The sequence below is a fragment of the Eumetopias jubatus genome, unplaced genomic scaffold, assembly GCF_037043125.1.
Source record: "Eumetopias jubatus isolate StellerSeaLion01/CBP00866 unplaced genomic scaffold, mEumJub1_p1.0 scaffold_3, whole genome shotgun sequence".
In the NCBI taxonomy this organism is placed as follows: Eukaryota; Metazoa; Chordata; class Mammalia; order Carnivora; family Otariidae; genus Eumetopias; species Eumetopias jubatus.
In genome coordinates this window covers 132952132-133171262 of record NW_028274809.1, presented here as the reverse complement: position 1 = coordinate 133171262, position 219131 = coordinate 132952132, and the positions used below count along the sequence as shown (strand labels likewise).

At 44.8% G+C, this 219131-nt stretch overlaps 4 protein-coding genes across 4 annotated transcripts; 2 read left to right on the top strand and 2 right to left on the bottom strand.

Annotated features, from left to right (window-relative positions):
• Positions 1 to 13511: 13511 nt before the first annotated feature.
• CCDC70 (coiled-coil domain containing 70) lies at positions 13512 to 14262 on the top strand. Its single transcript, XM_028103630.2, has one exon. It carries the CDS (start codon positions 13561 to 13563, stop codon positions 14260 to 14262), a length of 702 nt encoding a protein of 233 aa, XP_027959431.2. The 5' UTR covers positions 13512 to 13560.
• A 57938-nt stretch (positions 14263 to 72200) lies between these two features.
• Positions 72201 to 145596, bottom strand: ATP7B (ATPase copper transporting beta). The gene is made up of 22 exons (XM_028107860.2): positions 145330 to 145596; positions 144904 to 145008; positions 114366 to 115596; positions 107908 to 108165; positions 105645 to 105808; positions 101179 to 101340; positions 98844 to 98920; positions 97140 to 97314; positions 95795 to 96028; positions 94978 to 95069; positions 87870 to 87997; positions 87600 to 87754; positions 87241 to 87375; positions 84141 to 84335; positions 81849 to 82031; positions 80377 to 80545; positions 78853 to 78996; positions 77504 to 77646; positions 75884 to 76087; positions 75666 to 75783; positions 75062 to 75164; positions 72201 to 74543 (listed from the first exon to the last, which is right to left on the bottom strand). The coding sequence occupies exons 3-22, from the start codon at positions 115549 to 115551 to the stop codon at positions 74270 to 74272; spliced, it is 4299 nt and encodes a 1432-aa protein (XP_027963661.2). The 5' UTR covers positions 115552 to 115596; positions 144904 to 145008; positions 145330 to 145596; the 3' UTR covers positions 72201 to 74269.
• Positions 145597 to 145921: 325 nt separating this feature from the next.
• ALG11 (ALG11 alpha-1,2-mannosyltransferase) lies at positions 145922 to 161785 on the top strand. The gene is made up of 4 exons (XM_028107810.2): positions 145922 to 145995; positions 152393 to 152623; positions 155735 to 156666; positions 159083 to 161785. The coding sequence occupies exons 1-4, from the start codon at positions 145952 to 145954 to the stop codon at positions 159352 to 159354; spliced, it is 1479 nt and encodes a 492-aa protein (XP_027963611.1). The 5' UTR covers positions 145922 to 145951; the 3' UTR covers positions 159355 to 161785.
• A 3193-nt stretch (positions 161786 to 164978) lies between these two features.
• On the bottom strand, positions 164979 to 215162 carry NEK5 (NIMA related kinase 5). Its single transcript, XM_088021809.1, has 22 exons — positions 215046 to 215162; positions 208897 to 208993; positions 202034 to 202131; positions 200281 to 200364; positions 200121 to 200191; positions 198764 to 198850; positions 196661 to 196715; positions 194840 to 195040; positions 194679 to 194760; positions 193985 to 194118; positions 191367 to 191551; positions 190394 to 190460; positions 188827 to 188943; positions 187778 to 187864; positions 186145 to 186243; positions 183758 to 183838; positions 183461 to 183529; positions 181636 to 181762; positions 175853 to 175981; positions 174670 to 174807; positions 170048 to 170153; positions 164979 to 165246 (listed from the first exon to the last, which is right to left on the bottom strand). Exons 1-22 carry the CDS (start codon positions 215160 to 215162, stop codon positions 164979 to 164981), a joined length of 2499 nt encoding a protein of 832 aa, XP_087877935.1.
• Between the last annotated feature and the right edge of the window lie 3969 nt (positions 215163 to 219131).

Below are 219131 nucleotides of genomic sequence, written 5' to 3'. Positions count from 1 at the left end.
TCACTGGGCTTGGAGCTGGAGCAAGATGTCCACTCTCACTGGAAAGCTGGTAGCATGGCCCCAACACAACGGATGCTCAGCAGTCATGTAGCATCACCTTCTCTGTGCTCTGTTGGTTGAAGCAATCCAAAGGGCCACCCAGGTTCAAGGGGAGGGGAAAGACTGCCTCTTGATGGGGGATTGGGAGGTCACAGGGTAAGAAAAGTGTAAGGAATGAGAGATCTTGTTAAGGCCATCTTTGGAAAGCCCAATCTGCCGCAACCATCAAGAGCAAAGAGATCCGAAGGAATGCACAGGAGAAAATGTGACATTCAGAAAATCTCCGGAGGATAGGCTGGTGAGTAAAAGTCTTTCCTCCACCGGAAGAAGAGGATGGGAGGGGAAAACAAGAGGGTAACCTCTTCTGAGATTAAAAAAAAAAAAAAAATAGGAGGAGGAGCCAAAGAACAGAAACCACAGATAGAGGAAAGCTGGAAGTAGAGATCTTTTCTCCTGTTTTTATCTGACACTCTAGGAGTGGAACATTCATTCATTCATTCATTCATTCAAGAACTCTGTTTATTACGTGTCCGACACTGTTCTAAGTGCAGGAAGGAAGCAGTAAATGAAGCAAAAGCCCTCGCTGTATTCGTTTGCTAGGGCCGCTGTAAGCGACAGTCTGTAATCACAGACTAGGCGGCTTAAACAACAGAAATTTATTTTTCTCACAGTTCTGGGGGCTAGACGTTCAAGATGAAAGTATTGGCAGATTTGGTTTCTTCTAAGGCCTCTCTCCTTGGCTTGTAGACAGCCACCTTCTCCTGTGCCTGCACGTGGTCTCTCATCTGTGCATGTTTGTGGCCTGCTTTTCTCTTCGTACAAGAACACGGGTCCTACTGAATTCAGGCCTACCCCAGTGACCTCCTTCTAACTTCATTACCTCTTTAAGGACCCCATCTCTAAATACGGTCACACTCTGAGGTACTGTGATTAAAACTTCAACATAAGACATTCTGGGGGAACACAACTCGTCCTGTAACACCCACCTTCATGGAGACACGTTGTAGGACCTCACATGGTGCCCTTTGACCAACGTCATGTGGTGTAGCCACTAAGAGGTAAAGTCAAAGCCCTGTGCTCTAAAGTCACTTGAAATAAATCCTTCCTCTGTGCGGGCCTGGTAATAATGGATGTATGGTTATGTTCATGGGTTTATTTCCAATTTTAAGAATTTTTTTGTTTTAGACTTTATAACACACATTATTCAAAGACCAAAGCCTTCCTGAAAGATATGCACAGAAGAGTCTTATTTCTACTCCTGTCCCCTCCACTGTTTCCCTCATAAATAACCATTTTTATTAGCTTGGTATTTTTCTTCTATTACTTCTTTTTTTTTCTAAGATTTTATTTATTTGAGAGAGAGCAAGAGCGAGAGTGAGAGAGATCACAAAGGGAGAGGGAGAGGGAGAAGTAGGCTCCCCACAGAGCAGGGAGCCCGATGCGGGGCTCAATCCCAGGACCTTGAGATCATGACTTGAGCCGAAGGCAGACTCTTAACGACTGAGCCACCCAGGCGCCCCTTTCTTCTAATCTTTCTTTGTGCAACTATAAGCAATACATAGGTATGTATTCTTATTTTCTCCCTTACACAACATGTAGCAGTATTCTGCACCTTGTTGATGGTGGTTTTTTTACTTTGTATATCCCGGAGAGCTCTCCATATCAACACACGAAGAGTAGTACTCTGCTGGGTGGACAGGACATCGTTTATCTAAGTTGTCCCCTATTGCTGGAAAATTGGATCATTGCCAGTCTTTTGAAGTTACAGACAATACTCCAATGAATTGCATAACATTTATAACTGTCATTTTGTACTCGTAGCGGTGTACCTGTGGGATACACTTCCAGAAATGGAGTTGTGGAGTCAAAAGGTAACTGCATCTATAATTTTGCTAGATACTGACCAATTCACCTCTCTAGGGGTTGTAGCATTTAGCATTCCTACCAGCACGGTATAAAGAGGCCTATTTCCACGTAGTTTTGCTAACAGAGAGCACTGTCAAACTTTTGGATTTTTGCCAATCTGGTAGGTAGGAAATGCAATATTTATTTTCAATTTCATTTCTCTTTAAGTGTGGCTGGGAACTTTTTCCTAGAGTCATTTTTGTTTGTCTGCCATCAATTTATTCACAGTCTTTGGTCATTTATCTATCAGGTTGTTTATCTTTTTCTGCTTGATTTCAGAAGCTCTTTGTAAAATGGGCACTGTGAGTATGTCAGGAACAAAAAATATCTCTGCCCTCACAAGGCCAACTTCCCATGAATGATCCCTTTCTATGACTGGTGCTGCTAGAAACAATTCTTTTCTTTCAATGCAAAGACTGAAGCCATGGGCAGCAATGATTGATTATGTTGCCATTGTCTTCATCTGTGAGCAATTTTCCGGTTTGACCTACTCTTCCAGGAAAATAATGTATATTCCTAACAGAATAAATCAATTTCCAAAAAGAGGGGAATGTGCTCTCTTGCAGTTATTAAAAATCATGTTCTCAGAAATATTTAAAGAAATGGGGAAGTGCTTATGCTATATTATTACATAAAAAGGCAAGCCACAAAGCACTATGCACAGCATAAAACCAGTCACATAGAATATATCTAGCCATTAGCATAGGAAAAATAACGGAAGACTATACCACAAATGTGTACTGGGATTATGGATGATTTTAATTTTCTTCTGCATCCTTGCTCTATTTCCTAATATTTTTTACAATGAGCATGTATTGTTCTGAAAATTGGCAATAATGGCAATATTATTTTTTAAATAATAATATTGAACAAAATTTAAGCTAAACTTTCTGTCTTGAGGCAACAGGAGCTGTTGATTTGGAGCAAAGCAGGTGGTGCTAGGGAAAAGCTTATCCTTTTCAAACCTGTGAGCTCACTGATGCTCAGGATCAAGTTATTTTCAGTGCTCCATTCACATTCAGCAATAATAATTTCATTTGCTATTTCCCGCAGAGGCTGTAAGGTTTATTTAGAATAGCCAACAGTTTATGAATTGTGAATTACTGAGGTTCCCCAGGTTTCCTGTAACAATACTTCAACTCATCTAAATCAACTCCATCTCAACTTCAAATTTCTAATCAGTGCCTGGTCACTTTCCAGGCACTGAGGCCAGGCACCTTAGTCTTGCCCTTACTTCCTCCGTCTATATCCCATGCAACTCTTTTGATCACCTAATGAGTCTTTCTTTGAAATATTTCCTGTAACTATTGATTCCTCTCTGACTCCCCAGCTACAATACCCATCATGACTCAGACTACCTGTTGCCTCCATTATCACAGCAATCTTCTGCGTCAGAGAGGTATGTGTCCTGAACAAAACTGCCTAGGTTCAAATAGGGGCTCTACTCCTGTATGACTTTAGGCAAGTTTCTTAACTTCTCTATGTATTTCTTTCTTCATCTATAAAATGAAGGTAGCAATACTGTTTAATTTATTAATTTGTTGTGAGGAAATACATGTAAAAGCCCGTGGAACAGCAGCTGGGCACATAGTTAATGATCAATCAGTGCTAGCGATATCAATTATATAATTAATTTATTGGCATCTACTTTGGGCCTTTTGGCTAGGTCAACAATCTTGAGCTACATTTTGTCACTCCTTTGCTTATAAGCCCCCATATGAGTCTTGTACTGGGCAGTGGCTGACCAGGTTGTTTGAGACAGCATATCCTGCTGGGAAAAAGTAGAAGTACCAGACACCTCAGAAATATCTAGTCAGGGAGAATGTTTTAGACCAAGATCTGAATAAGGAATCAAGTCAGTAGAGGTGAGTGACATTTGAAGCTGATTCCAAAAGTAAAAGCAGTGAATGAAAAGCTGGAAAGTATGAACAGAGGTTTCATCAATATGAAAATGTTTAGAGGGATAAAATTAGAGTTAAGAACTTATGGGGGGGGGCACCTGGGTGGCTCAGTCTTTAAGGTCTGCCTTCGGCTCAGGTCATGATCCCAGTGTCCTGGGATTAAACCCCACGTCGGGGGGGGGGGGTCCTTGCTCGGCGGGGAGTCTGCTTCTCCCTCTCCCACTCCCCCTGCTTGTGTTCCCTCTCTCGCTGTATCTCTCTCTGCCAACTAAATAAATAAAATCTTAAGAAAAAAAAAAAAGAATCTATTCCCAGTACCTATTAGAGAGGTACTGGGAAACATCACAAACATATTTTTTGGAGAAAGGGTCAACCGGAGAAGCATGTCTCACAGGGATTAAGGCCTAGTTTTGGAATCATAGCAACACCTGATTGGATTCAGGTAATCAGCTTCTAGCCTCTCTGTCTACTAGAAGCAAAAAATAAGTACCTCTGGAAAAAGATAACATCAATAAAAGTAACCAGTCATATAAGAAAACAAGTTTTGACAGACAACCAAAAGGGAAAAACAGACAATAGAAAGAAATCCACAGAAGATCCAGATTTTTTAAATAATAAGACATACACTTTGAACTATTACAAATATATTCATGGACTTAAAAATCAAGATGGATAAACTTGGCACAAAACCCCCTGAAAACTATGCAAAATAATCACATGGATATTCCAGACCTGAATAATATCCAATAAATAAAAGAAAAGACTGAGTGGATAAGTAAACAGATTAGACACTGAAGACACAATAGTGATCTGGAATATAGGGCAGTAGAAAATGCACAAACTAAACCACAAAGACAAAAAAAAAATGGAGAATACAGTAAAGAGCATAAGAAATATAAGGAACCCAGTGAAAATGTTTAACATATATGTTATTGGAAATGGAAGAGAGAAGAAATTGAAAAGATATGGCCAAGAATGCCCCCAAAATGATAAAAATCATTAAGCCATAGAAACAGGATATGCTTCAAATTCCAAGCATGACAAATACAAAGGAAAGCATATTTAATTACACAAAATAAAGCTGTTGAAGATAAAAGGCAAAGTCTTAATAGCAGCTAAAAACAAAAAATAAGCATACTACTTTTCTAAAAAAGCAACAATTAAATTGATGCTGACTTCTCAACAGAACAGTAAAAGCCAGAATAACAACTAACCTAGAATTTTCTAACCAGTGGAAATATGCCTTGAAAATGAAGACAAATGGGATCATAAAGGATTGCATTTCAGAGTAAAAACCAAAGTTACTGATATTAGAATTTCAGTGTTGGGTAGCCCCAAAGTACATTTTCTTCCTTTCTATTAAAAACTTAGAACCAATGTCATGATAATACAATTTCATCAGAGACAAATGCTGATTCTGTCACCAGTATGTTTACAGAAATTAAAATTCATTTCTTACAATGTTTTGAAATCCTAATACCATGAAATACTCAATACTGTGAGGACCAAAAAAATGAAAGAATCATTTGTTTGCGTCGTAATAGAAACATGTTAAGTAAATTATTTTATAAATAAAATCTGTTGGATGGTATAAAAAGTGACAGCACAATAAAAGAATTTTCAACAAATAAGCACTGAGAGAAGTCATCACAAGACCCATAATAAAGGAAACCTAAAGCATATGATTTTGGGGGTCAAAAGAAAATGATCTCAAAGAGAGGCATAGAGATGCAGCAAAAAATGAAGAGAACCAGAAAGGATAAAAATATGTGTAATTATAAATAAACACTGACTTCTCAAAACAATAATAGTAAAGTCTTCTGGAGTCTTAAATACATGTAGAATTAAAATTAATGACAACAAAATGTAAAAGATGAGAAGGAGGGGTGTAAATGGAACTAAAATCTTCGAAGATTCTAGCATTATCAGTGATGTGATAAAGATAAAAATGTATATTATACTTTAATAGTCAAGGATGCCTATTTTAATCTCTAGGATAATTACTAAAAGAATATATAACTGATGAAATAAAGAAGGGAAATGGAATAATAAATTACTCTGAAAGAAAAAAGAAAAAAGTAACACTGAATAAGTGGGTCTAGAAAAAAATGCTAAGATGATAGAGCCAAATCAAAATATACATCAGTAATTATATTAAATGTGAATATAAAATAATACCCCAATGAGATGACAGATTTTTTCAGAGTGGAAAACACGAAACTCAGTTATATGCTAGTTACAAGAACCACACTTTAAATATAAGGTCACAGAAAAGTTGAAATGGAAAAATAGAAAAGATATACCACGCCAACATGAAAGAAAGGTGATGTGTCTATACTAACATCAAAGTAGACTTTAAGAAGCCTTATCAAAAATAAAGAGGAGCTTTTCATAAAAATAAAAGTTAATGTGCTAAGAAAATATAACAATTGTAAATATGTATGTACCTAATAACCTAGCCTCAAAGCATATAAAGCAAAAACTGACGGAACTGGAAAGAGAAATAGATCTGTAAGTATATCCTCTCAGTAACTGATAGAACAGACAGTCATAAAAATCGACAAAGATATAGAAGATTTGAACATAGTTAAAAACATAACCTAATTCATATAGAGAACATGGCATCAAACAACTGAAGAATGCCAATTATTTTTGAGTGAACATGGAACACTTATCAAAATTTAATATATGCAGGGCCATAAAGCAAGTCTTAACAAATTGAAATAATTGAAATGATACAAAGTATACAAACCATACACTTTGTGCAGACATAGATTATAGTAGAATTGAGCTAAAAATCAATTAACAAAAAGGTAATTGGAAAATCCCCACATATTTGGAAATTAAGTAACATACTTATACATAGCCAGTGGGCCAAAGAAGAAATTACACTGAATATCAGAGAATAGTTTAATTGAAGGATAGTTAAAATGTGACATCAAAACATGTGAGATCCAAGTAAGTGTATTTATAGGGAGACCGATAGTCTTCAGCATATATATTAGAAAAGAAAAATGATTAAAACCAATGATTGGGACCTCTAGAATGGCCAAGTAAGGGATCAGGTTGGGTGTGGAGCCCCGCAAAACCCCCATCTCCAAAGAATCATTACTCTTTGACTTGTCTGGCAGTTCACTGAAAAGCTCCGTCAAAAGGACTTGTCTTTATTTGACCTAAGTCAACGCTACTTTTGTGCAAATAGCCCTATCCTCAGGGCATTTGTCAAAAAACATAGTGGCAATTTTTTTAGTATCTCAGTTTCCTGAGGCAGCATTACCAGTTGGGGCAAATAAGAAGCTGAGTAATAACCTAAAGGGAAAAACTGGGGAATAACATGGAGACTATGAAAAATTCTAACATATTTATGGGAATCTAGAAGGTCACACATATGTGACTGTGTACACGCCCAGGAAAGACCTAAGGAGGTCATAATTCTTCACCTCTGACTGACCTTGAGGTCTTGCACAAGCAAGGAAGTGAAGGCTAAGGCAGAATTGTAAACTGCCTGCATAAGCACTGACAGATCAATTGAGATTATCCAGTCCAAGCAACAGAAAGAAAATGAATGAAGAAAATGGACAGAGCCTCAGAGACCTGTGGGACATCATCAAGCTATTAACTTACATATAAAATGAGTCCTAGAAGAAGAATAAAGAAAGCGGAAGAAAGAGTATTTGAAGAGATCATGACCAAAAACGTCTCAAATTTTGGGGAAAAACTGCATCAAATCTGCACCTCCAAGAAGCTCAACAAATTGCAGGTAGTATAAACTCAAAGAGATCCACGCCCGGGCACATCGAAGTCCAACTGACAAAAGCCAAAGACAGCATCTCCGGAGCAGCAAGAGAAATGATTCGTCACCTACAAACCCCCAACTGCAACGGGATTTTCCAGAAGCCTGCTCCTGGACACAATCCAGGTAGAATGTGAGGTAACAATCATTTGCGAGTCATCAACAGCCACCCTATTGGTGAAGTCAAAGATGGAAGATGGGCAAGTGTTTCTCTCTCCAAACCTTAAAGTCTCTAACCCAACCTGGCCCTCCCTACCCTGTGAGTCAGGCCTGAGAGGGGCAGAGGGGTCATTGCAAACAGCCTTAGGGGGTCTGTGATGTGACAATGATCGCCAGCCCTCTGAGGGCTACAGTACTTGCCCAGTTGGGAAACAGCTAAGCAGTAAGTAACTATTGGCTTTAGATTGGATAGCATCGGTTCAAAGCATAGAGTTATATATAATGGTTTCCTTAAAACTAGATTCCTGTCCTGAAGTACAATATTGAAGATTAGGCGTGTTTCTTTGATTCATGTTTTTATATCTCTGTAGTACACGTTTACAGTTTTATCTTATGCTTTATGTCTAAATACACATTTGATATTGTACTTAATTTACCTCTTCCTCAAAGATAATTTAAGTGATTGCGAGAAAAACTTGCAAATGAGTTTTTCTCTAACATACTAACCTGGAGACTCCCCTTCATTCAGCTACCATTTACTTAACATGTATTATGTACCTGTCGTGCTGGATGCCGGGCACAGAGATGTGAGACAAAGTGTTCCTGGTGGGACAAGAGGCGCATACTCTCAGTCTTAACTTGGTGGAGACAGGGGTGTCGGGAGAGGCTGCTAGAGGAGGTAGCCGTGTCCTGAAGGGTTAGCTAGGTGAAGTGAAGTGAGGTTAGGCAAGGCTATCCAGGGAGAGAGAACAGCATGGCGGGGAACTGAGGAAACCTTGGCATGTTTGAGGGATTGCGCATGGCCAGAGCCTAGGCATCAGGGAGGGTGGCTGAGAGATAAGGCAAAAATGGTTTTCTGTTTATTGAGCACTTGCTATGGGCCAGGTACTGGGCTGAGCACTCGACATACCCAATTTATTTCCTATAAGAGCTCCATGAGGTGGGTACTGCCTTCTGTGGATAAAGCACATTCCATCGGGAAAAGGGGTCCACAAACAGATGGAGAAAGAGCGGCCCGGGAGGTGGGACCGGAGCAGGATGGCCTGGTGTTATAGAAGCCAAGGGGAAAGAGATTCAAGAAGGACTAGAGTCAAATGCTGCCCAGAGGTCAGTGAGGACGAAGGACTGAACAACCAGCCAGTCACTCTTGATCTTAACAAATACAGTTTCGGTGGAGTAAGGAGGCAAAAGACAGATGGCTGGAGGATGAGGCGTACGTGCAATTCAGAAGTGGTGGAGAGCGGTTGGTGGCTGCTCTCTGAGAAGACTCTTCAAGGAGGAGAGGGCTCGCAAATGGGCACAGGAAGTTAGCGGATTCTGTGGTCGGGCACTTGGGTGGTGGCTTGAAGATGAGAGGGACTGGACTGTGTTTGTGTGTCCAGAGGCCAGAATGAGCAGAGAGAGAGAGACGGGGAAGGCCCAGGAGTGAGGAATCCCTGAGGAAATAAGGTCCCCACTGGGTTGTGAGGAGATGGGGGGAGGGTCCAGCTTTGCCCGGGAGCCCAGAGGAGGGCATTAACCCGGATGTGGGTGCCAAGAGGAGAGCTGGAAGCTGAAGAAATTTCAGCCCGGGGGCCTCTGTTTCTCCACACGTAGGAACCCAGCTCCTCTGGCAACAAGGGGCAGTCCCCGAACACTTATAATACAATACAAGGACAAGTTCCTTGTCAACAAGTGCCATAAGCGCATTTCTCCTGCTGTTGCCAAGCAGGCAGTCAGACTCAGGGGGAAAAGCAGGTAGAGTGAACACGTGGTGCTCACGGACCTACAATTTGTAGTTTTGTCCTATTCTCGAGTGACTCCGTGGACTGAGCCAGCCCCCAAGAACTGACTTTTCCACCCAGCTTTGTGCGGCTCTCTCCTCATGAATGCCCCCACTGTTTGTTTGTGGAGCTCAGCCCTCAGAGGAAGGCCCGCCAAGAGCAACAACTGGTGCTAGAGCAGCAGAATGTGTGCGGCCGCGGGAAGAGCCAGAGAAGAAGAGCTTGGAAGAAGCTGGACAGAGGGAAATGCGGAATTAGGCAACAGTTGGCATCTCTGGCCAAAAGGAAAAAGGAATTTATTAATCTGATTCCGTGCGTGCTCTGTTAGTGCGAAACTTTCCCAAGGAGTAAGAAATAAAGCTTTAGTGTAATTTGGAAGGTGGTTCCTTCTGGTGTTGGGATAGGTTCAGGAAACATTTCAGAAGAAAGTCAGAAGCCTGCACAAAAGTGGTTTTTGTTGTTGGTTGGTTGGTTTTTGTTTTGTTTTGTTGCAAATTGAGGACAGGTCTCACATACAAAAGTAGACTTTTGTGAGTCTTTTTGTTGTTGTTTGTTGAAAAATATAGTTATTTTCTTCAGTGGTAACGTTCCATGTTCTTTGATACGCCTTTTAGTGTGGGTATCGGCATATTTTCCTCCAGCAGTAGGATTGTATGAGGAGAAAAAAGATTCATTTAAAATTGGTGACCAAGTTGCTAAATGTTATCATTGTTATCATTAGGTCCAGGGCTTGATACAAATGCTGTCTCTCTCTTAAACACACACACACACACACACACACACACACACACACACACACACACACACACATCTTCCTAGTGAAAATATCAGCCCGATGGTGTTTACAAGCAGTATTGCTTGACCACATAATGCACTTCTAGCACTTAGTAGCAGAATCTTGACTCAACTACTTAATTGTTTGAACAGGTTTTTAACTTACTCAAGCCTGATTTGTATAACGAGGTTAATCAAGGCGCCTATCTCACAGTGTGGTTAAAAGGATTAAACAGGTAATGCCGGTGAAGTGCCCAGCATAAAAGGGCTGAATAAATGAGCAGGTAGTTGATGTTGTTCCTGACATTATTAATTAGAAAGCTGATTGTTGTTGACTGCTATCCTGGACTCTAGTTGACCCTGAGGCTTTGCTCATAGAGTTTCCTAATCCAGTTCAACAAGCACTTATTGAGGGCCTGCTTTGTGTTCTCATAAAGGAAAGAAATAAATGTAGGCCCTTGAAGAAGGAGGCACTTTCTCCCACCTTGAGATATCAACAGTTACATAAATAAGACAAATAACCATAATACAACATAGAAAATCAAAATTCCAAAATTCAGTGAAATTTAGCTCAAGTCAACCAACATTTTTATCAATTACCTCTTATACCCACAGCTTCATATTAGATACTGGGTTACAGGGACAGCAACAAGGCACGCCCACACCTAATTTCAACCAAGTGCGACAAGTAAATCAGGGGAGTGGGGAGACACAGTAGTATCGAGGAGGTGGTGGATGACTTCATATGGAGGGTCCCAGTAGCTTTTTTTTTTTTAAGATTTATTTATTTATTTGAGAGAGAGAGAGAAAGCATGGTGGGGAGGGGCAGCGAGAGAGGGAGAATCTCAAGCAAACTCCCTGCTGAGCACAGAGCCTGATGCAGGGCTCGATCTCACGACCCTGAGATCACAACCTGAGCTAAAACCAAGAGTTGGAGAGATGCTTAACTGCCTGCACCACCCAGGCGCCCCTGGAGGGTCCAAGTAGCTTTCAGAGGGGACAGCTGTGGACAGGAATTCAAGCCCACAATGGGAGAAAAAAAAAAATCTGTATAGAGGATGCAGCACATTCCTTGGCTTGGAGGCAAGAAACTGAGGGTCTCGTCCAGAGCACTGGATATAGCCCATTTTTCCTGAAACTTAGCTTTGGAGACAATGGGAACCTTATTAGGGTGTTTGGATTTGACTGTGGGGTCTTCAGGGTTTTGTGAGCAGGTGTGATGTGATATGTTTTAGAAACACCCCTGGGGCTACAGTAGGGGCGGATGGGAGGGTAAGCTCAATCCCCGAGAGACTGGTGGGACAGTCACAGGGGTCCTGGCCTAAGCCAGCTGCCGTCAGTGAGATGAAGCAGGGGGCATGGTTTCAAGAAACGTTAACTGGGAGGGTTGATGATGGATTCAAAGTCTGGTGAGGAAGAGGAGGGAGTCGGGGATAAGCTCCAGGTTTCTGGCTTGCGTGGCTGGGTGGATACGTTGGTGCCTCCAGCTGCCCGCAGTGGAGCCACCGTCCATCTCTTCACCATGAGCGTGCGCACACACGTAGCGCGGCTGCTCCCAAGTCAGAAAATGGACAAAAGGAGAAAGCCCAGAAATCTCCCAAAGGGATTCATGTTGCTCCATCGCGCGGTGCTTGGCGAGGCCCGCTGAGTGAAGCCGACCCCGGCAGCTGCTTCCAGAAGGCTCAAAATGGAAGTCAATGTCCTCACCAGGTGCATGCCCCCCCTTATCTTCCCTGCTTCTGCCCATTCTACAATGTCCAGACCTTCTCATCCCTCAACCCACCTTTGCAGTTACCGGAATTTCTGTGGATAGTTCTGAAAGTTCTGATATCTGATACCTGAGGTGTATGGCGATGTTTTCCTTTCTCTCTCTCTCTCTCTCTGTTCTGTTCTTTTCCTTTCTTCTTTCTTTCTCTTCCTTCCTTCCCTTCTCCCTAACTTATATTTTGTTGTGAAATATAATACATTTACTGGAGTACATAAAATATATACATACAGCTTAGCACATTTTTATAATGAACACACATGCAACCAGCATCCAAGTAAAGAAATAGAAGGCTGCTAGCCCCTCAGAAGCCCCCCTCACGTCCTCACCTAGTCACCACCCTTAGTATCACGCCTCCCCTCCCCATCCTCCCCCCTACAAGTAACCACTATCTTGAATTACGGGACTCACTTCCTTGCTGCGCCTTTTTGTGTTATCACCTATGTATATTTCCATAAACAACAGAGTTTGGTTTTGTCTGTTTGGGAATTTATTTTTTGAAATTCTTTGATCCTGCTTCTTTCGTTCAACATTATGTTTATAAGATTCACCCACATTATTGCACGTAGCTATGCTATCCGTTGCATGAATAGACTACCATTTTTAAATTCCATTCTATTGTGATCGTCATTGGATTGTTTGCAGTGTTGAGCTTTCCTGAACAAAGCTCCTCAGACATTCTTGTATGTGTATCCTGGTCACGATTCATAAGTTTCCTCGGGGTACATGTCTGGAAGCGGAGCTGCTGGGTCATCAAATGTCTTCCCTATTGTTCAGTGCTACTCCATATTGTCAGAGCTCCTCTTTTCCATATCCTTGCCAACATTTTGCATTGTCTCCTACCTTATTGTTTTGAGCCTCTGTTCCCCCGCCAAAGACTCTTCTACTAAAATAGTCCCCTCTATGTCAGTGGGTCTCACCCTCTGTTTTCCGGGTGACCTATAACAGCACATTCACATACGTGGCACCCTGCTGTGAGCTTGCCCATGTGAATGTTCTGAGCAATCCCCAAGTGAGAATGCCAAAACTTTAAATGAATTCTGGTTGGTTTAACAAAAGTAAATCATTTGGGGGTTACAGTACTTTATTATTTAAAAGCAAAAAATCCTGTGACACACACCTTAAGTGACCATGACATACTCATGTGTTCTGATACCCTAGTTGAGAACCCCTGTCCTTGTTGGCTGAGATTCTGTGATTTTAGCAGCCTTGAGCTTGAATATACTGACCGCCTCTTCAGCCCAAAGCCATGGCCCCTCAGAGTGTTTGTCTACCCAACCTCGGCTCTCACAAACACAGCCGATGGGACAAAGAGAGAAACGGTTAAATTTTTCCAAATCAAATGATACAGACCCAAGGGCTTGTTCTCTGGCATGTGATACTCATGAACATGTTTCTTGTGCTGCCCCCACAGGGTTCGACTAGCTGACCTGGACTTGGCCAACAGCCCTGTCCTCCATCATGACCACCCCACCATTCTGGCTGACTAAGAAGATGTTTCCCTTCAAGGTGAGCAAATGGATGGGGCTTGCTTGCTTCCGGTCAATGGTGGGCTCCTCACCCAACATTCGCCAGAAGAAACTAATCCATAAGCTGCAGGAAGAAAAGGCTTTTCGGGAAGAGATGAAAATTTTTCGCGAGAAAATAGAAAACTTCAGGGAAGAGATGTGGAATTTCCGAGGCAAGATCCGTGCTTTCCGGGGTCAGATCTTAGGTTTTTGGGAAGAGGAGAGACCTTTCTGGGAAGAGGAGAAAGCCTTCTGGAAAGAGGAAAAAACCTTCTGGGAAATAGAAAAATCTTTCCGAGAAGAAGAGAAAACCTTTTGGAAAAAGTACCGTACCTTTTGGAAGGAGGATAAGGCCTTTTGGAAAGAGGACAATGCCTTATGGGAAAGAGATCGGAACTTTCTTCAGGAGGACAAGGTCCTGTGGGAGGAAGAGAAAGCCCTGCGGGTAGAGGAAAGAGCTCTTCTTGAGGAGGAGAAGTCCCTGTGGGAGGATAAAAAGTCCCTCTGGCAGGAAGAGAATGCCCTCTGGGAGGAGGAGAAAGCATTCTGGGTAGAAGGTGGTGGCCATATTGCTGAGGAGCAGATACCTGAAGACAGGCACTATAACGTCGATGGAGGGCCGCAATCAGCAGCCTTCTCCCGAGGCAGAGCTTGAGCAGAGGAGATGAAGGGCCGTGGGGTCCAGACTCTGCTGGATTGGGATTCAAGTCCGGGGTGACCCCACGTGCAGGAGAAAATATGCACTTACTGGTCTCCTTGCTTCAAAAGATCTAATAAAGTCCTGAGGAGAGGTTTGAAAAAACAACTTCTTCAATAAGGCCAGCTTCATTTTTTCCAGTCTTTGTGAGTCTCCAAGGCCATATGCCCACGCTCCAGGCTGTACTGCTATCTGCATACAGCTTGGTTCTGGGCACTTCACCATGAGCCCCGCATGTGTGTGTGTTTGTGAACAGAGACCCTGTGGCTCTCTTTGAAGGTCAGAATGGGAGAGAAGAGAGGCTCAGACAACTCCGGCTAGAGACAGATAGGGACAGAGAGCAGCTGAGCCACCTACACCTCTGTCATGCTGTGGGACAATCATTTCTTTTCCACTCTGAATAGTCCTAGAGACCTGGAGTGGGCTAACAGCTTTTCAGAGAAGGCCACAGTGCTCTTAAACAACTCACCTGTGCTGCTTTCTCCCCTGCAGGCAGACCATTTAGAACACACAGGGGGAATCCCCTAATGGTGCTGGCTCCCACCAAACTTCTCAGCTGCCCCCCTCTCTGTGGCGGGAGGAAGGGGCATGGCATAAGGCCAAAGCTTTAAAGCTCCACCCACAAAAGCACTGCCCTTCCCTGATGATGAAGTCATGTGGACCATGTAGGACAATCTCCCTGCCCCGTGTGTTCCCATTCACACAGGCACCCCTGCATTATCAATATCTTTCTTCCTTTTTTTGTTTTTAAGATTTTATTTATTTGACAGAGAGAGACACAGCGAGAGAGGGAACACAAGCAGGGGGAGTGGGAGAGGGAGAAGCAGGCTTCCCGCCGAGCCGGGAGCCCGATGCGGGGCTCGATCCCAGGACGCCGGGATCATGACCTGAGCCAAAGGCAGACGCTTAACGACTGAGCCACCCAGGCGCCCCTGCATTATTAATTTCTTTAAGTGTCTCCCCTTTCATTCTGTTAAAATTAAAATGCCCCAGGGCGGTAATACATTAAATGAATGTACACTAATGTGGTAAGCAACTTACATGCCCAACTTCTCTTCTGGAACTAGATGGTCTATATGGGCATTGGTATGGAAATGACTGGAGAATGGACAGAAAGACATGTCGAGGCAAACTTCTACTTTCCACTTTCTGAGGGCTGGCCCTCATTGTTATTAATGCATGTACTTACCTTGCCTTTGTACATCCCTCCTTACTTGACAAGGACTTTCACACTCACCAACTCATGTTGCCATCACCACAACTCTGTGAGTTGACAGGGAAGGCACATAAACCCATTATACAGATGTGGAAACAGAGACCTAGAGAAACAAAGTGACTACATATGGCCAGGCAAGTAGCAAATGGAAGGGCCAGGACTAGAGCCAGCACTGTCTGCCTCTTGGTCCCATTCCTTTTCTAACAACAGTTCTAGGTCATGGAATGTGGCTTTAGAGTAGCTCAGCCAATAATGGCGTCAGGGCTTGGGTGAGCCTCACAGCACTGTGGAATTACACTGTGGTTTGCTGTGGCCATGGAGAAACTGGGAGAGGAGAGGACAGGGTGCTCCTAGGTGTGCTGAGCAGATGCTCCTGATAAAGAGAAGAACGGGCTCACCCCAGGAACAGCCAGGCCTCTGTGACTCTGTATCACTCTGGGAATGTTTGGGTTGTTGGCAAGACCTCTGATTCTCAGGAGTCAGGGCCAGAACAGTGGGAGCAGCATCCTCCTTTATTACACACCCTGCCTTCTATCCTCAGCCCCCAATGGGCCCCTGGACAAAGACTTTAGCAAGCTGTGGGAACAAGATGCCGGTGTGGAGAATCAGATTTCAGGGGGAGACAGCTGGGCAGCCCAACTCAAGAAGCCCTGCCTAGCAGATGGTGTGTGCGATGGTGGGAACCCCAATGCAGCAAGAGCCGCAGACTCAGTGGTCCCCAGTGATTCTGCTCCAAACAAAAGTGAATAGAATTGTTAATCTTAAGACCAAAAAAAAAAACACACATGAATCTGGTGGAGTAGAACTGGGGTGCAATGAATAGAAAGCCCCCTCCCCCCCTGCACTAACAGCACCCCATAGAAACCATTTGGAGACAGCTGCCAATTGAAGGACTGTAGGAGAGGCCCAGAGAGGACAGGTGTGGCCCTCCGTGATTCTATCCTCCCTCCAACAAATAGCTATGAACTTCCACAGTCCTGGGCTCTGTTCTCTTAGGTCTAGGTGGGGAGACGGGCAGGTAAAGAGGCCAGTGCATCTGTAGGTGATGAGAACAGTGAGAGACAGATCCAAGGAGTGCTCCTTTGATGTCTTTTAACTGACTCTGGCAGTGGCGGGGTAGGAGGGAAGGGGGGAGGGGAGGGAATCTGGAAAGGGGGAGGGGATGACTGTGTGAAGCCTAACAGTCCAGTGGGAATTAGCTAAGGGAGGGGGGCTGAGAGCTAGGGGGGCTACTGGGAGGCCAACAGAGTCCCCTGGCTGGGGATGAGTTGGATTTCATCAATGTGGGAGAGGCCAGTGTCAAGGATGATGCATAGGGTCCTGACTGGGACACGAGGTGGGGGTGACAATGCCCATCATTGAGAGAAGCCAAGGAAGAGCAGGATGGGGGGCTTTTCAGGATGGGGGAGGCGATGAAGAGTATAGTCTGGGACATGCAAGATGGCAGGACCTCTTGGAGAACTTGCCGTGCAGAGCAAGTTCTCCAAGCCTGGTTAGCACTTGGGTGATCTCAATCTTTCTCCTTGTTTACCATCCAACAAGAGGTTGTGCAGCCAGCATCCCTTTGTTACATAAGGTGTGCATTGGTCAGCTACTTCACCATCCATTTATTCATCCAACCGCCACTCTGCCTTGCTGGCACTGGGCTGTATCTGGAAATGTGTTGATTGCCGTCCACATGAAGCTTGCGGTCTAGGGGGAAGACAATCATCAAATCATCACAAGGTAATTATTTGTAAAGTTTGACAAATACCAGGAAGGAGGAGGGTATGTGGGGTTGCCTCTCTGAGAGCACGCCAACAGTGCATCCCACTTGAGTGTGTGAAACAGAGAGCAAGATCTCTAGAGATAGGAAATAAAACCCAGATTTAGACAAAAGAAAACATAAGGTTAAGTAAGCGGTGTTAAGCTAATAATGGAGAGTCATTAGACCTTCACATAGGTTCACAGATAAAAGAAAGGATGCAGATAATGTCCTGCTCTGTGTTATTATTCCTAGTGTTATCACAAACGTACGTAGACTTCTTCACAGAGCAATAGCCAAAGCTGGTTTCCTCGTTAAGGCAGCACCCAGGACAGCATCACTGAGCTCCTGAGGGGTTGCCTGGGTACTCCATGACTTGAGTCACAGGCAGAAATCTAAGGAGCCAGCATGGCTCCCCTTCTTTGTTCCTGTGGTAGGGAGCATGTCTTCTGTGCCATCTTGGGGTCCCGTTCATCTTCAGGGCCCCAGATTCAAAATCATCTTTATTCCAGAATCATAATGCAGACACTGGAAGATCCAGGAGTGCCAGAAACGGCATCTATTGCCATATCACCTCACCACTGAACTCACTCCGAGGAGCTTTCCTCCAAAGCCTGAGCTCACCCTGAAGCTCCTACCTGAACCTGCCAGAAGGGGAAGGATAGCATTTTTTAAAAAGATTTATTTATTTTATTATTTTTTTAAGGACTTTATTTATTTACTTACTTATTTGAAAGAGAGTGAGAAAGCACAAGCAGGGAGAGTGGCAGAGGGAGAAGGAGTAGCAGGCTCCCCACTGAGCAGGGAGCCCGACATGGGGCTTGATCCCAGGACCCTGGGATCATGACCTGAGCCGAAGGCAGGTGCTTAATCGACTGAGCCACCCAGGCGCCCCATAAAAGATTTATTTATTTTAGAGAGCGAGAGAGATGGGGGGGAGGGCAGAGGAAGAGGGAGAGAGAATCTTAATCAGACTCCCTGCTGAGCATGGAGCCCTCCAAGGAGCTCCATCCCATGACCCTGAGATCATGACCTGAGCCGAAATCATGAGTGGGTCCCTTAACCAACTGAGCCACCCAGATGCCCCAGAAGGATAGCATTTTTGAAGTGCGGTAGTTTCCTTCGGGCAACGTGATCTGTTCATGGGAGTTGTAAAGGCTGTGGACCACATCCATCAGACTCACCTGGGGTTGACTGCCAAAAACATGATTCCTGGGCGCCACCCCAGACTGGATCTCAATTTCTGGGGGCCAGGCCTTAAACCCTGTATTTTAAAACATGTTTTCCTGATGATTTTTATTTTATTTTTTTATTTTTATTTTTATTTTTTTTAAGATTTTATTTATTTATTTGACAGAGAGAGACACAGCGAGAGAGGGAACACAACAAGCAGGGGGAGTGGGAGAGGGAGAAGCAGGCTTCCCGCTGAGCAGGGAGCCCGATGCGGGGCTTGATCCCAGGACCCTGGGATCATGACCTGAGCCGAAGGCAGACGTTTAACGACTGAGCCACCCAGGCGCCCATCCAGATGATTTTTATGCAAACTAAATTCTAGAAAACACTTGCGTATAATTAAAAAAAAAAAAAAGCCCTGGGATAGAACTCAAAGGTCCCGATTCTATTTCCAGTTCTGCCACTCATGGCTAAGAGCTTGAGGGACAGAGGTGAGCCTCTGTTTCCTCAGCTGCAAAAGTAGTGACCTTTCTAACTGAAAAAGTCCCTGTTGGCAAGTGTTGCAAGGGAAAGGATTCACAGCATAGCCTCTTTATAAAGAAATCTTCCAAATTTCTCCCCAAATTTCCTACTCTTGACCCTTCAGCACCTTCAAGGTGGGTAAGAGTTTAAGAGTTATGTAAACAGTTTTTGGAAATTTTTTTGTTCACTTCTGTATATGTTTTAGCACCTCTTCCGGAATATGTTATCTATCATTTCCTGGCACTTCAGCCCAAATTTCCTTTGAATAGTTTGTTACATCTCTATAGAACCAAGTTAATTACTTACCTAATCAAGCTCTAGTACTCTGTGGATTAGTTACTGTATTTATAATTTCAAGCTCCATTGAAGGTATCTTCCTATGCAGTGTTTCTTAATGAGAGGGCCTTTGGCATTTGGGATAGGAAAATCTTCACTGTAAAGTATTTTCTAAAACTTTTATGATGTTTAGCATCCCTGGCCTCACAAATGCCTGCATTGCTGCCCAGTCTTTGATGACAACCATATATTACCCCACCATTTCCACACATTCCAAGAGAGGCAGTTCTGCTCTATTGAGAACACTAGTTTCTCAACCAGGACATGCTTAGCTAAGAGGTTGTAAGTTTTCATGATCAATCAATACAAATTACTTCTTTCCATAGGAAGAGTATGCCCTGTACGTCCCAGTGGAGCCTCAGCAATGAGATTTGGGGAGGGAGTGGGGTGGGCCCAATGTGAGAACACTCAACATGCTTGGGGCAAGAATACGATTTTACCACTTCGGTTACCTTCTTTTATCTGATACTTTTTTTACCGATGACCTTTGACTAGGAGGGTGATGCTTCTGTGGTTGGATAATATTTTGGAGTGTGTAATACTTTATTCTTTGTATGTGATCTTCTTCCTATTTAACCAGAGTCATCCATTTCCTAGAAAGGATTAAAATGTACATAGGAAGAACCTTTATTCAGTTTTGGCTTTCAAAACAGGTCCTTAAGATTCATTTCAGAAGCTTTATGAGAGATGGGAGAGGAAAAAAAAAAAGAAAAAAGAAAAATTTTCCCAAGGGCGAAACCCAGAAGAAGCAAGGATGAAAAGAGGAGGCAATGGCAATGAAAGATTATTAAAAAAAAGAGGCACGCACCAGTTTCTACTCCTTCCCTAAAGCCCAATCAAGAATGGTAAAGAGATTATTAGAAAGATACAAATCCATGGGAACAAAGAGAGTAAGAGAAAGGGAAGCAGAAAAGCAGATGGATGAGCAGAGCTGACTTAGCAGAAGCAGAGCTGAATTTTAAACTGGCAGTGGGAAAAGCCAAGAACCAACCCAATTTATGCCGTTGAGCCACCTCCCTCCCCAAAAGACTCAGGCATTAGCAGGCCAGATACTCCCTGAAGCATAGGTAAAGAGGGAGCTAATGACAGGAAGACTGGATGAAAATCTTTTTAAGAAGCAAACTCCTTGGGGCACCTGGGTGGCACAGTTGGTTAAGTGTCCGGCTCAGGTCCTGATCTTGGGGTCTTGAGATGGACCCCCCGGCCCCAGGGTTGGGCTCAGGGCAGAGTCTGCTTGAGACTCTTTCTTCCTCTCCCTCTGCCTCTCCTCCCTGTGCATGGACACTCTTGCTCTCTCTCTAAAATAAATAAATAAATCTTAAAAATAAAAAGATGCAAATTCCTAGACCTTCTCCCCCCCCCGCCCCAATCAGTGCAGCCAGGAAGCTGCTGTCCTCCATTTTACAGAGGATTGGAAATTTATTCTTTGGAGAGGACAAAACTCAGGGTTCTTGAACTGGAGACATTGAGTGTAGCTAAAGATGATGATTCCTTGCCAAAATTGGCTAGAAAGTCAAAATGTACATTAAAAGTGTTGAGATACTCCATCCCACCCCACCCTAGTGGTAGCCAACATCCAAGATGGTGCCAAGGGAGTCTTCCCCTATGCATGCCCTCAGGTAGTCCCCTCCCACATGGAATAGAACAGATCTGTGTAATCAGTAGGGTGAACAATGACAAAGGATGACTTCTGAGATTATGGCTTCTACCTTGCTCTCTCTTTGGTCACTCAATATGGGGGAGGGCAGCCGCAATGTCATGAGGACACATGGGGAGAAAATGAGGCCTGCTGCCAACAACTAGCATCCTTTGCTGGGTATGTAAGTGAGCCACTTTGGAAGCAGCACCTCCAGACCCAGGTAGAAGACTGTAGACCCACCTCTCACTGAATTTTCATGAGAGACCTGAGCCAGAACCACTCACCTAAACTGTCTTTGAATTTCTAATCCACATAATTCTTTTTTTTTTTTAAAGATTTTATTTATTTATTCGACAGAGAGCGACACAGCGAGAGAGGGAACACAAGCAGGGGGAGTGGGAGAGGGAGAGGCAGGCTTCCCGCCAAGCAGGGAGCCCGATGCGGGGCTCGATCCCAGGATCCTGGGATCATGACCTGAGCCGAAGGCAGACGCTTAACGACTGAGCCACCCAGGTGCCCCTCTAATCCACATAATTTTGTGAGATAGTATTTTTTTAAGTCATGAGGTTTTAGAGTAATCTGCTAATGCAGCGATAGATTAAGCACACACACACACACACACACACACACACACACATTTTTTTTTCCCCAGAAGAAAAATTATGTTCCCAGAATGCTGGCAGCCAAGCTTGTACCTTCTATGCACAAGACTGGAAGAGTTTTCTCAGGGCAAATTGACCATTCCAGAAGGACAGGCCTAAAAGTGTAGCCCTGGGGCCTCACCTGTGCACACAGAGCTCCCAGTCAACTCTATATTGGCACTTCCTTAAAGGTGAACAGATGTCCAAGGATCAGTGGGCACTTTAGGAAAGCCTCTAACATGACCTAAGCTAAAATTAACAGATAACTGTAACTTGGAGGAAATAGAGAATATGCAGGGAAAGATAAATTATCATTAATATCCTTAGAGAAATAAGAGAAGATATTAAATCTCTGAAACAAGGATAAATAAAATGGTAGGAATTTTTAGAAAATAAAAAAAAGAGTTACTGGCAATATGACGTGGCAGGAATAAAAAGTTCAAGAAGTGAGTTGGAAGATAAAACTGAAGAATTCTCTGAGAAAGATGAGCACAAAGACAAGAAAATAGGTCAGGGGAAGTTATAAATACATCCATCCATCCATCCATACATACATAAATGCCTCATCCAGGACTGCCATCCTCCAAATAATGAGACTCAAAAAGAAAAGGAGAAGAATGTAGAAGAAGAAATTATCCCAGAAATAATTCAAGACTATGTCCCAGAACACAAGTTTGCAGATTGAAGAGGCCATGAGTGCCCAGAACGGTGGATGAAAATAGCTCCGCCCAGGATATGGGATTTCAGAACCCCGAGGGCAAAGACAATATACTGAAAGCCAAGAGGGAGAGAGGAAGAGTGATGGGAGCGGGAGAGTAAAGCACAGAAGAGCAGAAATCAGAATAACTGCAGAGTTCTCCACGGTGGCACAGTGGAGGACCATGGAGCAGTGACGTCAACAGCTTGAGAGAAGTGACTTTCATCCCCGAGTTCTATACTCGGCCAAACTGTCCTTCTAGAACTGTGTTCTGGGCGATGGTCCTAGCTGTGCAGTCACCAACCCCAATTCTGTGGCTTTGGGGGGAAATCCTGTGAACACCCTAATATCCTTCAATAAATACCTTGTCTGATAAACTAGCTCAAGTGGGCTTTGTTCTTTTTGACTGACTAAGTACCAGAACAAGACAGAAAGTAACTGTCTTGCTTTAGGCTTTATTCTCAGTGCCTAGAGGATCTTGGGCACTTAGTGCTCAGTACATGTTTAATGATACAGGTGAGTGAATGAATGAATGAATGAGGGGAGAACAGTTCCCCTGAGGTCAGAGACTGGGACCCCTAGCCCCCCTGAGAGGAGTGTGGGAGCCCCATGGGTACTTCCAGTCCTGCCCCTTCTCAAGTTGGAGCCACGTATGCAGGTTGGCACCCAGGCCATGCAACTCCAGATCCAAATGGGGGTGAAGGAGAGACACCCCCTTGATCTATGAAGGATACCACTATGATAATCTCTTTAACTCCAGAGAAGGGCGAATCACATGGATGACTTCCTTAACTCCTGCAGGTGGGGGCAAGCCCCCAACACTCCTTGCTTATTTTTTTGCCCATTGTGAGCCCCTCCAGCCGGAAAGGCTGGTTTTACTCATGCGTCATGACCATACTACCGGCGCATTGCCTCCCTTCTCGTCCACAACGCAGAATGAGCTTTGAAATAATGTACAACAGTGCTTGGCAGCGGTCCGATGGGGGCTCGATTGCTGGGGGGCTGTGTCACTGCACACCACACTGCATTTTTGCAGAACTCAGAGCTGGTTGCTTAGCAACAAAATGAGATGCTGGTTTAACTAGTTCTAGATCCACATTTCCCTAATCAATGTGGAAGAAAGACCCCAGCAAAGCCTTGAGAAAAAGAGAATAATCGCTAATGCTGGTTGAGAGCTCACTCTTCTTCAAGCACTGTTCTCAGTGCTATGCACTGTTTTATACTCAGTGGATCCTCACAGCAACCCAATGAGGTGGCACTAGTATTAGCTTCCGTTACAAATGAGGAAACTGAGGCACAGGGCGCCCAAGGTGACACCTCCAGTAAGAGATGGAATGGGGATTTGGACCCAGGTCATTTCTGCTCCCCGCTCAGTAACCATTCTCAGATGCCTTTCCTTTAAAGCAGCTAAGATAGAAAGTTCTTCCAAGGGACAGGGTGTATACTTTGGCCCCATAAAACGTTAAACTAGGCTTCATAGACCCCATTGATGGCAAGTCCCTTACCACACATGACATATCACCAAGAAGATATTCTGATGACAATTGCCTTCACTCTCTCTACTCATCTCACTCCAAACTCAGTCGAATGTCAGCCACATTCGAATTTGAACCATGGGGTCATTTCTTGACCCTGACATCCCCAGGGCTAAACCTGGCTCAGGTGATGGAAATCTGTGGCTGGGCAAGGAACCTGGCTGGGAACAGAAAATTGGAAGGAAAGAATCTCTTTGCGGGAGGTGCTGACATGCGGGGGTGACCTCACCCCTCCCCAAGACCCAAATACAATCTCCTGATAAGCTGCAGCTGGTGCTCGCCTGTGGAAAACCACCCAGGACACATTTTACTGAAGCCCCTGGGCGTGAGATTTGTGTCAGCAGCTGTCTCTTCCTCCTAAGACTCAAAGATTTGTTCAGACCCAGGTTCCAAAACCAAAGCCTTTTACTTCTTCCCTGTCATCTTGGGTCTTCAGCCCCCAGCAACTCAATTCTAGCTACATTTTCTCTGTCTGCCTCTCGTCAGTTGAGCTGCTCCCTAACACAGATCTCTTTTTCTAAGCTGGGGCCTCTCTGACTAACCTCTTTTTTATCCTCAGCCCTGTACCCTCCCTCTAGTTCATTCTTTGCAGCTGTCCTGGGAGTGCTCCAGGAAAGAAGGGAGCCGGAGGGGCACCAGGAACCATTTGCCAAAGCATTGGCCTCTTGGCTTCTGGAACATTTCCCACATCCTTCCTAGACTCTAACTTGACCTCTTCCCAAATTATATTCCCTTTTAATAGCCCCAGTTGGATTTCCCCCCAAAGTATGGTCAGCTCCCCACTGTCAGCCCTGGTGGCCCTTCCAGAGGTCCTCAGGCAGGGGATTCAGGGAGTCATGAAGTCATTCCCTTAGCATTTCACCAGGTCGAAACTGAGCTTCATTGTGAGTACCAGAAATCCTGTTAGGTTCTTCCTCATCGTGACATATTGCAGGGGCCAAGGGCAGGCTGCCCCACAAATGTGCCACTTTGGCATATTGACAATATTAAATAAAAGTTACTTAAGAGCCAGCCTGTGCGGGGCGCTTGGGTGGCTCAGTCGTTAAGCCTCTGCCTTCGGCTCGGGTTGTGATCCCAGGGTCCTGGGATCAAGCCCCGCATCGGGCTCCCTGCTCCGCGGGAAGCCTGCTTCTCCCTCTCCCACTCCCCCTGCTTGTGTTCCCTCTCTCGCTGTGTCTCTCTCTGTCAGATAAATAAATAAAATCTTAATAAAAAGAGCCAGCCTGTGCAAGGAGGACACTCACACCCTCCTCCATCCCCCAGAAAAGCAGGAAATGAATCTCCCATGTGAGCTGTCCCCTCCCTGTACCAGGAGGTGAGAGACAGCCTTATCTCCAGAGATGGGAAATCCAGGGCTGTATAAACAACCCTTGTTACTTTCTACGAATTGACTCCACCAGCCCAAATTCTGCTCAGAACTCCTTACTAACTGAAGCTCCCAAATTAAGTTTTTCTTTGTCCTGTCAATTCCTCACAGATTTATTGTCTCCTTATCTAAAAAGCATAAAAACTGCCTGCCTTTGTCATCTCTGTAGGTCTCAATTTCATTATTGGGCCTCCGCGGGCAGGCAAAAAAACTGGTTTTTTTTTTCCTTCTGTTAATCTGCCTTATGTAAACTTAATTCTTAGTCCAGCTGGAAGACCTTCAGGGTAGAGAAGGGTTTTTTTTCCCCCTTCAGTGTATTCAGACCTACACATGCACCAGAGATTAACCCATGTCTTGGTTAATGCTCAGCCACCTAACTTCTTTTCACATCATTTGCATTTATGTTATCATTTACTGTTAACTTTTATTATTGTGAGGGCTTATAGCCTCATTTCTAAAACCGAACCATTGGCTCCAAAGTGGCTTATAAATGGAATGTGCTGGAATGGAGATGATGTTTTGGGGAGTAATGGGTGATGAGAAAGCAGGTATTGGACAGTCCGGGAAATCAGTTTTGAGAGTCTAAATTTATTATTAGGTTTTGAAGAACATTAAAGGTTTTTATTTGTTTGCTTGCTGTTGTATGTGAAAATTTCTTTTGCTATTTACCACCCCAACTAGCTCATGGAAGATGAGATTCTGTGAAACAGAGCATCATTTGTTGGCAGAAGACTCTGGTGAGTTTGAGACGCAAGCTGGAGGGCAGGGGCGGGGAGGGAGGAACTCCTCTGGATGCTAAAAGGAAAAGTCTTTGCAATTCTCAGCTGGTGGCCAGAATTTCTACCCTGCAGGGGGACTGGAGATTCAGATGGGACAGAGGCCTGAAGCTGAAGCACCTTCTTCCAGCCAAAACTTGACACCCGCCATTGTTCCCAGGAGTGATCTGAGGGACAGAAAATGAGCAGCAGAGATGGAAGAGAGAAAGGAACATGACAAAGTGCAGGTGGGCTCCGGACGAGTGGCCCCTTGGCCCCTCTCTGTTGGCTTCTTCCTGCCTGTCCCCAGTTTATCACTTTCATGCTATGTGGCTCAGGACCTCGGAAGAGTAAATGTGATCATCTACGTAAAATGCCAAATGCATAGTAGTTCCTCAATAAATTTCTACTCCTGGCCTTTACTCCCTGCTCCACCTCATAGAATATGTCCCATGACACTGTAAGGCAAGGCGGAGATTTTGTCTGGCCATCTTTGTATCTTCAGCTCCTTCAGCAGAACGTGGCTCGCAGTAGGTGCTCAATATATGTTTGTGTTTGTGAGAGAATGGACCATAATTAACTAAGCCCTTCTACCAGCACTGAACATTATGTTTGTTTCTAAATTTTCTTCATGATAAAAATCACCACAACAAATATATTTGTTTCTATTTTGGATCATTTCTTTTGTTTAGACTCAAGGAAGTAGAAAATAGTGAGCCAAGGGGTAAATTTCCCTAAATTATTTTCTGATGTGTCTATATTGATTAACCATTCTACCAGCTCTGTACAAACGTCGCTGGTTTAACTCCTGTGTCAGAGAAGCTCATTTTTCCACCTTCATGTCTCTTTTACTACTCACACCAAACACTTCACTTGTGATACTTCCAGTTACCCAATGTGACCAGGTTTCCCAAACACCAAGCAATTCTCTGCAACACCAGCAGGGTGACCCACAGTTTAGTTCACTGTGATACTGTTTACCTGGAGATGGCATCAGATCCCACAGGTTAAGGGCTCCGTCCCACAAACTGCCCCCCACTTCAGATGCCAATTGCAAAGAGTGGGTCCCAGGTTACCCACAGCTTGTGTCTGATTTGGCTGTAAATCAGAGGTTCCCACAACCCCCTCCTCAGGCTCGATAATTTGCTAGAGCAGTTCACAGAATTCAGGGAAGCACTTACTTCCATTTACCAGTTTCTTAAACGATATAATAAAGGATACAGATGAACAGCCAGATGAAGAGACACACAGAGCGAGATCTGGGAGGGACTGAGCACAGGAGTTTCTGTCCTCGTGGAGTCTGGGTATATCACCCTCCCTGTGTGGATGTGTGCATCAGCCTGGAAGCTCCCCCAAGACCCATGCTATTGGGATTCAGGCTCCCTGACCAAGGTATGCTCCACTCTTAATTCTTTCCAGCCCCACTCCCTCCCTGGAGAAGTTGGGGGCAGGAGGAGTGCCGATAATTCACACTTCCGGTTATGGCTTGGTTCTCCTGGAGATCAGCCACCAACCAGGAGCACACCCAGGGTCAGCTCAACGGAATGAAAGAGGTTCCTAGTACTCTTATCACTTAGGAAATCACAAAGGTCTTAGGAGCTTTGTGCCAGGAGTCGGGGGCAGAGACCCCAATAATTTTTATTTTTTATATCCCACAACTACCCACTCACTAACTTTGAGTATTGCCATTACAAAAAAAAAGGTGTAGATAGGTGAAAACGGGGTCTTATTTTGGATTTTAGATTTGCATTAATTTTACTTGTGAGACTACACATTTTCTAATGATTGTTTACTAATGTTATTTCCTCTTCTGTGTGGATCCTCAGCTTACTTCCTTTTTTTTTTTTTTAAACCACAGGGTCTTTAACATTTTTCCTACCAACATGTATGAAGTATTTACACACTAATGATATTATCTACTGTCTTCCTGCTGTAAATTCTTTTCCCTTCTGTTGTTTGTCGTGTTATTTAGGTTCTGCTGTATGATTTTATTTCAGTTATACTGTGGTCACTCTTAATGTTTAAAAAACCTGCAGACAGTTGTTTTTTTTTTTTCTGGAAAATTTATACTTAGAAAGTTCTCCTCCATACACAGACTTGATAAATATTCACTTCTATTTTCTTCTGGTTTTTCCCCGCTCATAGTTTATTTTTAAGCGATGTAACTCCTGAATGAGTATAGAATTACATTAATATTTAGTATTGGAGGGAGGTGAGGGCCAGAGATGTTTTGAACTGATAATTAGGAATTCCCTCACAATATATTAAATAACTCTTCCTTTCTGTTTGTTATATATTAAACTTATATGTGATTTGATATTTGTTTCTCTTACTTCTATTTAATGTTTTAGTGTGTTAGTCAGAATTTCCAAAAGGACATTGCATAAAAATTGGGCTTCCTAGTTTTGTTCTGGGTTCTAATAATGGACTGATTCACTCAGAGATTCAGGAACTGTAAGGCCTACAGCAGAACTTCTCTCAGCCGGGCAAGAGAGGCCCTGGCTGTGGGCCCCACAACTCACAAATACCAACAGGCAAAAACCAATGTTTGCTTTATTTCAATCTCAGTAGAAAGATTGTTGAGCTCTGTAGCAGCTTTGGTAAATGGAAATTACAGGAGAGGGAGCTGGGAGCAGAAGTGGGCCTGGGGGCCGGGGAGGGAAGGAGACGGGTAGCACCCAGCCTCGGTTTGAGGGAAGAGAGATGGGGTAAACTCAGGAGTTCTTGTCAAGGGGCATCTCCTGTTTACGTGGGCTGAGAAGCAGAGAAAACCAGTCTGCTGCAGGAAAAAAGAACAAAACACACTTAGGGAGGGAAGAGGAGTAATGGTCAGGGCCAGGGGACTCCTGGGCTCCTTGCAGCATATGGCCCTCTGGCCCCTGACCTTCCACAGCTAGGCTGTTCTGTGTGGTACTCCAGTGTCTTACAAGACTTTCTCTGTTGTACTAGCATTAGTTCAGGTGGGTTTCTATTTCCTAAACCTGAAAAAGTCTCAAGGAACAAGAAGTGCCATCATGCAAGACCAAAGATCTTGGGGTCTCCACCATGGACTAGATGAGCTGTCTACATATTGGCAGAAGCAGTCCATCAAACAAGGGATTGGGAATATGGCTGATGACTCTAAGGGGTTCCCAGGGTCATCTGAACCTGCCAACAGAGAATTTAGCAATCAAAAATTTCTAACATGCAGAGGAAGATTTGGAAGATGGGTTGACATTAAGACGGGTGGTGGCAGTATAAAGAAAATGTATCTTTCACCTTCACACCCCGCCCCCCAAGCCTATTTCCACCAGGAATTTCAGATCACCTGTTTTGTGCCATGCACTAAGGAGAGTGAGCCTTAAAATTTCTGCTGAATGTGGTAGGAGCTTAGTGAGTTTTACAGAGGGTGCTTTGGAGGGTGGAAAAGCATCAGTCAGCCCAACAACAGAGTCCAGGAAGGGCTTTCTAAAGAATAAAAGAGGAAGGGATAAAACAGGGCATGAAGTCATTATGGACGCCTTAAGCTGACCCCCTTACTGACAGCAACAGTCTCGTGCTCCAAATAGCCTCATGCCAACGGCTGGATTCCGTGCTCCTTCCCCTCTACTTGGCCCGATCCAGTGTGCTGTGGCGGGAGGGGGGGATTGCCGAAGCTGTGGCGTGTCTATCTTCAAGCTTAAATCTAATTTGAGAACATTAGTAATAGAACAACTATGGGTAATAAATAGTAGAGTCTGTAGTCTTCATGAGTATTTATTTCTGGAAGGTAGTGGGCGGTCACAGTAATTTTGAAGCTCCTAGATTGTTGATTTTTAAATTCAATTCCGTCTACCCCAAAGAAGTGAGACATCCAAGCTAAGTCGTGAACAAAGAAGAACTGGATGTTCCCCCCCTGGATGTTATCACCTGGAGGCATGGGACTGAAGTAGTAACATATTTAGACATAAGAATTTGTTGATTTTTTCACAACCGATTGGGATGTCCAAGAGATTAACTAATGATGATACACATGGACATCCTAACTTCCGATGCTTATCATTCAGACAAGCAGATTGTTCAGCCTGAAGAGAAGGATGCCAAAGGTGACCGAATAACAATCAAGTATTCTGGGCTGTGCCCAGGTGACCGGACAAGCCAGCAGGAAAGTAGCGAAGCTGCAGTAACGGGGATTTAGACCATACATGCCTGCGCCCCTGGAAAGAATGCAAAATTCCTTTTCTGGTCCTTCAGGACCAGGAGAGATTTTCATCCACCAGAAACAGCTACAACATTAAAAGCCTGAATGTATCTGGAGGACATGATGCTCCTCCATAGTTTATTACTCTCCTTTTTAATAATGACTTTTGTTTTTACACAAAGAATGGGAAAGGAAGAACAGGCTAGACAGGTGCGAGCAGAAATGGAGGAACTGGGATTCAATCGATCCTGATCTTATCGAGAGGAGGGAGAGAGGCGTTTGGGATAGGCAGCGACAGTTTCCAGGACTGGAGCAGAGTCAGGAGGGGGTAAAGGAGTGGGAAGCTCCAAAGAGCAGGGGTACAAGAGATTAAAGACAAGAAGAAAAGAGGATCTAAAGCATTATCAGGCGTGGTAAAAGTGGGCTATCACTAAATTGTTTTTCATCTGAATTATGTAAAATAAAATAATAAAGAAAAATTTATTGTGCATTATTTTATACTACTGAACTGTGTGTCTTTGGATGTGACATTGTTCTGGGACGGAACTACATGAGCCTCTGATTTCATTGGGTTACATAAGTAGCCAGTCATTTCCTCATCAAAGCCTCATTAAATAACTAATATGTGCTGAACATGGTGCCTGCAGTTCTGTGACTGTGTAATTTTGTCACCTTTGGGTGTGTTCAATAATTAATACACACATTGCCAAATGTATGCTTAGTGACATTTTTGGAATTGGACTGCTGAGTCTTTATGTTGCTGGTGCCTCTAGTCTTTGTTGAAAGAAAAGCTGGATACATTATCTCCAAATGTAAGATGAGTCTATTATTGTTGGTTCTTGAATAGTTTACAGAAGCATTAGCATCCTGGATGATTTTCCTTAAATTGCCTTTAACTCTGGTTTCGTAAGTTGCTAAAGCAAAAATTAACTTCCTAAGAATTAAAAATCAGACAGGTAGAAATACCAAAACATGGTCAGGATAGGTCACAACCCAGTTTCATTTTTGAACTAACTCAGCAGTTATAAAAATGTTGAAGGAACACAAGAGTGGTGGCGGGGGAGGGGGGCGGTTGGAGAACCATGAAGAAACTTCCACAAACACAAGAAAGTAGCTTCAGAAATGGTGAAACATGTGTGATGGTTCCATTTACTTTGTGAATGTGTAAATATTACAGACTTTTCCTCAAACAAGAAGAGAAAAAGCACAGGCAGCTGGGCGGGATGCTTCCATTGTGTCTTCATGTGGCCCACGTGACCTTGAGAGCTGCCCCCTCCACCCATGTGGGCTCTGCTTCCCTTGGTACATCCATTCCTTTGTCCTATCATCTATTCTACTCCTTTTCTTTGTAACGAAAATATTTGTCAATGATGTCAAAGTAAAAATCTGTGTTGTTGTTTTTCTAGGTGACAAGTGTGGCAGAAACATTAGCAGCCTGGAGCAATCAAGGGTTTAATCGCTATCAATTAGTGATACCAAATATTTAATCACTGTTGATTATTGACCAGTGTTTGTGTAGTACCAACAGAGACAATGACGAGGTCTCAGGCCAGAATTTTGCCACGGTTACCATTTGTCTATAGAAAAACCTACTCTCCCATTCCCCTACAATGTCCACAGTAAATAAGGGAAATGCCCATCACCTGTATTGAGTGATATACAAGATTAAGGATGGATCTCATGTTACCCGCAGATGGGGGATCAGAAGAGGGGAAGTTGGTCATGGGCAGGTCATGAGAGTTCTTGGAGTCACGGTTTGAGAGCAGCTTCTGCCCCTCAGCTCCGTGACTTTATTTACTCCCTCCCAGGCTTAGCTCTCTCTGCTGCGTGCAATACTGCACTCCACAGGGCCGACTTGATAATTGAACACCTGTGAAATGTGGTTTTGATAACCCTAAAGCACTGTACTGGCAAATGGTGGGAGGGAGCCAGGATGGACCGAACTTTTGGACACTGGAACCAGACCAGCCTGCCTGTGATTCCTGGCTCCTCCACCTGCCAGCTGTGTGACCTGAGCAGTGGGTGACCAAGTGCCCCGACACCAGAGCCAAACTTCCCGGGTTTGAATCTCGACTTTGGCCCTTGCTAGCTGTGGAAGCGTGACAAGTTTCCTCATCTACAATAAGAACTAACCACAGAACTTACCTGAAAATGTTATGGTGGAGATTAACTAAGTTGATACATGTAAAACATGAAGCATATCTCCTGGAGCACAGTAAATGCTCGATGATGATGATGACGATGATGACGATGATGATGAAATTTGCCAAGCCTCTGTCTCCTTGAGAATAAAATGGGGAAAATACTACCTAGCTCATAGGGCTGTTATGGGATGAAGTGAAATAATATTTCAGCACCTGGGCACCTGGGTGGCTCAGTTGGTTAAGCGACTGCCTTCAGCTCAGGTCAGGATCCTGGAGTCCCAGGATCGCGTCCCACATAGGGCTCCCTGCTTGGCAGGGAGTGTGCTTCTCCCTCTGACCCTCCCCCCACCTCATGCTCTCTCTCTCTCTCTCAAATAAATAAATAAATAAATAAATAAATAAATAAAATAATCTTTAAAAAAAGTAATATTTCAGCACCTAACACGATGTCTGGGGCACAACAGATGCTTGCAGGGGCCAGTGTGATTGGCTCCATGAATCCTGGTCTATGCTAGTGGGCGTCAATCATGGTAATTCTACCCCCTTGCCACTGACAGGTTTAGGAATGAGCACCTGACCCATTTCTGTCCAATAAGGTTTGAAGTCTGCGAGAGGCTGCTGTGGAATCTTTCATCTGTCTTAAGAGAGAGCCACAGGCAGAGATAATCTGTGATTGTAACACCATTACATATGTGGTTCTCACATAGACCACAATGAACGGACATGTTCAAAATTGGTGAATGGCAATAAATTACAGTCGAATAAGATTTCTTGTAGACCAAAACACTTGTAAAGAAGCTCGGGCATGGAGCTGGCTTTCATCTTCTTACAGAAGGAGACTTCCCCTGATGGATGCTTCCTTTTGGATGTTAACAGTCAGATGCTGGTCCTATGGAACTAGAAGTCTTAGAAACACATGCTTATTACCCAAACACAGGATCCCAGTTTTCAGTCTCTGTCCTACCTGAAATCAAGCCAAGCAAATAAATGTCCAATGAGAAAGACAAGTGTTTTTTTTTTTAAGATTTTATTTATTTATTTGAGAGAGAGAGAGAGAGAAAGAGTGAGAGTGAGAGAGAAGGAGCAGGGGCAGGGGCGGAGGAGAGGGAGAAGTAGACTCCTCGCTGAGCAGGGAGCCTGATGCAGGGCTCAATCCCAGAACCCCGAGATCATGACCTGAGCTGAAGGCAAACACTCAACCGACTGAGTTACCCAAGCACCCCGAGAATGACAAGTTTTTCAAACTATGGCAACGGGCATATAAGAAGCTTGTCTTATGCCCCAAACAAGAACCTGGAGAAGATGAGCTTACTTGAGTCACTCAGTTCCTATGGGAAGAGCCTTTTAATCTTCAGAAGGCTTTTCCTGAATGTTCAGCTTCCCCACCTGGTGTCTGGACCTTCAGTGGAAACTATCATTCTTCTTTCTTTGCTGTAAGGCTTTCAGCCTCAAGGTACTGGTTTGAGAGAGTGACATGAAGTAATACTATTTACATTTGTTGAACTGGCTTCATATACGCCAGGCAGTGTTCTAAAGGCTATGCATATATTAACTCACTTAATCCTCTAAATTCTTCAGGGATTTATATTATTCCCAGGTACTTATATTATTCCCATTTTACAGATGAGGAAAAGAAGACACAGAACTGTTAAGTGACTTACTCAAAGTATTTCTAGCAAATGGCAGAACTAAGATTTGAAAACAGTCTATCTGCAGGACTAATGCTCTTAACTTTGCCACCTTTGGCATCGTCAATAAATTAAGATCACTTTTTCTATAGATGTAAAGCTTTCTAAATTCTCTATATCATTCTTATTTCAAGTCATAGTGTATGGGGGACAGGGCCACAAAGGCTCCCCATATGGGCCACCAAATGCTGTGTCTCTCCCAACTGGAGGGAGGTCCCGCAATGGGGGATGGGATGGTGTGTGGATAGTGAAAGAATTCACCCAAGGTAGAAAAGAGATACACTGCAAGGGAGCATTGGGGAGGACAGCAAAGCAAAGGAGAGACTGTCTTCAACGGGCAGTGGTGAGGGGCCGCAGTTATAGGGCAGAATAAGGGAGTATGGGGAATTTTCCCTTTTTTGGTAATCTTAGGAACTGTGCCTGTTTGTAACTGGTCAGTCAGAATCTATGGCTATTTCAAGGTAGGTCGCCTAATGAGCTTGTTTGCATTGCCTGTTTGCACTCAGCTTGTGGTCACTGTGGGCCCTTTTGCTTTGGTCTACATGCCATTGCTCAAGCCCATTGCCTAAAAGTGGCCTCTACATAAAGTTACTACAATAGAATCTGTGACAAGCAAACAGTTTGGGCTGTATCTTGGAGTTTACTGCCATGAGACTCCATGTGTAATATGTGTCCGGTTACTGAAAATTTCAGGCTGGCTAATGATTAAGTGGTGACATCTGAAACCAACAGTTTCCCGTCCTTGCGTGAAATAATCCTGAGACCAAGCAAACATAACATAGCTACTTGCTCCAGGAAGTACGTGTTTCTGGAAGATAAGCTTATCAACCAACTAAAATAGCTAACTTATCAAGACTATTAGCTGGCCCCTCAAAACTAACTGCAAAATCCTCATTTACCATGCTCATCAATCCAAAGCTGTGATGTCAGGAATCCACCCAATTCCAACCAGGTCTCCACTTGTAAGACCTACCTTAAAGTCACTCAGCCCAGGACCTAAAACTCTACCCTACGGATCTTCCCCATAATTTCCCTTCTCAGACACCACTAAGTCTCTACAAGGTGGTGTACTTCCTCCTTTCAGTGGCTTTGCTTGACTTACAGCTTTGTCTGGTGATCTTTTGGGGAGCTTTACTTGACAGTGGAAATGCTTTCACCAACTGGTGGGTGGTTGGCCATACTCCCTTGAATTACTCAATAACCACCATTAACTACCTAACCTGGGCAACTATCAAGCAACTGCCTGAGCACAGCTTCCATTGTGAGATGTGCTTTGACTGCAAAGTCTGAAGAATGGAGCCCCAAGACTGGCAAAGCAGAATCGGGGTAAAGAGTGTGAATCACTAAAGCCTTCTCGGTTTTAGTTCTCTTGAAATGTTTTCTTTTCTTGAACAAGTGATGACAAAATCTTTGTGTTTCAAAATTAATTCCATCATTCTATAAAACCTGCTTTACTAGCTGAAAGCCCAACCAGGTCAGAGAGAACATTCCAGACAATGGATGTTTCTGTTACTGAAAGTCGCTGGCTTTGAGCTTGAGCTTTCCCCTTCACGTTAATCCAGTAATGCATAGCCTTATGCGGCTCATTTTCTAGCCTACTTAAAGTGAATTAGAGGTATCTGTTTCCATAACTAGACCGCAGCAGGAGGGAAAACGTGAGGCTTCTGGGACAGTGAATTCTTGATGACTCTCCATCATTGATTCTCTATCCCCTACTTTCTTCTCCCATTTTGGAAGCTCTCAGGCCCAGGGGCGCACAAAAAGCTGCTGAGTGGAAAGGTGAACTGGCCTGTTAGCTGATTGCTCTCCTCCCCAGCTAGCTCTTAACTCTGAAATGCCCAGCTATCCTAGCTGCCTGGGACAGATCTGAGTTTCTTTTCATTTCATCTTAAAAATATCTTTAAATGTATACACACCTATATAAATTTACATACATGATAAAATGTGATCATATTAGCTGCATTGTATTTTTACTCAATGCAACCTTTTTAAAATCTATTTTCTCCTTGACTGCTCCTACCTCTGCAACCTCTCCATTCCCCACCGTGTCCCATCAGTCCCTGTCCCCATCACCTTCCAGGCAGCCCCTGTTAACAACCCTTATAATCATACACCAGCAGAGATGCATATAAGACTTGTGTTATCATGGGGCGCCTGGGTGGCTCAGTCGGTTGGGCGTCTGCCTTGGGCTCAGGTCATGATCTCAGGGTCCTGGGATTGGGCCCCATATTAAGCTCCCTCCTCGGTGCGGAGCCTGCTTCTCCCTCTCTCTCTATCCCTCCCCCTGCTTGTGCTCTCTCACTCTCTCCTCTCTGTCAAATAAGTAAATAAAATCTTAAAAAAAGATTTCAATGGCATTAAAAAAAACCAACTTGTGTTATCCTTGTTTATAATCACCTTATGCATGCTTTCCTGCATCTTGCTCTTCTCACACAATAACATTTTATAGAAATCCCTCCAAGTAAATTGGGAGGGCTCCAATTCCTTCTTTTGCGTGGCTACACAGTCTCTGGTGATGGGCATCTCACCCTGATTTTTTAAACATTCTCCCACGGATGGCATTTATGTGTGTCCAGGTGTGGTGATTTGCCACTATGATGATGCTGCAGTAGCATACTTGAACATATGTCCTTTCTTTTCTTTTTTTTAAGGTTTTATTTATTTATTTTGAGAGAGAGAGCATTATCGGGGGTGAGGCAGAGGGAGAGGGAGAGTCTCAAGCAGACTCTGCACTGAGCACAGAGCCCGACAGAGGGCTCAGTCTTACAACCCTGAGATCATGACCTAAGATGAAATCAAGAGTCGGCGGATGCTCAACCAGCTGAGCCACCCAGGCGTCCCAGACGTGGGTCCTTTCTAGCTGCTTTCTAGATGGTTTTCTAGCTATGAGATATTTCTTAAGAATAAATTGCTGAGTAGAAGATGTAGAGGCCACTTTTAGGCAACAGGCTTAATAGATGGGACTATAGAGCAAGGCAAGGGCCCACAGCGACAACTGAGCCGAATGCAAACAGGTTTATTAAGTGACCCACCCTGAAACGGTGGCCCTAACTAACCGATGGGTTACTTACACCCAGGCACAGTTACCAAAAAAAGGGAAAATTCCATAAGCCCCCATACTTGGCCCTATAACTGTGACTTCCCACACCTCCTTGTCTTAGACTGTGTTTCCTCTGCTGTCCTGCCTGCCACTCCCTTGCGGTGCATTCAATAAACTTCTATCTCCTTTGTTCTGCCCTGGGTGAATTCTTTCTCCACCTGGGCCACTGGCCCCCACCCAATTGGGTTGCTTCACATGTGGGGGCCCACATCCAATTGGGAGAGACCCCATAGAAGAGTGTATTTTTTAAAACATAGACATTATCAAATTATTTTGCTAAAAGTCTATAGTATTCACACTTTTCCTCATATCCCCCTGTTATGGACTAAATTATGTCTTCCCCAAGTTCATATGTTGAAGCTTTAACCATAATGTGAATACATTTGGAGACAGGCCTTTAAAGAAGTAATGAAATTTAAATGAGGTCTTAAGAATGGGGCCCCAGCCCAGTATGACTGGTGACCTTATAGGAAGAGAAGGAAACCCCAGAGAGATGCCCATGTGAGGACACAGGAGAAGGTGACCATCTGCCAGTCATGGAGAGAAGCCTCCGGAGAAACCAACACCTTGATCTTGGACTTCTAGCCTCCAGACTGTGAGATAATTAATTTCTCTTGTTTGAGCCCCCCAGTCTGTGGTATTTTGTTATGATGGCCTTAGCAAGCCAATACACTCCTCTACCACGCTACGTCCTTCAGTAACATTTAGTCCTATGCACTCCTTGTTAAGTTTATTTTTAGTATTTTATAGGTTTTGTCACTATATGATCACTGGGGGGGGAAGCAAATTTGGAAAATTCATATTTTGCTAGGAAATCATTCTTTTTTTCCAGTTTTTCAAAACAATTTTTTACCATTGAGTTGCCCATGACATTCTTACAGCTGTTGGAAGATTTCCTGTATTTTTTTTTATTATAGTCCCTTTCTTATTCCTAATCTTATGTACTTTGGCTCTCTTTGATTGTTTTTTAATCTTAATATCACAATGGTTTCACTTTCATTGATTGGGCTTCTCAAATTACTAGTTTTAAAAATCAACCATGTTTTCTATTAGCTTTACTCTGCTGGTTCATAAATTTTGGTCTTAATCATGATCAATTCTCTATGAATAGCTATTTAACATTTCATTTGACATTTTAATAAGTGCAACAAAAAATAAAATAAGAAATGCGAAATGGAAACAATATCAAGCTATTTCCTTTTTTGCTGGTAATGTAATTATATACTTGGAAAACCCAGACTCTAGTTTGAAAAAAAATTTTAATTTAAGATGAGATTTAGAAAAGTGGCTGGTTAGAAGCTAAATATGCAAAATTGAATATTTTCTTTGTGTTAGCAGTAAGCAGCTAGAGATCTAAATGAGAAAGCTACTCCATTTCCTCTTTCTAGCTTATTTTAGTTTATCTTGTTCTTTTTATAACTTTTAAAGACCCTGTTGCCTCCTCGCCTCATCCACTTTTTTTTCCTAACCCCCTAATCCTGCCCTGGAATCGTCTTCATTATATTTGAACATAACCTGTTTCTTCCTTGACCTCTCATCCTGGCTCATGCACATCGTCTGTCCACCAGCCCTTCATTATCTCTCTCTTCCCCACAGTCAAAGCAAACTAAAATACATCTTGAAAAAGTAAACTCCTCTTCATTTATTTATTTTTTAAAGATTTTATTTCTTTATTTGACACAGAGAGAGAGCGCGCGAGAGCACAAGCAGGGGGAGAGGCAAGCTCCCTGCTGAGCAGGGGGTCTGGGGCTTGATCCCAGGACCCTGGGATCATGACCTGAGCCAAAGATGGATGCTTAACTGACTGAGCCACCCAGGCACCACAGTAAACTCCTCTTTAATTTCAATTTTATTGAGTCAAAAAATAGCTGATGTAGGTGGTATATATTTTTAATTAAATCTACTGTCAAATATAGAGACCTGGCTCCCAAATATTTACTGAGCCCCTATTATGTGCTGCCAACTGTGAGTGGTGCATGGCCTTCCCCTGGTTAAGCTTGTGGATGGTACAGTGGTTTTTCTGTGGTCTCACAGAAGGCCTGGGGGACATGGAGGGGTTGGGAGAGCGGGCGACCCCAGCCTTAGACTTCTACATTAACCTTGGCAGCTCTGCTTTGATTTCTGTAGACCAGGACACTATTCAAATATCATCCCATGTATTTTTCTTTTCCTTAATTCCTTTTTATTATATACCTTTTCTAACATAAATACTGAACCATGAATCTGAGTCTTCGGCTCCAGGGAAGAGAAAACCTAAGAGATTATGGCATGAACAAAAGGCTAAAAATTGTATTTTTTATTCTCACATAGGCTCCTGAAGTTCAAAGCTGAGGCAGGAGTCTTGAAGGCCAAAGTGTTTTTGATTTGGAAGCATCTTGAAAGAAACAAGTATGTTTAGGGGCGCCTGGGTGGCTCAGACGGTTAAGCGTCTGCCTTCAGCTCAGGTCATGATCCCAGGGTCCTGGGATTGAGCCCTGCATCGGGCTCCCTGCTTGGCGGGGAGCCTGCTTCTCCCTCTCCCTCTATTCTTCCCCCTGCTTGTGCTCTCTCGCTCTCTCTATCAAATAAATAAATAAAATCTTAAAAAAAAAAAAGAAAGAAAGAAACAAGTATGTTTAGACTCTGAAGGTCAGCAGAATATGCCACTCCAAAATCTGCCTCTATGGCACAAGGGTGCATTCCAGAAACTGTTTGAAGTTTATAAAAATTTGCCAATACCCTCATTGTCCAATTATTATCTTAAATTGTTTTCTGCTACAAAAATAATGAAATTTCCCTATAAAAAAAACTTTTATCAGATCTTTAACCATGGCTAGTTTTTAAAAGCCTTTTTGTCATTTACAGTTATCATTTTACTTTGATGCTTTTGGAAAAGTGCTCCATCTCTAGACAGATTCATGGAAAAGACCCCAATAAGTACCCCAGAATATAGACTGCTGGTACTTTTAAGATCAAACCACTGAACTGGACCACAGACTGGCCTTGGATCTCATTGGAAGGGACCACACGGGGTCCTCCTCATGCCGCAGACCACAAACTTGGTGGTCTCGAACTTTGGCTCCCTATCTCCAGACTCTCGGGACTGCACACCTGTGGGAGATCTAAAATTAAAATTGACGAGGGAGGTTCCTCCCCAGAAGCAGACAGCATGTGGTGGGCAGCCCTCCCAGGATCACCTCCAATATGAAATTTGTATTCCTTTTGTCTTTTCACTATTTGCTTTTCCTCTCTGTTAACGCATGGGGAAACAATGCTCCTTAACTCTGGCAATTATCACTGGATCTACCGGAAAGGCCAGAGTCACACACAACAGAAGTCCCTGGGCTTTCTTGCTAAGGTAGTTTTAGATAATAGAGTTGCTTTCGATTACTTATTCGCTGACCAAGGAGTCTGTGCCATAGCGAGCACTGCCTCTGTACCAGGATCAACACCTCTGGTATCCTAGCAAATGTGTGAAGTTAACAAACAAGCCCCTGGCGAGAACAGGCTATACCCTTCAGGGACATTCTTTGATTTATTTGGTACAAGCTGATTTGGCTTGAAGGGGCCCTTGCAAAGGAGCATATTTCAGCCTCATTGTATTCTCCCTGGTGTGCTATGTTCTCTCAAAGGTCTTGACTACGGGTTCAAAGCCATCGGTGGAATAGCAGATGGTCTCATGGCACCTGGAGAAACAAACGAGATGAACAGCAAAAACAGTTCTTCCGTGGACCTGACATGGTAACCCACATGTTTCACAACGAGACAAGAACAACTTAACCCTGATGGTGACTGAGAGTGGCGCTCATACCAAATTTTGGGTCAGTCTCTCAGGTATGAGAGGAAGACCAAAAAGGGGGAATTGTTAAATTGATGAAACAAGGAGGAGGTGGGCTGAGGTCGTTCTGACACTTGAGCAGCCAAGGTCAGCAGAGCAAAACCCAAGCCTGGAAATGCCTCAAGGTCACAAAATCAAAACCCAAGGACAACCAATTGAAATAGCCAGCTGCAGTTTTCCCAAAGAAGGCAATCAACTCCTTCAGCTAAAGTCAATCAAATAATTTCCTTGCTTTGATTCCGCCTGTCCTCTGTAAAAAGTCTTTCCTCAGCTTCTGTCTGTGGCACACTCCTAACCACTTCCGGCTTGGCCCTGTCTGATTCAAACTGATTTTTGTTTGCAGAACGTAAAATTTTCAATATGCCTCAGTTTATCTTTTAACTACATTAAAAACGTCTGTTTGTTTTTCTCTTGTAGATCTGTCTTTTATTACAGGGAGTCTTAGCCACGAGCTCAGAAGAGTAGAGAGAAAATGATTCTTCTTCTCCTACAATTCTTACTAGCCAGAACCTAAAGAACTTTAAATCTAGATTTTACATCATGATGCGAGAGCCACACAGAGAGGAGATTTAAAAACAAACACACACACAAACCACAAACCCTTCCTGGGTCAGAGGGAAGAGCTGCGAGGGAAGCCAGGAGGAACACCCTTGCTGGGGAGGTGTTCTTCCCCACTGCCCCTACCCGGGCCTTGCCCTCCACCCTGAGAAGGAGAAAGAATCTTACAACAGTGAACGTGAGCAGGTGAAGCCCCCCAGGAGAAGGCCTGCTTCCAGCAAGCTGCCAGAGGAAGGGTAGCAATGATGGAGGAGGAGGTGCAGGGGTCTCCCCAAGTCTGGGAGTGCTCAGCAAGAGCAGCTGTGAGCAGATATGAGTCATGCAAGCCCCCAGAGGTGAAGGCACACAGATTGCCTTCCAAGAATGTCGAGAATGTTGTGCACAAGTCTCTTGGGGTGGAGGTGAGGGCCCAGGGACGGTGGCACTGTAGCCACATCTCTTTCAGGAGGGGCTGTAATGCGGGAAGTAGCCGAGTTGCTGACCGGATGTGAACCCAAGTAATGGACTTGTGTACAGGTCCTACATAGAATGCGCCTCATCCATAACCCAGTGATAATTCAACAAGCTCAAACCAAGGGAAAAGACCCCCCGCCCCCGGCATTGTGAGGTTCTTTCATTCTCTTTCTCTTCAGTCTTGGACATTTCTATCAAGGAGGGAAAATTACCAAAGGAAAAACCTTGATAGCTGTTTAGAGCTCACAGTTAGCACACCACTTTCGAATTGATTATTTCATTTGAATCTTTCCTATAAAGTCTCATCCCTGTATAGGGATGACTTGCCTCAACTCTCAGACGCCTATTTGCCGAAGGGCACAGAGCAAGGAAAATTTAGCAATTTTTATGACAAGCCTAATTTAATGTTCTTTCTGTCCCCACGCAGATTTGCTAAGGAGTTTCTCTTCTTTTACTGATTGCACTGGAGCCAGAGTTTATAAACTCTGCTTGGCAAGGGCCTGGGGATTCTAAGAATGTGCCTGAGGGTCCCGGAGTGGGAGGGTCAGACCAGGACTGGGGAGAGGCAGCATGGAGCTTCTGTACCCAATTCCAGAAGACCAGCTTCACTTCCCCTGCTGTGTGTATTATTTTTCTCAGTGACAAGACATCTGTAGAAAGGATTCTGCAGGGGTGAGTTGGGGACAAGGGCCAACTCCCATTATAAGGAAGCAGACGGAGAAAGAGGCAGTTCCGTGCCCCATTCATTTTCGAATTCCCAGCTTCTAGTCCTTAGTAGACACTCAAGTACTGCTTTTGGAAAGAATATTTAGAGGTGGAGAGGGTGAACTCGATTGCTCCTGAGGAGTGGGGTAGGGGACAGGCAGCGGATTAGAACTGAAAGTCAAATAAAAGCTTTGTAAGGTCAACAATTTTTGAAAAATATTTGCAAAATTGGGTTAACCAAAACTCGGAAGATCAGGTGGATTAACACTGTGATGCAAAGTCATTTTGAGGGATTTTGCTTTCTCCCAGTGGCGATACACTTTGTTTTTCACTGATAAAGCCTTATTTTCAGGCCCAGAGGTAGAAGGGGTGGAAAAAATGTATGTCAGGGAGGGAATCTGAACGACTGTTTTTTTCCCTACATCATCTGAATCCCGGCAGCAGCGACTAGCTGGGGTGAAACTGAAGGAGAACAGGATTAGGCTGGGACTTTTGGGAGACTGGGATCGTTTTTTCCGGTAAGTCATCTACAGATATATTGGTTTGTGTTCACTGAAGCCTGGAAGCAAGAGCACCCACCCTCCAGGACACTGCCACCTCATCCTGACACTTTGACATCAGGGATACCTGCCAGGCCCCCAGGGACCCCAGCCTTGTGTGTCAGGGACATAGATGGCATAGGTGGGCAGGTCACCTGCCTACTTACTTTCAGATCCATCCCCCACTTTCCCTGTGCTGTTCAGCTTGCTGGGAGCTGATCCCTATGAATTAAATTCCTGTGCCCACTTGCTCTACGCTAGGTTGGGCTAGTGGGGGGCATGGGCAGAAGAAGAGGAGAACTTTCTATACACTGGCTCATCCTGCCTACCCATACTTTTAGCCTTGTGTTGGACAGTGGCTACATCTCTGGCATTGACCACTTTTGCTCCTTGGACCCAGGTCTGCCACCCAGCCCCTGCCCTCGTTCTCTGATTCTGCCCCCCTCCCCCACCATGGTCTTTTCCCCACAGCTGCAGCCAAAACCATGGGGCTTTTAGGCAGCCTCCGCTCCCCCCCCCCCCCCCCCCCCCCCCCCCCGCCCCGCGCCCCATGCAGCACCGACTTGATAGTTCTAGCTCCCATGCTTGGGGTCTGAGAGCTCAATCTCCTCCCCTTCTCCCTCCAGCCCTAGGAGTGGTAGTGGCTTCCTGCAATTGTTAATCGCTGAGTTTTCACACCCCCTCCTGGTTTCAGCTCTTATAACTCCCTGGTAACTAGCCTGCAGTATTCAATTCCTTCTACTAAACTCTCTGCCCTGGGATCTGCTTTCTTGGCTGCATCCAGACTGAAGCACAAGGGTTAACCCAGTTCTCGGCTAATTTGTTCACATCTCTTTCTACTCTCTGACAAACAGTATTTAAGTCCATCCTTCCTTCTCCTTAAATTGTAGGCACACACTCATGAAACACCCACCTGTCTTGCAGTAGTGACTTTGAAGTAAGCTTCCTTTCTCCAGAGTGTTCACCCAAGGGAAGGCACCAAGGAAGACCTTCTTGAGTGAAGATTAGCTTAATTTGCTTTCTTTGCATTTCTCAAATATTTGCTCAGGGGATCAGGAAGGTTTAAACTGTAGCTATTGTTTTGGCCATTCAGAAAGAATTTGCCTGTATTCAATGCATCAAAGCTCTGCCTCCCTCAGGAAGAAAGTAGAAGTAAAAAAGGATCCCCAATCAGAAAGTTTTGGCCTTCCTTAGACAGATCAGGAAGAGGTCCAAGTTTCAGCCAGGGGGTTGTTCCCACCCCTCACCCCCACCCCCATTCCAGACTCCCCTCCCTTCTTTTAGCTAAACCAGGGCCTGCTGCCTCATGATCACTTTGATCCTGCAACTAGTCAGAAAACAAGGAATGTGCGCTTTACTGGGGCTCTCCAAAGACAATTTTTATTTCAGAAAAGTTGTGTAAAAACCTCTTCCTCTAGCTTTTTCCATTTGTACCTCTGCTCAGAGACTCCACCCTAACACCCCAAGAATATAAACATTCAAATGATTGCCACCAGCCAAGGGCTTGATCACTGGGGAGTGTGATATTTCTGAGGAGGCAGTGGGTTCTGTGTTTCAGAAAAATTTTTCTTATTTCATTAATATTATTATACATTGGATATGTGTCCAGAATGAAGGTTAGCCTTGAGAGAGATGCTTTTAAAAAGCATCCCTAAGAAGTTTGCCATTTTGTTGTATAGGAAACATGTTAAATCTTCAATACAGAACTTTATATGACTTTTGTAATAATAATAATAATAATAATAAGTTGCAAAAACAGCAGTACTATAAATAGGGCGAGGAAGGAAGGACTCATTACACAGAACAGAACTTGAAGGATCCGGAGGCAGACCAGCAACATTCGCTTATTTTCAGAGATTAAGTGGATAGAGACATACCAACACCTGTATTGAGGAATCCCATGGGGAACAAATTTTTATTAATCACAACTTTAGAGATTAGAAGTGTCAGAAACCATTCCAATCAAACAGAGTGTCAGGAGACAGGAGAATCAGCACAGGCAACACCAGTTTTATGCCATCCCAAGATGCCGGAGAGAACCAGTAAGTGGAAATTCAGTAGAACTCTGATTGGCTGGGTTTGGGTGACGTCTTCATCCCTCAAGCCAATCGCTGTGTCTGAAGTGAAGGCGACGGTAATTAGCGGCGTGCGAGTCACGTGTCTGTATAATTCAAAGCCGTGCCCAGTTCCACTCAGCTGGTGGGGGCGGGCCATATTCTGGTAACCTCTGGTCCGAAAGCCATGAAAGGACTGAAAAATTGGCGAAAGGGCAAACCCAAATATGTGGTTGGAAATTACAATCACTCTGAGAAAAAGGAAGCAGGGTCAGCCTGGCTGAGATGCCTGTGGTGTTGGCGGTTTGTCAGGTGGGGCAGAGAACACAGAAGCAGCCGTGGGCTCTGATAGCATTGCCCCCTTCAGCTGCCACCTTGGGTGGGAAACTGTATCTGGAGGGGGCTTTCTGAATCCTTCCGCAGGTGGAGTGGTTACCCTGCAGATGCGGATTCACACCCTGCGGTGACTGCAGGAAAATGGGAGTCTCAAGACTAAGGATTCGAGTTAGATTCTGTAGGCTTTAGGGGGGAAATGAGTGGGAGGGGGCGGAGTGGAGTGTCTGCCATGGGATCCACTCAGGGACACTGACATGGAAACTTAACGGAACAGAGTTGCAGCTAGAACTGCCCAGGAGTAACAAATCCAGCATTTCTTCATCTCCACCCTCTTTCCCCCGCCCCCATCCCCTTCCAGCTAAAATGCTCGGGGGCAAGGCCACTGTCAGTGCCATCACTGCTCTCTGGGGACAGTTGTTCTCTGAGAAGTCACGGGTGCCCATTCCCTGCTGCCTCACCCAACCTGATGCCCTGAGAGGGGTATGAGGTGTTGTTATCAAGCAGAACCTGATCCTGTCAGAGAGGCCCGTCTTCTCCAATGGGACACGATTGCACCCACCTTCTCACTGTGCCACGTCTCTAGAACCCTGCTGGATCCTTCCAGCTGTGACCTGTTTCCTGTCAAAAGCTCGGCCAGCCGCCCAGGCATGCCTCCCTGACCACCAGGAAAACAGTGGTTCTCAGCTAAGAGTCTGCATCAGAACCATCCCTGGAATTCAACGAACACTCCAGATACACTGAATCTGCATGGCCCGAGTGGAGCCCAGCAGTATTTTTGAAGCCCTGCCCCAGGTGATTTTGATGAGCAGCTTGCCACAAGTTGGCCTCACAGTTCCATGGATGCCGGAGAAGACGTCATATATTTAAGAAGGCACTCGAATCTAGAATATATAGAGAAATCTTAAAAATCGACAATAAAAGGGCAAAATAACACAACTTAAAAATAGATAATTTGAAATAGATATTGCTCTCTGAAGATGATACACAAATGGTAAATAAGCATATGAAAAGATACTCAAAACTGTTAGTCATTTGGGAAGTATGCATCAAAACCACAATGAGATACAACTTCACACTCAGACTAAAATAAAAAAGACAATAATAAGTGTTGCCAAGGATATGGAAAAATTGGAAACTTCATACATTGCCGATGGGATTATAAAATGATGTAGTCCCTGTGTCAGTTCCTCAAAATGTTAAGAGTTACCATATCAGCCCACTCCTACATGTCTACCCAGCAAAATAAAGCATATGTCCCCACGAAGACTTGTTTGAAAATGCTTATAGCAGCGTTATTTGTAATAGCCAAAAAGTAGGAACCCAAATATCCATCAAGTGATGAATGGACAAACAAAATGCAGCATATCCTTAAAATGGAATAGCATCAGCAATAAAAAGGAATGGAGTACTGCTACACCATTCCATAACATGGATGAAATAAAACACGATGCTAAGTCAAAGAAGCCAGACACAAAAGTCCGTGTATCGTATGATCACACTTACAGGAAATATCCAGAATAGGTAAATCCATAATTGACAAAAAGTAGATTCATGGTTGCCACAGGAGAATAGGGTGTGGTTTCTAATAATACCAGGGTTTTGTTTTTTGGGGTTTTTTTGAAGGGGTAGGGCTGAAAATGCTCTAAAATTCAAAAGTGGTGATGGTTGCACAACTCTATAAATCTACCAAGCACCACTGAATTATAAACTTTAAATGGATGAATTTTATGGCACAGGAATTATATCTCAATAAAGTTGTTATAAAGAAAAGGGACAGCTCTCCTTCGAGAAAGGGACAGCTGCTGGGCGCCTGGGTGGCTCAGATGGTTAAGCGTCTGCCTTCGGCTCAGGTCATGATCCCAGGGTCCTGGGATCGAGTCCCGCATCAGGGAGCCCGCTTCTCCCTCTGCCTCTCTCTCTCTCTCTCTGTCTCATAAATAAATTAAAAAAAATAAAATCTTTAAAAAAAAAGAAAAAGAAAGGGACAGCTGCTGAGAGCCAACACTCACAGAAGGTGGGGGATGAGGGGCGTAAAGGGCACCAATTGCATCCACCGTGGGTATTGATTATAAATGAAGCAGGCTTTTGACAGCTCTGCGTGTGCACACACACGCTCACGAGTATGGAAGTACTCTACACGCCGTTTGTGGGTACCCTCTCCTCAGTTTGGGTCACCAAGAGGCACACAATCAGAATTGCATTCATGAAGAGTGTCAGCAGAAATGGAGCAGTGGGGAGCGGCAAGGTGATCTGGAGGCTCTTTATTTATTACTAACTAGGTCCTGTAAGGTGCTTGCAAATAAATAAAGTGCATACAGAGATGATCAATACTACCTAACTATAGTGCTTTCCTCTCGTTACTATTCAAGTCTTGCTTCCCGGTGTGACACTTGGTGAATCATTCCCAAGTGTGCTATGGGAGGTTGTGAGGGGAGGCCCAGGGAGGGAGGGGAGAGACTCCACATCGTGGCGGACAATGCCTCACTTGTCGTGTCAGGCTCTGGGTGCTCTCTCCACCGGACAGATCAGGAAGCTCACCAAGTAGAGGGCAAACTGCCTTCTAGCCATCCCACCCCTATGCCAGCACACTCTTCATCCCAATTCCCCGGTATGGAAGCAGGAGGCCCTGGGCATCTCACTGAGTCAAATGCTAAGTTAATACACCCGAAAGTCTCAATTTCTGGGGGACCAGAGGAGGAAGCAATGATCAAGCTCTACTACTGGTAACTGAAAAATGGAAAAGACAAAGCAGTGTGTGTCTGTGTGTCTGTGTGTAGAAAATAGGACCTGGTCACCAGAGGCTCAGATGCCAATAGCTCCTAATAAAATTGTGTTCACACTGGACAAAGTGAACTCCAGCCCAGGACGGAATGTCTGTGCTCTTGGCTGCTGGAAATTTAGGGGTGCTCTGAACAGCGGCTTCCCAGTCGCCACCTCCACCCATCATGGGCTTCAAGACTGCTACCTGGCTGGCTTGCAAAGGTAACAACAGCAATGGTGACAATGGGGATGATGGGGACAGTGATGTTGCGGAGCCCATGTACGGTTTTAGCACTGCCTACTTTACAGTTGAGAAATACAGGATGGCAGGAAGTGAATTCAGGTGGCGGCAGGCCCCAGGCAATTGACTGGTGACTGCTTGTGGGCTAGCTTATATGCAATATTTATGACAACTGTGAGGTCAGTGTTGTTGTCAGTGATGGTGAGGATGATGGAGAATAAGAGGGAGATCTGGGAAGATAGCACCTGGGCTTCAATAGCTAATGGACAGTAATGAATAGTGGTAATGGATAATTTTCCCCAGGCTTGATTAGGAATTGCTAATATGAGCATGGAAAAAAGGAGGCTGGAGATCAGAAGAGATAAAACAAGCATGGCCCACTTTCAAGGTATTGTGAAAAGTGCTGATGGATGGGGGATACCCTTGGACTTCATTTGCTAGGTGAAGGGCACCTCGTCACCATGAGGTTATGGGAGGGGAGGCTGAGGGAGCCTCTTAACCTCATCACCATGGACACCATGGACTGAATCATTTTTTTTTTAGGCTTTTCTTTTTTTTTTAAGTTTATTTATTTAAGCAATCTCTATACCTAATGTGGGGCTCGAACTCATGACCCCGAGATCAAGAGCTGCAGGCTCCTCTAACTGAGTCAGCCAGGCTCCCCTGGATAATTCTTTATTGTGGGGCCTTTCTGTGCACAGTAAGATGAGAAGCAGCATCCCAACCTTTATTCCCTTGATGCCAATAGCATCTCCAGCAGCTACAAGAAATGTCTCCAGACGCTGCCAAATGTCACCCGGGGCGGGGGGGGGTCAAAGTCACCGGTGGTTGAGAGCCCTCTGGAGAAAAACAGACACTGCAAAGCAGTGTTGGTCCCAGGCTGACTTTTGTAGGTGGCTTGTACAGGAAGGAAGAGACTGTCTTCTGGAGAAAAGAGCCATCAGCAGGAGCGGGCCCAGGAAGCAGGACTTCAGGAACAACAGCCGGGGAGGTGCATGATTTTGGAGCAGTCCCAGCACCTGTGGCCTGGACCGGCAGCCCACCCTGCCCCTCGTCAGGAAGATTCCCTTACATCTTAGGACCCTCTTGTTTGGACAGCATCTTTTTCAGAACGTTGTAAGGGAAACCCGGATGCCTCATTAGCAGCTCTCCAAAATCTTTTTCTGGCAGGTGAGTTACCTCTGTTCATAAAGGAAGCACCTCGAGAGCAGAGGCAAAGGGGCGAGTCCGAACAGCTGAGTCAGCCTCGGAGCAGGAAATGGAATCCTGACGTGTGGCCTCTGCTCTGGACTCCCCTGGGTCTCTCTAGGGATTGTAGAAGCCTCCGAGTTCCAGGAAACGCAGAAAGACTGCACTCCGGTTTCCAAAGAAACGGGATCTAACTCTGAGAGATTCTGCCTTCATTATCCTCCACGAATACCCGTGGGTGTCTGGGGAGAGTGGTCCATGGTGCTATGCTGGGTACTGACTCAGCAATGACTCAGTCTTCTTTACCTCAAGACAGATTGACAGGGGCAGCTTTTCTTGTTGGGGATTCTGAAACAAACAGGTGGGTGTCTAGCTCAGACTTTTAGAAGCAGAACAAATGACTCACTCACTGAATCCCATCACTGTGCTATGGAGGTGACCTGGGGGTCCGGAGTTGAGAGCCTGTTTGGCTGTCCACAGACTTGTTCTTAGGGACTGAGATCTGCTCCCAGCAAATGGCAGGCCCCGCTGGGGTCTTTGGAGCAAGATCTGGGTGGAGCAGGGGAAGGGCTGGGCTGTCTCTAGGGGTGTCCGAGCGGTACCCCCTGGCCACGGGTAACTCCTCACAGCACTAAGGGGACTGATTCAAAGGCAGAAATCATCTAATGAGAACAGCCGGAGAGAAGAGCTTTAACAGGAGGCAGAAGTCACTCCCTGAAGCACCCCTATGAATGAAGTGGGAGAGCATTTGCAGGGCTCCATTAGCTTCACCCATGAGTCCAGGGCACCTCCTGAGGCCCAAGCCAACGTAGACACCAGGGGAGTCCCTGAGACCACCGGAGCCACACGGTCCTCACTTGAAAAAGCAGGATGCGTCCTCCGTGGGGGGTTGTGAGAACACACAAGAGAACATATGAGAAAATGCTCCGTGGGCCTAACGTGTGAGATGAAATGTGGCTCTTACTGGCCCAGCCCCACATGCTTTACAAATAGCACGTTGACAATAAAGCATCTGAGCTCCTGTGGGGGAAGTCACGGGTGACTTTAACTCCTGATGGGAATATAATACGAGAGAGCCTGACCCTAAGGCCTTCAAACAGTCTGCAAACAGCCCTGGGCTCCACATCTTTCTGTCCTTCCTGCCGGAAGGCCTTAGCAGCATTCTAGAAGCACACCCGTGGCAGATTGTTTGGCAAGATGGCGACAACGGCTGTCCTACCTGGCACGGTAAGGGTTCCTCTCCTCTCAGCAAGAGCATGAATCTGGAGCAGCTCTGAGATTCTTTGACCAAGTAGAGGTGATGTTGCACACCTTCCAAGCTGAGGCCTGAAGAGGTCTTGGGGCTTCTCCTCCTCCCTTGAATGCCCTGGCCATCATTTCCGGAAGCCCACGCGAGAGCTCTTACTGAGAGACCGTGTGGAGAGAGGCCTGGAGACCTGTGGGAACCATGTCTTTTGTTTTCTGTGTTCTGCTGCGTTGACATCTGGGCTTGCTGACCCTGAGGGACTGCCCCTCCCAGGGCCAGCCAATTCCTAGAGACAGTAAGCAGCTTTCCCATGAACATGCTTTTCATACATAAAACAAACCAATCCAGGGCCCACACTCCAAGTATCTCTTTTATTGAGCTTTCAGGCTCTGGACCCCTATCCACCTGCCTGAAATGTGCCAAACTACGAGGGACAGCCCCTGCGCTCCAGAGCCTGCTGAAATTACTCCAACTTGCCAACCCTAAATCTGCTTGCCCTGCCTCACCTATTCCTTCCCGCGGAACCACAGTGAAGGTTCTTGCCCACATTTTCCCTTCACTTCCTCTGCCTCCTGCCTTGACCCTGGTGCTTCCCCATTGGCCCTGCGTGGCCTGGCATGCTTTCTCCTCCAGGGATTTGTAAGTATAATAAGCTCTCTTTTTGATGGCATCATCTCCTGATCTGGTGGCCTCCGCATGCTTGAGTAACAATAAAACCTACATTTTAGAATAGTACTGCCTGAGGGAGAAGGGCCCAGACGACACCACATCTCAGCTGCATCCATCCCCAGACGGAACCCCCTACCTGAACACAGCCACCTGAGTGAGCCCAGACAAGACTGGCAGGAGAACCTCCCAGCAAACAGAATCTTGAGGAATGATAAATCATTATTTTAAGTCAGTAAGTTTTGAGGTCATTTGTGAAGTAACAGTAGCTAACCAGAGCACCCACTACCTTATCACTTTGGTGTTCCGGTGTTTTGTGGTCTGAAACTATTGATTGGGATGCTTGACTGAGATTACTCTTCACGGCACATCCTGGTAGGTAGTTTCATAAATAAAGTTCAAATTTTCTCATTGACCTGTGCTTTATGGAAGCGCTGTTTACTTAGCCCCTCCCCAATGAGACAGACTATGCTTCCCAGACTCACCCCTCCGGGAAAGGGCAGAGTGGCTCACCTCTGTCTACCATGATCCTCAGCGATCCCAGGTGCAACTGAAACACACTAACCCAATCCCCAGAAGAAGCCCCAAGGCACTTAGGGGACTGCTGGCACACAGAGAGAACGTCTCTTACCTGGCCACCTGGGCTCACCTGCTTGGGTGCCATTTCTGAGACAGCACACCTCCCTGAATGTATACAGTGTAGCACCCTGCACTGAGTTGTCATCTCCCTGTGTGCCTATGTCCTCCCATCACCCAGGGGGCTCACTCCCTCAGGATAAGGACCAAATTGCCTAGCAAAATGTCTGCCATGTACGGAATGTTCTAGAAATATTTTTGTCTAATCAGTTTCTGTAGGCTCCTGACTTATTTTTTGCTAGGCACCAGTTCACAGCTCTGAAGATGAGCCCGCGCTGACCTGACAGTGGACAAGCTATTAAACATAAGTCACATCATGCTGCTTCTCTGGCCAGACCTCCACTGGCTCCTCACTTTGCTCAGACACGGAGCCCCCGAGGCACCCCACTGTCAGTGCCCCTCTCCTCCTCTCTCCTACCACACGCCCGCTCCAGGCCACCTTGCCTCTCCCTGAGCACCGCAAGCCCACTGCTCCCCGGGCTTCTGCACTTTACTATTTCCTCTGCCTGGGACCCGCTTGCTTTGGGGATCCACATGGTTTACTCCCATGACTGTTTGCTCAAATGTCACCTGCCACTGTGTCCCCCCCGTCCCCACTTCAGCCCTACACTGGCTCGTTTCCTTCGCCTTCCTCCGTCACCATCCGGCATACCCTAGATGTAACTGTCTGTTGATTGCTACCCTCTCCCCATATTACATAAAGGTCCAGAAGGGCATTGACCCAGTGGTGTTCACTGCTTGTTCTCCTAGCGCCTAGAACAGGGCATGTAACAAGTATTCGGTTAATAGGAAATGACTGAAAAAATGCATGGAATGCAGAGCTCCTGCGGCCTGTTTGCAGGCTTTGCCTCTGCGTTGCAGCCTAGGACCGCTCTGCAAACAGCATTCTCTGTCTCACGTGGAAGCAGCAGCCTCAGGTGTCACCCATGCCCTTCGTGCTGCAAGGCCAGTGCGTCCTAGGCATCCTGGACAGAGCCCCCGGCCACAGTGCATTCACAGAGAGGGGTCTCTCACTAAAGACCCTGGGGAGATTAGAGAAACGGTTTCCGTGGTGCATCATTTGGCCAGACTTTTTTAAATCTCCCTTTAAATGTCTGTGTCTTTCCCCAAAGTTTCTTTCTAGGCAGCCCCCACTGATTTATCCAGGTCCCCTCCAGGGAGCCTCATTTGTCCCCCTCCCACACTGAGTAGGTGCCATCCCACACTCCCCAGACCCTGGCCCTGGGCTTCTCCCGGGAGCGGCACTGAGTGTGCTCTCTTGCGTGTCTGCCTCCCACACTGGCTCAGAGGCAACTGGAGGGCAGGGGCAGTATCCCCCGGGCCCGGTGCCGTGCCAGCACACAGCTAACGTGTTATACATGCTCACTGGGTGGATGACTGAATACGTGAATGGAAGAGGCAGAAGAATTGCTTTGGAATCTATAAAGTACACGGATGGAAATGATTAGGAGAAAGGACTTCAGAGTTCTGAAATTCATTCCCTGAGCCCAGAGTGCTGTCTGGCATCCAGTACTAACAGGTGGCCATTAGACAAAGTTTTCTGAGGAAAGATATTCCACGGCTTCTTCTCTTCCTCTTTCTGGGCACAAAGCCTGTTGATTCAGACACCAAATTAAGAACCAGAGAAGGCAAAGTGCATCCCCAGGGCTCAGTCAACGCTGTTGTTGTCCTGAAGCTAACGTTCCACATGGAGTGTGGTTGAGGTCATCTTCCGCTCCACTCTTGGAACGCTTTCTTCCCCCCCAAAGGCGGGGCCAATCTATTGCAGTATATATATAAAATGAGATACATAAAAATCCTAAACAAATAACCAAGAAGCTAAGTGAGGAGGTTTGCTTTTACCTGTGACATTTTGAAATTTACCAAAGGGTTTGAAAAAAATTGTACTGGCACCAAAGAAATAGGAGGGGTGGTCCTACAGGGGCAATTCAGCAGAATGCGTCTCCTGGAATGACTGTAATTATATTGTCTGCCTGCTCGCCATGCCAGGGACAGCGTGTGCTTAGCAAGCTGTTCCCTGGTGAGCAGGACCTGCGCTCCTCTTTCTCTGGATTTGCAGCTGCATTGCAGGGGCAGTTTAAAAAATAACCCAAATCCAGGCCAGGCTGCCTGGGGATGTGGAAGTCAGACCTTCCGGGCTACAGAGCCTGAGGCAAGACCACCCCTGAGTCTGCAGCCATTATGGCGCATGTCCTTCTGGGGGATGCTAATGAACAGAAGCCTCCAGAGGATAGGGACAGCCGGGGAATGCAGCCTGCCCCCATCTGTTGGCATTTTCTCCTGGAAACGGTATCCACAGGACAAATGTCTGAAGTCTCTGAAAATAATATTGCTTCACGTGTTCTAAAGATGACACATAAGATCACTGCAGTGTTTGTCATCAGGTGGGCTTGTGGTAATTAGGCAGCGTAGCTGGGGCTTTTGGTGCATTTGGGAGGACCAAGACAGGAAGAGAATGCCAGAGGCCGTCAGGCTGCTGCTACACAGCTGCAAACACACGGAGAGAGACAGACAGGCGAAACTGACATCTGCCAGGGAACAATTAGCTGCCATCAAGCCCTTCGCCTCTGCTCAGCACTCTGCGGGGTTTGAGAGGTTTTCAGATGTCCTTCTGTTTTAACACGGTCTCTTCTTAACATACACCACGAATAAGGAAGCCCAGGGTACAAGCTGGAAGGACTACCCACCTGATTGCCAAGGTCAGCTTATCCTAAGGACAACAGTGACCACTTCCACAGGTGCTATGGGCTAGCATGGGCTAGTATTGTGTAACTCATCAGGGAATGCCTCATTTAATCCGCATAAAATTCGATGAGGTGGGTTCCCTTAAGCCCATTTAATGGACCAGGAATGAAGGCATGCAGCATTTAGGGCCAAGCCCAAGGCAGAGAAGACCTGGAGGGAGGAGAGATGCAGGTGGCTCCCACCTGAAAGTAGATGCCTGGCGGAGGTGTTCTCCTTGGGAACACAGGCTGACTCCTGGATTCCCCGCTTAGCCCACCTGCCACCAGGTAAGGAGGGGCAGGAGATGTGAGTTCAAACACTGACCTTGCCACCTTAGGCAAGTTACATGCCCTCCCTGAATGGCAATGTTCTCATCCACAAGACGGGAACATGCCCCCTGGGAGCCAAGTACTCAGGAGCATTAGTGATGGTCAATAGAAACCATTCGACCCATCGTAGGTGCTCCATAAGTGTGTAAGAGGGAAGCTGGGTAATGAAAAGTGTGTTCAAGAAACTTCTCAATACCATACATGCCTGGAGGGTTGGAGGAAGGGGAAGGGGGGTGTTAATGAGGAAATCAGGTGAGCTAGACCCTGTTGCTAAGGAAGCCGTTATAGTGACCTAATCACACTGCACGAGAAAACCAAATGGTGCATTAGCTTAGAGACCCTGGCTCCTCAGACTGCAGCCCACAGAACAGCAGTCATGCCAGTAGGGCCCCAGCCCACATCTACTGAATCAGAGTCTGACTTTCACAAGAGCTCCAGGTGAACGGATGCGTGTTGGAGTCTGAGACATACAATGAGGCCAGCACTAGGACTCTGGATTTGAATCCTGTTTGGACCACTTAGTGGCTATGACTTCAGCTTGTGGCTTAACTACCCCGTTAGGGATAGATCCAAGTTTTTGTCATTGTTCTGAGAGAGAGAGAGAGAGTGTGTGTGCATGAGCAGGGGTGGAGGGTAGGCAGAGGGAGAGGGAGAGAATCTTAAGCAGGCTCCACGCCCAGCCCAATACAGGGCTCGATCTCACAACTCTTGAGATCATGACCTGAGCCAAAATTAAGAGTCGGATGCTTAACCAGCTGAGCCACCCAGGCACCCGTGGGGTAGATCCAAGTTTTGTGTGGCTTAAAATTTATATGGTTGGGCACATTCTCTCTCTCTCTCTCTTTTTAAGTAGGTTCCATGCCCAGCAGGGAGCCCAATAAGGGGCTTGAACTCATGATCCTGAGATTAAGACCTGAGCCAAAATCAAGAGTCGGATGCTTAAGCAACAGAGCCACCCAGGCATCCCGGTTGGGCATATTCTCAGGTCTATAAAAATCACAAATACAAAATGAGGTACGAAATGATGATTTAGAATGTAAAAAACTTCACAACAAATTACAGATATTAAAGAGCTGACAAATACCACAAACACCAACAATCTAGAAAAATAACAACACCTTTATGTAATACTTTCATCCTACATTTGAGGGTTCTGATCACCTCTTCCTATGACAACACTTTTATAAAAGATAATTCAGTCTTTCCCCTGGTATGGTTGATGGAAATGTCTTCATCATTGACAGTGGGACTTCATGAAGATGCAACTTCACACATAGTCATATTCACTATATACACTGTTACTATTGGTTTGTGCCCTAAAAACACAGCAACTGTGATTAATTCAATTTATTTCTTGCAATTGCCATCGAAAAATGAAATGATGTATGTCGTGTTTATAATTGTATATGCTGCATTATCAAGCATATTCCTGACAGGAGAGAACTTCTATCAATGAGAATCAGCTCCTCTGCTAACAATTTTACATGTCTTATCTTTGGGAGAATTCTCCACAGAGTAGCTTCGAGCTTCCAGACCTGTGTCTCCTTCCAGATCCATATGCCTCCGTATAGATCCATACTCACACCACCACGACACTGGGTAAGTCAGGAAGGATTACTAGGAGTAGTCCTTAGAGCCATTTCTACACAGGGAGCTAGCCTAAACCGTACACAGAAGCGGCCACAAATCCCATAAACATAGCTCACTCCACCCAAACTCAGCGTATGATGAACTTGACATCCCTTTACCCAAAAACTTACGGTGGTCATCCAGTGTCACTTCACACAAAGAAACGTGTACTAGAGGGGACATCACAAGAAAGAGAGACCAGGCCTAACCAATTGCAAATAGAGTAACTTACTTGGCAAAACTTACAAAACACATGACCATGAGAACGTGGTGCTGGGTGCCTTCCAGGGCGGGCAGGGGCCCGTGCACAGGCAGGGCCGTGAAGCTGAAGCTTCATGGGCTCACAATGAATGGCCTCTGTAGTCTTGTGTTGGTTCATCCTCTGTGAAACAGTGGAAACTGCAGTATTTTACGTGAGTCCGTGTGAAAACTGAGGAGAAGAGACATAGAAAGGCTTTATTCATACATATCATGGTGCCTGATATATATTTGAGGCTCAGTTCGTGATCTCTATTTTCAATAAGTTCTTCTCTTGTTGAAAACTTACTTCTTATCTGCATTTTAGTGTAGACAAAAACGTCAGAGGGAGCTGCCAGGCTCTGACTGGGGTTTGGCACTTTGGGCCTTCAGAGCAGGAAGAAGCCCAGCCCTTCATCCCAGCGTGTGTCTCCCAGGCAGGGCCTGGCTCCCTGGAGGACATTTGGCCAGGAGTCCCTCAGGGTCACCTCAAGTCAGTTACCCAAGGAATCTTTAAATTTGGGCATTTAAGTCACCCACCTGAAATTTCTCCATCACCTTGGTGACTTTCTCCTGAAGACCATATCAAACACACTCTGTCCACTCCGATGAAACTCAGCAGGGCTAGATTGACCATTCATGCCCTTCTCCCTTTTCTTCATTCCTCCACCCTCCACGCATTCGTATGCAGCTTTCTCCCTTGATCCTCAGGTCCCAGGAAGCTCACTGACGCGCCCAAGGTGATCTGAGGAGGGATTCGAACTCAGGTCTGCATCCAAACCCAGTGCTTGGTCCACTCCATTGCACTGAGGAGCACAAGCAAGGCCCCCACTTAACACTCACCTGTGGGTAAAGCCCTGCATCCCGCCTACTGGCCACGCAAAGACTTTTCTTACAGAGAAGGATGTGGTTTATTGATCACAGCCCACGCACCTCCCAGTCCCGCATTACACCTGTTTGTTTTGTAGCATACTCTGAAAGGGGCGAATATGTCCATGGAGCTTGGCAGGGCAAGCTTGCCTTCCTTTTCTAAAGGGCTTTCCAGGGATCAGCCGCATCCACAGGCTCGTCTTTCTGAACAAATGCGACCAGCCAGTGTGGATGTGACCCTGCAGGATGGAAGGGTGTAGGGGGAGTCCTGAGAGTCCTGCTTGCCCCAGAGAGGATGCGCAGGGGAGGGAGAGGGAGACCTTGGACAGAGATTAGGAACTCCACAGACTCAAGAGCAAAGACAGAAGAGCCCTGTGGTCACAGTACTTCGGTGATTTACTAAGTGTCTGCACAAGTATTTACCACCTCCGAGGCCACTTTCCGGAGCTGTAAAGTGTGTGAGGATTCAACGAGATTCGCGAACGCGCCTGACTTGCAGCAAGTGCTCAATAAATCACAATATTATCACAATCCTGGCTTGACCCCTGGTCCCCGTGCCCACAGGGAATTCCAAACTCGCAGGTCCCAAACGGCAGACGCGGGGTCCTCAAAGCTTATCAATGTTCTTTCTTCCCACCCCTAGATCTTTGAGTAACTTCGCTCCTGGTTACTGAAGAATTAGCCCCACTGTACTTGTTCCTGTTCGCTTCTGCCGTGGGAATTTGCTCCACCCGTTTTACTTCCTTTTTCATATCTGTCCTCTGAGCCCCCAGATACTGATGTCCCTCCATCCTAGATCTCTTTCCTCATCTCTGCCGCACTCTCATGCTGTCCCCTTTTGTCTTCCTTTTGCCATCAGGCTTCTGGAAATGATAAACTGCGTTTCTTTTCTTTTTTTTAAAGATTTTATTTATTTGACAGAGAGAGACATGGTGAGAGAGGGAACACAAGCAGGGGGAGTGGGAGAGGGAGAAGCAGGCTTCCCGCTGAGCAGGGAGCTCAATGCGGGGCTTGATCCCAGGACCCTGGGATCATGACCTGAGCCGAAGGCTTAACGACTGCGCCACCCAGGCGCCGGATAAACTGCGTTTCTTGTAGGGGCGGCCTCCACCACCTCCTACAGCCAATCCTAGCCGCGCCTCTGGGAGCGGCATTCGTCCTGGCGCCCAGACCTTGGGTGACGGCCCTCCCATCCTCTTCTCTTTCCAGAGTCCTTTGCAACATTTAATGCTTCTGATGTTTCCCTCCTTAAAAATCTCTCTCCAGGGGCGCCTGGGTGGCTCAGTCTGTTGAGTGCCTGCCTTCGGCTCAGGTCATGATCCCAGGGTCCTTGGATCGAGTCCCACATCGGGCTCCCTGCTCAGTGGGGAGCCTGCTTCTCCCTCTGCCTCTGCCTTCGCTCCCCCTGCTTGTGCTCTCTCTCTGTCAAAAAATAAATAAAATCTTTTTAAAAAAAAATCTCTCTCCATGTCTGGGTATTTTAGAAATGCATACTGCATTATGTGGGGGTAGAAAGACACGGTGTCTGGGATTTGCTTTAAACTACTTCAGCAGCTCGAAAAAGGAAAGAAAGGGGGAAGAGAAAGGGCAATTTGGGCAAAATCTTGACAATTACTTATTTCAAGGAGAGGTTAAGGGCAGGTGTATGGAGATTCACTGTACTCACTGTGTTCTCCTCCGTGTTTCTACGTATGGAACAGTAAAAAAACAAAACAAAACAAAAAACTGCTTTCTAGGGCCTCCTCATACATCCCTCCTGGCTATTTTCCTTCTCGGGGCCCTCTTCTGAGTCCTATCTCTGTCTGCTTTATATCCACATCCTTCCTTAAAAATAAGTGTTTGCCGAGGTCTTTGCTCCTTTCTGTGTCATGAATCAATATGTGCAGCCTGAGCAAACGCATCTGCCCCACAGTTTCACCTGAGCTTTTGGTGAAGATGAACCCCTCCTCTGCAGCTTCGGGCCTGGCCTCTCACCAAACTGCAGACCCACATGTATTTTTTAAAAATTTATTCATATTTTAAATATATATATATATATAAGCAAAATCAATGTACCCATAACCCAGATTTGACTAGTGCTGACATTTTTGCCTCATATTTTTAGAAAAAACATGTTACAGATACAGTTGAAGAGCCTAAATACTTCTCAGATTCTCTCAGACCCTTTTCTCTTCTTTTCTCCTCAGGGGAAACTGCTGTTCTGAACCCAGTTGGTATCTCCTCCACCCCATATGTGTACTTTGACTCCAGAAGCCTGTGTCTACAACAATGTGTGCAACTATTTTCTTTTAAAAATGTACACAAAACGGGGCGCCCTGGGTGGCTCAGTCTGTTGGGCGTCCAACTCTTGATTGTGGCTCAGGTCATGATCTCAGGGTGGTGGGATCAGGCCCTTCCAGTGCAGGGCTCTGCACTCAGTGGGGCGTCTGCTTCTCTCTCTTCTTCTCCCTCTGCCCCTCCCCATGGTTACTCTCTTTCTCAAACGAATAATTTAAAAAAATACAAATAAAAATGTACACAAAGCGATTTCACTATATTTTTGTGTCTGCAACTTTTTTTCCACTCAACATTGTGATTTGCGAGTTCTCCATATTGATATATGTAGATCTAGCTCATCCAGCTTAAATGCAGCAGAGTACTTCGTTATATGACACATGCCACAAGTCGTCTACCCATTTCCGTCTTGAGGGACCCCCTGGCTGCTCCCCATACGAACAGTGCCGTAATGACCCCCCGCGTACGCATGCACGAGCATGCTGCGGGCCTCATACAGATCACCTCCCAGTGGCCCTCAACACTCGGCTGTGCTTGCTTGCTCTCTGATTCGCCCACTCGACTCCAAGCAGAATACATTCATTTCATCTCTCCACTATTGCCCCATCATACCTAACTCACAGTGGATTAACGTGAAGGGAGGAAGGGGGAGAGGGAAGGAAGTCATAGAACCTCCCGCCACCAAGGTCAGGGTCAAAGGACTAGGCAGCCAATGGCATTATTTTGTGGAAATTCAGGTATGAAGTTGTTAGTGAGGAGTCCAAGAGGCATCATAATAGTGATTTACATGCCTGGGATCCAAGGGCATACTCTCGGCACGCTTTTTACATCTCAGGAGAAAAATGAGAGCCACTGCCTGTATTTTGCAGTACTTAGGCTTCTGATAAAAGCCAATTAGGGACTAGTTTGTGTATTTCACTTCAGATGAAGTGAAACTGCATTGTCTTAAGCCAGCCAAGAGTAGACAGAGAAAGGACAAGATTTCATGGTAATCCAGCAAATATGTACTTAACTTCTGTGCCAGGCGCAGCTTGGGCGAATTCTGAGGGGGGGTCTGGGCTAAAGCACAGGGCAGGAAAGGGGGTCAGTGTGAGGGTCACTAGAGCTAGAGCTCTTGACTGGGATGGTGGCTGGGGAGGTGGCGCTCAGGATGGACTTGGTCTTGGGCTTCCTCAGAGCTCTGCTGGGTGGTGGGGTCATTCACTAACCTCCTGCAGATGCAGGCTTAGCTCCTGAACAGGTGGGGTGTGGAGCACCAGACCCCTGAGAGGTCTGGGCAGCTGGGGCAGGGACAGGACTGGCGTCCTGCCCACTGCTCTCCCAGGGGCCTTGTTGCAATCCCTTTCCACACAGCAGCTGGAGTGATCTTTTAAAAACACAAATGAAATCATGTCACTCCTCTCCTCAAAACCCTCCAATGTCTTCCATCAACCCTGGAATGAAGGCTTCTATCAGCTTCTTGCTCTGGCTGGCATGCCGGTGGGAGTTCTGGTCCCACCCTTCCAACCATGCTCCCTCCTACTCTCTGGCCCTTGCCTCTTCTGGGACGCTCCCAGCTGGGGCCCCCTCAGGCCTTCACATGCACAGGCCTGCATCCTTCCACTGACACATTTGCAGAGACACCTCTCCTGCTGCCTAGCTAAAATACCCCCTCCCCACCCCTCAGCACCATCACCTCCACCCCACCGTCCTGCTGCAGGGTCTCTGCAGTGCTTTCCACTAGCAGAGGTGAGATTATGTCTATTGTTGTCTTTCTCTCTTGCCTTAGAATTCCAGCTCCTGAAGGGCATGCATCTCGTCTGCTTCGTTCTCCTGCTGCAGACCCAGCACCTACAATTGGGAGAGGTGCCTAGTAAATATTTAGGGAAGGAATGGGTTCCTGGCGGCCTTCAGACTCCCAGCCCCAATTCTTCCTGAGGCTCGACGGTATTCCCACAACACTCCTACAGCCCGATTATAGATTCCTCCTTGGCTCGAACTTGCTTGGTTTGGCTCCCGATGTGGGCAATTCACAGCTCCAGCAAGGCTCGAGGAGCCCATCAGAGAGGGAGCCGTCAATCCTGTTCAACACTCAGACATTTGACCTGGGACCGAGAAGTGGCTGCAGACCCCTCAGGCTGTCAAGTGTCTGGGGTAACCGTGAGCCATAAGGCTCATGTCAAGGGATGGGGGGCGGCAAGCCTGGGTTTTTTCCTTCAACACCTGGGGCGTAGTAGGCTTTGAGGTATCCAGCAGTTTCCTCTCAGTCCATAAGCATGAGTCTGCCAGGTAATTGCTTTTGCAATTGCCAATGGCACCGGGCTGGAAATGACATGTCAGTCATTCCAGGCAGGAACCCAGGAACCTTAAATGATCCTCCGCTCCCCCGCCTGGCAGGTTCGCTCCTCAGTCCTCAGGGTCTAAGTTCCAAGCAGTCCCCGGGAGTCCACTGCCCGGCTGCGTGTGGGCAAGGGAATCTTCGAGGCTGGGCACCCTGGACCCTGGGGCTGTCCCTCTCTAAGGCATGCCAGCTGGCCTCTGCCTCGGAAGTGTCACCATCAGCGCACCAGACAGACACCCTGGTGGCCCCTGTCTTCTGCTAGCCCCTGCCACGAGGGAAGTTCTGAGCGGCCCACAGCCTCCTGCAGCAAAACGCAGCATAGTGAGTGATGGGCTGCTCGACTTTTGAGCCATCAGAAGTAAAGGGGCTCAAGCATTTTCTCCCACAAATATATGCCCCCTCCTCTTCCCTCCATCCGACTCAGCCAGGAGGGGTAGTGTGAGGGTGGGGGCAAGGTCCAAAGCATTTTCTCAGGAGCTCAACCTAATGTGAGCTTTCTCGTTGCTCAGGCCTGCGTGCCATCATCCCTCCCCCTGGCCAGTGTGGGGGATTGTGGTGTGTGCGTGTGTGTGCGTGTTGGGGAAAGACATGCCGATTCAGCTTGATTGGACAGTCTTCCCACTAATACAGCTGTATATCTGGCTGTGCCTTTCTTTTCTTTTCTTTTCTTTTTTTTAAAGTATGCTCCATGCCTAGTGTGGAGTCCAACGTAGAGCTTGAACTCACAACCCCGAGATCAAGACCCAAGGTGAGATCAAGAGTTGGATCCTCAACCAACTGAGCCACTCAGGCGCCCCTGAGCTGGGCCTTTTTGGAAATGTAAGGGCAGGACTCCCGGCTTCATTCTCTGGGTCCTCCCTCCCACCTCTCTGCAGGTAACAATGACCCCTGACTAGGGGAGGTCACGGAGTGGAGACAAATGGGCTGGGAGAGCTGGATAGCACATCAGTCGATCCTTCACAGACCCCTCCGACAGGCGTTATCACTTGGCAGATTCCCCAGTTAGAGCATTGGGAAACCCTCTGCACATGTCCTTTTCTTTTTCAGACAGATCAACACATTAGAGGTTCTGAGAGCTCATCTCCAGGAAAGAGTCCTGTTTATATGCCAGGGTTTTCCAAACTCAGTTGGCTTCTGGAGCTTCTCTGGAGAAGCCTGGGTTAGTCTGGGGAAGGCTTAGGCTGTTACCGCGGGCACTGGTTGGCTCAGGGGCCTGCAGAACCCATAAGGGGGTGGCTCTGTTTCTGGAACAAATTATCACAAACTCAATGGCTTAGACAGCACAAATGTATTATCTTACAGTTCTGGAGGTCAGAAGCCCAAAATACGTTTTATGGGCAAAGATCAAGCTGTCGGCAGGGGTAGGTCCTTCTGGAGTTTCAAGGGAAGAATCCATTTCCCTGCCTTTTCTGGCTTCTTGAGGCCACCTTCATTCCTTGGTTTGAGGCCCCATCCTCCAGCTTTGAGCACATCACCCCAACCTCTGCTTCTGTCTTCACGTCTCCTTCTCTGACCCTGGTCTTCCTGTCTCCCACTTGTGATGACCCTTGTGATGACCCTGGCCCACCTGTGGGATCCGGGACTCTCCCCATCTCAAGATCCTTACCTCCATCACATCTGCAGAGTCCTGTGTAAGGTGACAGGGTCTGAACATGAGGATGTGCACATCAATGGGGACCACTGTTCTGTCTACCACACCGTGTGGTGGTGGGGGGATGGAGTGGGCTGTCTGAAGCCTTGACCGGATTCAGGTTGTGGCATGTCACCTCATGTGGAGCTGACTTAGCAACTTTCTTGGACACGCCTCTGTGTTGGCAAGGGCAGATGAGCCGCCGGGAATTCCACACTGCAGCCCACCTATGCCGGCGGCAGTAGCTCAGGCTTTAGACTCTGAAATCTGGGCTGTGGCTCAGGCCTGCTTACCTCTTGTAGAGGCTTTGCTCCAAGCCATTCGATAAAGTGCCTCAAGAAATCAGGTACGAATGGCCTGACGAAGAACCGGCTTTGTGCATCTGACACGGCCTCACTGTCTCCAGTCGTGACAACCTGGGGAAGCGATGGAGTTGGGGGCTTGTTAATGTCAGGAGAAACAAAAGCAGAATCAGCTGTGTCAAACCCACACTGAGGTTGTGGAAAGGCATCAGCCGGAATACCTCATCTCGGGGTCCATGCAGGCAGCCCCGACGGTGTTGCCTCTCAAAAGTGGGTAGCAGCCACCACTCAGCTTGTCCTGTAGCTGGGGTTGAGGACTGACGACCAGGACTTGAAAGAATCCTATGACACAAACAACTCCAAAGCTGTTAAAAAGAAAAAAGAAAAGAACAGGAAAAAAAAGAGACAAGAAAGAAAATTGGAGGATGGGAAGAAGGAAGAGAGGGAGGAAGGAAAGGAAGAGAGAAGGGGGAAAGAGAAAAAAAAGGAAAACAGAAGGAAGGGGAGAGGCGGTGGGGGGGAGGGAAAACACCCCTCCCCCCCCACACCCTCAGCCCATCCTCCTGCAGAGCTGAGAAGCCAGGAGGCGCTTCCATTTTCATGGCAGGTGCATCTCCTTCCAAAGGCACACCCTAGCCCGTCTGTATCCATTTGGGCCATATTTCCGGGTGGGTATCCTGCTTCAGGAAGAAGCATCATTTGAGCTGAGTGAAGGAACATCAGTCCCACTCCAGGCTTGGGGCGAGGTGGGGCTTCCTATCTAGTTGAGTCCGGACATCACCACTTCCTCAGCCTGTGACCCCAGATAGGCGAGTCTGTTGCCTCCCCTGCCCTTCAGTGCCCTTGCCCGGGGCCACCCGGGGTGACCGTCTGGAGACCGGAGCCACGCAAGATGCTGTTGGACTCTCCGCCCCGCACCTTTAGCTTTTCTTAACAGTTCCTGGGAGGGAAGGCAGGCTGTTGAGGGTCTTCACAAGCCTGTGATAGGGATTGAGACCAGGAGGGGCCAAGGTTGGCACCGGCGAGTCTTCCCAGAATCCCCTCTTTGCACTCCTAGGGCCACTGTTCAGAAAAGAGGGCTGGGGGGGGGTGGTGGCTGGGGAAGAGAAGGAAGAGACCCCCCCCCACCTATCCCTGCTTCCTCCAAAGAGTGCAGCCCCACCTAGCACGTTCCCCTGCCCCTTGTCCTGTCCCCAACAACCAGTCCTTGCTCCCTCTGCAGGCACCACCCCCACCACAAGCCCGCTCTTCTCCCCATGAGGAAACCCTTCCTGCACTTGAAGGTCTCTCAGTTCTCACCTCTCTGAGATGCATTCCAAGAAGACCCAAGCTGCCAAGATCCCTCCCCTGTACCCGATGTCAATCCCATTGTGGAGGCAGAGATTCTGTGGGCCCTTTGGTATGTTTGGGGAACGCGGGTTTCTATACTCATGACTTATCAGAACCTTTGCTGTAACAGGAACTGGCAGGGCAGGGCTGACCAGACCCCTCCTGTGGAGCACCCCAGGCGTCCACCTCAATTCACAGCACAACCCCCTGCCCTTGGCTCAGGCTTCAGCCAGCCCTCCTGTGTGACCCGCTCAGCGCAGCCTCCCGCCTTCTGTCTCCGACGGGATGTGTACCAAATCCTACCCTCTCCTGAGACCCTCCAATACCTAATCCTCTCAATATGCCTCCCTGTCATTGCTGGACATGGCTCCTCTCTAAATAACTCTTGCGCGTAGAAGGAGCATGCCATTGTTTAGCTCTTCCTTCGTGTCTAAATTGCTTTCCCCAGACTCCACAGCCTTGTCCAGGTGAGCTAGCAAAGCAGCTGAAGGACGGGGCTCCTGTTGTACGCTCCCCCCAAATGCTCCAGGCCCTCCCTGAGCACTCAGCACAACTCCTGGAACAAGACTTATTAAAACTGACTGGAAATAGGGTCAGCTTTCTGAATATTTCTCAACTTAATTGCTCTCTTATACCATCAACAATAGTTTTGCCTATGAGCTCCTCCAATAGAATGTGAAAGAAACAAGAATGTGAACAAATGTAAACAAGGGTAGAAATAACTTTTTCTTTCCTTTTACTAATCCAGATGTTTTAATAATAGCAACATACACGTACACAATATACACATATAGAAATATGTATGTGTGTCATATACATACATAGGCCTACATATGGGAAAGACATGCAGGTACAGGAGACAGGTAGATAGACCCCAAATGTCCCTTCAGTTCAGTTAGAGAGAGACACACAGAGATGTGTACCAGCACCTGCCTCTCTAACTCATACCCTTTCCACATTTTCCCCCTGCCACCTGCCAAGGAGTGGTCTGAGTGGTTTTCTGCACATCCTGGCCCTTAGAGGTCACTTCAGGTCCTTGAACTCTAGTCAACAGATGTTTCCAGGCTGACTTCTAAGCTCGCCCTCTGAGGGCCACCTTCCACACACCCAGACCACACTGTCAGCCAGCACAGCCCTGACCAACCAAGCTGGCCATGTGCCTTCCCCCTGAAGGCCCCTTTGCCCTCTTCAGGCCCCTCCTTCCATATTCTTCCATGAAATCACAACCTACACTTTAATGGCCAGCCCAAATGCTACCCTCCTCTCCGACACAGGGACCAGATGTGATTTTTCTCTCCTTCCCTGATTCCCACTCTAAGGCACAGAATCTCATTTTGCCCATTGGGGTGTGTGTGTGTGTGTGTGTGTGTGTGTGTGTGTGTGTGTGTGTGCGCGCGCACGCGCTTGCATGTGTGGCTGGGAGGCAAGAGAAGGGGGCAGGCCAAGAGTCACTTGCACCGACTGTCCTTCAGGTGGACAGGGGAGCACTGATCACCGACAGGGAAAGCCATATATACACTAAAACATTACCTAAAAATGGGTGGAGCTTTAAATGGAAACCAAAGCCCCCATCCTGAGGTGTCTAGTATTTGTCACACTTTACCGGACACCCCGCTGGATCCAAACTGAAGTGCACCCAAAGTCAGACACTGGCATTACAAGCCTCTTTTAGATTCCCAGAAGTAACAAGTTTCAACATTTCACTGGATTCTAAGCTCATGTGGCTTTTAGCTTTAATTCTGACCATTTACCAGGAAGGAGAAAACAGAAGTTTATGACACACATATATTCCTCCAGAAAAAGAAGATCCTCTCCCTGCCCCTCTCCCCCCACTGGAGACAATTAAAGGCAAAGGCAGGTTATCCTGTGACTGAAGCCACGTGACGTCCCGGCCCGCCCCACTCTGTGACAGAAATACCACACTTCTGCGGGGTCAGATTTAGTTCCCGAGGCTGGGTCGTCAGAAATAGGAGAGCAAGATTGTTCTCTTCAATCAAGGATTCGTATATTCTTTAGGAAACCATACTTAAAGTGACGTAATTCTACCCTGGAGAGAAAGGAAAGGCATCAAAAGAGACTGGTGAAAATGCTCGAAGTCCTAAGTAGGACGCAGATGGGTTGAGCGAGACAAGGTCCTGCCTTCTAGACCAGACTGGTAGGACACGGTAAAAAGAAGCCACTTCCTTTTCAGCAGCTCTTGCTCACTAGCACCCTTTACTTGTTACTTTCCTAATTCCCACTGTGCATCATTCAAACTATCAATACTTATTGACATGCACAATTGCATGTAGGCCACACACGCCAGTGAAGTAGGAGCTCCTCTCTTCTACACTGATTCAGAAGATCAGAAGGCAGAGTGACCACCTCATGGGGTGGAATCGGGTTTTGAACTCGGGTCGGCAGTGGGTGCTCTTACTTGCTCCTCCAGGGCATGGCCTCCCGCTGCAATGTTCTTCCTGGAACATGGGGCACGCCACGGTGGAGCATCAGGGTCTAGAACCACCGGGAAACGAGGAGCAGGAATCCAGCCTGGTGTGCAGCCACTGGACGAAGGCTGCTCCTTTTAAAGCAAGCCACACAGTCCAGGAGGTCTGAGAAGCAGACCCATTAAGTGGGTGCTTCCTCAGGCCCAGCGAGGGAACACACAAGGGTGGATTTTGCATCTTGTGTGGAAAGGCTGTGAGCCGTGTGTTTTTCATCTAGAATACATTCACCATCACGCATGACATCGACAGCAGCTAACATTTGTTGTGTGCTCAGCATGTGCTTTCCTCAGATGACCTCACTCTATCCTCACCATTATCCTGGGACCGGGGAAACTATTATCACAGATGAGGAAGCTGAGGCCCCAGGTCACACTTTGTTCTTTCTTAAATTGCGACAAGGCAGGAAGATCTAAAGGAGACAGGACGACACCTGCATTGCCTACTGAGGTTACCCGAGACCATCGGCCACCTTGCACTTGGGTGGCGGTTTCCTATCTCAGGACAGGAAACAGGGCAGTGCTCCTCACCAAATAGAAGAGGAGATAGAGGTCCGCAGCAGGTAAGCCCAGCTCGGGATCCAGCGACCCCCAAGGGGGCCGTAATGGACACTACCAGGGACACACTTCTGCCCAGGGGCTTGGGGTGGAGCCTATAAATCCAAGGCAAACACAGGAGTCTCAGAACTTGGAGCTTCGGGGACACTGAAAATCACTATGAGCCTTTAAAACTTTTTTTTTTTTTAATGTTCAAGCTTAAAAAAAAAACATCTTAACTTGGAAACAGATAGCATGAAGCACGGAGAGACACATGTGATGATAGAGAAGTTCACTGGCGAGTCATCCCAACGACATACTCTGCATGGCTAAATGCGGGCTAACCGTGCCCGCATAAACACATAGCTTAGAGGCGCCCCCGTGCCAGAGCTGGACTCCAGCCTCACATTCTGCCCCATCTCCCATTTTCGTTATGATGAGCTTTATTTGAATTTCCAGATACGTCCAGAAAAAAAAAAAAAAAACAATGATCAAGAGATTTGGGATCCTGCTGCCGACTAGGAGGTTGTTTTGGTCAGAGAGACACCTGGTGGCTCTCGAGATAGAACACACTGTCCTGCAAAAGGACACTTCTCTTGCCCCCAGCATGCCATGGGGGGCCAGAGGGGCCAGCGAGGCCTGGCTTCTCCTGCTGAGAGCACCGGGTGTCACCTTTGCGGGGAGGGAGGTGGGCCTGGCAGGACCAGAGCCAAACGGGCTTGAGCACCTTTCCCAGCCTTGTCTCCTGCACAGTCAGCTGGACTCTCCTGAGCGTGGTCCCCCCATCTGTGGAAATGAGACTGATGCCTATCGTTCTTAAGATCATTGTGAGGACAGGGTGAGCAGGAGAGACAACCCACTGGGGCACCAGCACAGAGCCACTGGCCTCGTCTCCCCGTCTTTGATTATTGTATGTCACCTCCTGACCTCACTGGGACCTGGGTATCTGTGGGTTCACAACAGCTACATCCCCCGGTCACTACAGCACCAGGAGACCAGGGAGCTGGGCCCCTGGGGGCAGACAGACTTTGCTCCCTCAGGGTCTCAGTGTGATCCACCCACAGAGGACACCCTCCACAAAATCATGTTCATGGGGTTTCCTTTTGGGTGCTTTCCCCCCATCTTATATATTTCCCACATTTTTGCTATAAGCAGTTATTAGGTTTACATTAAGTAAGAAGAAATAATGGCCATTTCCTTTTCAGAGGAAAAAAATGTTAAATTTCCTTCAATTCTTGTTTTCATCTTAGCCCATGGATGATTTCACATCTGTTTATTCATCTTTTTGAATAGAATAAAGGAGACTCAGGGATTTCGTGGCATTATTTAACATTCTCATATTCTGTCCTGTAATTTCAACCATTGTCATTGTCTTCACACAAAGGAAAACGGCAGACAAGTAGACATCTCCCTCTGGAATAAACCCGCACAGTGGTGTTTATGTCCCTGCCCATGTTGTGTGTGAAAACTCAGGAAGCAGAGTGGTTTCATTCCCACCAGCTCCACAGTGCACCCCAAGCCAGATCAGCGCTCCCACATACAGGGTCATCTGCAAAGGGAAACTGAGTCAGCATGATTGTTTGCTGAAAGCATTTCTTCGTATTATGCATTCTTTACCTGTTTTCTTTAAACAAAAGATACAATTTAAGAAAAAGTTGTATGCAGAGTAGAACTTTTCTAACTCAAGAAGTATTTATATGCATTAGGGAATTTACCTGCTGAAATACTGACATACCTTTTTTTAAGAGAGAAGATTGCCACAAGCGGGGGGGGGGGTCGGAGGGAAGGGACGGAGGGAAAGAGAGAGAGAATCTTAAGCAGGCTCTATGCGCAGTGTGGAGCCCGACACAGGGCTTGATCTCACGACCCTGAGATCATGACCTGAGCCGAAATCAAGAGTCGGATGCTTAAATGACTGGGCCACTCAGGCGCCTGTTGATGTGAAATTTTTTAAAGCAAAAAAAAAAAAAAAAAAAAAATCCTTCTCTAATTCAAATAATCTTTTTCTAATTAACCTATTTGATGAGCTGATTTTGGTTTATGCTGGATTTTCTTAAAATAAAGGCCACTTTATTAATCTTGGTTTCTTAGCAAACTAGCAGAACAATTTGACTATTTTTTGCCGCGTCAATTGGAAGGTGCCGTCTTTACCAAAAAACTAGGTTATCCATTTACTTAAAAGGTGACCCCCATCACAAGGCTTTAACTAAGATCTTAAAGACTGAAAACTTACCAGGAATGGACAGACACTGTGATTTCTTCTGGTGCATCTGGAATGGTTATCAGGGAGATTTGCTCATGTTTTAGAAGGATCTATTTTCTAAAGAAATGGAATCCCTTGCTAACGTGGTATCAACCCTCTCTTCCCACAAGGGGACATGCATACAGCATGAAATTCCCATACGTGGGAAACCAGAAAAACAGTCCAGCATGCCTGGCATGAAGTGCTATGTGGTGTGCTAGAGGGACCGCAGGGCAAGCAAGTGGGACCAAGCCCTGACTGGTTCTCCATGTGGTCATAGAGAGCCACACAGATATCACCTCCATGATTCTGCAGGGAAGGGCTGGCCTCAGGATGGCCAGAGCGGGGGGAAAACCCCAAATCGGATAAAGGATAGGTTACCCTCACATCTACAGAACCTACAATTAGGGCAGGATCCTGAAGTCCTACAGTTTGTGTCTGTGACGTCACAGCGTCTATTTCCCTTTTTTGGAAAGTGATCACATGTCCCAGTTTGCCTGGAGAGTCTCGGTTTAGGCCAGTTGGCCTGGCATAATTATTAATAGCACCCCTTTCACTCTTAAAAGCGTCCTGGTTTGGATGATAAATTACCCTGTCACCTCACCTTTAGCTGGAGCTCACTCAGGGCCCCCTTGCCACCCCAAGATGCCCACAGAGCCTTCCCAGCAGAGTCCTTTGGCCCAGACATTTCTACTACTCCCCCTGCCCCACTCCTCTGGAGCTAAGGGACCCAAAATATAGCCCTCCTGATTAAAATGTGTATGTCTGAGATAGCCTTTTGTTGACAATTTCTGTCAAGCAGAGAAGTGCATCAAATGGGGCAGGTGTCTGGCCCAGTGGGACAGGTACCTGGACAGGGGCTGTGCTCCAGAGAGTTCTCCCCACACACCACGCCCCGCATGTGGGACAGGGGCTTGCAGGGTGCTGGGGGGGGGTGTGCAGATCAGAGGGTCTGGCCACCGGCGCGACCTCCACAGTGAAACCCGACCCTTCTCCGCCCCTGCCCCCCTTGCAGAAGCGGCCTTGCACTGGCCTCAATTATGCTTCTCGCACGCACAGAGCCAGCCAGAGGCAGCCTTTAGATGAATAAAAATAAACTTTATTCTAATACAGCATGGAAAGTTTTTGAAACAGGAACTCTTCTTATCTGACACACAAAAAACTCTTACCCCCTGAACATCTAAAGGTTATATCCTGTACAATTATATAAATATTTTCATGGCCATATACACATGAGGTTTATGGTCCTAAAAGCCTTTGTGAAATCAATACAATTAGATCCTTTAGACAATGATTAACCTAGTTAGAAAACAAGAAACCCTCCTGAGCACAGCCAGGAGTAAAGGAAGGACAGAGCAGGGAGAGGCCCGGGGGAAAGGAAGACTGAAAACGACAGGAACACAGTGGAACCAGCGCAGGATTGTAGTGGGTAAGACCCAGCAACACGAGATTAGAGGCAAAAATGGAAACAAACCATCCGAGGGAACGGGGAGCTGATCCTGAGATCAAGTTTCATTCTAAGTCGCTAACAATGAATCGGCCACCCAGCAGACTTGTTCTTCTAGGAGCAGTGGCTTTTTCCTGTTTATTCCTGCCAACTGATATTCTGGTGACAGCCACCACGGAGAAAAGATTTCCCTGTTCTGGCATGTGCGCGGGCTGTGCGATCCTGGGCGGGATACCCAGCCTCTCTGAGCCTACCGCCCTGCGCGTCCAACATGGACAGCAGTACCCACTGGCTAGTTTGCTGAGAAGATTACAAGTAGCCTAGAAAAAGTGCTTACACTCTCCCTGAAACGTAACTGGTACTCAATAAATAAAACTATTTTGTGTGTGATAAGGGCTCTCTCTACCTTAAAATTTATTTTCTTTCTACTCGTGTACTACCATGTGGTTCTGTCAATCACCGCCGGCTTGAGTGTCTAAAACTGGCCCCATTCCTGCCAGTCTGACGTCCTACAATCACAAAGAGCCACTGAAAGTGTGAAACAGGCTCTCCCTTGGGGAAGCAGTGGTGACTCCTTTCCTAAGGCGCCAGTCCCGTGTGCAGAAGTAGAAGCTCCTGGAGAGTAAGTGTGATTTCCTCTTCTTCGGGTACGGGTTTCCTTGCAGTTGCACACCACCAGGGGCACCATGGACATGAACTCTACTGAACTCCGTGAGCTGACAGTCCCATAGCAGACCATGTCATTGAAGCTCCCGGAGGTGTGCAAGGCGGTTCTGGCAAGTGCACACACCTCCCCACGGGATGCGGTTTCAAGCACCACAGGCCTCCACGCATCCCAAGGACCTGGACCCCAGAGGAGGCAGGATTTCCTAGGTCTCAGGCTTTGAGACCCTCACTCCAGCGGGGCAGAAAACAGTCCACAAGAGCATGCCATTCCGAGGAGCGAGAAGCCAGGACTCCATGGCCAGGGGGCACACAGGCAGCAGAGAACTCTCGGCCTGAAGAGAAGCAAGGCCGGCTCTCTGGCCGGTGTGTGAGGGAGCAGATGCAGGCCTGAGGGCAACAGCAGGGATCACTAGGGTCCTGCTGTCAGAGATCAGGCAGGGGTGGGCTGGGGTGGGCTGGTGCCAATGTTAAAAACAGAAAAGGAAGAGACAGTGCCGGCAGACATCAATGGGGTGTGTTTGAGGTAAACTGTGGTCTCAGATACGCAATGCATGTGGGTATTGTCAAAAAGAACCCAATACAAGGCTTCTCCTGAGTTCTAAGGAAAGGCCCAGCTAAGATTTTGGTCCTGATGAGATTTTCCTCATTTTACAGGTAGTCATTCCAAACACCAAAGCAGAGGTCTGCGAGGAGGGCTGGCTGTCCTCTCCTCTGCTCTTAGAGTCCAGCAAGGTTCCCAACAAGCCCAGGCCAACAGCATGGTCAGGCCGGGAAGCCTGGCCCCTGTGCTGGCGGGATCCAGGCCAGGGGGGTGGGGGGCAGGGCCTACCCAGGAGTCACATCTGGATGTGGCACATGCTAGGAGGGATGACCAGGAATGTCCAGGGAGTGGAAGTCCCCATGGCTGGAGGGGAGCTTCGCCCATCTTGCTGCTGGTGCTGCACTTGTTTGGTCTCAGCCTCGGCCATGGGGAAAGCTGGGCCGGCTACTCACTGAGGAGATGGACCCCTGGCTCTGCACCCGCCTGGAGCTTTCAGATGCACTGCTCCTCATCTCTGTCATTCAGGAGCAGAGACCACTTGTCCCCACCGTCATCAGCTGCAGCACTGTGTCGAGACAGCTTGTCAGACTTCAAGGAGGACAGAGACACCTGACTGATGAAGCTGACCTGGTCCCAGGGTGTGGTCCTTGGGGAGTCCCGTCGCCGGTCATCCATGCCGATGTGCACGCTCACCTGTGATGCTGTCAGGGGCTTCATGCGGCCCTGGGCCTGCGCCTCATACCTCTCCAGGTCGGGCTTCTTATAGCTGCCAAGTGAGAATCCAGGAGCATTTGAGCCATTGTGGGTGCAGGTTTGTTTTGAAGGATGGAGAAGAGCTCTCACCAAAGTCTTTTAATAACATAATGGTATGGAAACCCCATGGAGTTTAGGATTTTAAAAGGAGAGGGTATCGAGCTCCTAGGGTTCAGGTAAAGTTCACCTGATTGAGAAACTTCCCATCCAAATGCCCGGCACAGTGTAGGCTGCCATTAACTTTTGTTAAAGGAAAGCACGAATAAACATCTTCACAAAAAAGGACAACTGATAATACACAAGGACCCCACGTGTACGGGGCATTTACACGAACAGTGCAGATGGCTGGGAGGTGCTGAATTACCCCCTCGTGGCGCTGGTCAGGTCATGACATGCCCCCGCCGCGGTGCACTGGGCACCTGCGCCCGGCACCCGGCACCCGCCCATCGCTAGCCCACGGGGTGGCTGGGTCGGGGGAGAAGGCCTAGTGGGCACCGCCTATGGTGCGCGCTCCTGCCTTGAGGGACTCACCACTTGAGCTGCAGCGATGAGAGAACCACAGACACGGAGGAGGCCGCCATGGCCGCCGAGCCCATCCACGGCTGGAGCACGATGCCAATGGGCATGAAGACCCCTGGCCAAGGGAAGGACGACACTCACGCCACAGCTCAGAGGAGACGGTCCTCACCTTGGGCTGCCCCCTGTGAAGTTCCCCATCTTGGGGTGGCTCAGAAACCCCCAATGCCATGTCATGACCATGTGCCCGCATGCCTCTGAAGTAGGTGGTCTCGAAGCCGGGCAGGGGGTTGCTGTCTAGGGGACTGGGGCCTCCCACCCACCCTGGTCTTCCTGGGACAGTCCACAGGGGACATCGTGGGTCTCAGGGGGAGCTGCGAGGGAACATGGAATCCCAGGAACCATCTTTGCAGCTTTCGTTTACCTTTAGAGACTTATAAAGTGGAGAACATGATAAAATCAACTCTTTCTAAAATGGTTTTGCCCCGCCAGCCGGCCAGGCAACCAGGCAGCAAAGTGGGCTACTCACTAAGTTGGGCAGAAACGCAGCAGGCAGAGAGAAGGCCTTCTGGCCAGCCGCTGGAGTCAAAGGTAATCTGGCAGGGGAGAGCCACCCTACCTGCAGCAATGGGTATTCCGATCAGGTTATAAATCAACGCCAGCACCAGATTGAGGCGTATTCTCCAGACGGTCCTCTTGGAGAGGTGAATGCTAGCCACCACATCGAGCAAATCGTTCTGTAGGAGGAACACATGGTCAGTCAGGAGCTCTGTCCCCTGGCCCTCACTGCTCCCACAACTGGGACAACAGGGCACGCAAAGATACAGCCGAGCTCACTCTGATGAGGACAACGTCAGCGGCCTCAATGGCGACGTCCGTGCCTGTCCCGATGGCGATGCCCACATCGGCCTGGGCCAAGGCCGGCGAGTCATTGACCCCGTCTCCCACCATGGCGACTTTCTTCCCTTCATTCTGGAGCTCCTGGACCTTGGCCACCTTGTGAGAAGGTAGCACCTCTGCAAAGACTTTGTTGATGCCAACCTAAAAGGAAAGGAAACAGTCATCAAAAGATAAATACATGACAACACCTGGTGTTGGCAAAGGGTAGTGAACGGCAGCAGAAACCTGTGCGGCATCCTGCCCCGACTCCCTCCGGCCTCCAAGCCCAGGCAACGATGTCAGTCACCAAACCCTAGATCCCAGGGCATGCCATCCCTGTGCCCCGCTTCCATGGCGGCTTAAGTTCTCCCTGCCCACCTCCCGGCCTCCCAATCCTCCCCCCATCCCCACCGTGGTCTTTCAAAAACAGTGGTCAGCTGGTCACGTTACTCTCCTGCTTAAAGACCCAGTGGAACCCACTTCCCTTGGGATGACATCCACACTCCTCGGTCTGCCTCCCAAGCGCCTCTGGACTTGGTCTCTGCCCGCCTCCAGCCCTCACTGGATTCTGCCCCGTTCAGCTTCCTGCAGCTTTCCAGCCCAGTGCCATGGTGCTCATGCTGCCTGCTCTGTCCTGGAAACAGCTTCCCTTTCTCCAACCTTCTCCCTCTTCTCCAAACGACCACTCCTGACTCAAGCATTTCCACCCCTGGGAAGGTGGCTCCAGCCCCTGCCAGGCTGGGGTCAGTCGGCGGCTCCCACGTGTCCTATGCACTTTTCTGTTGCAGAGGCAAGCACTCAATTCAACCCTGGCACTGGTCACCCTTCCCCCGAGGACAGCGAGCTGCTGGAGCACAGGCGCCCTCTTCACTCCTCTCTGGAGCCTGTCACATGAATGGTGCTTAGTAAGTGCTCACTGAACGGATAAGCACGTTTTAACCAGGAAAAGAGGCGGTACTCAACAAGTCCATCATTAGCAAGGAAGGCCACGGAGAGGTACCGCTGCTTCCCTTGTAAGAAGCAGTTCACTTGCAAAAGCCTATGGTGTACACACGTTTGGGGAGGGTGTGTAATTTCAGGAACTTGCACGGGAGGCCTCGCCGTGTGCGGGGTTGGGCAGGCAAACAGCGCGCACTCGGAAGTGAGGGACTCAGCCGTCTGTCCGCCGCACAGGGCGTGAGAAGAGCTGAGCGGACAAATTGTTGCCTTAAAACAAAGCCTCGGAAGTCGTGTGTTTCAGCTCTCGAGCCATGATCTTTGTTTTTGCCCCATTGGAAAGACAGATACAGAGAATGTTGGAATTGCGTTTTCCAGGGCAGCAGCCTGTCCTGAGTTCAGACATCCAGGCCCCAGGGACGTGAGCTTGGCGACCGCAGCACAGTGGTCTCCCGTGGGACGCTGCACAGCTCGGGACAGAGCAGAGCAGGCAGAGTGAGACGCACCTGGCGAGGGGAGGCCAGGAGCAACGTGGAGCGTTCAGAGGTACTGGCACTCCCTATGTTTCTTCAAACTGCTCCAGGGAGCTTAAAAGCAATTTCAAAGGGGGACGATCCCCAGCCCCTAGTCCCTGGCACACACCTGGGTGGCGATGGCTCTGGCTGTCTTCCGGTTGTCCCCTGTGATCAGAACCACGTCCACACCCATGCTCTTCAGCGTGTGCACAGCCAGGGCTGCCTCCTGCTTGACTGCGTCCGCGATGGCAATCATGGCGCAGAGCACACCTGCAGGAGACACCCTCGGTAAGTCCACAAGGGCAAGCACCGGACAGCCCGAGGAGCAAAGGAGGCTGTGCTACCGGAAACAGTTTCCATAGTGGAACGTCACATGTGAACAACAAAACGCCAAGTTATAGAACATAACCCGGTTTTTATTTTGTTTTTTAAAAATAACCTACATTTATAGATGCATACAGAAGTCTGGAAGGAATATGACACGTTAACGGTGGCTCTCTAAGGGGTAGGACAAGGAGTCATTGCATTTTCTTCTTTATGGCTCTCAGAATCTTCCCAATTTTCTGCAAGGAACAACTATTACTTTGCAGAGTGCCTGGCTCATAATAATAATAATACATGTTAGCTATTAAGATATGAGAAATAGAATGAATACAATAAATGTTACTGAAAAGTGATGAGTGTCCAAACAGAAAATGAGTCCTTCCTTTTTCTCTCCCTACAGAAAGCATTTGTTGGGGGGTGGGGTCTGTTGGAGCGCATCTTCAGAGAGTGAGGCAGGAAGGCATTTGAGGCCTGAGGTGCGGCAGGGCAGATGCAGGGGAGCGGTGTGACAGAGGGCACAGCCCCTCCAGCAGAGCTGGTTCTGATCTGAGGAGCTGAGGGGACTGCAGGTGTGTAAGGGCTTCGGAAAGGAAATGGCGGAGTGAGCAGGGAAAAAAGAGTGGCAGACATATTTAACATATTTAGTTGAAGCATTAAAAATAATAATTTTTGTTGCTTATCTGCATACAGTTTTACTTCTATAAGGAGAAATTACCATTAACAAGGTAAGAGTCCAATCATCTGAGGCGTAAAGGCCCAGACACACACGATCTGGGGGAGCTCTGCAGAGGGGCAGCGATCTCGTTACTTAGGACCCTAGAGGTGAACCTCCTGGACAGCGAGCTACTGCTGTGTGTGCAGTGATGGAGGAGGAGGGTGACGGAACCGCTGGCTTGGACATAAGCAGACAGTGATGGCGAAGGCAGCTGAGCTGCCTCACTCTCGGGGGAAAGGATGGACAGAGCGAGAGAGAACCTCCGGACCGAGAATGAAGTGAGAAAACTGGCAAGGCATCATTTTGGAACACAGAATTTAAATTAACAGAGAGGAAGATTTATTAGGGGGGAAAAGAAAGAAGAAAGTCTATTTTTTCCAGATAGCCCCAAGAAACTCCATTGCTAAGAGCAGAAGAAGGCGAGGGTGGGGTGGTACCGTCAATGGCCACCAGGATGGCCGTCTGGCCTTTCATCTCATGATCTTTCATCGCGTCACTGATGTCGCTGGAAATGGTTAGGCCGTTGCGCCTCATCCATTCGCGGTTCCCAATCAGCACAGAGAAGGTCTGGGGGGTCGCATCTGTTTAAAAGAGTTTGTGGTTATTCCCAAACAGTCCAATTTTACTATGAGAAAGGACTAAAAACCATGGAATCCTTTTAACAGCAAAAAGTCCCATTTAACTGTTTTGAAACACAGGAGCTAGCAAGCACTTCTCATAACGCCACCCTTAAAGGACCAGGGAAACAGTAATTAATGTGTGGAACATCAGGCGGGGGGTGGATCAAAATGGGGTGTGAAAAGGTACATGCAGTGTGTGCAAAAATGTTATAAACATTTGGTAGTGTCCTTATTTGCCTTTAAGAGCTATCTGCTGGTTCCTTTTCTGCAGAGATTAGAAGCAGCAAGTGTAGCTGGGTATAGATGACCCAAGGTGCGTCAGCAAATAACAAGTCTACTTCTGTGAAATGTTTAAAAGCTGTACCTCCTAAAAGGCCAGGTGAGCCTTTCTCCTGTCACCTTCTAACTATGTGTGCCACTAACCTAAGGGTCACCACACAGGCCTGTCCTGGCAGCTAAATGGAAGGGTCATGCTGGCATCATGCTGGGTTCTGAATTACTAGAAGGCTGCAGATGGCTTCTAACATTACCCCAGCGCACTTAAGAGAAAACACCAGACACGGGCGTTTTGGGTGGGGAGGGTGTCCACATTCTCACGCTGATGGCTACAGCAAGCTATCCCCAGAATCAGAAAAGCCGTATTCACTCCAAGCAGTACCCCTTGTTGGCTTGGGCAGACCACTTCCATCTGCCTTCTCTGCTGCTGCCAGCTCTGTAAATACGACACATGCCATCGGGGTTCTACAGCACGGGAGGGAGACTGGAGGAGCAAAAGTAGAATTCCCATCTGTCCCCTTTGTAGCTTAGAGAAGCAGCACTGACTTGGATAAGAAAGAAGAGACTCAACATTATGGGTCACAGAAGCAATACTCTAGGGGCACCTGGGTGGCTCAGTCGTTGGGTGTCTGCCTATGGCTCAGGTCGTGATCCTAGGGTCCTGGGATCAAGTCCCACATCGGGCTCCCTGCTCCATGGGAAGCCTAGCTCTCCCTCTCCCACTCCCCCTGCTTGTGTTCCCTCTCTCGTCTCTCTGTCAAATAAACGAATAAAAACCTTAAAAAAAAAAAGAAGCAATACTCTATGAATTGCAGTAACATACACTACTTCTGTCTGCCATTAGTGTCAAGATTCAGAAGTATCAGAGAACCCAACAATGGACAAACGGCAGGCTTTCCTGGGGGAGCCAGGCACGCGGGACCCTAGCCAGGAGCCGCCCTGGCCCACAGCTGGGGACCCACGGCAGTGCGCCGGCCTGGTGCTCTCTGGTTAGGCACACTGCCAGCTGACCCAGCCAGGCCCAAGCTGTGGCAGGCCGGGCAGAGAGACAAGGGCCAGGGATACCTATTGCCTCGGGAACGCCGCCAGTCCTGCTCAGGGGAGCAGCCTGTTTGCTCTGCTGGTGCTCGCTGTGGGCCAGGATGCCCTCCACGTTACTGACTTTGCAGCCGATGCCACAGCCTGGCACTGCCTGGAAGTCCGTGCAGTATCCCAAGGTCTTGGTTCCCAATTCCTGTGAAACCAGGGAGAGAGGGGAGGTGAGCAGGAAGCAGGAGAGGCACCAACCATGAAAGCAGGACTGGGCCAGTGAGAAGATCGACTAGTAACTTGGCAACTGCTTCTCTCATCCAATACAGACATTACAATTATTAAATGGATGCCTCATGACACGGGACAAGGGGCAGACTAGGCAGGAGAAGAGCAGTTCACGGCAAATGCCTCAAATTAAAGGAGGTAGAGGGAGCCAAAAAGAGAAGAGATACTATTTTTACGTTGCAAATAGTTTCATGAGAATGATGGAACAGACAAGCAGTAACAAGGCTGCTCGGAGGCCTTCAGGAGGTCACTGCCCATTTACAGGCCCTGGGGGCGGGGGCGAGGGCAGAGGCAGGAGACAGATGTGAGGAGCTGCTTCCTGTGGGGTTAACTACACAGCAAAGGAGGGATGACAGAGCACGTTCGTCCTGAAACATTCCCCAGAGAGGGGGAAATGGTGGTCTGAATGACCCTACACAAGACACGGACAGAGGTTTCTGGAAGACTCCCTATCCAGGTAGAGCTGTCAGCTTTGCCCCAAGGCATTAATTGTATTTGCCCAGACCATTTAAAATTTTTCAGGGCAATATTCTGGCACATCCTGCTGCTTCTATATTTAGACTGAAAACAGAAAATGCAACAGGACCTTTCGTCTGGAGAGGTCAAAGGATGAATGCTTCCCCATTAACTGCCAAGAACCCACTGGGCATTCGGCTCACCTCTGCTGGCGCCTTTCCGTTTCACTGCCCCCGGTTGAGGGGCTCTCTCCTCGTCTTGCCCCATCCCCCCATTCCGTTCTGTATCCCCTTTGCACTGAGCACTCATTAAGGACTGAACTGATACACCGTCCATCCTCCCCACCAGACCATCAGCTCCCAGAGGGTGGAGTTCACATCCTAGCAGTTTTTGTTGTTCCAAGCACAGATGCTCAGTACGTGCTCTCTAAGTGACTGCTAACACTTAATGGCTTTTGTGATGATCTGGAAATGGGACGGGGGACCCATCACTGACAGCTGCATCTCCACCTCCTCCACAGGGATCTGCTGAGGGGTTCCCAGAGCCCACAAGCCCAGGCCTCCTGCAAGGCAGCTGACCCAGGTTACAGAGGCAGCAGAAGAGGCATGTGAGGAGGAAGGTGCTTGGAGGCTTTCAGCCCAGCCGGTGAGAGTGGAGAAGGCGGCCAGCCAGGGCATGGAGGATGGGGGTAGGGGTGGCAGGGGGAGGGCCGATGGAGGGGGGGGCGAGGGGGCAAGGGACAAGCAGTGCCCAGGTCCGCATACCTCTTTACAGTACTTGGTGACTGCCATGCCCAAAGGGTGCTCGCTGCTGGCCTCCGCAGTCCCCACCACAGCAAGAACCTTCCTGAGGGGCATCGTGGCCACATCCACAAGCAGGAGGACCCTCATGACTTTGGGGACCCCGTGGGTAATGGTGCCAGTTTTGTCAAACATCACGGTCTTTATCTGCCAAAACAACCACATCTTGGTGACCACAAATACAGATGGAAAGGACTTTAAGAGCCCACACAATCTTGAGGCCGAACTCCACTCAACCTACCTCCAGAGGGTCACAACACCCCTTCATAACCCTGTTAACACAATCTCCTACAATCAATCCCGGGGTTCAACCAGTCCCATGACAAAGACACGGTTTCCCTTTCTGTGCAGCCTAAACAGTCTGCACTGTGACTTAACCTTCCTCAGGTTGAGCCAGAAACTGTCACCCCAATTTCACAGGAGATGGCATGGAACCATCTTCTGGAAAGTGACACTACACAGATTTCCCATGTCAGGACCCTGGCCATCTGCCCATCTCCCTGTGCAGTTTCTCTGGCCTGCCTGAGTGCACATGCCTACTGAGAATAAGGAGCTTGAACTCCAGGTTCAAGAGAGGAACGGAGGGGCGCCTGGGTGGCTCAGTCATTAAGCGTCTGCCTTTGGCTCAGGTCATGATCCCAGGTCCGGGGATCAAGCCCCGAATCAGGCTCCCCGCTCAGCGGGAAGCCTGCTTCTCCTTCTCCCTCTGCTGCTGCTCATGCTCTCTCTCAAATAAATAAATAATTTTAAAAAACAAACAAAAGAGAGAGAGAGAGAGAGATAGGGAGCGTTCCCTGGCCATAATAACAAGCAACCACCAGAGCCAGTTTCCCCACCCGGCCCACTTGGTCAATGGCAGCTTGCACCAGTCCCCATGGGTCTGGATTCAGCCAGTCAGTACCTGTGTCCATGGCCAGAGCCCACCCATCTCTGATGCCCATAGTTCCCCAAACCCTAGAGAAGGCGAGCTGCTTGCTGTGGTCAGACTGTCCCCCTCACTTAGCCAACAACTGATGCTGAGCAGCAGTCTCTGCACCCCAACTGGTCCTCCTCCAACAATCCTTGCACCGTGCAGCCACAGCGATCTTCCCAACTGGGAACCCAGTCCCACCCTGCAGGTGCTTCGGACCCCTCCTCGGCTCCCTGCTGTTCCCTGGGTCTTACACATTCCGAACCCTTGATGCAAACTCCAAGGCCCTTCCAGGCCCCGCTCTCCCTGCCCTCCTCCCTCAACAGCTTCATCTCCTGTCAGTTTCTCTCTCCCTCTCAAGTGATTTTCTTTTGGTTCCTTGTCATTCATTCCGTAAATAACTGTTGAGGGCGTCCAGTGTGCCTGGCACTGGGAAAGATGCTGGGGACACAATGGTGAGGAAAAGTTCACAGTCCTTGATCTTACAGGTCGGTGATGTGGCTGTACAGCCTCCTTTCCAATCTCCACTGCCTGGCTAACTCCAGCTCGACTGGGCAGTCCCAGATGAACCTCTCTATTTCCTTCTCTGCCCGTGCACCCCCTCACCCCTGGGCCAACACCCGCAAATGCAGGTCAGGTCCCCGCTACACTGTCCTCGCACAGATGTGTGGTTTACTGACCCCATATCTGCCTCTCCCCCTAAGGTGGGAGCTCCTTGACAGCCGAGGCCCCTGGCCATCGCCGGGGCTTAGCACAGGACCCACACACAGTAAGGGCCCAACAAATACCAAGTAAATAAATGGAGAGATAAATAAATGGAGGGATGGGCATGCTGGGCCCAAGATTCTCCACAAACACTGCTGCTGACTATTCCACTCCCAGAAGTCAGGGTCCCTCTGCTAATCACATGGATGTGCTCCAGTACTTTCCTCTGAGCCCGACTACCTGGGTGTGAGTCCTGGCCCTGCCACGGATTAGCTGCAGGCCTTTGGGAGAGTTCCCTCACCTCCTCCTGCTGAGCTTCCTCATCTGAGAAATGGGAATAATAAGCACCTACCTCAAAGAGTTGTTAATGAGATTAAATCAATTCATATTTAATCCTGCAACTGTTAGCTGTTGCTGCTATTAACCTTCCCAGTCCCTGCTGGCTTCCTGTTGTACTCAATTAACAGGGCTGTCCTCAAGCCTCTTCCAGGTTTTTCTCTTAATACAGAATTTAAACAGATACTACTTGCCCTCGGCCTCTCTTCAGTTTCAAAAAAAAAAAAAAAAAAAATCACATAGTAACAGCTACAGAGTCATTCCAGCCAAGACCTCAAGGGATAGCCAGGGGCGCAAGGGCCAACCTTGTGGGCCATCTCCAGAGGCTTGCCTCCTTTGATGAGGATGCCATTCTGGGCGGCCACCCCGGTGCCCACCATGACCGCCGTGGGCGTGGCCAAGCCCAGGGAGCAGGGGCAGGCGATGCACAGCACCGTGATGGATGTCTGGAATGCAAACCGGATGATCACCTCTGTCTGGGAGATATGCTTGTTGGGGGTCTGAAAAGAGGAAAGAGATAAAGGCAGGCTGAGGGTTAAAGGAGGAATCTCACTGACTTCTAATCACATAAGAACATTTGAGCGTGGGCAGCAGGACCTCAGATGCGTGATGAGCTGGGGTTTGGGAAACACGTGCAGTCCTTCTACACATCTGCTTCAGTGCTGTGTTATCACCTGGCTCACTTTACTGGTCCCCATCCCAGTTCCCCAACTTGACGCTCTAGGCTTTCCTCTGAGAGAGCCATGAGGAGAGGAGAGAGTCATATAAAACTCCCTCCTAGAGGAAGGTGCACAGACTCCAGAATTGGCCCGTGCACGGCCATGCCCCGGCCCTGACACTAACTTAACATCTCTGCGTGTCAGCTCCCTCACATTCAGAATGGAGACAATAATACTAATAATGCCCAACTGTTGTTGGAAGGATTATATGAGCTAATACACATATAAATACATATAAACACATAAATATACATTGTACAATACCTGGCACGGGAGAAGCGTCTAAGAAATTATAACTGTCACATTATCAATATTACATATTAACAATACTACACATTATTACTGTTATCATTATTATGAAAACTTTAAAAAATGATAGGTCTCCAAGGAATCTACCCTAAGGTGATAATCATACCAGTGGCCAAAGATACAGAGATATTTATCACAGCGTTTTTTTTTTTTTTTTTTTCAAAAAACTAGAGACACCCGATAGGGAACTGGGGAATTAAATTGTGAAGATGAGGTGCATAATGAAATATTATTCGATTGTTGAATCGATGATGCATACCTATACTTGCTGACATGGAAAGACACCAGCAACATTGTTAAATAAAAAAAACAAGTACAAAACGGCATGTGTTATGACTGAATTAGTGCAAAATTATCTGCCTATATCTCTATATAGCCTTTCAACAATACTGGAAAGTGGTTTACCAAAATGCAAAAAATCGTTACTCCTAGGAATGGGATTTGGAGCCATCTTTATTTTCTTCTATTTTTTCCACTATTGTTTTCTTTGTAAACCCAAAACAAACAAAATATGGGTCTCCTTTCCAGTTACCTGCCGACACATATGGGTATGACTATTTGCATTCTGACATCTTGATTTACCTTGGTTTATTTTGCAAAATGGCAGGTGTCTCTGAAGCACAATCAGGAGACACTAAATTCACTTTAATCACAGTATGTTTTCTAAATCAAGGATACAGACCACGATCTCTTTAGCTTCCACCTACACTTTATTCCTTGATTTTGAAAGGCAGAATTCTAAAATAAGGTGTATTATTAAAGAGTCATTTCACTTCGATTAGAAACAGTTGGATTTAGATAGAGGGACACTGTATTTAAGACATCATGCAATTTTTAGAAATAAAGATGATGTGATTTAAAAAAAAACAGTAATTCTCATCAAAATAGCACTGGGCATTCTGATGGGATTGGTGGACTTCTTGAGGGTGACATGAACCTCTCCCTACAAATGACTTTCAGACAGCAGGGTGATAATATCTTAAAGGAACATGCAGTACCTCATTTGCCAGCATCCTCCCTGATATTGCAGATAAAAACAAAAGAAGCCAAAGTAAGATGGAAAGGCAGGGAACAGCAGAAAGCCCCATATTCCAACTTGTTTAGGAACTTTTCCCACAGCCACATGCCAATGAGCTGCTCTCCCGCAAAAGCAGAAATCTGAGACAGTCAGGTGCCGTAATAGCCACTGGCGAATTCTAGGAATATAGTCATAGGTTATTTTTCAAAGCACCGAGGTCTCCTTAGATGTCAGAAAGAGTTTAACTTGGACATTTTTCATTTTAGGATAGGAAATTTGAGAGAGAAAATGACATCTTAGTAAATGACATGCACCCCAAGAATTTCAGATATGCCTTTAATTATGGGTAGACCTTTTTTTAAAAAAAAAATTATCCATTCCATATTTACAATTTCTTATTCTATGGCTTTAAGGTAAAATAGGCATTCACTTTGGCTAAGTAGGAGATACTTTAAACCATAGATAAAACACTGTTCCCCTCATGGGCAGTTATCAAATATGACTCCAACTGGGCCATTCCCTGTTGATGTACATCAAGGTTTCTCAAATTCAGCACTACTGACATTTGGGGCCAGACGATTCTTGGTTGTGGGGGACTGTCCTTTGCGTGGTAGGATGTCCGGCAGCATCCTCAGTCTCTACCCACTAGATGTCAGTAGCATTCCCTCCCCAGTCATGACAACCAAATGTCTCCAAACATCGCCAAATGTCTCGGGGGACAACAGAATTACTCCCAACTGAGAATTACTGTTATATACAGTTCTTACTTCTCGAGCAGAAAAGGTTATTTTTGTACTTTCCACTTTTTTTGGAAGTTTGAAAAACAGTATTTCCTAAGATAGTATTCATCATCTACCTTTTAACTCAAGAAAGCATATTCTATTGTCTCATGTATGTTTAATAAGTATTTATTATTAAAAAGCTATTAGCATTGCCTGGGAAGCTGCAAGGTTGAAGATGGTATTGCCAGACAGAGAGAGCAAAAAACATATTTTTCTTAAAATCTGTTAAAATGACATCATGCCATCCAAATTGTGAAGTGACCATGATATGGGCCTCATAACTCCAGAAATGGCCATGGTCACATTATGTAAATGTTTTAGACATGACAACTGAGAACTAACTGGTGTCTGGGAAATTATTCAACTAGAAGGCAAAGGGCATCTCTAAGAAAAACCTGCAGAAATAGAGTGACTGATGGTCCTATCTTGGCTAAGATTCTGCTGCCAATAAGTGAAGCAAGCAAATAAATGTAATGGGTAATTAAAGCCCAATGAATCTAAGATATGAGAGAATAGGATTAATGGCAAAAGATTATTTAAAACACAGCAACCATACTGCCCAGAGCATTCAACTTACAGGAAAGTATTTCTGAACAACACCAAAATCGATAAAACCGATTATAATCCATACCACCAACGTCAATGTTGAAATGATGATGATAAATGGGACAAAATATCCACTAAACCGGTCAGCCAGTTGCTGAATGGGTGCCTATGAAAATAAAACACCAAGACCATGAGAAATTACAATCCACAAAGAAATTATGTCCTCACAGGCATGGGCAAGCACTGGGGTTCTGAGCCCCCTCGATTAGTAAGTTAACGCCTACTAATCACTCTCTACTCAGCAAAATCTGCCTGAGTCTATGAAACTCTTAGAATAACTTCTAAAATGAGAAAGCTGATGTTATGTTATTTTTTAACTTTCTTCATTACCTTTGACATCTGAGCCTCTTCCACCAATTTCACAATCTGAGCCAACGTGGTGTCATTGCCCACATGGGTGGCATTAACGAGCACAGAGCCGTGTGCATTGATAGACCCAGCAATCACTGTGCTTCCGGGTTTCTTTGTGACCGGCATGGCTTCTCCTAGAGGTGGAGAAAAGAGATCAACCGTAACACACTCAGCCCCCATTCAGTATTCATGTGACCCGGCAACTCCTGCGATACCCACCCACAGGGAACAGGAGACAAGCCACCTAACCTGTGATGAGGGACTCGTCGGCCATGGTGTTGCCTTCCAGGACTTTCCCATCCACTGGGAACTTTCCCCCGGGGACAACTTTGATGATATCGCCCCGCTGCACCAGCTCCATGGGTACCTGCTCCTCTCTGCCAACAAAGCCACTCAGGTTACACACACAGCAATTAACCGGAGCTCAAACCTCTTGGTCTGCTGCCCAGCTCAGGTTCTCGACAAAGTGTTCGACTGGTTACATGCTCTTTGCTTTACATCAAGCAGTGGTATTCATTTTCAGATTGAGCCACTATTTATTGTGCAAATACTAAGGGGCAGGCACTTTACTAGGCACAGGGAATATGGCTGGGAACAAGACAGCCAAGTCCCCATCCTCAGGAAGACCCGTTCTGCAGAAGAAACAGGTAACAAGACAGTCCCAGGTATTAAATAAGAGTTAGGATGCAAATAATGTGACTGGAAGCCTTTCTGGCGGGGGGAGGAAGGGTTCACTTGGAAGATGAACTGAGACCTGATGGTAAGAGGGGCCAACATACAGGCGAAAGAAAGTTCAAGGAGAAAAACCCAACTAATGCAAAGGCCCCAAGGCAGGCAGGAAGGGTGCCCTGGAGAACCAGGAAGAGAAGCAGGCAGTCCAGATCCTGTGGGGACTTGCGGAGCAGAGTACGGGCTTTGGATGTAAGGTTTTTACTGGGAAGTGACATAATTTGATTCATGTTGTCAAGTCCTCTCTCTGGCTGTTGTATGTGAGCGGACGGCAGGGACAATACTAGAAGCCGGGGGAAGAGGTGGGTTGTTGCAACAGCCAAGCAAAAGACAGAAAGAAGAGAATCAAAGAGGGAGCTCTAAGTTCTGTTACTGCGATGGAGGCAAGTGTACCGAAGCAGCTGAGGGAGGGCGCGAGAAGAGAAGGAAAAGAGATGAAATAAAGACCTTCGTGTTGATCTCCTTTGGGTCTGGGATGCCTATCTGACTTCCAGGGAAAATGTCAAGCAGGGAGTAGAAAACGGGACTTGAACTGAGAGGAGGGGGCAGAGCCAGAGGTGCAAATCCAGGAGCTGTCCCAACACAGATGGCATTTACAGCCAGGAAATGGTGCAAGCGCACCTGGGTGTGCGAGTGGAAAAGAGAAGGAGTTCTAGAACTAAGCCCTGGGGCCGGACAACATCTGGAGGCTGAGCAGGTGGAAGGGCCCGGGTAGGCGGGGCAGGGAGGCCCGCGAGGTGGGGGAGCAGGTGTCCCGGTCCAACCGCCAGATAGGCAGACTTCCTCACACTCTGCACTTGGGCTGGGTACCTCCGTGAAGGTCAGTCACACGTGCATAAGGAACAAAACCAACAGAAAGTTTTCAATGGAGAGACTGGAGGGCAGGGGGAATGCTGGTGAGAGGCGGAAGGAAGATAAAACCCAGCACTAGTTGGGCTGGGGTACATGGAAGAGGTCTGCTGTGGGGGGGGGGGCGTGCAGTTTCAGAAGCTGCCAGAGGCGGCAGCCCAGTGGGAGGGGCGGACGAGAGCACAGGAAGCCAGCAGACGGCAGCTCGGCAGCTCGGGCCACCTTCTTGGGAAGATGTGCTGGGACAGGGGAAAGAGCAGGGGAGGGAGCGGGTCAGACAGGACCGTGCAAGCCGTAGGTGTGAGGGCTGGATGCTGGGGGGGTCGGCACAAGACAGACAGACACGCGGTGGGGGAGACGAGGGTAGGGCAGGAGCGGGAGACAGCCAGCCGGAGGCCACCAGGGAACCGCCACAGAGGCCAAATACACATCACTGTATACAGCCGACCCTTGAACGGCCCGGTTTGCACCACGCGGGTACAGGCAGGGTTTTAATAAATACAGTACAGAAATAGAAATACGTTTTCTCTTCCTTCTGATTTTCCTGACATTTTCTTTTCTCTCGCTTACTTTATTCTAAGAACACAATATATAATAACATACGAAATAGGTACTAACTGATTGTTTTATGTTGTCGGTAAGGCTTCTAGTCAACAGTAGCTTATTAGTAAAGTTTTTGGGAGTCAGAGGTTATATGTGGATTTTCGACTCTGCGCTGAGTCAGAGCCCCTAAGCCTCACCGTTGTTCAACGGTCACCTGTTTATAACAGTGCCTCATGACCAAACGGTGATAAAAGCAGATAAGCAGGCTCTGAGGTTTATGTTAGACACTCCCTTCATTCTACAAGGACTACATTCAAACTACCACAGAGAAAAATGTACAATAAGCTGCCTTATCAACATGAGAGGGTAACACAGACCTTTACTGAGTGTACAATACTGTGCTAGACTTGTACCTGTTTTTTCTCACTGAATCCTCCCAAAAGTATATGAGGTAAGTGATATTCACTCCCAGTAGAGCAAAAACCTGAAGATTTAGAAAGGCACGAAACTGAATCTACATGCCCATTTCTTTAAACATTGCTATGTATAAATGTATAAAACTTGGGAACCAAAATGTGCAGAGATGGTAAATATTTACATCAAAATTTTCTTTTTTAAAAAATTGTGCAGGAGCATCCTCTGCAAAATGAGGATTCAAGAGTTTGTCCGTATCCAAAGGTCCAGCTCGGTGCCCCATGCCGTCCCCTCCCTGCAAGGCTCTGAGCACACGCAGCTCGGGCCGGTGTACACAAATACAAGCTCAGTGCCACGGGAGACACTGTGTGCACCAGGTGCCAGGGACACGGTGGGGAGCAAAGCAGACATGGCCCTGGCCTTGGGAGCTCGGAGTCCTCGGTAGGGCACTGCTGAATCACAGGTCAGTGGTGCCATCTGGGTCAAATCCTGGTACAAAGCCACAGTGTCTTCTTTTCTACAATGGTGATTTTGTTCCAGGATTAACTGAGAAAATGCGTGTTCAGTACTTAGTACGGTGCCTGGTATGAGGTGAGCGCCCAGGGAATTTCACTTAATGGACGTTTTCCCCAGTGACGGGCCTCTGTGCAGCAGGCACTGTGCTGGACTTGGGTACAAACAGGACAAAGTGGAGCCTTCCTCTCAGGATACTGACACCCCAGAAGCTACAAGCAGACTTGTGAATGTAAGTTCAGTAATGGCCATAATACAAGAAATGGGGTAGGAAAAGGAGGGGCACACTGAAGTCTCGAGTGCTGGGAGTAGATATGAGGAAACCCCTTTGGGGGCTGGGCAGGGTGGCAAACAAGGAGAGAAGGACTCTCCATAATCTGAGAATGTTCTTCGCTGCTTCTTAAAGTCTCCCAGTGATGGAAACGCCCAGGCCCTGCCCCTCTGAGGCCTGTCTACTCGATCTGGAGGAGTTTCCCATTACACCACGTCCTCACTTGGTAAGAGAGGCCTGTCGGGAGAAGGAGCACCTGCTCACTTGAGAAAGGGAATCAGGAGCTAATGGCAGAAACTGCTCCCCCAGAATAACCTAACTACTAAGATTTAGAAGGTTCGCTTCTATGGGGATTCTTCAAGAAATTGGCACCCATGTCCAGCTGGGTGCCCTTCTAAGAAACCTTTAGTAATGTCAATCTCTGCTTAATCTAAAGTTGAATTTCCCCTTTGATCTGAATTGACCATATCATTCTAAGTCCAAACAGCTTAATTTAAGGTGAACAGCACTTGATGGGGGTCAAGGTGGCTCCTTCCAGTGAATTCCCAGCATGTCTTCTTCAGAAGCTTGTGTCCCCCAAAACGCCACAGTGCAGGAATACACGTAATTGAGAGACAGTGTTTTCCCTAGCATTTCTTCTGCTTCAGGAGCTTCTGCCAGTAGTCTGTCTGCCACACCTGTCTCCTCTCTGCTCTCCCTCCTCATCTAACACAAAGTAAAAAGACAAAAACTTAAGAATAGTTCTTAACAGCCACTACCTAGACGAAGTCTGTAACTCTGCTTTCCCCACTACCACAGGAGACTTCAATGCAGGGGCGCCTGGGTGGCTCAGTCGTTAAGCGTCTGCCTTCAGCTCAGGTCATAATCCCAGGGTCCTGGGATCGAGCTCCGCATCGGGCTCCCTGCTCAGCAGAAGCCTGCTTCTCCCTCTCCCACTCCCCCTGCTTGTGTTCCCTCTCTTGCTGTATCTCTCTGTCAAATAAATAAATAAAACCTAAAAAAAAAAAAAAAAAGGAGACTTCAATGCAGGAAACTGGGGACCAGGTCATGTAGCCCTTGAATGTCACCCCAACCAACATGGGGTGATTTCTTGAACATTTCATGGTCCTTTCATCCATTCAACTAGTAATCTGAGCACCTGCCACGTGGGTGTCCCAGGGCAAGTGGCACAAGAGCCAAGCAGGCCTGGGGACAGGAAAGGCTTCTGGAGGACATGCCCCCCAAGCTGAGCCCTGAAGGACAAGCAGCCAGGCAGAGGGGAAGAAGAAAGGTGTGTGGGGAGACACGAGAACCTCCTCCTGGGAGCTGCCATTGGGGTGTGGCTGGGATAAGATGGAGGCATGGCGGCACAAGGGGCTGAGTCCAAGAAGTGGGCCGGGGCAGACGCCGAGTCTCACGTGCCTACTAAGCACACAGACTTCATCCTAAGGATGGCAGGGAATCGCTGAAGGAGCTCCAGCTACAGAGGAATACAAGCAGATCTGTGCTTCCGAGAGATCTCTGGTTTGAATGTGGGAGGATATTTAAAAAGAGACGAAGCTGGGAGCAGGAGGCCAATGAAGACCCTGTGGCAGTGCTGTAGGGGACAGAGTGGTGGCAACAGGAAGGGGCAGGGGGTGACCAGAAGTAACCATGTGCCAGACTGATCACAGACACTCCCATCACCCAAGACTTGGGACAGACAGGTGTCCCTGGCAGAGGGACAGAGGGAGGGACAGGCCCAAGTCTCGCTGAAAGGAGAGAGCTGAGCTGGGGAACTCTGGTGGCCTTCTGACGGCATCGCAGACCAGTCCACACCTGCAGAGGCCCAACATGGCAAGGCCCCACAGAAGGCGGAGGTTGACTCGGGGGCCCTGGCACCAGCACACCCCAGCAGCCTGGAGCACACCGTCAGGAAGGTGGGATAGGAACCACCACCCTAGTCTGACAGACAAGAACTGTGCCTCACAGGCCATAACTGACCGGCTCCTAGCACACAGCCTGTCTGCCTATGGCAAGGCCTGAAGGAACTCTGGTCTTCTGGCTCCTAGCTTAGAAAATGGTGCCAACCACATAATGAGAGTAGGAGTCTGGCCATAACGTGTCCACAGCCAAATGCTAATCACCGTCTTCGGAAAAGAACTGAGCTGTGACTGGGGTAGCCCCACCGTCCTTGGGCATTTCAAGTAGCTTTTGCCTTCTGACAAAGATGCGTGTCTCCTCACATTTGAATCAACTGAGCAGTCCGTGTGACTGTGGCCGGTGCTTTCAGAAGCACTTCAAAACGAAAGGCAGCAAGTAAATGCAGCTGTCCACGGTTTTGTTCCCAGTCTGAATATTTCCGTATCTCAGAAACCCTCATGTCATTAATTTATAAGGGAAAAAAACAAAGCCAAGGTGTGCAAATGCTACAGAGCCACGCAGTCGCGTGCGTGTGGAGGCCCACATGTGGCCAGCTGCTCTGTCCCATGGGGTCCTCCTGCCCGGAAGACAGGTTAGCAGGTGGCCAAGAGGGAGCTCTGCCACTCACCTGCCCTGGATGCGGGGCAAGTCACTCCACCCCACTAAGCTTCAGGTTCTTCCTAAAGACACGGGGATCACGGGAGCCCGTACCTCACCGGGTAGTTATCAGGTGAAATTAGGTAGTTTATATGAAGTACTGGCTAGTGGGAGTGGTACATGGTAAATTCTCAATCTCAACTACCGCTACCGTAATTCCGCTCAGTACTTAAAAGCTGGCATCCAGACAAAAACCAGTGCTTCCATGCTGTGGTCGGCCGGTGCCTCATTCACAGCACAGGCTGGCCGAGTGCCGCCCTGGAAATCAGGGGTGGGGGCTCGCAGCCTCTGAGGGCCATCTCTGGGGGACACACTCCTGAGCCCACACTGGCAACAGCATGAAGAATGGGCATGTGCAGTGGGGGCGGGGCACAGGACTGCTTTGACAACAGGAGTTTGGACTATATGTCATACTGGATGGTTGGAAGCAGCAAAGACAGACACCCTGAAGATCAAGATGAAATTGACAGAGGGAGGTTCCTGAGCAGAGGCCCAGAAGGAAAGGCCTCTGCCCCCAGGGTGGGGGGAAGGGAGCATGCAGTCGGGAAGGTTAGCTTTGTGGCTCACTGAGGGACTGAAGTGACAAGGAACTGACGGATTTCCCACCTCGATGGCTTATATTTTCAGCAGTCAGAGTGAGATCACAGGCCGAAGGGGAAAGTGGTGGGGCCAGAGAGAGACTTCAGGAATGTGAAGAAGTTTTGAAATAAGCACTGCCTAGAATATGAAAATGAGGCTGACCAGGGAAGTACAGAAGCCTTAATTTGTGCAATGTCCATATTATCAAATGTGCCTTAAGAGTCAGTATGTGGAAGGGTTAAGAGCATGGACTCTGGAACTAAGAGCCTAAGTTATATCCCATTCCACTACCTAACACCTGTGTGACCTCGGGCCAGTTGCTTAGCCCTTTTGATCATCAGTTTCCTCATCTGCAAAATATGGCTAATAGCCGTCCTTTCCTCCTACAGTTTTGTTTTTTTTAATTAGATTTAATACAAAGAGGTTAAAATAGTGTATGGCAGATAGCAAATGCCATATGAGTTCCAGCAATAATGATAATAATCATTATTATTTTTAATATCTGTCAACCTTATGAAGAAGAAAAATACTTCTCACATTTGTATTCTTTGGCAAGCTGAAACCCTACCTCTCAGCCTGTGTAAATCCTCCAGATCTTGCAAGGAAGGTCCAGTGTATAGTCCGTGCTCTTTGAAGCTTTCCCTGACCACCTCGAGCCTTCCCCTTCTCTAGTCTGGGAACACTAGTCACCTAGACCTCTCATTTGTCATTTAGCCTACACACACCCCACCCTGAAATCTTGCACGTGCTGTAGTCTGCAAATACCTTGTTAATTACCCGGATCGAGGACAGATCTGACCGTATAAGTCTTTGCCTGCCCCCGCAAGGTCTAGTGTAACGTCATGAAGATGCTGGGTGTCTTGAGGTGTATTACACAGATGAATATAAATTGGTCAAAAACTCTGGATGTAGAGAACCCACCTGATGATCAAGTTGTCCTCGCCAAGGGTCACAACAGTGGCTTCTGTGGCTTGGAGAGACAAGAGTTTGGCAAGGGCTTCTGAGGTTTTGCTCTAGGAAATAATCAGAATGGAAAACAAGAGCTATTGTAAGCTGACCCGTGCAAAGCCAGACCCACACTCACTAGGCTGGTGTTAAAAGCGGCTGGTGTTACAGAAAGCCCCTGCGGAAAGAGGCGGACCCCTTAACACAGCCACAGTGCATGTGAAAAGGCTCCTCCAGGATAGATGTTACTCACTGCCATCGACACGCAGCCATGTCACCGCCGCACTGAACGTACAATGCCACAAAGTGCCATGAATTACATTTCAGCAGAAAATACAAAACCAGCCTGCCCATTAGCTGCTTTTTTTTTTTTAAGGTTCAATCTAATTTCTCTTAGAGCTTGAGTCCTACTCTTTTATAGAATAGGTTAAAATGTGGGTATAATGCAGGGTGTTAAAAATGGCATGACCCTCAAATGGAAACATGGATGTGTAGACTAATAAGCCACATAGTCAGTTATGTACAAAGAGGTGGTGTGAGTGCTGCCCTGAAATTTCCATTACGCAATGTGCCTGAACAAAGGTTTCAATAATTAACCAGATTAGCTGGGATTTCGGAAGTAGCAACCAATTTGGAGATTAGTGATCAGAACTCCTAATTATACGTAGGTGTCACATTTCTTTAAGTCTTTCCCTAGACTGTGTGTAATTAGTAATTCTAAATAAGGTGTTCAGATGAATTAAGATTTAAATTACTGAAGAACAGTTCTTTTTTCACCTGAAGCTGCGGTTACCTTTGCCACGTGTTCTAGCCACCGACCCAGGGCAATGAACACAAAGAGCATGGGGGGGGTGTCGAAGAAGGTCACAGGGCTCCTCTCCGCCTTCTCAGCCATGGCCACCACCAGGATGACGAGCGAGTAGGTGTAGGCAATGCTGGTGGCCAGCACGATGAGCACGTCCATGTTGGCTGCCCTGTGCCTCAGAGATCTGTAGGCCTGGACGTAGAAGTACCACCCGCCAAGGAGCTGAGAGAGAGCAGAGGAAGCAACAGCTGCTCAAGGAGGCCCGGAGTCCAAGGAGCCACCAGATGCCCAGAGGCCCCTCGTGCCCGCAAGTGCTTGGACATGACTTTCTCCTCGGCAGGGGACGTGCAGGAAATGTATTTCCTGATTCACAGGCCTATGGATTTCTGGCACAAGAACGTAGGGTCAAGGTCTTGGGGGACCTTTAAAACCCAGAGTACATAACCTGAATGTCCATCAACAGGGCAAGGGGGCCATGGGGATGTAAAGCATGGTTCATTTATATTGTGGACAGTGCTCTGCAGTCCTGAAAAAGAACGTGCTAGATCTATAAACCACTGGCATGAAAGATGCCCGTAATACGTGCTTAAGTGAAAAGCCAGTTATAAATCAATTTATCTAGTATGATCCTATTCCAGTTAAAAAATAAAAAGCCCGTGTGTCTGTATTATGTGAATATGTACACACACCTACATATATAAGCACATGTATATTTTCTCTACATAGAGGAAGATCTGTAAACATACACGTCCAACTAGTAATAATACTGAGGTAACTCTGGAACAGGATTGGGCTGGAGGCGGGGTATGATTCCAGTGAAAGAATATTCTCCCCTTTGCTGCTTCTCCTTCAGCATGGTTTGAATTGTCTACAATAAATATACTTTACATTTGTAATTAAAAAGAAAATACAAGAACAAGCAAATTCAGGCCACAAATATTGCCCTCAGATAGTCTTCAACTAAGCATTCTATCAAGGCAGGAGTTTTATTTTATATTCTAAAACAGATGGAGGGCACACTTCCCAGCAGCAGCAACTCAGCTAGCTCAATATCACCCCTAGAGGAGAAGTTTCAGGAGGCCTGTCTCAGGGCTTGCTATTCCAGGGGGAGTTTGAGCACCTACAACCGTGAAAGTGACAGTGAAACCAGGTCCTTTTAAGCATCTCGCACCCCCAGCCCCCACCCCCCCGCCAGTAGTGAGACAGAGAAAAGAGCCCCTGCAGGACATCTGTGATAGCCAGGCTGAAGGGCTGTGTCTGGCACGGGAGGGCGGAGAACCTGCTGGCCACACACAGGCAGGGGGGGCAGAGGTTGGCCCTTTCTGATACGCACCTGGACAAAGGTACACAAGATAAAGAAGATGAGATTTAGAATGGACAGTCCTGGAATGATGTTGTGGTCCAGGACCATAGACTCGTGGGGCTTGTTGCTGGGCACCAACATATAGATCATCAGACCCATGACAGGGATGCCGAACACCAGGCTGCACAGGAAAGACTTCTTCCACCTGCAGAGCAAAGCAGTGACACCGGCCTATTAGGTATCACCTGTCACTGGGATTGTGGGCTGGTCTCCTCCTGGGGACTCAGTTTCAGATTTGCCTTTGTCACGTGTCTGGGACAGACAACCAGTGGTGTGAAACGAAGGGAAGGCTCCCTCCCTGACACCAGCCACCGAGAGAGCACCTACAGGTTTAAACTTTGCAGGGATGTGCCAGAGATATACAGACGCTCCTGCCCGTCTGAGGCTGACCTGTTGCCTCTAATCCATAGGGGGGGCAACTGAGGCCCAGAACTGAGAACCCAAAGAAGTGGAACATCCTGGTCCATATGGCTGCCTACTGCTCTTTGTTCAAAATAAAATCTTATACAGACTCCCAAGTAAAAACAGATAAAAGCAAAATTTTATTAGTCTGACCTTACTTTTACATTTGATTTTTAAACTATTACTTAATATAGGCAGTGAGAACTGCAAAGCCATCTTGGTGAACACCAAAGTTTGACATGGGGGTTGCAGGTGACAGCTGTGGTCTCACGTCAGCATCCACGAAATTCCCGCCATGTGTTGTGGAAACTCTAGCACGCCTCCACTCTGGTCTGCAAACTGCGGGCCGCAGGACTGAAGTCTCAGACTCTCAGCTTGTCGCCCAGGGTCCCGAGAATTAGCCCCTCGCTCGCTTTCCAGGTGCCTCTCCTGTCAGGCCTTCCCTGCTCCAGGCATGCTGATCAGAGCAATCACAGGAGTCCCTGAAGGCCCCCTGCCTCCATGCCCCTAGAAGACCCTCACGTCAACCTCCAGCCCCCACCCCCACAGCCTGGCAAACCTCCACTCATTCTTCGGAGTGTGTGTCAGATCATGTGTCCCCCGCTGGTTGGCTTCCCAGACCCCTGTGAACCCACTTGACTCACTGCTCAACCACTCATTCCTAGCCCAGCTCTGGGCCTCTCCAATTCATCCCTAGCACCTGGCGTCATGCCCTTCACACAACAGTGCCCTTGTGTTTGTTGAATGAGTAAATGAACATCTGCAACAATGAACGAACTCAGGCCGCCTTTTTCCCAGGCCATTTTCTTTCCAATGACCATGGTTCCTGCCCTCAGACCCTACTTCTAGAACCCATTCAAATAAAGTCTTAAAATACTCTGCTGTGAAAGAAAAAAATCCACTCTCTTCCTCCCAATGTAAGTCAGCCACCAGCCATAAGCGGCAATATAAATTAAAATCAGTTAAGATGAAATGAAGAATTCAGTTCCTCGGTCATACTAACTGCTCCATAGCCGGTGGCTAGCGTCCTGGATAGTGCGGGTATAGAACATTTCTCTCACCGCAGAAAGTTCTGTCAGACAGCACTGTTTTAGGAGGTTAACATCACAGGGTAGCAAAGGCAACTCTTCAGTGGAAGGTGCTGTGGGGAGCCAGGACAGCAGGGACACCCATGAGCACAGAATGAGGCAGTCAGGCCTGGCGGGAGGGGCGGGGGGGCGGGGGAGGAACACTTGGTCAAGAGCACCAGTGTATCTTTTCTGTTCTACCTACTGCTTTATTTCCACCTTGTGGTCCAAGTGATGCGCGTTGGGGTTTCTCTGGGCCGGGGAAGCATGAAAGCCGATTTCCTTATTATTAAAAAAAAAAAAGAGAAGTGAAAACAGGGAGGAAAGAACTTGGTTAAAACATGCATTGGTAGAAAGCATTTTACATCTCTGGAAATTAGAAAGTTAATCAAAAATCACCTCAAAAGGCTGTATTGGTTTTTCTGCTCATGACTTCCGTACCCAAATCACACTACAAATCCTGTCAGAGGTCTAGCACCATCTATGCTTACAGACTGTGTCATCCCCAAGGGGCTGGCCTCAGATGGCGACTCCTGGTCCCTCTGTGGGCAAAGGCAGCAGGTTCTGGGAGAAACTTCAACATGCCCCGAGGCTGATCAATGATGAATTCATACACACACAATTTTTGTGTGAGGAGCCCCAACTAGGGAGTGGTCAGGTCAGGTGCTGTCATTCCCGGCCTGAGGAAACTGCAGCTCAGAGCCATCGTGCTACCAGAAGACCAAGGCCCCGTGCTCAGTGAACAGGTGTCTGGGCTCCCAGCCTGGGCCTCTCCCCGGCGAGCCGACCCTGGCTCCTTCGGCACCGGCAAGCCGAGGCTTCCCCTGAAGCCAGACGGGCACCACACTGCAATCTGCTGGCTCTTTTCAGGGAATAACCTCCAGCAATTCTTTCGCCACCTCGCTCCCTGACCCTCTCTGCCTCATCTGATCGGACCCCTTTACAAAATTACACGGGAAAGGCCGCCAGGACACGTCCTGTCAGTCAGGACAATATAAGGAGGGGCCCCAGGACTCTGATGATGGGATTTCACACGAAAATGAAAAGTTACGGTTGGAGAAAGAGCATCTAAGACTGTGTAAAGACAAACCCCCTTACAAGGAACACCGGCTTAATTAGATTAGGGAAGGAGGCAGCAGAGATGCAGAAACAGGGGCCAGACATCAGCAATATTCCTCAACTGAGGACAGAGATGCTCCCGCACCGAGCTCAGCCAGGAGGGGCATGTGGAGTAAGAAGGTGACGGAGATGTGGTCCGAGCACCCCTGGGACCCTCCCACCGATGGCGCACCAGTCTGCTCCCCTGGCCTCACCAGTGCCCCCTCACTACTGTTCTGTAAGGCCTGTGCTGTGGCAAAAATCGAAAGGCCACTGGGCTTAGAACTGTGAGGTGTGGGTCTGAGGGCCGGTCCTGCAAGCTTTAGCTGGATACCAGTGAGCAGAGTCACTTAACCCCCCCCGGGGATCTCTCCCCACCTGACAGAGGAGCTGTGCTGTCTGCCTCTGAGATGGGGGGTCATAGCAGCAGCGGCAGGACAAGTAGTAACACACATCAGGGGGCTCCGCCAAGCCACACAACACACAACCTGTCTCTTCAGCACACACACACACAACGAAGAGAAAACGAAAGACAACACCGAGGCTGCTACCAGAGGTTTCTTTCGCCACCTCGCTCCCTGACCCTCTCTGCCTCATCTGATCGGACCCCTTTACGAAATTACACGGGAAAGGCCGCCAGGACACGTCCTGTCGGTCAGGACAATATAAGGAGGGGCCCCGGGACTCTGATGATGGGATTTCACACGAAAATGAAAAGTTATGGTTGAAGAAAGAGCATCTAGCACTTCCTGCTAAACTTGGTTTATCCTGACCATCAGTTCATCTTGTGAGTTAACCTAGTTCAGTCCGGACTGTGGTAACCCATTCAGATCACCACTAACGCTCACCCTCTTATGGTGTGCCATCAACAGACCTTACAAAGGAAATGGACTGTCTGTGGACAACGTGAGGGAGGGAAGAGAGGGAGGCAGTGTGTGAAAACTATTCTAACTGATTTTCCAAACGAGAAACAACTAAACTGTCTCATCGTCAAGCAGGCCCAGCCTGACAATGTGGTAAAATGCAGTGTAACTCCTCTCATTACCAATAATCCTTTGGTCTACAGATACTTGGTACAGACATAAATAATATTTTATAATTACAATTAGGTAATTTAACCCCATGTGCCCAGGTAGCTTACTGATATTGATGTTTCTCAGGGAATTCAGGAATTCACTGGTTTTCACCCTCAGATTATCTAATATTTACTTAATTTCAGTTTATTTTAAAATGATTCACCCCTACTTCCGTGGGAAGGCTTTAAGGATAGGTTAGGTGACCTTTTTCTTTTCTTTTTAATTTTTTGGTTAGCTGTATTTTCTCATTTTTCCACAATGATTATACATCACTGTTTTTTAAAAAGTGGGCATATTTTTTTAAATTGAAGTAGAGTCGAGACACGTTACATTAGTTTGTATAATGTTTTTTAATGAATGACTTACCTCAATAATTCGGACAATATCCCGTGCACCGATAACTTCAGGATCAAACTTCACGTGGGCTTTGCTGGTGGCAAGGGCCACAGAGGAATAGGTGATGCCGTTTGTCCTTGTGAGTTTGGACTCTATGTTGTGAACACAGGACGCGCAGGTCATCCCCGTGATCTGCCGCACAGGATGACAAAAATACTACTAACTCGGGATTGAGAGGATCCCATCGAAGGCACACAGGGAGTGGGGTCAACAGGCAGCCACAAGCCCTTCCTCTTTCCACGGTATTGTTCCCAAGGCTCTGGACTCCTACCTCCAGACCCCATGTGCAAGATTTTCCTCCAGGACGCTCCCCCAGGGGCTGAGGGCAGGTAAACAGTTGTTCTTCCCCAACTCAGGGACAAGAGGCATAGCCAGTCACAAAGCAGATGGCGACAGACCAACATTGACTTCTAGCTCTGACAGTGAGGAGCTTTTGTAAGCCACCCTATCCTCTCTGTTTTGCCACTTCTGCCACGCTGTGCATATGGATGTGAGAAAGGGAGTCTGAAATGAGACATGCCATCCTTGTAATATGTGTTAGGCAAGCCAGACAAGTCACTCTTCTGAGCATCAGTGGTCAACGTTTCCCAGAATGCTCATTAAATACAGACATAAAATGTCTACAGATAGTTTCTGAATGTGTGATGATGATGATACAACTATTGAGACTGCTTCGAACATTGCTCAATAAATGTTTTTCACCAAACTGAGGGCTTTCCCCCTAAGGTCAGGAACACAGCAAGGATGCCCACTCTCACCACTGTTGGGCAACATGGTACTAGAAGTCCTAGCCTCAGCAATCAGACAACAAAAAGAAATAAAAGGCATCTGAATCAGCAAAGAAATCAAACTCTCACTCCTTGCAGATGACATGATACTCTATGTGGAAAACCCAGAAGACTCCACCCCAAAATTGCTAGAACTCATACAGGAATTCAGTAAAGTGGCAGGATATAAAATCAATGCACAGAAATCAGCTGCATTTCTACACACTAACAATGACAGAGAAGAAAGAGAAATTAAGGAATCGATCCCATTTACAATTACACCAAAAACTGTAAGAAACCTAGGAATAAACCTAACCAAAGAGGCAAAGGATCTATACTCAGAAAACTACAGAACACTTATGAAAGAAATTGAGGAAGACACAAAGAAATGGAGAAACGTTCCATGCTCATGGATTGGAAAAACAAATATTGTTAAAACATCTATGCTATCCAGAGCAATCTATGCATTCAATGCAATCCCTAACAAAATACCATCAACTTTTTTCACAGAGCTGGAACAAATAATCCTAAAATTTGTATGGAACCAGAAAAGACCCCGAATAGCCAAAGGGATGTTGAAGAAGAAAATCACAATTCCAGGCTTCAAGCTCTATTACAAAGCTGTAATGATCAAGACAGTATGGTACTGGCACAAAAACAGACGCATAGATCAATGGAACAGAAGGGAGAGCCCAGAAATGGACCCTCAACTCTATGGTCAACAAATCTTCGACAAAGCAGGAAAAAATATCCAATGGAAAAAAGACAGTCTCTTCAACAAGTGGTGTTGAGAAAATTGGACAGCCACATTCAGAAGAATGAAACTGGACCATTTCCTTACACCATAAACAGAAATGGACTCCAAATGGATGAAAGACCTAAATGTGAGACAGGAATCCATCAAAACCCTTGAGGAGAACTCAGGCAGCAACCTCTTCGACCTCTGCTGCAGCAATTTCTGCCTAGACACATCGACAAAGGCAAGGGAAGCCAGGGCAAAAATGAACTACTGGGACTTCATCAAGATAGAAAGCTTTTGCACAGCAAAGGAAACAGTCAACAAAACCAAAAGACAACCAACAGAATGGGAGAAGAGATTTGCAAATAACATACCACATAAAAGGCTAGTATCCAAAATCTATAAAGAACTTAATCAAACTCAACACCCAAAGGGCAAATAGTCCAATCAAGAAATGGGCAGAAAACATGAACAGATATCTCTCCAAAGAAGACATCCAAATGGCCAACAGACACATGATAAAATGCTCAACATCGCTCGGCATCAGGGAAATCCATCAAAACCTCCATGAGATACCACCTCACACCAGTCAGAATGGCTAAAATTAACAAGTCAGGAAACGACAGATGTTGGCGAGGATGCGGAGAAAGGGGAACCCTCCTACACTGTTGGTGGGAATGCAAGCTGGTGCAGCCACTCTGGAAAACAGTCTGGAGGTTCCTCAGAAAGCTGAAAATAGAGCTACCCTATGACCCAGCAATTGCACTACTAGGTATTTACCCCAAAGATACAAATGTAGTGACCCAAAGGGGCACCTGCACCCCAATGTTTACAGTAGCAACATCCACAACAGCTAAATGGAAAGAGCCCAGATGTCCACTGACAGATGAATGGATAAAGAAGATGTGGTATATATAAACGATGGATTACTACTCAGCCATCAAAAAAAAAATTAAATCTTGCCATTTGCAATGATGTGGATGGAACTAGAGGGTATTACGCTGAGTGAAATAAGTCAATCAGAGAAAGACAATTATCACATGATTTCACTCATGTGGAATTTTTTAAGAAACAAAAGAGGATCATAGGGGAAGAGAGGGAAAAATAAAACAAGATGAAATCAGAGAGGGAGACAAACTGTAAGAGACTCTTAGTCATAGGAAACAAACTGAGGGTTACTGGAGGGGAGGGGATAGGGGTGGGGGGTGGGGTAACTGGGTGATGGACATTAAGGGGGGCTCGTGATGTAATGAGCACTGGGTGTTATATAAGACTGATGAATCACTGAACTCTACCACTGAAACTAATGATACACGATATGTTAATTGAATTTAAATTTAAAAAAAAGAATACATTATATATTACCATAGCTACTGTAATTCAATTCCTTTAGGTTTTAACAAGCATTACATGGCAAGAGTGTTGTAATTTGCAAATATTACCCTGACACTTAAAAATCTGGAACATTTAAAATACTTTAGGCAGCTCTAATAAAATTGGAACCCAGACAATGAATCTGACTCTGATAAAACCTCTCCACAATTCTAGCTCTGCTTTGTTCAAAGTTCTGCAGTGCTTAGTAGGTCATCGATACTCTTTGGATGTTCAATTCTGTGCAAGAATATCTTGTGGAGATTAAAATTCAAATAGAATATATTTTAGGAACTATTCATAACCGGGATCCCACACCTGCATAAAAAGCTCAAAAACCATGTCATACGTCTTTTATATATGTTATCTTTTCTCAACACAATTAAACCCATTAACTCAATAAATAAATTGTTTGTCATTTGGACCTACAGACAAATACATATACATATAATGAAGTAATAATTTAGTTATGCATTTGTCTTACCCATTTCTTTACTATCTTTTTCTCTTATTGGCAAAATAAAGATTAAAACGTGTATTCAAAAAACAATGTTTTCACCTTTCCCAATAACATTCATGATCTAGATTTTCCACAGTGGTCTGAGCCGGCAGAGGCATCCCCATCGGGGCTGGGGTCTGCAGCGGGGGCCGTGCTCTAGCCTCAGGGGTGCCGAGGGCTGGAAGCTGGAGAGCAGAACACTTCGCCTGACCACACACCGGGAGGCCCATCCCGAGCAGAGGGTTTGCTCGACAAAGAATGCCCCTTATCAAGAGCTCAAAGTGCCACTTGCGTCCTTAGTACTCAAACATTTACTTACCGCTAATGGCAGTGACTAAACACGGTAAAGGAGTAAGACCCTTCCTCCCTGGTACAACGGCATTACTCAATTCCTTGTCCTAAGCCTCCCTTTATTTACACAAAAAGAGCTTTATACAGAAGTGCTTGTGAATACAGCGTAGTGGGAATGCTAGACATGCCCAGTATTGCAATGGTGTGCTGTCATGTACAGCTGGTAACATGGGCAGACAGCAAACAACAGCCTCCCCCACCACCCTGGCATCCACCCTTGGTCGCCACCACAGGGTGGCTGCTATGGGACACTGGTCGCCAGTTACCTTCCAGACACCCCTGTGCCTACAGTCGGGCTGTGATAGCACCGGTGGCCCTGGCTACCACGCTGACTCACCTCCTCTGGCCTCGAGACGCCTCTGGGCTTTTTGGAATGTGTTCAGGTTCAACACCCTCAAACCCAAGCGCTAGACAGCTGCCATTTACATTCTTCTTCTTCCCACACTCCCTCCGCTCACCTCCCCCTCCGCCTCGCACTGTGAATGCGCCCAGTGGGGTGCAGCCCTATGACTGTGACAGCCCCAACATTCCCTCACAAAATGAAGAGGTCATCGTTGTTGGCTTCGAAGGAAAACAAAACAAACAAAACCCCGATAACACACAGGATATGTGTAAAACGGGAGAAGTTTCCTGGCCCCTGTCGGAGGCCTGCAGCCCTGAGGCCCCAGCTCCTGCCCCCAGCTCCTGCCCAGCCACCGGCCGCACTTACGATCAGCTCGAGGTCGCCATCTGAGTCTGTGTAGTCTTCCATCACGGCTGCCTCAAAGCCCAAGTCCTGGATGAGCTGAGCTATCTCCAGCGGCTGGACGACTTCTGGGTTATACTTAACCTCTGCCTTTCCGGCCATCAGGGCAACCAGCACCGAGAGGATACCTGGAACCATCGGGCCACAGTTAGAAGACGCCAGGCAAGGCCTCTGGGACGACAGAGTCAACATAACCTAACAAAGAAAAACACCTGCCCCAGAAGCCTCTAGAAGAGGAGTTCTCAAACCTGACTGCACATGAGGATCACTTGGGGATCACCAGACCTGGCCCTAAACTCAAAGCAGTTAAATCAGAATCCCTCAGGGTGGGTGCCAGGCAACTTTAATGCACCAGCCCAGTGTGAGAACCAGTGTTCTGGAACAATGCTTCTCACATTTTGATGGGCACACGAACCCCCCGAGGACCTTGTTAAACTCCAGATTCTGGTTCAGTTGGTCTGGAGCGGGTCTAGGGTTCTGCAGATGCACCCTGCTCCCAGACAGTGTCTGTGCGGCTGGCTGGGTGCCACTGAGTCAGGCTCCAGAAGATGCCGAGGGTGCCAAGGGCACACACCTCACAGCAAGGGGTACCGTCTGCAGCTTGCAACTACCGTTCCATCAGTGGTGGGCTTTTTTCTTCAGACATTTTTCACACACAGAAAAAAAAATTCTTTCGAAAGTAGTTTTCCTTACTCTTTTTCACTCTGTAAGCCCTTTCAGAAGTGGAAGAGAAATCCCAGACTGCAGACCATATCCAACATATGACAGTTTGGTTTACAACTTTTCGACTTTATGATGGTGCAAAGGTGATACACGTTCAGTAGAAACCGCACTTCAAATTGTGGATTTGGACCTTTTCTGGGGCTAGCGCTATGCTGTACAGCCCTCTCTGGAGATCTGCACAGTGGCTGAGCGCCTCAGCTCCCATCAGCTGTTGGAACAACCGACACACGTTCTGATCCGCTTCAGGTCGGTTCAGCCAAGCTATAATGTTCCCTAGGTTAGGTGGATTAAATGTATTTTCGACTTACAGTATTTTCAGTGTATGATGAATTTATTGGGACATAATGCTATTGTATGTCCAGTGAGATCTGTACCTTGCTAACACTATTGTGTGAGTTTGAGGGGGAAACACGACTCATTCACATAAAAGAAAGACACGTGCTTTAGAAAGGATGCCATAACGGATAAAAATGGGGGAGTCAAGTCAGGAAAAGAACCACAGGCACTGTGAGATATAGGATATTTTATGAGCAGCCAGCCCATGGATGACAAGCATGCCTCAACTTGCAAACAGTCATTCTAGAGCTCCAGGACACATACAGCATAGGGAACCAGAGGCTGGAAACGTGTCACCTTACCTTAGGGCTGACTGTGAATGCCAAGGAGTCTGAGCAGAGAGATACACGGAAAGAGAGAAAGTGACGCTGCTGGAGTCAGGGTTAAGATATTTTCCAAACAAAAGACTAGGATCGGATTGTTGCTGCACTTTCAGGTTTAAGAGACAGTATTGGAAATGCAGTTTAGAGGACAACACTGTGGCACTTCCACAACACTCTGTGATTTACAGGAGCAAAGGATGGGACGTTCAAAACTGCCACTTCTCCACAAACTGCAGGCTATGTACTCATGCGACAGTGTGAGGCCGATGGCTGGGGCTGGAGGGGAAAACAGAGATGACCACCAGGACAAGCTAACTGAGGAAACTACCCACGGAATGTGCCAGGACCTTTACACTGCACTTCCCATCACTAACTCACTCAGAGATATATTCTATTCTATCTTAAACGAGCTAAACACTTCCAAAAGAACACAATGCCAAGTGCCCAAGAACATCAAACAGACTTCTCTGCTATCATACAATGAACTTGCTGCCAAATGATCAGGGCTGCTGATAAACTGAGTCAGTTGGGACTGTGAAGGGAGAGCACGATGCCCATTCTGCTGCCCGTAGCGTCTGACAGCCCGCACACGCAGCCTCCCCAAGTCTAACGTGGGGGCAGACCTCTTACCTGCTTTTTTTTTTTTTAAGATTTTATTTATTTATTTGACAGAGAGAGACACAGCAAGAGAGGGAACACAAGCAGGGGGAGTGGGAGAGGGAGAAGCAGGCTTCCCGCGGAGCAGGGAGCCCGATGTGGGGCTCGATCCCAGGACCCTGGCAGGATCATGACCTGAGCCGAAGGCAGACGCTTAAGCACTGAGCCACCCAGGCGCCCCCTCTTACCTGCTTCTTTCTGCAGGTTTCTCTCTATGTTGGACACACAGGATGCACAGGTCATGCCCCTGATCTGTAAAAAGCACTTCTGGGGTGCCGCTGTGGTAGAGGCTTGCAGGGACTGTGACGAGGAGCTGGGGTTGTGGTTTTTAGGGAGCCCCCCAGCATGGGGAGCCCCTTCCTGCGCAGACACAGGTACGCCAGCTGTGGGGTGCGCTGAGGAATTCCCCACACTATGATTTCCAACATGGTTGCTATAACAGTTTTCTAGAATAAAATGTAAGAAATCATTCAGATTAGAAGAATAACTTTTTTTAGAATGGGAGGTTCAAGCCTGACGGAAGCAAGTGAGAGCTCCTGAAGAAGCTCCATGGGGGTTGGTTTCCATCACTGCCCCCCTCCCACCAGAGACAGAGGCACACAATTGCAGACATATGAAAAGATGCCAATACTCAAGAATGGAATGTTCCAGCTGGATGAGTGCTCTAATTAGACGATGACAACAAGAACTCACCAGGCCCTCCACTAAGCACACGGATGACCTCCTTTAAAATAGCTGTACAATATCTTGTACAGATAGAGAAATGGGTTAAAGAAATTTAAAAATGTGCCCCCAAACCCCTCAGGTAGTAAGTAATGAAGCTAGCTTCTAAACCAGGTCTCTTCACCCCCAGGATCTATACCTTTAAGTATCACATTCTCCTTAGCAGAGGTTTGTCCCCCCACCCCCAAGAATCCAATGGACCCTAAACCCCTTTACTGAGTTGTTTGCCTTTCCCTATTGTTTGCTTGCATCCTGGATGTGCTCTGAACACGAGTCCGTGTCAGGTGACCGCACCGCCCGTACCTGTTCCGGGCTGTGTTCTGCACCCGTACCCTCAGCTCATGGTGGCTCTTCTGACAAAACAAGTCCTGAATGGTAATGACTTTACCAACTTACCAACCAACTAAACCAGCTTTAATGGTTAGTATGTTTTGTGCTCCAGTAGCAGATCTGTCTGCCTAAACACTGAAAATATTCATACGGTTTCCTTCTAGAAGCTGTTAACTTTCATAAACTTCCATATCAGGCCTATACCATACTGCAAATTAACTTTGTGTAAGTTAAGAGGTGAGACTTAAGGTTAATTTTCCATTTGGATAGCCAGTTGATCCAGCTCCATAAACTGAAAAGATCATCCTCTCCCCCATTGTGTTCTGGGGATGAGAGTGCAGACATCATTGGGGGCCATTTTTCTGCCCACCACATACATACCTACATCCGTAACTAATCACCCCAGTCAAGATCTAGGACGTTTCCATCACTCCAGAAAGTCACACAATTTTGATGACAGAAAGTACTTTTAAGAGTATATATAAAAGAAAAAAAAAAGAGTATACACAAAAGATAATTATATCATTTAACAATGAACTCTCATTATTTGAAAATCCAAGCTGCAGAAGACAGAAGTTGGCATTAACGTGTACTGAGAATAGGCCATGACTTTCAAGTTTTTCTAAATAAATCTCACATCCTGGGATGTTTTGCTCGTTTTCTGAAAGGTGGCTTAAAAACAATTCCACTCATTCTAGGGGTCCAGTTGACTGACCCTTTCAGCACCTTCAGTGAAAACCCTCCATCACTCTGGCCTCACAGGACCTCTCTACCTTCTTGATGCAGGGACCACACCTCACCCACCAGCACAGGTATACTCTCCTGGACTTGGTCATTGTTCAAAATGACTCTGCCCTTTGGATCTCAAATTCACGAAAGCTGTTCTGTGGCCACAACCTCTCAACATTCTATCTCCTACACCCATCCATCTGCACCGTACCTGTCCAACCCCCCTGCACCTGTTCAACCCCTCCCTATTTTCCCACTCCAACACCAGTTTTCTGGATTCACCTGCCTTTCTATCCAAATATTGTGGTCACCAATTTTAACAATATTTGTACTATTACAGAGAATTTTGTACTCCCTTACTAACCTACAACTTACACATTGCCATTCTCCCACATTGGAATTTAACTCACCTAAATTCTGAGCTTCTGGAGATTGTTAAAGAAAGCTGAAATAAACTAACAAAACCCAAACAAGTCCTTTTTCTTCATCCATCTACGCTAAGACTATGAGTGGGCATATAAATCGATTTGGCTTTCTGGAAGTCTACTTGATAATATTATCAAAAACAGTACTTCTAACTGCCTGGCACTTAGTAGAGGCACAATAAATATTTGTAATGGAATGAAATAAAGTTTATATTCTGTGACCCAATAATTAATGCTTTCAGGTATTTCCCATAAGGAAATAACTAAGTATGTGCATAAAATGTAGCCTCAAAGACCGCCATCAGTATTATTTACAATCATATGCACACAAAGTAGATGAGAACAGTCCAATCGGAAACTGACTGAGTTATGGTGTATCCATACAACAGAACACCATGCAGCCGCTCAAGGTGGTGATGCAGACATATGGATCGACCTATAAGCATGTTTATGATGCAGGGTGAAGGAGATTACAAGACCACCATGTATACTGTAATCTACCAAATACAATGTATCTATGCATTTCTAAATATAAATTATATATGCCTTGGGAAAAGTCCAGAAGAGTATATATGAAATGAAATGCACCATGTGGATATTGGGGGGAAGCATACTCTAGACCCGGGAGACAGCAAGTACAAGACCCTGAGGTAAGAACAAGCCTGCTATGAGGATTGGAAAGGGGTTAGAAAGGTAGGGAGTCAGGGAGGGGGTTTCTAGATCACCCTAATGTCTCCCTCTCACAACACAGATGGGAAGGTTTCAGAGTCTCAACAGAGTAACAGGAACACTGTGAATGCTGGGTAGTAAACAGACTGTAAAGTTGAAAGGCAAGAAGCAGGGAGACTATTTCCGAGCCTCTTCCAGGATCCAGGACACATAGGATGGCGGCTTGCAGCAGGGTGCTGGCCTGTCTGACCTTACCGCCCATTACTTATACTCAAGTTCCACCCAAGCCAGACTGCTCCCAAGACAGAGCGGGAGGACTCCCACCCAGGGCCTGTGCTGGGTCTCCTCCATCTTGTCTGGTGCAGTCCTGCCCTTTTCTGCCTGCTAAGACCCTGAAGTCTGACCCAAGCCCAGCTCCAAATTCACCTCTATCATCAAGTCCAGATACTGGATTTTCTCCTCCTCTTCTGAATCTCAAAGTGCTCTACCTACACTTTCCTTGTCACATTTATTCCAACCTGCCTTGGATGATGGGTCTCTGATGTGCTTCCCTGCTAAGAGTGTGAACCACATGTGGGCAGGTCTGGGACGGTCTCTGAGCACTCACGGCAGCCAGTACAGTGCCTGGGACCCAGAAGCCCCGCAACACGTGCTAGGATGAGGGAACAGTGCCCCAAGAGGGACACTGCCCATTGACAAGGGTGAGGGAACATGTTACACATGACAGAGGACTTTTCCTCACGATATGTTCATAAAGCCGTTCATCTGTTCATTTATTCATTCAAAAAGTACTTACCATGCAAACCAGAGCACACACGCAGAGCTGATTTCTAGACACAAACCAGGTCCAAATGCATTTTCAGCTGTCCAGTAGGCTGGCTGAAATTCAACGCCTGCCACTTGCCCATGTGCTCTCAGACCATTCCCTTTCCTCTCCCTGCTCTATCGTCAAGGGAGCTGATCCTGCAAAACCACTTTCCCCAGGTTCCCTTGCTAACTGGCTTCTGATTAAATTTGGCATGTGGGAGGTAACCAGTGGGAAAGGATAGGACAGAAAGAGGGAAAGCCCGAAGCGTTTCCCTTCTATCTACCGGGAGCCCGGCTTCCGGCCACAGCCTCTAAGTAGCTCCAGGGCTGCCAGCTGGTACCAGGCAACCTCAGCCCCCAGGCTCTCGTGGCGCCCTCTTCCCTCAGACCCTCCTGCTGGGGCACCAGCTTCTGCTTTCAGTCATCTCTTGGTTTCCTTCCCATTCCCTGTGTGGCTGGTGATTCAGCTCTCTCTACCATCTCTGAGCAGTTCCCCAGATTCAACCCTGCCACTGAGCTACCCCATGAGCCCACCTGTCACAGCCTTTGCTTTCTCTTTCACTCCCCCCACAAACACCTACTGTGCACTAGGTGCTGCTGAGTCCAAGGAGAAACAACACGGTTTGAAGCCTGTGTTCAAGGAGCTCTTCTTTCTGATCATTCCAGAATGACCAAATACAAATAATGCCTTTTTAGCATTTAAGTGGCTATGAAGATAGTCATCAGCACACTATGGTTTCTCCTAAATTATAAAGACGGCCAGGTGAAATACAAAATGCCCAGCCAAATTTGAATTTCAGATAAACAACAAATAACTTCTTAGTATAAGTCTGTCTCAAATATTGCGTGGGACACACTTAAACTGAAACAGTATTCACTGCTTATCTGAAATTCAAATCCAACTAGGTGTCCTATATCTTTATTTGCTAAATCTAGTACAATAAATACCTCTCGGGCTAAAAACATAATTCTCATAATTCTGGCCAATAAAAAGCACTGCTCTTTTCTTTCTACACTTACTTAGTCAAATCCAATTATTCTGGATTATGCAGTTCAATGCAAACTTCTTCCTGCCAACAACCCGATTCTACGGTTGGAAGGCTTGAAACCTCACACAAATATAGCAGATGATGACTCTGTATTATATTTCCTACCTTTTAAGTACAGGATTTACTGTTTCATTGTGTTCTCCTCATTGATTTTTGTTTAAAAACTCCTTACTGAAACTTGGTACAAAAGACAAAGTACAGAACGGGGCCAAGTCATTGCACATGACTTACCCACTCCCTTTAAGGATGTGTGTGCAGGGCAGCACCAAGACAGAGCGAACTTTTCAAGGAGACACACTTTATCTTGGTGGCCACCACGAAGTGGACATGGGAAACCCAAGTCCAGCTGGCCCTGAGCGCGGCCACGGGTCTTCGCCCACAAGCCCTTCTTGGAGCCAGGCTGGCTGCAGCGTAGACTGACGGCACTCTACCGGCCTGACCCGGCCGGCAACTCACACAGCCGCACAGGGCCTGTATCCTGGGAGCAAAGCCGTGAAAACACTGCTGCCCACACAGTTGTCCCTCGCATGTCCAGCTCTCCCTCCTCACCTTCAGCCTCTCTGCAAACCCCCTACGTACCTATCACCTTCTCTATCCCTCCTCGGCTAAGCTCCTGGAGGGCTGCGCCCAACCCCCCCAACCATGCAGCTGGGCACCCCCTCGCCCGAGCCTCCTCCTCCTAGTTACATGGAGCCTGAGACCCCATAAGCCCCCTCCTTGAAACAGTTTCCTTTACTTCCAGGGTGCCGTCCTCGTCTGTGAAAATCTCCTTCTCTAGACACCCTTCCTTCCACACCAGTGCCGTCACATTCTTCCCTCTGCCCGTCCCGGGTCACACTCACTTTCCCCGGCCTTCTATCATTTCTCACGGCTCCCACCACCCAAATCTGCATTTCCAGCCCCACTCTCCCAGAATTCAACCCAACACTCTGCTGTCCTCCAGTATCTATGCAGCTCGCGCTGGCCGCAGGCTCTCCCTTTCCTCCACAGCCTGTCCCATCACACCACTCATCTGGACCAAGCTTCCTGGATGCAACCTCCTGGGTGTCGTTCTAATCCATCTCTTGCTCTCCAGCCCATCATCTCTCATCCAGCCTCCCATGCGGTCTCTGTGTCCCAATCCACACTGCACCGACACCGACTGGCCTGCTCAGGTGTGAGCTCACCTGCGCTGCCTCTCGATTAAAACCCACCGCTGACACCCCTCACCCTTACGGTACAGTCCAACCTCAGCAGGACGTGCAGCCCATTCGGAGTGGCCCACCTGAAGTCCAGCCTGTCTCACCTCCTCCTGAGTCCTGACACTCAGGACGCTCCTCTCGGCTCCCCCAGCACACCGAGCTGCCTCCAGCGTCCCGGCCTCCGTCCCCTGCCCTTGCTGGCTCCTGCCACACTATGACATAGGCTCTCGGGAGAGCCCACCGCGCACAGGTCCCGGCACATGGCAGAAAGGCGCACTTCTTCCCACAGCCATCAGGAGGGCAAGGGCAACCATCACTGCATCGCCTCCTTAATTCCCACTTTCAACGGAATGGGCTCCAGCTGGTGAGACTAAGGTTCCGTTTTTACTGTTCTGTTCAGCAGAGAAATCTCAGAATATGATGATGGTTCCTTTGGAGAGAGAAGGCCCTGATGTTCTCACAGGACTCTTTTTTAAAAAGAACACAGAATCGGAGTTCTCTTCAGAAAAAAACAAAGAACTTAACATCTTCGTCCCAGCTACATGAGAGGCGAAATCTACACACCAGAAAATTCTCTCTCTTCTACCCTGACACAAGCTGCAGAATTTGGTCACCCCTGCTGACAAGTGAGCAGCGAGTGTGCCCCCCCCCACCCTGCAGGCACTATGTCGTAAGGAGAAAGAAGGAAAGAAGGAGAACCCCAGGTTGTGCTTCACATGGCTCAACTACATACCAAAAAGAACTGAAGTCTCAAATCCCATGTCTTCAACAGCAGCTCGGAGTTCTTCTGGGTTAATTACAGAGGGATCATAGAGCACCACTCCGGTCCCGTCAGCCAGAGAGACTGATATTTGCCGCACCCCTTCCCTTTGGGAGATCAGGCCTTCGATGGACTGGACACAGGACGTGCAGGTCATGCCAGCAATGACGAGCACCACAGTATTGCACACGCCCGGCGCCTGGGTTCTCGAGGCGGGGCCGGGGGCCCCACAGTTGGAAGACCTGCTACCTGTCCCACTCCCTGCTGCTCCATCAAGAGGAGAGACCTTGAAGTTCCCAGGTGGAAGAGCTTCAATGGCCCTCTGCAGGGCACCTGCAGTGACACGAGAAGGGTCGTACTGTACTTGGGCGATTCTGTTCTCCAAGGACACTTGAATATTTTGAACCCCGGGGAGTTGGCCTATGTTTTCTTCAATATTCAGGACACAAGACTTACAGTGCATTCCATCCACTCTCAGTTGCAGGGTGGCCACATGGCTCCCGTGGTGCCCCGAGGGCTCAGAGTTATTGAGATTCTGGTTATCAGAAGCCGAAGGTGTCTTTGGGTCCGTCCTCTGTAACCGCCCAATATCAATTGGTCCCAGGCTTACGGGCGCCACTCTGTTCTTGATGACAGCTTCAAAGCCCATGTCGTTGACATGGTCCCTGAGGTCCTGGGGCTGGATAAGATAAGGCTGGTAGGTAATGACTGCTTCCTGGGTGCCGAGGGACACTCGGACCCTCACTACCCCTTGCAGTTTCCCAAGCCTGCCTTCGATGGAGCTGACGCAGGACTGGCAGGTCATGCCCTCCACCTGGAGCTTGACCACGGCCTCCAGGCCAGGCGAGGACCTTGAAGGCCAGGAGGCGGCCTTTCCTTCTGCGATGCTGGCCTCAAAGCCCATGTCCTCAATGTGCCGGCAAATCTGTGGCAGGCTCAGGATGGACGGCACGTACTTGACGGTCGCGCTGCCTTGTTCCAGGGAAACCTTAATGCTCACGACGCCTTTCAAGCTGGAAATCCTGCCCTCGATAGACTTTACACATGACTGGCAAGTCATGCCCGAAATGCTGATGGTGCTGCTGGTCATCTGAGGGGGGCACACGCCATCCAGGCCGCCTTCATAGCCAACATTGTCAAAGGCGAAACTCTGCTTCATTGCTGGCTCCCCGGCACGAGTGGGCAGAGAAAGTTTAGACAGGATCTAAAGGTTAAAGAAAGAGCATATTTTTTTTTTTTTAGCCTTGAAACTAAGTATTTGCTGAAATATCCCAGCTTGTCTGGCACTGAGAAAATGGAAAACAATGCCATGGGTGTCAAACCAGCCCGAGAGTTTAAGATCATAAAATGCAGGGAAAGAAAGCTATAAAAACATGACTGACCAAATGAAATGGTTCTGATGGGTTTCTTTTAGCTCGAACGTTCTGTGACTCTGAACCTAGACATCAACTGTCCACCTTGGCAAAATGTGTTTTCTTACCTAGAAGATGTGCAGGTTTCTCTAGGGAATGAAGAGAGTGTGATACCACTCACGGGCACAAACGAGTGTGGCAGGCCCACCTGGGGCTGATTCCTGAAATCTCCCTGCAGAGCTTGGATCCTGCTGCAACACACATACGTAGACTGGGCAGCACCTTAATTGTGTCTCTCCTTCCAGGGGTGTCCATCTCATTCTCTTAGCAGGGGTTAAATTTAACCACCACATGGGCACGTGTTCCAAATGCAGACCTCCCAGGCCCTGTGGGGTCAGACCACAGGCCTGTGATAAAAGGTCTGGAAGTATGCTCCGTGAGCCAGGGGAAATGAGCAAGAGTGGCTGGACCTAGAGGGGCAGGAGGGGGAAGGCTGGAGGAACTTCTCAGTTTTGCCTCCACTGAGTGGCACTGTCCCCTTGGGAGTCTGGGACAGTTAAGAGTTGGTACCTATAAATCACAAGGGTTCCCTGAATTAAATGGACGCATTTTCTTAATGTACCAGAGCACAAGCATAATTTCCTGACTTCTTTCTTCCCATAATGACCTGACTTCAGCCATTCTATTAGCAAAACCAAATATTCCTTTTTTCGCAGGGCCCCAGCCTCCCCACACTCCTGATCAGAGATAGTTTTTATACCAGTACTATTATATGCTTCTCAAATTCAGGAACAGGCCTTTCTGTATGGTACATGATCAAAAAGCATGTCACTCTCTGTGCCTTCACAATCTTACCTATATATCTCCAGATGAATCTCAATTACATGGATTGATCTTCTCCGTATCCCTGTGCATAAAACACCTATCTTTCCAACTTCAGCTTTTGAGCAGCTTAGCAAAATGAAAGTTTAAATAATTTTCAAAGCAGACTATAAATGTTCATTTGTACATCCACAAAGGAAATCCTAAACTAGTCTGGGATTAATAATTATAAAGACTTGTTTTTAAAAAATATTCACTATAGTATTTTCTAAATAGTAGAGAAAAAAGAAAATAAGTAATTTATGGGATAGCAACTCAAGAGTTTATTGCATTAAATAAATATACTGAGATTACCTGTGGTATAAATATGGAAATGCAGTATATGATAAGGATGACATGGCACAACAGTTTTAATGGACAACTGGGAAAAATAGAATTTGGAACCTATTTATCAAGAGCTGTTTCAGGTAGCTCAGAGATGAAGATGTAAAAAGCAAAACAGTAATAATACAAGAAAACACAGGAAAATACCCATTATAATCTCAGGCAGGGGAAAGTCTAAATATGAAAAAAGAAACAGAAAAACAAGAAAATCCAAAAGCTACAGAAGACTGATAAATCTAACCACAATTAGGAGAAAACACTGCTCTAACCAAGGAAAAAGATAAATGAGAAACGGAGGGGGAGAAAAGATTTGCTTCGTATTAAGAGCTAATTTCCTTAAAATACAAAGAGCTCCTTCTAAGAAGAAAAAGGCCAACAATCCAACAGAAAAAAGACAGTCCATCAAAAAGGAAATGCAAATGCCTTTTCAATATATGCAAAAACAATAGCAAGGCAGAAATGTGACATTTCAACAGCATTGCAGTACTGCTGGGACCAGCACAGTAAACTCATGCCCTAGAGGTGGGGATGTAACCTTTCATGAGGGCAACTTGGCAATGCACATGAAAATGACGAAGCCAAGTATTCTTTGACCCAGCAACTCCATCTCCAAGAATTTACTCAATAAATATATTTGTTCATGTATAAAAGCAAGCATGCAGCGAAGATATTAAAGACTGCAAAGAACTGGAAACGTTAAATATCCATCAATAGGGTTGATTAATTCAATTACTACACAGCTATACAAAGGAATAGTAACCAGCTCTTAAAAAAGGAATGAGGTAACTCTGTATATACTGAAATAGGTGGATTATCAAATATATCATTCAGTGAAAAAAAGCAGGTCACAGAATACATAGTGAATACAGTGTTTCAGTTATCTGTTGCTGCAAGACAAACCAAATCTGGTGCCTCAGAATGACAGCTCATATTGTTTCAATGTGGGCAGGGCTCAGCAGGGAAAGCTTGTCTCTGCTCCTCAGCGCATCCTCTGGAGTGGTGTCAATGGGGATGGAGGTTCTACTTCCAAGAAGACGGTCTATCCCTCAACATGGCTGGCAAGTTGAGGCTGGCTATTGTCTGGTTGCCATGGGCAAGGAGCTCAGTTCTCCTCCATGAAGCCTCTCCACATGCCTAGGCTGGGTACCTCACAGTTGCTGGTTTCTGGGTTCTGAGCAGCAGCTGTCACAATAGTGAGCATTCCCAGAGAACAAGGCCCAATGTGCAAGCACTTACCAAGCCTCTACTTGCATCACGCTCACTAATTCACCATTGGCCAAAGCCAGTCACATGGCCAAGCTCAGCCAATATGGGAGGGAATTACAGAAGGGCTTAAATACAAGGAGGCGTAGTTCACTGGGAGGGCCACCAAAGTAAGTCTCTCATAGCTTGCCAGCACTATTTGTGAGAAAAAGAATATTATACACATAGCTGGTTGCATATGCATGGACTATATCTGGGAGAATACGTAAGAAACTGGTACAGAGTTTGAGAAGGATCCAGGGCTGAGGCAAGAAGGGGCTGAAGGAAGAGTTACTTTTCAGTGTATAACCTAATGTATAATGTACATGCATTACCAAATTTTAAAAAATAATTAGTTTAAAAATTAAAACAACATGAATATAAAGATCTAGACCACTGACTGGATTGTAACTGGTATTAAATACTTGTTTAATTGAAAAAGATGAAAGAAAAACTAAGATATTCAAGGATGCTCACTTTAATATAATGTCTTAATAAGCAGAAGTGCCTCCTTAAAACAAGACATAACCCTCAATCACCTCGTCTGCTGGAAAAACAAACCCCTAATGATTTACTATCCAACTTACTCTGCCGGGTCCTAGGTAGGTCTAGCTAAAACTCCCCAAACCCCAAGCCACAATGCTAGCTCTTAATCCCGGAATTATGGATTCTATGCTCCTGCCAAAAAGGTTTGCAGAAGCATTGAATGTTACTTGTTTGGAGGAAACAATATTCAGAGGTCCCTCTTCTAGACAGGCAGGTTTCTAAAGACGAGTAGTTACGAAAGATAAAGCTTTTTTGCAAACAAACACGTTGAGGTTTAAGGGCTCATCAAGCAATCATGGCCAGTGAAGAGGGGGTCCAGGGAACAAACCATGTCCAGGGAAAACCTTAGGGAACCCCAGTGCTGCCTAATTCTCACTAAACTATATACTTCTTGAGGACAGACGTCTGGGACTTCTTTGGCAAGCCCAACAGGTTGGGGAAGAACTTCTGCTAGGCTTTAAATTTTTAACAAACTATTAGTATGGTGGGCATCCAGATTAGAAGGGACTGGCAACACAGGAAGAGGGGGAATTTCCACAGAGGGGAATCCAAACATGAATTTCAATTCTTTGCTACTCTTTAGACACTCAGGCCACATGGAATTTGCTGTGAGTTCAGGGCTTATAAAAGAAAAGATGGGTAAAGGGATATAAAGGGTTGATTCACTAAGGTGGAGCTAAAGGAAAATAAGATCTGCAGATAGGCCAGTCTGGTATAAAGAAGAAATTGGAAATGGGGTGCCATGTTTGGATGAAAGGTTTCAGAGCCAGACCGAAATTGAAAAGCCCAGAAATGACATGCCTTGTAGAAAATGTCTGTGACCACAAATCAAAAAGCAACTCTACCACATGCACAATGCAAGGACACACTAGGCACTTTTGAGATCTCTTCGCTCCACTGGGATCCCCATCTTCCTTAAAGATACCACTGGCCCAACTTACCCTTGAGACTTCTTTCACTTCGAAGGCTGTGTAACACCCTTAACAATTCAAGAGGCAGAAATGTGCTACAAGCATATAACCCTTCCAGTGTCTAACTTCTGCCCCATACAACTCTGGGCACCTGAACTTCAACGGAATTCAAAAAACAGAGACGTCCTGCTGTTTTCATATGTACGCAGATCCAGTAAAAGCAAATAGTTAATGATTCTCAGTGTTATTTTATGAGGATGGCATTTTATATCCCTAATGGTCAAGATAATTCTACAAATAAGTATTATCACCATTTTACTGTTGAAGCAGTCTAATACTTATCAAAGGTCAGAAATCAATTTAAATAACAGCTCGGATTTAAATCCAGCTCAAAAGTCCAGTAGGCTATTTTTTTAAAACCATGTTTAAGTTTACATTTTCCTTTTAACCATGCTAATTACAGGAAGAGACCACAATGCAGAGAAAGCAAAACGCGGCAAACACGGAAAAAGAGCCACACCTTACTTGCCACATAACAAAGAGGCTAACAGCTAAGGGAGTGAGCTCAGTAAGGAGGCTGAGGGAGCAGCCAGGAGCACTGAGCCCGGCTGCTTGCCTGAGTCTGAGCCTAGCCTTCCTTCAAACCTTAGTAGGTCACCTCTAGCTGTCTCTGGGACTTCAGACTGCAGCAGAATATCAGTACTCACTCTGCTTTCTCCAATATTTCTAACTGCAAATACATTCAAGGCAACCACATTTACGAGGCAGGACACAAGAAGAGGTGGCAGTGGTTCTGGAACCTCCTATATCCTCCTGAATACACTGTGAATGAGTCACTGCAAGGCCCTATTCTTTTTTTTTTTTTAAAGATTTTATTTATTCATTTGACAGAGAGAGACACACAGCAAGAGAAGGAACACAAGCAGGGGGAGTGGGAGAGGGAGAAGCAGGCTCCCCGCGGAGCAGAGAGCCCGATGCGGGGCTCGATCCCAGGACCCTGGGATCATGACCTATCCCAGGACCCTGGGATCATGACCTGAGCCGAAGGCAGATACTTAATGACTGAGCTACCCAGGTGCCCTAGACAGGCCCTATTCTTATCTAAGAAATCTCTGGATATCAGAGGTTCATAAGAGGGTCAGAAGAGATTGTTTGACTCAAGAAAAGATCCCACATGAAACACTCCAGGCAGATGGGCACTAGTCTCTAAAACCCGAAGAAGGGTCCATGTCTCATTGTTAAACCTGTATGTATACACATTTACATGAGTATTTACTCATGTATTAATACATAAAATTGAGATTACCTATGGGTGAGACTATCTGTATGTTTTCCAGTTATGAAAATTTAAATTAAAAAAACAAACAAGTGTCACTTTTATACCAGAAAACAAATGTGTTTTTTCAGTTTATCTAAGGCAAAGAATATCATGTTAAACCACACAACATCAACAATAATATCAATCATTGTGATAAATACAACAACAGTGATGCCCTGATGGTATACTTGTGCATGGCATTATACTCTAAAAATATTTTCACATATTTGTTTAAATATCTGTCCATCTTACTTGCTGTGAATTTATTGAGGATGTGTCTGACAGTCTTGCGTATGAATTCCAGCCATGTTTGAGCAAACCCCAGCCTCAGTTTTCTTAGCTGTGGGTAAAATGGGGTAGTAAGAAAGGCCACCCTACAGTTTTGCAGGAAGGCCTGAAAGCTAGCTAAAAGGATTTAAAAAGCTAACATCATAAATGTTTGAAAATGAATGACTAGGAAGACAACATGACTCATCTGGTCCTCAAAAGTGGCCCAAGGAGGAAAGCAGAGAACTTAACTATTTCCACCATTTAACTGATAAGGAAAACTAATCATTAAAACTAGTGTACATATTCCCCCACCCCCACTCCAACCCCTTCAAACAGTTTTTTCATGATGTTTCACCAAGGTCCAGAAAGAGCTTCCAGCCACTCTTATTTAAATTTTATCTACTGAAAAAAACAAACCAACCAAAACTCAGGCATTAACTCAAACACTGATGAGGGCCAACTATGGGCCTTGGCTGTGGGTGCGACATCCGATCTCTGCCCTCCAAGGCCACCCCAGCTCTGGTGTTGACTGTGTACTTTCTGGGAAATTCTGAACAAATGTATTGCCTGTTTCCTTCTCTTGACCACAGCAAGGAAAAGTATGAACTCTTCCTGAGAAACTGGATGCAGTATTATCCATTATTTGCTTGGGATAAAAAGTGAATAAGGTTAAATTAACCAGTCTCAATATATACACACAACGTATGTTGTTTTCTACTTAAGGCAAAATAAAATTTAGAAATTCACAAACTCTTTAAGACCTCTCCAAGAAGCACTTCACAGTTATTACCTCAGAAAACTTGCTTGCAATCTCGTTCCAAACAGCTTTACTATTAACCGTTTCAGAGAATTTTGTGGCTTTTAACTTATGTCTATCGCAACAACTATTCCATCAGACTTTTATCAAACCAACAGCATTTTTTCTGCTTCTTCTTCTCTGATAATCCTGTATGTCAGGCCCCTCCCATCAAAGAAATTCTATACAACAGACCTGTCACTATCAAGCAACTGTCAGTATCTTCAAATATATTACATTTGAACAAAACAGTGTAAGTCAGAATCATAAGGTCACCATTCCCTTATCTCATTTGCCAGAATTATAAGATCATGATGTAAAAGACCTTACATTAAATATGTGCAAGAGTACCACAGGCTGGAAGAAATGTCACACCAACGCTAGTAATTCAGATAATTGTTATGACGGAAGTCAATGAACTTGGGATTATTTTTGCTAATTATTATTATTGATAAATTCCATATGGCAGTCAGATTTGGTGAAATAATGCAGCATGTGTTTTATCACACAAAACTGTATCCTATACTGGCTAACGAATGTAAGTTTTTGCCTAGAATTATAGGTATGATCAGATCAACATAAAACAAATATATTCCTTTGAAAGACTTAGGTATAAACACATGTTTATAGCATATACTACCCTGTAACGCACAATAGGAACTTGATACTAAAAATAATCCTCAGAAAATGAAATGGAGGTGATTGATAAATGTTTTAAAAAAAAATAATAATGTGTGGTCAAGTAATTTTGACAAAAGAGCCAATACTCAATGGAGAAAAAAGATAGTCTCTTCAATAAATGGTGCCGGAGAAATTGGATAGTCACATGGAAAAGAATGAAAATGGACCCGTATCTTGTACTATTCACGAAAATTAACCCTAATGGATTAAAGACTTAAACAGAAGACCGAAAACCATACAACTCTAGAAGAAAACACAGGGGCAAATCCAGCTCCTTGACATGGGTCCTGGCAATTATTTTTTGGATATGACACTTAAAGCACAAGCAACAAAATCAAAAATAAACAAGTGGGACCACATCAAACTACAGTTTCTGCACAGCAAAAGAAACCATCAACAAAATGAAAAGACAACCCATGGAATGGGAAAAAATATTTGCAAACCACAAATCTGATAAAGGGTTAATATCCAAAATACATAAAGAATTCCTACAACTCAATAGCTATATATATATGTGTGTGTGTGTGTGTGTATACACACATATATTTATATTTATACACACACACACAATTAAAAAATGGGAAGAGGAAATGAATAAACACTTCTCCAAAGAAAACATACAGATGGCCAACAGATACATGTGTAGGGGCTCAGCATTGCTAATCACCAGAGATATGCAAATCAAAATCACAACCAGGTATCACCTCAGGCCTGTTAGAATGGCTATCAACAAAAAGACATACCAAGTATGAAATAACTTAACTCTCAAGTAGATCCAAAGTTTGATTTATCACAGATTTTGGGTCAACACATTGTTGGCAATAAACAAGTACTCATTTACAAATGACTTTTAGCTTGGTTCTTATCATCCTAAACCAGCTACTACAAATTTCCCCCATTTGAGAATAATTCATTTAAATTCTTTCTAAAAATAATCCTAAATTTAAAAGTGGGACCACAATTAAACCTGATGACATATAGATGTACATATGTCACATGTGTGTGGGTGTATGTTCACAAAACACTAAGTAAAAAATATAAGGTGTATAATACCATGTACCACCTGCTCCTGTATCTGTAAATAAACAGACAGATGTACATATATATGGCTGGGGCATACGGTTGCTTACATTTTCTTCCTAATACTTTTCTCGATTCCCCTGTGCCCCAAAATAAGCACATGTTGCTTTTACACTCAGAGCTTTAGAAAGAAATAGCTGGAACTCTGCTCAGACAGATTAACTGGCTGACACAGTTCTACCAGACATTCAGAGAGCACCAAACACATCTTGAGTTGGGAATTCTACTGAATATAGTTAATTCTGGCAGAAACAATACCATGCTGTGTTTCTATAGTACTCCACAAAGTGCTTTCACAACCCCAGGAAGTGGGACTTACCATTCCACTTTGCAGTGGGGAATGGGAAGCTGGAGGAGACCGAGACTCACCTGCCACGTCCCCGGCCTGGCACCAGAAGAGCACAGATCTGCGCCAGACCCTCAGGACCACAGCCTCTACCCCGGCCTCTACGGGGACCCTCCTTTCCAAAGGGTTCCCCCAGCCAGGTTCAGGTTGCTCCCCTCAGGACCACAGCCTCTACGGGAACCCTCCTTTCCAAAGGGTTCCCCCACCCAGGTTCAGGTTGCTCCCCTAGTCACATGAGATTAGTACTAGCCGTTAAAAATCAGAATATTTCACCTTCAAATAGACACAGGCTGGATTTTGTAAAGCAGTTGTCTGAACATTTTAAAGAAATAGCAGGCGTTTCCCCCCTCTCCAAATTTAATATTTTGCTCTCTTAGACACTCAGCTAAACAATATAAAAGCTGACCATACACTGCATAAATATGTTTCATAAATCTCCTTTAACAGATGTAAATCTTTTGCAGAGTACATTTCAAAAACCTCTTTTCACAAAATTTCCTTTAGCTTTGGGACTTTGTAAACAATAAAAACCAGAAGAAACAAAAATAACTCTTAAAGGAGCAAGAGACTCATGAAAACTTTCCTTTGGAACCAACTAGTATTTTTGTCCATCTGCCTTCATCACTAAAAAAATAACCCACACAAACCAGCAGTCCCACCCGGAAAAGCTACGGAAAGGCACCATTTTTACAAAATGTTACACTGCCCTACTTTTGAACATGACCTGACCTTTGGGTTAACAAAACTTCCATTTGCTTAAGAAGAGCAGCTTCGTTTTGCAGCAAGCTGCTCAGAGTATTTCTTTAGTCGAAATGCAGACATTAACAAAATAAGGTACACATTCAAAGAAAAAAAAAAACAGAAGAAGAAGGGAAAATCCATTTTTGTCTGAGTTGCCTTTAGGAAAACTTTTGCTCCATGGAGGCTTACAAAATATCCTAAAAATAAGCAACCACAGCCGGGAGTTACCATGATGGACTTTAGTCTCTGGAGATCCACCTTGCCTCCAGCTCCCTCCCCGAGACTGGCTTCCCTGACCCCTCGCTGCTCTGCTCCTCGGACCTGGGAGAAGCCTCCATCTGTAAGCCCGGTCCAACTCCCCCACGGCTTTTTAGTCCTTCTGCAACTGCACTAACCTGATTGGAACGGATTCCCCGTGTTCCATTCAAAACCTTCCGGGAAAACTCTCCTTCCTCCTCCGAAGTCACCGGCCTGGTGGAGCCCCTGGCCCCAGCATTCCTCATGAAGGACCTCCGCTTGTGGACGGACACAAGGGTCACCTGTGGGTCACCCAGGGTCGCCAGGAAGGACGGCTCAGGGCTCCCGGATGTCTCACCCCCAGCTTCCTCCATCGCTGTGTCCACGGTCATACCTTTAACCACCATTCGAGCAAGCAGTTCACCCGCACCACACTACGTGGTCATGTGAGAAGGAAATGCTTTAAAAGTGTCCTCCTAACTAGCAGGGGGAGGCACCTTCTGTGCTCTGTCCTGCGGACTCCCCTCTGCTCCGGAGACAGTCCGCTGCGAGGCTGCCACCCAAGTCCAGCAGTCAGCTTCGGAACTCGGGGAGGCTGCACACCGCTGGGTAGATATTTGCTCTTGTTTACTTACATCCTTCCAGCCAACTGGCACACTCTCACTCATCACACCGCATCTGGCACTGGGAGTCTTTGCACATGGTCTCACACGTGCCCTCACCCAGCCCGGCCAGGACACCAGCCAGCGTGTGCAGGAGCCCGGCACGGAATAACCTCCCAAAGCTGAGCACGGTTTCCTCTCGGCCATGTGCACTCCCAGAACCCCAGCTTGACGTAGGGGAGAAATGACACTTCCTCGTATTATCAAACTTCCAGAGCTTTCTTGGAATAACTTCAGCTGCCTCTTCCATAGCTCCAATGCTGGCGGTGTGCAGCACACTAGGGGAGAGAAGTATTTCCTAGGCAACATGACTTGCATTTTCAAGAAGGTGTAAGAAAGTTCCATGTTTCCTGCAGCTTTGTTTGCCCTCGGACCAACTTGGCTTGACTTCAGTAAGGACTGACTGCAAAACCTCACTGGATAACAAAGCTCACCCACTTTTTATACGGAGCAGGGAAGCCACGAACTAACCCACAATTCAGGCTTCTCAGGCCACTGGCAGTTCCACGGGAGGCTTAGGAGAATCCAGGCAGCCCCCCGCTCTGTTGGGCAGCACTATCTCCCTTCCCACCCCCACCGGCTCACTGCCGGGAAAGAGGCAACCTCATCCTCCCTGGGAAGGAACAGCTCCACCAGCCACTAATCCTGGCACGGTTGCCCTCTCCAAGTGTGTATGTGTGGAATGTCCACACTGCCGACTGAATCGGGTGGGTAAAACAGACACCATATCCTTTTGCATTCCTCTCCCGGGGTGAATGTGCCCCTGGCAGGGGAGGGTGGGGTCACAGTGGGCTGTACCTGAGGGCATTTAGAACATACCGCCTTCTGCTCAAGGGCACTGAGGATTCTGCTGCCTTAGGAGGCAGTGACCCTTCCCAATGACCCTTCCTCCCCAATCAAAACTGCCACCGCTGCCCCAAGAACTGCTGACCAAGGGAAGGCAGCCTCACCACAGGCCGCCCCCCGGGACTCTCACTCTCCTACCTCTCATTCGCTCTGTGGGGATCTGACCACTTCTGAAACATGCTGAGGGCAGCCAACTCCCATGTGTCTCGCTTGGCTTATCTGCCCTGCGCGCAGTCAAAAGAGAACCTGCTTCCATTTCCAAGAAGTGCCATTCAAATGAGTGACCAAAAAGGAATGGCACATTGGATGCTAAGGGCCTCAGGCCCCAGCTCCATGTATACCGAGTAGGAGCCAGCTTAGAGGAGTCTGGGATATCTGTGATTGCTTTCTTGCCATCACTCAAATCTTGCTTATCTAGGGTCTCCCTGTCTCCTGACAGGATCCATCAGGATCTATGTGTGCCTGCGACCACCTCAGAGTTCCTTTGTGTGCATCATATGTTCTCTGGATATCTGAAGCTTATCTTTTTTTTTTTCTTAAGCTTTTATTTATTTATTTGACAGAGAGAGAGTGAGAGAACACAAGCAGGGGGAGCAGCAGAGGGAGAGGGAGAAGCAGGCAGCCCGAGGAGCAGGGAGCCCGATGCGGGACTGGATCCCAGGACCCCGGGATCATGACCTGAGCCGAAGGCAGTCGCTTAACCAACTGAGCCACCCAGGCGCCCCTGAAGCTTAGCTTTTTAAGCATAGATTTAAAAAAAAAAAATTTGTCATTTTGGGTAGAAATCCTTCCCCAAAGGTGTCATTTATCTTTCTTCTGTCTTTTAAAATATGAGTTACTAACCAGATTTCAATTTTTCTTTGGTGATAGGGGATCATTATAAATATAAACGTTTCTGTGTTGCAGCTTTGAATGGTTAATAAGGAAAATATGTTGGCATCATACAACCCAAGTGCTTTTAGCACCATGAACTACAGAAAATTTGAATACTTCACTGTAAAATATTTTTACTTCTCCTAAATGGCCACTCAGACCCAGAACACAGCCAGAAAAAGGAGGCTGGGGCCAGGTTATAACAGGCCTGAAGTTTAGACTTTGTCCTGTGGACAGTGGAGAATCACGTTTTTAACGCACAGGACTTACATGATTCATATTTGTGATTTAGAAATGTGGTTTGGGCAGGCATGAGAACGAAGATTCCGGGGCGGGGGTTGGGGGGGCGGGAACCTATAGGGTTACAAGGAGCAGAGAAAATGAATGCAGGGTAGGATTAAACAAATAAGGGGGCCCTCCAGGCTCAGCCATCCAGCGATCCGAGCTCGAGAGGACCTGTGGGGGACACTGCCCTTTCCAGTTTGGCAGAGATGAGGAGGAATGGGGAGAAGCATGTCTGGGGTGGAAATTTGTTCCCACGGAGTCTAAGGGGCCTGCAAAGCAGCCAAAGCATGAACCACTTTCCCAGACTGAGAACCGCGTCCAAACTCTTCTTCCCGGCACCTCCGGGAAGGTGACCCCGGGCTTTGCTCACAGCTGACCCCTGGGCCCCCCTCCTTTGCCCAGCTAATTCGCCCTATCCTTTAAGTCCTGTTCTCAGTGTGGCCCCCGTTCATGCAAGCAAGGCCCTGTCCCTTATCTGAATTCCAGTGCCACCAATGTCAACACCACAGGCCTGGCACGTACTGAGCCTCCATTGTGACTGGGGACCAAGTCTTCTCCCTCCACAGAGGCTGCCTCCAGATCAGCCCACGCTTGTTCCTGAAGCCTAGCACGCTCCCAGCGCCCTGAGACACTGTAAGCCCCTGGCAGACAAGGTGCTTACGTGCTCCCTGACACAGCAATGAACAAACATCATTCCCCGGATGTTATATATATACGTTCACTGAGATGAAGTACAGCCAGATCCCAGTGCGCTTTCTACCTAGGATTTCCTGGTGGGTTTTGTCTCCCTCGCCCCAGTGCAAGGGCAAATTTGCCTCTCACATATTCCTTCTAGAGCTACAGGTCTTCAAGGGTCTCCTCACACTAAATTACCTTTGCCTCCCACAGGTGCAAATTATATCAGCTATTCTCCAAAATAAACTCATCTTACCCACCTTCCCAGTCTCTGCGGATCTTTTTTGTATAAAAATAAAAATCCCTTTGGTATCCTAACCAATCCTGTTGCAACCTGAGGGGCCCAGGCCCACAGGCAGATGGGCAGCTCAGTTTCCGTAAGCCCCCGAGACCGATGACCCTATGTGGAAGGGAGACATCTGTTTCCAGTATTTCAGCACTTGACAAAGATGACCAGCTCACCCTGGGTGGGGCTTCTCAGAAAGAACACTGGGCCAGTCCTCCCAAGATAGGCAGAGGAGCCGCGGATCCTGTGACAGCACAGGACAACAGAACCTGACACTAAGCCGCATGCTGGGAAGCAGTGGCGCAGAAGGTTCCCAGACAGAGAACGTGAGCAGCACAAACAGCCCAACCCCCACAACGGAGGTGGAACATTAATAAATGAGTATAATTTAGAGCTTGAGAGCCAACCATTTAAGCGCTATGCACATCAGAAGACATGAGACACTTTCTGCCCACAGGAGTTCATTAGCAGGTTAAGAGAGAACAGTAGAGGACAGTATTAAAGTATAAAAGAAATCCTTCAAACATTAGGTGCCTGGTGTGCGAGGGGTTACCACAAGCCAGTTACTCTGGAAGACCTGCTGGGGGAAGGCCTGGGGGGCTGCTCCTCACATCCCCAGGAACTGGGGGTTTCTGAGACTGAAATGGCTTGGCACAACTTTTAGATTGGCTTACTAACAGGAGACAAAAAAAAAGGAAAAACCTGGCTGGACTGCCTAGAGTGGAAAAAAATTACAATGGTTCTAAATCATAAAGAGACTGGACAGGGCCAAAAAGAGAAGTGCTTGAGACTGTCAGAATAAAAGGAAATGTTTCCATTCCATGGTTAATCATATGCACCTCAACTTCCTTGGCTGCCCTTGTCATCAGACGCCCACCTGTCCCAACTCCAGCCCTGGTTCCCTCTGCATCCCCACAGACTCCATGTCTGTCTGCTCCCAGCTGAATGCGGATGAGACCCAACACAGCCGGGCTGCCTCAAGACCAGGAACCTGGAGAGAGCCCTTGGTGCTGCTGGCAGTCCAGCTGTGCGGCTCCCTCGTCCCCTCCCTCTCTGCTCTCCTGGAGGACGTGCCACACGTCCACCTCTCCCCCCTGCTCCTCTGACCTCCACTCCCTACCCCCAACCCCAGTCTCCACAGATGAGCCTGCCAACATCTCAACCACCCGCCCACCTGCATCAGTCCTTCCCAAGGCAGGGAGAACTGTCCAAGGTTGGGCCCCAAGTACCCACCCCCTCCTGGTTTTCCTCCAACCCTCCCCCTCCCCACCCCCACAGCTCCTTCCCAGAGGCCTTCACAGGAGCCTACTAGTCCCCAAAGTCCTTAGTGCTGGAGTGGCTCACCGCTCAGCCCTTGCTTGGATCCCGTCCCTGTCTGTACTCATTCCTTGGTGAGCTCATTCAGTCCAGCAGCAATACCACTTATACCCAATAACTCCCAATTCCACACTGAAGGATCCAAGGGCCCCACCATCTCTTGCTGGATAGTTAACATGCACCGTGAATGTTAACTTGTCTAAAACTGAGCTCCCAATATACTGCCCCTTCCCTGCTTCTGCCAGTCTCTCCCATCTCCGTCCTTTCACTTGCCCAGGGGAAACTTGCATTAACCCTTGACAAGAACAGCCTCCTCCTTTCAAACCTGCAGGTAGATGTTTAGCAAATCCTGTCAGTTCCATCTTTAAATACAGCCGGCATCCAGTCACTTCTTAGTACCCCCCACTATAGCCCTGATCCCAACCACCAGCACCTCTCACCTGCACTATTCAAAACAACCCCCCTAAGTAACCTCTGGCCTCCGTTCTTGGTCCCTAAAGTCTCTTCTCAACACAAAAACCAGAGAACCCCCTTAAGGGGAAGTCAGATGACTGCAGTTAGCTTTTCAGCCAATCCTCACACTGTTCACCCCTCACTCACTCAGCTAAAACCATTCCGATCCTGCTGTTTCTGCAACAAAGCAATGCTTGCCCCCGCCTCAGGGACTCCCCCCACCCCACACTCTCTGGGTCTTGAAAACCCTCTCCCAACACCTCTTATCCAGATGGCTCACTTCCTCACCTTCTTTAGGTCTTTGCTCAAATGTCACCTTTTCTGTGGCTTGCCCCTAATTACCCTGTTTATATTTCAAACACTTCCACTCCCTATGGTCCTTTCCTGCTTATTTTTCAGAGTACTCAACTACTATCTGATACAGTAATATATATTTTACTTGTTTACGGGCTGTCTCTCCATTAGGATATACGTTTCACAAGTGCAGGAATCCCTTGTCTATTTTCTTTATTCACCTACACCTGTATTCCCAGCACTACAGTAGCGCTTATATTTAAGCTTCTCAATAAATATTGGTTGAATGAATGACTGAGAAAATGAAACAAAAACAATTTACATATTTACTTGCTGTAAAATAAAACACGGACTGCTCAACTTTCAAACAAGTATTCAACATTCAGAAGGTGCCCCATGCAAAGCTGGCTCTCTTCTCCCTTACTTATTCCTTTCCCCCTCCAAGCCAACAGTCTAAACTCAATTACTACTGAGAACAGGCACTGACCTTGTTAAAAAAACATAATTCAACTACGTAAATTTGAAGATTTAATTGGCTTTATTAAACGATCCATGCATGGGGCAGCATCCCGTTGACCAAGCAGAGGGGTGCTCCCAGGAGGTGTACAAAATGGAAGATTTTAAGGGAAAGGGATGGGGCATGAAAGTTGTAAGAAAGAGAAAAGAAAACATTGTTTCAGGCAAGATCACCTTCCCTTAGAGGTTAGAGCAGAGGGTCTTACTATGCAGATTTCCTCATCTTCCTTTAGGGGATGGAGAAGACCCATGTGACAGATTACCTCATTGGTGCTTATCAGAAAACTCCTGACTAACCCATTAAGAGTTGTATTTCTGCAGAAGGTTGAAACTGCAATTAGATTAGGTATGAAACCCTGGTTTATAGTCTTGGGGATTTAACCTAAGTGATGCCATTTTGATCCTGTGGTTTTCTTTTTAACATGCTCCACCTAAATAAGGCAGTTACTTGGGCTCCAGAGTTTCCAAGAGAAGGTAAGTAGCTGGAGTTTTACACAACCAAATCTTCTAATTTAAAAAATGCTGAAAACAGACACAAAGTTCTGGCCAAGGAAATATAAGGAAAAGCTGTTTGTCGGGGCTCCTGAGAAGGCTCCATAAAAGAGCAGGTTGGTCCTTACCCTTTCCTCATTTATGCTGTATGTAACATGGATTAGAGGGCTGGAGTCTTGGCAGCCATCTTAAAGCCATGAGGTATCAGGAAGATGGGAGTTGCATCCTAGCTTTCTAGAGCAGAGAGAAAAGAAGTCTGCATCCCTCATGACCTTGGAGATGCCACACCAACCTGGGACGCATGCCTCTAGACTTCACTAACAGCCATATTGCTTTGGATTTTCTATTATCCACAGCCAAACATAATATGATTCTAATACAAGTGTCAAATGCAATAGAAGGGTAGGGACTTCTGGCATGGCGGTATAAGCTGTGCAGATCAGCTCCCCAGTGAAACTGGTGAAAATTATTTTAAAGAAACCAAACAAACAAACATGGAAAGGCTCAGGAAATGATCCTAAAGACATATAGCAAATGAAGAAACATTTATTCAAGAACACCTCCTAAAATTTGGTGAGAACAGTAAGAGTCTATGCTGTTTGAATCAAGACCACACTCCCTCCCCTCTCTGAACTCAGCAAGGTGGAAACTCCACTTGACTGGTGCAGCCAAGAACACAGGGATCCCTCTCCACCCAGCTACCAGTCAGTGGGCTTTCTTCCCAGGAGGGGCAGGGCATCAGCACTTCTCACCCTGTCCATCTCATCCTGATATGGAGGCTAAGTTGTAGGCTAATGCAGCCAAGAGGTAGAGGTTCCCTTCTCCCATCTAGTCCCCACTGGTGGTACGATGGCTCTACCTTGAGCATGGTGCACCCAGAATATGGGGCCCCAACTGCCCTTGCCCAGACTCATAACGTGGTAGTTCCAAACCAAGAGAGGAAAACTGAGCAGAACTGAGGGTACTGCCTATCCCTTGGCCCCGCGAATTCCCTTCTCCAAGCACTCAGCTCCTAAAGAGGGAGAATCACTCAGAGAGAAGTGTGACACTGTGACCATTTCCAGCTCAAGCCTTGGCTCAGAAATTCTGCCTGGGTGAAAGGCAACTGGGAGGAGATTGGTAGATCAATTGGACCGATGGGCTAAATAAACCACAGGCTGGCCAGTTTGCTAGAGTAGCAGGGGTGGTGAGGGGGAGAGAGCCAGGGAGAGAAGCCTGGGGTCAGAACAAATCTCAAAACACTGAGCTCAAGAACATCCCATTAAAGGGCGGTGGTGGTGAGGAACCAGCAGTACCCAGAATAGTCTAAAATGTCCAGTGTCTACCAAAAAATTCTGAGACATTCAAAGAAAAAGTATGATCCATACACCACGGGGAAACAAAGCAGCCAACAAAAACTGCCTGCGATTGCAACTGGATGTAGGATTTAATATACAAAGACAGAAACCATTAAAACCATTTTAAATAAAGAAAGGGATGGTGACAATGTTGCATTAAATAGAGAATATCAATAAGGAGATAGGAAGTATAAAAAAAGAACCAAATGGAAATTCTGGAGTTGAAAAGTATAGTAATTGAAATGAAAATTCACTAGTTGGGTCCAACAGTAGATGAGAACTGAAAGAATTAGCCAGCAAGAAGAGATCAGAGATAATGCAATCTAACAACAGAGAGGAAAAAGGAATGAAGAAAACTGAATAAAACCTCATGAAACAGGGGCACCTGGGTGGCTCAGTCAGTTAAGCATCTGCCTTGGACTCAGGTCATGATCCCAGAATCCTGGGATCTAGCCCCTCACTGGACTCCCTGATCAGCGGGGAGCCTGGTCTCCCTCGCCAGCTCCCCCTGCTTGTGCTCTCTCTCTCTCTCTGACAAATAAATAAATAAAATCATAAAAAGCAAAGCAAAACAAAACTCAAGAAACTGAGCCCCACAGAGTTAATGAGGTTGCAACTAGCAGAAAGCTTAAAGCTTGTTTCTCAGAGAACTGTTTCCCCCTAATCAGCTATTGTGTCTTTTCAGAACCCACTATCAAATCCACCTGTGGTCTCTGCAGAAGCCTGGACTCAAGGTCAACTGATGTGGTTCCTGCCTATGAACAAGCAAGGCCCTGCCTTCCTTACCCAAGATAAGGAGCCCAAGACCCCCTCCAGTTTATACCAGCTCTTGGAGCATGCCCACACCCCTTCTCCCTGTCCTAAGATAACGTCCTGACATCAGGGGCTGAATTTTGTCTCATTCTGTATTGTCTACCCCTAAAGTGAACAGGGGACATATGTTACATATATGTTTGCTCAATGCACACACTGCATCATTCCTCATGAGTAGTCAGAAGTTTCCCAGCCCTTTTCATCAATATGTATATAATCTCAACCCCTAAAGGTTATAAAAAACTTGTTCTGTCCCCCTTCAGGGAAGTGGGTTTGAAGCTTGCCCTCCCATCTCATTTGTCTGCCTCTCAAATAAACCCTTTCCTTGCTGCAAACCTGTCTTGGTGATTGGCTTTGCTGTGCATCAGGCAGCCGGGCTTGGGTTCAGTTACACTCATAGAAATTTGAGACCCCATTGCCCACACCAACATATGTGTAATGAGAGACCAAGAGAAAGGAACAGGAAAAATACTCGAAGAAATAGTGACTGAAAACTTCCCAAATTTAATGGAAAAAAAAAACAGCCTACACATCCAGAAAGTTTGATAAACTTTAGATTCAAAGACACAAGTAGACTAAAAATGAAAGAATGGAAAAAGAGGTATCATGCAAACAGTAACCACAAGAAAGCTGATGTGGCTATGCTGATAAACAAAACAGACTTTAAAACAATGTTACCAGAAACAAAAAGGTACATTTTATAATGATAAAAGTTGCCACCAGGAAGATATAAAAATTATAAACATATACACCTAATAATAGCACATAAAATACATGACAAAAATAACTGACAAAAATGAAAAGAAAAAAGACAATTTCCCAGTGACAGCTGGAGACCTCAACACCTACTTTCAATAATGAACAAAACTGTGCAGAGTGTCAACAAGGAAACAGGTGATACTGTGATTTATAATAAGAAATACATTATTTGGGGGGTGCATGGGTGGTTCAGTTGGTTAAGCTCTGCATTCGGCTCAGGTCATGATCCCAGGGTCCTGGGATCAGGTCCCGCATCAGGCTCCCTGTTCAGCGGGAGCCTGCTTCTCCCTCTCCCTGCTGCTCCTCCTTCTTGTGCTCTCTCTGTCAAATAAATAAATAAAATCTTTAAAAAAAAAGAAATATATATTTCGTCTCCTAAAGCCCTTGGAATTTTCTAAGTGATGTGAGATTAAAGTTCTCTCTCAGACCTTGCCCAGTATAGCACTTCCATCTGGCTTCCCTGAGTTCTGTGGGTCACTCTAGCAAATTAATTGAAGGAGGGGCTTGTTGGAACCTCCATCCTATAGCTGGTCAGTCAGACGCACAGGTGACAACGTGGACTTACAACTGGTGTCTGAAGTGGCGGGTAGGAGGGTAGTCTTGTAGGACTGAGCCCTGAACCTGTGGGATCTGATGCAATCTCCAAGTAGATAACTTAAGGATTAAATTAAATTGTAGGACACCCAGCTGGCCCAAGAATTGCTTGGTGTGGAGAAAAAAAAAAAAAAAAAAAACCCACACACTGGAACTGTTATCAGAATTGCAAAATAGAAGACAGGAACAACACTATAAACCAACCAGACCTCACCAATATATACACAACCCTCTACCTGGGAACAGCATAATAGAACCATTTTCAAGTGCACATGGAACATTCTCCAGGATATACCATATGCTAGGCCATTAAATAAATCTCAATAAATTTAAAACAATGGAAATAATGCAAAGTCTGGTCTTCAACCACAGTGGAATCAGAAATCAGTACCAGAAAGAAATCTGGGAAAACTCACAAATATGTGGAAATTAAACAGGACACTCCTAAATAACCAATGGGTCAAAGAAGAAACCAAAAGGGAGATTAGGAAATATTTTTGAGACAAATGAAATGAAGACACAACATACCAAAATTTATGGGATGCACCTAAAGCAGCGCTTAAAGGGAAACTAATAGTTGTCAATGCCTGTATTAAGAAAGAAGGATCTCAAATCAATAACCCAACATTCTGCCCAAGACACTGGAAAAAGATGACTAAACTAAACCTAAGGAAGCAGAAGGAAATTATATTAATGTTCTAGTACTGCAGTAACAAAATACCACAAATTGAGTATTAGAAATTAACCCTCCCATAGTTCTGGTGGCTAGAAGTCAAAATTTTCCTTTTTGGAGCTCCGAAGGAGAATCTGTCCCATGACACTCTCCTACTTCCTGGTGGTTGCTGGCAATCCTTAGCATTTCTTGTTTAATAGAAGCATCACTCCAACCTGTTTCTATAATCATATGGTTTTCTCTCCTCTATGTCTTCAATGACATTCTTATAAGAATAGCAGAAATTGGATTTAAGGTCCACCAGAATCCTGTATGTCTTCATCTTAATGTAACTAATTACACCTGCGAAGACCCTACTTCCATGTAAGATGGCATTCACAGGTACGAGGGCTTGGGACTTTAACCCATCTTTTAGGGGACACAGTTCAACCCATGACACAAGAGAACAAAAAATTAGAGTAGAAATTAATTAAATAGAGAATAGAAAAATACAGAAAACTGTCGAAACCAAAAGCTGATTCTTTGAAAAGAGCAACAAAATTGATAAAACCTTTAGCGAGAACGACCAAGAAAACAGAGAACACTCAAAGTACGAGAATCAGAAATGAAAGAGGGGTTATTACCACTGATCTTAAAGAAGCATTATAATGGATTACTGGAAACAACTGTATGCCAATAAATTAGATATCTTGGATGCAATAGGCCAATTCTAGGGAAAAAAACTACCAAAACTGACTTAAGAAGAAATAGACCATTTGAATCAACCTTCAACAAGTAAGATCTTGAATTAGTAATTGGAAAGCTTCCCAAGAAGAAAAGCCCAAGTTCAAACAGCTTCAACACTGAATGTCATCAAAGATTGAGGAAAATACAAAATTTTAATAAAGTCTTCCCCCAACAAACAAACAAACAAAAATAAAAGACAAAGGAACGCTTCTCAACTCATTCTATGCATAAAGCCAGCCTTACCCTGATACTAACACCAGTCAAAGACATCACAAGAAAACTGCAAACCATTATCTCATGTGAATATGGACATGAAAATTCCTCAACAATATTATAGGAAACCCAATCCGGCAACATATACAAAGATTACATGCTGTGACCAAGTGGGATTTGTCCCAAGAATGAAAGTCTGGTTTAACATCCAAAATCAATTAATGGAATGCACCACATGGATAGAATAAAAATCAAAAGATGGTCATCCCAATAGACACAGAGAAAGCATTTGACAAAATCCAAAATCCTTTCATGATAAAAACACTCAAGAAACTAGGAACTGGGAGGGAACTTCTGCAACATGATAAAGGGTATCTATGAAAAACCCACAGCCAACATCATACTTAATGGTTAAAGACTGGAAGCTTTTCCCTAAGATCAGGAACAAGACAAAGATTCCATTTATACGAAATCTTCACAATAGGCAAATCTAAAGAGCTAGAAAGTAGACTAGTAGTTGCTTAGGCATGGGGATCATGGGGAGGCAGCTTCAGTGATAACTGAAGGTGTAAGGTTTCTTTCTGAGGTAATGAAAATATTCTAAAACTGACTGTGGTTGGTAATTGCATGTATCTGTGAATTATATCTCAATAAAGCTTTTTTAAAAAATGTAGCAGAGAGACTATTAAAAGAAGAATTAGGGAGGATATGCCTTTGGCATTCATGGAAACCTAAACAAAAGAGGTTCCAGACAAGTGGTAAAACACTTGGACAGAAGTGGACAGAGTACCAGTGTACACCAGGAGATGGCTCGTTAACTACAAAATCCCACAAACCACCCAATATCCTTCAAGGAAAAAGGATAAATGATGCTATATTCCCACAATGGCATAACGCACAGCAACGAATCTTAGAAACGCAATGTCTAGTGAACTAAATTACTGGGACTACACCAAAATAAAAAGCTTCTACACAGCAAAAGAAACCATCAAAAAAACAAAAAAGCAACCTACCATACTGAATGGGGGAAGATATTTGCAAATGACATAACTGATAAAGGGCTAATATCCAAAACATATAAAGAAGTTACACAACTCAATACCAAGAAAACAAATAATCCAATTAAAAATGGGCAGAGAACTTGAGCATTTTTTCAAAGACATACAGGTGGCCAACAGACCCATGAAGAGATGCTCAACATCACTAATCTTCCGGGAAATGCAAATCAAAACCACAATAAGATTATCACCTCACACCTGTCAGAATGGCTAAAATCAAATACACAAGAAACAACAAGCGTAGGTGAGGATGTGGAGAAAGGGGAACCCATGTGCATTGTTGATGGGACTGCAAACTGGTGCAGCCACTGTGGAGAACAGTATGGAGGTTCTTCAAAAAAATTAAAAATAGAACTGTCATATGATCCAGTAATTTCAGTACTGGATATTCACCTGAAAAAAACTAAAACACTAATTCGAAAACAGATATGCAGCCCTATGTTTACTGTAGCATCATTTACAAGAGTCAAGATATGGAAGCAAACCAAGGGTCCATCCATACATGAATGGATTAAAGATGCGGTGTGTATTTGTGTATATATAAAAAATGGAATATTAGCCATAAAAAAGATGAAGTCTTGCCATTTACAACAATATGGATTGATCCAGAGGGTATATTGCTAAGTGAAATAAGACAAAGACAAATGATTTCACTCATATGTGGAATTCAAGAAATAAAACAAAGAAAAAAGAGAGACAAACAAAAAAACAGACTCTTGAATATAGAGAACAAATTAATGGTTGTCACAGGGGAGTTGGGTGGGGGATGGGTGAAACAGGTAAAGGGGATTAAGAGTACACTCATCACGGTGAGCACTGAGGAATGTAGAGAATTGTGGAATCACTATACTGTACACCAGAAACTAACACAACACTGTATGTTAATTATACTGGAATTAAAAATGAAACATTTTTATTTAAATTAAATAAACAGATAACTTCCCTAACGTAATGTCTAATGAGAGAAGCTAGTCCCAGAAGACTAAACACATTATGACAGAATTTTTATAAATCTCAGAAACAAGCAAAAGTCAATAATGTATTGTTCAGGCACTCATATATACGTGACAAAACTTTACCAAAACAAAAACAAAAGCCGGGGTACAATAAACAAAAAACTGAGGATGGTGGTTACGTCTACAGTGACGGATGACACCAGAGAAGGGACAGTTGGGTAGATGGCCATGGCACTGGTAATAGTCTCGTTCTTGGTCAGGTGGTAGGTTCATAGGCATTCTCTATTTTATTATGTTTTATAACTATATATACAGCTGCATACATTTCTTTTATGTTCAATAAACGGATAGAATAATAAAAGAAAAATCTTTCAGCTAATGGGAGAGTGAGAAACATGCAAATGAAGACGATTCTTTCGGAAGAAAGGGAAGGGAGAAATAGTACAAGAGCTAATAATGGGAGACACAAAGTAATGGGAGAGATTTTAAAATAAAGGCAAATGGCATGAATTTATAAACCAAAAGGGAGAAGTCTGCAGAGAGGAAAAGACTGGAGGCGAGAAAAGAGATGACCAGTATGGGCTCCAGAACAGGTAGAGAAGAAGGGGCAGAGGTCAAGGGTACTCACAGAGAAGATGACCTTGAAAAGAAAGCAAGCCCGTCCTGAAACTAGATGAGGAAGTGAACATGGGTTGTAGATCTATATAAAACTTTGGAAGAAGGTGCATCGAGGGGGCCCCTAAGTGGAAGAAAACCAGACACAATGGTGTCAGTTTTCTCGAAGTAAGAACAGAGGTCATTTGTTGAGAATAAGGAAGGCAGAGATGGAGCACAAGGCTCACTGAGTCGCAAGACGCTGACAGAGAACAAGTGAAAAGCATTTGCAGGCAGAGTTGAGATTAGGAACAAGAAACAGCCAGCAGCATCCGCAGCGGGGTTGCCCCAATGTGCTAGCAAGTCCTGTCCCTCCGCTGTAGGAGCTGAGAAAGCAGGCTGGGTGCAGCACTGCCCTGGGGCAGCAGAGGGAAAGGACCCCGGGCTGGCGGTGGAGGGGCACGGAGATGCCTCTGACTAAACCAGTCAATCTGCCAGGATAGCGAGAGGCCACAGATTTACTGATACTCATGACAGCCTCACTAATGGGCAGCTTTTAAAGCTGTTAAAACACACACACCATGGAGTTTAGAAAAAGAAAAAAAAAATACAGAAGAGACTGACTGGACCGCAATATGCCAAAGATGTTAATACTGGTTCTCTGTCAGTTGTAAGAGTAGATTTTTTTATTTCTAAAAATTAATAACCTGATGCAGCAAAAACAAATAATGAAGGAAGTTTATAAAATAAGCTAACAGTCATGCTAAGAGTGGTAAGAGTAAAAGTCAATTTTCCCCTTTTGGGCTTTATTTTCCAAATCTTGCTTATACAATTAAATTACTTTTATAACAGTAACTTTTAAAAGAATTCTAAGTGTTTCTAACACCCTATGCGGAGTACTTCTGAGTTTCTGTAGGGACTGAGGCTTCAACACAAGTGCTGCATTCCAAATCCACAGATTTCACAATTACTGGTGTTTTTAAATCTTATTTACCATGTTGGTTACATCACAATAACAAGTCACTCTGCTTTGCCCTCTACTTTATCTCATCGACCTTTGATCTGCTCAGATTTTTCTCCTTTAACTTAGTTTTTGGTTTTTTTTTTAAAGTCACACATTTGAGAATTTCACTTGGTAATGATTCTAATCCTAGAGATAAAAATAACATTGCACACACTGGAACATGAACAGTCATCATGGCCCTGGGCCATCTCCATTCTTGCCATGAAGATAAATGTCAGATAAAAAAGCACTTAAAATCCAACCCTCTTGCCCCCCTAGCTTTTTACCCAGTTCCTTGTCCTGGCCCCCACCCCACCCCCAGCTTATCCCCAGTTACCTGTGTATCAACTACACTCTGTTGTTGCTGCTAGGACTACCATTGCCTCTGACACTGTGGACACCGAGGAGTCTAAAAAAAACCGCCTTTCTCCCTGACACAACTCCACAGGGAATGGGACTCCCAGTTCTTCTGTAGGGTCTCAGCCACCTTGGGTCTGGCTGGGCTGACCACTGGCAAAGGCCTCTAAGCAAGTCTCCAGCAGCTCCCTTCCCCATTCACCCTTTTCTTTGGAGGAGCACCTCACACCGTTTTCCCAGGTTCCACAAACTCCCCAGTCTGTGGAATAAAGCCCAAAAGACCTGAACAACAGGGCCTCCCAGCATCACCTTTCCAGCCCTGTTCAGCCACTCAGAGCAAATCCGTCTTTCCGTTCCTATCCCCCGGACCTTTGCACATGCTGGTCCCTACCTGGGGCATCCCTCCCTTCACTCTTCCGCGCGCCCGGCTGACACACAGTGCTTCTCCTTCAAGACCTCACTCACACAGCACCTCTTCTTAAGGTTCTTTTTGTAGCCTTCCTCCCAGGAAGGGCTGACCCTTCTTGCCTGTGAGTGCTGTGCCGTGTAGTCATCTGGGACTGTCCGCTCCAAGAGCACGGAGGCTGACCTCTATTCATCTTTGTGCCACTCTTGCACCTCTGTTCTGCTTTGGCCCAGCACCAGAGACAGAGGAGCTACTCCATGTTGGCAGAGTGAATGAAGGCTGAATGACCCAGTCATGAACTACCACCTCCTTTCCAGGGTCACTGCTGCCCCAGACAGGCCTCTGAAGAGACAAGACGGGGGGGAAGGTGGCAAGAGAGGGGAGGGAAGCATCTTGCTGTAGTTCATTCAAGAACGACTGTGGTACACCTCTTATTATGGGCTATGGGGAATATTTTTTTTTAAAGATTTTATTTATTTATTTGACACAGAGAGAGAGACAGCGAGAGAGGGAACACAAGCAGGGGGAGTGGGAGAGGGAGAAGCAGGCTTCCCATTGAGCAGGGAGCCTGATGGGGGGCTCAATCCCAGGACCCCGGGATCATGACCTGAGCCAAAGGCAGACGCTTAACCGACTGAGCCACCCAGGCAACCCTGGGGAATATATTTTAAGAGATAAAAACCTAGGGGCTCCTAAGTGGCTCAGTCAGTTAAGTGTCCGGCTCTCGGTTACGGCTCAGGTCATGATTTCAGGGTTAGATCAAACCCTAGGTTGGGCTCCTTGCTCAGTATGGAGTCTGCTTTAGATTCTCTCTCCCTCTCCCCCTGCCCCTCCCCCTGCCCCTCCCCCTGCTGTGCAAGCACTCTCTCTCTCTCTCTCAAAATAAATAAATAAAATCTTAAAAAAAAAAAAAGATACAAACCTGGTCCCTACTTTCAAGGAGTCGCAAAATTAATAGGTACACTCAGATAAGTTTAAATAATTATATCAGACAGTATGACCAGGTGTCAAAGAAGTTTGAAAGAAAATACTAACCTGAGAAAGTCAAAAGACCTGGCTAGGACTCAATCCCAGATCTGCCTCTTACTACCTGTAGGACCTTGGGCAACTTTCTTCTCTCTGCCTCAGCTTCTGTAAAGATGAACCCTGACCTTGTATTGCACACGCCCTCTCCTCTCTGCTCCAGCCACTCTGGCTTTCTCTAACGGATCCTCCAACATTCAGGTCACTCCTGACTGAGGACCTTGACACCTTCTAGTTCCTCAACCTAGAACACTTCCCCCAAATCTGAACCATTCAGGTCTCTATTCATACAACCACCTCAGAGAATTCCCTGACCACCTGCATCTCCCCTCCCCTGTCATTTATAATTCCCATAACCTGATTTATTCACAGTGCTTATTAGTACCAGAAATTACACTACTTGTTTACCACTTTTTTTTTAGGATTTATTTATTTATTTGAGAGAGAGAGAGCAGGAGAAGGGGCAGAGGGAGTGAACAGAGAGAATCTCAAGTGGACTCTGTGTAGAGCACAGAACCGACATGGGGCCCGATCTCATGACCCTGAGATCACGACCTGAGCTGAAACCAGGAGTTGAATGCTTAACCAACTGCGCCACCAACCGCACCACAGAGGTGCCCCTTTGTTTACCCTTTTACATTTCTGCATCTCCCTCTGGGGCATAAATTCCTTGAGGGCAGGGTCTTAGTCTTCGCTGGATCCCCAGTGCCTAGAATGCCTGGCACACAATACTAAAAAAATTTGTTAAATAAATGGTGATAAAAGGAAAATAAGACCTATATCAAAGGGTTTTGTGCACATAGGGGGGTATAAAGTACTTCATAGAGTGCCTAGTAGTGGTTAGCTCAATAATGCTGGCTAATACTATTATCTAAGGAATCCAAAAGAGGGTGAGGTCAAAATTGGGAGAAGCAGTTATCAAAGTTTCAAGGAGAAAGCATCTTGAGCTTGATCTGGAAGGATGAGGAGTTTTCTGATGGGTAGAGAGGTGGGGGCACTGCAGGGGTCTGGAAGTGTCTCCCCCTTTCTGAGCCATCCCTCACCCACATGTTCTTCACACCTCCATTAAATGCAGAGTCATCACACTAAGAATCATCGATCAGCCAGACTCTAACAATCCATTAATCCACTTACCTTTCATTGCTATACCACCAGAGCCCAAGACAGATTTCACTACAAAAGGGCACACAATAATGTTACCTTCAGAAACCTGTAGACCAGCAGTTCAGGCCTACATGTCTATCCTAAAAAATACTCAAGTGTCATGGGGCGCCTGGGTGGCTCAGTTGGTTAAGCGACTGCCTTCGGCTCAGGTCATGATCCCGGAGTCCTGGGATCGAGTCCCACATCGGGCTCCCGGCTCAGCGGGGAGCCTGCTTCTCCCTCTGACCTTCTCCCCTCTCATGCTGTTTCTCTCTCTCTCTCTCTCTCTCAAATAAATAAATAAAATCTTTAAAAAAAAAAAAATACTCAAGTGTCAGCACTACAAATCATGTACAAGGACGTCCACTACAGCAAGGCTTGCAGGGCGGGGGGCGGGGGGGGGGGGGCGTTAGAAGCACCCAGAAGGATCACTCACGGGGAAAAGATGAACATACTATGGTATGCACATGGTATACATCCATATTGTACAGAGGTTAAACTTAACAAGGCAGATGCTTATGTACTAAATTGAAATAATCTCTAAAACACAGTTCTACTGAAAAGAAAAAAAAAAAGATTGGAGAATATACACTATGTGATCTCATGTGAAACAAAACAAAAATCTTAAACCCACACACATACAAAATCTAAAGATTTCTCTGGATATATATACACACACACACACATTTTTTTTAAACCACAGTACTTTCAGTTCTTTAACACTATGCCCGAAACAGTAAGTTTTCAATAAATGTTTGCTGAACAAATGAAGACATATGTAAATCAACAGAAAAGAATTAGAAAGTAGATCTGCTTTTCATGCTCAATAATTCTGTACTGTTGGCAATTTTTAAGTCACCGCGTTATTGTGTTACTTGTGTAATTAAAATGAATTCAAAATAGTTCTTTATAAAAAAGAAAAGTTGCAGGGGGCGCCTGGGTGGCTCAGTCAATTATGCGCCACTCTTGATCTCAGCTCAGGCAGCTCTTGATCTCAAGGTCCTGAGTTCAGTCCTCCTGTTGGGCTCCACAGGGGGTGTGGAGCCTATTTAAAAAAAAAAAAAAGTTGCAGGACCTGAATACATCATAAAGAGATCCGCGCACTCTTAATAACTTCTCTAGGTAATTAATTTAATCGTTCTGGGCAATTAAGAGCTCTTGTACAGCAACTAGACGCTCACTTTACATCTCCAGCTTCAGATCCCTTAACACAAAGATGAATGGAAAAGTGCTGGGGTTTCAATCGTTCCTGCAAACCCGTTAATGCCATGCCTCTTCTGAGGGTGCTCTTGCTACGATCCCCGATTCCCCTGGGGCTGGGGCTCTGGCGGCCCTGCGGCCACGCGGGGCCGCAGAGAAAAGGCCGGCAGGTGGGCGTGCAAAGTCCTCCAGGTAGATGTGAGCACACAGCGCCCGGGGAAGGAAACTTACTTTCCGACTGGCCTCTTCTCTGGCTGTAATCTGTCTTTCCTGTTCAAGCAATCTCCTCCGGAGGAGCCAATTTCTTCTGTGATCGGCCCAGAGCCCCCAGGTCACCTGGTTAGTGGACGAGAAGCGGGGCGTTAAAACCTGGGGAGAAGAGGAGCGGGCGGTGGGTGGCATCTTGCGGCTCGGCTGTCTCACCCGGGGATGGGTCTGGGGACCGGCCCCTGCATTCCAGACCAAGGGGTCAGCAGACCTCGCCCTACGAACTGGTTCAAAGTTGCGCGCCACGGCGCCCTGGCCCTTGGGGGAAGGGGGGAGGCGCGGGGATGAGCGCCAGAGCGGAGGGTGGGCCTCGGACCCTCACTCACACCCGGAGGCGGCCCTGCCGGTGCCCCAGGCGGGAGCCGGTCATCCCTCCCAGGTCTCCGCTACCTCGGGCCGGTGCGCTGCGGACTCGGTCTTCGGCCTCCGGCGTGTGCTGAAAAGGACAGGAGAGCGGGCGAGCGGCGCAGAGCCGGACCGGAGATGCAGATGCCAGGGCTCGCCAACCGGGGAAGGTGCGGCGTGGCGGGCGCCGGCTTCGGGTCGGCTCCGCACAGCTCCCTCTCCGCTCCGCGCCTGGCTCCAGAGCACAGCGGATCCCAGACGCTGCAGCAGCCGCAGGGCTGAACTCCGCACTTGGAAAATCGATCTGAGACGCGCAAGGGCCTCCCATTGGTCTTAACCGCAGGCAGGCTCCGCGCTAGGGGCTTCCAGTGGGGGAGGGGGCGTAGGACGGGTGCGCCGACTGTCCATCACAGGCCACGCCCGCCGCAGCCCAACTCCCACTACGGCCCCGCCCACTAGAGGGGCGGGATCCTTGTGCGCCACGCCGAAAACTTGGCTCCCCCTCGGAAGATTCTATTGGCTGGAAGGCCGTGGGAAGCTACTACCAGCAGCCAATTGAAATGCACAATGTGCCCCGTGAGGGCGGAGAGAACACCTCCCGCTTCCTCAGGAGCCAATAGAGAAGAGGAACAGAGAAGCGCTTCCTGAGTTCGGGGGTCGAGGAAAGATGGCGACCACCAAAGGGGGTTGGTACCTGTGCGAGTTATTGAGGTGAGGAGCAGGTGGTATGGGTTTGCAGGCGTTTTGTTTCACGGTGATATTTGTCCGCCCGGTGCAACTGAAATTTGCGGGGAGGAGGATCTTCTTGATACGGGTCTAGGCAATTTCCTCAAGGACAGTGAGCGCTCTTCCTCTCACTTTGGAGTCTCCACTCAGACTGGAGCTGAGTGGGTTAAAGACTCAGTTTACCGCGTTTTCTTCTCCTGCCCCATTCTGGTGCGGGATCGAGTTTCCCTTCCCGTTTTTTTCTCTCTCTTCTTCGCACTCCAATTCTTCTTTCATAAATTATTCATATTCAGTCCTCGTTTTTCTTTATGACTGAGCCACGAATCATTTTCCAAACTATCGTGTCTCTCCTTTTGGTAAAGAATAAACTGGCTCTTCCTTCTCCTGTCATAGTTTCCCCGCTTTCACTCACCGGAACTGTCACTGTTAACATATGTCACTTAAGTATGTTAACCTTAAAAATAAAACATCTCTCTTAACAGCAAAAATGATTTTGTTTTGTTTTGTTTTCCGGGAATAGCAGAGAATTGCATTTCTGGATACACAAGTTACGGCAAAACCATAGGCAAGTCCGACAAAGGACAGGACCATTGTTAATGGAGGAGGAACTTGGGGGTGGGGTTGAAGGAAAGTCTGGAGAAAAGCTAGAGTGGTGAGGATTTCTCATTGGCCGAGTTGCAGAAGTACTCTTGTAGGAGATGCGATGTACACCGTTCCCTTTTGGGGCCTGTTAGTGATGATTTCTTCCTGTTTGGGATTCTTCTTTTGGGGTCTATAATTGACAGTTCCTTCCCCTTTAGGATTTTTCTGTTGGAGGCTAGAATTGACAGTGCTTCATGAAATTGATATGTAAGTGATAGGGCTTCTTTTGCGTTGCCCCTTCTGACCTCCTGACTCCATTTTAGTGAGGGTTCTTTTAATTTTCACCAATATAAAGTTTATGTTGAATCCTCTGCTTCATGATTATCCATTGATCTTTATTTCTGGTTGATGTAAAAATAGTTACATAAAATTTTATCACAAGGTAATACATTGTTTCTTGTAGAAAAGTTAAGAAATAGATGAGCAAAAAAGAAAATTCGCCAGGTATGCTACCATCCAGAGATGATTACTGTTAACATTTTGTTGAAAAAAACCCAGACTTTTTTCCTATATTTGTTATTGTAATACTACTGTATTTTACGTGCCTTGCCCTGTATTTATAAAAAGAAGAAGAAGAAGAAAAAGAAGACCTAGTATATTCCATCTACACAGTTCTTTCAACTGTGTAGATGGTTGAAAGAACTATTTTTGTTCAGGTTGAAAATTTGTAATTAACACATAGCATCCTGAATAGCAGTGTATAGATATTCTCTCCAAAATTCAGGTATTGTTTCTTCATTTTTGTCCCCTCTACATCAAATTCTATAATGATTATTTAAAACATTTTGAACAGGAAATTCTGTTTTCAGAGGCTTTATATTCTTCCCTGCCATTTGAAATATCCCTAATTCAGTGCTTTGCACATTATAATGGCTAAATAAGTGTTTGTTGAATGAATGACTCACTGTTGATTACAGTTATCTTTTTAAAGCTTTGTGTTTCTATGGTAAGCATTATTTAATGGCACATATTTTTAGTTATATTTAAACAAATTCTAAAATGGGTATTTTTTTAAGATTTATTTATTTTAGTGATGGGGGAGGGGCAGAGGGAGAGGAGGAGAGAGAATTCTTAAGCAGACTCCCTGCTGAGCTAGGAGCCTGACAAGGGGCTGGATCCAAGGAGCCTGAGATCATAACCTGAGCCTGGCGCGTGACTGACTGAGCCACCCAGACGCCCCTAAAATGGGTAGTTTTAATGTACAAGTACTATAGAATGTTTAATAAATTTATTTATAGAGTCTGTGTCTTTGAAACTAACAGAATAAAGGACTGGCTCAACTTTAGTCATTAATATGATTTTTTTCTGATTCAAGTTAAATCGTTCAATTTGAAAATATATCACATGAATCTTACCACTTAAATCATTAGAAGGAAATGCCATAAAAATCTTTGTACTCTATAGGTCAGCCACATTTTTAAATTAAATAGGCTTTTGGCTTGTCCTGGGAAAGCTATATAATACTGCTTTAATGAATTCATATATCCCAAATGTTAAATAAATCACAAATCTTACCACTAATGTCAAACTCTGTTCATCCTTTTTTTTTTTTAAGATTTTATTTTTATTTATTTGATGGTGAGAGAGACAGCAAGAGAGGGAACACAAGCAGGGCGGAGTGGGAGAGGGAGAAGCAGGCTTCCCGCTGAGTGGAGAGCCCAATGCGGGGGGTTCGATCCCAGGACCCTGGGATCATGATCTGAGCTGAAGGCAGACGCTTAACGACTGAGCCACTCAGGTGCTCTCTGTCCATCCTTTAAGACAGTGGTTCTCAAAGTATGGGCATAGACCTAGCAGGTCCCCAAGACCCTTTTAGTAGTTCTTCAAGGTCAAAACTATTTTTATAATAATTTAAGATAACATTTGCTTTTTCATTATATTTATGTTTGCACCGATAGTGCAAAAGTAATGGTGGATAAAATTGCTACTTAGCACAAATTGAGGCAGTGATGTCAAAGTGTTCTAATAGTCTTGTGTTTTTTGATACCATGCACTTGCTAAAGCCAGTTTTATTAACAATGTCCTTGTAACAGTAAAAATTAATTTTGTTACATATTAACCCTTGATTTGAATACATATCTTTTTAATATTCTATATAATGTCTCCATACTGAGGTATGATGGTTATCTCAAGGAAAAGCTCTTGTATGATTGCTAAGTTGCAAGCTGAATTAGACACTTTTTTTTTAAGATTTTTTACTTATTTATTTGACAGAGAGAGACACAGTGAGAGAGGGAACACAAGCAGGGGGAGTGGGAGAGGGAGAAGCAGGCTCCCCCCTGAACAGGGAGCCCGATGTGGGACTCAATCCCAGGACCCTGGGATCATGGCCTGAGCTGAAGGCAGTTGCGTAACGACTGAGCCACCCAGTCACCCCATAGACACTTTTTTTTATGGGACATGGTTTCTACTTGAAAGAATTACTGACAAATAAACTGTGGATCTTCTGACTTGGTTATTTGAAAATGAAGTGACCTGGGCGCCTGGGTGGCTCAGTCGTGAAGCGTCTGCCTTCGGCTCAGGTCATGATCCCGCGGTCCTGGGATCGAGTCCCACATCGGGCTCCCTGCTCAGCGGGAAGCCTGCTTCTCCCTCTCCCACTCCCTCTGCTTGTGTTCCTGCTCTCACTGTCTCTCTCTGTCAAATAAATAAATAAAATCTTTAAAAAAAAAAGAAAATGAAGTGACCTGTCATTTCAAAGAAAACAAGTGACAAAATTTGTTGCTAATAATAAAGTTTGTTTGAACTTTCGCATGAAAATTAGAACTTTGGAAAACTTGTATCTGCCATTCAGAGCTTGACCACTTTCCAGTAATTAAAAGATTTTCCTGATGAGATGGTCAGTGATATTAACAAATGTGATTTGGGGATATTGTACAATGAAATGTGCCCACATTTGGAAAGTCTCCATGAGTCATGAACCAATAATTTCCAAATAATCAAGTCATGATGTTACAAAATCATGTATAGGTAAAAGATTCATTCAAATTTTAAGACCAGTAGATTTCAATAAAACAGAGAATGAAAAGGTCATTGATTCAGTTTCATATTCCATGTTGCACCTGGCCATTAAGAAATTGCCACTTGTCTAATTTGGTATAATATCCCAGAAAAATACTGTATCTGAAAGGGCTATTTAAACATACTCCCTCTTCCTACTACATATCTGAGTGAGCCTGGATTGCCTTCATATACTTCAAATAAAACAATGTAGCACCAAGATTGAATGCAGAAGCAGATGTGAAAAGCCACTGTTTTCTGTTAAGCCAGACATTAAAGAATCTTGCAAAAATATAAAACAGTGATAGCCTTCTTACCGAATTTATTTATTTATTTATTTATTATTTATTTATTTATTTTTGGTTTGGAAAATATAGGGTTTTGTTTTTTTGTTTTAGTAAAACTAAGATATATTAACATGTAATGGATTTGTCATTACTTTTGGGATAATTCATAATGTTTTTAATTCCTCAGTTTCATTTCTAATATGCTAAATATTGGTAGATACAATAAATTTAAATGAGTAGTTCTCAACAAGAGGTGATATTACCCCTGCAGGACATTTAGCAATGTCTGGGGATAATTCTTTTTTTTTTTTAAGATTTTTATTTATTTATTGAGAGAGAGAATGGTAGAGAGAGAGCATGAGAGGGAGGAAGGTCAGAGGGAGAAGCAGACTCCCTGCTGAGCAGGGAGCCTGACGCAGGACTTGATCCTGGGACTCCAGGATCATGACCTGAGCCAAAGGCAGTTGCTTATCCAACTGAGCCACCCAGGCATCCTGGGGATAATTCTTACGGCCATCATTGGTACGGTACTATGGGCATCCAGTGGGTTGAGGCCAGGAACATCCTATAACGCATAGGATAACCCTCACAACAAAGAAATTATGTGGTCCAAAATGTCAGTAGTGCCGAGGTTGGGAAATTCTGATAGAAACAAAAGCTGTATGGGGTCTTCAGTTATTTTTAAGAGTTTAAAGTTATCCTGAGACCAAATCATTTTAATAAGTCAAATACCTCTTCAGGTAGTAGACTTATTCACAATAGGAAATACCACATGAGAAATTTATTTCCAAACTAAATATGAGTAAGATATTCTCTGAAGAATCCATGTGTTTTCTACTTATGGACAGTGAGAACTTTGTAACTGTACAAAATATCTTCGTATGTCCTGGGTCATTAAGCCCTTCAGAGCCCAGTTTGCTATTCACTACTATGTACAAGCTTAGAGCTTCTATATCTTTGTCCCCCACTTGTCACCCCCTCCCCACCAAATACTTTAACTCTGTTTTCCCTCGTCCTGAATTTCAGTATTTAAGTTTTAGTATTTTAGTGTTTTTATGCCTTACAAGCTCTTCCTCCTTACAAAGGGTAGGCAAGATATGAAAACTATGAGGTTAGGGACCAACTATATTGCTCAACCCCTAACAGAAAAACATACTTCGAAAAATTATTTTAACACAATCTAAGAGACATCCGAGGAGGTAATAAAATTTTGTATTCAGTCAACAGATACTTAGTGGATGCCTTCTTTGTGCCAGGTATTATGCTAGGCATTGGCATCCAGTGGTGAACAGGCCTGGGTCCTTCCTTGTGTTTGCAGAGCTTTAGTCAGCCTGTCAGTAAGAGAGCCTTTTAGCAGTCAGTGTCGGAGCGAGTTCACTAATGTGAGTGAAGTAGATTGTTGGTGCATTTTTGGCAACTCATTTAGAGGCACCTGAAGGAAGGCAGTGATTTTAGGGTCATAGAAACAGATCAAATGCAGAACTTGTAATAGAAATGGAGGTATCGGGCAGCTGGGTGGCTCAGTCAGTTAAGCGGCTGCCCTCAGCTCAGGTCATGATCCCAGGGTCCTGGGATCGAGCCCCGCGTCAGGCTCCCTGCTCAGCATTAAGCCTGCTTCTCCCTCTCCCTCTGCCTGCCGTTCCCCTAGCTTGTGCTCTCTCTTTCCATCAAATAAATAAAATAAAATCTTTAAAAAGAAAAGAAAAGAAATGGAGGTATCTAAGTTCCTCTTGCCCCAGAAATTTTCTATTTGAGGTGAAGTGAGAGAATGAAAATGATTTACTATATCATCAAACTTTTACCTAACTAAAAGTTCATTATTGGGGTGCCTGGGTGGCTCAGTCGTTAAGCATCTGCCTTCGGCTCAGGTCATGATCCCAGGATCCTGGGATTGAGCCCCGCATCGGGCTCCCTGCTCAGTGGGAAGCCTGCTTCTCCCTCTCCCACTCCCCCTGCTTGTGTTCTCCCTCTTACTTTGTCTCTCTCTGTCAAATAAATAAATAAAATCTTAAAAAAAAAAAAAAAAGAGTTCATTATTGATCATTCAAAGACATATTGCTTGAGTTCTGTGTCATAATTTTGAGGGTCAGATGCCATTCCTAATCATGTCTTGTTAAGGTTAGTAATTAAATTTGTTTTTAATCCTTTAACACATACACACTGTTAGGAGAAAGGTGGCTGATCATTGATTTTCACTGCCAATTAAAAAGAAAAGTTATATTAAATTGCTAGCATTCTGTGGAGATTGAAATTAAAGAGGATTACCTTTTGACATTGGACATTTTATAGGTGTTAGAATATTAAAAATTGAGTATTTTGTTAGCAGACTTCCAGCTATAAAAATTTTGTCTTCACTATTAATATAGAAAGCGGATATGTAAAAGCAGACTTTAATTTGTAGTTTCTTTTGAATGGGCATTGTGTCGATTTTTACATTTTGCTTTTTGTTTCAGATTTTTTTATTCATTATTCCTCCCTGGGCTGACAGTCTGTGGAACTTTATGTATATGTCTGTTCATTATCCTCTGGGGAATCAGACTGCTGCTACAGAGAAAGAAAGCGTCAGTATCAACTAGCAAAAATGAGAAAAAGCAAATGGTGGTTGCATTTTTTCATCCATACTGCAATGCTGGCGGAGGAGGAGAAAGAGTTTTGTGGTGTGCCTTAAGAGCCCTGCAGAAAAAGTAGGTATGCATCTTTCTTAGCTAATTTACTCTATTATTACCATTTAAAAAAAAAATCATTATCCAGATATTCACCATTATCCAGATATGAATACCTTATTCATAGCCAGGAATTAACTGTTCTTCAATAAGGAAATAATTCTGTTATATGGCAGCCCGCCTTACAAGATCCTATTGAATTTTAGTTGATATGATAAAGAAATAGAAAGGGAAAGTACCTGCCCTTTTTTTAAAAACTTTTTTTTTAAAGATTTTATTTATTTATTTGAGAGAGAGAGAGAATGAGAGATAGAAAGCACGAGAGGGAAGAGGGTCAGAGGGAGAAGCAGACTCCCTGCTGAGCAGGAAGCCCGATGCGGGACTCGATCCCGGGACTCCAGGATCATGACCTGAGCTGAAGGCAGTCGCTTAACCAACTGAGCCACCCAGGCGCCCAGTACCTGCCCTTTGATGGCAAAATTTAGTGGGGATAACTGTTACCTTGGAAGAATGTGTGGAGAAGAAGTTGAATAGTAAATATACCAAGTCATGGGGAGCGCTTTAAACCTGAATACTTTTAGTCAGTAGTGGTACACAGGAAATAATCTCTGTAAAAGCATCTATTTGATTCTGATGTTGATATCATTACCAGTTAGAAGTCTTAAGTTACCATGTTAGAAAAAGTATGCTGTTAACGGGTCATTTAAAGTTTTAGGCTTCCTTCTCCCCACCCGCACCCCCATACTCACCCCAAAAATGTTTACGATCCCCTTGTAGAAAGGAACAAACATAGTAAAGTCCAAGTTCCAATGATGGTTGTATCATAGGAGGAAAACTATTATTCCTCCATGGTTACGCTACATCCTGGCACACACCCTTCATCCAGTTCCAGAGCCTTGACGTGGAATTCCCTTTGCTCTACATTGCTATACTCTTGGCTCATCATGGCTTCCAGCCGCCACCCCTGCATTTCCTCTGCCATCTTCCATAACTGCCTAGATTCAGAACATTTTCTTAAGTCTCTGCTTACTATCCATCTCCTTGAGGCCTTCCCTACTCCTACTCTAATCCCTCCGGTTCTTTGCTTCTCATAACTCTGTGCATTAACTTGTCTAACTGGATTATCTAGCTCTTGAGGGCATTGGTAAAGTTTTGTGACAGCTCTACCATGCATGGACCTTAGATTTTAGTTGAGAGAGAGAGACAAGATCATAAGCAAAAAGAAAAATATCAAATGGTGAGAAATGCTATGTGAGAAAATCGAATAGGATAATTTGTGAGTCCACACTTTAGACTGAGTAATTAGGGAAAATCTCCAGGGGGTTAATACTTAGCTTTAGTCTAAATGACAAAGGAGCTGAAATTTACTGAGCATTTACTGGATGCCAGGCATCGTTTGAAGTGCTTTACACGGATTAGCTCACTCAGTCCTCATAACAACCGTATGAGGTTGTTACTGTTACCCTCATTTGACAGACAAGGAAACTGAGTTACCAGAGTCCGCATTATAAACCACAAACCATACTGTCTGCCTCAGGAAAAGACAGTGAAGATGAGAAAAGAGAATTCAAAGCAGAGGAAACAACTCCTGCAAGTCCCCTGAGACTGGAAGGAGCTTGGCTTGTTCACAGAAAGGAATCCAGTTTGGCTGAGAGAGTGGAGGCAGGGCCAGCGTTACACAGGGCTTGAGTGAATAGGGTAAGGAGTTTAGATTTTGTTCTGAGTGCTATGGAAAACCCTATGAGGACTTCAAACAGAGGGATGACACTCTGCTTATCTGTTGCTGCATAACCTCCCCAAAATGTAATAGCTAAAACAAGAATGTATCATTATTTCTAACTGTCTGGGGACTGACAGGCCCTGTTGGGAATCCCTCATGCCAAGCGGCTGCAGCTAGATGGTAACTGGGGCCGAGTCATCTGAAGGCCTCTCTTAACGTGTCTGCTTCCTGGGCTGGGACAATTGCAACAGCTCCAGCGGCTGAGGGTGAGGGGCACGGGTCAGGCGTCTCTGTCACCCCGCAGGCTTTCCACGTGACTGCCTTGGGCTTGCACACAATATGGCAGCCTCAGGATGGCCGGACTCCTTACATGACAGCTGACTTCTCTAGAGCAAAGTAGAAATTGCCATCTCTTAGAGCCTGGGTCTAGAAACTGGTGAAATGTCACCTTTGACATAGTCTAATGGTAAAAGGAGTCACAGAGCCCACTGTTATTCCAGGGGAGGGGACATAGATCCCACCACTCGATAAGTGTCAAAGAATTTGTGGCCATCTTTAAGCAACCAGAGGTGACAATCCTTTTTACATTTTCTAAGGATCATTCTGGCTGCTGGGAGGTGCAGTTAGATGCCCATCCTTTAGGCCTGCACAACACCCTATGGCTATCTTTATCAACACATATCACACAGTTTTGCAGTTTTATGTTTATATATCTGTCTCTCCCACTGGACTCAGCTCCTTGAAGGTAAAGACTAATCTCTGAATCCCCAGAACCTACTAGCTCATACTAGATACGGAATAAATGTTTGATGACTCAAAGAATAACTAAAAACACACACAATCAGAACAAATGCCAAAAGCATAAATAGTCATAAGAGTGTAGTTTTACATATTTCCATTATAATTATATCATATCTAATTTTGATGCAGGCACCAGATCTAGCTTTTAGAATCTTGTTGCATCTCAGATAAAAACACTGAGTAACGTTTTAGCATTTATGATCCTATCTAGAGATACATTTAGTAAATTTTAACTCTTGTTTGTGAATGTTATTAGTATTTTATTACCATTTTATATTGAGAGAGTTGTCAAAATAAAGTTGCTGAATATTTCTTAAAAACGGAAATGTCAATCAGCAATTTTTGTTGATGTCTGTGCTATGTGAAGTTCTTAGAAGAGGAAATAGCAAAGAATGAGCGGTCTTATTTGGAGGACTAACATTTCGCTCGCAGGGCAGCAGAAGACTCCAGAAAGAGGAGCATCAGTAGACCAAGTACAATGAATGGAAAGCATTTTTTTTTTCAATCTAAAAATAACCCTCTTTATGATTGTGAGAAGATAATTATCTACAACTTTTTGCTTGGTTTTCACCTAAACTAATGAAAACCTTAACTATTACATTCTGTTTTAGGTATCCTGAAGCAGTTTATGTCGTTTATACTGGAGATGTTAACGTCAGTGGTCAGCAGATACTAGAAGGTGCTTTCCGAAGATTTAACATCAGACTCACTCACCCAGTGAAGTTTGTTTTCTTAAGGAAACGCTACCTTGTGGAAGATTCACTCTATCCTCACTTCACATTGCTGGGCCAAAGTCTAGGGTCCATTCTTCTTGGCTGGGAAGCTCTAATGCAGTGTGTTCCCGACGTCTACATCGATTCAATGGGATACGCGTTTACACTTCCTCTGTTTAAGTATTTAGGCGGTTGTCGCATCGGAAGCTATGTTCATTATCCCACGATCAGCACAGACATGCTCTCCGTAGTGAAGAATCAAAATGTTGGATTTAACAATGCAGCCTTCATTACCAGGAATCCTTTGCTCAGCAAAGTAAAGCTCATCTATTATTATTTATTTGCTTTTGTTTATGGACTTGTTGGTTCTTGCAGTGATGTAGTGATGGTCAATTCTTCTTGGACACTAAACCACATTCTCTCCCTGTGGAAAGTTGGGAATTGCACTAACATTGTTTATCCACCTTGTGATGTGCAGACATTTCTGGAAATTCCCTTATGTGACAAAAAGACGACCCCAGGCCATTTACTGGTTTCCATTGGCCAGTTCCGGCCTGAAAAGAATCATCCTTTGCAGATCAAAGCCTTTGCTAAATTGCTGAATAAGAAGGTGGCTGAGTCACTGCCTCCATTGAAACTTGTCCTCATTGGAGGTTGTCGAAACCAAGATGATGAGCTGAGGGTAAACCAACTGAGAAGGCTTTCTGAGGATCTAGGAATTCAAGAAGATGTGGAATTTAAAATAAACATCCCATTTGATGAGTTAAAGAATTACTTGTCTGAAGCAACAATTGGTCTGCATACCATGTGGAATGAGCATTTTGGGATTGGTGAGTCTGTCTGTACATTTTAGGTCCTCTCGGTAAAATATTGATACTGTGGAGGTTTTTATCCAGTCTTAGTGCTCTTCTCCCAGTCCACCAAGTAAGCTTTTTTCATTTGAGACCCTGCAGGACATAACTGTATGTAGTCACTAATAATAGCTGGTATTTATTGACAACTGACTGCGTGTGTAGGTCACTGTTGAAATCTTTATCTGATTTAATCCTCTCTGAAACCCTGCTTCATACATATTCTTATTTCCATTTTACAAATAAAGAAACGCAGGCACAGAGAGGTTTTGAACTTGCCCTTGTTCGGCCGCAGTAAGAGGCAGATCCTGGATCCTCACTCAGACAGCCCCTGCTCTTACCTGCCCCAGTTTCCCTGCCCCACCTAACCCCATCTGCAGACTGGGACAGGTTCCCGGCCTAATCTCACTGAAGGACCAAATTGAAATCTCTGGGTGAGGCCCACATAGATGTGTTTTGGTAAAGGCCCTCAGGAGCTCACTGGCCTCCTCACAGTAATTCTGTTGGTTCTGCTGATTCCCTACTCATTACTGGAATGGCCTCTCTTTCTGCCAAATCCCATTGTAAGTGTCTGACTTTAATCTCCTTAGCCTTTAATTTAGCCTTCCTTGTGTCTGGCACAAATCCGCTCTCTACCCCTGACTTCCTGCTATGCATACATTTTGATGTAAAATCAAGTGCTGGTTTGTGGCTGATCTGGTTCAAGATGTATCTCTCAAGTGGCTACTTTGTGCCACACACTGCCAGGTGTTCAGGGAAAACCGAAGAACATACAAGTGAAGTTTCCTCTCCTAAGGCCACAGTTTATCTTATACTCTTGTCTGTCCCTAGTTGGTAGCGCACGACGAAGCCCAGACGTGCAGCAAGACCTCTGTGATTCAGCGCTTCCGTACAGGGCCTGACTTCTGTGCCTTCTTGCACGGAGACGCACCGAGCATTCACTGTGCCAGGTGCGCGGCAGGCGGGAGCTGGTGTGCAGAGACTTCCAGCTCTGTGTGTGCCTCCGACCAGTTCAGCAGTGCTTTACTGGACAGGGTGCTGAGAGCTATGCCAGGGCAAGTGTGGGGTGACATGAAAGCGCCCAAGAGAAACACCTGACACAGATGTGTGCGGTCGGAGAATAGTTGCCCAAGGAAATGACGTGCCATGGAAGCAGGGGCCCGAACAGTAATTGGAAGTTAGCCTTGCAGAAGAGAGGAGGATGTCCAGCAGAGGGAGCGGCGTTGTGACCGGTGTGACAAAGGAGCATTAGCCTGCACGCTCAAGGAACTAAGGGTTCGGTCTGCACGCCTTGTGAGGGGAGCTGGGGCCAGATCACATGGCCGTGTGAAGCCAGGGGGAGAAAGAGAGACTGAGTCTAAGTGTTGGATTTAAAAGCTTTCTGTTTCCTCAAGTTCACTCCGATTGCCGAGTCGGGGGTGGATTGGTGGGGAGCGGGCAGAGCCGGGCGGGAAAGGCAGGAGGATGTGTTGGGCAACCTAGACGAGGTGCTGGGTCCGAAGGTGGTAGGCAAACACACTCGAGGGAGCTTCTGAAGCACGACTGAACAGGACTTGGTAATGAATGGGATTTGTTAAACGGAGGAGAAAGAGTCAGAGAGGACCTGCTGGGGCTTTGAGTTTGGACACCTGTGTGAATGGTGGATGGCTTTTCCCTAGAGGCGGGACTCCAGGAGGAGAGGCAGCTGATGAGCCAGGTTCCCTGCATGTAGAGTTAGAACGATCCGGGGGACATGGAAGTGTGTGTCCTGTGGGCAGTTGTCTACATGAGTCTGCAGTGCAAATGAGGGACCTGACCTGGAAACACAGACTGGGGAGTTGTCTGGGTCGTTGTCCAGGTCATTACAGAAGCCCCATGGATGAGGGTCGAATTGCCTAGGGAAAGTGTGCCCAGCGAGAGGAGGCCCCTGGTGCAAAATACTGAAAACAAGAGCGGTTCAGAAGTGGGCAGAAGAAGAGTTGCTAACAAAGGAGAAGAGAAGAAGTAGAGGGAGGAGGGAAACCTCCTAATGCTCTCATTTGAACTCCAGAAATTTCGCTTTTGATACCTTTTTACACCTTTTACCTTTCAGTAACCATTAATTATCTGCCGTCTTGCTAGCATTCTGTAGTCTTCTACTTTGTTTTCTAATCCGCAGTATGTCTGTTCTTTACAGACCGTTCTTGCTTGCCTGTTTCAGTTAAGAGTGAAGCAGCATTATTTTGAAGCTTAAAAAGGAAAAAAAAGCTTAGAATTATTTGGTACCGGGGAAGTTTAATGAGCAAATTTATGAACACAACAGACATTTACTTGAATTTCTCATGAGTGTCTTATAATTTGTGGAGGTTTCTGCTCATCCTTGTTCCTATGACTGCTCTCAAAATGTCGTACGTGGTTTCTGTTTGTTTTTTCTTAGGAGTTGTTGAGTGTATGGCAGCTGGCACGGTTATCCTTGCCCACAATTCCGGGGGCCCGAAGCTTGACATTGTCGTGCCTCACCACGGAGGGAGAACTGGATTTCTGGCTGAAAGCGAAGATGGCTATGCTGAGACCATGGCTCATATTCTTTCCATGTCTGAGGAAAAGAGACTCCAAATCCGAAGCAGTGCTCGGGCATCTGTAAGCAGATTCTCTGATCAGGAGTTTGAACTGGCATTCCTGTCCTCTGTGGAGAACTTATTTAAATAATGCCATATCTGTCCAGATTAAAGCTATTTTACATAAAACAGCTACACACCTTCATATGTTAGTATCTTTCTAACCGTTTCTGTATGGTAATAAAGTCAGCCTAAGCAGTGCTCTCTGCAGTATGTACATAGACAGGATATTTATTTCAATGAAAATGAAAAAAAGGCAAAATTACCTAACTGGTTTAAATGAAAAAAATTTTAGATTAGTATTCTGTCCCAAATTCTGAAAAATATGGATCTGACAGAAAAAAAACGAACAGTCTTAATGTGGGTATAATCCTGTTTTTCAGATCCTATTTGTCAAATCACTGTACTTTAGAACCCAGGAAAGAGAACTTCCCTTTAGAAAATAGGAAATGTTGAATGGAAAATGGAAGATTGACAGTTAGTTGATTAGTCTTTTAAAATGCATCTTGGGAACAGAGAAAAATTCTGGTACATTTAAATTCTAAATGCCACTGTGGATGACCTTCTTGAATATATCTGACGACCTTCTTAAAAGAGAAAAGACACTTGAAGCAGGCGTCATCACGTTCTAAGAGCACGTGAAAAGACAGATGGACCATAGCTGCCCCGTGGGTTGGGGCTGCCCCCCCGAGTCAGCAGCTGAGGCCCGGGCGCTGCCTGCAATCTTCCCGTAGCTTGGGGTCTGTGAGAGGGGCTTTTTGTTCAGTGCTACCAGTACACTTGTACTAATACAGAGGGATACCCTCATTATCCCATCACAGTTCCACATCTTGGGGGCCGCAAGTCAGCTTGAAGCTGTTCTGAAGGTCTGAGTGAGAACATCGTGCTAAATTGTTTTTCTCATAGTGACGATGGACTAACTGCCTCCATCCGCCCGGTCTCTGTTGGGAGCATCGTGTGTTGTGAGACTTAGAATACCTGGGCCTGACCCCAGCATCATCATTTACAAACCTCCGACCTCCTAAGACTAAAGCTGCTGCTTAATCTTTTTGGAATTCCCAATTCTTCATCCATAATCTGGAGATGGTAATACCTCTCCTCACTACCTCTTAGTGATTCTGATTTGGAAAGTATGTGAGAGTACCTTGAAAATTAGAGAAGTTTTTTTTTTTTAAACGTACCTTCATAAAGTAATTTAATTAAAAGTAACAATATATAGTAAATGTCTTTTGTAATCAATCCTCCTTATTAATGCATTAAGACCCAAGCTAGACTCATGGATACTAAGTTGGTAGCTAGAACTGCTGTGCTGATTTTAACAGGACTTCTGTGCTGAATCCCTAGCAGGAAAAGTATGTGGATGTGCAGATAGGGCTCTAGAGACCTACAACCCTTGGCATTTTCTTCATACATAATTAGCTCCTACTAGTTCAGTGAATCGACCTCCTGCACAGTCTGATACATCTTTGTGTTAGGGGCATGTGACACTCCTCTCATCCAGTCATGGACCCAGCCAGCTTCATCATCTACTCCCAGCTACACTGTTGACTCGTCTGCAGGCCACCATCTGTCATCAGATCAAAAAGCAGCAAAACAGAGTCCCAGGATGATGTGACACCAACATAGCTTTGGGTGGAGATGATTCAGTTTAGAAAAGGAAGATTGGTGGACATTGGAGCTGGAAGGAAGGAACCCCACAAATCCTCGGGTCCAGTTTTCTCATTTTCAACTTTATAGACAAGAACAACTTAAAGACCTTAAGATTCCTTCAGTCTCACAAAGCTGGGTTGGTTTTTTTTTTTTTTTTTTTTTTAAGATTTTATTTATTTGAGATAGAGAAGCAGGAGCAGGGGAGTAGAGGGAGAGGGAGAAGCAGGCTCCCCGCCGAGCAGGGAGCCTGATGCGGGGCTCGATGCGGGGCCCGATCCCAGGACCCTGGGACCATGACCTGAGCCGAAGGCAGACGCTTAACAACTGAGCCAGCCAGGCGCCCCACAAAGCTGTGTAAGTATAAACACTGCAGGATTATAAGCTGAGCATTCTGACTCCAGCTCAGTTGGTTTTCTTATCTTACAGCTAGTCTTGGGGCAAGATTCGTGCCACTGCCCCTGCAGTCTACCCATCTACCCTCAGAAAACCATAAATTGAAGTGGATTAAGCAGAAGGGAAGGATGTAGTACCAGAAGAAAGGATTCTGAAATTCCAAAAAGCATTTTTTAATCATGTTTCTTCAAAATTATTTTTATTTGCCACACACATCACTGGAAACATACTTTGTATATCTGTTCACCTTCCCTATTGCTAATGTAGCTATGTGTCTTTTTTTTTTGGAATGACTGATAACCATGAAAAGTGACAAAACAATGTGTCAGCTACTGTCTGTCTGGAGAACTTCTGAGTGATTATTCATTCCTATAAAACTTGTTTTTGAGTGGTCCAAATGCAGTATAATTTGAACCCCCAGCAGTGGGGATTCACATTCTTATTTGGGTTGTGCATAATAAAATACATGCTACATGGTCTTTGAATAGTAATCTCTGTGTCTAATATGACTTTGTTTAATAGATACAAAATGTGTTTGTATCTGTGGTATAAAGTGATGTTCATTATTGTGGATACTTTCCCCCATATGGTACATTTGCACCCCCATGCAGTCTCCCAATGCTGAATTATTACCTACTACTAATATTTCTAGATTTCTAAGCTCCACATGCTAGGGAGAAAGGGAGGGAGGGAGGGGGGAGGGAGGGGGAGGGAGGGAAGGAAAAAGAAAGAAAAAGGGAAGGAAAGAAAAAAGAGGAAGGAAGGAAGGAAGAAAGGAAAGAAGGGGAAAAGGAGGGAGGGAGAGAGGGAGGGAGAGAGAGAAAGAAAAAGAAAAAGAAGGAAGGAAGCTCGGAGGGAGGGAAAGAATTCAAAGGTAAAACAAAATCGTCTTGCCTCTGCTACCCAAGAAAAATAGGTTGCCAGGTTTAATAGACATATTTCTTTTAACGAATATTTCAGACCTACAAGACACTGCAGAGCTTCATACACTTTATTTTAATAATTTTCAGGGGTTTTTACAAAGTCATAGACAAAATTATGAGTGGTCAGTGTAATTATGAATGTTTCAGAATACTTGTGTTTAATTATGTAAATGTACCTGGACTCCAGGACTATAATACAATAGAGTGTCTGCTAAATCTTTCAACAGATTTGGGTACAACAAAAAAAAGTTATCCACAAGAAGTTATGCAAATTACTAGAATCAATTTATGCCCTTGTAATTTTACCTACCTCTCCCACTGTTCCTCAGCTGATTCTTTCTCCTCTGTCCCCACCCTAATTCTAAGGCCACCCTTGGCTTTAAAGAGGCATCAGTTCTAATACTTGAGTGCTTCATGCTCACTTCTACGACTATACGTGTTACAAGACTTAGAAGGGAAGTTAAGAGTTGATACACCGTTTAAAGAATGATCAGTTTGGTAGCTATGGTACATAGTTACCAAGATGCATAATTTTTAATAAAATTTATTCTAAAAACACATGCAAGTCTGATCAATAGCTTCAACTTGACATATGCAGCTAAACCTAAACCCAGAATAAAGTAATCAATTGTGCCTCAAGAACATGATTTATGTAATGGTGTACATAAGATGGGTAAGGTAAATTAGGGGGCTGAAGTTGGTTGAAAAACCTTGCAGATATGTGTACTCATCACAATGAATACTTCCTACTTTACAGCAAAGAACTCAATCTTAGAATGAATGTTAGCTAGAGACTTTAGCCAAGCATCTGGTCATTGGAGCAGACTCAATGACCTTAAGCATTGTCCTTAAACATTAATTCTCCACTCCACCACCCACCCCACCCCCCGCATATAACTGAATGGTCTTTGGATCTTTGGGATTTTCAGGAACCATGTTTCATTTTCCATGCATTCAAATACTGCTTAATATTTGTTTAGCACACCAACAGATTTAGTACGTCTGAACCACATAATGTTCTGAAAGTAAACATGTATACATTGACCACTAAAAGACTCCTAAAATTAATGATGCTCTAATCTCTCAGGGTCATGTGTTACGAAGGTTGACATTAACACAGTGGTGAGAAATTTTTAAATATTCTCAGCCTCATGATGTGACCATGCTGAACACTCTCCCGAAAAGAGTAGATTATAACCCAATACACCAAGTTGAAAGAACGGTACTTCCAACATTACGAGGAAAATACAGGCATAAAAGACAAATCATGTGGGATGCATCCCTGATCATTTCCCCACATTTAATAAAATTATATCCCAAATGTAAACACTAAGCAGACCTTCGAAATAATCTGACCAACCCTTCCTCATCTTTGTTTTCTTGGCTCAGCAATGGATGGATGTGCAATTTTAGTTGTATTTTTATTACAGAGCATATATCTTAGGCAGAATTCTACCACTTAGAAATGTAACCACTCCATCCTTCACAGCAACAACACAATAAAATATCTGGTAAACTCTAGGCACAGTTTCAATACTGAGACTGTTTAATTGTGGCACTCTGCCAAGCACCATATGTAAAAAGACCAGCATAAAATACAAGGACCAGTAGTGTCCCTGCCTTTAAGAAGTTTATAATCTACACATTTGAAGCTATTAGGAATTAATAAAACATAGTAAAATGATTACTTGGTGCATAATTAACATGACATGCCTTGATCCTCTCTGCTCAGTTAACCTACTCCCTTAAGTGTCAACATCTGCTTCAAAAAAGTGTATTCAATAGAGGAAATTTCAAAGTCACGGTTTTCTAAAATGGTAGATTCATTACTCTAAATGAATTAGTTTTCCATCCTTGTCTTAACAAATTATCAAACTTAGTTAAAACAACACACATTTATTATCTTACAGTTCTGTAGGTCAGAAGTCTAAAGCTAAAATCACTATGTCAGCAGGACTGTGTTCCTTCTGCAGGCTTCTGGGGAAGTCCATTGTCTGGCCTTTCCCAGCTTCTAGAAGCTGCCTGCATTCCTTGGCTTGTGGCCCCTTCCTCTGTCTTCAAAGCCAGTAGCACCAGGCTGAGCCCCTCTCACGCTGACATCTTCTGGTTCTCTCTTCTGCCTCTCTCTTCCACTGTTAAACAGCCCTATGATTACATTGGGTCCACCTGTATAATCAAAAAAACCTTCCCCTATTTGAAGGTCAGCTGATTAGCAGCCTTAATTTCACCTGCAACCTTAATTCCCCTTCGCCATGTAACAATATATTCACATTGTTGGGTGTATTGCAGGGGGAGGGTGGCAGGAAGAGAGACACATTACTCTGTCTGCCTATCACATATATTGTCCAAAAGATTTCTTGATAGAAATTTTAAAGTAGGGCACCTGGGTGGCTCAGTTAGTTAAGCGACTGCCTTCGGCTCAGGTCATGATCCCGGAGTCCCGGGATCGAGTCCCGCATCGGGCTCCCTGCTCAGCGGGGAGTCTGCTTCTCCCTCTGACCCTCCCCCCTCTCATGTGCTCTCTCTCTCTCATTCTCACTCTCTCAAATAAATAAATCTTTAAAAAAATTTTTAAAGTAAAATATTAATTTCTACACTCAAATTGGTCAGTCTCAAGGTCTAAACAGGTATAAAAATTAATAAATCCCTGGGATTGCTAGAAAACTCTTACAAAATGAATGTTTATGACTTGTGTCCAGATACTACAGTTAATAGATACTGACTTACCACTTATGAAAAAGTACAATAATCACACTTGTATATTTTGATGGGTTGTTGATGTTTCTCGGTTTTCATCAGCAATGCATACTTTGTCATTAGCTCGAGTAGAAATATTCTCTAAACCTTCATTTGATTCTGCATATTTCTGGGTGCCTATCCCCTCTCCTCCGAACTTTTCAGCACCCTTAGTGAAACCAGGAGCCTCTTCTTTTTTTTCTTCCTCTTTGGAAGTAGGAAGTTTTTCCAGGGATTCTACTACTTCGTTTCTCAAATCATCTTCAGATTCTTCAAAATTCCTGGAAATAAGAGGTAAAAATTAACTTTATGATATCAAAACAATGAAAAATAGATAGGAAAGGTAGTTTCCCTTCTCACTTAAGCAATTTAATAGTTGCATTTTCACCCAGGTAATGAATTATTTATTATATCAGCCTGGCTTTCCAGACTGATTTAAAAAAAAAGCCATTGGGGGCGCCTGGGTGGCTCAGTTGGTTAAGCGACTGCCTTCGGCTCAGGTCATGATCCTGGGGTCCCGGGATTGAGTCCCACATCAGGCTCCCTGCTCAGCAGGGAGTCTGCTTCTCCCTCTGACCTTCTTCCCTCTTGTGCTCTCTATCTCTCATTCTCTCTCTCTCAAATAAATAAATAAAATCTTAAAAAAAAAAAAAAGCCACTGGGATGCCTGGGTGGCTCAGTTGGTTAAGCAACTGCCTTCAGCTCGGGTCATGATCCTGGAGTCCCAGGATCGAGTCCCACATTGGGCTCCCTGCTCAGCAGGGAGTCTGCTTCTCCCTCTGACCCTCTCTCCTCTTGTGTTCTCTCTCTCATTCTCTCTCAGATAAATAAATAAAATCTTTAAAAAAATAAAATAAAAGCCATTATTGGGATAATCAGTATTCTGTTTACTTGGACCTGTGTTCAACAACCTTTATGATATTTATTAATACCCATCTATTCTTAAAAGGAGAGGAAGAGAGAAGAGGAAAAAAAGAATAAAACAGCCGCCAAAAAGTGAGCCCTTATCATACACCAGTGAGTGCCCTGAAGCACTTTACACATAACTATATTTCATCTAATACAACACTCTGAGGTAGACATTCTCACCATCAATTTATAAAGAAGCTGAGGCTCAGAGAGGTTAATAAAACTTGCCCAAGGTCTCACAGATACTGATTAGTAGGACTAGGAATTGAAATTGTATCTAATTTTATCTAAGACCTCAACATGGATATTCTTAGAAGGGAAGAAGGCAGGAGACCAGGAAAACCATCTCAATGATCCCTAATATTTACATGGCAGGTAAAGAGGCTGAGGAAGATCTGGTAAGAGCCAAGAAAGTGTTCATCATGGATGCCAAGGAGGCAGAGAATTTCCAGATAGGGAGCAGCCAAATGAGAGGAAGACAGAAATGACAATTGAACCTGGCAATTTCAAGGTAAAAGATGACCTTTGCAAGAACATTTCAGCATGCTATGTGACAGGAACCATCATACAGGAGATCAAGAAAGCAGTAGGAAGTAAGCTAGCAGTGACAAGGAGCTTAAACTCCTTTGAGGGGAGCCTGGATCTGAAAGGACAATGTTAACTTGAGAAGATGAGGGCAATGATTTTTTGGTGTTTCTCAAGAAGGGACAGATTTCGGCATGTGTATATGCTGAGAGAAAGTAGCTAATAGAGAGACGTTAAAAATATAGGAGAAGGACAGTAATAGGAACACATTCTCTGAGAAAGGCTGGGATGCAGAGTACCTGCACCAGGATGTGCTTTCAGCAGAAAGGGAGACGGTTTTTTGTCTGAGAAGGAAGACAGGGAAAGAGAAGGCAATGAGGACTCATGAGGATAGAGAGAAGTTATGGAACTAGACAAACCCATTCCACTTACAAACCACATAGTATCTCTGTGAAGGAGGCATGGTCACATGACAAGAGTGAGGTGGATGGGGGTGAGCATGCAGGGTGGAGGGTTTGGAAGGAAGCAAACCAGGCATAGGATTGCCAGATACCACAGAGGACCTCACTAAAATTGGAGATCATAAATTTGGGGTGGACCAGCAATTAGAGCTCCCAATTTGTTAAGCTATCATTCTTGAGGTATGTGCTTACATGAGATCATCCCTTTGTCTTCGTTCCTCTGTAGTTTAGAGTATGATGTGTCTAGGTGTGAATTTATTGTCATCGTTCCTACTTGGTTATTGTTTTACTTCCCAGATGCCACAATTTATGGCTTTCAATGATTATAAAAAGTTCACAGCTATAATTGCTTTGAATATTGCTTTTCTCCCATTCTCTTCTTCTGGAACTCCTTGTAGATGTATGTTGGACCTTCATGACTCTTAACTCCTCTTTCACATTTAATATCATTTTTTACTTCAGGTCTACTTGCAGTTATTAATTCCCTCAATAACCGTACCTATTCTGTTTTTAAACTGTCATTTGATTTCTATTAGTAGATTTTTTTCACTTTTTTAAGTTTTATTTGGTTAATTACCAGATCTTCCTGCTCCTTTCTGATAGATCTAGTTTTTTCTTATGTTTCCATTCCTTACTTTGATTAATTAATTTTAAATGTACAATTTAAATTATTATATAAATATTAAATATTCATAGGATAATTGTATTACCTGAAGTTCTTTATGGTCTAATTCAGCTATTTGTTGTGCTTGCTATCTCTCATAGTGGATTCTATTTTTAGTTGCAAACTCATGTTCAGCAGTGCCTTAGTGAGAAAATGCAGTGTAGCCTGGACTGAGGTTATATCCCTCCAGGATATTTCATATTTATGTCTTCTAGAGATCCCAGAGTATTATGATTTCTTACTATCAATTTTAATGTTGATTTATCAATATACATGTTTCCAGACCATCCAAGTGTTGTAAATTCTAAACCCAAGTAAAGGCAAATCTATGGTTATAAATTTCTCAGGAAAAATTCTTCTCCTAGAGATTGGGCCAAAACAGACAAGCCATATTACTGAGATTTTTTTTCTAGATCACCCTTGCACTGAAGTGTAACTCCTCAGTGGCTCCAGCTAGCAAGAATGGAGGGGAACACACTGAAGAAAACAAAATCTGATAGATATGCAGGAGGTGCACAGAGACAGAAAGGGAAGGAAGAAAATTTAAAAACAAAACATGAAACTTCTAAAACAAAATGATCCTGTAAACTAAAATTCCAAAACACATGAATAAATCTAATGGTAAGAGAAGGATAGGCAAAAAGAAATTTTTTTTTAAGTTGGACCAGAAACTAAGTCTAGATGGAATTACTTTTATGGAGGATTTTGATAACATTCTTAAAGTAAGTATGCTCAAAAAGGTAAATTAAAGAACAGCATCCATTTTAAAATGTCTTCAAATTAGTGGAAATAATTATGCAACACTGAAACAAGAACATATAAAAATATGAACAAACAAATATAAATCTTAGACAGGAGATATATAATCATTTAAATTAAAAACTTAATAGATGATACCCAGATAGGTTTGAAAATAGTATTCAAGAATTCACCTAGAATGGAACAAAGCGATGAATAAAAAATATGAAAGTACAATTAGTTGTTATTGGGGACAGATTGAGAAGCTCCAAAACATATCTATTTGGAGGACCAAAATGGACAGAATAAGAAAAGCAACACTTGGAAAAGTATGGGTAAAAATTTTCCAGAACTAAAGACAGTCATGGGTTCTCAGAAGAAAGTGAGCCAAGCAGGATAAAAAAGAAGTCCAGACCCAGACATACATACAACAGTGAAACATAAGAAAATAAAGATAAAAAGAACATTACGGATGTGCTGGGGAGAAAGTTAGCATATCTCTAGAGGGAAAACAATTAGATAGCAGTTTTCTCATCAACAGTAATAAAGATCAGGAGAAAAATCATTGTCAAAATTGTATACCCAACTAAATTACAATTAAAACAATAAAACAATTTTGGATATGCAAACAATAAGAGACAGGCACTTCCATACTCCGTCAATGGAAGTGTTCATAGGTGTAACCTCTGTGAAGGACAACTTGACAATATCCAGTTACAAACGTACAAACTCTTTGACCTAATACTTGGCTTTCCTGGGAATTTATACTGCATGTATACTACTATTTGTATATTATGATAGGTATTCAGGCTACAGTGGTAAGTGATAAAAGGAAGCTGCAGGATAGCATGTACGCTATGAAACTGTTTCTATAAAAAAAGAAAAAGAATACACACATACACAAGATCTACATATTGGCTTACAGTTTAATGGAATTCCTCAGGAGAAGTGTGCACAAGAGGTATATTCGACTGGTTGACTCTGGGAAGGGGAATTGTGTGGCTGAGGTAGAGAGATAGCAAGAAAACTATAAAAAGAGTGTAACTTCCGAATTTGAAGCCATGTGAGTATATTACCTATTTAAAAAGTAAATTATAAAATTTTTAAAATTCAAAGGACTCCAAATTTTAGAACTAATAAAAGAGTTCAGTAAGGATACAGGATACATCAATAGTGTTCTATATGCTAGCAGTCGCCAAGTTGAAACACAGTAAAAGAAAAACAACCCCATCAATAATGACAATAGCAAGAACAACCAAGTTAAGTGGTACCTCTATTGTGAATAAAATTACAAAAATGCTGAAGGATATTTTAAAAAACATAAAGAGATGCAGAGCTATACTATGTTCATGGATGTTCAGATTTAGGATCATAAAGATGTCAAATCCTATAAATTAATCAACAAATGTAATGTCATTCTCAAAATCCTAACAAAGTTTTTCATGACCCTTTACAAGAAAATGCAAAGATGTATGTGGTAAGTAAAGGGGAACAACAGCTAAGATAATTTTGAAGAAAAAGATACGGAGACTAGAAGCAGGTATGGGACTAGCCCTACCAGATACCAAAAGATATGGTAAAGACACAGTAATTTAGGACAGCATATCACTCGTGCAGAGATAGGAAACAATGCCATTGGGAAAGAACAGAGAGCCCAGAAACAAACCTTGTGTGAGTAAAACTTGGTCTCCTCAGCTAGGTCTAAGACTATTGTCCATATCTCAGCAACAGCCTTTTAACTCTCTACCAGTGCTCCATTCAGGTATCTGGACAGGACCTACTTACGTATCGTCATCGTCAGATCTTGGTTGTTCCTCATCTACTTCAATGCCAGAGGCCATTTCCATAGTCCCCTCATCTTCTTTAGGAAGCCATTGTTCTAATGTTCCCACTGTTAAAGAAATAACAGAGAGATTAAAGCCTCCCAGCCTATACACATGATGAGGGGTATATACCCCAAATCCTGTACTGGACATCAACCATGAAGGTAAAGCCTGTGAATTGTTTCCATTAAAACAGAGAATATGTCTGGTTTTTTCCTACATAACTTCAACCTTGCAGTCAAGTGTGATGTTGAGACAGATTTTCTTAAAATCTCAAAAACTAAAAGAGTTCACAAAAGAATTAATAATGCTGGCTTCTGAAGTTGGCTTTAAAACTATGTCTACATAGTCTATGTCTAGCCTACTTTTGACTCCCACTTTGGGAATTTTGCTACACATGTCTATATTAGTTAGCTTTTTTGGAATAAACCACCACATAGCTTAGTGGTTTAAAACAGTAACCATTTATTGAGGTCACTATTCTGCCGTTAGGCAGTTTGGGCTGGGCTTAGCTGGCTGGCTCTTCCTGTCTCGGTTGGACCCAGTCATGCATGTGCAGTCACTTGCCAGGCCAGCTGGAGGCTAGCTGGCCTACTGTGGCCTCTCTTGGGATGGCTTGTCTCTGTTGTCCACATGGTCTCTCATAGCAGGCCAGCTGGAGCTAGCTGAGAGATAGGTTTCAAAAAAAAAAAAAAAGCAAAAGCTCCTTAAATACTCAGATTTGGCACACCACTGCTTCAATTCCATCCTCCTCACGCACACAAATCACAAAGGCCAGTTGAGATTCAAGGGGAGGGGGAAAAAGCCATTTAATGGTGGAGGAGCTGCGAAGTTATATCACAAAGGGCAGGGATACAGGGAAGAGTGAAGGACTATGCTCATTTTGGTAACCTACCAGAATCTGCCTCGCCCACATGCACTCTGCAACCATCTGGTTCCTAGGGGGCTAAACTGTGTTTCACGTTAGTTTCCAGGAAAAAAAATCCCTACCCGCTGCTAACAAGTGGGATTAGAAATAGGAACTTTTCTCCAAAGATGCAATTAAAAACAAAGTGTGGCTATTTTTTGTTTGTTTTTTGGTAAACTGACTATTCATGCACATACCTACAAGTAGAAATTTTACCACGCTGTACTTAAATATTTACCCATTTTTAATCAATATGTGTCATCCCAAATCATAGCCTATATTATTCCCTACAATGCATTATAAAATAAATGAATTGATTGATGAGGTAGTCTGGCTAATTAATAGCAGCCTGAGTATTCCACTTGGTGTGGGAATCATAGTTTTTGTTTCCTTATTTTGGGAAGACAATTTTAGGAGGCTTTTATTTTTTTGTTTAACAGGATAGAAGAAAGAATGAATAGCTAACTATAGAAATGTAAATCAGCTGTTATCTGGATGTGCACCTATGATGTTACCAGGGCAACTATGTGGCCTGAAAACTTACACAAGAAAAATGGAGGTTACCTTCCCACCAAGGATCCCCTTGGAGTGGTTAAACTGTAAACAAAATTACTGACCTGAATTAATTATGCACACGTTAAAAAAAAAATACTTGTCCTTATCTCAAGAGTGTAGCTTTTACTAGTAAAAGTCATTGAAAAGAATTTTACAAAGTCTTGCTATTTTAAACTTAAAGTTAGGATAAATTAAATAGGTAGTTGATAAAGTTTCACTTTTCAATGGAATGCAGGGCTCGAAGCATGAAAGCAATTTATTTTCAAGGAGTTGGAAGTTTAAGCTAAACAGTGATGAAGGACATATGAATAAGGCTTAAATGTATGACCATAGCTAATCCTTGAAAGCCTTTATAAACTGTGTCTATTATACTTGCAATCAAAGTTATTAAAACTCACACACAGGAAGTCTTCAGAAGACTCTACACAGTCGTAAGAATTATTTTTCCACATTATAATTTCCCTTACCAACTTGATGGCAATACGAATATTGGTAATCACATGCCTCTGCATAAAGTAATCCTAAAAACGTGCTATGGTTTTATGTTCATTCATAAAGACGATGGCCACCTGCTAAGTTCTAGGCACTAGGGAGAGAGAGACGAAACAGGGTGGTAATCAAGACAAAGCTCTCGTAAGCCTACAGTCTAGTGGGGAAGAAAGATAATGAGAATCAGAAATTAAAGTAAAGCTTATTTTTATGATCAGAGAATTACAGTGTCTTGTGGGGTATTAAGCAGCAAAGCCAAACCTAGAGGATGCAAGGGAAACATGCTCAGATCTTTCTTAATCGTTTAAAACAGAGGCTCCCCATCAGTGGGGACACAGGCAAGAGTCTGAGATCCAGGTTTTTCACAGCAATCACTAAAAATTGAAATAAACTCACTACCGCATCTTTTTATGACATGAATTTAAATGATAAATATAGTGACAAAATGTCACTATTTCACGCATTTAACAAATATTGGAGCATGAATGAATTTGAGCGTGAGACTGAATATGAAATTGTCAGAAGCAGCTAACAGAAAAGGCAGGGAGAGAGTAGACAAACTTGAGGACTTCCTAGAATTTTTTGGATTAAAGAGAAGCATATTAATATAGTTACAGGGTCTTCCACTCATTCGTGCAAAAGAACACTTAAGGATCGACGTCATTCCAGACCCATTTACAAAGCCCCATCGGGTAGCACAGGGAAAAGCAGGGAGAGAAGAGTACCTGCCCTTCACCACCTCACCACCCACTATGATACACAGTGACAGAAATGGGAGGAGGCTTGTCAGAGGGAAACCTTGCAGGAGCAATTATCCTGGCAAAAGGAGGCAGGCATTCTAAGCCGAGGGAGGACTATCTGCTGGTGGAGAAATGCTAGCAAGCCTGGCTTTGCGATGGGCCATGCCAATCTTCAAGGTGCTCAAGAGTCTGCAGAGACTGATTTTATCCTGAGGGTAAGAGGGCATCTTTTGCAGGATTTTAAGCTGAAAAGAGATTTGGTCCGTTTTAGGAGGATTATCTAGCGAGGGTGCAAAGGGTAGAGCTAAAGTAAGAAAAGATGACCAGGGACAGGAAGTCAAAAGGCCAACCACAGTTAGAAGCGGAGTTCAGCTGGGGCGGGAGGGGTGCCAGCACCCTGGCAGGTTGTAAAAGAAAACATCCGCACTCTGCTTTGAACGCATCGTTGGAGGCAAATTCCTGTTACCAATCTCACTTGACAGATAAATTGCTCATATATGCCCAATGTAAAGCCATCCATGTAAAAATACGGCAAGCTCATGAATGAATTAATCGGGCATGACAGACCAAATGAAGAATTTTCTATGACTCTCTCCAAGAACCACAGGGACAAATGCAAGAAACATCATAGCCACCAAGTATGTCCCCACCTCAGTGTCTTGATAACCTGGCCTGGGATCCCAGCCCTTGGCTTCCAGGCCAAGCACGGTCCGCCCAAAGCTCCCTCCTTACCGCCTCCAGCCCCATCCTTAGGGACAAGGGCTTTCATCCCAGGACAGAAGGGAAAGGAGTAAAGACAATACACTGCTTTTTGTAATTTGAAGGTACTGGAAAGAGAGTCTCAAGAGCAGTTTCTCCCTTTCTCCCTCTCTCTCCTCTTAACTTTTAAGCAACAGTGTGATAACTGATAGAAGTCATAAGACCAAAGGATTTCAAAGGACTTCGTATGCTCAGGGACTCTGGCCCCCTCTCCTGCTCCAACCGGTTTTCTTAGTGTCTGCCACAGGCCTGTGTATCTGAAAGTCCTCCCCGCCTGATACATTCATTCTTCTGGACATTCTTGGAAGACGCAACTTTCACAAGGATTTCACAACGATTGTGAAGTTTAGGCTTCACAAGCTGGCAGACTCCCTCTTGGGCAATTGTCAGGCATTTCTCTGACAATATCCTCAGGGTGGCACATGTTTTCGTGTTGTACCTTTGCTTTGTAAGTACTTCCCAGCCTCCGTTACACCCAGGTTGTATCTCTGCCTCCTTGTCGCTTCAGTCTCACGTTCCTGAAACACGGGTCCCTAAGCGTGCCTGTACAGATGCTCCTTTGCCCCACCTGCCTGCCCACGGCAACCCTCCTTGTAGCAGTGCACACCTGCACCTTCCAAAGACAAACTCCCCCTGGGACGTGAATTCCCTCAAACTTTTGAAAAGGATGGCTGGCTTCCCATAAAGTAAACACAAGCATCATCTTGCTAAAAGTCAGAGACCAAAACAAAACAAAAACAAAAACCCTCCCCAAAACCAAGAAACTCTACGATGATGTATTTGCATTGCCTATGGAAGAGTAATTTGAGTCTGTTGAATAGCTGTCAGAAATATACCGTCAGGTAGAGCTAAGTAGTACCTGCTTACCTCCTACAAAGCCACTTGCCCTACTTATTTTCATCAGTTGTCAACTGATCCCATTAAAGAAAATTACCCCACTCTTCTGGGAAGCTCGAGGCTTTTGTTAGTGGTATCTGGAACAGGCTTGGACAAAGCAAATCAGCTTCCGAAGAGGCTGAGCCCTTTCCAGCTCTCTCTCCAGGCTGAAGGTATTTTTATCCCCTTTCTGTATTTACAAGTCTCCGACAAAATTCCTCAGGGGGCTGGTTATGTTCTTAAAAATAAACTGCGTACCCAATTCGCCTTCGTGGGCAGAAAACGAGCTACTTGTTAGACGTGCTGCAGCCAAAGCGCTCATTAAAGCTCCTGGCACTTCATGCTGCCACCGTCTCCTATTTTCTGGGATGCCTTCGGTCACCATCCCTTGGCCACCTGAGGAGGAGACTGTGTTACTGAAAATAAAAATGCTTCGTCTGACTTCTTATAAAATCACAAAACGTGAGAACCTTGGAGGTAACCTAATCCCACCCCTCGTGTAACCAGCAAGAAAACGGAGATAAGGTTTAGTGACTTATGTCACATGGCTAATGGATATGAGAGTGACTTGCTTTGTAAACACTTCAGTGTGTTAAATTTTCTATTCTGCTTACTTATTTTAAATTGGTTTTATTGTCTCATTGGCTTACAGTAGATTAAATTGTTATGTTTGCAAGCCCTTTCTTGCAAGTTTGGGGACTTCAGTGTTCCATAATGGTATAAATGTAAGTCATTTCACACACTTATAAATGGCAGTGATATACTTACATATTTCAATTTATAAAATGGGTATACATTTTAGCTCTCCCCCAGCCCCATGTTATCAAGAGAAACATAGGAAATAAGTAATAAAAATCCTCACCACCTGTAAAAATAACACCCAGATGTTGCTGTGAACTTCTCTTGTGCAAAGACTATGCCGGAAGCTCAAATGTAAACGGAGGAATTTGGGTTGGAAATATCATCATATTCTTAACACTCTTAACATTTAAAATAGCACATTGGCTTACAGAGCAACTTTGTATGCGTTTTTGCCCTGCTAACTCTAAACCTTGTGGGATAGTTATTATCTTAATCCGGATTTTATTCATGGAAAAAACCAACCCCTCCAAGGAATTCCAAGGAAGTGATTGGGTTAGCATGGAAGGCAAGTCAAGCCAACAGCCCTTCTTTAGAGAATCTCCTTCAACCACAAGGACAGTGGGATTCTAGATCTTTCCTCTTTTATATTCTCATACCTGGAGTGGTCAGTTGTCTAGGATACTTAGCAGGCAAGTTTCTCAGGAGGTGAGGGAGATACCAAAACATTATCTTGGAAAGTTATATAGGGATTGTACTGAAAAGAGAACGATGGCGTCAGGGTGAGCGCCAGCAACACAGCTGCATCCGAGGCCTTGTCTCCCCCAGCTGGCAACGCAGACCGAAATGAGTGTAGACTCACCCTTGGGCACAGTGGTGCAGGTGGAGGTGATGTCCCCTGCTGTCATCATCTCTAGCACAGTCTGAGCAGCTGGCACATCCCACCGTCTCCTGCTCTCTGCAGAGGCACCAGTATCTTGAATGAACAACTCTGGGTATGAGAAAATAACTCATTAATTTACAAGCAGTCAAAGTGCATCTCATTGCACCAAACAGTTCTTAGGAAATCTGGAAGTAGTCCAACTGTGGGTACCCTCAAAAACAGAGAAATTACCACCTCATTCGAATATTGATGGTTATGGACTGAATGCTTGTGTCCAACCTCCCCCCAAATTCCTATGTTGAAACCTACAGCCCAGTGTGCTGATATTGGGAGGTAGTGGGGGTCTTTGGGGGGTGATGAGGTCATGAGAGTGGAGCCCCGGGGAATGGGCTTAGTGCTCTTATAAAAGAGACCCCACAGAGCTCCTCACCCTTTCTGCTAAGTGAGGACATAACAAAAACATGGCAGTGGGCCCTCACCAGACACCAAATCTGTCAGCACTATGATCTTGGACTCTCCAGTTTCCAGAACTGTGAGAAATAAATGTTTGTTGTTTATAAGCCACAGAGTTAATGGCATTTTGTTATAGCGAACCAAACGGACTAAGACTAGATCATAACTTGCAAGACTGAAATTATAAACAGGCTTAAAAATTGGTTTTTATTATTAACATTTGAGTGACTAGGTAATAATATATCTAAATGTAAACAAATATTAGTGACCAGAATGGACACCTTCCTTGAGGCACCTCTGAGCATCTTACTTCAGTTTCCATAGAAATGCAATCAATTGTTATCTTTTTTTAAAGATTTATTTATTTATTTGAGAGACAGAGTGGGGCGGGGGAGTGTTGGGGTGTGGTAGAGGGAGAGGGAGAGAGAAACCCAAACAGACTGCACGCTGAGCACGGGGCTGGATCTCACCACCCTGAGTTAAGACCTGAGCCAGGAAACTAAAAGTCGGCCACTCAACTGTGCCACTGAGGCACCCCCAGTTCTGTCATCTTAATTTTAAAAAGCTTTTCCTTTATTTATTACATTGTTTCATTATAGGAAATATGAAAATCAGATAAGTAGAGGAAAATAAAAATCGCCCATAATCTCACCATCTAGAGACTATTAAAATTTCAAAAATTTCCCCTTGAATATAGTGTCTTTGTTTTGAAACAAAAATGGGTCTTATACCATGCATAACTTTCATAACTTGCTCTTTTCAAAGAGCAACATTATCATACCCAGTTTATTAGCCACTGTTCTATACAACCATTGTAAAGCAAATACAGTATTGTGTGACACAAATGTATTATAATTTAATTCTTTATGGTGGGACGTTTAGTTTGCTAGCAATTTTTCACTATTACAAATAATACTATAATGAAATCATTGCAGCTAAATGTTTATGGACATTCATGATTATTTACCCTAGATAAACTATTGAAGGTGACAATTCTAGGAGCTAGTATTATTTGCTTCATCAAAGGTTTTCACTGCTAAAGTGGAATCTATTACTAATTTACTCATGATTGTGTTCCATGTGTTTTGAATAGCTAGTTCTTCCCTATCCAAAAAAAAAAAAAACACCCCACAAACTCACCTATATTTTCTTTTATTTCATTTTTTTTAGTTTTTATTTAAATTCCAATTAGTTAACATACAGTGTAATATTAGTTTCAGGTGTGCAATATAGTGATTCAGCAGTTACACACCCAGTGCTCATCACAAGTGCCCTCTTTAATCCCCATCACCTATTTCACCCATCCCCCACCCACCTCCCCTCTGGTGACCATCAGTTTGTTCTCTATAGTTTCTTAGTTCTGTTTCTTGGTTTGCCTCTCTCTCTCTCTTTTTTTCTAATTGCTCATTTGTTTTCTTAAGTTCCACATATGAGTGAAATCATATATTTGTCTTTCTCTGACTGATTTATTTCACTTAGCAAATACTCTCTAGCTCCACCCATGTCATTGCAAATGGCAAGATTTCATTCTTTTTGATGGCTGATATTCCATTGTATATATAAACATACCATATCTTTATTCATTCATCAGTCTATGGACACTTGGCTATTGTAGATAAGGCTGTTATAAACACTGGGGTGCATGTCTCTCTTTGAATTAGTATTTTTGTATTCTTTGGGTAAATACCTAGTAGTACGATTGCTGGATCAGAGGGTAGCTCTATTTTCAACTTCTTGAGGACCCTCCATACTGTTTTCCAGAGTGGCTGCACCAGTTTGTATTCCCAGCAACAGTGCAAGAGGGTTTCCCTTTCTCCACATCTTTGCCAACACAAAGATTCTCATGTTGTTGGTTTTAGCCATTCTGACAGGTGTGAGATGATATCTCATTGTAGTTTTGATTTGCATTTCCTGATGATCAGTGATGATGAGCATCTTTTGATGTGTCTGTTGGCCATCTGTCTGCTTTGGAAAAATGTCTATTCATGTCTTCTGCTCATTTTTTTGTTATTTTTTAAATTTTATTTTATTATGTTACGTTAGTCACCATACATCATTAGTTTTTGATGTAGTGATCCACGATTCATTGTTTTCATATAACACCCAGTGCTCCATGCAGTATGTGCCTTGGGACTTCATCTTCTGCTCATTTTTAAATTGGCTTTTTCATTTTTGGGGTGTTGAGTTTTATAAGTTCTTTATACATTTTGGAGACTAACCCTTTATCAAGTAAGTCATTTGCAAATATCTTCTCCCATTCCATAGGTTGCCTTTTGATTTTGATTGTTCTTTTACTTCATTTTCTAATATATAACTTCATTTTTTATGTATAAACTCTTTGGTTTTTTAAAAATTTATTTTGTTGTATCATTAAATAGGGTCTGATTTCACAATTTTCCCAAATTGTTAACCAATTGGCCTAGCAGCATTTGTTTGATGGAGCCCTTCTTTCCCCCTGACTTGTGATGTAACTTTCAGCATACACTGAATTATCATCCATCCTAGGGTTTGTTTCTAAACTATTTCTTCTTTTCACTGCTTTGTCTGTTCTGGTGCTAGTATCATATTATTTTATAATTTGCAGAATAACAGAATATATTTTGATATTTGAAAGTGTATGTGCCCCTTTACTGCTCTTCTTTTCTAAATTTGTCTGCTTAAGAGTCTCTAAGAATCTCCAGTCTGCCAAGATGTCGCCATCTTTTTGTGGCTTTGATGATTTTGATCGAAACTGGCAAAATTCCATATATTTATTTAGAAAGAATATTTCTAATATATAACAATGTTATTTCTCCCCATTTATTCGAGTGATCTTTAAATACTTCAGTAAGTTTTATAGTATTCTTCACATGCTCTGCATAATCCTCATAAAGTTTATTCCTAAATTATATATGTACACACACACACACACACACACACACACACACACACACACACACTTGCTGCTGTTACTAGAGATGAGATCCGAAAACCAAATGACAAAAATACTTGTAATACATATTACAGGTAAAGCCTTAACCTAAAGAGTCTTATAAAGGAAAAACTAAATGCCATTTTCAGTGGATAAAGGGATGAAGGATAAGAGCACATAATTCACAAGAGACATATGGATGGTCAAAACCTATGGAAAATTTTTTCAACCTGAACTATAATTATAGGAATGCAGACAAGTTAAAAGACAATTTTCGGTATGAAACTGAACTCGTTTTAATCTAAAAAAAAAAAAAAAAGAGCAGCTATGTCTTTTGAGACCTACAACTCGTGATCTCCTTTTCCCAGCAAACTTACACAAAGAATAACTTTGGAATTCATCACTTTCACTGGAACTTTCGCTCAGGCCCCTAAGGGCTCCTTGTGACCAAATCCGTAGGCTGTTACTTAACCCACCTCAGTTGGCCTTTCTCTTCCAGTTGATGCTGCCAACCCTGCACCCTCCTTCTAGAACTTTCCCTCCTCCTTTGGCTCTGCTCTCTCCGGATTTCCCCAAACCTTGTCTAAACATTGCTAAGGTCTGTCCTAAGCTTCGTTTCCTTCTCACACTAGTCCCTCTGCCTAGGTATTTTTGACCATCGCTAAGGTGATTGTGATAATACCTTGTGTATGCTAAGGAAACCCTGATTTGCTCCAGAGCTTCTTTCTCACGCAGCTAGCATCTTCTAAGCATCTCCCGCTGAGGCTCATAAAGACCTGAACGCCAACGTGTCCCAAATCTAGAGCATTATACTATGTCCTCTCACCTCCCTCTGCATGCTATGTGTGCCTGTTTGGTTGGTGACAGCTTCATCCATCTGAATTAGGACCCTCCTAAAACTAGGAGGGTCTTTAACCTCCTACTCGTCCTCAACCCCCACACTCAGTGGTTCGCACCGGGTGTCTGTTCCCACCGCACTGCTCTGGCCGGAGCGCCTGTCGTCTCCCACCTGGGCCGCTATCCTCCTGCCCGCAGCCCCGCAGCCCCGCTGCCCCACACCCTCCTGACGCTGCAGCCAGCATGATCTGTCTCTGCCACAGAGAGGAGTTAATTCCCTTCGACTGAAGGTCATCACGCAGGATAAAGCCCCAGCTCCTGAGCATGCCAAGCTCTGTAGGAGTGGGTACCTTCCTGACTCTAGCCAGCCGGCGCTCTGGCGATGATTAGTGTGTGGGCTCAGAAAACATGTTTTGTGCCTCCTCTCTTCGGCTCACGACACCACGGGGATGTTGAGGGCGGACCCCCTTTGCATTCATCTTTGAGATCCCTAGCACCTGGCACAGTCTGTGCACATGGGAGGTTCTCACTAAGATGCCTGCTGAACCAAAGGTTTTTCCAGATGGAAATGAGGTGAGATGTATTATTCCAGGAAGAAGAAACTGAGCCAAGCCAAGGTGTGCAAATGCTCACGCAGGTATAAGAGAGAGGGGGGTGCTCCAGGAGGCTGTCTGGATCCCATCATCAGTGGTAGGAAAGAGGGGTGCTGGGGCAGGAAAGGTGGCTCACAACAAGATCAGGCCCCACAGTGTTAAATAGGATACTATGTGGAATGGACAATGGGGAATCCTGCAGGCATTACCCAAAAATACAACAAGAAATCTCCAGCAGCCACTTAGAGAATGAAGGGGGAGATACTAGAGAAAAGAAGAACACATAGGAGAATAAGGCAGTACGGCGAGAGGCAAAAAAAAGGGGGGGGCAAGTTAGAAATAGCATTTATTAAGCACCTACCATGTGCCAGATAGTTATATATCAAATTTCACTTTAGTGCCCCCAGTAAGCCTGTGTGGCAAGTACTATTATCCCCGTTCCTACAGGAAGCAGAGATTCAGAGCACTGTAGTCACTTGTGAAAGGTCACCCAATCAGAAGGCGGCAGCGCCAGCTGGGATCCAGACTCCTGCGGGCCTCCAAAGTCCCAGCACTCACCACCTCGACCCCACTGCTCTGAGATGACCGGGCCCGAAACCAGTGGCAGAGGGAACGGGGAGGAAAACTCCAGCAGCATCTCAGGGGAGAGCCCGCCAGGCTGCTCACTGGGAAGGAAGAGCTCTGAAATTCAACTGGACAAATGCTGAGTCTGCGAGGCTCGTGGGACAAGTCCGTGGAACCTTCCAGCAGATAACGAGAAAAGTGGCTGGCGGGGGGGTACTGGCTGGGGGCGACTGCCCAAGGAGACAGCACAGGGCAAGAACACGCAGCCGGGTCTCAGGCGGCAGAGCCGGGGCTCTGCCCAGCTCCAGGACAACGGTATTGCCGGCCAGTGAGGACGGGGACTGTGACGGACTGCTGATAAAACACCCCTTCTATCTCCGGCTTTCAAGGGGCACGACACATACCTGCTTCTGGGCAACAGAGTTCTTCAAATGCTTTGTCTGTATAATCTTCATACTCCTTCACGCACTTATATTCCTTAAGCTTCATGCCATGCTCAAAGGTCAGAGTTTTATTTTGCACACCCATTGCCTAAGGCAATGCCACAGTGTTTCACGGCGAGCCATATTTTGAGGAAAAAATATGTCAAAAAAATTTTTCATGTTTCCAGTAATAACATTTCCCAAGGCATATGGTAAGTATTCAGTATATGTATATTAAACAAATAAATTATAGCATTTTAAAATTGGAACTATGTTGGAACAAGATAGAAACAGGAGTGTGTTTCTTCTCCTTGTCAACAGTGACAAGCACTGATCATATGGCAACTTGATTTTATCCAGACTTGCTGCCTTCGATATTATTCTCCTGAGGTTCCATTCTACAGAACTCTCAAGGTTATCTTGTCCACGCCTTGCTTTAGGTACACAATGTTCCCAATGCGGGTCCCTAAAACTACTCTTACACCCCATAATCAATATTAAAATGATTACTCTGTTTCAAGCACATCAAAGCATTGAATAACAAAGGGTGAACACCATGGCAGATAAAACTTTTTGACTCCATCCCTTTATACTACCAGGCCAACCTCAGCACCTGACTTGACAGGAGCACTGTGGATGTACCACTCCAACCCAGAAACGAGCCCCCTCTGATCCTCCTAGCTCTGGGACACTAAGATGCCTAATGCTTAAAGAGGTGAGAGTTAACAGTCACCACTCTAAGAAGTCTCTATGTGACAAAATGCTAGGAAAAATCTCAAAGGTAAGGAGAGCACAGAGGATTTTTAGGCCCGTGAAACTATTCTATGTGGAACCATAATGATGGATATGGGTCGTTACGTCAAAACCCATAGAATGTACACAACCAAGAGTGAACCCTAATGTGAACTGTGGACTTGGTTGATTATGATGTGTCTATCTGAGTATATCAGTTGTAACAAATGTTCCACCCCAGTGGGGGGAGGCTGTGCATGTAAGGGGACCAGGAATAGATGGGAAATCTCTGTACCTTCTGCTCATTTTTGCCATGAACTCAAAACTGCTTTAAAACATGAAGTCTATTCAAAACAAAAAATCTGAAAGAAATGATAACATTAAACATTTTTCAGCTAATGAAGAACATGAAAGAAAGAAATTGCGTATCAGATGTGATACAGAACTTATATGTCCACACACATAACTTTTGGTCATTTAAAAGGCAAAGTTAGAGAAGGTGAAATGGAAACACAAATCAGTTGATTTTGATATTTGTTAGCAGGTCTGGTAAAAAGTGGGATTAAAGAAGATGTTGAATACAAGTAATAAAATGAGGTTTGAGTTTACTGTATTTGTGCATTTATCACTGTGTCAGTGAGAGCCTGAGTGCATAATTGAGATTCACCCAAAGACCTGCACAAAGTTACCAATAACTGATTAAGACCTAAAATAAATGTGCATGGTTTCAGGGTATCTGCTCAATTTTTTAGGTAAGTATATTAGTTGCTGACTATAATTAAGTCTCCTATTTTAATTTGGCAATGACAAAAAAGTTAATATTATGAGGAAAATAACTCCTTCATAAGAGAAAAACAAATTAAATTGGAATAATCCATCTAAGGGAATGATCTCAATGAAAAAAGAATAGGAGGGTAAAAGAGCATTTTGGAAGACGCGCTTGAACCCCCGAGATCCTTCTAGGAAGATTTAAGAAGATCCTCCCTATGACCTATGGAAAAATTTCATTAAATGTGCTATTAAGACACTCATTTTTCTTGTATCTGTTAATGGAAATAAATATTTAATGGCATACCTCTTCCTCTTGGAGGGTGTTTTCATCAGAAATACATTGGTTTAAACTAATTTCAAACTTCACCCCTCTCTAGAAGAAAGGAAGGAAAATAATGTCAGTTTAGCAATCCAATAAAAATGTTAAAATCACGACTCCTATTTCACATTACAGATACTTAAAACCATTCATCAAACATCGCAAAATTAGGCAAGTCCATAAAATAGCAGGGGGGGGAATCCTGTAGGCAACCCAGATTGCAAGGTGGGGACCCCCCAGCGAGCCGTTTAATATGACACTGCAAGACAAAATGTTTATTACCTTGGCTTTACAGTTTTGTTCTAGAATTTTACTTTCCTTTATGTTCTGAACTCTAATTTGTTTCAAGTCTCTTTCAATGTCCTGCAAGTTTAGAGAAAAATTAATATCTAGCATTTAATATCGATCAAACAATTATAGTTTCACAATCCCTGAATTCACAGCATGGTCTGTTTATATTATTTGACTTCTGGATTGAATCCCATGATTAATTTGCAAATAAAAACATGCCTTTGTAAAGGAAAGTTAATAATAATTCACTAAAAACTCACTACAAACTTGGACACAGCACCCATTAACTTGAAATATTAATACACTGAACAGTGGCATTGCAGTGCGGAAAATTCCATAATATGACAGTGCTTGTCACTCTGGTCCAGTACAATCTAATCTAATTCAAGAACGTTTTGAAGACTTTACTTATTTATTTGAGAGAGAGAGAGAGAGAGTGAACTCGAAGCAAAGAGGGGCAGAGGGAAGAGCAGACCCCCCACTGAGCAGGGACCCTAGGATCGTGACCTGAGTCGAAGGCAGATGCTTAACCAACTGAGCCACCCAGGAGTCTCCCCCCACCCCTGCTTTTTTTTAAAGATTTTACTTATGTAAGAATGCAATTTTGGCTACAGGATCCCTCCCTTAAGAGGCTTACGATGGTAATCAGGAAAACAAGAAAAGTGCACTGCTCATGATAGTAAAAAGGAAGGAGAGGGCTCAAAAAATTGACAGGCAATTTCAAAGAAGAGACGACTGAAAGTAGATGGCAAGAGTGTCAAAGGAGCTGTAAGTTCTGAGCTTTTTCAGGGTCCGGTCCTGGGCCCTCTGGCCCTGTCTTCCTCAGCGGATATAAGCACCACCTTTATGCAGGGACTCTGAAATGTGTATCTCCAGGTTTGCTCTTTCCTCCCCTCTGAGCTACAGGCTCACATACTCCGCGGCTTACTTAGCATCATCTTTACTTCGACATTCATTCCACAAATTCATACTGAGCACCCACCATGGGCCACTGTCCTGCACAATGTGTTAATGCAGTGAATGTGCCCAAAGGTCCCTGCTGACACAGAACTTACATTTTACTGGAATAAAATAGGTAATCCATGAGGTAAATTAACAACATAACTTCAGAAAGTACTAAGTGCTGAAAGGAAATAAAGTAGGGTAACAGCACAGAAGATGAGCTGGGGATGAGAGTAATGCAGGAACAGCCTATGTCGGCATTTGGCATAAACCCTGGAATGATGTTGCACCTTGCATATATGAAGGTCTGGGGAAAGCATGTTCTGTGCTGGGGGAGCAGTGAAGGAGGCATGGAAGCCCTCAGATTTTCTCGAACTCAACTGATGTCCGAAGTGGTACTCTTGATTGCCCCCCACCACAGGCTTGCTCCCCACTCTACCCAGGCTGTAGTAAATGGTACCACCCCTTTCCAGCCAGAAGCATATGAGTCTCCACGGGGTGGGTGGGTGGGTGGGTGTGTGTGTGTGTGTGTGTGTGTGTGTGTGTGTGTGTGTGTGTGTGTGTGTTTTAATGCTTTCTTCTCTCCACCATTTTACACGAGGTCTCTATCATCTCTCCCTTAGAATTAATTGCTGCCTCGTCTGTAGGTACTTCACACACAGGATGTGTTGGCTTGACTATTACCTGTTTGCCCTGCAACCCTGGGAAGGGTGTTTTTCTGCCTTGCAATATCATGAACTCTGAAACAGGACTGTGACTTTTGTATCTTACTTTCTTTGTGAAGTTGGCTGTCTGATTGGATTGTGTAGTCTTGTTGTCTCAATTGTAGAAGTGTCCCATTTCTCTATTTTCCTTAAAATACAACCATCTTAGACTCGGGAGCCCCATCTCCCCTACTCAGTCCACTTTAGAGCTCCCCGGCATCACATCATGGAAGGTTCCAGGGTCTTTCACAAGGCAAAAAACTTTCGGTCTTCACCCAACATGGGTTCCCCCTCACCTGCCCTTAACCAAGCCCTCATGGCACCTTGAATATAAAGGTGAAAGACCTCCCAAAAGGGAAAAAAAAAAACAAAACCGCTTGAGAGCCATTTGATAATTCATCTCTGCCCAGTTCCCTCCTCCCACCAAAAATGCAAGGTTGAAGTAGAAAGACGTTAACCATCAGATTTCTGACCCATGTGTCTGAGACCCTGACTTGAACACCATCCAGAACGCTGAACTCTCAAACGCGCACAAGAGCAGGGCTCAAACTAAGTTGCACACCAAACCACCCAGCCAAGTGCTGCAAACAGGATGCCTGGGCCCCACTCCAGGCCATTTGGGGTAGAGCCCAGGCATCTGAGTTTTTAAGAACTTTCGCCCACGGCTCCCCTGCACGGTGAGGGCTGAGAACGTCCAGCTCACTGGGAAACCCATTATCATCACATAATAACCGTCACCTGCACAGGCGCTTCTTCCTCAGGTGCCTCTTGGTGGACGGGCAGGTCGCTTTTCTTCACTACATAGGTTTTATGACTTATTTGTGAGTCCTCCTAAAAGTACAAATTATACACAGTCAATCGGATTGGTTCTGAGTGGGTTCTGAAGTCCACAGTGTGGACCGTGGCCAGTTCTGAGTGGGATTTCTAGTGAGGAAACGCTCTCCTCCCACTGCCAAGGCGCCATCAGTGGAAATGGCTGGAACAGTGCCTTCCTTCCAGCTCCTTTCCCCTGTGGCTGCCCTCGGCATGCCCCACGTGCATCTTTCATGGTCTCTCTAGAAAAGTCTGCTATCCATTCTTCCCGGACTCTGGTTTCCCATCACAGACATGCCTTAAAAAACAAGGCTCTCACCACTAACCAATCCCCTGCTCTAGAGAGAACTGTCTCCCACCTTCCCCGCTCCAGAGCCTCCAGTCCTGTGTGGACCTCTGCGTGGTTCCTGCAGAATGCCTTCCCCCTCAGCTCTGTCTCTGCAAACTCTGCTCCTCTTCTCAGACCAGATTAGACCATGAAAACGCTCACCTGGCTCATCCTTACTCCTGTGCCCTTACAGAGCTTAACTACATTCAGTCTTAATCATGGCTCATACATGTGTGTCGTATCTTTCCAACTCTCTGAGAGTAGAAGTGCATATGTTAGAAAGAGTAGGGGTTTCAGAATCAGATGTTTAGTCCCGCCGCGTAATCTCAAAGTGACTTTGGATGAATTATTCACCTTTCCTATCATGGGGAATAAGATGAGATAAAGTATGTGAGCACTCTAGTTTGGAACCCGAGCACATACAGCTGAATTGTACCCTATGCTCCCTTTGCCCATATTAATTCATCTATGTGCCCTCAGGGGTGGGGGAGAGGGAGAAAGAAATCAAGTCCAGCGGTGTGGGTAATTCCACACCATGCCCGTGAGCTGGAGGCCAGCCGCGTCCTCAGCAGGCCTCAGAACCACAGGCCTCTTATAGGAGGAGCATTCCAGGGTGTGAGAGTGGTGCTACGGTTAGACATTCGTGTGTTTTTCATGCAACATGGTCTACAGACCCAGGCCAGCTGTCTCAGCTGGAGCTCTACTGAAAAAGCAGTGATCTGAGAGATGGAAGATGAGTTTCCAACGTGGTGCCTTTAAGGGATTTTCAAGAATCAATTTTTCAAGTTGACTGCACTCAAACGTGGCCTTATCCAGACTTTTCGAACCTTACCCCTGCATATGAGGCTACTCCAGTATAGCTGAACTCAATAAATGCTCATCCATTTCCCTCCCTTAGGGGCATGGACTTACTTTCTGCATCTAATCTAGTTCTGGTATAAAGTAGCTGCTCTGTCAATAAGTATTGACTGATTCACAAGGAAGACAATGAATATTTTTAATAAGAGCCATTCCTAACGGAGAGTCTCAGATGTCCTCACCAGCGTGGGTAGTCTCAAGTAAATAATAATAAAAGCTTCAGTTAAACGTTAGCTTTCCTATTAAAAGTTTGCATGATAACATTTTATCTTTTCTATGAGGAGAGCCTTACTTTTGAAACCTGCTCAATTTAGTTAGATCTAAATCAGTAGAACCATGTTTCCTTTAGGAGCAAAATGTATTCACCTCCAGTTCACTCCCCATCTTCTTTCTAATTTCCTTCATGTCATTGTGGTACTGTTGGCGAATTTCCTCTAACTGCTTCCAATATTCCTGGAAGACAATCCCAATTCAAAAATTTTAAATGCTGGTGAACAACTGAACAGAGTAATCTCTACACAGCCTATGAATTTAAAGAATGTGTGATCAACAGTAAGAATTAGAAAACCCAGTGTTCCTGAAGATGATAATCTGCCTTACGTTTCAGCTGGGCTACTTCCCTCCCTGTGAGTGAGAGGGGGGCTTTGGGCGATCTCACTTTTATATATAACCCAAAATGTGTCAGTGACATACAATTACTTTATATAGCCCACTTTTATGGGTTTAACTTTGTTCCCCCCCTAAAAAAGATATGTTGGAATCCTAACCCCCAGTACCTCAGAACATGACCTTGTTTGGAGATAGTATCATTGCAAAGGTAGCTAGTTGAGCTAAGATGTGGTCATACTGGAGTAGAATGGGGCCCTAATCCAACACCACGGGTGTAAGAAGCCAGCCACGTGAAGGCAGAGACATGCAGGGAGAAGGCCACGTGACGACAAAGAGCGGAGTCATGCAGCCGCAAGCCAAGGAATGTCAAAGACTGGCAAGAGGGAAATGATTCCCCTCCAGGTTTCAGAGCAAACATGGCCCAGCTGACACCTTCATTTTGGACTTCTGGCCCCCAGAACTGGGAGACAATACATTTCTGGTGTTTTAAACCACCCCAGTCCGTTATATAAGGCAGCCCGGGACACGAATACAAATTTCAGAAATGGTAATGGTGGACAATTACATTATCAATCTGAGGTCGAAAGCCTTATGAGCTTCGCTCTGCTGCATTCTCTGAGGAGGTGAAATCCAAATCTCTGTATCCCCTAAAACTCCCAGCATGGAGCTCCACATGAGTGTGTCCAGGGATTGTGCAAGAGGCCTCTCCCTCAGACATAGTGCCGATGCTATAAGTAATACCCTATGCCGCACAAAAGACACGGATGCAGGGACACTGGTAGATCTGGAATCAGACTGTTTCTAACCTGTTCCTTCATTTCGTTTCTCCTGATCTGCAGCTCCTGGAATCGAGACTCTTCTCTGTTGCTTCTTAGCTTTTGTCTCCAGTTGTGATTTGGCTCAGCAGAAGATGGACGAAGACCCTATCAATTGAATGAAATGATTTATGAAGCATACTTGCATTAACAAATGTCTTCTCATTTGACCTTGGGTCTTTTTCTTTAAACAAGAATTATATCATGAATCAAATTCACTGCTGGGGAGCGGGCAGTAGAATTTTCTTAGTTTCAGTATGACACATTTAAAAAGCAAAGAAAATTAATAAAACCATTTGTGTTGTTTATCATTAGCAATCAATATTTTGCGCTACCATGTGAGACACCTCGATCCATTTTCTGAACAGTTCGACTATAATTGTGAAATTATTAATTTTTTTTAAAGATTTTATTTATTTATTTGAGAGAGAGAGAATGAGAGAGAGCACGAGAGGGAAGAGGGTCAGAGGGAGAAGCAGACTCCCCGCTGAGCAGGGAGCCCGATGTGGGACTCGATCCTGGGATTCCGGGATCATGACCTGAGCTGAAGGCAGTCGCTTAACCAACTGAGCCACCCAGGCGCCCTATAATTGTGAAATTAAAGTTCTATAAAAGTTGAGCCACCCTGGGGCATCAGGTTAAGTAGGAGAATAGAACTAGAGCCTCTGAGCAGCCCAAAATAAGAGTGACCGAAATAGGATGCACATCCAGCCTCCTTCAGCCCCACAACTCTGCCACTATACTTAAAGGTTAATTTTCATTTCAAATAAAATACAATAGTCACCTTTAAAAAAGTGTATCGAATTCTCGGGGCACCTGGGTGGCTCAGTCGGTTAAGTGGCTGCCTTCGGCTCAGGTCATGATCCCAGGGTCCCAGTATCAAGCCCCACATCGGGCTCCCTGCTCAGTGGGGAGTCTGCTTCTCCCTCTGCCCTTTACCCTACTTGAGCTCTCTCGCTTTCACTCTTTCAAATAAATAAATAAAATCTTTAAAAAAATGTATAGAAGTCTAATAAATTAGAATCGAAGAACTATAGCACTGAAGGGGACCTTGAAGCTCATCTACCCCCAAACTGTCATTTATAAAAAGGAAACTGAGGCTCGGGCGCCTGGGTGGCTCAGTTGGTTAAGCGACTGCCTTCGGCTCAGGTCATGATCCTGGAGTCCCGGGATCGAGTCCCGCATCGGGCTCCCTGCTCCGCAGGGAGTCTGCTTCTCCCTCGGACCCTCTTCCCTCTCGTGCTCTCTATCTCTCATTCTCTCTCTCTCAAATAAATAAATAAATAAATCTTTAAAAAAACAAAAGGAAACTGAGGCTCAGAGAGGTCATATGACCTGCCTAAGGTCACACAGCAAGTGATAGAGCCAGGGAAGAAATCAGGCTTCCCCCAGACCGTGATTCAGGCACATTTCCATTATTCTTCTTAAGCTATTAAAAACTGTAGAAGGTGAAGGGTAGTCTTCATCCTCTATGTGGAATGCACTTTGACTTAAGGACCCATGAATATTTGTGAGCAGGAAATTCCTGATTGCCCTTAGTAATTGGAATTTTACTTACCAACTGCTTTTCCACTTTTAACTTATATTGTTGAGCTTCAAATTTCCTCTGAAGGTATTCAGCAGGCCTTAGAAAATAAAAATGTCCAGCTTGAGTAGGAATTTTTACTAGTCTTAGGCACAATTTTAAGGAGTAGATTTTATTTATTTATTAGATTTCTTAATGAGATTCACAGTTTACCTGTGGCTTGAAAGTTCTGAATTCAAGAAGTAGTTCGAAGTTATAGAATGCATACTTGGGAATCAGGAAGAAAGGAAGCAAAGAGAACTGTACCAATTGGTGATTACAGGAGAGGATCAAACGGAAAAATATTCTGATGCAGTGATATTTCTTCAGGATAGGATCAGTCCATCCATGGTCTGCATACAATGTGTTGGAGGGAAAAAGAAAAACCCTTTCCAGAATCTTGTCACGCTTTGGGCAGGTATCTGATCAATAGCCTTGACACCCCCGTTGCTTGTCCATTTCCTGCACTATGCTCTGAGCTCCTTGAGAGCAAGATGGTATCCCATTCCTTCACCTCTATTCCTCACACTGGCACACAAATGAAAGATCCCAAGAAAATAAATGCTAAATAAAGGTATTTCACTTTTCAATATGTCTCAAATGATAATTTGATTATAATTCAATTATTATGGATTAATATTAATAATTTCTTTGGAAAATGACACATATACAACTATTTTCATCCTCCCAGATGGTGGAATTTACTAGAAGGAAGAAAAAAACAGGAAAAATTCAGGAGTATGAATTTCTGCTCATGGTTCAATGGCTCCATGAATAAGAAGATAAGCTACATTAGATTTGAGATGAAACAGGGTCAAGGGAACTGTGAATTAAGTATTCAAGATGGAAAGTTTGGAAGTTCTTCTTGGATTATTTGCTTTAGGAGAATTGGGAGGGCTTCAGAATAAATGCTGTTATATCAAGATATTTTCAGAGGACCAAAGTTTAAGTTAGACTCTAACATTACCATTGATCTGGTGATGGACTGTGGCTTTCTTTCTGATTATAATTCTCCTCAACTCCAGAATCTTTTTGAGGAACACAGTGGTAAGTTGGTTTGTGCACTCTCTTCCTCAACACGTCAAGTTGGGCATAATAATAGTCATAATGTCCATGCATTGCAGCAAGTTTGGGCCTTTCTACCATTTTTATCTGAAGGATCAAAAAGAAGAGGAAAGATTTTGAAGACACACAATTAAAATCCATAATAACTGACAGTTTGATAGTGACCACAGCTAAAACAAAGCACTGTAAGTATATTTTTGTTGTTTTTGCTCTAGACTGGTTTTTCAGAGTAAAATAATCTTAGGATCCCCAAATCCTAGAATTGGAAAATATGTTAGAAGTCTAAGTCCTACCGTAGCACAGTAGTTTATAATTTCACTAAGGTGTGAAGAGGAATCCTGCATACTTCATGGTTGCTCTACCAAAAATGCTTAGCTAGGGAGTGTGCCTACCCAACCCAAGCTCTGAAAGTAAACTCACTATTATTATTTTCTATTTTTATAAACTTCTTTACAACTTGCTGCACTCTATGGGAGAATAAATGTTATTGCACAAGTCACAAATTTGGGGATTCATAACATTTTTAGTTGCTGATGAATTGACTAAATCCAAAATGGCATCTTGACTTGAAGGCAAGAAGATGTTGAGTCATTCAGTCGTTCTTCCCAAGTAAACACAAGGAAGGTCACGTAACAGCTGTGCCAAGTGTATCATCTATCGCCCCAAGCTACACCCCATCGCCCTTCCCAATCAAAACAGAATGGCAGGAGGAGAACCAGAAACCAATGTTTGTCAGTAGAGGCCACTGAGCTAGGAGACAAGAATCAGACCAACTTAACAGATGAAAACCAGCCAAGACCCTGTTGCTAAATAGCAAACTAGGGCCAATTCAACATTAACCAGGACAACTGCCTACTTAACAGATGATAACAAAAGAGAAAAAGAAGTTCAAACCACAGGAAAGGCCTAGAACTTGTAGCTGGAAATATAAATAACCAAACAAATGGTTTAAACGGAAGTTTCCTCACTGTGAAGAAGAAACACACTATATTCTCTGTCTTTTTAATGCTGTGTGGTTCCTACGTATGTTAGTTGAACCGTATGGAACTGTAGATATTGGATCATTTTTAACTTAAAAAATGGTACCTTCAGGGGCACCTGGGTGGCTCCGTCGGTTAAGCATCTGACTCTTGGTTTCATTTCAGGTCATGATCTCAGGGTTGTGAGATCAAGCCCTGTATCGGGCTCTGCACTCAGCAGGGAGTCTTCCCTCTCCTTCTCCCTTCTCCCCTCCCCCTGCTCATGCTTGCTCTCTAAATAAATAAAAACAATCTTTTTTAAAAATGGTAACTTCACATAGTTTTATTTAAATATTAAAGTAAATGTATAAAATTTGATTTGTTAGTCTAAACATAAATTAGATATTTATTTTAAAGTGTGATGTATGTTTCTTAGTTTGGCAATTTAACCTATATACAACCCCAAACAAAGTACTACTAATTACTTGTTGAAAAATGACTAGAAATAGAGAAAAGTATTGGAAGGAAATTAACAGCTTCTTTAAGATTTTTCGTAAAATCCCAAATGGTAATGAGAACATCAGAGGTGGTTCCTGCGGAGACCCATTCATTCCATTGCATAAAACATCAACTTGTTCTCCTAACTCAATCCATCCTTGAATCTTTTAGGTGTTTTTTTCTCTCCCACCAGTCTGCTACAGGGTATTCTAAATCACAACATACGTTTAATTTTTTTTTAAGTTTATTTATTTATTTATTTATTTATTTTTGTAGTGATCTCTAGACCCAACCTGGGGCTCAAACTCACAACCGCAAGATCAAGACTCCCATGCTTTTCCAACTGAGCCAGCCAGGGCCCCTGACTTTCATGTTTCTTTAATGTAAGTTAAACCACATTCTATCAAATGAAGGGCAATAATTTAACTAATAGTTTCAAAATCTATCTATACACCCCCACATTTTCTAAATTGTCTATATAGCGAGTAAACACTTAGTAAACGTACCTCCAAATGGTCCTTTAATTATACAAGCATACCTTTCTTTAAAAAATACAATTCTTCAATTAAAAGGCAATAGCCATTTTATCATTTATATACCAGAAGCATTCCACTAGCATGAACTAAGAGGTTCAACACTCTGCTGACGTGGATTCAGATAACTAAGCCTAAAGAATCTCTAGGAAAAAATTATTGACTATATAATAAAAATTTCTCAATTATATATACCATGTTAGAATTAAGGGAATGAAATGCACCATGTTTTCTGCTGCCATACAACTCACTTATTCTATATAGAAAAACCTTATTTCTTTAAAGAAATCAAAAGGTTTTGAGTTGTAAAAGGAAAACTAAAACTAGTACATAGAATACTTATAAGGAAATACAACTAGAAGTTGTCCAATGAAGTACCACTTTAATGCTCATTACAGAATGATTTTGCTCATAAGCACAAAGCTAGCATTTTCCAAAGTAATGGGCTTGTACCCTAGGAACATGTGCAAGTAGGTCTGTGGGACAGGCCACCTGCTAACAAATCAGAGAAAGAGTTCAGTACGACTTACAGATACAGGCTTCCGAGCTCCAGCTGGTGGGATCCATTCATTTCTATACAATATCTCCTTCCTTTTAATTGGCTCTGATGGCCTTGATCTTGGTAGGCACTTTCCCTGGAATCTCACTTTCTGTATCGTAGAATCTTATTTAACCAAAATAAAACAACTTCAGGTTTCTTTAAAATGTCCACATCTTAACATGGATGCTTGTGAGAGTGCGAACATAAGGGACCTCTCACGACACAGGAAGTTCGCTTTATCCCAAGATGTCTGGACCCAGTGAGAGAAGTCCCTGTGGAAAACTAGTCTGTGTTGTCTTTTAATGGAGAAAACCATTTTAACCAGGGTTCCTTCACATATTTCTAGTATATATAACACTACCTGTAAAAAATTAGGGATTAACGCTAACATTTACAGAGAAAGGATGCATAATGGCCCAAGTAACTACATGTAGTGATCATCGCATGGGTTACAGACCACACCACTCAGGCTGCACTGTTGGGTGAAATGTGTGAGCAAGCTCTTTTTTTTTTTTTTGAGAGAAAGAGAGCAGAAAGGGAGGGGCAGAGGGAGAGGGAGAGAGAGAATCTTAAGTAGACTCCCTGCTGAGTGCAGAGCCCCATGCAGGGCTTGATCTCAGGACACACGTATATGAGACACACGTAAGAAATGTTTTTTGATCACGTGGTCAAATCATTCTTACCTTGCACCCACTTCCCTGCAGGCTGAGAAGCCAACGGTCTTGCTTTATGTGTGAGGCTGTGACTGAAGTCCTCCTGAATGACCTAAGATGGAACACATGTGTCAAGGACCTGCTAACCAAAATCTCTGTCAAAATCCACATGTAATCACCCCAAAGCTCACCTCGGGAGTCAAGTATTTGGCAATAAGGTTCTCTAAAAAGGGCCTTTTCAAAATGGAATTAATAGACGGCCGATCTCGGGGAGATACTTCAAAGAGCTGAGATATCAAGGCCTGCAGGTCACGGGAGAACCTTGGTGATATCGGGGCAAAATGTGCTTGACAAATCCTCAGAACCAGCTGGTGTAAGTTGTTACCCTCAAACTGAAAGGACAAGGAATGATGATACTAAATCAGAGAAAACATTGAATATTAGCTTGTAAAGTAGTATCAAGAAACAAAACAGGTGCTCACCACAAGGGCTGCCACACTTGGGGCCGGGGCCCTCTGCCTGTCACCCTCAGATTTTGGCACCCCAGGACTGGGGTGGGGGCTGGTAATGACCACCCTTCCCTGGTCCAGCTGAGGGACCCTTGTGGAAGCAGCCGTTTTGCTTTTGCTCAAGCTGGACTTTTTAAATTAAAAAAGTGGAATTTGAATCTCAAAACAAAACAAAGCGAAACCAAAAAACAATGTTTTAAAGCCTCAGTAAGAAGTACTATGGTCCACCCTAATTGGTTTTCATCAATTTATATTTCATTAGTAGATATTATAAGCCGTTACACAATGTGATGCCATGTTATATAAAACAAGGTTTTTTTAGTTTTTGTTTTTTCTTATCAAAATAATATTTATTCATTATAAAAAACTGGAAGATAGAGGAAGCTACAAACAGGGCAAATACATATAATTTTGTCAGCCAGGGGTATATTTCCTTCTAGTCTCTTTAAAAATAATGTTTACTGGGGCGCCTGGCTGGCTCAGTGGGTAGAGCATGCAATGCTTGATCTTGGGGTTGTGAGTTCAAGCCCCACATTGGACATAGAGCTTACATTAAAAAAAAAAAGTAAAATAATGTTTACAGAGTTAAGGTCATAATAATATGAAACTTTGCACCTTGCTTTCTAAATTAACACAGCATAAACATTTCCACAAAAATTCTTCATAACCAGAAAATCTTCCACTGTATGAAGCCATGGGTTTACACATAAGCATAAAGCTCAGCGGCACTGTGTGGCAGTGAAGATCAGGTTTGGTTAGGCACCTACTAGCTGTCTGACCTTTGACAATAATAATAATTAATAATAATAATAACAGCTGTGTAGAAAAGAGTTCTTAAACTCTTTAAGAGTGCTCTCCTTAGAAAAGCCTGTTTACCATATTGGCCCGTGGCTGGCATCTGGGAACTCACATTTCTGGAGAGTTCCCACCACTCCCTAAATGTTCAGAGTGGCTCTCTTTACCTACATTGGCAAACAATATGGTTTATGCTGAACACCTGCTTTCTTCCTAGGAGTCTGGAAGCTTGGTACCTGCCAGGCATAGGGTGCCCACATGACCAGTCCCACATCAAAACCCTGAGCACTGGGTCTCTAAGGAGTTTCCCTGGTTGATAACATTTCACACGTGCTGTCACTACTTGTTGCTGGAGAAATTAGCATGATTCCTGCATGACTGCATTGGGAGAGAGTCTTAGAAGCTTGTGCCTTGTTTCCTACGGACTTCACCCCATGCACCTTTTCCCTTTGCTGATTATATATTCATGCACAATTTATTTTTAATGAAAATATGCTACATATACTATTCTTTAACTTGGGAATTTTACTTTACAAGTTGCACATCTTTCCATGTCGATATATATGGATCGATCGTTCATCTTAATAGTTTGTCCATGTAATTTTTAACAACCTAATAACTCCAAACATTAACCTTTTTCCTCTCAAAAGTTATTTCACTTTTATAGTTTCAATAATTCAAGATTAATCTAATGATTAACATACTTACAGGATGCTTGAGTGTGCAAAGCTCATACAAGACACAGCCAAGAGACCAAATATCCCTGGGGAAGATAAGAGTTCACATGCCAAGAAATATCCATAATTCTCAATTAAAGCCTTTATCCTTACAGTGCCTTATATTTGTGTATCTTGACAATTTTATAGGTTGACCAGTTTTTTACAAATGCTTTCAGATACATTTTCAATTCTTAGTCCTACTAAGGTAAGAGGTCAAATCGAAACAGTGCATAGTTTGTCAGAATGTAGCAGAGAAAAGGTATACAAACTTTGCTACAATCTGAGGGCTCAGTATTTACCTCAGCTTCATGTGCTCAGAGGAAATGTGTGTCTGTATGGAATTCTGAGTAATCTGGAGGAAGCTGGCGGGACTCAAACACAGATTGGTTTTGATTCAAAGGGTAAAATTTGGTTGATTTAGGAAGGTATGTTCTACTCAAGGCTACTGACAGAACCAAAGTTCTATTAAGTGATGACATAGTATCTGGCCCTCAATAAACTTGAATATGGTGCTTGCAATAGATGACTAGAGACTTGCTCTTTAGTACTTAGTATTTATATGTGATTAGTTTAGTAAGGAGTTACCTTACAGAAAAAGCATCATTAAATCTAAAACACCAAAGAAAATACAGTGAGAACTGAAACAGTCAAAACAAGGATTTGGTAAAGCGAGGAAAATGGTTCCACTGTTTAGCAACACTTCCTCTGAGTGTGCCCAGGAGGAGCTGAGGGAGACATCCTGAAGGCTTGAGGAAATGAAGAGTGATTCCAGAATAGGTAGGAAACAACTTCCAACTGCTTTCTAGTGTTTTTCTAAGAGTTTCTAGGAACTCACAGACCACTTCCGAGGACCACACAGAATTTTATCTTCACGGGGTGTTCCCTGGGCCCACATCCTCCCCTGTCCCAGAGCGCCCCCTATAGCCAGCCAGTGTGGTCCCACAGAGAGTGCAACCACCCCGGGCTGGGTGGAACCTTTTCTGAGTCTTCTAGGGCCCTGCCCTGTGTGTGGTGGGGGCTGCGTTGAACCAGCAGGAACCTGTTTCCTGCTCTACAGCAGCTCCCCAGCTGATTATTGCTAAGATCTTACAATTATCGAAAGCACCAAATCAGCACATTTAAATGTTGACTCCAATTTTTTACAAAGCAGTACAAAACAATGCTGCTGACCCAGGGTGCTTCTCTGGACAGTCACACCTTCCACCCAGGCTCCACCAGCTGCATTCCTGCTCAACTGGAGGCCAAATCCCTTCTTGGTATTACAGGCTATTCCAAAAAAAAAAAAAAAAAAAGCCTGTTTTTCTATTATGCAGAGAAGTATCTACTATTCTTTCTAGAAATCTCTCCCATCTGGGCTCCGCCCTCCACTTATCTCTTGCAAAGTCAAACAGCCAAATACCCCTTGAGTATTTTCCAAAACAAAGGGAAAATTAACTCCCTGAAGGAACTCAGTCTTCCTGCTAAACCAACTAGTTCAACCAGCCGCCAGCTTTTGCGAAAAGTGAGTTTTTTTCTGCTTCTCCTTACCTGGAAGTAAAAACTACTTCATGTTCACCTTTTACTCTTGTGCATGTTAGTATTATTCCAGAAGGGTAGGCTCTGGTATCCATACACAAAACTAGTTGGGTTTTAAAGCTGGAAATACCTTAACAATTGCCTCGCCAACACTCTCTTTGTTACAGCTAGGGAAACTGAGGCCCACAGCGGTCAACCGGCAGGGTTGAGATGGTGGCAGGGCCAAGACTAGGGCTCCTCGCTCCTAATCCAGCACCCTCGCTGCCTTCTCTCTGACCCAGCCACAACACTTTCCTGTGTGAGGCTAAATAGTGTTCGGAAGGTATGAAAATCAAACAGATGCACATCACAGAGACTGCAATTTTCAATGTTAGTCTTTTTATCACTTGTATCTTCAAATGAAATGTTTTTCTTCTAAATACATTCAAAAGCTTCAGGGGACTCTGAAGTGGTTGGAGACAGTGACTGCAATCCCCTTTTCACACGTGAAGAAAATATGAAATTATTAAAGTACAATGAGAAAGAGAGAATCCACCCGCTTTACTGAGACTTTCACACACAGTCATCAGCAACTCACGTTTTATTGTTGTAGGGTTTATTCTGACAGATCTCTGGGGACAGGTAGTATGGCGTTCCAACACAAGTTCTAGCAAGTTCCATGGAACTAGGAAGTTATGTTAGATAATAAAATAATATGGTTTGTTATTGGAGTAAGAAAAGGCTTAAGATATGGACATGCAAGAAAAGAGTATAAAAATGGATAACACGGGCGCCTGGGTGGCTCAGTTGGTTAAGCGACTGCCTTCGGCTCAGATCATGATCCTGGAGTCCCGGGATCGAGTCCCGCATCGGGCTCCCTGCTCAGCAGGGAGTCTGCTTCTCCCTCTGACCCTCTTCCCTCTCGTGCTCTCTCTCTATCTCATTCTCTCTCTCAAATAAATAAATAAAATCTATAAAAAAAAATTTTAAAAAAATGGATAACACAAAATTTGATGAATGTACATCTTAAAATAAAGCCAACACATTACATATTAATAACAGAGTAATAAAATAAGTTGATTTTTAAACTTATAATTCACCAGCTCAAAATCTACACGTAAAAAATATTTATGGCTAAAGGCGTCACGAAGAAATACAATTGTTACATTACAAAACTCTTACATGTGGAAAGAGTTCCCCCCTTCCAGTTACCAAAGTAATGCAGTCCCATGACTTAAAATTTGGAAAATATGGGAGTGAATAAAGCAGAAAAAAATTACCCACAATATTACTATCCCAAAACAGCTATTATTAAAATTTGGATATATTTCCTTCTTGTCTTTTTTTCATGCATATTTTTCATATAGGTGTGATCACAGTATTTAAAATTCAGAATTCCATTTTTGTCTTAATATAACAAAGTTTGTTCTCACATTATCAAGAAGTCTTCAAAATCATAAATGTGAATGGCTACATAATACTCAGGTGCATGCTTGTGCCAAGCTTTATAAAATTTACCCATGTCCCAATTATTAGGCATTTAAATTATTCCATATATCAAACTATTCCTTTAGAACAAATAGAACATTAAAAAAAATCTCTTGTTGTTTATTACCACCAAATTGTCTTCCAAAACAGTTGCATCAATATATGCCCCAGAGCATGTGTGAATTTGCCTGTTTCACTCAATTCTCACTAGCTTTATGCATATTCAGTCACATCCCATTTGATAAGCTTATATCACACTATACAACATTTCTATTATACCAAGATTTATCTTGGAAATTTTAATCTTAGGCAAAATATCATCTGAATGAATGATTTAATGCATTTATAGAAATAGTTCTCTAAAACTATCTGGAAACCAAACTTTTAATATCTTAATTCATGATACCTAAAAATACATATTTGGCTGTTATGAATAGAAAGAAAAATGATTTTTTAAAAGTACTTACTTGTTCAGAACTCTTGCTATACCGAAGTCCCCAAGCTTTGCAACCATTCCGTTCTTGCTAAGAAAAATGTTCTATAAATGGAGAAAATGCTATGTTGTTGGAGATATTTCAAGAAAACAAAAGATCAGTTCTGTCTTGATCTTCTCTCTGAGCTGTTTACCTGCGCTTTTATGTCTCTGTGTAAGATCTTCCTGTCATGAATATATTTTAGTCCTAGAGAAATCTGTACAAACCAACTCAGAATCTGTAGAGGGAACATGAAACAAAGCCAGTCAGTAGTCTGGTGGTCATTGAAATGTCTTCATGAAGAGATGCGAAAAGAGAGAAATAACATATTTATGTGTATGTATTTATATGAATGAAACTACTAGATATACCATCTTATCACATGATTCTCTTTTTATAGAAAAAAAATAAGGTGCAAAAAAGGAATCTAAATGTGCTGGTATCAAGGGGAACTCCGCACACAGAGAAAGACAAACAGAAGCAGGGGAGAGAGGGAGGCAGTTCATGATTTTTTTTTTCTTAACACTAGTTTGCTAACTGCATCAGGATAGCAGATAAGCAGCATTTCCTGATAACCCTGGTACCATCGGTGTTTCCTTTTCCGTGGAAGGAGGGTGCAATGGCAGAGAGGGAGAGAGGAAGAAGCAGAGAATCTGTGAGGTTATTAAAATTTTCAACGAAATACCAACATACGTGTATATGATATAAAAACAGATATTATACTTTTAAACTTTTGAAACTTAATTTCATTTCTTAGTCATGATTTTATTTTATCTTGGCTGGCTATGAGCCTCTTTTTAAAAATGTGTTCTATGCCTATAAAGACTTCCTTAAACTATTCCAAAATGTCATTGGTTCTTTGTCTGCCGGATTCCACAGTTAAAGGAAAAGGAAAGCAAAAATAGCCATACTCCAGATGCTAAGATTCAGTTGTAATTTTAGTTCTTTTCCAACAAAGGGAAATGTAATTCAAAATTTTGTGGAGAAAAGTGTTTTTATTAAATGTGGCAAAATAATCCCTAGAGGGGAAGAAAGGAGGGTTTCTACAAATACTGAATTTAATATATAATGTAAAGGAGCAGAGGAAGGATGGTTGACTAAATTTACAAAGTTTAGAGATACCGATTCTTGAATCATATGTACGTTCAAACTATTCCGTTTTAGCTCCAGGAGGAAATGATAGAGGCGTGAGGTCCTTGAGCAGTAAAATAGGACACAGAAACAAATGGTGGAAAGAAGGATGGCCAGCCATTCCCAGGCACTGCTCCAGGCAGTGGCCTGCCCCACCCGTCACACAGGCACCGTTTGGATTCCCTTCCACACACACATTCCTGCTGTCTCCTTCATGAGCACAGCTCCCAAGAGAGTTCCAAAGGAAGCTCAGAGGATGGAAGAAAAATGTGTTTGTGCAAAGAGAGAATAGGAATCGAGGCTACTACTCTTGGTCTTTCTCTCCTCTCTCTTCATAATCAACGAAGCCAAGTAGCCACTGCCACGAAGCGCCTCCATGCACCCTAGCAAAGTGGGATAGCTATTTTAAAACAGCGTGCTAAGTGGTAAAAGGAAGAAGAGTGAAGCTATAAATATGTCACACTTAAAATGGCCGAGGAGCATCCACATTCACATCTTTGTAGCCATGAAGATTGATCTCAAGGGCATCCTACAGGAGATTGTCCAAAAATACAACACTATCGTTTCTCAAAGTTCACTCTCAAAAAGAGATTCAATTTCAGCTCAATTGCAAACATGTTCTGGACTAAATCTGTCAAGAATATTTACCCACTGTTTTATGGTGTGAATTTCTTTGCCAGAAATCATGCTGTATATAAACATGGCCTACTACTTATGGCATTATAAATTTAATTCCCCCTAATATAAATTAAAAGGCAAATTGGAGGTGTTTTTACCTGATCTTCGCTAAATAACACTCCCTGTTGTCTGTGGATCCTTCTCATGAGATCTCCTCCGTCACAGTACTCCATCACAATAAACAACCTGTTGTTCTCTATAAGAAAAGGCATCATTACCTTTCATGTTCTCAAAGGTGAAGAATATACAGAAAAATGCAGTATACAACAGTTAAAAAGGTTGGCTACGGAATCATGATGGACTGGATTCTCAGCCCACTTCGCCACTGACCATTCTTAGCTCCGTGACTCAGGGCAAGTTATTTAAACTTCTCTGTGCCTCATTATCTCATCTGTAAGGTGGAGGTAAAAATATAGAAACTCCTCTAAGGACTGTTGCGAAGATTAAATGGGTTAATCCATGTCAGATGCTCAGAACAATGTCTGCATATAATGAGAGTTCTGTAAATGTTAACAATGATTATTAACACATTCCTGCCAGAGATGAGAAATCTGCTGTAAAATAGCAGCCATGAATCTTAACCAAAACCCCAGGAAGAATTAATGGACCTTTGACCTTGGGTGTAAACTTTTATTTATACGGCACTTACTCAGCTATGTTGCTGAGCACAATAGACACTCTTCTAAACTAACCTCGGCCTGACCTACTTTCTAGAGTCATTACCATTACTGCTGCCCACTCAGGGTCACCCTGGTAGTTACCATACTAGACTCTCTAGCATGCTCAGGTACCTCTGCTCCCACGAATTCTCACCAAGTTCACTGTGTTCACCCCCAAATCTGTTTAGGCCAATTTACTTGTTACTGTCATTATTGCACGAACTGATGGAAAAGAGAGAGATGATTATTTCTACAAAACCTATGTTGACTACTGTGGAGAACTCAGTAAAAGGGAGTAGCTTTAAAAAAATAATAATAATAAAAGGGGGGGTCTTTGACCTAAATGTTGGATAAGATAAGTGGAAAATAACTGAGAAAGCTTTAAAAAGACTGTGCACCCAGACTATCTATAAATTCTGACTCCATTCTAAAGAAAAGAAATTGGAAACCAGAAATGAGGGGAGTAGCCTACATAGGAAGGAATATTCAGAATTCTATTCAACACGCTCATCATCAAAGATGAGGCCTTGGTCTTATATCAAAAGTTTGGCAAATGATTGTGCATTTATAGACAAAAAAATATGTGTGTATGATTTCCTGCTTAACCAGCTCTTTCCCGGAACCAGCCAACCACCAAGGGGGCTCCTGCTAGGAAGGGCTCCTACTCAGGTGTTCGTTTCTCTCACTCCTTTGTGGGTTCCCTGCAGACAGAGCCCACACTTTGTTCTTTTGTCTTCACCGCACCTGGCACGGTAGCTGCCACATGGAAGGGGCTTCTTAAAGGGTGGTTAAGTGGTGATTAACATAACATAATAAAATTTAAAAAAAAATTAAAAACTAAAAAAAAAAATCTAAGGAGCACACACACAGAAAAGGCACAAAAATCAGGCTTTAAAGCAAGTATTAATCTTCCCCGTGTTTTGCCCAGTAGTTACGGAGCATCCACTAAATTTCAGCATCTCTTGCCAAATAGCTATCATTTGCTCCCTCCCTCTTTCAAGGAGCCTAAACCAGCTACCGAGTGTCTGTGAGCATCCTGATAGCGTCTGCCCTCAGTTGCCTCTAAGTCACAAACTCAGGGATCCTCTGACACAACACTTCCATTCCCACCTCCTTAAAGGGGACAGATCCATTCATTCATCAACAGACCATTATTGAGGACATGCCAAGGAATGAGGTGCTGGGAATATAGAGCAAATATATTGATATTGATATTTGCTCTATATTTGTTCCTTGGAATTAGCACATAATGGTACATCTTCAGACCAATGGCCCCCTGCACGAGGAGGCGACCGTTTAGTTGGGGAGTCGGTCAGCACATGTAGAAGAGCGACTGTGGTAGTCTGTGCCTTGGAAGGCAATGAGGATGTGAGACAGTGAAGGGCAGACTTGGCGAGTCCAGGAAGGTTTGAGGAAGGTGTTTCCGGACACGCCCTAATTATCTAGGGGGTCAATTATCTTCAGGAATGTATGAGTTTTAGGAGAACTGCTATTTCTCATAGCGCAGTCCTTGAGAGGGTCACTTCGGCGATGAAGGAATGGCAGTGGCAAAACCACAGGACAGGCGAAATCAGGAAAACTAAGGAGAAATGGTTCCATTTTACTTCCCTGCCACCAACCTCCAACTCACTCAGCCTTACACTGGCTTTCCATGAAAGAAGTTAATTGGCTGCTTCAGGATTAATCATGGCTGAGCCATCTAGAAAAAACTATTTGGGTCAGTTATGCAGCATTTGGTTCTAAATATGCAGCCCCCCCCCCACTAGCCACTGTTAATTCCATATTTAATGGGGTTAAAACTGTCTGGAAAGATCATTTATGTTATCGAATTTTCCATCTGTTTAAGAAAAGTAAAGCACTGTGGTGGGGGGGAGAGGTATAAGAAACAATTCTTGTCCTCATGGCCTCCAATCTCATTGATGGAAATAAAGGCTATACACTAGCGTTATAATACAGTGTATTATGTGCCACATGAGTAAGAGTTTGGAGATTCTCAGAGCAGAGGTGAGAGAGGTCCCTTTCCGTTAAGGGACAGATCTGTGTTTAGTCTGAGAGCATGTATAATATTTGGAAGTGCAGAAAGGAGGAAAAGGATGCTCTAGAACGGAAGTGCAAGACACACTGTAGGGCAGCAACTTCTGGAACTGTAAAGCTCACGGGTCATTGACCTTTCCAAACTATTGAGGGGCACTCACGGTAGGAACTAACATTAAGCAACCTTTCTATTGTCAAATTCCAACGTGTAAAAAACAATTACTGTAATCAATTCATTCTCAACTGCACTTCTTAAAAAAACTTCTCACAAACATTGGCATCTTCCAATCGGTTGCTGTGGGCCCAGCAGTCTTGATGTTATTACTGCCTGCATGGTTTTTAGAACCCCTTAACCAATTTAATTTGCTTGCAGTTTCCTTTTTATGTATGCACAAGAGTAACAGAAAGTAAATACGTCTTAAAAAGCTCTTTTAATACATAGAAAAATAAAAATTGGGATAAGGAAGAGCACTGGGTTATAGTCAAATTGGCAGTATTGGTCCTTGGAAGTAGCACGTAATGGTGCATCTTAAAACCAACGGCCTCTAGATTTGATGAAATATCATCCACTACCACCATCATTCCATAAAATAAAAGCATTTTAGCACCCCAGATCAAGGAGGGACACAGAATCAGCATCAAGAACAAAAGTATCTCCTGCTCTTCTCCCTTGCCCATTGCACTCAGCTCACACAGACGTTCCACAGAGGGCTCCGTGCCAGGAGTGAGGTTCTACCCTACTTACAAGCCTCTGACTTTTTCATGGATGCTGGGACATGCGACTCCTGGGCCAGTGGCAAAGGACTTTAGTCCTCTTGGCAAAAGCAGGTGTCAGAGCTTCACGTTAGCACTCGTTCCACGGAGGACATGCGCACCTGCCGTGGGCGACGTAACAGGAGAGGAACACTGAGCCTGAGGAAGCTGCTGCTTTCTAGTGAGCAGTACATAGGCCAGCTCTGCCTTGGGGGAGACGTCTCGTCCTTCGGCGTCGCTCACTACAAACACAGTCAGGAGATACAGCCTGGGTGGACAGCGGTCAGGGCAAAGCCCTCCTGGCATGTTCAGCAGAAATGTGCAGAGATGCTCAGGGCCCATAGCAGATTGCCTTTCCCAAGAGCCTCCTGGCCGGTCCTTTAACCCACCAGGCCTGCTCTTGCCTTCATGCCATTGCTGTGGCTGCTCCCCTGGCCGAGAAAGCTCTTCTGGAGAGTTGAGCGTGGCTCTTCAAGTCTTTGCTCAAATGACCGCCCTGTCTTAAATTGTTTCCGCACTCCTGCCTCACCCTATTTTATGTTGCCACAGCATTAATCACCTCCTAACATACTATACAATGTGCTTATTAGTTATGTTTACATTTATTGTCTGTCTCTCCCCACCCTTTCCCCTTAGCCTGCAGACTCCATAGTCTGTAGCAGGCAGACTTCTAAGATGCCCCCTGTGCACACACCCCGTGGGCTCCCGCCCCTGGAGTGCAGGTGGAACCTGTAAATATGAGAACGCTGTCACTCCCATGACGATGTCATGCATACAGCAGAGGGGATTTTGCTGATATCACTGAAGTCAGTTGATGGAGTTAATAGAAAAAGAGATTTTAACCGGGGGCGGGGGGGGGGGGGGGGGCTTGACCTAATCACAGGAGCCATCCAGATCTAGGTCTAGAGGTCAGAGACAGAGGAAGTGAGAGATTGCAAGTGGGAGAAGACTTACGGAAGGGGCCACATGGCAGGGAAGGGCAGTTGGCTTCCAGAAGCCCATAATCACCCCCAGTGAACAGCCAGCAAGAAAGCAGACACCTCAGTCCTATGATCGTAGTGGATGAATTCTGCCAAAAACATGAGTAAGCACCGCAGAGCACTCTGAGCCTCCGAGGAGAGAGCAGACCCAGCTGTGGGACCCTGAGCAGAGAATGCCCTAAGCCACACCCAGACTTGTGATCTAATGGGGTCAGGAGAAGATAAATGGGTGTTGGTTCAAGCCACTGAATTTGTGGTCGTTTGTTACACTGCAACAGACAACAGTGCAGGGAGGGATTCTGGCCTACTGTGTTCACTGATGAAACCCAGAACACACCTAGCATGTAAGAGGTACTTGATAAATATTTACTGAAGGAATTTAAGTGGAATTAATCTAGCTTTAGGAAAATCTCACTACACTCCCTTGTTGTTCCTACATTGCTTCAAACTTATAAAAAGTTCATGCTTTCTATAGACAAACATTTACTGAACTAGAGCCATGGTTCTACTGTTCAAAGACAAGCTGTTGAGGGTAAACAAAGGCTTTATCTTGATAAGCTCCAAGTTTCAAGTCCCAGAAACCTGCCAGGCAAACCCGGAGGCATCCCCATAGCTCTAGCTTTCCTAAACACAGGGGCAATGTACTCCAAAAACAAAAAATAAAGCTGTTCTAAGAAAGTTTAAGCTTATAATATAAACAGACTTGGTGGAGGTCATTTATATTGTCCAAATGACCTCTAATTTTATAACAGCACCAGTGTCAATGGTCCTCAAATGTCTATTTTGCACGAAGACATATTCTACTCTGTGAAAGTGGTCTAGTCCACGTACTCACTCAGCCAATGTGTATTAAGCACCTACTCTGTGCTGGATGCTGAAGATCAAGTGGTGACAAAAGAATTCATTAGGTTTGCTATCTTAACAGGACTATCTTAAACCAATTCAGACTTGCATATGTAAACAGACACACACACACAAGGGCAGAGGGGCTATGCACGGTCAGTAAAGGGCGCCATGACTGGAACTGTGATCTCGAGAAGGCCTGAGCATGAGCAAGTGTTAGCCAGACAGAGGGAGTCACAGTAATAACCCAAAGAATGAGGAAAAGAAAGATCGTCTTCTGGCTTTGTTAGGAATCAAAGAATAGGAACGGAGGGCACTTTATTCAGTGGCTGCCCCTTAGAAGTTGTTCAAAATAACTCAACTCCCTGCTCACATGTACTGCTCCAGTTCTAGGAAGACCACACAAGAGCCCTGAGAACTCCTTTAAAATACCCAGCAGTTGAAGGGGGCCATACAGAGAACTGCTCTGAATGCAGTCATTTTAGTTTGTAAGAACCTGAGTGCCCTACACAGTGTAAAAGCTCAAAAAATAGTGGCTATGTGTATTTATTTCCTGATTTGTACACCCCTGAGGGCGCTGAAAGACATGTAGGTAACATTCCTGCTCCATTAACTACTTTCCACCTGTGAATTCAAGCACCCTGTCCAGTGCTGGGGGCTGGGATGGGGATGCTCCATGTGGGCAGACATACCCGTGTCACAGCCTGATAGGCACCTGACATACAGTAGACGTGTTTATTGTCTGTCTCTCCCCGCCTAGAATGTAAGCTCCATGAGGATAGGAACTTTTGCCTGTTTTGCTCACTGTTCTATTCCTGGCGCCTAGAATAAGGCCTGGCATATAGTGAGCGCTCAGTAACAGTTTGTTAGGTGAATGAATGGTCTCTCACCAATGCTCCTTTCATGTTTTGTTTTCTATTTTTACCTTGGAGCCAGGTGGTAGATGAAGGCAGAAGAGATGTTGTATTCGGGCATACACAGGAAGGGAACCGCTTCCTTAAGGTTTCTCCCCTCTAGTGTGGCTGTTTGCTTGCCCATGGTGTGTGGCTGTTTGCTGCCTCTCTGTAACAGGATTGCACGGCCCCTCTGTTGCCCCAGCACATGCAAGAACTCTCAAAGGCAGAGTATACCCTCCCTGTCACCATGTTATCAGGGTTGACTGTGTGACTGCTTTGCCGACAGGAACGGGAGCTCAGAAGGAAAGTGAGAAACCGGCCACATCCTAGCAGGGCTCCGAGAGTGATTGTGTGGCAGGCTCTGTGTCTTGTCCCTTGCTCTTGCTCAGGAGAAGAGCATGCTCCTTATCTGGGCTGCTCCAACACCTGGACCCCAGACTTAAGACCCCACCCACTCACAGCCAACGTGTAATGTGAGAAATAGATGTGGATTACTGGAGGCCACAATTTAGGAGTTCTTACTGTAGCAAGATTAATATACCAGCCATTAACTACTGATGCAGCAAGAATTAAGGAGAGGAGGGAAAACTTAATCAAACTTAAGAAAGTTGTCTACAAAAACTTTACTAGAGAAGAAATAAAGACAGTGTCTCAAATTACAATTTAAGTAAATGGGAAAACAAGTCCATTTACAAAAAATGAATTTGTGCACAGTTCTCAGGAATATATCTTTTATAGATGTCTACGTGCCTACACTTTATTATTAAAGCCCTTGAGGAATATTAGAAAGTCAAACCTTGAAACGAACTGAAGAATGTTACAATGTTGGGATGCTTCATCTGGGCCAGAAGAATTACCTCTTTCTTTGAAGCTTCTTTTTCTTGGATGGGCATCTAAATTACATTAAGAGACAGAGTAGTCTGTAAAGATAACTTGTTTTCAAGAACATGCTTTCTGCTCACTATCATCTAAAATTCTCCAGGATTTCACTGGCTTCTAATGACACTTCTGAAACTGATCTTTCAATGGCAGGAGATGACATTCATAGAGTTAGCAGCGTGACCTATATCGAACCAATGGTTTGTCAGTGACAATCGTAAACAAGAAAATAAATATTTCTGGTGCAGGTCTGCTGTAGTAAAGATTCAGTTGCATTGGTGGCACTGTGTTAATTACTTAGGCATCTGGAGGAAACTTATTTTAATATTTATCTCTCGGCAGCACAGAAATTCTTTATAAAAATGCCATGTTCCTGCAGCAATCACTGCTGAGAATTAACAAATGAAATGAAAAAAAAAAAAAGTCATACATCACATCAATCAGAACGGTAAATTCTGTAGTGAGATTACTACATTTTTCATTTTCAAATAAAAATGGTCTCTTGTGACTTCATTTTAGATTTGATGCATTTTCTTATTATTCGATGGATCATCTATTGGTGGTATTTTTCAATCGTTTTGGTGCCATGGCAGTGGCCACACTTCACTCCTACCTCTTCTTCCTTGTTCTTGACACTTCGCTGTTGCTTGACTGGCCATCTGCACCCTGACCCCTGGCCTGGCTGCCCCACCTTTCCGGCCCCTGCAGGTCACCTGTTCCTCTCCACTGCTCCCTCTGTAATGTTCTTCAACACTGGCCCACACACAACGTGTGAGTTCCCAAATTTCTCATCCTCACTGAGAGTTAAGCATTTTTTAAACATTAACGTTCTCAAGCCCGGCTTTACCGCCTCCTACCTACGAATCCTTCCATAAATCATTTAAATCTCAGCTTCTGTCTCTTCCACCCCAATTTAAATTTAAAAACAGCTGCTACATGTGAGTTTCAAAACACAAGTAACTGAATTACTCCTACCAGATTGACAGACTTGGCTACTCAACTTCTTTAATTTTAACTACTGTTTTTCAAAAGAATGTCATACACAAAACCAAAAGGCAAATGTAGGTAGGTGACTGTATTTTTATAGTTAGGTAAAAATACTGGCAATAAATGTGACAAATACTTCTGTATTTATAATATATAAGGAGTTCTGGCAAATTAACAAGAAAAAAAAAGGTAAATCTGCCAATAGAAATATGGCAAAATACACGAATGGGCAACTCCCAAAAAAGAAAAGAAATAAAAATGACTGATAAACAGAAAAAAAAATCCAACCTCACTTAATAATCTATAGAACAAAGACTAAAACAAAATTTGATATGATGTTTCATCTATGACATAGGCAAAGACAAGAAGAATGTTAATACCTAGGGTTATCCAAAGATCAGCAAACCGGCACTCATATACTTCTGCTGTAGGTATATAAATTTTGGGGGGAAGGCAATTTTATGACATGTACTAACAAACTTTAAAAATGCTCCTGTTTTTGGCTTGTTATTTCTTCTAGAAATTTATCCAAAGAAAATAATCAGAAATGTGCCCGAGCATTCTCATATAAAAACCTTCATCACCGTGTTTTATTATTAGTTTTTTAGTTCCTGTCATAATACACACTTGTGATCTTAAAAAATATTTGAAGCCAGACAGAAGTGAACAAGATGATAGCGAAACTTCCCCTTGTCCTCCCCACCCATTCCATGAATTCCTCTTCCTTAGGAGTAATTGCTGTTAATTGCTAAATGTTTTTATTTAATGCACACATAGGTAAACATGTGTATATAGCTTGTTTAATGAAAATGACTTAGGGGGCGCCTGGATGTCTCTCTCAGTTAAGCGTTGGACTCCTGGTTTCGGCTCTGGTCATGATCTTGTGGTTATGGGATTGAGCCCTGCGTCAGGCTCTGCACTCAGCGTAGAGTCCGCTTCAGATTTTCTCTCCCTCTCCCTCCTGCTCTCTCTGTCTCTCTCAAATAAATAAATAAAATCTTTAAAAAAATGACTTACGGGGCGCCTGGGTAGCTCAGTCGTTAAGCATCTGCCTTAGGCTCAGGTCATGATCCCGCGGTCCTGGGATCGAGCCCCACATCGGGCTCCCTGCTCGGCGGGAAGCCTGCTTCTCCCTCTCCCTCTCCCCCTCCCCCTGCTTGTGCTCCCTCTCTTGCTGTGTCTCTCTCTGTCAAATAAATAAATAAAATCTTGAAAAAATAAAAAAATCACTTATATTCTCCATATTACATGGTATTTAATCATACCTAAAAAATCAAACATAAATGTCTGAAAATACAAAAAGAATTAAATCATGGTGTTTTTAACCTGATGTCATATTATGCAGTCATCAAAAATCAAGGGAGGCAATGTGTCATAGCAGAAGGAGCAGAGGAAGAGTGAGAAGGATCTGTTGGCTACTGGGCATCGTTGAGCAAATCACTTACCATCTTCGAGCCTCAGCTCTTTTACCTGTGAAGCCATGAGATCTATCTTCAGAACTGTTGCAAGGATTAAATAAGTTGATGTATGTAAAGCACATAGGATGGCAGCAGGTTTAATAGGCACCCGGTAAATGGTAAGCATTATCTTTATTATTGGGAACATTTAATATTATTATATGAGAACATTTTTTTAAGTTTATTTACTTATTATTATTATTTTTTTTAGTAATCTCTACACCCAATGTGGGGCTTGAACTGATGACCCCAAGATCAAGAGTCACAGGCGCTTCCAACTGAGCCAGCCAGGCACCCCAGAGAACATTTTATTATATGAAAACATTGAGTGACTTGAGAAAATATTCATGACACATTGCTAAATACAAAAAGCTACTATAGAAGAGTATACCTACCGTGGCACCAATCATTCCAGTATTTATGCATTAAAAATAGCCTGGAGAAAAATTCACCATAATGTTAAAAGAAAGAGGTTATGAGTGATTTTTATTTTCCTCTAAATGGTCTTATTTTCCCCTTCAGTTCTTTTCAAAAATTCCTATAATGAACACTTTTATTTTATAATCAAGAAAATACACAACATATTTTTGGAGGCAAGAATCAAAAGAATAGGGGCGGCTGGCTGGCTGCATCGCTAGAGCACTCAACTCTTAATCTCAGGGTTGGGAGTTCAAGCCCCACATTTGGGGGTAGAGCTTACTTAAAAAAAAAAAAAGAAAAGAATCAAAAGAATATGCTTGATAATAGCAGGATGATGAGAGAGAAAATAGTAGCTTTTTGGTACCTGTAAGAAAATAAGCCATTCAAGTTCTGGTGTTTAGAGTTTACGGCATGGAGAGGCATTGGAGATGTGAGGAAATGTAGATTTTTCTAGATAAGTAATGAAAAACTACGTTAGGGTAGAAAGGAAGAAAGAAGCAATACATATTAACACTGGGACACAAGTGTTGCTAGGCAAATTTAATAACATAAAGAGATACGGGAAAGCAAGATGAACAAGGCCTAACATGACATTCTCCTTAGTGATGGCCTGGAGTCCAGGGTGGTTCATGAGAAAAAGGATGAAAAAAATCAGTGCTGTATTAGAAAAATATGGTTGTCTTTTTATTATCTATACTAAGAATGGGAGAGATGCTATGAAATGAATTAATACATATTCTTATAGAAGATTCACCTCCCAAATAGTTTCTTCTTTCCTTAGAATTAATATGGTGTTATAATTCCTAAGTATGTACCAGCTTAACAACAGAGCTAGAAGGCCTGAAAGTATCTAGCCTTTGAATTATTTATCCAATAAAAATGTACTGAATACCTATTGGTGCAAAGCATTATTAGGTGCTGTGTGGAATACCAAGACGAATAAGGTATGCATTCTGCGTGCATAGAACACACAGTTTAATAAGGGAGAGAAGGCACATACACACACAAAAAAAACCCAGCCAAAGCACATCAAGGTAGAAGGCAATCAGTACCATAGCAGCAGGACGGATAAAAAGCTATCGAGTTTACAGAGAGAGAGAGAGTGCTTCGAGTGGGAAGGTCCTGGAAGGTCTCCGGGAGCTCAGCCAGAAGCAAGTGGGATCTTGATGCTTAGAGCTGGGCAGGCAAAGACCTTCTTGAAAGAAAGAGCCGCACGGGCAAGCACAGAGGCTGCTGGGCTGCAAAGGACGCGTATGTGGAGGGGAAGTTAGAAATGGAATTTGGGAAAACAAACCAGAGAGAGTGTGAAAACTAATCTGAAGAGTGAAAGAATATAAAAGTACAGGGCAAAAATGATTCACAATCCTACATTCCACCTACATAAGAACAATCTAGTACATCTTCCCTGTATGTATGTGAATATATAGGCATGGGTATCTATATACCCCTAGAGAGAGAATGCATATTTTTACAAAGAGTGCCTCGTTCTACACATACTGTTTTCTCAATTAGCAGAAGCCGTGACATTTCTCATGTCACTACTTCACCTGCAACATGATTTCTAAGAGCCGCTTCATTTTTTATAAATTAAGTAACCAATCCCCTACTGTTGGACATTTAAGTTGCTTTCTGACTGTACATCTCTAGGTATTTCCTTGGAATAAAGGAGAGCGAGCAGAATACTGTCGTGGAAGGAAGCTCTGACAGGCCCCTAGAATAAGATACTCGCAGAAGTATGCCATGGAGCCATGAAGAGGGACCTATACTGGTAAATAAAGCATTCTCCCTGAAGCTAACCATCGACACCTGAGCTTTAATGTAAGTTTGGGCAGTCCCTCTGTTTTCCTCTGCAACTTTAAAAAATTGTGGTAAAATATATAGAACATAAAATATATACCATTTTAACCGTCTTTAAATGTACAGTTCGGGGGCATTAAGTACACTCACACCGTGCAACTTGTCAAGTCCATTTTTGCACACATTTTGGGGTGTTTCTGTTTTTTTTTTTTAACTAAAGAGATTTTTTTTCAAGATTTTTATTTTTAAGTAATCTCTACACTCAATGTGGGGCTCAAACTTATAATCCTGAGATCAACAGTCACATGCTCTACCAACTAAGCGACTGAGCCAGCCAGGTGCCCCACTTGCACACGTTTTGTATGGCACGTTTTCTGCTACTCTCATTTATAAATCCTCCAGAGGACAACCAACAAGACTTGCCTTAAAATTAATTCTAGCATGCGATGGAGATGGTTGTCCCAATATATTATCACTAGAGGGGGGTGACACAAACACTTGACCGAGAAGAATTCAGAAATGATTCCTTTTCAATGAAATATACTTAATCACTCTCCAAAATCGTTGGACTAGCAAAAGGACTTTGTTTTCCTCCATTCATTTGATGCATTCAGTAAATGTTTGGAGCGCCTATCATGTGCCAAGCACTGTCCTTCATGCTGAAGAAGACAGACAATAAGCACATGAAGAAAAAAGTGAGCAGAGTAATTCCAGATCATTATAAATGCTATTCAGAAAAGAAGCCAGGGCAGTGTAATAAGGAGTGATTGAGGGTGGGACAGGGATGATTTGGGGAAGGCCTCTTTGTGGAGGGGATCTGATGAAGGAGAGGCAGTCAGAAGAAGAGCACCAGCCCATGGCAAGATAGAAAAGTTGAGCAATGGAGGAGGGGAAACCTCACAGGCCTTGCAGGCCACCCTGAAGACTGCCACAGGAACCAGTGATATAATCTTATTACTCTTTTCTTCCTTCTTTTTGTCCTTTCCTTTCCTTTTCTTTTTTCTAGTAAAATATTGGTTGCTCTTTGGACAACAGACTTAGGAGTGTGAGCAAACCAAGGTCAACTGAGGCTTTTTTTTTTTTTAAGATATTATTTATTTGAGAGAGAGAGTGAGCAAGATAGGGACAGAGCACAGGCCGGGGTGGGGGCGCAGAGGGAGAGGGAGAAGCAGGCTTCCGGCTGAGCTGGGAGCCTGATGCGGGGCTCGATTCCAGGACCCTGGGATCATGACATGAGCCGAAGGCAGACGCTTAATCAATTGAGCCACCCAGGCGCCCCTAGTCAACTGAGGCTCATATCATAAAAACAGACAAGCCAAAAAATGAGTTTCTTTTTCATACTGAATTAAAAGCCAGCTGAATATATTACTGAAAATGAACAGGAATGTGAACTTCTTCACTTTACCTTCGCAAAATCGATCTCTTTTATAACACAGTGCTTGCTATCTGATTTCCCTTTAGCCAAGAATGCTTTCCCGAAGGCACCTTCCCCAATGGCCTTGATCACATCGTAATTGTCCATGGTGTCAATGCGTGGTGGTTCCTGAAATCAGAGCACTGAAATTTTATCACACACTTTTCATAAACGTGAACAAAGTCACACAACTGATCACTACAATGTAAAGGAACTCCTTTTGCTAAAACCTCCTACCAACCTCACCAAGACAGAGTCAAATAACTTTCCTTGGGGCCACAGGGGACAACCAAAGTGAAACGGTTCTTGGTGGAATCTGAGCTCGGACTCAGCTTTGATACACTGTAGTGTTGTGATCCTGGGGAAGTCACTTAATCCCTCAAAACCTCACTTTCCTAATTTCTAAAATGGAAATAACAATCCCTGGTTTTGCAAGATTGTTCTGAGAATCTAAGATACAACACCCCGGTCTTGGCTAGTCGGTAACGCTGGAAATGTCCTTAATGCGGGTGCAGTTTTACAGTTCAGCCCTTCTCAACAGGGACGTGCTGCCCCCTAGGGGACATTTTGGGAATTTGTGGAGGTTTTTCTGTTCCCCGCAGAGATGGTAAAGCACTATGAAATATACTTAATCACTCTCCAAAATCGTTGGACTAGCAAAAGGACTTTGTTTTCCTCCATTCATTTGATGAATGAATGGGATACTAATGTCCTGCGATGAGAAGGGCCGTCCTGAAGATAAAGGACGATCCCGCAGCCCTACAACCTTAGCAAGTCCTCACACGCATTCATGTGCGTGGAAAAGTCCATTTATAACGATCTGCTGCTAGAACCAAACTCCCTTTTACACGTAAATACAGAATATTTTTTGCACAGTTTTACTGAACATCGAATTTTCGAGGAACGCAACTGCGTGTAAATCAAGGCTGGATTGTACTTTGTTGTGTTTGGAATATTACCAAGAATCGTGCACGGGTTTGGAAAATCACGCCCCCGCTGGCTGAGCTGCTCTGGGTCGGTAGCCGAGACTAACAGTGGGCGCGGCCGTCAAGGTCAGGTGCCTCCCTGCCGAGGCGCGGGCACTAGGCAACTTCACTACTTCTTCGACTGTGGTCGTACCAAGCATTTGCAGACTGAAATGCAAACTCTCATAAACCGTTTCCTTGCAATTCCTTTTTATACAATTAGGGCACCATGCCCACTTTTAAAAAACTTGCGCGAGCAGGCAGGTCAGGTTTTCGATCATTTGCGTCAGGGTAGGAAAGGGGACAACTGGGTGGCATGGGGCTGGGAGGCAGCTCCGCTGCCAGAGGAGGCCGGGGACACCCGAGGACGGGGTTTTTGAGGGAGGAGGCTGCGCAACTGGAACTCGAGGACTCCAGCCCGGGAACTGAGGGACGGCGACCCTCCCGCCCCGGCGGCACCAGAGGGTGGAAGCCCCCAGCTCTCGGGACTAGCCTTCTCCCGTAGGGGCGCTCCGGGGGGCGGCCGCCGGCTGGGCTGCAAGCTTGCGCGCTGGCCGGAGCTCGGCTTGCCGCGCGTCGCCACGGAGACCGACGCCGCGCGGGACTTCGGCCAGTTCCCCTGCAGCCTCTGTCTACCGGCCGGGGCTTCCGTCCCTTACCCCGCGGCTCCCGGAGCCCCGGGGGCAGCTCGGGGTAAGGATCCCGGGCGGCCCGCCCGCAGCATACCTGTTGAGCCTGCTCCGCGTCCCGGGGGGAATCTGGGTTCCCGGGACCGCGGTGCTTCCGGGCGGCAGGGGCGGAGCCGGGCGGGGCGGGGGGGAAGCGGGCGGGGCGCGGGGCGCTAGCTGCGAGAGGACCGGTCTGCACAATCCATCTCGAAGAGTGGTCCAAGGCCAGGGAGTTTGGAGACCCGGCCGCGCCACCTTCTGCTGTCTTAGGTCGGGACTCCTGTGCCCATCACTCCACAAGCACACCGTTCTTCGTTCTCGCACACGGCGTACCAGAGGCTTTGCATACCTTTCTTTGCAATAACCCAGCAAGATGGTCACCCAGTTTTCCAAACGAGCTAAATTGAGACGGGGAGAATTTTTCGTGCAAGGTCTCAAATACTGTCAGGAGATGGACAGACGCTGTTTGGTCTACACTTGGCGGCCTTACAAAACTGGCCGCCGCCCGGTGGCCTGCAAACAGGCTCCCCTCCCGCCCCTCCCGTTCACCATTAGCGACTGCACATCAAGCTGCTGTCTAAAACGTTCCATTACAGGTCTAAGCAGTTGAAAAGGATGTAATTTTCAGCAATTATAAATACTGACACAAGTAAAACATATCCAAAGGAATCCAAAAACCACAGCAATTTGAAACCAACCACCATTCTCTTTTCAAATAAGCTCTTCTTTTAAGAATCACAAAGTTTACATCATTCCTTTCTCTCCTTGAACTCCTTCCTATCCCCATAGGTAATGTTTTTCTGCTTCAAAGTTTTATTGATCACCCTATCATATAAATGGAAATTAATTTATATTTCCTGATCATAGGCTTTCATTCTCGATTGAATTATTAACATTACTAGTAGGTACAGAATTGGTAAAAAATAAAATTAATCACATTGATAAATAATCATTAAACATAAAAAGCAAAACTGTATTGGAAATTTCATCACTTAAAGATGTCAGTGGGCTTTTTTTCCCTCCCCTTAGTATCCACTAGATGAATGCTCACTTTTTGCTGGAATAGACAAGGTTCAACAATGATTCTCTTGCTTTTCTTTTTCTCCTCTTTCTCTTTCTCTTCTTTCAAGCTTTAAGTACTGGGAAACCTCATTCAGTTAAATAAACAGGAATTGGAAGTTTTGTTAAAAGTATCCCTCAGTTCTTGCCTCGTTTTAAGTCAAGAATATCACTAAAACTGGCTCCTGATCATCCATTAAATATCCTGAAGTGTTATTAAGAGCAAAACCTGCAAGCCAACTGACTTGTGAAAGGATCTGTCATCCACTCAAGACTCATTCGGTCTCTCAATAACTATATACATAATTCCAAGTACCCTGTGTTTGGGGGAATGCCCCAGCATTCCCTGGGGCAATGCTAAAGTTTGAGATGATTAAGAGGTACAGAATACAGTATTTATGGAAGCTGGGTATCTGGAACTATCCTTAAAGCTATCCCTGCCTACCTTAACTCTTGAAAAGTCTTCAAGAGAGTGGTAAAGAAAGGGGGGGGGGCGGAGCTAACCTAAGTAACTCTGGGAAATGGTGTTTCAACTGGAATTCTAAAGCTAGAAGCACTAGGAACAGTACATGAACTCTGTACTCCAGCTGAGAAATTTGTTTCTCACGGGAATATGGGTTGATTAATTTGGAAACTGCTTTACATCTGTATTCTGGTGTTGAGCAATTAAGTGAAGAGTGGATGGCTGAAGCCAGGTTTTTCACTGTCAGAAAGAGAAGCTACAGAAAAGCAAGGAGGGGAAGGCTAGAATGAACCCTGTGGTACTAGATCAGAGTCCAAGACATCAGTATGAACTCATCCTCGGCTTAATCACATACAGACGGAGAGGCACAGGAGTGACAATAGCTGTACGTTATGTGCACAGGATAGCAAACATATATGGATCTCCTCGCTCTGTCTGCTAAGAGGGCCTAAAAGCAGTGATGGCCCAGTAGCAACAAGCACACCCAACCCCCAGATCCTGGTTTCTAAGCCAATGAAAGGAACCAAGGCTCCCTGGAGAAATGGCTGACTCTGGAGCTGCGACAGAGAAGGCTGGGGAAGATGCGCCTGGACAATCTTCTTGTAGTACCAGAAAGTAAGGAAAGTCTCAAAACAGAAAAGAATGAGGGCATGTCAAAGGAACACAGAGGCAGCCTGGAAAACTCCCAGTGGCCAAATCTAGATCAATTGAAGGAATAAAACAAATGACTTCGCAATGGATTATAGCCCCCTTCAGGAAGTACAGCTGAGGATGAGCTGGACCCAGTGACTCACGTAGAGGCACTAGGAACAGTACATAAACTCTGCACTCTAGTTAGGAAATCTGTTTCCCAGGGCCCAAGAATGGAAAATTGGTAACTTTACAGTGGAGAACCTGGCAGACACTGCCTTAACCACGTGAC

Excerpts from the sequence above, each read along its gene's own strand:
- CCDC70 (XM_028103630.2), top strand. The coding sequence starts at position 13,561 with ATGACCACCCCACCATTCTGGCTGACTAAGAAGATGTTTCCCTTCAAG.
- ATP7B (XM_028107860.2), bottom strand. The coding sequence starts at position 115,551 with ATGAAGCAGAGTTTCGCCTTTGACAATGTTGGCTATGAAGGCGGCCTG. Across the intron at positions 96,029-97,139 it reads TCTTGTGTACCTTTGTCCAG|CTCCTTGGCGGGTGGTACTT; the intron begins GTGCGTATCAGA and ends GCTCTCTCTCAG. Across the intron at positions 87,998-94,977 it reads GAGGACAACTTGATCATCAG|AGAGGAGCAGGTACCCATGG; the intron begins GTGGGTTCTCTA and ends CTTTGTTGGCAG.
- ALG11 (XM_028107810.2), top strand. The coding sequence starts at position 145,952 with ATGGCGACCACCAAAGGGGGTTGGTACCTGTGCGAGTTATTGAG. Across the intron at positions 145,996-152,392 it reads TACCTGTGCGAGTTATTGAG|ATTTTTTTATTCATTATTCC; the intron begins GTGAGGAGCAGG and ends TTTTTGTTTCAG. Across the intron at positions 156,667-159,082 it reads GAATGAGCATTTTGGGATTG|GAGTTGTTGAGTGTATGGCA; the intron begins GTGAGTCTGTCT and ends GTTTTTTCTTAG.
- NEK5 (XM_088021809.1), bottom strand. The coding sequence starts at position 215,162 with ATGGACAATTACGATGTGATCAAGGCCATTGGGGAAGGTGCCTTCGGG. Across the intron at positions 175,982-181,635 it reads ACTCTGTTGCCCAGAAGCAG|AGTTGTTCATTCAAGATACT; the intron begins GTATGTGTCGTG and ends TCTCATACCCAG. Across the intron at positions 174,808-175,852 it reads CTGCACCACTGTGCCCAAGG|GTGGCCAAGGGATGGTGACC; the intron begins GTGAGTCTACAC and ends TCTCCTCCTCAG.